This window comes from Mastigoproctus giganteus, chromosome 3 (genome assembly GCF_048544385.1).
Source record: "Mastigoproctus giganteus isolate SK-2022 chromosome 3, ASM4854438v1, whole genome shotgun sequence".
Taxonomy (NCBI): domain Eukaryota; kingdom Metazoa; phylum Arthropoda; class Arachnida; order Uropygi; family Thelyphonidae; genus Mastigoproctus; species Mastigoproctus giganteus.
Window position 1 is genome coordinate 9,824,427 of NC_143577.1, and position 249,460 is coordinate 10,073,886.

The 249,460-nt window shown below is 36.6% G+C and overlaps 1 protein-coding gene across 1 annotated transcript; it reads right to left on the minus strand.

Annotated features, from left to right (window-relative positions):
• Window positions 1-20,109: 20,109 nt before the first annotated feature.
• LOC150087659 (protein crumbs-like) lies at window positions 20,110-227,944 on the minus strand. Its single transcript, XM_090369851.1, has 22 exons — window positions 227,849-227,944; window positions 142,611-143,174; window positions 132,975-133,103; window positions 130,018-130,242; window positions 119,506-119,622; window positions 117,384-117,737; window positions 111,852-111,927; window positions 108,103-108,229; window positions 90,388-90,538; window positions 81,157-81,484; window positions 74,991-75,542; window positions 63,384-64,717; window positions 62,301-62,629; window positions 61,933-62,151; window positions 54,002-54,183; window positions 47,355-47,467; window positions 42,208-42,970; window positions 41,980-42,106; window positions 38,250-38,333; window positions 34,418-34,667; window positions 31,789-32,087; window positions 20,110-20,403 (listed from the first exon to the last, which is right to left on the minus strand). Exons 1-22 carry the CDS (start codon window positions 227,880-227,882, stop codon window positions 20,179-20,181), a joined length of 6,582 nt encoding a protein of 2,193 aa, XP_090225977.1. The 5' UTR covers window positions 227,883-227,944; the 3' UTR covers window positions 20,110-20,178.
• Between the last annotated feature and the right edge of the window lie 21,516 nt (window positions 227,945-249,460).

Sequence of the window (249,460 nt, forward strand, 5' to 3'; positions counted from 1 at the left end):
CGTAAAACATAATTTAAATATTATAAAACGTAATGAAGACTGCTAAGCAAACACACAAAACATTTTAAACAATGATTTAAAATGTCATAACAGAAAAATTAGAGAACTTTACTATCGTTCCTTTTTAGCTTGAAAAACCGTGAAAACAGAACAAAACAAAGGGGGGATTAAAAAAAAAACAAACAAACTAGTATTTATCACACAAGCCTTTACACTTAACACATTTCCCAGAAACCGTCACATAGCAATACCGGTAATTAAATGACAACAATCAAAATTAAATTATATGCCGTAAGAGGGCGCAAAGATCAATTCCCGAGATCCGGCAAATCCAACAATTTTGATTTCATAGAAGGCCGAAATTCGGACTTTTACGAAAATGAATTGCAGTCCAAATATTTTTCATTATGAAACTGCAGGGCAACGGGGAAAATATTCAAGTGAAAGCCAGAGAGAAGTGAAAGCCAGAAGCTTATCAAACTCTAACAGGGAGCTAAATGATTTTAATAACTGAGAGCAAAGTGGAGGTGAAATTGTTGAAGTCAAACATAAGAAGGGCACCTGGAGAGGACTAGATCTATCCAGTTATATTAAAGGAGGCAGCAAAGGAAGTAAGCATACCCTTGGCCATGATTATGAGAACACCTTTGGACTCAGGAGAGGTTCCCATGGACTGGAGGTGTGCAATTATATCCCCAATTCACAAAGGGCGACACGAATAATTACAGAACTATTAGTTTAACTTCTGTTCCAGGGAAAATAATGGGGCTACTGGTTAAAGAAGCATTGCAGAATCATCTAGACAAGACTGCAGTAATCAGAGTCGTGCCGAGGGTGAGACGAACGAGGCTCTTGCCTCTGGTTAGAAGCTGAAGGGGGTGCCAAAAGAAAGATTAAACAATTGACAACGTTTTCGATTTTATGTTTTGATTGTTCCAATCCGTTTATCATCTTGCTTTTGCAAGACGGAAATCATTGTCGCGCCACTGTACAGGTACCGAGCTCTGCGCATCAGCTCTATCTGGGGGGCCCACCATGGTTGTCGCCCCACTGGTTGTCTTTTTTATAACCTCGATCACTTCTGGTTCGGCAGAGTTATCGTTGATGCCGTCGAGTATAAACGCTGTACCTCTACCGAAGATACGCAATTTAATTATAATATATTATTTTTAATTTATTAAAGAAATACTGTTTATTTAAGCTATATCTACGATCTAGTGTTTATTTGTAATTAAAAATATTCTAATTTGTGATATTTTTGAGGAAACACATGTTTCAATAACTGAGAGCAAAGTTATAATATAATAATAATATATTATAACTTATAATATTATAATATATTAATATATTATAACAAACAATATAATAATATTGTTATTATTTTTGAAATGAATGACACATACATAAACCTGTTATTTATTTATAATAAGTACCTCTTCTTTTTCCTGTCCAGTATTAGGCCTAATGGCCTGCTACAGTCTCTCTCCATCTTTGCAAGGGTCTGCCTCTGTCTCTCCTTCCCTGAGGTTTGTAGTTTAGTATCTTTTTCGTATAACCGTTCCCCATTCGCTCTACATGCTGTGTCCATCTGTTTCTGTATGAGTCAAAATAATTCAGTACTGAGGTTATCTGCAGTTCTGACAGGACGTCTTTATTTCTTTTCCTGTCAAGTCTAGTTTAGCAGACGGTTTTGTGCAAGAAACGCATTTCTGCACCAGTCAACCTCCTACTGTCCCCTAACCTATGGCTCTGAGGCATTGTCCATGCCTCAGAGCCATAGATTAGGATAGGTCTGGCGAGGATTATGTATCCGTGTCCTTATTTTCTTATGCATCAAATTAGATTTGAAAATAAGGTTTATACTTTTAGTAATTCCTATGTGATTATTTTTTGCTCAATATCTTTTTCTTTTTCATATGACAGGTGGTATCCTGGGTACTTGAAAGTGTTACCTTGTTCGATAATATTATTGTCCATGCAGATCTTGCTTCTTATTGGAGCTCTTCCTTTAAATGCATTCATTAAACAAAATAGTTAAATGATTTAACTATTTTGTTTAATGAAAAGATGACTTTCTGCAATGAGTTCTCATTGTTTTCTATTAGGACCTGGTCATCAGCAAAAATCAGTGTGTCCATTTTTGCTTTACGGCTAACTTCGATATCTGTCTTGGAGATTATCATATTATAAGATAATGGAGGACTGTCCCAACTTCGAATAGAAGTGGGGACAGTCCACATCTCTGTTGCACCCCAGATGGTCTGCAAGAGTAGCTCATGGTATATTGTCAATGATATACAGTAATTTTCTAGCAGGAATAAGGAAGTGATTATCCTCTTGTATAAGGCAATGGTCAGGCCACTCCTTGAGTACTGTATACAGGTCTGAAGGCCTCATTTTAAGAAGGATGTAGAGCTATTGGAACAAGTACAGAGAAGGGCAACAAGATTAGTGAACAGAACAAACGGTTTCTCTTACGAAGATTGGTTGATTTGGTTTTTAATGGCGCATTGGCAGCTAAGGCCATAATGGCCATAAGTCAAATTTAAAAGGCTACTAAACAATTTGGTAGCCTAAGCTACCACATCGAGCAATTAACTATTATATAAAAAAGGTATAAAGTAAAGTAAAAATATATAAAGTATAAAACTTAGATCTTTGTATAAAAATTAATAGAGTGTAAAAAGTTAAAAACGTCAGACATGTTGTCTCTGTCACCTAAAATCTGACTGAGTGTAAATGGTTCAGTCAGATTGTCGGTCCTTATTCGTTATGTATAGTAGTGGCATGTGATGCAAGTGTATTAGATTATGCAGCATAAGCCAAAAAAAAAAAAAAATTTTCCCACAACCATTCCTTCTAAATGTTTGTCCAGTTCCTCCTTAAATTTATTTAACCTATCAACTTCCATTTGATAGGTTAAACAGATGGAAGTTTGTTCCAGCAATTAACCACCCGCTGGCTAAAGGCAAATTTCCGCACATCTATTCTACATCTGTGTTTCCTTAATTTGAATTTATGCCCCCTTAGGTTCGTAATCTGAAAAAGTGGAAGATTCCCATCAGAATGCAGCGTGCTCAACCCATTCAAGGCCTTATACACCTCAATCAGATCACCGCGCATGTGCCTAATCTCCAGCCATTGCAATTTGCAGAACTTAAGCCTCTCTTGGTAAGAGGATCCCTTCATTCCCCTTACCAATCTTGTTGCCCTTCTCTGTACACGCTCAAGCAAATCTACATCTTTCCTAAAATGAGGCCTCCAGACCTGTACGCAGTACTCAAGGCGTGGCCTGACCATAGCCTTATACAGAGGGACAATCACCTCCTTTTCCCTGTTAGCAAAATTCCTATATATCATTGTCTGCATTGCTCAGAAAACTTCATATCTGACTGCACAATTACTCCCAGGTCTTTTTCATTTTCTACCACCTTAAGTGTAGTACCACAAAGTTGGTACGTTTCTCTGGGGTTAATTCTACCCATATGCAGTACTTTGCATTTGTCAAGGTTGTTTGCACGTATTAAAATATGGCGAAGTACATGAGCATTTCTTGATGTTCTTTGCAATGAAAAGCATGATGCAAAATATATTTTTTGACACGGTATCATTTGTTCTTGATAAACATGGAATGAATGTAGCAAATTGCAAATCTCAGTAATATGACAACGCTGCTAATATGAGTGGATATATTCTGCAGTCCAAGCCAGATTCAAGGAAGTCAACAAACTAGCAATATGGGTTCCATGTTCTTCACACGGTCTTAATTTAGTAGGGGCCACATTCGCAGAAAGCTGTTAATTTTTTCGGCATTTTATACTAGCACTATACATTCTTTGTAGCCACACCAAAAAGATGGTCTAAATTGAGTACGATAGAGAATGCAGTCTCGGTCAAAAATCTATCAGACACAAGATGGTCATTAAGTTACGATGCTGTCAGATCACTGAAAAAAAATTGCAGTAAAATTCGTGCAGCACTCATTGATGTCTCAGAATGCCAAGAACAAAAACCGACTGTGTTTAATGAAGCAAAAGCTTTGATAAATAAACTGAACAGGTTATAAATAGCATTAATGACTGTCACTTGGGAAGATCTAAAAAACAAATAGAGCGAAAAAAACAAGAACCTGCAGTTATGCGTAATTGTGACATTATATGCTGCTCTTCTGGATTATTTGATTGATGTTCGAGACGAAGACAAATTTGATGATTTTGAAAAAATGGCAAAAGAATTAGTTCCAAAATCTGATTAGAGACAATATGGAAACCGAAAGCAGAAAAGGTAGAAACCATTCGATGAAACGCAAGAGGCTCTGGTACCAGAACTAAATGCAAAAGATACATTTCGAATTCAGTTTTTTTTTATTGTATTGTGACGTACTAGTCACAGAAATCACAAAACTACATGCTGCATACAGTACATTGCATGATACCTTCAGTTTCCTTATAGATAAATCTATGTCAAAAGAAGAAATTAGATCCAAACCACAGCTTTAGTCAACACCTACTTGTCCGACTTAGAAGTAGACTTCGTTGATGAATTCCTATTGTTTTCGGCACTATACAAGGAGAAATCGTCTGTGGTAGAATCAATAAAGGCACAAATAAAAGATAAACTGATTACTAGTTTCCCAAACGTACACATAGCTTTAAGAATTTATCTGTCCATAATTGGATCTAATGCTGAAGGAGAGCGCTCATTTTCGAAACTTAAGCAGATCAAGAACTATGTAACGCTCAACTATGAGCCAAGATCGCTTATCCCGTTGGCACTTCTATGTATTGAGAACGATATTACTCGTCATATGACCTTCGAGGATGTTATTAAAGATTTTGTTACAACGAGAAGACAAAACAAGGAACTTTTGTAATCTTAAAAAATGTTACAACTAATCTAGATATTGACGATACAGGTATTGTAGATTTTGTTTCCTTTTAATTTTAAGTACAATGTTGAAGTTTTATAATTGCATTTTTAAATCTGAAAACCTTTTCCTCCCTATTAAAAAATTAAAAATTTTAAAAAATTAAAAAACTTCGTAGTGCCTAATGGGAAATCTGGCCGTGATTAAGGGAAAGTTGCTTCTTTGGATAAAAGGATGGTTGAGTGGTAGAAGACAGTGGTAATCAATGAACACTGCTCTTTGTGGACTATAATGTTAGTGGAATCACCCAGGCCTCAGTGTTGTGCCAATTGTTATTTTCTATATTTATAAATGATAGTGATGAAGGTATATCAAGCTTCCTGTCCAAGTTGGCAGACTATACGAATTTTGGGAGGGTTGTTAATGACAGTACGCCACTACAACAGGATCAAGAAAAGTTGGGCAGATGGGCTGAAACTAACATTGACAAATGCAAAGTACTGCATATGGGTAGCAGTAACTCCAGAGTAATGTACCAGTTCTGCATTACATCAGGGGAGTGTGGACAGAAAATGATCTGGGGTAATTGTGCAGTTAGATATGAAGTTTTTTTTGAGTAGTGCAGACAGGCTGCTAGAGCAGCTCATGGGCTCTTTTCAATGTTATATAAGTGTCTTGCTAGCAGGGATAAACTGATTACCCCTTTGTATAAGGCAATGGCGAGGCCACACCTTGAGTACCTCTACCCCCTGTACTTTACAGGGGGGTAAGGAACAGGGGTACACTTCCTGCACAAAAAGGCAGAAGTAAGGAATAGAAAATGCCATTTTGCCTAAGTATTACTTTTATTAAGGATAAAAATATATGGCATATTTTATCCTTATTACTGTATAAATCTGTACTGTCTAAAAATATAGCATCAAATATAGTATCTAAAAATACACAGTATAGTATAATGTATATTTTTATCCATCGGTCAAGTTTTTTTTTTAAACTCAAACTGACCAAATGAAAGAAAATATCACATAATCCTTGCTTAAGATCTCAGCTACTTATAGGAGCCCATAAAAATTCTGTCTTCAATAGAATTTTTATGGAAATTTTTACAGAAAATTCTCTCAAGAAATATGATCTGTTCCTTAACCTTATTATCCAATACGTCATAATCACCAGGAATATTTGCATTTATGAACTTGCAAAAGTCGTACAAAACTCTAAAGTATATGGGAAAGAAAATAAATTGGCCAATCTATTTTAAAGGTGAAAATAATAAACTCATATAATTTTGCAGCTGTCAAGTACAAATCATGGCTTTATGTGCATTCACTCTAGTAAAGCTGTCTGTTAAACCAAACAAATTTCTTCTAGATCTTGTTTGATGAAGGGTAAATTTTTGTACATCAGTAGCTGTAAGTTCTTTAATATGGCCTACTTCTTAAATCTGCAAATGGCAATATTTTGAGACTGGGACAGAAAATGCCTATTCTTAGAACTGATGTGTATTAGGTAACGTAGTGGAATTATTTTTTCTTTTTTTGTTAGTTGTTGGTGCATCGGCTTCTGTGGCCATAATGCACCTCCCAAAGTTTTTGAATTTACTCTGATCCAAGCCCGAGGCGGGATTTGAACCCTTGACCTTTGGGTTGCCAGGCAGGCACTTTACCCACCCGACTAGCCTGGTCGGCCATGTAACGGAATGAGAGTAGTTCACTGATAAGATTTGGCCCAACCTCCTGTTGCTCATGGGAAAGTGGCCTGAAACTGTTGACAAGGAAGAATTGCAGGTGCAACTTATTAATGTTTAAATCAAACTTAACGTGGGCTTGACAGAATCCTTTCGTGGACACAACTGTTTTGGCATACATGAAACATTTTTCTTTTGAAGTTCACCATGACTTCATGGACCAGGTGAAATGTTCAACTGCAATCTGCAAAAGTTCAGGAATCAGTCTTCTCAGGTAAGAACATTAATGACTTCTGATGTGAATGAACAATGTCTTATCAAACATAGTTCATCATTTAGATGAAAAAAAATCCAGGTTGTAATGCAGAGCCTTACAGAAACTCAATTCCTACTGATGACATGTTCCCCACATATGGCAATAAGCTGTCTGATGAACCGTTACTGGTGTGTTGGCCTTTGCATGCAGAAACTGAATTGCACTTTTCATTTCTATATTTGACCAACTCTCCAGTCTCAGCAAGCAGCTGCTTGTTTACACATAAATGCCCTAACGTGGAACATTGTTCCCACATCTGGGATGATGCTTTTAAACTCCTGAATCCTATTCAAGAGGGAAGCCAGGTAAACTCTTTGCTCCCTATCACACAGACATTTCTGAGGGTAGTTTTTTCTGAATTAACCAGTATTTTCACCCAATTTTCTGTATTTAGTAATTAACTTTCTTTTGCTAGTATTAATATTAAAATGACAGATAATGTAAGAAAGCAAAGCTTATGTCGATTCTGCCACCAGCAAGTGTCAGATTACAGGTTAAATTTATGATGAAACTTTTGATATGAAAAGATTTATTTATATCAAATATATTCAAATACATCATATATTTATTTTAATGTTAATTTTATTTCAATTTGTATTTTCAGTGACCAATAAGAATTTTTGGAAATGGATGAATAAATTTATATTCTTATAAAATTTACTCATACAGGCTATAATAAGATAAAGCTAATGAATTTGTTAAGCTGAATAAACTGTGAAAACAATATTTGTAATTGTTTTATACAGAATAACCTTGTTAAAAAAGCAAAACCTTATTCCCTTTTTTGTTTCCCCTCTGCTTTGCAGCATAACCAATTTTATCTACTAAAAAAAAATTTTCTTTGGTTGAGCTCTACTGTGAACATACTTTGGTTCGTAGCTTGCAAGCATCCCGGGTAAAAAGTATGATTTTGTAATTTATACAGATTGAATTGAGCAGGTAAGACATTTTACTCATATATTATTTTAAACCACTTGCAGTTTTTAGTATTTGCATCATATAGACATCAAGAAAAGAAAGTTATGAATGCCTATAATTTTTGATGTATTGCACTGACAATGCATCAAATTTTCAAGAGAAATTTTTTGGAAACAAACGCCTCTAACATTTCGAAGAAGGTGACTCCTTGTGCAACAAACCAAGTGCTGAGCGAATAACGAGTGATCAATGAGTGTACATTTAGTCGATGATGATGAAGAATAAACATTCTTGAACATTTGTAGGTTGTAAATAATTTCTGTATTATCATAATTTGCTTTTTTTTTTTTTTTTTTTTTTTTTATGTGAACCCCAAACACGAGAGGTATTAGGACCTATAGTACTTAGTACCGTGCTTGGGTTTGAGGTTAAGAAGACGAAAGAAGATATGTTAACATTGGACTTGAACTTCTGTAGATTGTAATTTTCAGGAAATACGTATGAAGGAAGGTTGTTCCAGAAAACGGCAGTTGAATGAATAAATGAGGAAGATGAAAAGTTGGTTCTGTGGGTTTGAAGTTGGACAGTAAATGGATGTTGGCTGGTGGCGGCACGTGTTCGGACTGTTTTGAAAGAGAGAGCGGGAATTATAGAAGCCAATTCAGAAGAACAGTGCCCATGGAAGTATCTGTAGAAGAGGCATGCAGCAGAAACAGTGCGTCTATGAGAAAGCGAGTGGAGAGACTCTGTTAGAGATGAATCATTAATTAACCTAACTGCCCTCTTCTGAATGGAATCAAGAAGCCGGAGAGAGGTTTTGGGGGCACCACCCCAGATATCGGAACAATATTCCATGGCAGGGCGAATTTGATTTATACAGAGTGAGCAGCTGTTTGGAAGAAAAGTAACGCCGAGAGCGAAAGAGAAAACCAAGTTTTTTAGATGCAGAGGAAGCAATATTTGTAATGTGCTTGTGCCAAGAGAGATTGGAAGTCAGGGTAATCCCCAAAAGAGATATATCATTTTGCCTAGAAATCGGAGTGTCACTAAAGATAAGCATAGGAGTAGAAGAATCCTTTTCGCGAGATATAAGACAAGACTGAGTTTTAGAAGGGTTGAAATCAACTAAGTTGTCTTTGCCCCACTGGAGAATTACCTGAAGATCGCCATTTAAGGAATTGGTAGCAGATTTTCGAGAAGTTGAAGCTGATTGAGCAGGACAAGGTTTCTCAAAATGGAAAGTTGAATGCAATGTGCTATCATCGGCAAAACTATGGATAGGATTTCCAGTCAATGGAAGGTCATTGATATACAAGAGGAAAAGAGTGGGGGAAAGAACTGAACCTTGGGGGACACCGGCATTAGTGGAGAAGTTAGAAGACAGAGAGCCATCTACCATCACCCTCAAGTGAGCGATCAGAGAGAAAACTGGATAACCAATTACTAAAAACAGTTGGCAAACCATAAGATGGAAGCTTGTTTAGAAGACCTTTATGCCAAACACGATCAAAAGCCTTTGAGATGTCAAGAGCAACTACTTGTGTTTCACCGAACCTTTCCATTGAATTAGTCCATAAATGGGTAACATAAGCCAGAATATCTGCAGTGGATCGACACTGACGGAATCCATACTGGTGATCGTTGATCAGACGGAAGGTTTCTAGGTAGTTTAAGAGTTGGCGGTTAATCGATTTCTCCATTACTTTAGAAAGAGTAGAAGTAATTGCAATGGGACGATAATTGGATGGGAGGGATTTGTCACCCTTTTTAGGAACTGGCTGGATATGAGCAAATTTCAAAGCAGAAGGAAAAACACCTTTGGAATAAGAAAGTGAAAAAAGGCGCCAAAGAATAGGAGAAAGTTCAGGAGCACAGGTTTTGAGAACAAGTGGAGAAATACCATCAGGACCTGGAGCTTTCTTAGCATCAAGATTCATCAAAATCCTTCTGATATCCTTTTGACGGAAGACCACAGGAGGCATTGAATGGAGCGTGTTGGGAATGGTGGGAGGTGTTTTACCAAGATCATTAATACATGAGTTGGAAGAAAAATGAGATGCTAGCAGGTCAGCTTTATCCTTGGCTGAAGTGGCAACAGAACCATCTGGTTTGGACAGAGGTGGGAGCAAAGATGGGCAAAAGTTGCGGCCAATAGCTTTGGCAAGAGACCAGAATGCTCGGCTACCATTAGGGCAAGCAGCAAGTTTTCTACTCTTAGCCTGTTCAAACTCTAGTTTGGACTGCTTAATAACTGCTTTACAACTGTTGCGAGCTTTGGTGTAGGCAGAAAATGAAACTGAAGAATTAGAAACAAGCCAATTACGATATGCAACATTCTTCTCTTGGACAGCCTTAGCACATTTATTGGAAAACCAAGGTTTAGATCAAGGACGAGATTTTAAAGTGGAGTGTGGGATAAAGGATTCCATTCCTTCAAGAATAATTTCACTGACACGATCTGAGCAAACGTTGACATCAGAAGTTTTGAAACAGTAATCCGACCAAGGAAAAGAAGTCTCGCAGGTCATCCCATTTTGCATTCTTGTAATGCCAAACAACACGTGGTTGGGAATAGCCATGAGATAAAGGTTCCATTGGAGAAGAGACAATCACCAAGTTGTGATCTGAAGTGCCTAAAGGACCTCTCACTTCGACCGTGTACTTAGAAGGGTTGTTTGTGAGAAAAAGATCAAGCGTATTGGCTGTATGATTAGGATTGTCCGGTATTCTTGTAGGTAAATGAACAATCTGTGCTAGGTCATTAGTAATTGCAAAAGCCTCAGCATCTCGACCTGCTGGGTCGGTGTGACTAGAAAACGGAAGCCAGCTGGAGTTGTGAACATTAAAATCACCAAGGAAAATTACTTCACTGTTAGGAAAGTTGGACTGGAGAAAGTCAAGTTGCAAAGAGAGGAAGTCAAAGAGCTCCAAGTGATTAGTGGAGTTGGGAGAACGGTAGAGACAACAGATGAATTTGACACAATGAGGTAGAGAGATTTTAAGCCAGAGAAGATCAAAAGATTTTAAAGGCTAAGTTTTCTTTTCTTTTCGATAAATCAATCATTGTTTAAACAAACTAATGAGCTAACTAATTTCGTTGTTGAGAACATAATCCCTATTTTTAACCTTATGTCTATGGGATATAAATTCCTGCTTTACGAGTGCACGCTAGGAACGAATTAACTCGTAAAGTTGAGAACTACCTGTATTTAGTTAAAAAAGTACAATTTAATTGACAATGAAATTTATTAAGATTAGTAAATTTTACTGATTAATTGATACTACTATACACGCTATCAAGTTTTACGTTAAACCTTATGCTATCTAGTTCGAGGTATACGTTGTATTGTATAACAGCAGCGGCAAGTTTCGAATGGTAACTCTATAGACACTAGGTATTAATTACTTTCAAAATCATGCTATCTAAATTCAAAGTAAACCATGGAGCTTGACATTCTATAAGCTACTTACTGTATTTAGCAGTCAGGGGCTTGAACCCTGGTCTACTCAAGGAGCGTGTGCTATTGCACTCCCACTCCTGACCACTCAGCTACAGAGGCCTCTCTAAGTAATAACCTACAAAATCTCTATGTAAGTTCAAATTAAACTAAGTATTGTTACTAGGAATATAAAGCACTCCTAGAAAATAAATTGATATGCCAGTTTAAGTCAATAAAAAAAGTAATGTTCAATGGCAATCACTATTTAGGTGCACCATGAATATGCATCTTTTAACATCAAGTGTAACTTAAGTGACAAAAGATTCAAAACCACCATTTTACACGATTCTGTATTTATAATTATAACAATGTCCCATCCTAAAGTCTATAGGAGAAAGAATTGTGCCGATAAAAAAAAAAAATAATAAAGAAATACAAAAGATATAATTTTGCTAAAGAGGGAGAAAAAAAAAATTGATAGCTTACACAAAAAATTAGAAAATATTTAAAAAGGCTTGGTTATTCAATCCCAATAAAGTTACAAAATTGATCAAATGATACTACTGTTATAAAAATGCTTTTATTTTTCCTAAAATATTACATAACAAATACAGATCTGTTTCAGAGTTGCACACACAGGTAACAGAAAATTACTCCCATTGTAAGACAATGCTGGAATGTTCAGTATGGACGGAAAATTATCACAACTTGTAGATGGAGAAAGATATGAGCACATTTACTGGAAAAATGTTGGCCTATTTTACAACAAAGATTTTTAATCGACAAATATTAACATCTGTGTATACAACCTGAAGAGTATAAAAACTTATGTACACTGTAAAAGGGAAAAAAATGGACACCTAAAAGGGGATTTAAACATTTTGTATTAACAAGAACATTTCGCATATCAGTTATGACTGATTCAATTTATACTAAATCACAGCTTTTCATTTTTAGCCAATGTATTAAGAAATCAGAAATATTATATGCCAATTTTTCATTAAATATGATAAAACAATTCTACAAATGTATGGTTTGTCACCTTTTGTGAGGTAAGAAATATGTGACTAAAGCATGCATATGTCACACGTGTGTGTGTGTGTGTGTGTGTGTGTGTATAAAATACATTACCTAAATACAGAAGGCTAGCAATGGGAAACTCAAACTACAAGTAGTGAGATGCCAGCAGCCAGCCCTGTGCTAACAGAATAGGACATCTACTATTCTAATAACACAATAAGTTTAATGCATATCACAGAGTGCAACTGCAAGATTAACCTTCTTGTTATCATGTAGGGGGAAAGCAAGTATGCACTTGCTTTTTATTTTTAGGTAAGTTTAAAAAACATAATGTGTATGGTATTCCATCTGTTGACAAAAAAAAAAACAAAAAACTTTTGGAACAAAAGTGCAGATTTCAATAACAGACTAAACAGTGGTAATTTGTTCAAATGCAAGTTTTTGAAATAAAATTTGAGATTCTTGTTATATATTTCTATTATTGATATAGCTTTCTCAGTGGTTTCAAATTTATGGAAAGAAAAACAAGAGCTGGAATATAAAAGGCAGTAAAAGTCAGTGCAGAACTTTCCAAATTAATTGGTTTAACCTAATAGGTTTACATGAAAACCTGTTTCCACAAAACTAAAAATATATTAGACATGTTTCTTACCACAAGTTATGTCTAGTATTTATTTAAAAAAAAACAAAAAAAAAACATAGGATATGAAATGTATACCCTACTTTTACTTAACTTCTTTCTTCTTGAACATGATGGAAAGAAGGCTATGCACTAGTTAGAGAGAAGTGCTCCTTCAGGAAAATTGAACAGACTTCAAGGATAATCAGAGCAGTGGCAGTTATATTTTAAAGCAGCAAAATGCAAGGTCTGATATTTGGGGAACAGCAACCCAGAAATAACTTAGGTGTGATTAAATTTCATTCACTATATCTGGCAGTTGAGAGGTAATGGGACCATAGTTCAAATAAGTGTGTAGGGCACTATTTCATTTGATTACTCAGTTATGTTATTTGAATAGTGTAGACAGGCAGCAAGGAAGGCATGTTGTCCTATCGATAATTTATCAAACATTTGCTTGTAGAGATAGGGAGGCAATAATTCCATACAAGACAACAGTAAGGCTGCATTTGTAATGTCATATCCAAGTATGGAGATGACGATCACACCTAATAAAAATACATCGAGCTTCTTAAAAGGGCCCAAAGACAAGCAGCGGGATTTGCAAAAGGGTACTCATACGAGGGGAAACTTCATGTTTGATATAGAGCTTGGCAATTAGCCACCTTAGAGAGGACCTGATTGAGATCTATAAAGCTCTGGAATGGAACAGTAAAATGAAAGGAGGTGAAAATTTCACTGTCATGAATGATTCCAGAACTACTGTACATAAATTTAAATTATGGGAAAAGAGGTTTAGACTGGATTTTAGCAAGTTTTCTTTTCGTGGTTAATTACTGAAATAAGTTGCCTCCATGGGATAGTTGAGGTGATGGCTTGGGGGAAACTCAAAGGTCAGATGGATTAGCTACAAGAGGAAGTAAACAAGTAGGTAGCTTTTTAAACTTTTTTACATATTTATATATTTTATTCTTTAATAATATTATTATTATTTTTTGGTTTGTGCAGCAAAAGTCTATAGCTTCTTTACACTATATGGCTAGTATTAATCTTTCTGGCACTTAACCTTGCAGCTGCATATAAGAGAACGTCATTATTCTAACAGATTTTTTTTTTTTTTTACACTATACTTATATAATTTGTTAGCTATCTGTCATTTTGTATATATATATAAAACACAAACAAACAGAGGAATGTTTCAAAAAAAAAAAAAAAATGTTCTGCCTGGAATGCATGTTAGCAGATCACAGCACTTAAAAAAAAAAAAAAAAAAAAATTCAGATTCTAGGCTAAGCATGTCAAAATTTATTTCTTTGTATTTGAACCATTTGGGAATTTCATATGCAGTTTAGTGGGGATGCAGAACAGTACTGAAAGGATATACAGTACTGTCTCAAAGTATGTGAGGGTTAGGTTCCCAGTAATGCACAAGTGGAAATTCATGTAAGTGGGGTCCCCCCCCAACAGAAAACTCTTGCACTAAGTTAAAGCTAGGTGGACTCAAAGTAACGCATATTGGAGTTCACTTAGTTTTGTTTATATGAACTTCATTTGTAAACTGAATGCATAAATTAAAAAAAAAAATAATCGGGATAAATTCATCCTCATAATGGGCATGCCTTTAGGGGAAGATGTGTTTAGGCTAAAGATACATTATTGTCCTTATTAATTCATAAAATACTATTTAATTGAAGTACAGAATTCTTATTCATCCAAATGCAAAGCCAGTACAGTACTCCACTATGACATTGACCTTCCCCCTCTCATGCCTCACAGACTGCCATCATAAAATGGACAAGCTACAACTAAGAGTCACAAATATAGTATAAATTAAGGGGTAAGTCATGTATGAGCAGAGGTTGTGTAGTCTGAGTTTGCTTATACCAGTGTAAGTAAACATACCAGTGTAATCGCAGAGAAAAAACTATTTCATATATTGCAAACATGCCAAAAAGTTGGCATTAACTATGCAGTTGATATAAGAAGATAAAACTGCTAATTTTAAAAAATAAAAACAGAAAATAAAAGATGATAAAAAATATACATATTTTTACAATGTTCCCACAAGCTTTCAAGAATTTGATCCAGAAGCCCTTGTATTCTGTTCCTCCTCTCAACCAAATAAAATTTCTTCATAAAACTCTTATCTAACTTCATTCCCTCTCATGGATGGCTGATAAAGTTCCAAAAATATTTTTCTAATATCTCTTTCCATTAAGAATATATTTTCATATGCACCAAATAGAGTTCAAGGTTTTCATTTGGTCCCGAGGTCTGCCATCTCAACACTGCATGTATGGTGGTGTTTTAAATTCCTTTTACTTCATAGGCTAGGCAGTTTACTAATGTATAGTAAGGCTGATTATTATTATGGGTAGCATTAGGATGAAGATAATACATGTATTAAATACACTAATGTGTACATATTTATATTTTGCATATTTTTTCTATTCCCTCAGTAGTCTTCTCTAACCGTAGGTTAGACAATAGATGTTTTGAACAAGTAGTTGTCAAGAACAGATGAAACACCACAGGTTTAAAAAGTTTATAATGCAGCTAGGTATGAGTTTAATTTTTTTTTTTTTGAATCCTGGTAAAAATATTATAGACACAGATACTACACAAGCAAAGGGTGCCGCTTTCCTAAAAGTTCCCTGCATGATACGTCTTAAAATATAAATGGATGATGAGCAGTCTTCTTTGAAAGAGAAAATTGTTGGCTTCTCTTAGATATAACTAAACCTAAATATGCTTAATGCTAGGCAAGGTAGTTATATTTTTGGACCCCTCTCGTTCAAAAATAATTGCTCATAAAAAGTTTTAGTACTATCAATTCTTTTGGTACTTTCATGCTTGAAAAGGCACTGAAGGTTCCACCTTGATGAGAAAAATCTATTTTTTCCCCCACATCTTACACCCCACTAAACTACATCTGGTTTCTTCAGAATGAATTCTGATAAGAGATGTGAAACTTCTTTCAATTCATGCAGAGAAACATTTCATATATAAGAAAAGTAAAAGTAGTATTACCAATATACATTACAGGTCTGTGGTGAATCTTACATTCTGAGAACCAAAACATATCTTCCTCTGAGAAAGAGTATACTGTATGTGCTCTATTACAGGTAATGGCAAGGGCTAGGAACCACACTTTAAAATGAAAGGACAAAAATAATACAAATTTGGACGGCATGTTTCTGATATAGATAAATGGGGACATACCACGGCATCTAATCTGTACATGAAAAAGAATGAAAGTGAGTAAGGTAATTCCTCTAAATTCTCAAAGTACCAGTAAGGGAAATGAACCCCAATGGAACTGTGGTATTTACTGATAGCTAATTATTCTGCGATATACAGGATATAGTTATGGCTGGAATCAATTATGCTGACTTGTTCAACAGCAAGTTGGCATTTTTAGCTTTGCAAGAAATGGGAAAATTCTGTACCATGCTTTGTAACAGTCTAAAGCATGGTACATTTTGTCCCTTTGTTGCATTCCCCCCCCCCCTCAAATTGAAACCAAGAGTAACCAACCACCCAAGATAAAACTAAAGAGTAACTACAATAAAGATAGTCAACCATCAACATACATACAGTGAATTCTATTCCACAGAATATACTGTATATATGTTGTGGTCTTCAGCAGCTGGGATACAATGTACAGTAAACTTGATAAACCATATGGTCCCTCAAGGTCAGGTTAAAAATGCAACATGTACAACAAACTTTCAATTTTAAAATCTGTTATTTAATGAAAGTTTTTTGATCAATCTAGATGAAAACTCCCTAAGAATAAAAAAAAAAAAAAAAAAAAATTCCTTGAAATTATATGCCCAGTATTCAGTATTCTTAATTTTGCATTTAGTTGTCTTGTCACCAGCAAAAACTAATAAAAAAGCACTTTGATTTTCAGCAAAACAGTGCCATGTGCATGGAGGTGGAGTAATCTCCCAATTTAAATTCTGACATGCATTGATCCAATTTATTAACAACCAGTTTCCTTCAAAATTGAACCACAATTTTCAAATTATCACATACATACAAAAGTCATTGATTTCAATATTTTCACAAAAAATTTTATTTTACGCCAGTTTGTTTTTGCTACGAATTGCCACTCAAATTACTATAAATCATATCATGTATTTATACATATGATTTATAGTAATATGTATAGGTTATGATTTATTACAACCTGGGTGACACCACTGCATCCACAGCTGATGATCTGCAACTGCTTAAGCAGTAATTTTTCCATATTACCCACAAGTGTAGAACAACAACAACCACTTTCTTTAATAGTAGGTCTTCAGGTAGGGTGCCTAGCTTCATAAGCCTGAATTTAGCAGCTGCACACTAAGTTAATATTCTGATCTTTTTATTTTAATTATAACTTGGTTATTTTATTTCCACTTTGGGGATTGATTAATCTGGGTTAGATTATTTTAATTCAAAATTTATACATAAAATCCAAATTGTCTTTAATAAATTCTGTTAATGCTAAGAATGCAAGTGCATTTCCTATAGATAACAGTCAACTACATTAGCATTTATGGATATGTGATTTATAAAGTAGGCTACAAGAAAATTTCTTGAAGTTTAGGTGGGTTGTATCATCAAGAAGGCTGCGATACAAATAGAAGTTTAGAAAATTTACAAACTTACAACCATATAATTAGGAAATTTAATTATGTGACATGTGCCCTACTTTTATGCATATTTTTGTCTTCTGTTTTTTTTTTAAATAAGACTTTTCCCTTGCCTCTTTGCCTATAACAGTGCACTCACAATGAATGACATGTTCCAGTTTCCAGGCCTCTGCTAACTGTGATGCATACATAATGCTATAAATGTTCATTCACATGAGGTGGGTGGAGATTTTACATTGGTTTGAATTTTACCATACTCTACTCATTCTTGCTATATTGAGAATAAATTCTGTATAACCTTAATTTTTACAGCATATAAAATATATATATAACTGTTTTAGTATTTATCCAAAGTAATTATTTTGGTCTTACATTGATAAAAATAGAAAAACAAAATTACTGAGGGGGGAAAAATGCACATTAAAAGAAATCAGCTTTCATTCATTATAACCCTTTTAAATTTTAGATAACTTCACTATACAACAATCTGTATAATAATGTGCTGTGAATTGGCAAGACTTCATTATAATCACAGAAAACACGTAAACATTTAAAAATTAATTAAAATAAAATAATAATCTGTTTATTCTATTTGATACTTATGCCTTATAAGAAAATTTACTTGAGAGGAAACCATATAATGGAGATAAACTGTACAAATATTTATCTACAGTTAATAAATAAAACTTTGTGAATTACCTTAAAATGAAATGAATCAAGTTAAATAATAAAATGAGATGTGAACACTAAATTTAAGAATCATGCAGTTATACAATACTGAAACTTGGAAAGTGTTAAGATCACTTTATACTTGTTTCTCTTTTCATTCTAAGCTGATCATTGATTGTCAGAAAAAGTGCATATTAATATAATGCTTGAATAGTTATCAGTCTAAATACTTGAACAGAACCACTTCACCTGTGTAAAGTTCAGAATCTATTTATTACTAATAGAATCTAACAATCAGTGTGTTTTCCCCTTCATTCCTTCAGTAATTGTATAATAACAAGCTCATATTCAATGAAGAAGCAGGGAAGAAAACATTCGTCCATGAAAAGTATTTTGTTAGGTTCTTTAGTAATAAATCGATTCTAAACTTCACATAGATGAATTGCTTTTATTTAAAGTATTTAGATAGTGCACAATATTTAACTATGCTCATTTTTTTATAATTAGCACTTACAGCTTTTAAACTGCACAGTTACAAAACTGTTACTGTAACATTGCTGCATATAAATTGCTAAATGGTTCGGAGAGCTTTATGAATATCAATTAATCCCACACCACTGATCACATTCCTATGACTATTTTTTGGAAAACCGTTAAATATCAACAATATAACATTTGATCTATACAAAGTGGCAGGAATGTTTTTTAAGCTACCTTGCAGATATAAAACAATATCTGTTCATTATTCCAATATAAATGGTGATTTTCAGTCAAATAAAAGGTTAGACTAAAACCATAAAAATAAGGATGATACAAATTAAATTTCTCAGATAATTTACAGACTTCCAAGTATATAATTGCTGAAAAGATTAATATTTACAATACCACAAAATATACAGGTACTCGTGGCACTACAATCATTATTATTACATTATGATAAAATTAATTTATATCTTTAAAATATTGCCTCAACTACAGCCATAGCTGTTCTTATTTTCTTATAGACAACCCAATATTCTTAGTACTACAATCAAACACTGAAAATATTAACAAATGGCAGGATGATATTATTCAAAGCAGTGATTCTCAGGTGTAGCCATAGCTATTTTCACAAATAATACATAAAAAGTCAGAATTAATACAAACAAGTTGTGAAGAAAGGAAGTGCAGAAAGAGTGATGCTACACAAATCATTAGTCATCCACTTGAAAAAAGTTATTTAAAATTGAATGTGATAGTAAATTTTTACTTGAGAACCACTGATTTAAAGTATATATAAAATAAAGAGAAATTGCAGTATATGTTACATATAGCAGGTTTGTTGACCATTACAACTTCAATATAATAGTACAGATTAAAAAAAAAGAAAACCTATAATCAGTGACTAAATTAATAACCTATTTACAAGACACATAAAACTCACAGGGTCAGGACAGAGAGAGAAAAAGAAAAACTTCTCTTTCAAAAAGATGCTCTTCTCAATATTAACAAGTATATAGTACTGATCTCACAACTGAGTAATGCTCAGAGAAAATCTCTTTTTTAAAAAATATTTGTATAAAATTACAAGTACGAAGGAATTTCTAAGTTGCAAGTTACTACATTAATAAACATGCATTAAAAATAGTTTCTGTGTGTGAGTGCATCTAAAAGTAATATAAATAAGTGAGGTATAAACAAATAATTTGCTCTTTCCTTCACAGAAACATCTAAAAAATAAGGCAAAATACTGCCGTGGCTCACCATACTTTAAATGGTGAATTGAAACTATTTAAACACCTAATTATTTACATTCCTATTGACAGTAATACTGGCTTCAATGCAATTCTTTTTATTGCTGAGATCACTGGATGGCAATCTGAATACTGTCAACTGTCAGAAAATATTCACCTTTTAAGAGAAGAATGATGATTATGGGGCAGTTACTTTTTGTCAGCATGAGTCCTCACACACATTTCGATCCTAATGTATAAAAATATAAAATCTGTGATTGTATTTAAATCAGTCTTTCTTCTGGAGGTGGTTTCATAACATGATTCATTTCCACACGTGATCCAAACATTTCTTGCCTACTTGGACTATAAGTTCCTCTAGTGGCACGCTTCTTTTTAGCAATACGCAAGAAAATTATGGCACCAATTAAAAGGCACAAGATTAGGATACATACAACAGGTATAACTATTATAACAACTAAGTTTTCGTCGGGACCAAATGCAGCAATCTATAAAGGGAAAATAACACATTACTATAAAACAATGAAAAGATGACTATAGCTCAAATATTAAATAAAATCCTGCATAACTTGGCTATATAAACATTTTTTTTACATATTATATTGAAAGTGGTGCTTTCATTAGCAATAAATAAGGAACATTTTGTTCAGTTGATTTATAGAAATAATGATCATTTAGAAAGGAACAATTTTTATTTAACATGTGGTACAAAAAAAAAAAATAATAATAAAATAAATAAATTTTCTTTATCTTAACTATATAAATTTGCCACTTGGAGTATATAATATTTACAACAGAAAAAATGATAATCTGAAAGTTATATGTTTGGCTGAAATGATGATAGGCCACATCAGTTTTTATATGTGACATATCAATTATTTGGAGCCAATGTTGATATTTGCAGCTATCATTACAAAAAAAAAAAAAAAAAAAAGAAGAAAAAAATACATGTAATGAAACATACAATTTTGGCTCAATATGTATCAATTTGCAATGACACCAAAAGCAATTAAAAGAAATAACAAAAAAAATAATAATAAATATAAAAAACGTAAATAAAACCCTGGTAAAGCTATTAAATCCATTGTTAGAAAAAAATGCAACCACCAAAAAGAACGAAACTGTTCTAAGAATGTGTCTAAACTTAAAATAACACAGAAAGATTTGTCAACTAGCTGTATAAGATACCAGAAGATTTCTAAAAACAAAAGAAATTTTAGGAATACCTGTAGTGCTCAAAATCCTCAAAGTTTTATTGCCGTTGAAACACAAATACAATTGAAAAGTCCATGTTCTACCCATACATCATCATCATCACCAAACACTTGTTTAAACATTTTGTAATTCTGTGAAGTTGTTTTTGCTGGTTTACGACAAAATTTGATGCAAATTCACTGCCTTAACATCCATCATCTTACTTGGCTACAAAAACAACCAACTGTACAAAAGCACAGTGTCCTATTAGCAAAAAACTTGCCACACTAACTGGATAATAAATTAGTTCAGTGATATCTATGGCACATTGCTATACTACAAATGGTTTATACCCCATGCCTTGCATCTTGGAGTGCAAGTTACACTAAGAGCAAAGAGAACTTTTGTTTATAAACTGAAAGGTTTACATAATCTTCAAAATCATTATTTTATTAGTTGTACATGGCAGATCGATGTTACAGAGCATAAAATTATTCTTAAAATATTAGACTATTTCATGTATTACATTCATAACATTACACCAAAGGCAATTAAATAAATCGTTTTAATTTTTCCAAAAGCAAATTTATTTTTTGACAAGAATGGAATGCCCTCACCTTATACTGTGTGATATTTCAGTATAACCCAAGATGAAATAGTAGACCAAACAGTGGAAAAAAAGAGTTTTGGATCTTAGGATAAATATTATTAAACATGTTCCAAAAATGCTTCCACTTGTGGCAGAAGAGAATGGCTTCATTAGCATTAGCATTAGTAGAGGCATTTGATGCAAGAAAGCAAGCTTATGCAGCATCAGCCAAAAAAAAAAAAAAAAAAAAAAAGTAACATAAATAAATAAAAATAACCACTTCCACTTCACCCCTCTGTTCGTTCGAAATACCTGTCCAGCTGAGCCTTAAACTTATTTAGGCTATCAACTTCCACGACAAGGGATGGAAGTCTGTTCCACCCACCAACCACCCGCTGGCTAAAGGCAAATTTCCGCACATCTATCCTACATCTGTCTTTCCTCAATTTGAATTTATGCCCTCTCAGGTGATTTTTCTGAGCTAGAGGAAGAATCCCATCAGCATTGAGCATGCTCAAACCATTCAAGGCTTTGTACACCTCTATCAGATCACCCCGCTGGTGCCTAGTTTCCAGACACTGTAATTTGCAAAACTTAAGCCTTTCTTCGTAAGAGAACCCCTTTGTCCCATTCACCAATCTAGTTGCCCTTCTCTGTACTCGTTCCAGCAGCTCTACATCCTTCCTGAAATGAGGCCTCCAGGCCTGTATACAGTACTCTAGGTGTGGCCTGACCATTGCCTTATACAAGGGAATAATCACCTCCTTATCCCTGCTAGAAAAATTCCTATATATCATTGACAATACACCATGAGCTACTCTTGCAGCTCGTCTGCACTGCTCAGAGAACTTCATATCTGCCTGCACCACCACCCCCAGGTCCCTTTCATTCTCTACCACTGTCAGTGTAGTACCACAGAGTTGATACGTTGCTCTGGGGTTGCTGTTTCCCATATGTAGTACTTTACATTTGTCAATGTTAAACTTCATTTGCCACCTCGAAGCCCATCTGCTCAACCTTTCCAAATCCTGTTGCAGCAGCATAGTGTCAGTAGTGTCCTTGACAACCCTGCCAACCTTCGTATCGTCTGCAAACTTGGACATTAAGCCTGATATACCATCATCAATATCATTTATAAATACAGAAAACAATAAAGGCCCCAATACTGAACCCTGAGGGACTCCACTAATAACATTAGTCCACGATGAGCAGTGTCCATTGATTACCACTCTCTGTCTTCTCCCCCTCAACCACCCCTTTATCCATAGCAGCAACTTGCCTCCAATGCCACACTGCTCCAATTTGTGCAGCAGTCTTCCATGTGCAACAGTATCAAAAGCCTTTCTAAGATCCAAGTATATAATATCAAAGTTATTCCCTGCATCCAGTTCTTTTGTGACTGCATCATAGTATCCAATCAAATTGGTCAGGCAAGACTTCCCCTTAACAAAACCATGCTGTGTCCTAGCTATAACTGAAGTCTTGTCTAGATGATCCTGCAGTGCTTCTTTCACCAGTGCCTCCATTAATTTTCCGGGAACAGAAGTTAAACTCACAGGTCTATAATTACTTGTGTCAGCCTTTGATCCCCCTTTGTGAATTGGGGTCACATTTGCACATCTCCAGTCAATGGGTACCTCCCCTGAGTCCAAGGAAGCTCTCATAATTATGGCTAAGGGTTTGCTTACCTCCTTTGCTGCCTCCTTTAATATAACTGGATAGATCCCATCCACCCCAGGTGCCTTTCTTGTGTTTATCTTCAACAATTTCTCCTCCACTTTGCTCTCAGTTATTACAAGATTCTCTAGCTTACTGCTAGAGTTGAATACACCTCTGGCATTCCCCTCGCTGAATAACTCCTCATGTGTGAATGTCGATGCAAAATATTCATTTAGTTTGTTAGCTACCCGAGCAGGGTCATCAACAGTTGACCCATCGATCTCAAGTGGACCAATCTGATTCATCCCCTTCCTTCTAGAGTTTACATAAGTAAAGAACTCTTTGCTGTTTTTCTTCGCATCCCTTGCCAAGGATCTCTCGTAATCTGCCTTCGCCTGCCTAACCTCCTTTGTAACTTGGTTACAGATCAACTTGTATCTATCATAGGCGTCCGTGTCACGTGTTAATTTGTATGTATCCCATGCATTTTTCTTCTCTGCCATATGCCTCATTAGTTCATCTGACAACCATTTAGGCCTAAACCTTGAACAATATTTCTTAGTTGGTATGTAAAGCCTAGTAGCTTCCACGATAAGTTCTTTGAATGCTTCCCATTTTGAATTTGCTGTTGGCAATATCATCAGTTGATCCCACTGTATAGAATTTAAATACTGTCTCAGTCCATTGTAGTCCATTCATATAGAATTACTCACTGGAACTACTTTGGAAGGGGAGAAAAGCAATCAAGGAGGTCCAATTTTAATTTACAAATGGGGTTTCAACATTAGTCTTTTCTTGAGGAAATTTTATTTTTTATTTGTTGAGATTAGAACACCTTTCTTTATAATATGGAAACCATAGTACATTCTATCAGTGTAAGGAACTGCCATTGCGACCAACAACAAAGTGGATGGTGTATGCTATACATATTAATTTATCTATAATATAGCGGTCATAAACAGGGTTCCCCTCTAAATTGCATGCCTGTGTGACTGCACAATGGTTTTGGAAGTGCTGCACACTAAAGCTTTTGAGTGCAAGCTACATTCTGAAATGTAGCCAAACATGACCGCACCCAAGTCCCAGCTTGCTGGGGACTCCTCATGAAGGTTTTGCATATTTCTGTTACTGAAATACAAATTATATGTTATAACTGTTAGGAACCATATGCGCAAGAAAATTTGGAAGAACCCACAGCACAAACAGTTCAAAGAAATTATTTTTTGGGGAAACATGCCATCTAACCCTCATTGATAAGAGATTACCCTGTGGTACTGCCGTTAAAGAATGTATGGGGGATACAAGGGTCATTCAATAAATTATCTACCTACCTATGAAGGAAATGAGATAGAGGCAAAAATCTTTCTTTCTTTCTTTTTTTTTCCCCAATGTACTTCAATATACTTGTTCCATTATGTTGGCAATGAGGAAATACCAGACAAATAAAATTGTTTGTCCTGTTCAAAGAATGAACAAACAACAACAGACTTCAGTTCATTATCATCAGCAAAGCTATGTACACATGTTTTTCTTGAGGTGTCAAAACAGGAAAGTCATTGGGGGGGCAGATTCAGACAATAAGATGGGTAAGTTCTGTAGAGTCAGTCTCTCAAAGTAGCAGCAACAGCATGCACTGGCATGTTGTCATGAATAAGCAGCACACCGGTGGAAAGTTTTCCACAGCACTTTTTCCTTTATGACTTTCCATAGGTTGTACAGTAGTGATGCATATGACATATGACTTGCCTTCCAAGTAGTGAATGTACAAAATTCCCTCAGCATCCCAAAAAATGGTGGCTATAATCTTGCCAGCTGAAGGTTGTGTCTGAAATTTTTTAGGCAGGAGAGAACCCATGTGTTTCCACTGCATTGATTCTTGTTTGGTCTCAGAATCCCAGTGATGAACCCATATTTCATCACCAGTAACAGTTCTGGAGATGAAAGTTTCAGGATCCTTTCCATAAAGCTTTAAATTCTTCTCATAACACCGCACTATCAATTGCTTCTAAACAGGGATCAGAAATCTGAGGACCCACCTTGCACTGACCCCAAATATTCATGGTGGATGGTTATAACTGTTTCCTCAGATATATCACATTCCCTAGAGATTTGGGGTACCTTTAAATGTCTGTCAATCAGCACAAGGGTTTCCACAGCTTGGCACATTTCTGGAGTGGTTGCTGTCACAGGCATTCCTGGATGGGGATCATCTTCGATGGACTCTACTCCCATTTGAATTGTTTTGACCAGAATTTCACCTGGTATGCTGAAAGTTGCTATATACAGCCACAATCCTTTGATGAATGGCCTTCGGACCATTTCTTTCTTTGGTGAGAAACTTTTGGTGACTGACTGATGCTCCAATTTCAGCAAATTCATAATTTGATACAGGTGCCTTCTTTCTTTCTGTTACAACAGCACAACCTAAAAACAAAGTGAGATCAAAATTAGTATGATTCAAGTTGAGAAACGTAGGAATACATGATAAATCATGAATTATTGAAATAACTATGAGAAGTACCTTAGGTGGATAATTTACTGAATGCCCTTCAGTATTCAGGGTTATTTTCGATTGTTCACTCTGCAGTTTATAAAATTTGTTAAAACTATTAAGAATGGTTTCATAAAGTTAATTTTATATTTGTAAAATCTATTTAAATCTAACAGTTATAGTTATCTGTTATTAAATTGTTTATTTTACAAATTCACATGTAAAAATCACATAATTATTATAATCATTAATTGTGATCAGCCATGTAACAGCATAAGGTAAGCATGCAGAGTGATACTTGTTCTATGTACTGAACAAATGTGTTAGAGGAAACTAATACATTTTATAAAATTTTCATCTTAAGATGAAAACGTACAGCAAACAGTGAAAGACAGTGCAGGGGGTGATTTCAGTGTCCAAATTTACTGTTTTGACCTTCATTTGTTTCGGCACCACTGATTTTATTATACAGGGTGTCTCAAAAATATTGGTACAAACGTTTAGGGGAGGTAGGTAACATCTAAAGGAATGTGAATCGCATAGGAACCCATAACCGGAAATGTCAAAGGAAAGTAGTATCAGAGGCACAAGAAGCAGAAATGACACATGATAGTAATTAGTGGCAAACATTTATTTGACATAATATTAACAATGGAGTACGAGATGGATGCATTTCACGATGTTACAACAGATGCTCGAAGGTTGCACCATGAGATGCAATGCATGCGTGACACTGACACAGCATGGATTGGCGGACATGGTCGAACACAACTTGAGTTTCTTTGACAGTAGCAGCAGAGCAGACGAGTCTCGCTACGAGATCCATTTCCGTCTCCACAGGCGATTCATACATGATAGACTTGAGTTTCTTTGACAGTAGCAGCAGAGCAGACAAGTCTCGCCACGAGATCCATTTAAATGCTATCTTTGTTATTGTTATTATCCTTATTACAATGCACATTAGTTTAAATAATTTATCAATTTTAAATCCACAGCTTAGTTTCTCTCTGTACTAGTGATATTGTTACACATCTCAATACTCACAAGCACTCATGTGAAATGGTGACACATGCGCAACTGTGAGAAGCACTTAGAAGGGAAGAGGAGAGAAGTAAAAATAATGAGGATAATTAAGTAGTAATATATCAAAAAAGGAAACATTCTGTGAAAGTATATACACGTTTAATTGAGAAAAGAATGTATGGATCAAAAAAAAAAAAAAAAAAAAAAAAGGAAAATTTTATTAAATTCATTAATTTTTTTGAATATTGGCAAGCACTCATCAGTAAAATTAAGATTAAATGTTTCAGGTCTGTTCAAATGAAAGATCTGTGTTGCTTAGCACCAAAAGATATAGTACTTAAAATGCATTATGTATAAATCTTCTTTTCAAGCAATCTCAAGTTACTTTAAGCTATTGTTAGTACGAAAACAGGCATGAGGGACACTTATTTTTAGAATTAGAAGCTTGAGCCTTTCGAAAATATTAAAAGAACTGATGGTCAAAATAAAAGAATGGAAAGGAAGAAGCTTCAAAAATTGAGTGTCTCTCCATTTTAGCAGTATTGTATGCTATAAAATCTTTGCTGTTTGATATTGAAATTTAAAATGTATTATGTTTTCTATTAGATATTATACATGGCCACTCATTTTTAATGCAGCTAATTTTTTCAAATACCAGTTATTTATTGTTATGTATTTGCTCTAACCCTCTAGCTTGTATATGTAATTATTTTGGATCAATATATAAACTATATCTTTTTGTTTCAGCACCACTTATAATGTCTTGGATTTCAGAAACAACACTTTGAACTTAAATAGTCTCTTTAAGTGGTTACCTTGGTGCCTTGACCTGTGTGAAACAGAGGAAACCTTACTCAGTTAAATAGAACAATTAGTGTACTTAAAGGAATTATAAATACCCTTTCTTTAGTAAAAGTTAAAGGTGGTGCAGAAATGAGGAAAACAATTATTCTATGATTGCTTGTTGTTCAATCTATCTCACATGTATAGATTTAAACTTTGAAAGGGAAAGACAGGTGGACAATAATTACACACAGGCTATCCTTTTCAACTGTATTGTCTTTTCTGAAGAAACTGTAAAACACTTCATGGAGCACAAAAATGTTTTTTGAATTCCTTATGAGAATTAACAGATTTAACAATAGTATTGAGGCAGCTTATGCTGCTGCATAATTTGATATGTTAGGCATAATTTGATATACAAGGCAATGTTAGGTGGGTCGGAAAACTGCTAGATTGGGGGGATACAAGGACTAATAGATTAACAGTAGCCACTGGCAGAGGTGAAAGTGATTCTTGCACTGCTTCTATTGGAATGAGCCGCAGCCTGGAAAATAAGATGCAGGATATTTCAGAGACTGCTGGGAATCATTGGGGTACAAGTAAACACATGGGTTGTGTTAGGGTAGCTAAGAAAAAGAACAGGTGCATGTATACTTGTGTGTACACCAATGCTAGGAGTTTAGTAAATAAATTTGATGAATTTGAGGTATTGCTCAAAACATCAAAGGCAGATATTGTGGGGATTTCAGAGACGTGGTGTCACACAGATATAAGAAATGCAGAACTGGAATTTGGGGAGTACAATGTCTACAGAAAGGATAGACAGGATAGGAAGGGAGGAGGGGTTATGCTATTAGTTAAAAAACACATAAAATCCAAGGAAGAAGCCAGTCGACATCGCTGGACAGTGCAGTGTCGAGTCAGTTTGGTGTGACATAAGCATTGGGAGATCAAAATTGAGAGTAGGAGTGTGCTATAGGCCTAATGACTCTGATGAGTATAATAAGATATTGTACAGGGAAATAGGGTGGGCCAGTAAATCAGAGAGTCTTATAATGGGGGATTTTAATTTCCCAGATATTGACTGGAATTTGACTGTTGGTCACTCACACACTAGCAATGCTTTTGTGGATTTATTGGATGATTGTTTTCTACATCAGCATGTTCGGGAGGCAACTAGAGGGAGTAATACTCTTGATTTGATTATCAGTAGTGATTCTTCATGCATTAAGAATCTGCAGATAAATGAACCACTTGGTGGCAGTGATCACAGTGTGCTGAAGTGGGAGTTATTCAAAGAGGTAACTACCATTAGGGGTAAAGGGAAGGGGTATTGCTTTCGTAAAGGCGACTACAATGGACTGAGACAGTATTTAAATTCTATACAGTGGGATCAACTGATGATATTGCCAACAGCAAATTCAAAATGGGAAGCATTCAAAGAACTTATCGTGGAAGCTACTAGGCTTTACATACCAACTAAGAAATATTGTTCAAGGTTTAGGCCTAAATGGTTGTCAGATGAACTAATGAGGCATATGGCAGAGAAGAAAAATGCATGGGATACATACAAATTAACACGTGACACGGACGCCTATGATAGATACAAGTTGATCTGTAACCAAGTTACAAAGGAGGTTAGGCAGGCGAAGGCAGATTACGAGAGATCCTTGGCAAGGGATGCGAAGAAAAACAGCAAAGCGTTCTTTACTTATGTAAACTCTAGAAGGAAGGGGATGAATCAGATTGGTCCACTTGAGATCGATGGGTCAACTGTTGATGACCCTGCTCGGGTAGCTAACAAACTAAATGAATATTTTGCATCGACATTCACACATGAGGAGTTATTCAGCGAGGGGAATGCCAGAGGTGTATTCAACTCTAGCAGTAAGCTAGAGAATCTTGTAATAACTGAGAGCAAAGTGGAGGAGAAATTGTTGAAGATAAACACAAGAAAGGCACCTGGGGTGGATGGGATCTATCCAGTTATATTAAAGGAGGCAGCAAAAGAGGTAAGCAAACCCTTAGCCATAATTATGAGAGCTTCCTTGGACTCAGGGGAGGTACCCATTGACTGGAGATGTGCAAATGTGACCCCAATTCACAAAGGGGGATCAAAGGCTGACACAAGTAATTATAGACCTGTGAGTTTAACTTCTGTTCCCGGAAAATTAATGGAGGCACTGGTGAAAGAAGCACTGCAGGATCATCTAGACAAGACTTCAGTTATAGCTAGGACACAGCATGGTTTTGTTAAGGGGAAGTCTTGCCTGACCAATTTGATTGGATACTATGATGCAGTCACAAAAGAACTGGATGCAGGGAATAACTTTGATATTATATACTTGGATCTTAGAAAGGCTTTTGATACTGTTGCACATGGAAGACTGCTGCACAAATTGGAGCAGTGTGGCATTGGAGGCAAGTTGCTGCTATGGATAAAGGGGTGGTTGAGGGGGAGAAGACAGAGAGTGGTAATCAATGGACACTGCTCATCGTGGACTAATGTTATTAGTGGAGTCCCTCAGGGTTCAGTATTGGGGCCTTTATTGTTTTCTGTATTTATAAATGATATTGATGATGGTATATCAGGCTTAATGTCCAAGTTTGCAGACGATACGAAGGTTGGCAGGGTTGTCAAGGACACTACTGACACTATGCTGCTGCAACAGGATTTGGAAAGGTTGAGCAGATGGGCTTCGAGGTGGCAAATGAAGTTTAACATTGACAAATGTAAAGTACTACATATGGGAAACAGCAACCCCAGAGCAACGTATCAACTCTGTGGTACTACACTGACAGTGGTAGAGAATGAAAGGGACCTGGGGGTGGTGGTGCAGGCAGATATGAAGTTCTCTGAGCAGTGCAGACGAGCTGCAAGAGTAGCTCATGGTGTATTGTCAATGATATATAGGAATTTTTCTAGCAGGGATAAGGAGGTGATTATTCCCTTGTATAAGGCAATGGTCAGGCCACACCTAGAGTACTGTATACAGGCCTGGAGGCCTCATTTCAGGAAGGATGTAGAGCTGCTGGAACGAGTACAGAGAAGGGCAACTAGATTGGTGAATGGGACAAAGGGGTTCTCTTACGAAGAAAGGCTTAAGTTTTGCAAATTACAGTGTCTGGAAACTAGGCACCAGCGGGGTGATCTGATAGAGGTGTACAAAGCCTTGAATGGTTTGAGCATGCTCAATGCTGATGGGATTCTTCCTCTAGCTCAGAAAAATCACCTGAGAGGGCATAAATTCAAATTGAGGAAAGACAGATGTAGGATAGATGTGCGGAAATTTGCCTTTAGCCAGCGGGTGGTTGGTGGGTGGAACAGACTTCCATCCCTTGTCGTGGAAGTTGATAGCCTAAATAAGTTTAAGGCTCAGCTGGACAGGTATTTCGAACGAACAGAGGGGTGAAGTGGAAGTGGTTATTTTTATTTATTTATGTTACTTTTTTTTTTTTTTTGGCTGATGCTGCATAAGCTTGCTTTCTTGCATCAAATGCCTCTACTAATGCTAATGCTAATGCTAATATTTTCTTCTTTATTCTTCATTTGGATTAGTTTTTAGGAGATAAAAACTATGTAAACTCACCTAGGACAGACTAACCCAACCTTGTGAAAAAGGCTAAGAAAAGTTTCTCCTGTCAGCATTTGAATCTGGCCCTTTTCACATGTCTAGAAAGACAGCGATCATAACCACTGTTAACCATAAAGGAAAATCCACAAGAACATTATCATTGTTTAATGGCTTTTCTTTCTATTGTACATGGTTTTCTTCATTCCAATGTCCTAGTCACTGTCATATCCACTGAAGGAAAAAAAAAAAAAAAAAAAAAAAAAAAAAAAACCTTTTCCCTTGTTAACCCACCATACAAACATTTATAAGTGATTTATGACTCCTGATCTGTAGATTGTATGAAGGCTGTGGTATAAAGTTCGGCAAAGTATATGCAGTTTAGAAAAAATTTCCATTCTGTATAAATAAAAGAAGGCAGTCTAAATTAGTGAGGTTTTATTGTAGTTTCTTTTAAATCAATCAAGAATAAAAAAAACGTGTCTCTTTTCATTGTTTAATATCAGCTATAAAAAACTTAGCCATATCAATCCTTAAGAGGGTGGGAAAACAATACCCTTACCTTTTCATCACAGAGATGGCCAACGTATCTATTACCATTACATCTGCATCCAAAACCAATTGTTTCTTCATCTTCATTAAATCTGTTAAAACATTCTGAATCATGCTTACAAGGATTGGTTTTCGAGCATAAATCTTCCCCTACACAGTGCATCCCACTATAACCAGGTTGGCACTCACACCTGTAATTCCTATAATTATTTGTTTCATTTATACACCTACCATTATTGCTACAGATAGGTTCAGAACCTAGATCATTACAGTGGGCTACTGCTATATCACAATTATCTCCTTTAAAACCTATAAGAAAATATGAGACAATAAAAATGGTGGTTAAAGCTATAACTTATAAGATGGCAAAGAAAAAAATAAACTTTAAAATGTGGAAAATGTAGTCTTATGATTATGATTATTAAATTATAGTTAAACAGCTACAGGAAAATCTCTGAAACTTTTATTTTGAAATGATCAAATTCTCCTACTTTTTAATTCAATTATTTCAAACTCAAAAAATGAAATCAGCTCACCACACTATAAGTTATACTGAAAAAGGACAACATATCAACATAAATGACAGTATACACATCAACAAAATTGTTAGGGATAACATTCCATCAGACATCAGAATGCTTGGGGGGGGGGGAAGCTTTTTTTAATTTTACAGTTTACCATTTTGGGGATTACTGTTCCTTCATTGGTGGATGGGTGGGCACCAGGAGTCACAGTGATATGCTTTGTGCCAACCCTGTTTGCTTTAACTGGTATGTACAGATCTAATCCAAGACCATGCACTAATTTGTATGTTGTTACATATCTTTTTGGCAGCTCTAAAAAAAATTCACTAACTAATGTCATCGCTTGAGGCTTTCTGCCCTAAAATATTATTATTATATTATAATTAATATAATATAGACATATGACAGGATAATAATCCTTAAATAAAAATAAAAACATCAACAGAAGCAGAATGCTTGGGAGTGGGTGGAAGCTTTTTTAATTTTATGGTTTACCCTTTTGAGGATTACTGTTTCATTCATTGGTGGATGGGTGGACACCAGGATTCGCAATATGCTTTGTGCAAACCGTTTGTTTTAACTGGGTATGTACAGATCTAATCCAAGACCACGCAACTTGTATGTTGCTACATATCTTTTCTGCAGCTCTAAAAAAAAAAAAAAAAATTCACTAACTGTCATAGTGTGAGGCTTTCTGCCCCATAATATTATTATATTATAATTAATATGTTATAGACCTATGACAGGATAATAACCCTTAAATAAAAATATTAATGTACGAAAAAAAAAGTGCATGTACATTATATATGCACGCATTCTATACGTAATTCCACTTTTAGTTGTCAACTTTCCCCCTTCCACCTAAATGATAATAATAGTTCAATAATATCCTTTAATTCTCTTTTTAAATATATTCTAAGATGTGTTTTCTTTTTACAAAATACTGTGAGGTATTTTGTAAAATTACATTGAGAGGTAGCTACAGTTGCATCTGCATTTTTCCTTTAAGTGAATTGCTCATTAATGACTAAACTAATAGTTAATCTGTATGATTTCCATTCTCTCTCTCTCTCTCTCTCTCTCTCTCTCTCTCTCTCTCACACACACACACACACACACTAACTCATAGAGGTAGATTCTACATGTCAAAATAAGAAATACTTCCATTCTGTAATAGGTGAAAAGACTTTTAGGGCGGTCCAAGGTAGAAGGACTATAATTCATTCTATTTAATTCAAAATTAAGTTATTTTCCACCAAGTTCAGCAACCATATAAGCTATTCAAAATGGTGGCCTTAAACTTGGCAATATGACCTGCATTGACATGACACATCCAAAAATACCAGCTGTGTTTCAAATTGCATTCCAGGCTTCCTCAGTGTGTGTGTGTGTGTGTGTGTGTGTGTGTGTGTGTGTGTGTGTGTGTGTGTGTGTGTGTGTGAGAGAGAGAGAGAGAGAGAGAGAGAGAGAGAAAAGATCTTTCTTGCACTCCACAAGGGTCATAAGGTGGCTCCATAAAAAGAAACTCAGCAGATTCAGGTTAGGAAACTACACAAGTCATGCATTGAGAATTTTGATCCAATGCTATTTCTCTCAGTACATTGCAATAGATGGTTATGCACCACCATGCCTTAAGGGTTGGGAGTACCATCATGCTGTAACCACAAGCTCCAGTAGGTATGCAGAGGAACATCTCACAGTAATTCATGCAGGGTTTGATCTAAAAATCACGATACCCCCCTCTTTATTCTTTAAGATCCTAGAACAGTGTATGCATAACTGTAGTAGAATGAAAGGTCCTTTGGGGATACAACAGCATACAAAATAGGATTCATTGAAAAATTACCCAAAAATTTTAAACATCTGTGTGTTAATCATGTGTTTGGGCAATTCATCAGTTATCATTGGTATTATACACAGTATTACATTGAGTATTAGTTAGTTGGGGCACATTCAGCAAGTTCACAAGTGTCAAAAGTCCAAAATACGTGATTTATTTTATAAATATAACGATATGATAAAGAGATGTTCAGACTAACACAAATTTTTAAATCTGTATATGAAATTAAAACTATATAAATACATATAAACTAAACATGCATAAAGTAAACTAACCTTTTTGACATACACAACTATGACCCCTGATATTATTCTTGCATTTACCATTCTTGCATGGTTTATTTTTGCAGTAGTTAATTTTTGCATCACACCTGTCACCAGTATATCCTTCATCACACTGGCAATAAAAATTAAGTGGCTCATTGATGGATTTACACGTACCATATACACAGGGATTGCTTTCACAAAGGTTAACAGCCAATTCACATGTCTGTCCAGTTTTGTTAGGAGGGCATATGCAGACAAACTAAAGTAAATAGTGTAAAGAGAATTCATTAAATAAATAAATATGTATACTTATATTTTTCTGTTATATCTTAATAACATACAAATAATTAAATAACATTTTTTTTCACTATAAGCTATAAAAATATATCAATAGTTATATTTTCCCATTATAAAATAATACATTGGGTGAGACAAAATTATGTATAAATGGCACTTTAAATGGATTCTCTGTAGACAGAATGACAAATTTGAATATAAAGTTGTTCATTTTAAAGTTAAAATAAAGAATTACATTTTTAATAATTTTTAATTATGTTGTAGATCAACTGGTGACTCAGTGAGTGTGGAAAACAATCAACTTCCTAACTTCTGAAGAAAGGAAGTGCATTTGAAAATGGTACTGGGAGTTTGAAAACATTAGAGGTTGGGTGGTTAGTTAGTTATTTTGGTTTTTAGGAGCATTAGCAACTAAGGCCATATTGCTCCGGAAATATGCAGTGGTCATTTCCTGACCTTTCCGCATCCTCCGTATTTGGTGGTGACGGGCTCGAACCCCAGTCTAATCAAGAAGCGTGTGCTACGAATTGCTGCTCCTTCCCACCTGGCTACGGAGGTTGGGTGGTATGGGAACATCAATATGGGATGAAGGTATCAGCACCTGACAATAACCCACCAGCATGTTAACAAGAAACAAATAACCTACCTGTATGATAACATGAAACTGTTTGTGAGGAAAAGAACATCAAGCAGTTCTGAAAACATCTGAGTCATTAGAAGTGCATATGAAAAGTATTTAAAAAAGTCAATATGATGGTATTCCCAAGAATTGCACTTGAATTGAGTACTATGAGACTATTAAAGGGCAAAGTTTAAACTTTTCTTACCTCAGCTACTTGCATGCAATTTAGGAAGATGATCCTAACTGATAAAAAAAGTTTTGTGAACAAGTTGTACTTTAAGAACAGTGAAGCTGGTAATTTAAGATATAATCACATTGGCATTTGAATCAACACAACTTTGTTTATCAAGAAGTGATAATCCTCACTTCAGTCTACAGAAATGTCTTCAGTATGCAAATGAAACTCCTCTCGTGGGGAAATTGGACCTCGGAGATTCAGTTATACTGCTACTGGGCAGTTATCTTGAATTGTTAAGAAAATGATGTAGCTTCTTCATAAAAACATGCTTATTGTGTATTTCAACAAGATGGTGCACCTCCGTATTTTCACTTAGATGACCATGCTTTTTGGTTTTTTCCCAAACAATGGTAGATCCGGGAGAGAAAGGGAGGAATGCGTTTGGATCTCCCAAGTCTTCAAATCTTACTCTCTTAGACTTTTTTTTATGGGAATATTGAAATATAAAACACACGCACACACGCGCGCGTGCGAGTATGCAAAAACCATTTTAAGAAACAATGCTTTTCACATACGGATGTTGGTGGTAAGCATTTTGAACATAACATCTGTAATGCATCCTATTTCTATGTATGTAATGTACTTGAAAGCCACTTTGATTTATGTTTACTCAAAACTTTGAGATACAGCATATAAAAAGTGTTTATTTATAATTTTGACTCTCCCTGTGCAATGCTTTTGGCACATTCAAGAAAATAATACACTTGTTGAAAAATTATAGAGGAAAAAAGTAACCCCTCCAAACATTTTCTAATAATGATTTCTGATAACTTAATTTATGTTAGTCTACAAAAATTTAAGAAAAAAATATGCACTCAACATTTAGTGATGGCCCACTATTATTTTTGCAAAATAAATACATGCAAAGAGTTTTTTAACACACATTTTAGGAGCTAAAACAACAAGCATATCTTTGCTATAAATTTTTAACAACACAGTGGATTAATTAAATAAATGTATCTTGTTGTGGCACAAGATCACAGGTCTTTTAGCATGAGTCACATAAGCTATCAATCCCTGCTTTTAAATGATATTTGCAAAAACACTTGATAGATTTCTTCTTTCTCCATATTACAAGTAAAATATACTTAGAATATAGAGAAAGAAGCTTAGCAAACTGTTGTGCCATTGACTCAAATAGCATAGCAAAAGGTATGAGTTGTGAATGTTTGAATTCACCTTTTCAAACATGCATATTCAATTTTTCATATGTCAGAAAAAATTCATCCTTTTAAAACTGAGTGCCATTATTTGGCTGTCATAACAACAAAACCGTCAAACTATTAATTACCATCATTATCAAATTGTTTATACCCATGGGGTAAAGGTCACTGTGGTAGTGTAAATTCATAGTGACCTTTCTATTTCCTGTTAAAACCTTAACCCTAGAAGAAGCCCTCTTTCTTCTAGTGCTCACTTGACTCCATCAATCCACCTTTCTCTTGATCTACCTCTTGGCCATTACCATTAATTTTTCTTCAGATACCTATTCAGCTAATCTCTTTTTTTCCATACTTTCCCCATGCCCATAATACTTAAGTTTTATTTTCTTACCTTTGGCTGTTTGTCATTCAAGGCTTTTCCTTATTTACTCATTTGTAATATGTTTGCCATTGCTTCCATTTGTTAATTTATTTATTATTATTTTTTAAACTAATTTCTGGAGACTAATTTTGAACAATCTCTTTAATTCTTATTCAGATCTAAAGCTCCACAGGTTAAAATAAGCTTTAAAACTGTATTATAAACAGCTAATATTTTTGGATAATTTTTCTTTTATTCGAAATAAAAATGTAATTGGCTTCCTACATTTCCTGCTTTACTTATTATATTGTTTATTTTTATGTCTAATCTTCCATCTTTATTAAAAACTACTCATAAATTGACACAATTATGAATTTGTTTCAATTTTTGATTATTCTGCATTCACATTTTATACTGAAATACAGCCATAGGACTGTTTATAGCACAGTATGCTTTAAACATTAGTTAACCTAAAAATTTTTCTGCTTATGGATTTCTGTTTGGATTGCCATTTATACAACAACTGATTTATAATTTCAAGAAGGATACTGTAGTAAACTTTGCACCCTTTTTGTTATTGGTGCCATCATTATAAAATAATGGCACTGCTGCTCAGAGTTGGTTCACAAGAGCATTTCCAAAATTGATTGCATTGGAAAGAAAAGATCTGTGCTTTTTATATGAAAAAATATTAAAATGCCAAGAATGACTTAGGATATCTTATTTCATGCTTTTTGGTCAGTTCCCTGACCAAGAACCACTGTATATCAATTCTTTCTTCTTTCATAATAGTGGGTTGCTGGTTCTCACACTGACATTGACAGTACTGATCTGAAAAATATCAATTTCTTTACCTTACATTCTTTTTCTTTACTTTTTCTTGATTACCTCAATATGTAATTACTGGAGTAAGCTGCTCCAATTCAAAGTTCAGCAGAATAGATTTTTCTTAAACACATTTTTCTCCTACATAAGGAGAAAGTAGTCAAATAAATAATTTATTTCATTTTACTATTTATTTATAATTATTTTTTTGGCTGGTTCAGCAAAAGCCTAGGGCTTCCTTGCTTTCCATACATGGCTAATACTGATATGTAGGCTATTTTGTTACTTAATTTTAGTGTGACATTAAAACAATCAATAGTTGAAATTTAGCTTACCATCATTGGGCCATGATCTGCATCTTGATCAATGCAGGTTGCACCTTCTCCACAAGCATTTCCACTACTACAATTCTTCATAATCTGTAGAGAGACAATATAATAAGTGGATGAAACACATTTTTTGCTTATCTTTATTTCCTATGAATGAAAAGAAAGTAAAGAGAAAAGAGAAGAAAATGTTTGTATATCTGATGACAAGGGGTTTAGTTTTACCTTTAAATTCATTCTTAGTCATATTTGCTGGACAAGTCACCCTCTTCTTTACAATCATATTTCAATGCAATAGAGCCAGAAATTAAGAGTCACTGTCTACTTTTTAATTCAATTACTTCTGCACTTGCTTTTCGAAGTTTACAATATGACATTCTATTATGCTGTACAGTAAACTGCAAAGAATATGCAGTTTTCCCTTTGGTTATGAAATCAAACCTACAGGCATGGGTGACAAGTAACAGTACTCAATGAAACTGTGTATACATCAGAGGCTTTAATTATGTAAATGAGCTATTGCCTGTTTGGTACTGTACTTTGACTGATTTCTCTGTAACAATGTCTCAGCTGTTGTAAGTTGACAATTATGAAATTTCACTTTTTGAGAATTCAAAGTAAACTCAAACAATGACAAATTCCATAAGCTGTTTTCATCTATTAAAGAAGATAAACAAATACTCTGGCTTTAAAAGGTAGCTGTTTGTTTGTTTGTTTTTAGGAGCATTAGCAACTAAGGCCATATTGCTCCGGGATATATGGTGGTCATTCCCCGACCTTTCCGCATCCTCCGTATTTGGTGGTGACGGGCTCGAACCCCGGTCTAATCAAGAAGCGTGTGCTACGCACTGCTGCTCTTTCCCACCTGGCTACAGAGGCACCTTTAAAAGGTAGCAATAATGTATATTTTGAGAAATATATATGTAAAATTAATACCAATAAATATATTGGTATCAATTCATGTCTTTCTAACCTTAAGCAAGTACCTTTAATTCAAGTTTGGAATTTCATACTCAGCATATAAGTCAACCTTCAAATTAAGTATTTTTCAGTAGTTCAATCAAAGATTGAGTTAAATGTTGGAATATAGAGTATAACCTAATTTTAATAGTTCAAGACCTGGTACAGCCACAGGACATTTACTATATTATAAAGAATTTTGAGTGTTTAAAAAATAAAGAAATTTCTCTAAACATGAAACAATTGCATTGGTAGGTGGTAGATGACTTTCATCAACCGGTGAAATACCACCACTTTGCTTATTGGAGGCTTGAAGTGGTGAAACCCATGTTTAGTCTCTAGAGCAAAGTTTCCGGCATCCCCCTCCCCCATACTTCTCCTTCAACCCATGCACGGTACTAAGTACTATAGGTTTTGATACCTTTCGTGTTTGGGGTTTTCATAACAAAAAAAAAAAAAAAAAAAAAAAAAAAAATGATAGCCAAGGACAATCATATATTGACAAATAATCAGTAATCTGCTGATGGCCTGATAAATTAATATATGTTAAACTACATTTGGGATGCAGGATTATTGTTGAAATCTTAGAAGAGATGTATCCATTGCTAATGAAAGTACTGCTTAAAAAACAAATCAAATAAATGAATAATATACACAGAAATTTGAGGAATGCACAGAAACAATGATATACAGACAACATGCCGGTAGCAAGTTGCTTGTTTGTTATTTGGTTTTTAGGAGCATTAGCAACTAAGGCCATAATGCTCCGGGATATGCGGTGGTCATTCCCCGACCTTTCCGCATCCTCTGTATTTGGTGGTGACGGGCTCGAACCCCGGTCTAATCAAGAAGCGCATGCTACGCACTGCCGCTCCTTCCCACCTGGCTACGGAGGCGCCGAGCAAGTTGCTCACTGGCATTTCACTTTGGCATGATCTAGCAATAATGTGACTGCAAAAATAGAGCACAGTGATGCTTAATTACTTTCATTAAAGGAGTTACTGAATGTGATGTCCACTGGCTCTGATGCTCACCTTCTGATAAGTATATTTTGTTCTGGCTGACATTCTACAGTTGTTCACAGGATAAGCTAAGCTGGCCACTGCACCATTACTGATTTCCTTGATTTCTTCCATGCAAGGATTTGTTATGCATATGCTGTCTTTCAAATAATCATACAAGAAAAAGATAAATATTAACAAAGAGTCTATGAAAATTCTATTCTCAAACTCTTTCCTGCTACACACTTAAAATAAATAAAATAAATTTTCTGTTTATACTCCGGCACGACAACCAAGTCAGTAGAGTTTTCAATAAATCGTCAATACAAATATTTATCGTATTTAGTAGTCACGGGCTTGAACCCCGGTCCACTCAAGGAACGCGTGCTATGCACTCTCGCTCCTGACCACTGGGCTAATGTTCCATAAAACAATCAAATGTCACTGATCACAGTTTGCTATGCAGTCTCTCAATGGAAGATTCTTGTTTCTAACTTTCCCTGACCTAACTTATTGTAATGAAACTTACATGTAGTTAGGATAGGAAAATTCACTAAAGTATTACATAGGGAAAAGATAATTTTACTTCTAATTTGCAGCTAAAAGAAGCCAATATGCTCATTTTGTACTGTAAAATTTTTCATGAAATTAATTTTTTTTTTTTTTTTTTTTTTTTTTTCACTTATCCCAAAGCATGGGATAATTTTGAATTTCTTCAGTTATAAGACTGCGCAGAATAACCTATTTTTGTCTCTTCTAAGAAACTATAAAAACAAGTTAGATGATGTATGCATTATATTTCAGGTGAATTTAAAATTTTCTTTTTTGTTTAGATTAATACTATTTTTGTAATTAATTTTATTTGCTGTATTTCCTGGATCATAAAGTTTTTTTTTTTTTTTTCCCCCCTGGAAAATATTACCTAGATCTTCTCTCCACCTGTGGGCTGAAGGTATATTAGATATCGACTGTTGTGTTTTCTTTCATCTCTAGCCAGGAAAGAAAAGGGCTACAGAAAGTGTGGTCAAACCATCGAAGTAGTATTTTGAAACAGCTTTTATAGTGTGTGAAGTCTGTCAGATTACATGTAACAGAAGCAACAACTATATTAACCAGTTAACTGTAACTCCAGTGGACCCTGTACAACTGTAGCCACCAGATAACTCAATTACGATACCCTTTAAAGCAGCCATGCATGAGGAAAGGACCAAATGGATGGATACGATAGAACCCTGATTTAACACCAACAGGTTGAATGAAGCAATTAATAAAATATGACAATTGCTAAGCCTTTCATGAAATGGGAAACCAGCAATACCCTTGATGGTAGTGATGATAACGTACATTATGAAGAAAGTGAAAGTTCAGAAAAAAACATCAGTAATGATGTTTTTGAAGTTCTGAAAATTAAAGCTTAGTGCTATGCTGACATTTTGTTTAGTAATTACTTTTTATCCCAAAATCTGCTTTCTAGCAACACTCTGAAAATCTACTGACTATAACTTAAGATATGTTTAAAAAATATATATAAATAAAAAACCCAAGATGTGTAATTAAAGAATAATAATAATAAATATAAAAATCTAGGGGTTACACAGAGAGAGAGAGAGAGAGAGAGAGAGAGAGAGAGAGAGAGAGTTGGACATGCCAAAGTTAATAGGTGCTTACATATTTGTCAATTTGTTTAATGAGTGTCACAGATTCTCTAAACAAGTAAACATGCATCAATACATAAAAGCATATTTAAAAATTAAAGGCAGTAAAAGCAAGATACTTACAAGTTGTTCACAATTTTTTCCTTCAAAATCTGGATTGCAATCACACTTATAACCACCAAAAACTTGCCTACAAAATCCTCCATGTTGACATGGTGTTGACTGGCAGTGATCAATTTTAACAGTGCAGCTAAAAAGAAAACTATTTTGAACACACTTTTCTGACTAAAAGATTATGCAAATAAAGGTCTATTCATTAAAAAAGATTATAATTTTAAAACAAATACTTACTATGGTCCTGTAAAATCTGCTGTACACAGACATTCAATGTTATCTTCTGTATGTCTACATGTGCCTTCATTCCTGCAAGGATTCTCAGTCACACACAAATCTATTTCACAATATTGTCCTCTGTATCCATAAGGACACTGACAATTAAAACTTGATATTCTGTCTTCACAAGTACCATGAACACAATCAGTATCCCAACAAAGAACACAACCAATGTCTAAGTTTTTATGTATTACTGAGAATGGGCTGGTGGTATTAATTAACTCTAATGATGTAAAAAAAGGAAGCAAAATTCCACCAATACGTACTTCATCAATACATCCTTTGAAATATTTAGTTTCTTCTGGACTGTAAAAATATCCCAAATATATTGATGCATTACTGTTAATAAGGTCTCCCAAACCGTGAGTGTAATTATCTTCTGACAGCCTAGGAGTCAAATTTTCAATGAAAACTTTAACATAATTTCCTTCAAAAAGTATGGTAACATTATGCCACACTCCATCAGTAACATTTTGAGAAAGATTGCTTGTTTTTATATTTACATCACTTTCACTGGGACCAAAGTTCCACTGTACAACAAGAGAATCGACAACTTCTACTTTTAAGAAATAATTTGGATTTAAAGGACTTCGCAGTTCAAGAAGAGGCCCAGGTCTTTGGGTACGAAATGAAAGAGTGATATTGCTAACAAACTGTCCTAATGGCTGTGCTGTATATTGGATTAAACTATTTCTTCCATTAAATGCAGCTGATGCAACACCTAAAAAAAAAAAAAAAAAAAAATTTAAAATGCCACTAGTTTCTAAAACAAACAAGACAATAACAAATTTTTCAAGCAAATTTTCATAGTTGCAATATTTTAAAGTTAGACAATATATATTGAAATTATATAAAAAAAATTTAATCCTGGAAGGAACAACACCATACATATCCACTGCAGGCTACAATATATAAAATTAGAAAAATTTTAACAAAATATTTTTACATGAATATAAAACATATCAACATTATAGATTTTCTTGGATCCAGCCAGAGTACAGGTAGCCCTCATTTTGTGCTGGTCCAATTTGCGCCGATTCACAATAGCGCTGATCACTAACCATAATGCCATTTTTATTTTTGCAATTTTTTTTATAAATTTAAAGTTAAAAATTGTCAGACAAAATTTATCGACATCATACTGTGCTATATATCATGCACTGTTCATGTGATTTAGGACAATCTGAGCAAATCAGCAATTAGCGCATCCGTATCAGAGACGAGAAAGATTCCCCACCCTCAGAGTAGCCACTCATGGATGCGGGTGGTAAAGGTCCATGCGATGAAGCATTCAGTTGATTGTTGTTTATACTATTTACACATGCTGGAAATTTATTACGCTAACATTTTTTATTAATTGTGCTATTAATAAATTAAATAATAATAATGGTGATATTCGTGTGCAGTTTTTGCCATTCACATTATAAAGTTTTTAATTTAATAGAATAAAGAGATGCCATGTCTGGTAAAAGAAGTTCATTGAATCCTAGTGCAATATTCGGAGGATGGAATCTGATGAAAGCTGCCCTAATGTGTGTGTAGGGCTATGAATATGCCTCCATCAACTATTAGTACAACTATGAAGAATGCTAATAAAATAAAACAATTGATGCAAAGTGGTAAATAATATTTTTGGTGCCTGGAACCCAGTGATTTCTGATTGACTCCATTATACAAAGTGTTCCACTTGTGCCTGTTTCCCCCCAGGAACCTAACCCCGACGTAAATCGAAAGCTACCTGTAATTGACTATGGGAACAAACTACCATCTGGTGTTGTGGAAGCAGGTAGTTTGAATAAAGTTAAAAAAAGGATTAAAAAAATTATTAGATGGGATGAACAGATGATTTGGAGTGTGTGTGTGTGTGTGTGTGGAATATTTCACTTTGACTGCCCAAATTACCCAAACAAGTTAATTAATATCAGTAGTAAAGATTGTGAGGTTATAATTCAATGTAGGCATTGAAGTAAACTAAAAATTTTATTCATTCCAGTATTTAATTTCTGTCTTGGTACTTCCAGTGAGAGATACCTCCAAGATAATTAAAAAAAAAAAAAAAAAAAAAAAAATCCTGATGTTCCTAAATATGAGGTTTAACAGTAATAGTATTCGCCATATAGTGCAAAGAACACTATTATAATACTATATTAAATAACAAGGCTGCACACACAGCCGCTACACACCAAGTGTGAAACAAAAGCACAGCACTTGACCTTGAACCTTTCCCCAGTTGTCTGCCAAGCCATGTTCCAACATGCTTATTTACTCTGAAGTGAGACAGGTTTTTATTACCTTGCGTTTTTGCAATTTTCTAGAAAAATGACAGATGAAAGAATTAACAACAAATCAACTTAAAATTTTTAACTAAACTAAAGAAAACACCAACTGAAAGTTATAAGTTGTTATATCAAATTTATGGCAAAGATACTATGTCAAGAGCTTGTGTGTTTGAATGGCATAAAAGACTTTAGAAGGAAGAGAGAATGTGGAACCAGATGGCCCAGACGGGCCATCTGGTACCCATGAAACTGATGAATATTTGGAGAGAGTAAGGACACTGAGTAGAAGTGATTGTCATTTAGGCATTAGAACTCAGTATGGATGATGAAACAGACAAATTTTAACTGAAAATTTAGGCATGAGGAAAGTGTGCGCCAAGATGGGACCAAAAATTTTGAATGAAGATAAAAGAATGAGAAGACCAGGTTTGGGAGATGTTTTGAAAAAATCTGAAGAAGATCCAGACTTTCTGAGCACAATAATTACTTGTTATGAAAGTTGGCTGTTCCTGAATGACCCAGAAACTAAAAGACAGTCGATACAATTGAAGACAAAACAATACCCGGGACATAGAGAAAAAAAAAAAAAAAAAAACGCAGCAAGAATATCAAAATTAAAACCATGCTTCTTGTTTTCTTCAACACTGTCTTGCTCTGTCAAGACAATGCTCCAGCATGTGTGCACATTGTGTATCTGGCCAAAAAAATAAATCCCAGACCTAGTCCCCCTATGACCTTTTTCTCCTCCCTAAACTGAAAACCGTACTTAAAGAGAACTCATTTTAAGTCCACTGAAGATATTCAGAAAAAAACAACCAAAGTGTTAACAGAGCTTTCTAAAGATGACTTCCAGAAATGTTTCTGGGCTTGGAAGAAACGTATAGCACAGTGTGTGCAAGCCCAAGACAATTATTTTGAAGTGGATAACTTGTAAGGTACGAAATATTTCATTATATTTATTTTATTGCAACAGTCTATTTCATAGCCACACCTTGTAGGTGTCACTGGTGTTAAAGAGATATTTTTGACTGATACTTCAATCAAACTTTTAATAAGGCAACAACTGCAGGATTTATTCCTGACATCTGGTATATTGTGATTCTAATGATACAATAGACACAAGGAATTACTGAAGAAATCAGCTTAGGTCTTCTGCAACTAAAAACCTTTCAGGGTGAAATCAGGTAATTCACTACACTAGACAGGATCACTCAACACTAACCTATCTGAATCAATTGATGCATTATACAATAAGCCGGGGGGGGGGGGGAGCCTTCTTTTGTTTAGAAGAAATCTTTGATTCCACACAAGTTGTTTCCCCTATTATGTCTATTGAGAAATTATTTTATAATAATTAATGTCGTTTAATTTCCTGAAAGTTATCCTAACAGAAAGGCTACCAATTTTTTCATAAAATGAATCTTTGTCAGATCGACGTTAGCATACTGCAAGTTAGTACACCTTTTGCACATTTTCATTACAGCTTTGTCCCTTTACTGAAAGTTTTACAATATTTGTGCAAGCAAATGGTGGTATTCAACTTCCCTATCCCAAATATTCTTGTTAAAAATAACCCAAATTTCCTATATTCATTTTTGGAATTCCATCCACGGAGTAAAGAAGAACTGCAACAAAAAAGTACATTATTAGCAAAATTAATAAACTGATTAGTGATGGTAGCCTGTTTCAAAATTTACACTTCTCTTATCAGAAACTTTCTATCTGTTGAGATACTAGAAGTCTTGAAACAGATGCTCACAGTGGTAATTCATATTTTCAGCAAATAACAGAATGGTCTTTTGATGCTTATTTATTTCAAAGTAGTGCAAAAAAGCTCATGGATTATGAAATTTGTTTCTATCTTAAATATTAAAGGGCATACAGTTCATGACAGCTGAAATTCTGATGAACGCAAAAAAAGAGGGCCAATGTAGTTCTCAATTTATATCACAGGCTACAGAATTTTTGCTATAATAAAATAATCACACATGTTAAAATATGCAGTTTCAAAACTTGAAATACAAGGCAAGCCAATAACCAGAAGCTGCTAAAACTGAATTAAATGAAGCTCTTTTAAGTCACTTTTGACACAAAAACGAAATTTGGCTGCTAATATCCAGAATATCATAGATCTATACATATAGATCTATTCTCTTTTTGTGTTTGAATCTGTTCAGCTGCCATGCACAGCACTTCTTAGCCACTACTGGGCTGGGAATTTTAGTTGCCAAATTAGTGTAACTTACACTTTTTTTCCTTTTTTCTTTACATTTTCTTACACTTTTTATAGATCCAACTAATTACAAATCTGTAATGTACTTCACTTTCAAATCTGTGGTCAGCTCACTCTGAAATGCTTCATGCAATTGTTAGTTTATTTATTTATTTTTTCCTTTGGTAGTTATTGGTGCATCGACTTCTGTGGCCATAATGCACCTCCCAAGGTTTTTGCAGTACTTTGATCCAAGCCCAAAGCAGGATTCGAACCCGCGACCTTCGGGTTGCCAGGCAGGCACTTTACCCACCCAGCTAGCCCGGTCGGCACAACTGTTATGATCAGATGACATGCCCATCTTAATATTTGGGACAACGAAAGGAGAATACCATCTGTGCTATTCCTAACTGAATTTTGAGCTCCAGAGACCAAAAACATTTGATGACTGTAAGGTCAACAAACACGTTAGTTTCTGCAGGGGACATACTGCATCTCTGGGGTTTCTGTCATTGTCTTTCTTGTTAGTGCATATTTAGCATACCTTTTAGTGTGTGTGAATTTCACTTGTTAGTGCACAAAAAAAAATATTATTACATTCTTTAGGTACTTACACTCATATCCAACTTCCAAATTCCTACATGTGGATCCAATGGGGCATGTATTAATAGAGCAGGGTTCAGGTTCACTACAGGTGTTACCTCTATAGCCTGGAGTGCATTCACACCTAAATACAGAAGGAGTTATTCACCCAAATTTTATAATATCAACAAATGGTATTATTACTGAGCAAAAATACACTTTAAGAAATGATATATTCAAAAGTAAAAAAATTTAATGAGAATTTTTTTATAAGAAAAAAAGTTCAGTTTAATTTATTTTAGTATTACAATGGCCAAAGGAAGCAAACTTATTTTGCATAATCCAGAAAAAAAAAATAATATTAATAAATAAAAAAAATTCCTCAGTCAGTTATATTATTCTCAATATCAGAAAATGACTATCCAGTTCTACCTAGGATATTGCCAAACTCTGATTCAGTCACCTTTGAAGGTAATTTATTCCTTATCTACATCACATTACTAAACTTCATGAGATTGTCATTTTGTTATTCCATAAGTGTCTATATATATTTACGTTAACCACTAATAAGATGGCCCCCATTCATTTTGTGGATACCCCTCATATGCCTCAATCAAGATCCACAAGATGCCTAGTTCCAAGCTTTGGATGGAGACCACACCTTCTAATCCAGTAATCTTTCTTTGAACACTCTTTAAAAGTTGTCTTTTTTTAGATGAGGCTTCCGACATCTGAATACAATATGCAGTGTGATCTCCCCATTTTATGTACAGGAATAATGTCATCCTACTTTGTACTTGCAACAGTCTAATGTATATTGACAGGACACCATGTGTCTTTCTCTTGCTGTCTGCTTATCTGTTTTTATTGAAACCCCTAAGTTTTTTGTGCTAACCTCCCACCAAGTCTACAGGAAGAAGTTAAAAGCGGTTATTCCTGGGTTTATGTCCTAGGTGTAGGACTACATTCAGAGCGATCAATGATCAATGTTATTAAGGAGGATTACAAACAGGACCCTAGAAAATACCTACAGAATCTGCTACCCTAGTCCACGTTGAAGTATGCCCATTCCTTAGCATCCTCTTTTGCATGTCCTCTAGCCAGCCTCTAATCCACCTAAGGATCCTCCCAGTAATTCTAATTTATTCCAGTTTATATGACCTCTCATGAGGAACAGTATTAAAAACTTTACCAAAATTCAGGGATACAATGTCAAAGTCATTTCTTGCATCTAGTTGCATTATGATCTCATCATAGTAATCAGTCAGATTGGCAGGAAAGGCCTCTCCTTCATATGATCCCATTAGGATTACATTATTAGTGAGGTCGAGAAGATCCCACATTATGCCCTTAACCATAGATTCCATAATCTTGCCCATTGCAGAAGTCTAATCCACTGGTCAGTTAGTTGCCATTACCTCTTTAGCTGCTTTGTGATATCCAGATCTGGGGGGGGGGGGGAATTGACCTATAATCTAATGATAATCTCCTAATTTTGTTTCACCAACATGCTACCTTTCTCAATATATAACTGAAATACACCATGCACTGCTGGAACTTTTTTTATCCCCAGCCCTGGTTCTGATAAATATTTCTCTGAACTACTACATCACTTATTTTACAACAATTAAATCTATCATCATTGCTCCCTGACCTCATTCAAATGTGCATTCAATTGCAAAAATTGAAAATTGGATATTTGTCTTCACCATGTCCATCTGTATCTTAACCATTTTTTTTTTTTTTTTTTTCTTTCTTTGTACAATTAATCCTGCCATCTCTCTTGTCATTCATTTTGGTATATTTTGCAACAATTTCTTCATCGAAATGAAAGATATCTAATAGGATATATATATATGAAATCTTTCCAATGTTGCATTTGTATAGAACATATACAATTGTAATCCCAATTAATTGAATCCAAGGAATATCTTAATCCATTATTATCCCCACCCCCCTTGAAACCAATGCCTGCACCTTTTCCTTTGACCACTGGTATACAGTATGGTCACTACCAGTTCCTGCACTGTGTTATTTTTGATAGAATTTGGAATCCTGTCATCTCTCTTGTCAAAGATATTTGTGTCTCATATTATCTCTGACATATTAGTGTACTGTAAGTCTATGACTGAAATCATTGAGTAGCAGTACATGCAAGATACTCACATTTGCTTACTCATTCATGATGCCTAAATAGATTTTGCTCACACTCCTTACATTTGTCAGTCAATGAACAGACTCCAACAATCATCTTTCCTTTACTGTTAGTCATCACACACACTCAACATCCACCCAGGCTTACATAAGACTATGAATGATCTAGTTTCTGTCACAGGCCAAACAACTGCAAGGTAAGATTGTGGTGGCCATTCCACTGGTCCTTTACTTTTCAATCCAACATTGATGGAAACATTCATTTGGCCATTCTCTGATTGCATAGCTGTTGAATGGTCAGATCTTACTGGAACATTCTGAATATTCATACTGCTCATTAAGAATGCTTGGAAAAAACTTCATTCTGCAACAAAAGAAGATACACTTTTCCTGTCAACTGAGTTTATGTTTTTGAAGAGGAATGGGCCAATTATCAGTCCTTCAAGATGCATGATATTTTTGACAAAATAAAGAATTATTGCAGAGAGAGAGAGAGAGAGAGAGAGAGAGAGAGAGAGAGAGAGAGAAAGAATTAAAAAGTTTTAATATTCAGGAATCAACATTAGTTTTTGGTTTTACTGCTTTAATGCAAAGAGCATTTTACTATTCTTATACTGAGAAAAGATGATTTTACAATCTTATTTAGTGAAGTATATTATCACTTAGGAAGGATAATAAGTCATTTGTGTTGTGGTTTTAACTAAATTATAAAAGTTAATGAGAAGTAATTTAATATTTCCAACAGAATGAAATGCTGAAACTTGTTAAGTGACACTAACAGCTGACCACTATGGAGAGGGGAGAGAGGGGAAAAAAAAAAAAAAAGGGTTTAAATATAATTAAAGTTCTGATATGCCATTTCTACAGCATTTTAAAGTTATACTAAAAGAAATAAGTATGGTTTTGAATCCGCAATTATTTTTTCATATGCACCTTAAAGACAAAAACTTTGTAATACTAACTGCATGTCATTTTGGAACATAAGAAACTTTTTGATTTTGTTAATGTCAAATTGAAAACACATTTCATTCATTTTTGTACTACCAAAAATGATTGGGGAGGAGGGGGGGAAGGTTATTTTCTTATATTTTTTAATCATTATAAGTTCCTTAATCTAAAATACAGCATATGATAACCTGATTCATTAACTAAAGAATAATTGTTTCAATTTAAAGGAGTATTGCTCAATTAATCTTCTCAAACTTAAAATTTATCATTTCAAACCAGTGGGGGGGGGAGAGATTTTTTTTTTTGATTTGGTAGTTGTTGGCGCATCGGCTTCTGTGGCCATATTGCACCTCGAGAGAGAGAGAGAGAGAGAGAGAGAGAGAGAGAGAGAGAGAGAGAGAGAGAGAGGTTGAGAACCCCAATATGGCAATATATAAACAACTGTTTTATTTTGTGTATGCTTGAAGGGAAATTACAAATACAGCAGACTCTCGATTTATCGGGATCAGTTTAACCGGGACACTTCGAGGCTCCAAATAAAAAAAACCCCAAAATAGGTATAAACAGATGTTTTGCAAGTCGTAAATAAGCGACAAGCAGGGAGTTATGGAATATTATCTTGCAATCCCCACGCTTAAAAAAAAAAAAAAATGTTTAGTTTGTTTTAGTGTGTTGCTTCGATTGTTCTTGTTTCGTCATACTGCAAAGAGAAAAATTTTGTTTCATTATTTATGTCAGGGATAACAGAAAAAAATTTTTTTGTTTAGAAATCGTGAAAATGATGGGTAAATGCAAACGAGTTGCGTTTTCAGTTAAACAAAAACTTGAAATTATTCAAGAGTTTTAAAATGGTGCATCTGTTAAATCTCTAAAGAACCAGTATAATTTTGGTGACCAAACCACACACGACATTGTAAAAAATAAAGGGAAGCATTGTATTGAACACGTGAGTAGTGCGTGGTAAGTTTTTTATCTATAGGCATATTTTTTACCTAGGTTGCTGAACATTTTTGGATATACTGTACTGTAGTAAGTACCCCACTTACGTAACTTCAAACTTACGTTAATTTTTTTTTTCTTTTTTAGGATTGTAAAATTTAAAACAGAATAATAAGCAATCAATAAAGACGATCACGGTACACAGGATTTGGAGTCACAAGCTTAAAACTAGGAATGAAGAAAAGATTTTTAAAATTTATTTGGGTTTTTTTTTTTATATGGTTGAAGATTTCAGTGAAGGGGACACACATTTCACCATAATAACATAAAATCCCACAAAATTCCAGCCATCGGTATTATTGCAAATGCAATACGATCGAGTTGCTATCCTTTTATAATGGATTACAGTAACAGAAAAGCCCAATAACCCGAAAAGTGCAAATTGTTTTACCTCCAGAAAGGCGTTTTAGTAAAATGTGAGCTCGCGTGGGGTGATAATAGTGAGTTTGCCTTAACCCTGTGAAATTCTTTACATAAAATTTCATTTTGACCGTTATCATGGTGCCGACTAAGAGAATAAGTGACAACGGTACTAGCAAATCTATCAAAAAAAGGAAAGCAATCGATTCGGATCAGAAAATTAAAATAAGGATGTTTGAAAACGGTCAAACATGAACAAGTATTGTGCGGAATTTAGATTAGTCAGTGTCAACAGTAAACACAATAATAAAGGAAAAAGACAGAATACGAGAAGCAGTGAAGGGATTGGCACCAATGGAGTCAACTATGATAACCAAGGCTACGAAACACATACGTTTTTACTGTACAATTTCTTCCTTTAATGTTTTCTTTTCTTATGTGCCACTCCAGCAACTTCACTGCTGTTAACTGAACTAATTAAAAATATATAACTATTCTGAGGATATTATGTGGTTTTTGTAATTTTGGCATATCATGGATATAGGAGCAATATTTAATTTGTCATTCCCTAGTTACGTAAAACTCGACTTATGTAAGAAGTCCTGTAACGTATGTCGGGGACTTACAGTATTTTTGGATTAACCGGGAAATCGATTATCCGGGATTTTTATTTTACCATCTATCCCAGAAAATCGAGAGTCTACTGTACTTATATTACTATTCAGGTGATACAAATATTTGTAATAAGAGTGCATCAGGTATTATAAATCTTTTAAAGTTAAACATTTCAAAAGCAAGTTTGTCATTGCTTATATTTTCTACTAACCCATCGCCTTCTTTCAGAAGTAAAAGTGAACAATAAACATATTAAACTTGTGCTTGGATGTAATTATACATAGGTATGTTGTAAAGGAAATCTGAAGGGGAACTGTTACATTATTTTTCAGCTTTTATCTGAATAAAGTTTTTTGAACTCTGAACACAAACACAACTACATACACTCTTGACAAGATGGTTCTGTTTGTTTGTTATTTGGTTTTTTTTTTTAGGAGCATCAGCAACTAAGGCCATATTGCTCCAAGATATGCGGTGGTCATTCCCTGACCTTTCCGCATCCTCCGTATTTGGTGGTGACGGGCTCGAACCCCGGTCTAATCAAGAAGCGTGTGCTACGCACTGCTGCTCCTTCCCACCTGGCTACGGAGGCGCCTCAAGATGGTTCTATCTTCTAACTTCTCGACTAATGTTCATATTGCTAAACGTTCAGTTCTTTCTTCAACTCTTTTCTTCATGTACATTAATGGGTTAGTACAGTTCTGCTGAGTGGAAACTCTACACATAGTTTTGCTGATGACGGCACACTACAGTCCACCTCCCACTTTGAGAAACCTTGCTCTTCACAAACAGCTTCAACTTCTTAAAATTCACCACCAATTACTGAAATGCCAAAGTATTCTTCAATGGGACACACAAAATTTAGTTAACTACAATCCTTCTAAACTGTATAATTTCTTGGAAAAAAATAGGCTGTTGCTTCCAGGCACATCTTTCATAACAATGAAATTTATACACAAGATCACTATCCTTACTGGGTTTATCTTGATTTCTAATCTCTCCTACCATAAGAACATCACAAATATTATATCCTCGTATCAAAAAACCGGATTTTCTTTTTTGCCCTCATCGATATTTTTGTTCCAAACAGCTACTGACTTCATTCAAATCTCACATCCGTGCTATAGTGAAATACTGTTCACACATCTTGGGTGGTGTCCCCAAAACACTCTCACCCCCCCCCTTAATTCCAAACAAGAAAGGTATAAGAACCTATAATTCTTTAGTACTGTGTATGGGCTGAAGGCTGAGAAGACAGAAGACACTTGTTGACAACAGACTTGAATTTCTGTAGGTGTGATTTTCCTTCACAAGAAAAATCACACTTACAGATTCACAAGTACTATTCAAAAATCATACCTACAAAAATTCAAGTCTATTGTCAACAAGTATTTTCTGTCTCCTCAGCCTTCAGCCCATACATGTTACTAAAGAATTACATCCTCTCACTTCCGTTTATTTAATGCAATCAGTCTTAAAACTCAAAAAGAAAACAGGAAACAAATGGTATAACTTATGGTTTCAGACTTAAGTAACATCCTGCACAAGTAACAGTTATGCAAATTAAGAATATCCATTGTCTATATCTACAAGAATTTCTTACCGGTAATCATTCCAGATGTCATGACAAGTGGAGCCAAGCAAACAGGGATTGTTTTCACATGGTCTGTCACTAACCTCGCCTTCCATTACTTCGTTAGACAGATCAACTGGCTGCAGTGAAGATGGCATTCCTGGAGCATTTGTTACATTCAATGGAAAGAATGCTACAATTTTTTTGTTAATCTAGAAGTATTAAAAAATCTATCAGTATAGGATTACATTATTATATGGGGCTATTAATTTACTATGCAACTAATCAATAATGAGTAAAGTACTTATGGCCATAGATGCCATTAGATAGATAAATGCATTTACAGTCTAGGTGGCTGAGGCCAGAAGAGTTTAAAATTACATGGTAACTGTTTTACTGTAGCAGACATAAACAGTGCAACAGCTAAAACAGGCTGTGCACATTTTGTGGTAGCATATGGGCGTGATTTCGCAATGCACAAATTTGCACCTATGAACAGTATCCCAAGACAACAGTCAGTAACTAATCAATAGTATGTATCGAAGTACTTATGGCAACAGAATATATGAAGCAACATGACGGTTATGCCATTAGATATGGCATGAGATATTTTTAGATTGGCAGAAGGCAGTTTCACTGTGAAAGCAGTAATATTTGAGGGTCAGTACAGCAATTATTAGTGTATGGGTTTTTGCCAAGAAGAACAAGTTTATTTTATCACCACCAGACTTTTAATGCACTCAAGAATAAGGTATACTTAATGGAGTAACTATAGGAATAAACTACTCACATATTCTGGATGAATTGAAGCAAATCACACTGAGAACTGTACTGATGTTGTTGATGAACATATTCTTTGTAAAGTTGCAAGAAACACTAATAAGTGAATGCATGTCTGTCTGTCTGTCTGTCTGTCCAAACAAAGTGTACACTTTCAGAACTTTTCAGTAAGATTTTTAATCAAATCTGTATCTGTTTTTCATAAAATTTTATAGTATTGCTTGTTCAGTTACATTTTAATTGGATAACCCTGAATAATCAAGAGAGCATTAAAGAAATGTTTTCTTCACTAGAATTATAAAATGTTTTGAATAGTTTAAAAATTAGTATGAAAACTACAGTAATGTTATGTTTATACTCTGGCATGATCACTAGGTCAGAGGAATTTACAATTAATTTAATTATTTTGAGAGCGAATGCCATTGTTAACTATATTTAGCAGTCATGCAAGGTTGAACCACAGTCCATCAAACATGCAGGCTAATGCACCTTTGTGGTTAACCACTTAACTAGACAGGTCTAGCCACTCAGTTCACAAGCAATATGCATTCTTGAATAATGCTTAAAGAGCAGTCTTGCAAAATTCTGTTTCCATTAGAAAATATAATAATTTTTTTTAGAACGAGAGAATGTAGTAATGACAGCAGACTTTGTTGGCTTGCTAGTTATGATACTAAGGGTCTCATAACTGGAGGGTCTCATCTAGTTCTGTTGTGTTACCCATCACAATTTTGATTATTCATTTTTATTGTGGGCCATTGTTGTATGGATTTTCAGTAGTAAAAACATCAGCCTACACACTTACAAAATAAGAATAAGTTCAGATAGTATATCACTGAATGCTATAAGTCAGTCTAGTGGTCTCCAAGACAATTACACTGAATAAAAGCCATATTTGTGACAGCCTAAAAGTCTGTGTTCTGTGATCTGAGAGTATGGAAAAAGTTTATGGGCCTTTTTTTTTTTCATGAAAAACTCACTGGGTTGTTTTATCTCAATATGCTTGAGAATTTTCTGATATTAAAAATCAGTGCTGATGACTAAAATGGATGACTATTCTTCAAACAAGATGGCACTTAACCTCATTATCATCATCAAGAAGTGATAGCATGCCTGGTTCAGCACTTCCAAGGAAGATGGACTGGTGTTTGGGTCTCATTCATTGGCCTCCACGATTGCCAAACTTAGTGTCAATGGATTTCTATCTTTGGGATTTCAGGAAAGATGATGTCTATCAACCACCATTACCAAGGAATGTGGTTGAACTGAAGGACAGAAGTGCTGCTGCATAAAAGTAACTGCTGAAACACTGCATCAAATGTGGGAGGAACTCTATTTGTGATAGGATGTTTGTTGAATAATTTCTGGTGCTCATATTGAAAATCTGTAGCTAAACTTATCAAAACTTTAGCTGTTCTCTTTAACTATGTTCTAAAATTATGGTGCCTAAAATATATAAATTTGTTAAGCCACTTTGTAATAACTCTGAAATTCCCCTGAAAGACGAAATCTATGCCACAAACTATAAAAGCATTCTGGTGATTTTTGACTCCAGTGTATTCAATGTTATAGCAATCAAAAGATTTTATCACTGCCAATATTGTACCTGGAAGGCAGAGGATATCAAGCAGAACTGGATGCAAGTATTTTCATGGAAAACATTTAAAAAACGCTGGGGTACTTTTCTACCTCATGAACAGGCTGATGTGAAATTTGTTATTCCTCAGTGAAAGTGCTAACTGAAGAACCTAAAACAACAATAAAGCAATAAACACTTTCAGCTGCCCCTTTTATTTCCAAGCTTCCTCTTCTATTTCCAGTCAGAGCTAAGACTACAGTTTATATATATATATTTTTAACAAATATGACAATTAGGTGTGAAAATGTAGGTGTAAGTTACATATGAAGCCAAAAGCTAAAAGGATAGCAGAAATATGAGAAGATGTAAGTGTGAAAAGGTAAAAAGAATGTGAATATCCTATAAGTTATGATGAATTAGGTGAAACTATAAGACTGAAATTGTAAAGCCAATTAGACAGGAGTGACCTGTAAAGTAATACAGGTCACTCCTTTAAATCTGTCATATCTAATTCATTTTATTATTTTTTCTTTCCACTACTACTCCAGGTTTTAACCCATCATATCCTATATATATAGAATAGAAGTAATAGGTACGGGAGTTGTAATAAGAGAAATATATGATGGAATATTCATATATTCCTCTTATATATCCCTATATTCCCTATATAATTTCTCCACCTCTGTCGGGTCAGCCATGATATATACTTTAGCATTACGATTAACCTGACTTCAGAACAGCAACAATAAACTAAAAGCCTGGTATCTTTTTACCATGTGCTACGTATATTTCATGTTAGAAACAGAGGCTTTACTTTTTGCTGCATTTCCATTGATTTTGATGGCTGGCCCTTGTTAACGATGTTGAAATCAACAGAAGTACAGCACTAAGTACTTATAATATAATATTTTTGACTTTTTGTTGCAGGTTAGAATTGTGTTATTTTATGACTGCTATTCTATGTTATCTAATCCATTGGTTGATTACACTACCTGCTGTTCTCTCCACACTAAAAGCATAACCTATTATATATATATATATATATAGTCTAACTTGGTTATAATGAGCACGGAGATAACAAGATCACGGCTGTAATGAGCAAAAAGCCATAATGATTTTAATTTACACTTATTCCCATACAATCACTCACTGTTATAACGAGCTTACTACATGGATATACCGTACAAATTTTGGTAACTATGCAAACATTCTTAATTGCTCGGGTAGTCGAAAAAACCAATTCTTGGAACAGACAAAAATGAAAATGCCGACTTAGCTTTTATGATCACCCACATCAGATTAGTGGCAGGTTTATTATCATGTCCTTTCAGGTATCAGGGCTATACAATAGTGCACTGGCGTTCTGCTTGTTGCATTACCCTATTTACAGATTGTCTTGCATTCACCAAACCATAAATTTATTTTGGGACTTCTAAGAATTTTGGAAACAGGACATAATTTTGTATGCAGATCACTTTACCATCATTTTAAAGTAAATTCAGCTAGAAAAGAACTCTTCCTTTGGAAACATATCTACTAACAAAAGAAAGTGTCTTCTCAATTTGTGAAAAAGTCGGAATTATTCACGAGTTAGAATGTGGTGCAAAAATTGTTGAAGTGTGTAAAAAAATTTTCTTTGTCTTCTTCAACAGTATCGATATTGTGGAAGAATAAACAAATTGGCACTGGAAAAGAACATAACCGAAAAAAAAAAAAAAAAAAAAATTAGAAAGTGCAGGGTTACAAATGTTGATGAAGCATTGCTTCAATGGTTCACTATACAAAGAAGTGATGGATTTTCAACAGATGGTTCGATCTTGAAGGCTGGAGCAGAAAAATTTGCTGAACAATTTGGATGTGACGATTTTGTATGTAACAATGGCTGGCTGGATTGATTTAAAAACCGAATACAAGCATATTAATACAAATAATATGTAGGCATATACTTGTATATTTTTTTTCTCTCTAATGTTTCTTAGTTTTTTTTGAATATCTTTTTATCAAGTTATTGAGAATTTAGAAAAAAAAAAAATAGGAGGTAGATTTAACTCATCACTGATATAGTGAGTAATGGTTATAACAAGGAAATTTTTTCGGCCCCTTGATGCTTGTTATAACAAAGTTCGACTGCATTTGGTTATTTTATTTATTTGGTTTTTTTTTTTTTTTTTTTAGGAGCATTAGCAACTAAGGCCATACTGCTCCGGGATATGCAGTGGTCATTCCCTGACGTTTCCGCATCCTCCGTGGTGACGGGCTTGAACCCCGGTCTAATCAAGTTCGATTGCATATGAAAATTCAAAACACAAAAAGTATTAGAACGTACAGTACTTAATACTATGTATGGTTGAAGGCTGAGAATACAGAAGATATATACATTGTTCACATTAGATTTGAATTTCCAAAACCGCGATTTTAGGGAAATACACAAGAAGGAAGGTTATTCCAAAAAAAAAAAAAAAAAAAAAAAAAAAAACAAGCAGAAGGGATAAACTAGGAAGAGGAAAAGTTGGTTCTGTGGGTTCGAAGTTGGAGAGTAAATGGATGCTGACTGCTTCCAACACATGTTCAGAGTGGTTTGAAGAGAGTGGGGAATTACAGATGCCAATTCAGAAAAACAGTGCTCATGAAAGTACACAAAGAAAAGGCATGCAGCAGAAACTGAACATCTATGAGAAAGAGACTGGAGACTTTGTAAGAGATGGGTCACCAATTAACCTGACTGATTTCTTTTGAATGAAGTCAAGAAACTTGGTTTTAGGGGCACCACCCCAGATGTGCAAAAAATATATTTCGTAGTAGCGCAGATTTGAAATTTGTATGGAGTGAGTAGCTCTTTAGAAGAAAACTTTTTTTTTGATGCAGAGGAAACATTTGTGATATGCGCTTATGCCAAGAGATTATAAGTCAGGTCAATCCCTAATATAATAATGTGATCTTGTCTAGGAGTCTGAGTGTCATTGAAAATGAACGTAGCAACATTTTTTTTTTTTTTTTTTTTTTGTGAGAATAAGACAGAACTGAGTTTTAGGACTGAAGGTAATTACGTTTTCTTTGTTACATTGTAAAATTATGAGAATTACATGGAGCTCAGCATCAGGGAACTGACAATGGATATTCAAGAAGTTGAGAATGTTTGTGCAAGTCAAGTTTTCTCATACTGGAAGGTAGAATGCGGTGTGCTATCACCTGCAAAACTACAGATAAGATTTCCAATCAGTGGGAAAAAGAAATGAACCTTGGTGAAGAGTTAAGTGAAACAGTTAGAAGACAGTCCCATTCACCATCACCCATAGTAAACAGTCAGAGGGAAACTGGATAGCTCAATTACAGTAGGCAGGCCACAAGATGGGAGCCTGTTGAAAGGATCATGCCAAACATGATTAAAAATATTTGAAATGAGAAGAGCAACTGTCTAAGTTTCACCAAATTTGTACAAAGATAATTAAAAGTAAGCCAATATACCACTACACACATGTTTTTTTTTTTTTTTTTTTTTTTTTTGGTTTTTAGGAGCATTAGCAACTAAGGCCATATTGCTCCGGTGCGGTGGTCATTCCCTGACCTTTCCGCATACTCTGTATTTGGTGGTGACGGGCTCGAACCCCGGTCTAATCAAGAAGCGTGTGCTACGCACTGCTGCTCCTTCCCACCTGGCTACGGAGGCGCCTACACACATGTGGATCAACTGACAGAATCCATACTGGCAATTGTTAATCAGATGGAAGGTTTCAGAATAGTTTAAGAGTTGGCAATTGATTGATTTTTCAATTACTTTGGAAAGAGTAGAGGTAAGTGCAATTTGGCAATAATTTTATGGGAGGGATGTCACCCTTTTTATAAAAAGGCTGGATATGAGCAAATTTCCAAGCAGAAGGAAAAACAGCAGTGGAATAAGAAAGTGTAAAAGGACAACACAGAAAAGAGGCAAGTTCAGGAGCAGAAGTTTTAAGAATAAGTTGAGAAATGCCATCAGGACTGGAGCTTTCTTTGCATGAAGAAGGTTCAGAATTCTAACATCCTTCAGTTGGAAGGATGTTAGAATCGAGTGGAGTTGTGTACTAAGTATGAGAGGAGATGGTTTACCAAATTCGATATAATTCTTATATCAGTAAAAACAGGATGCTAGTAATTCAGCATGGTCTTTAGCTGAGAATCATCAGGTAGGGAAATAACAGAAGGTGGGAGTACCAATAGACAGAAACAGGGGCATATTCGGGGGTGGGCAGAGGTGGCATATACTTTCCCCTTAACCAAAAATTTGAAATTAAAGAAAAAGAATGAAGAAGGCGTTCTAAAAAAAAAAAAATATTCAAAAGCCTGGTCGCATTGTCCCACCTTACGATGATACCTGGATAGGAGTTACAGCTAATAGTTTCAGCAAGAGATCGGCCTTCTCGACTACCATTTGGACAAGAAACAAGTCTTCTCTTTTTAGCTTGTTCAAAAGCAAGTTTGGAGTCATTAATAATTGTTTTACAATTGTTAATTATTACAATTGTTTACAATTGAGCTTCAGAGTAGGCAGAAAATCAAGTTGGAGATTTCAATATCAGTAAATTGTGATATACAACATTCTTATCTTGAATAACTCTGGCACATTTATCAGAAAACCAAGGTTTAAATAAGGGATGATATTTTAAGGTGGAATGAAGGATTTCATCCCTACTAATTTCACTGACATGATCTGAGCAAAAATTGACATAAGATTTAAAACAGTAATCCAACCAGGGAAAAGAAGAATAGAAATCTCAGATCATTCCATTTCAAATTTTTGTAATGCCAAACAATAAGGCTGAGAATGGCCATGGGAGAAAGGTTTGTTTGAGAAGAGACCATCACTCAGTTGTGATCTGAGGTGCCTAGAGGACCACTCACCTTGACCATGTACTTAGAAGAGTTGTTAGTGAGAAAGTGATCAAGGTGTTAAGTTTGTGGTTATCGTTATCTGGTATTCAAGCTGTATAAGATCAACAGTAATCACAAATGCCTTGGTATCTCAACAAGCTTGGGTTCATGCAACCTTGGAAAAGAAAAGAAAGCCAGTCTGAGTGATTAGTGGAGTTGGGAGAATGATAGGGGAAACAGATGAATGGGATAGAAAAAGATTTTAAGCCAAAGGAGATCAAAAAGAGAAGATTTCCAATTAGCAAATCTCTGACAGGGAATATCAGAGTGAGCATGTGCACATACCACCTTGAAACCAAAGGAATTGTACAGCAAATAATTAGGAGATGAGGTGAACTGAGATGAGCAGGGGTTGAATCAACTGATAATTGGGTTCCTGTCAGAAAAGGTAGGGGGGGGGCTTGGCAGGCTGTTTGTTTGTTTAGGAATTTATTAGGCATGTTGGCAACTATGGCCATAGTGTGCCAGGCTTGGCAGGTCCACTTACTTTTGATGTCCATTTCCACTTAGTTGTGGAAATGGACATCACTGAGATTGGAACTGAGACCATGCATATTTGTGAAATGAATAAGGAAGTTTTTGGGAAATTCAGACCTTTTGTGCAGATAAGTTTACATAAATAAGCATGTCTTTAAGCTGCTTCAATTATTTGCAAAATATACCTCTTAATAAAACAAAATGTTGTGCTACTTACTCGAAGATCCTTGATAATTCCCTTAAAATGTGTGACATTGTCTAGAGAATAACTAACAACACCTTGAGAATCAGGAAATGCCAAACTTCGTTTTCTTCTAATTCCAGGTATTCCTCCTACATACAACACCTCAACATCTATGCTGTCTGGTGCTACTTCAACTGTATTCATAATGGTATCATTCACTTTTACCATCAGCTGCAAGTTATTTTTCACTATCTGGAAATAATTTGCATGTCATAAGTTAATATGTAAAATATATTTTTAAGATATTATGATACCGATCATTTAGAAACAAAGAGAATCCCTGGCTATAAAATAAAATAAATTCTTCATTTTTAATTTAAACAAAAACTATTTTTTATTACCTGTAAGAAGTAGTAATTTCCATCATCCAGTCTCTTTTTTGTCTGTACAATAACTGGAATATCTGCCAGAGTTAGTTTTAGAACTATCTGCAAATAGCCATCTTCCAATCTTACAATTAAGAAGGAATTTCCATTTATTGTGCCTTCATAACTCTGCGAATGCTGGAAACTAGAACCTAAGTAGAGAATGAGACCACCTGCTTCACGTGTTCGAACGAAAAAACTAATATCAAGATCTGACGCTTGTAGCAAACTTCTGTCTTCTGGTGAAAATATTAAACTTGCCCAAGTAGTTGAATTTTTGTATCCAAAAGTAGCAGGAGAAAAACCTAAATAGAAAAAATATATATATTTTTAAATTATTAATAATTAATAAAATAAGATTATTCCTCTCTTTTCTCATTATATGATTTTCAACTTTTCTCAGAAAAAGAAAATTTTTATGCACTACAGTAAACCGCTATCTTACAAATAAAGTGACATGGCATGGACCTAACTAATAAAGTGGCCACTCACTGTATATGAAATTACAAAAAGTTGCTATTTAGAAAATTCTCAAACAAGTTACAAAAGCTACACATGCCTATGTTTTGAAAGGGCGATCATTACTATTAAGATGGAAATACAGAATAAATACAAAATACAGAGTTCTTTTCTATATACGTCTAATGTACACAATGTTTAGACTGTTATACGGATATTCAGCAGAAGTTGTATGTGTACACACACACACACACACACACACACACACACACACACACACACACACACACACACACACACACACACACAAAACAATATTTAGTTGTTGCAGAAGGAAAACCTGGCTACATGAGAAATTGTTATCATTAAATGTAGTAATATATGTTACAGAGATATGCCATTTACTTTGTCACTGAATGTAATAGATTTAAAGATATGTAATCAAAATATCTATGAATGATTCATGTTTAATTCTTTGGAAAGGATATTATTTATCTGTTAGGCGAAATCTTTCGATATATAGTTCATGTTTATTACGAATTAAAATTTTTGCCCTAATAAATTAAGTGAAGTATTCTAAAAAACTTTCAAAGCACTTACTGAACTGGCAGGTTTCTCCAAAAAATGGCCTGAAGCATGTACAAAGATAATTCACCCACAAGTCTTGGCAGAGACCACCATTTGAACAAGGATTCGGAAAGCACTGATCTTCTCTCAAGCATCCCACTGTGATATTTCTTATTAGCTGGCTATTTGGTTCAGGAATCATCATAATATCATTCACTTTAACCTCTTGAATGCATCCTGTGAAATTTGGAATTTCAGTAGGTAAGTAATGTCTAGCTGAAGAGTAGAAGTTGGAAATATGGCCAAGTTGGGAGGAGAAACTAAGAGACTGTAATGATACCACAGCTTTGCTGACCATTCCAGAAGTATTCAATGAGACTAAATGAGGGGTGAAAGAAACTGCCACATCTTTCCAGCTAGAATCGTTAAGACCATAAACAGCCGAAAGTAGTTCAGCAATTTGTCCAGAGTCATTAAATATATTGAGATGGATTTTTCCATTTAATATATAAAGAAAATAAGTTAAGGAAGGATGACTAACAAATCCTTGGGCAAGAAGTCCACTTGGCAGAGTTGTTCTGAATTGCATTTGAAGGTTAAAAATATCACTAACAGGTACAGAAGAGAGCTGCCACATCCCAATTCCATAAAATGATGCCGTAGTGATTATATCACAAAGTTCCCCAAAAAAGCCTTTGGGACATATGCAGTGGTACTTGTGAAGTCCATCATCTGTCAGATATGGTGTACAAGTGGCTCCATTCTCACACTGATTATTATTACATCCAATCAAAAGAATGCTGCAATTCTTGCCACCATAATGAGATGGGCAATTACAGCTGTAATCAGCAATAAGATCTTCACAAGTAGCTTCATTTTCACATGGGCCATATTTCTCACATTCGTTAATCTCTTCTGAACAAGTTTTTCCTTCATAGCCAAGTAAGCAGTCACACACATATTCATTGATGCCATCAACACATTCTCCATGAACACACAAGTTATTTTCACAATCATTAATGTTGACCTCACAGTCTTTACCAGTAAACCCTTCTGGACAGAGACACAAGTAACCTCCTGCAGCATCATATGAAAAATAGGGAAATAAACCCATATAGTTGATTTCATAGAGGGTAGCATTAGATTTTTCAAGACAATTTCCACCATTCTGACATGGGGCAACTTGGCATTCTGGTGTGTCAATTTCACAGTTTTTACTCTCGTAGCCCATGAAACAGTGACAAGAATAATCTTTAATTAAGTCTTCACATACTGCTCCATGCTGACAAGGGCTGGATTCACAGTCATTAATATTTATTTCACAATTGACACCCATAAATCCTGTATCAGTGCAATTGCATATATACCTGGAAATATATAGAATAACAATTAGGAGGATAACATTAAATCATTTAAATCAACAAAAATCAAAAGTGAAAATAAAACAAATTCATCTCAGGAAATTTACAAAAATCAAAGAGAAAAAATATTAAATTATCTAAGCCTCAATTAGTATATATGAATAAACAAAATAAAAATTAATGAATAATTAAAAATTAATTTAATTCTGTGAAATTACAAACCTCATTTAATTTTAGTGTATAAATAATTTAAGTTATCTCTGTCCATTATTTGCATACTGTACTGTAGTAATGCAATTTATTTCCTTTAAGGTATTTATTACTATCAATGTGCATGCTAATGTTTTAAAATAAAATTTTAAAATATATGGCACTATTAGATATAATTTTTTTTAAAATACTAGAAGAGAATAAAATAAAATAAAAAAGTATTATGGTAGAGAGAGAGAGAGCAATGCTTTTCAACCATTTTCAGGCTGTGAAACTCCTTTACACTCCAATAGATTTATAAAACAGTATGGATATATATTTTCAAAAAAAGTAACAAAAAGTTATAAAAAAAATAATTTTATATTTCTGAAGTAATTTTTATACAATCACAATATCATAAGGATCAATGAATGTTCATATCATGTTGACTATTACTGTATTATAAATGTATGAAAAACAGATTATTCATTTCTGCCAAATAGCCGTTAATCACTGGGATCCAGGGTAAGAGTTGCCAGTTGGAATTTCACAAGTCAAAGAGACATTTTCATGAATGGTGAGTTAACATTTTCAAAATGTTAACTCACCATTCATAATCTAATATCATATAATAACACACTTATCCCTTCCTTGCAATATTTCCCTCAGTAATCCAGCCTGTTAAAGACAAAATTTTTTGAGTACCTAGGAATACAGATGACTTGACTACAAGTAGTCTTGTAGTCAAGACTACTTGTAGTCATCGCAAAAATTCAAACTATGCTATACAAAGCAAAAATATTGTTTTATATATATATATATATATATATATATATATAAAATTGGGATAAATGTAAAAGTTACGCCAGATCAGATTAATGCCATCAATAATAGATTGAACACTACATCAGTCTGTAATCTAGTTATTATAGTAAAAGTATAATATGTTCTATATAGATGCTGAATATGTATATGAACATAACAGTATACAGTGGGCCATAACGCCATACCCTGGAAATAAACATATAATTGGTAATAATATATAAATATATAATACAGTAATGATTATGAAGCTAATTATTGATATATAGATACATTGAAAGGAACTTTTTCGAGGGCTAACCCCTTTCAATATATCCCACCAATAATTAACAAAGCTATCTGTTTCTGATTGCTATTTGCCTGTTTAACTAAGTCCAATTCTTAAACTTAAACATAAAGGCTAATTTGGTTATAATTTAAATTTAGCAGCAAACAGGCATGATAACAGCTAGCCCCACAGAAAACTTCGAAACGAATATATAGAAAATAGAGGGCCAACCATAATTTTCAATTTGCTTTATATTTATACAAAAGAAAGCTATTGCTGACATAAGGAGAAAGGAAGTAGGGATAAGTATAGTAATAGTACCTCAATTTCCCTCTAATTGTTCTAATAGATCTTGAGGTATGAAAAATTAGGGTTAGATAGTAAAAGGTGAAAAGTAAAGAAAACAGCTTTATATAATTGTACTTAGGATATATACCGGGAGCATAACTGCCCCACCCTTTAGTAAGGGATCTTGGTATGTCTACAAGAGGACACCAGTTGGTGTTTAACAGATAAAGATAATGATGAATTAAAGAATATGGAATAATAAGGAAACAAAGGAATGGCTAATTCCAAATACTAACTGATTTTATAATAAATTATAGCCAATCTTTACAGATCATTTAAATAAAACCTATTACTACCAAATAGCACATGTTCTATGCTGAACAGATAATTAAGAATAGAAAATTTAGAATAACCAATTTTATCAATAAATAAAATATATTACTTCATGTAGGAATAGTTATGCCAAACTCCCACATCAAAAACTGGAAGCACTACTAAATATCATATTAAGCAATATAGGTACGTCTAGAATAATTCTTAAAAAAAGTCCAATATTAGAATATTTAAATAATAATGCCAATACTATAGAACATATAAATCCTTCAACTTTAAAAACCTATTTACTAGTAATTCACATAACAGCTTAAAATCTGTATTTAATTATTATTATAAAGAATATACCATTTCTGTTGGCATTACCATGCCAACAGAAATTTTGGGATGATTTAATTAACTTATGTTTGTTCAAAAGTTACATTTTTAACGGAAAAAGTATATATAAACAATATACAGGTATAGCAATGGGGCTTGTAGCTCAAGTCTAGTCGCTAACCTCTATTTGCATCATTTTGAACTAAACTTAAATAAAAACCTAATACTTTACAGATACATAGATGATCTAATAGAGATAAAAGAACCCAACTTTCTTATAGATGCAGGTAACGCTACCCTCCAGATTTAGAGATAGAATATATGAATAAGCATAAGTAAAATAATAAGAGGAGTTTACCTCAATATAGTACGTAGAACACTTCCGTATGATACTCTCCAGAAATTAAAACGAAAAAAAAAAAAAACCGAAAACTCACATTAGAGTAAAAAATAAATAATTACAAACCAATTTAACGCAATTAAAAATACTAACGAAAATATTCAAAACGATTTTTCTTCCTGAAGCTGACAACACTTTTCAACCGTATGTCGTGATCACAGGAAAGAAAATTACCGAATAGGATTGAACCTGAAACTTAAATAGTGATTATTTGTCTTCGCACATGCGCGTAAAGGTCCATGCATCAGAGATCAAATATGGCCGCCGAACATTAACAGAACTCTCGTGTAATTTAATTTCTACAGTTTCTGCAATTAATAGTCGTGTATAATTACGTTGAACTAAGTATTTTGGCTTTGTTAAATAAAAAAGTATGTTTTTCGTTAATGGCATGAAAGGCTAATTCCGACACTGCTGAACATGAAGCACGAACTGAGGCTTCATGTTGATTTACATGAATATTTAGAGAAAATCGCGTCGAACCCTGGTAAGACGAGTTGCAATCACCGCAAGAAATGTTATATATCAGATCATTAATTTGTGTTGCGAACGTGGAAAGAACAGAGCGATTGTTCAGTATAGTGTGTAATTTCCATATTGGCCTGGCCACAATTTTAAATTCGGTATCTTTAAAGAATCTATTAAGCTGTTTGTGCCACTGTTCAACACATGTGTCAGAAATAAAGTATTTTTTGATATTACTATTGTTGGTTGGTGTAGTATTTTGTATCCTATCCTTAGCCTGCACCCTAATTCAGTTTATTGTGGCAAGGGGATAACCTCTGTTTAAGAACCTGCTAGTTAATATTTGTATTTCTGAGCCCAAAGCAGATTCCATCGTTGAATATTTATAGGCATTTAGAAATTGATTAAAGATAATCGATCTTTTGTAGGTTTTCGATAGATGACTTTGTATCCGTATCCTCCCTTTCCAATGTAAATTTGAGTCTAGAATGAATATTATTAAATGAATGTAAAATGTCTTGGATAGTACTACTATCAGTAATAACTAGTCTAAATACCTCCCATAGTATGTGATACGGGGTCGAAAAGGTTTCAAATGTATATGCTCAATCGCTGAGAGATAGATCTCTGACATTAAGCCACTCAGGCTCAAACCCATTGGCAATCCAAAAATTTGTTTGTACACCTTGTCTCGAAAGGTGATATAGTTGGCCTCAAACTAACAGTTTAATTAAGTGAAAAATTTCCTTAATAGGTAGCTTCGTATAATTAATCGGTGTCGAGTTTTTATTTAACATATCCCAAATAATATCTAATGTGTATTCAACGTTTACATTCGTATATAATGAGGTAACATCTAGTGAGAATAAATTGTCTTTGTCACCAAGTCTACAGTCTTTAAGATTATTAAATAATGTATCATAGTTCTTAATCCCAAATTGTATTACCTGTCTAAAGGGTTTTATAATGCTATACGCATGTGTGGCTGAAAATGCCGACTTCCTGTAGGAAACAATAGGTCGAATAGGAAATCCAGTCTTGTGTAATTTTACCTGACCGAAAAGTGCAGAAATATTGTATGTTCTGGCCTTCAATTCCTTTAACTGGGCCATAGTAATGTAGTCGTTTGACCAAATTGGTAAACAGTGCAGGGTCTACTTCAAGATAAGTGGAGATATCTGAAACAACTGAATCTAACTTATCAATATAATCAGGTTTATCTAGTATTACCACTGTATCTCCTTTATCTGCCCTCTGTATAATAATGTCCTTATTTCCCCGAAGTTCTCGTAAAGCTGAACTGTCATATGTATTCAATTTAGGAAGTCGCGTTTTTTTTTACGTTATTCACTACTTGGTTAACTTGTTGAATAAATAAATCTTTTTGTGCAACATTATGAAGTCGAAATTCAATGTAAATTGCACATTATTTTTGAGGTAGTTTTCGAGGTGGTAAATTATAATTTAGTCCATTGGATAAAAGTGAAATCTTGTCCTGCGATAGTGTACACGAGGAAAGATTTATAACCTGTTGATATGTCGGTTCGTTGAATACTGGGTGAGGGAGTGTTTGTGAACAGGCTGACGTATTCTGTGTCTGTGGGGGGGGGGGATTGTCACCCAACTCTCATGTACTTGGTCGCAAGCCCACGACAATGTGCTAGAATTCACATGAATGTGTCTTGACCTATCCGATGTTTGCAGTTTATTAACGTGTCTGTTTTTTTTTTATTTTTTTTTTTTTATTTCTGAGGCCTGTGCTTCCCGTTGCAAGTCTATGAAGGTCTTCAATACAGACCAATCGTTCGGATGTAGATAATTTTAATTTATCACGAAGCTTCCAAACCTGGGAAAGGTATTTTTGTTTATTTGAATATCGAGATTTTAAGGTATGCTTAACAATATTATGCAATGTGGCCAGTGTTAGTTGTTTTATGCCTGAAATTTTTTGATTGAAATGAACCCTGGCAAACTTCGAAAAGATGTTGTTTTGAAGGCAATATTTTAGAAGAGAAATATAGTAACTTTGGGCCGAGTATCTTAGTGTTGATTTAATGTAATTTTGCACCAAGCCATTCAAAAAATACCCCATAATTGTTTGTATCGATAGGTTACACCTGGAGAGGTGTAACCTATCTAAAAACAACTATCACTGGCCACATCGCATAATATTGTTAAGCTTGCCTTAAAATCTCGATATTCGAATAAACAAAAATACCTTTCCCAGGTTAGGAAGCTTTGCGATAAATTAAAAAATTATCTATATCCGAACGATTGGTCTGTATTGAAGACCTCCATAGATTTGTGATGGGAAGCACAGGCCTCAGAAATAAAAAAACAGACATTAATAAATTGCAAACATTATCGGATAGGTCAAGACAAGCTCATGCGCATTCTAACACACTGTCGCGGGCTTGCGACCAAGTACATACGAGTTGGGTGACAACCCCCCACAGACACACAATGTACTACCACAGAATACGTCAGCTAGTTCACGAACACCCCCTCACCCAGTATTCAATGAACCGACATATCAACAGGTTACAAATCTTTCCTCGTGTAAGCTATCGCAGGACCAGATTTCATTTTTATCCAAAGGACTAAATTATAATTTACCACCTCGAAAACTACCTAAAAAACAACGCGTAATTGATACTGAATTTGGACTTCGTAATGCTCCACAAAAAGATTTATTTATTCAACAAGTTAACCAAGTAGTGAATAACGTAAAAGAAATGCCACTTCCTAAATTGAATACACGTGACAGTTCAGCTTTACGAGAACTTCGGGGAAATAAGGACATTATACAGAGGGCAGATAAAGGAGATAGAGTGGTAATACTAGATAAACTTGATTATTAATAAGTTAGATTCAGTTGTTTCAGATACCTCCACTTATCTTGAAGTAGACCCGGCACTGTTTACCAATTTGGTCAATCGATACAATAAAACGTTAACCACGTATCGAAAAAACGACTACCCTTACTATGGTCCAGTTAAAGGAATTGAAGGGCAGAACATACAATATTCCTGCACTTTTCTGTCAGGTAAAATTACACAAGACTGGATTTCCTATTCGACCTATTGTTTACTACAGGAACTCGGCATTTTCTTCCTTAGCCACACATATATATATAGCATTATAAAACCCTTTAGACGGGTAATACAATTTGGGACTAAGAACTACGATACATTATTTAATAATCTTACAGACTGTAGACTTGGCGACAATGACAATTTATGCTCACTAGATGTTACCTCGTTATATACGAATGTAAACGTTGAATACACATTAGATATTATTTGGGATATGTTAAATAAAAACTCGACACCGATTAATTATACGAGATACCTATTAAGGAAATTTTTCACTTAATTAAACTGTTAGTTGAGGCCGACTATATCACCTTTCGAGACAAGGTGTACAAACAAATTTTTGGATTACCAATGTGTTTGAGCCTGAGTGGCTTAATGTCAGAGATCTATCTCTCAACGATTGAGTATATACATTTGACACCTTTTCGACCCCGTATCACATATTATAGGAGGTATTTAGACGATGTTCTAGTTATTATTGATAGTAGTACAATCCAAGATATTTTACATTCGTTTAATAATATTCATTCTATACTCAAATTTACATTGGAAAGGGAGGATACGGATACAAAGTCATTAAACTTTCCAAATTTCACGCATACTCGGGACTCGAATAAAATCCAATTTAGCATCTATCGAAAACCTACAAACACCGGTATGCTTCTACATTATAATAGCTATCACCCGTTCACCTACAAAAGATCAATTATCTTTAATCAATTTCTAAATGCCTATAAATATTCAACGATGGAATCTGCTTTGGCTCAGAAATACAAATATTAACTAGCAGGTTCTTAAACAGGGGTTCTCCCCTTGCCACAATAAACCGAATTAGGGTACAGGCTAAGGATAGGATACAAAATACTACACCAACCAACAATAGTAATATCAAAAAATACTTTATTTCTGTCCCATATGTTGAACAGTGGCACAAACAGCTTAACAGATTCTTTAAAGATACCGAATTTAAATTTGTGGCCAGGCCAATACGGAAATTACACACTATACTGAACAATCGCTTGGTTCTTTCCACGTTCGCAACACAAATTAATGATCTGGTATACAACATTTTTTGCGGTGATTGCGACTCATCTTACCAGGGTTTGACGCGATTTTCTCTGAATATTCGTATAAATCAACATGAAGCCTCAGTTCGTGCTTCTTGTTCAGCAGCGTCAGAATTAGCCTTTCATGCCATTAACGAAAAACATACTTTTTTATTTAACGAGGCCAAAATACTTAATGTTGAACGTAATTATACGCGACTATTAATTGCGGAAACCGTAGAAATTAAATTACACAAGAATTCTGTTAATGTTCGGCGGCCATATTTGATCTCTGATGCGTGGACCTTTACGCGCATGCGTGAAGACAAATAATCACTATTTAAGTTTCAGGTTCAACCCTATTCGGTAATTTTCAATCTTGTGATCACGACATACGGTCGAAAAGCGTTGTCAGCTTCAGGAAGGAAAATCGTTTTGAATATTTTCGTTAGTCTTTTTAATTGCGTTAAATTGATTTGAATTGTGTTAAATTGGTTTTTATTTATTTTTTACTCTAATGTAAGTTTTCGATTTTTTCGTTTTAATTTCTGGAGAGTATCATACGGAAGCGTTCTACGTACTACACTGAGGTAAACCTCTTATTATTTTACAAATATTAATATCGACGTAGAACGTATCGAGTATTACAGCTCTGATTCATACTATCTAATGAATAAGTACAGTACAAAAAAAGCCTACTATCTAGATATAGAAATCTACATAGGTGATAAAACATTATATACTAAAGTATATGATAAACACAAAGAATTCAGATTTAAATCAATTCTGATTAAAATATGCAATAATGATAATAATATCATTATTATCACTTATAGAATTTAGGTCTAAACTAATTGATAATGAATTTCCACCTAATTTTATCACTATAAACCTTCATAAAGCCATTTTATTGCTATAAATAAATGGCACAATAATATAAACCCAAATTACATCATAGCAAAAGTATTTTCTATATAAGTAACTCAATTTCAATGTAAGCCTCCATTGGTTCATAAGTTTTTCTATTATAATTAGGAACATTCCTTATTCACATTAGTCATTTTGAGGACTTGTACATATGTATATAGTAGGCATTACCTTTTGAGCATGTAACATATAGTTTACGCTCATTGAAAAATTGTAACTACAGTCGATTCCGGTTATTTGGGACACATCGGGACTAGTGCATTTTGGCCCGATTAAGCGGCTGCCCCAGTTATCCGAAGTTTCGCGTAAATAGTTAAAAATACAATTTACCCCCCCCCCTTTACAATTAGTTCACTGTACAATCAAATCACGTTACGACGAACTCAAAATAGTAAAGTACCGTTCACTATACGATGTGCAGTAAGCGCCAGTCATTATGATCACGTTTGTGAATTGAATTTTAATTCTATTAAACAGCGATTCTAATTAGCGAAAATAGGAGGAATATTATCCACAGGCTATAAAAGCAAAGATATATTAAGCACAAATTTACCCTTTATTACCTTAATAATTAAAAAATTAAATGATACGTGAAAATCGGAAGAATATACGTGATAATCGGAATAATTAATACGTACTGTAATATGTACATACTAACTAAACTAGTTGACATTTCTGTTCACTGACATTTGTTGGTGGGGGCTGAAATTTAAAACAGTAAAAAGATAAGCAATCAATAACAAAGAAGAGGGCACACACAAATTGCAAGTAACACAACACGCGCAAGTGAGAACGGAGTAACAAATTAGGAAGCTTTAAAAATAGGAATGAAGAGAAGATTGTGAAAAATATTTTTTTTATATGATTGAAGATTCCATGGAAGTGTAAACACATTTTACCATAATAACCCACAGAATTCCAGCTGCCGGTATTATCGCAAATTCAATAAGATCGAGTTTACTGTCCGTTTATGATAGATTGCACTAACAGAAAAGCCCAATAAACAGGTGACTGCTAATTGTTTTATTGTTTTATGGTTGTGACCTCCAAAAATCCGACCGAACTACGTGGTACGGTCGGAGACAATCGTAGGGTAATCTCCAGTGCTGAGGTCTCCTGCCCCGATTAAATGGCATTTTGTCCCAATTAAGCGAAGTAAACCCTGGCTATTTTCTCGATTGGTTTTTGTTTTTTAAGATTTGCCCCAAATAAACGGCTGCCCCGATTAACCGGTGTCCCAAATAACCGGAATCCACTGTATATTTGTTCTTAAGGTAGTAATCAATTTCATCTTTTAAAGGGTATTTTCATTTCTATATTGTAAAATATTTTAAAGATTTTTTATTCCTTTTTATATAATTTTTAATATTTTTAAATATTAAATAATTTTTATATAATTAAATTATATAATCTAATTTTATTTGTTATATAATATAATTATATTATATAAAGCTGCTTTCTTTACTTTTCACCTTTTACTATCTAACCCTAATTTTTCATACCTCAAGATCTATTAGAGCAATTCGAGGGAAATTGAGGTACTATTACTATACTTATCCCTACTTCCCTCAGCAGTAGTTTTCTTTTGCATAAATATAAAGCAAATTGGAAATTATGGTTGGCCCTCTATTTTCTATATATTCGTTTCGAAGTTATCTGTCGGGCTAGCTGTTTTCATGCCTGTTTGCTGCTAAATTTAAATTATAACCAAATTAGTCTTTATGTTTAAGTTTAAGAATTGGACTTAGTTAAACAGGCAGATAGCAATCAGAAACAGATAGCTCTGTTAATTATTGGTCGGATATATTGAAAGGGGTTAGCCCTCGAAAAAGTTCCTTTCAATGTATCTATATATCAATAATTAGCTACATAATCATTATTGTATTATATATTATTACCAATTATATATTTATTTCCAGGGTATGGCATTGTAGACCTACACAGGCTATCTTAGTCTTTATAAGTTATTTTGGCCTTATGGCCCGCTGTATACTGTTATGTTCATATACATATTCAGCATTTATATAGTGCATATTATACTTTTACTATAATGACTATATATATATATATATATCTCAAACTACAAAATATTAGTGAATTATAAAAATATACAATAAAAACTGCTTACCCATTAATTAAATCAATACACTCTCCACTGCTAAGACACGGAGAAGATTCACATTCATTAATATTTACTTCACAGTCACCTCCAGTGAATCCTAAATGACAGACACATCGATATTCATTGATACCATCAATACAGGTTGCACCATTAACACATGGCAAGGAAGCACACTCATCGATGTTTATTTCACAGTTTCTTCCGGTAAAACCAGGAGCACAATCACATCTATAATCACTGATTAGATCAACACATGTTCCTTTATTTAAACATGGATTGGAAAGACACTCATCAAATTCAATATGACAATTATGACCAGTAAAACCAGGAAGGCAATAGCAAAGGTATGAACCATGATGATTTTTGCAAATTCCATGCTTGCAAGGAGATTCAAGGCACTCATTAATATCAACTTCACAGTTCTTACCAGTTAATCCTTCAGGGCAAACACATTGATATTCACCGATTTTATCAATACAGGTACCATTCAAACATGGACTGCTTTCACATTCATTTAATTCAACAGAGCAATTAAAACCTCCATACCCATCACGACACCTAGAGTAAAAATAAAACAAAAATGAATAAAAAAAGTAGTAATCTCTCACTCACTCACACACACGCCCACAATGTGCTAGCAAGATTATGAAAGTACAAAAATTAATCTGCACTTTCATATTCTTGTAATAATTATCATCTGGCATAGTTTTATTACATATAACAAATACAGCCAGGCCTCGCATAACACGAGTTTGATTAACGCATTTTTTCAGTTACAGCTATTTGAAAAAAATCATACCACTTTTCACTTTACACAATGCAAATTTCCAGTTAACGTGATTTTTTTTTTAATGCGATAGTTGAAAAAGATTTGAATCGCACATTAAGCTTACCGTGCCTCGGACAGGCAATAAACCAACGTTTGCCTGCTGTCCGCCTCAGTGTGTTCCATCAACCATCGGAAGAAGACGTGTTATTTGTTTGTCTCCCGCTAATAAAGTCAATGCTTTCATTTAAAAATTCAAATTTTTAAATGAGCCAGATGAAAATGTTACCGTGAAGAAGATAACAGTAAAAGAACTAGATGAAATCTTTCATATCTTGCATACTGTAAACAAAAGGTTTGAGTTCTCTGCGATATTTATTTCACTAGGGCCCAGAGAAGATTGTTGTCGGCTATCGGAAATTGATTGATGACAAGAGAAAGTCAACACTGTTCAAATATTTCCACAACAGTCATTTCTTGATTGTGTATTTTATATTAGAGATTCCCAAACTTTCTCGGTTCACAGCACTGTTATGTTATGTTATTTTGGTTTTTAGGAGCATTAGCAACTAAGGCCATATTGCTCCAGGGATATGCGGTGGTCATTCCCTGACATATTCCGCATCCTCCGTATTTGGTGGTCATGGGCTCGAACCCCGGTCTAATCAAGAAGTGTGTGCTACGCACTGCTGCTCCGGCCCACCTGGGGTTCACGGTGCCCTTTGTGTCTCAGTAATTTTGTCCCGCCGCACCTAGACCAAAATAAATACCTAACAGTTCCGTTTATTAATTAAGTAGTTAGGTCCAAACAACTTAATAAGAAATGTTGAAACTGTGAGCTACCTCGAGCTAACAGTTCGCATGGTGTCCGACAGATGTCGAGTATCACTGTGTTTCCCTCGAAAATTTTAAATATTCTGCAGCACGCAGTTTGGGAACCGCTGTTTTATGCAATAAACATTCAATTCCATAATTATTTTCATTATCTTTTACATTGTATACAGTTAAAAAGTTGTATTTTTAAAATTTTTTATGGACATTCCAGAAGGTCAAGGACCAATTATGTTTTCTACTGATTATTATATTCGATTAATGCGGTTCCGTTTTGCGTGATGCGCTCACGGGACGAATTAATCATGTTAATCGAGGCCAGCCTGTAGAATGAAATAAGTGCCAGGAAAGTAATTATCAGTTTTTAAGGCAAATTAAACTATGCTATTGTAAACACCAACAAAATAAGAAAAAGCAAAATCTAAGAAATACTGGTATAATATGGGCTTAAAAAATTAACTCTCACAACACATTAAATGATATGTGCAAGCAAACATTAATACAGATAAAACCTGCACATGATATTACTTTACTACAAAGCTGGTGCACACAGAAAACACAAAACAATGATATGGCAGTTTGGGGGGGGGTGAAGGAAAAAATAAAGTGATTTATAATTATGAAAAAGATTACATTCATCGGTGCGTGTGTGTGGGGGGGGGGGTAATCTGGCATTTTAGTTGACAGTACTACCACTAGCAAAAATATTTAAAAAAATAATAATTAAGAAAGCATGGCAGCAGTACCCACTTGTCACCACCATTTTGTAAGGGATACCATTCTCTGTATACAGCCAATAAATAAATAAATAATTATGGATTAAATAAGAAATAATTTTTAAAAAAATAAATTTTCTGTTTATACTCCGTTAACTCACCTATTTGAACATAAACTCTAATCATCTTTGTTTTAATGTGAATTCTTCTAAAATCATGTCATGCAATTCATTTTTTCTTTCTAAATCGACAAGTATTTCTTTCTCTATTGATATTTGGGCTAGCGATGAGAGCCATTCCTGAGCCATTGTATTCCTCAAATAGGATCGAATTCGATCAAGAACTGAGAAACTTCTTTCATTTGAAACAGAAGTTACAGGTATTGTTAGAAGTTGAATTAGCCTTGTTGTTTCTGACAAGGGGGATAATAATCCTATTTCATGAAATAGTTTTAAAAGAGCATTGGCTGATTTACATTTTCTAAAATCACTGTCATGATAAACATATTTCAGTTCGTTGATTAAGGACTTGTAATCTATTATACTGGGATATTTGTTTTGGAGAGCATTAAGATGATGCACTGGAAAATATTCAGAAAATCCTTGAAACATGTTCACATCAATCAGCTCAAAATACGCAAAATCTTGAATGCAAGCAAATCTTTCTCTCAATGACAACAACATACAGTCAGTCCTCATATAACATGTGTTTACACTACATGAATTCGATCATACACGATTTATAAATAGGGGAACGATATCTTATATAACACGAACCGAATTCGCTTATGCACGATTCGCCTTTGTGTTTACAAGAAATGGCAGTCAACGCAGAATCACCCCAACCGAACGCAACACGATAGGAATGAAGAGAAGATTCTGAAAATGTATTTATGTTTTTTATATCAGTGAAGGGGGAAACACATTTCACCATAATAACGTAGACTGGACAAGGAAGTCAACAGTGGAGAAGAATTCTTAGCCAAAGAGGGATGGCATTTGTAATGGAAAAAAATGCCTTGGAATTCATTATCTAGGTGTTTGCACAAGAAAAATTGTTAGCAGATCAAAATGCTGCAAGTGAATTTTCCCAAATTTTTTTAGATGTTTATAATCTAATATACTAACATTATAATGCACCAATTGAAATCTAATCAAGAAATGACCTATGTAATTATTTACCCGAGCATTTGTAGTGACATAATTGCCCCAGCCCTCTTCTCCAATTGGCTCGAATAAGTGACGTAATTGCCCCGCTTTCTTTTCCCATTGGCTCGAATAAATATCACTAGGAGGAAAACTTTTTTAATGTATAGAGAGATATGCATTCATGGCTTCTGTGACTTTTGCTTTAAAGGTATTCCATAATTCAAATGTATTTTGCCCTCCCTCTACAATCTGTCCAATTAGTAGATGCCACATAGTGCCTTAAATCATAGGCCCCCTTCTGAAATTAAAATCATTGCAACAACTTTCTTCATCTTCCAACTAAAAATTGCATGTTCACTACCTGTCACTGGTTCCTGTACTTTAAGCCCAGTGATGTCATCTATTTATGATGTCAAGAATATTCTCACCAGTAGTAATTTCTCTAACGTTCTGGTACAAATAATTACTCTCTTGCATATATAAAAATTTTTTTTTGTCCTCTGTGGTGTTTCCCTCCCACTTATTTCAATCAATTGGGGCAGATTGAAGTCACTAATAAGACATTCGCAGTTCTTTGCTTGCCCATTCCATCTGCATGTAGAGACCCTTGTCATACTCTTTATAATCTTTGGGTCTATAGATTACTCCCATTTTCATTATACTGTTGCTCCTATTAACTCACTCCTTAGAGATTCTGTGCTAGCAGAAGTAACTTCCGAGTCAGCAAAAGCTTTCTTTTTTGCACTGAAGCTGCTTTTGATAAGAAGCAAGTCACCACCATCCCTTTTATCCTCCCTATTTTTCCTAAATTAATTATATGTACCATAGTAGAACTTGTGATCCACAATTTCTGAGTGGCACAACGTTTCTGTTAGCCCTATTAAACACAAGTTAGAATTCAGCCATTTTATTGACAATGCTCCAGATATTAATGTAGCATTGTGTTGATCTGCTCCTTCTCAAGGAGTGAGTAAACTTGCACAAAAAGACTGAAGAGTAAGGTGGGTTTTTTTTTTTTTTTTGTCAGATACAAAGAAATTCACTTCCTTGAATCATTTAGCTTTTCTAATACTAATTCAGTGTAACTTCAGTATAATGTAAGAGTATCAGAGGGCAACTTTGACATCCATATTATAAAGCTAAGCACATTACATGTGAAACTAAAATTTAACAATTCATTTTTTCTTTTTAAATAAAATGTATACACTGAAAAGGCATGAAATTCAGAAGTACTAAAAGCACATATCCTCTTACATTGTACAATTTTGCCATTCCAGTAAATGTATTTATATTTTATGCATCCTTTTTAAAATAATTAGATAATTGGTGATAGCTTTTTTTTTTTTTTTTTTTTTTTTTTTCCAGTACATAACTCTTTAATATTGATGTTTAATATTTTACATGAAAATATTAAACATCAACGCCGCATTATTTAAAAATAAACTGTTGAATTTGGAATTAAAAAAAACTTCTGAATAAACTGTTTCTTACAAAGCAATTAAGCTTCCAAATGAAATACTCTTTTATATAAGCTGGGCACACCATTTTTTTTTTTTTTTTAAATTCCAAGTAAATCACAAACTATGTCATAAATACAGATGAAGGAGCGCAAACAGAAGTAAATTGTCAATGATATACAGGAATTTTGCTAGTAAGGAAAAGGAGGTGATTATCCCTTTGTATAAGGCAATGGTCAGGCCATGCCTTAAGTACTGCATACAGGTCTGGAGGTCTCATTTTAGGAAGGATGTAGAGTTGCTAGAATGAGTACAGAGATGGGCAACAAGATTGGTGGAGGAAGGAAGGGGCCCGTTTACCAAGAAAGGCTTAAGTTCTGCAAATTGCAGCATCTGGAGACTAGTCACCTGCGAGGTGATCTGACTGAAAGCCTCAAATGGTTTGAGCAGGCTCAATGCTGGTGGGATGAGACATAAATTCAAACTGAGTAACACCTTTAGCCAGCAGGTAGTTGATTGCTGGAATAAACTTCCATTTGTCATTGTGGAAGTTGATAACTTAAATAAATTCAAGGAAGAACAAGACAAAGTTTTGGAGCAAATGGATCAGTGAAATGGGAAGGCATATGATGCTCTCTTGCATCATATGCCTCTACTAATGCTAAATTGCACTCAGAACTTCATCTGTATTTATGATGCTGCAAATGTAACCATAGCTGAGGCAAGGTGGAGAAATTACAGATCTACAGTAACTGACTTTGGATAAAAGCCTATTTATTTTTTGTAAACATTTACTCTGTGACAAAACATAACACAGAAAACAATACAGTAGCTGGTTTCCCTCTCTGGGATACAGCAGGTGCTTACTTTTGGCAATCACCAATATGAAATTAGTAGTTCTTTAATATATATAGTATTTTTTCTACCCATCTTCAGGTACATGATTACACTTGTGGTATCCAAAACCTCTGAACCTAGCTGTGTGCACCATCAACATAGGTAAAAAGATTTTACTGCTGTTGCCCAAAACTATATACCATGCCTGGAAAATTTGAAATGGTTTTGGTAGGATCAGACTTGGGAAAAGTTTTAAAATATAATCATATTCAATCCTTAAACAGTTCTCATATTTAGTGGATCAAAACAATCTGGCTAATAAACACATTTAAATTCAGTGTTCCTTACAATATATAAAGCTACTTCAGGTTCCATAAGGAAAGTAAAATAAAAACTAATACAATAATTATTGCTCACCTGCATTCATAACTGTTAACCAAATCAAAACAAATTTCTCCCATTGGGCATGTGATTCCTTGGCAGTCATCATAGTTTGTCTCACAGAGAAGGCCTAAAAAACCATCAAGACAGGAGCAACTAAAATCTTTGGATGGTGGAATTGTATGACAGTTTCCATCATTCTGACATGGGTTAGAAAAACATGCATCATAGACTTGAGAACAATTTTTCCCCATATAGTCAGCTAAGCAGTCACAATTAAAATCATTTACAAGATCAGAACACTGGCCACCATTCATACATGGATTAGGTTCACAGTCATCAATGTTTTCTTCACAATGATACCCTGCATAATATAAATAAAATGTTTTAATTAGTTAATAAAGAAATGTAAATAATACATAAATTAAAATTGAATTTTCTTGATACACAGGAAATTTCATAACCTACAATTGATATCTTTATATTAGAAGATCTTTATACTCCACTTCTTTTTCCACTATAGGAAAAAGTGATGTCCAAAACTTTTCCTTTCTTAAAAATAAACTACAGTATTGATTATGTAATGAGAAAGAACCTGAAGATCAAATTAGTATTCTTGAATTTAAAACTGGGATAAAAATTCTGTGCATTTTCCAGCAGCTTTCACTGGGTGATGGCACAGCGCTGGTCTAAAACTGATTACAACACAAGGACCTAATCATGCTCAGTAGCAAGCAAGTGATGAAAGTAAGTCTGATATTTTCTGTAGTGGGGGGGGGGGGAACAATGTTTCAAATAATTTATAGCCTGAGGGAGTATTATTTTTTAAAGTCATTTCATGTTTACTCTGTAAATAAGTGGTTCTGATTATTTCATTATAGCATTATATGGTAAAAAGAAAATAGCAGAATTAGAGAATTCTGCTATTTTCTGCATCTTTGAAAATAGCAGAATTAGAGAATATTTCATTTTAACCATTTGCATTTGATGCAAAGAAACTAATAAGCCATTAAAAATGCAATTTAATTATTTATCTTTACAGAGCTTACAATATTTTACACCAGAAAAAAAAATTAATCCAGCAACATCTCACATTGCAAAACAGTATACACTGTTGGATTTGCAGCACTACTGAAATTGCAAATGATTTCTGCATTTTCCTTATACAAAAGATTTTAATATTGGAAAATGATTAAGAGGGCAAGCTTATATATAGTGGCCAAACAAAAAACTTTTTTACCCACTTAATTTGCCTTTTAATAATTTTTCAAATCCTTCTTTATATTGTTACTATTAATTTGTCTGGAATTATATTATGGACCACTGATATGGTTTAGGAAGATTATCAAATTACTCTCAAATGTCCACTATCAGTTCCTAAAATGCTGATCTTCAGGCCTTTATCTAATGGAAATGAACTGGCATATTACACATGGATAGTTACAACACAAATATGACAGCTGATTTTCATCCTGTTAAATTATGTGAAGTTGGAGTAACACTACAAACACAGACATATATTTCTGATTGCCTTGTATTTTTCCTGATGACATTAAAATCTTAGGAAGAGATTTCAGATTTATTCTACAGAGAAAGGTATTTTGGTTTCTAAAGTCCTTACAATGATTTTTATTGGTCATGATAGCCTTTGAGATGTCAGAATATCTTCCAATGAATGCTGCATGTCTGCAGCTTGAGAGTTTACAGTTGAGTACTTGTTTATGCTATTTTGCTATCTACACAGTGGTAAATTTTGATACAGGAGAACCTTACAGTCTGTGTTTGCCATTTGAACTTAAGTTTCCAGACCCTGTTTTGCAGACCACAATCAGAAGCTTTGCCTACTCGCAATTCCTTTGATCATACTTTTTCTATACCAGTCATGGGTTGCTAAACCCAAGCTTGTTTAGTAAAGTTGGTCAATATGCCTTGGGAAGCTCTGCTGTAACTATGGGTTTATTAGTCTAAAATTGCCAGGTAAGTCTGCCTATCTGTCTGCCAATCAATTCAGCAAAGTCATCTTCTTTTCCATTAAGAGACCTTACATTCTAAGTTCTTACAGTTACTATTCCTTTTTTTTTTTTTGTTATAAAGTTCCCCTAATCTGTTCCTAGTTGATTCCGTATTGTCAGTTCAGTTTCTATCCTTTAATTTTAGATCTAAAGAATAGGTTGCCAGCCCTTCTCTTCGATGGTGGACTAGACTTCGTCTTGCTCCTATCCTTTGACCTGTCTGGCTAGGATAATTCTACCACAAACTTAAGCTCCTGGCTCTTGCCAGTGAAGCTCTTCAAGTCGTTGGGTTACTCAAACTTCCTCATGATGATAAGTTGGTAGTCCATAATAGCAGTCATATTTGCCTGATGTCTGATATTCAACTCGATGCTGGGAATCTGAAAGGAGTCTAATATCAAATGAAAATTACCAAAACAAACTAAATGTTATCCATTTTTGAAGTTCATTTTCATTTCTAGGCTAAAATCAGATTCTACTAATGGCCATATAACTTATTTCTGTCAATAGAAAATACAGTGTCGCAGCGGGAAAATTATGACAATGGCGCAATGAAGTATATGAGAACTTAGAGTGTTATTTAAGCTACCGGGAGATGGTTCAATGGGTGAAGTTAGCAAGTACAGAACTAAATGATTCCGGTGCCAGGGAACATTATGGATTCTTAGTCAATCATCTGTTCAGGCATGAAATTATAAGGGAATAACAGCATGGTTCAGTTAAGGAGATCTCAAGCCTGACTAACTTAATTAGCCACTATGGGTTTGTCACTAAAGAAACTGATAAAAAGAATAATTTTGATATCATTTACTTAGATTTCAGTAAAGATTTTGATAGAGGGTATGCTTGTGTCTAATGATCAATCATTGTATAAATTTATGTGGCATTAGGGGTAAGTTACCATCATGGATAAAGGAGGAATAAGTGGTAGGATACAGAGTAGTTATTTATATCAGTGTTAGCCAAGGAAGCCATATGCCTCTGTTGCACCAGACAACAAAAATAATAATAAAATGAAAAAAAGAAACTACCAGTGTTTTCTTCCTCATGCTGGTAACTAACCAGCAGACCTTTCAATGAAGGTAAGTTATCCAGTAATTAACTGGTAATTAAGCCAGCAAGCCAGTTAATTACAAGCCAGTAATTAACTGGCTTGCTGGCTAAAAGAAAACTTTATAAAATCCAATCTAAACCTCTTTTTCTATAAATTGAATTTATGGAATCATTTACAAGAATAAAAATTTTGCTTTCTTCCTCTATTGTTTTTAATCCAACTTTGCTAAGTGAATAAGTTATTTTGGGGTTGCTATTTCCCCTCTTGTAGGACCTTGCATGTTGCTGCATTAAAATAGCTCTTGCTCTTCTGACCATCCTCAAAGCCTATCCAAGTCATCCTGAAGGAGTGCTGCTTGGTGCTGATCATTAACCACTCTCCAATCTTTATATCATTTGCAAATTTTGACGCCACACTCTATCCTTTCATCAATGTCATTTAAAAAATAACAAACATGTCCCCAGAACCAATAGGCAGATCTCACTTAAAACATTAGACTGATCTGAAAAGTAACCATTAATCACAACTCTCTGCCTCCTGCCCTGCAGCTACCCTGAGATCCATCTAAGAATGTTACTTGTGAATGCTGGATATTCCAACTTATACAAGGAACATATGAAAATTCTGCAGCCTGAGTATGAAAGGGTAGCAGTACAGTGTTAAAAATTTCTGTAATTAACATATAATACTTCAAATAGTAACCCACCAAGTTTCATGCAGTTTCAATAACATCCTTTTTTAATTACAGTCTGAAGTCAACAAAGTTGTGCAAATGAGAGGAAAGATGGACAAAATCAATCATTGTGCAGTCATCCAATATTTGATGAAAAAGGGACTAATGCCAAAGGCAATTCATGAGGATATAGTTGCAACAATAGGAAGGATGCTCCCTCCTATTCCACAGCAGAATTTAAACAAGGGGGGGGGGAGGAGAGCCTAGAAGACGGCATATGCTATGGAAGACCTGCAATGTCCATCACTCCAGAAGTTGACAGTGTGCATGATTTGGCGATGAGTGATCAACAAGTGACAATTGCTAGCACCTTGGACATCTTATGTGAAGACGTGTACCACATAATAACAGAGGTTTTCATATGAAAAAGGTGTCAGCACAATGGATCTCAAAGTTGTTAACAGTAGATCAAAAAATGAACAAGCGTTGTCAAGTCAAGTGAACATTTGAATTGTTTTAAAGCAGATCCAGCAAATTTCCTTTGCAAGGTTTGTGACAATGGATGAGACATGGGTCCATCACTTTCAGCCAGACAAAGGAGCAGTCAAAACACAGCTCTTCTCCCCTCCAAAGAATTGGAGTGGAGAAGAACCAAGTCAATTCCATCTGCTGTAAAGGTGATGGCATCAGTTTTTTGGGAAGCTGATGGAGTGTTGCTAGTGGATTACGTTCAGAAAGTCCAGACAGTCACAAGGAAATATTACTCAGACCTGATGAGGCATTTTCATGGAAAAAAAAAAAAAAAAGAAGAGAGACAACCCTTCCAAGTACATGGTCAAGGTGAGCTATTCTCTAAGTACCTCAGATCACAACTTAGTGATTGTCTCTTCTCAAATGGAGTCTTTCTCCCATGTCCATCCTAAACCTTGTGTTGTTTGGCATTACAAGAATGTAGAATGCAAAGTAGGATGATCTATGAGATTTTATTCTCCCTTTCCTTGGTTTGATTACTGTTCTGATGTCAGTGTTTGCTCGTGTCAGTGAAATTATTCTTATAGGGAAGAAATCCCACATTTTATGCACCACCTTAAAATCTCATCATTTTATCTAATTGGAAACCTTGGTTTCCAATAAATGCACTAAGTCTGTTCAAGAGAAGAATGTTATATATCACATTTGGCTTACATCCAAATCTCCAGGTTCATTTTCTGCCTAAACCAAAGCCTGCAACATTTGTAAAGCAGTTATTAATCAGTCCAACCAGATTTTCAACGGACTAAAATAAGAAAGCTTACTCCTTATCCAAATGGTAGTCAAGCAGTCTGGTCTCATGCCAAAGCCATTGGATGCAACTTTTCTCCACCCCTACTCCATCCTCTGTTAAAACCTGATGGTTCTATTACCACCACCACCTCAGCTAAAAGATAAAGCTGAACTATTAGCATCCTACTTTTCTTCTAACTCTACTATATTTCTAAATCACCTTGTACCATTCTCAGTACACTCCACTCATTGCTCCACCCAAGTGTGTTCTTCCTTCAAAAGGATATAAGAAGAATTTTGATCAATCTTGATGCCAAGAAAGTGCTAGATCCTAATGGTATTTCTCCACTTGTTCTCAAAACCTGTGTTTATGAGCTTATTTTTGTTCTGTGTTGCTTTTTTACTTAATTTCAATAGTGTTTTTCCTTCTGCTTGAACATTTGGTTCAAGCCAGTTCCTAAAAAGGGTGACAAATCCTACCCATAGTAAAGTAAATAAATTTGATGAATTTGAAGTGTTGGTCAAGACATCAAAGGCGGATATTGTTGGGATAGCAGAGCTGTGGTGTCACACAGATATAAGGAATTCAGAACTGGAATTTGGGGAGTACAATGTGTACAGAAAGGATAAGACAGGACAGGATGGGAGGAGGTGTTATGCTGTTAATTAAGAAAAACATAAAATCAAAAGAAGTGTATCCAGTTGATATAGATGAACAGTGCACTGTTGAGTCAGTTTGGTGTGACATAAGCACTGCGAAAGCAAAAATAAGAGTAGGAGTGTGTTATAGGCCTAATGACTTGAATGAGTACAATGAACAATTGTACAGAGAAATAGAGTGGGCTAGTAAATCAGAATATCTTATAATGGGGGATTATAACTTCCAGGATATTGACTGGAACTTGTGGGTTGGTCACTCACACACTAGTAAGACTTGTAGATTTATTGGATGATTGTTTTCTGCAGCAGCATGTTCGAGAGGCAACCAGAGAGGGTAATACTCTTGATCTGGTTATCAGCAGTGATCATTCGTGTATTAAGAATTTGCAGATAAAGGAATCACTAGGTGGCAGTGATCACAGTGTACTGATGTGGGATTTACTTAAAGATATAATTACCAACAGTGGTAAAGGAAAGGGTTTTTGCTTCCGTAAATGTGACTACAGTGGTCTCAGACGGTTTTTAAATTCTGTAGTGGGATCAACTGATGACGTTACCAACAGCAAATTCTAAGTGGGAAGCATTCAAGGAATTAATCGTGGAAGCCACTAAAAGTTTCATATCTGTTAAGAAATATTTTTCAAGGTTTAGGCCTAAATGGGCGTCAAATGAACTAATGAGACTCGTGGCAGAAAATAAAAATGCATGGGATGGATATAAATTATCAGGCGACACAGAAGCCTGTGGCTTATATAAGCTAGTCTGTAATCAAGTCACAAAGGAGGTTAGGAAGGCGAAGGCAGATTACGAGAAATCTTTGGCAAAGGATGCTAAGAAAAACAGCAAGGATTTCTTTACTCTAAAAGGAAGAGGGTGAATCAGATTGATCCACTTGATATCAATGGTTCGACTGTTGATGATCCTGCTCAGATAGCAAACAAACTGAATGAGTATTTTGCATCTACATTCACACATGAGGAGTTATTAAGGTTTGAAAATGCCAGAAGGTTATCAAATTGTAACAGGGTGCTTAATAATTTTGTAATAACTGAGAACAAAGTTGAGGAGAAATTCCTGAAGTTAAACATAAGGCACCTTGGGTGAATGGGATCTATCCAGTTATATTAAAGGAGGCGGCAAAGGAAGTAAGCAAACCCTTAGCCATAATTATGAGAGAATCCTTGGATTCAGGTGCGGTTCCCATGGACTAGAAATGTGCAAATGTATCCCCAATTCACAAAGTGGAATCGAAGGGTGACAGGAGTAATTACAGACCATTTAGTTTTAACTTCTGTTCCGGGTAAAATAATGGAGTCACTGGTTAAAGATGCATTGCAGGATCATCTAGACAAGACTGCAGCAATAATTCAGACACAGCATGGGTTTGTTAAGGGAAAGTCTTGTCTGACAAATTTGATAGGATATTATGATGTGGTTACAAAGGAACTGGATACAAAAAATAATTTTGATATCATATATTTGGATTTCAGGAAAGCTTTTGACATTGTTGCGCATGGAAGACTATTGTACAAATTGGAGCAGAATAGTATTAAGGGTAAGTTTCTACAATGGATAAAAGGATGGTTGAGTGGGAGAAGACAGAGGGTGGTAATCGATGGGTGTTGCTCTTCGTGGACTAATGTTATTAGTGAAGTCCCACAGGGTTTAGTGTTGGGTCCTCTGTTGTTTTGTATATTTATCAATGATATTGATGAAGGTATATCAGGCTTAGTGTCGAAGTTTGCAGTGATAAAGGTTGGCAGGGTTGTTAATGACAGTAATGGCAGTGTGCTACTGCAACAGGATCTAGATAATTTGGGCAGATGGGCTAAGAAGTGGCAACTGAAGTTTAACCTTGACAGATGCAAAGTACTGCATATGGGTAGAAGTAACCCCAGAGAAATGTACTAACTATGTGGTACTACACTTAAGGTGGTAGAAAATGAAAAAGACCTGGGAGTAATTGTGCAGTCAGATACGAAGTTTTCTGAGCAATGCGGACAGACTGCCAGGGCAGGTCATGGGGTTTTGTCAATGATATATATGGAATTTTGCTAGCAGGGAAAAGGAGGTGATTGTCCCTCTGTATAAGGCAATGGTTAGGCCACGCCTTGAGTACTGCGTACAGGTCTGGAGACCTCATTTTAGGAAGGATGTAGATTTGCTTGAGCGTGGCGACAAGACTGGTGAGGGAAATGAAGGAATCTTCTTATCAAGAGAGGCTTAAGTTCTGCAAATTGCAGTGGCTGGAGACTAGGCACCTGTGCGGTGATCTGATTGAGGTGTATAAGGCCTTGAATGGGTTGAGTACGCTGAATTCTGATGGGATCCTTCCACTTGTTCAGATTACGAACCTAAGGGGGCATAAATTCAAATTAAGAAAAGACAGATGTAGAATAGATGTGCGGAAATTTGGCTTTTGCCGGCGGGTGGTTAATTGCTGGAACAAACTTCCATCTGTCGTTGTGGAAGTCGATAGGTTAAATAAATTTAAGGAGGAACTGGACAGGCATTTGGAGGGAATGGTGTGATTTTTTTTTTTTTTTTTTTTTTGGCTGATGCTGCATAAGCTCATACACTTGCTTTCTTGCATGACATGCCACTACTACTACAATCTTGAAACCTTCCACTTGATCAATGATCACTAATACAGATTCCATCGTATTGAATCCATATTGATGATCTTAGTATATCACCAGTGTTGATCTACTGAATTATGTTACCCATCTATGGACAAATGCAATGGAAAAGTTTGGAGAAACTTGAGCAGTTGCTCTTGATGTTTCAAACGCTTTTGATCATGTTTGGCATAAAGGTCTTCAGAATAAGCATCCATCTTATGGATTGCCAACTGTTTTTTGTAATTGGGCATCCAGTTTTTTCTCTGACTGCTCACTACAGGTGATGAGAGATGGTAGCTACTCACTCTGTACTAATCTGAAATCCAGCCTAACATGGAATATTGTTCCCACATGCAGGGCAATCCCCAATAGCCTCTCTAACCTTCTGGATTCCATTCAAAAGAGAGCAGTTAGATTAATTAATGATCCATCTCTTAACAAAGTCTCTCCAATTTCTGTCTCAAAGACTTTTTGCTTTGGTGCATGCCTTTTCTACAGATATTTCCATGGGCACTGTTCTTCTGAATCTGCTTTTATAATTCCCCCTTTCCAAACCTATCTGAATATGTGCCACAACCAGTCAGCATCCTTTTATTGTCCAACTTCAAACTCACAGAACCAATTTTTTCCTCATTTATTCCTTCAACTTCTGTTTTCTGGAACAACCTCTCTAAACACAATTCCTGAAAATTACAATCTACATAAATTCAAGTCTAATGTCAATCAACAAGTATCTTTGTTCATCTTCTCAACCTTCAATTCATGCACCAAAAGCAAGGAATATTAAAAACCTTGCTGACCTTATATATTTACTTTAAATATCTAATGTGTAAAAGTAGAGGAGAATTTGAAATTTTTTCCATATTTTAATCAAGAAGTCTAACTGAAAGTTTTTATCATATTCATTTAAAAAGATTTACATTCGAACCAAATCCGTATCTTTAAAATCCTTCAAAAATCTAAAATAAACCATGTGCACCTTACCAGTATATCCAAGTTCACAAGAACAGGTATAATTATTCAGAAGATCTATACATTGCCCATGCAAACAAGGTTGAGAGCTGCATTCATCTTTATTTATGTCACAATTCCTGCCCTGCCAACCAGGTAAACATTCACAAAGGTAGCCATTCACCTAATTTTAAAATAGATATTGCATGCATAAACAATACAAAGGCTCAATATCATTATCTGCAAATACTACAGCTTTACACATTCTACAGTTAACAAATGACAAGACAAAGGACACAGTAATATCACATCACATATTAAAGAAATATGCCATGCATTATAAACAAAAATGTAGTAATATATACAGGCATGTCTCAGACAGTAATACAGTTATTACAAAAATACACACACAAGAATTTTCACCAACCAGATCATAGAATTCATAGCTTTTATGTGGTGGCCCATATGTGAGTGCCTAAGGTACATTTTGGCCCCCTTGTGGTCAGAAGTTGGCCAGTCCTGATTTACATTATTATCTAAACAGAATGATTATTAAACTGAGATGCTTGCATAAAATTTTGTAGAATGAACTGTTAATTTCTAATGATAAACAATAAAAATTTCTATATACAATAATGCATTGGTATAGTTTGTATAGGATTTTACTCAGAATGATATCTGAAGCAATATTTTTTTTTTTTTTGGAACCTGCCTAACTGAGTTATGAGTGATAAAAATCCAAAATTTTATAAAATTAATGTCAAAGAGAGCACTTGTTTTATAAAATTAATGTCAAAGAAAGTACTTGTAGAAGCAGCTCTATGTTTTTAGGTATTTAAGAATTTATCTAAGTGAAATTCATATAAATGGGTATATGGAGAGGCATATAATTATATAGAAAAGGTTATACAGAATATAGCTTTTACTTTATATTTCTCAACTACTTTAACCTACATTGTTTCAAAATGAATGCTTAACAGTATTCATAATAACCTGAGTTTAGTATTACAAATGTTATTTTCAAATAAATTACAAAAAAAATCTAAAATATAAAGCATATCTGGAATATATCATTTATATTTTAACTGTTTCATCACATTTAAAATATATGAGGGGTGTTCAATAAATTATCTACCTAAAGTGCTTCCTATAGTTATATTTCAATGATTCATGATTTATCATGTTCCTACATATCTAAACTTGATCCATACTAATTTTGATACTACTACATTTATAGGTTGTGCTGCTGTAATAGAAAGAAGACATCTGCATTAAATTATGGATTTGCTGAAATTGGAGCTTCATTCAGTCATCAAGTTTCTCACCAAAGAAGGAAATGGACCAAAGGCCATTCATGAAAGGATGGTGGGTATGTATATGGCAATGGTGCACCTATAGAGTACAAGGTGAAATTCTGGTCAAAACAATTCAAGTGGGATTAGAGGGTCCATCAAAGATGATGGCCATTCAAGAAGGATGCAGTTTTGATCATAGCCTAATTGTACATTCCAATTTGTCCCACAGGCATCCAACAGAATCGAGGTCTGTCTACAGACAGGCCAGTCCAATTCTTCAAGGTCACCATACACAAACCAGTCCTAAATGATTCTCACCATATGACACAGAACAGAGTCATGCCAATATTGACACGAAAAGGGACTGTTTCCACAGTACTGCACATAATAGATAGTGCATAATTGTACAATATTGTCCAAATAGCAATGGAATTCATCATGGTTTGAGGTCTGTACCAACTGAAACAGCCCTGGTACCATCAATTCACTTCCACCAAACTTCATGGCTGGCATGATGCACTCCAACACGAAGTGCTGCTCCAGTAATTTCCATACTCAAACACATCTAACGTAACAAAACAAAGCAAGATTTGTCACTCTACAATATTCTTTACCACTATTCTAGTGTCAATTAACAGGAACAAAACACCATCTATTTCACGACATTAGTAACCATAATATTGGGCTTATGCACAGCTACCTTACCACTAAACTCGAGGTTATGCATACCCCTATGGATGGCTTGTGTACTGATGGAAGTTCTTGTGGCCTCTTGAACCTGTTCCAGGATGTTTTCCACAGGTGACACGACACGTCAAGCAATAATTACCTACTTGATTCAATGAATATGATTTATGAGTCTGAGGACATCCACACCTTTTTTTTTTAAATAAGGTATCATTTATAGCCTCCCATTTGTAAATATCATCTGCCACAACAGATTTACGTGCACAAAAAAGTTACTGATGTTGCATTAAACTAACATCCCATGTTAAAAGTCTGTAAGCTCCAATCCATGAGACATAATACTAATGCTGCACAGTTTACAATACAGGCATACCTCGGTTAACGTTACCTCTGATAACGAAGCCTCGATATAACGAAGTCCGCAATTTCAAGCCCCATTTAACATAAAGAAAAGCAATTTCTTTGGAAACTAAACTAAATATCGTACGACGTGTTGAAAGCGGCGAAAGAAAATCCGATGTGGCACATTCTTTAGGATTAGCGCAATCAACTTTAACAACCATACTAAGTCAATCAGAAAAAATAAAACAGTCTGCTCAGAATTGTACAGATGTTACAGCGGCAAAATTAACTCGCTTAAGGAATCCAATTTTAGAAAAAATGGAGAAAATGTTAAGTTTGTGGATAGATGATATGTCACAACGTCATATGCCTTTAAGTCAAATGGTCATTCAAGAAAAAGCATTATTTTTGTTTAATCACCTGAAATCTAAACAAACTGAAGAAATTACGGAAACCTTTGGGGCTTCTCGTGGTTGGTTCGAGAAATTTAAAAAAACGGGCCAGGATTCATAGCGTAAAATTAACAGGAGAAGCTGCAAATAAGTTTCCAGAAAAACTAAAGGAAATAATTGAACGTGAAAATTTTCCACCAAATTTGGTGTTCAATGTTGACTAAAGCGGTTTGTTCTGGAAACGGCTACCAACAAAAAGCTTCATTTCTATTGAAGAAAAATCAGCTGCTGGGTTCAAAGCAGCCAAAGACCGTTTAACGTTACTCTTTGGATCAAATGCCTCTGGCGATTATAAATTAAAATTGTTATTAGTTTACCATTCAGAAAATCCGAGGGCGTTAAAAGGTAACATAAAAATGAATTTACCTGTAATATGGAAAGCAAATAGAAAAGCGTGGGTTACCAAGGAGTTATTTACTGATTGGTTTGTTAACCACTTTTGTCCTGGAGTAAAACGGTATTGTCAAAAAAAAACAACTTTGAAGAAAAAGCTCTTTTGTTGTTAGACAATGCTCCGGGACATCCTACTGATCTTAACACGTTGGACACATGCATTCCTGTCAAAGTTGTGTTTCTTCCAGCAAACACAACTTTCCTGATTCAACCATTGGATCAGGGAGTAATAGCATCATTTAAAGCTTATTATCTGCGTCGAATTTTAAGCAATTTACCTGAACTAGAGGATAAAGAGGAAATGACAGTTAAAACTTTTTGGAAAAACTACACCATTAAAAACGCAATTGAAAACATTGATAGTTCTTGGAAAGAAGTCACTAAGAAATGCTTAAATGGAGTTTGGCGCAAAATATGGCCAGAAGTTGTACTAGAAGAAGAAAATAACATCCAAGAAATTAGAAATGAAGTTATCCAGATGGCTCAATCAATAGGTTTCGAAAATGTCGATGAAGAGGATGTTAGAAATTTATTGAATGCAGAAGATGATGGTTTTTCAGTGGAAGATTTAGAAAACCTTGTTAGCAACGAAGACAAAGATAATGAAGGCGAAGTTAAAGAAGTTCCTGCCGAAAAAGTGTTAACAACCAAAGATTTAAAAAGGTGCTTAAATGACATTGAAAACGTTTTAAATTTTTTTAGTGAAAATGATCCTGATTTAGAAAGAAGTGTTATAGTTAAGCGATCAGTGTTAAATGCAATAACTCCGTATAGGCAACTGTTAAATGAAAGAGAAAAAAGCATAAACAATCAACTTTAACCTCATATTTTAAAATGTGATTTCACTTTGTATGTAAGTTGACTGTTTATTTAATAAAACTTTTCTTTGTTCGAAAAAAAGCTTTTCATTTTCTTTACGTAGGAACGTATCCCTATTCTGGCCATAGTATTTTTACCTCTGAAAACGAAGTTTCGGTTAACGAAGTAATTTCGTGGAACGCATCCTATTCGTTAATCGAGGTATGCCTGTATACTGTGTATATATATATATATATATATATATAAAAAATTTAAAATAAATAAATGCACAAGGCATAATACTTTAAGAGTTTGGTATCTATATAATATCGGTGTTTTGATACACCATAGATAACTCTTAATAAACTACAAAGTAGTAGCAAATGATGCCTACAACAACTACTTTGTAGTTTATTAAGAGTTATCTATGGTGTATCTAAACACCGATATTATATAGATACCAAACTCTTAAAGTATTATGCCTTGTGCATTTATTTATTTTAAATATTGACATCTACACCTCTTGGCATCTCTCATATTGTGTGATTAACTTCACAACTGGGTCGTCATGTCTGCATTACCAGGGTACCTGCCCACCCACTGATGATCGGCCAATAGCCGTGAAACAGTGCTGTCTGGGTGGTGGTACTCAACTGAGAATAAGTAACAATAGTCTTCTCTATTAGTGAAGAGTTACTTATTCAAAGTAGTGCAATATCATGGCAACTCGTCGTGAAGGCAGAGCACAATATGAGAAACAGCAAATGATGCCTACAACAACTACTTTGTAGTTTATTAAGAGTTATCTATGGTGTATCTAAACACCGATATTATATATATATATATATATATATATATATATAAATATTAGCATAATGAAGTAGTTAAAATAAAAAAGGTACTAAATATAATACAAAAATTAAGAAAATAAATATAAAGCTATCATTAGCTTTATATTTATATATTATAAATATAATATATTTATAATATATTTCGATTCCCTGACCATTATTGGCCTTGTGGTCCTCCGTTGATATGGGGCATAATGGTCAGTCTATTTTTGTTATTTTGGTTTTATTTTAGTCTCTATTTTTTGATATTTCACGTAATTTGGAACTGGCACCTTAAGAGGGGGGGGTGCCACTAAATTCTTATGTAATTGGCTCTAAATTATTTGGAGATTTTCTGCTACAATTTTTAGTCTCACCTTTTCTTCTCCCTCCCTGTTGATTAATCAATATGCTTAATTTATTGTTTTTTGCTCAACAGTTTGCCATGCTACTGGCATTAATTTTGATTTAATATCAAATATATAAATATATATATATATATATTTTTTTTTTTACTACATCTAACCCAATATGCATGTGCCTCCAGTACATAATATTTGTGGATGGACATCTGAATAATTTTTGTCATATAGTGCACAGTGAAGCTTAAATTTTCATTTTAAAAATTTATTAACTATTAAAAGGGAATCACCGCAAAAAACTATTACTGCTCAAGCAACTTGCAAAGAGGAAAAGACAGAACTACTGTATTAGTTCATGAGAATTATTCAATCATGATTTATCCATGCAAAAACATGCAGGTAACTATCAGAAAATAAAATAAATGGCTAGGTAAATTTAATGCATACAAATATTCAGCTTCCATCTGCCCTAGTTATAGGTGGCCAACCATCCAGATTCCATGTCCAAACACCAGTATTGATCCTACCTTGGAAGAGTTAGTTATTGCATATTAAACACTAAGAGATAATTACTCAATTTTTAAGCAGTAAAAATTAGGAACTTATAATTTAACATAAGTGAAAAACTATAAGTTCATAAATATAAGTTAAAAAGTAATGTATAGTTACCTTTTTTTTTTTTAAATGTAATCCTAAACGTGAAATATTATCAGAACCGCAGTACTCTAGAAGAAGAATATGACAGAAGGTACTGGTTGACAATTGAACTTGTTTCTGTACAGTTTAATTTTCAGGAAATATGTATGAAGGAAAGTTGTTCCAAAGAACAGAAGTAAAAGGATTATATGAAGAAGTAAAAAAGTTAGTTCTACAAGTTTCAGAGCTGAACTGTGAATAGATATTGACTAGATGATGCATGTCTTTGGGCTTGTTTGGAAGAAAGCTGGATTTACAGATGATAATTCAGAAGAATAATGCTCATGGAGAAACTGTATGTGTGATAGACTACAGTGGCATTGTAACAGCTGTATCATTCATCAGCCCTACTCTCTTTAATCTAGAAATCTAAGAGGTTTTGGGGGCACAACCCTCAGACATGAGAATGGTATTCCATGGTTGGGCAAATTTATGATTTGCACAGAGTTATCAAAATCTGTGATATGCTTATGCCAAAAGAGCACAATTTAGGAATATCTTTTGAAAAGATATATGCTCATCTAAAAAATCTCAATGTTGCTGAAGTTGAGAATGGGAGCAGATATTTACCTTGCAGGAAATAAGAAAAGGCCAAGCTTAAAAAAAAATCGAATTCTCCAACTGTAGAATTATCTGGAGATCAGCATTTAAGTAACTGGTGGAGCAGGGATTATCAAACAAACTGGAAAGTTAAAAATGTAGTACACAGTCATCAATAAAATTACACAGAATTTACAGAGCTGGATTTAAAAAAAAAAAAAAAAAAAACATTTGCTAATCCTTTTTGATAGTTACTCTATGCAATATTTGAGATGATAATTAAAAAGGAGGGAGGAGGGAATTGTCTCCCTTCAGCTGGATGTGAGCAAACGTCCATGTAAAAAGATACAAACCAGTGCAATACTGGAGTGTAAAAAGACAACATGTGTTCATTCTAGAGCACAGGCTTTAAGAAAAAGTGGAAAAATTCCATAGGGATCTAGATAATTCATGGTATCAAGAATGTTCAAAATTCTTTTAATTTCTTTTTATTGGAAAACCATGGGAGGTAGTGAACAGGATGTGTTCATCATGGGGAGGAAATTAATGCAAGAACTACAGCTAAAGTAAGCTGCTAATAACTCAGCTTTATGTTGGATGAACATGAAATAGAACCATTAGGATGTTCCAGATTGTGAAAGTATGGATGGAATGCTTTTGGAGTCAAACTAAACTATATTCAGACAAGACAAGTTCCCTACTTCTGAACTTTTCAAAACAGAGCTTAAAGTTATAATCAACCTCTTTACAATATTGTTAAGCTTAATATTGGAAGAAAATGAAATGGGAGATTTAGGTGCAACTCAATTGTGATATGCTTTATTCTTATTCTAAACAGCATTAGCACAGTTTTTGGAAGCCCATGGTTTAGGAAAAAAGGGCAATAAAAAACATATAAGAATAATTTCACTGATATGATTGGAGCGAATATTAGAATCAGGAGGAATAAAAATCAAGCTGGTTATCTGATTTAGTATTGATGTAATGACAAATAACATAAGGTTGAGAAGAGGAAAGGGACAGTGGAGAAAAGATCAACACAGAGGCATTAACTATGTACTTTCTAGGATAGGTGGTAAGAAAAGGATCAGAGTATTATTAGTTGAGGGGTTATAACCGTCTGCTGTTCTCCTAGATAAATGAACATGTATGAGATCATCAATAAGAACAAAATCTTCGGCAACACTACTACTAGCTGGGTTCATACAAAAAATAAAATAAGCCAGCTTAAGTAATGAACATTAAAATCACAAATAAAAATTATTTTACCATTAGGAAAGTTATAGAATATTGTTATAATCCATTTTTCTTAATTATAAAATAATAATTAAGAAAAATGAGATGTAATGATCAAGGAAATTGATAATTGTGATTCTGTCAGAAAACTAAGCAGGACTTGGCAGGTTTTAGATGAAAACAGAAATCACCGAGATTAGAACTGAAACCATATAAATGATTTAAGTTCTATGTTATTTGGAATGAATTAGAAAGTGTTCATATATTTTACATTATGTGTGTGTTTGTGTTTATATATGTGCTGGAAGGCAGGAATAAACTTTCCAGAGTTAAAATCAAGTGCAAATGCCCTAAGGAGAAAAATTTTAAGATTTTATACACAAATATAAACAAAATATAATACTATCAATCATAAACAGAATACACTTAATGGCACATTGTCAGATACTATCATTCAACATATCTAAACCATAACTGTCAAAGCTAATCTTTTTCTGACTGTGTTATACCAGTTGTAGCTAAGCCAAGAGATAGGTAAAATATATATATATATTCACCATTGATAATATATATTTACTTAGTTTTTTTTTTATAACATTTTTAATGAAATGTCTTTTTATATTTGCTGAGACCTTTTCCAAGGAGTAATTATTATATATTCAAGCATTCTTCAACTTCTATAACACCCACTATATATACACAAAATTCCTCTTCATTGGTATGAATACATATTACAATCCCAATCTTTGTTGTTACTTAAATATATAATCTACAAGAGGACTGAGTATGTATGTCCTTCAAATATGCAATGGGACAATCAGCTATTAGCAGTAGGACAAACCAGCCAGTCTTGCTGGCTGGTTTGTCCTACTGCTGCTTGCTCCTCTCACAGTTACACAGAGCTTGTTTCACCAATAAGCTGTATTTTGCACAGTAGTAAGTCAGTATAACTGTCAAGCTCCACTGCATCAGTTCTGATTGCTATTGGCAGCCATTGGTTTTTCTTTATTTTAATGGAAGCTGCCATTGCTACTACCTTTGTTTCTTCTGTTATATCTATATAAGGTGTGAATTGTGAAGGTCATATCACACTTAAAAGGCCAATTTTATTTAGCTTCATTCATTATTTTGCTGTAACTGTTACAAATGGGTACTTATTGATTAAATTCCATTTATGATTGGTTACTAGCTACTTGGCTTTGTTGCATTGAAGTTTGGTTCAAAATTGCTTCATTGATTAAATGTTAGTTTACTTTCAGGTTCTTGCATTTCTTAAGACAATGTTATGTTCAGTTTACAATACCAAAATCTAATATCCCCTCCTTCCTCTTCTACATATATATTTTTTCTCTCTTGCACAGCTTTTCATTTAGGATATGCTATTATCTCTGCCAGGTTCTAGAATTAATGTAATTTACACTATATTGAAATTTTGTTTCTTTATACTAGACCAGAGGTTCCCAACCTTTCTCGGTTCATGGTGCCCTTAGCGTCCGAGTAATTTTTTCACGGCACCTCTAGGCCAAAAGAAATACCTAACACAGTGGTTTTCGACCTTTTAATATATACCTATATAATAATTTTATTCTTTATATAGAGGTACTAAATAAAGATCAATTATAGATCACCACAAAATTAAAAAGATACGGTACAATGGATGTTGTACCGTACCTTTTATATTGTACCCTTTTATAATGAAATAAATATATAAATTTTAAAATAATAATAATAACTTTAAGTAACTTAAACACAAATTACACAGCACCCCAAGAATGTTGTTGTTGCGGCACCCCGGTTGAAAATTACTCTACTAGACCTTTACTTACATGGTTCATCTGCATCGCATTTATTACATATCATTTGTACTGTATGACATTTTGTCCTGCCTATCTACCACTACTCCTGATATAATTGTGTATCTATGGCAGTCCTTTACATCATCGAAATTATCTAGCCTCACTAAAATTATAAAATTGGCTCTAAGATTGTTGTGTTTATTCTACAATCAGCTATGATGGGCTTTTATATTTGGTCACATATGCTGCTGTAATGAGGATACCTCAAACACTTCCCCCCATCACAAAAACTAATAAAATTGTGCTTATGATTGCATTCCTTTTTTAGGCTCAACTTTAGATACTTGTAATTTACAGTATTTCTTTATTTACTACTATGGAATTTAAAAAATTTTTTCTGGAATTTGATTTTTTGATTTGGAATTTTTCACTATACACACATTTTCATTTCCTTCTGCCTCTGAAATTACTCACTGAAGTCTGCACTCACTGTATAAAAAAACTATATATAATTAAAAAAAAAAAAATTAATTCTTTAATGTGGCTTCTCTTTGGTATGGTCTTCAATATACAAATTATCATTCCTATCAGTTGCTGAATTTACAGGGTTATGCAATTAATCTTATAAATGTTCTCATTTTCTTCTGAGCTTTCACTAGCATTGTCCAATTGTCCATCCATGCACTTCTATTGATATTTTACTTGCACAGTTCTTTTACACTGGCATTCTCTGAGTAATTCTATAGTAGTAGTAGTAGTGGCATGTGATGCAAGAAAGCAAATGCATACATTTGCTTTCTTGCATCACACGCCACTACTACTACTACTACAATAGAATTTTGTAAAAAAAAAAAAAAAAAAATCACACCATTCCATCCAAATGCCTGTCCAGTTCCTCCTTAAATTTATTCAAGCTATCAACTTCCACGCCTCCGTAGCCAGGTGGGAAGAGCAGCAGTGCGTAGCACACGCTTCTTGATTAGACTGGGGTTCGAGCCCGTCACCACCAAATACGGAGGATGCGGAAAGGTCAAGGGAATGACCACCGCATATTCCTGGAGCAATATGGCCTTAGTTGCTAATGCTCTAAAAACCAAATAACAATAACAATAACAATATCAACTTCCACAACGACAGATGGAAGTTTGTTCCAGCAATTAACCACCCGCTGGATAAAGGCAAATTTCCGCACATCTATTCTACATCTGTCTTTTCTTAATTTGAATTTATGCCCCCTTAGGTTTGTAATCTGAACAAGTGGAAGGATCCCATCAGAATTCAGCGTGCTCAATCCATTCAAGGTCTTATATACCTCAATCAGATCACCGCGCAGGTGCTTAGTCTCCAGCCACTGCAATTTGCAGAACTTAAGCCTCTCTTGGTAAGAGGATCCCTTCATTCCCCTCACCAATCTTGTTGCCCTTCTCTGTACCCGCTCAAGTAAATCTACATCCTTCCTAAAATGAGGTCTCCAGACCTGTACGCAGTACTCAAGGCGTGGCCTGACCATTGCCTTATACAGAGGGATAATGACCTCCTTTTTCCTGCTAGCAAAATTCCTATATATCATTGACAAAACCCCATGACCTGCCCTGGCAGCCTGTCTGCATTGCTCAGAGAACTTCATATCTGACTGCACAATTACTCCCAGGTCTTTTTCATTTTCTACCACCTTAAGTGTAGTACCACACAGTTGGTACGTTTCTCTGGGGTTATTTCTACCCATATGCAGTACTTTGCATTTGTCAAGGTTAAACTTCAGTTGCCACTTCTTAGCCCATCTTTTTTTTTTTTTTTTTTTTTTTTGATTTGGTAGTTGTTGGCGCATCGGCTTCTGTGGCCATATTGCACCTCCCAAGGTTTTTGCAGTACTTTGATCCAAGCCCGAGGCGGGAATCGAACCCGCGACCTTTGGGTTGCCGGGCAGGCACTTTACCCACTCGGCTAGCCCGGTCGGCTTAGCCCATCTGCCCAAATTATCTAGATCCTGTTGCAGTAGCAGACTGCCATTACTGTCATTAACAACCCTGCCAACCTTTGTACCATCTGCAAATTTCGACATTAAGCCTGATATACCTTCATCAATATCATTGATAAATATACAAAACAACAGTGGACCTACCACCGAACCCTGTGGGACTCCACTAATAACATTAGTCCAAGAAGAGCAGCACCCATTGATTACCACCCTCTGTCTCGCACTTAACCATCCTTTTATCCATTGTAGATGAATGTAGATGCAAAATACTCATTCAGTTTGTTTGCTATCTGAGCAGGATCATCAACAGTCGAACCATCGATGTCAAGTGGACCAATCAGATTCATCCCCTTCCTTTTAGAGTTTATATAAGTAAAGAAATCCTTGCTGTTTTTCTTAGCATCTTTTGCCATCTTCTGTTCCGGGTAAAATAATGGAGTCGCTGGTTCTGTGTCTGAATTATTGCTGCAGTCTTGTCTAGATGATCCCGCAATGCATCTTTAACCAGCGACTCCATTATTTTACCCGGAATCATTACACCCTGCTACAATTTGATAACCTTCTGCCATTTTCAAACCTTTATAATTCCTCACGTGTGAATGTAGATGAAAATACTCATTCAGTTTGTTTGCTATCTGAGCAGGATCATCAACAGTCGAACCATCGATGTCAAGTGGACCAATCAGATTCATCCCCTTCCTTTTAGAGTTTATATAAGTAAAGAAATCCTTGCTGTTTTTCTTAGCATCTTTTGCCACTTGTTTCTAGTTTTGTCCACTTGTCAACTTATCTCACACATAGTCATTGTTTAAATGATTTGTTTTTCAGTTTTGGCTACTGACCCAAAAATTGGTAATGTTTCTTCTTTAGGATGCATTTCTTCTATATAGTCTTTCACTATGCACTTTTTATCATCCCTTTCTTGAATTGCTAATCTTCTCACTCAGTGTTTTTACTTATATGATTCACTTGCATGGTTTTTTTTGTTTAATGATGATACTCTCAGACATCCTGTGTTGTTAGTATGCCTATTTTAATTCTAATACTTAACACTCTACACTTTCTTCACTCTACAATGTACTATTTGGTATATATGACAATCAATTTTCAGGGTGCTATAATTGTTCATATCCATTAAAATTATTATTGGTTTTTGGATTTTATTTGTTATAGCTACCATCTGCTAGATTAGGTTGGTATTCTAGTCTAGTAATCTAAATTAGTATTCTATATAATGGTTTTTTTATTTTTCACTGCAAACAACGAATTGTATACACCTACAAATTCCCATTTATAATTATTGGTCATTTTCTGCTTAACTTATGCTATATATGATTTTGAATAATTCTTCTTGAATACAGTATTTCACTATACACAAATAATCATTCCTATAAATTTCTGACATTACTGAAGTCTGCCCTCAATCAAATAATTAGTTAATTTTTCACAAATATGATTTTCCTTCACAAAGCCTTTAACTAGATGTTTATTATCATTCCTTTTGGTTTCTGGATTTATCAGGATCTGAATTTAACCTCTAAAAGTTCCTACTTTTTGGTTTATCATTTGGATTGTTCATATGCACTGGCCTAACTGAGGCCTTTACCAGAATAGTTCATTCATAATGGCAGTATTAATAATGCTGTATTATTAATATTTATCATTGACCATGATAAATATTTATCATTGAATTTATGCCCCCGTAGGGGGGCATAAATTCAACTTGAAGAAAGACAGATGTAGAATAGATGTGCAGAAATTTGCCTTTAGCCAGCGGGTGGTTAATTGCTGGAACAAACTTCCATCTGTCATTGTGGAAATTGATAGGTTAAATAAATTTAAGGAGGAACTGGACAAACATTTAGAGGGAATTGTTTTGTAAAATTTTTTTTTTTGGCTGATGCTGCATAAGCTCATACACTTGCTTTCTTGCATCACATGCCACTACTGGCGCCTCCGTAGCCAGGTGGGCAGGAGCAGCAGTGTGTAACACATGCTTCTTGATTAGACCGGGGTTCAAGCCTGTGACCACCAAATACGGAGGATGTGGAAAGGTCGGGGAATGACCACCGCATATCCCCGGAGTAACATAGCCTTAGTTGCTAATGCTCCTAAAAACCACCAAATAACAATAATGCCACTACTACTACCATATAACATTGTAACTGCTCAGGGTGATAGTGTGGTTTCTTAGACATTGCTTCCTCTCATATATAATCATTGTTAAAGTATTTTGTTTGATACTATCTGCTACCGATCTCTTGTCTTCAGACACTTAATTCACACCATGCCTTAAGATTTTTTGACAATTTTTATTGGGATTGTGATTATTTAGTTGCACTTATCAATATTATTTGCTTTTTTTTCCTTTTTATGCTTTGTAATACAATTGCTATTTTGTTCATCATTTTATTCTTACTCACTTATAGTGGATTAGTAGTTTCACCAGTTGAAATTTCACTTGCTGTAATTTTGTAGAGTTAAAACGTTTTGAGCTTCTGTAATATTTTTTCCCCCATTCTAAAGTAGTCTCATGTTTCTGACATTTAAATATACAGTACTAATTTAATCTTTACATTAAGCTTTATTTAGCCAAGACCTCCTTTTCGTGGTGGGCTTTTATGCTCTGAGCTTGTCCGATTATTTTAAAATCTTTAATTCTTCTCTTTGCAGTCTTTCAACTACTATCCAGACTTGTTCAGTTATCCTACCTGTTAGATTACTTGAGGGATGGAAATGATGCTATATCATTTATATACAGCATGTAATATGGCACACCATTAGGAAATACACTAAACTAGTTTAATAATTTAATATATATTTACATAATTAAACATTTTGTAACTTAAAAATTCAGCATGGGGGCTGCCATTCTTAAACATATAAATTTAGAAAAATTTTAATTGTAAATTTAAAATCCTTAATTGCACCTGCTCATAATATTTTGAATTGGTCTACATGCATGAAATGCTATGTCCAAATGGATTACCACAGTTGTAGTCTCCAACAATGTTTGCTATGATAATCCACCACCTATTATTATTATTTTTGTTCATTTAGTGTCCCCACACACACACACACACACACACACACTTGGGTTTAAGAAACCTACTCATCTTGATACTAATCTAATGTGCAACTCACGGGCATTAGATTAGTATATTATTTATTGTTCAGCTATTCATTTAATTTCATGGTTAATTTATTTGTTGTATTTTTCTGCAATATGATTTAGTTTCTCACTTTCTATGAGCTTTCAGATTACTTCATATTTTATTATTCTTCTTTCCTTTTTCTTATACATTGTAAATCTGTACAATTTGGAGTCCCACAAGGTTCGGTGTTGAGTCCACTGTTGTTTTGTATATTTATCAATCACATTGATGAAGGTATATCAAGCTTAGTGTCGAAGTTTGCAGATGATACAAAAGTTGGCAGGGTTGTTAATGACAGTGTGCTACTGCAATAGGATCTAGAAAATTTGGGCAGATGGGCTAAAAAGTGGCAACTGAAGTTTAACCTTGACAAATACAAAGTACTGCATATGGGTAGAAGTAACCCCAGAGAAACGTACCAACTGTGTGGTACCACACTTAAGGTGGTATAAAATGAAAAAGATCTGGGAGTAATTGTGCAGTCAGATATGAAGTTTTCTGAGCAAAGCAGACAGTCTGCCAGGTCAGGTCATGGCATTTTGTCAATGATATATAGGAATTTTGCTAGTAGGGAAAAGGAGGTGATTGTCCCTCTGTATAAGGCAATGGTCAGGTCATGCTTTGAGTACTGCATACAGGTCTGGAGGCCTCATTTTAGGAAGGACGTAGATTTGCTTGAGCATGTACAGAGAAGGGCAACAAGATTGGTGAGGGGAATGAAGGGATAATCTTACCAACAGAGGCTTAAGTTCTGCAAATTGCAGTGGCTGGAGACTAGGCACCTGCGCGGTGATCTGATTGAGGTGTATAAGGCCTTGAATGGGTTGAGCAAGCTGAATTCTGATGGGATCCTTCCACTTGTTCAGATTACGAACCGAAGGGGGCATAAATTCAAATTAAGAAAAGACAGATGTAGAATAGACGTGCGGAAATTTGCCTTTAGTCAGCGGGTGGTTAATTGCTGGAACAAACTTCCATCTGTCGTTGTGGAAGTTGATAGGTTAAATAAATTTAAGGAGGAACTGGACAGGCATTTGGAGGGAATGGTGTTTTTTTTTTTTTTTTTTTTTTTTTTGGCTGATGCTGCATAAGCTCATACACTTGCTTTCTTGCATCACATGCCACTACTACTACTACTAAATCCCACATCAGTACACTGTGATCACTGCCAGCTAGTGGTTCCTTTATCTGCAAATTCTTAATACACGAATTATCACTGCTGATTACCAAATCAAGAGTATTACCCTCTCTGGTTGCCTCACTCACAAACATGCTGCTGCAGAAAACAATCATCTAATAAATCCACAAAAGTCTTACTAGTGTGCGAGTGATCAACCCACACATTCCAGTCAATATCTGGGAAGTTAAAATCCCCCATTATAAGACATTCTGATTTACTAGCCCACTCTATTTCTCTGTAATTGTTCATTGTACTCATTCGAGTCATTAGGTCTATAACACACTCCTAATCTTATTTTTGATTTTGCAGTGCTTATGTCACACCAAACTGACTCAACAGTGCACTGTTCATCTATATCAACTGGATACACTTCTTTTGATTTTATGTTTTTCTTAATTAACATCATAACATCTCCTCCCTTTCTATCCTGTCTATCCTTTCTGTACACATTGTACTCCCCAAATTACAATTCTGCATTCCTAATATCTGTGTGATACCACGTCTCTGCTATCCCAACAATATCCGCCTTTGATGTCTTGACCAAAACTTCAGATTTATTTACTATTGTTCTAGCATTGGTATACATGCACCTATTCTTATTCTTAGTTACCCTAACACATACTATATATCCGCCTGTTTCACGATGATTGCCATCAGTCTCTGAAACCCCGGGTTTCGGGGACTGATAGCAGTCCTCAGTCAGGCAGTCATCAGTCTTGGGGGTATTCACAGATTAAAAGTAACCTTTTAGTGTGTGAATCTTCCCAAGCTAACAGTTTTCCAACCCACCTAACACTGCCTCAATAGCATCAGCAAATATTCTTGCACCCTTTCTATTTAAGTGTATCCCACCCCTGTAGAAGCAGTCTCTCCTGTTAGCAAGCACAGACCAGGCTGAAAAAAAATTCAACCCCCTTGAGCCTTGCACATTCCCCCTCCGAGGCCGAATTGATTGACAAGGCTCTCATCATGTACTTCTTCCTATCGTGTCTGGGCAGAATTGCAGACACTCAAATTTAACCCTAACTCATGACTTTTTGGCTTATGTAGTCCAATAACCCAGTTTTACATGCATCCTTACCATTTAAATCCATCCTTACAACAACTCCCTTTAAGTTGGTTTATTTTTATAATCGTTTCACATTTTTAGCAAACATGCGCACGCATTATCTTGTTCTACATATATTCTATTATGATTTATTTGGACCTAGTTTCAGTTATATATTTACAACTTTTGCAATGTCTAAATTTTAAAATGACAGAAAATTGAATTGGATAGTTGGGTACACAAAAAAAAAAAAAAAAAAAAAATATTGCACTGTAATAAATTTCTACATTGAATGTGTACTTATTCAGTTTCTACTGATTCAGTTGTTTGCACTTTCACACACACATAACGATCCTTTGTGAATTCTGGGGAACTGTCAACTTCCATAGTTTCTTTTAAATTTTATCTAGAATACAGTCTACTTTGTTAGTAACAATAAAAACTATTCCCATTTATAAATGTGTTACACAGTTTTTTTTTTTTTTTTTTAATCTGTTAAAATTCTCTTTTCTAAAATAAATATTGTTGTGCGAGAATTTGCTTCAAAATCTGATTTTGTTCATCAACATCCTTGCCGTCCGAATTTCTGGAAACTGTTTGTATTGCACTTAACCTTGTATATTATACTAATATATTGGGCTATACACAATATGTACATTAACATCATTCTATGGTGTTAAAAATCTGCCTATCATTCACATAGTTCTCTAATTCCAACTTATTTAAAACTTGCCAATTCACTTCCTAATTATTAACTGATACAGATATAAAAATATACTTCATTTCTACAATTTTTAAAAATATGCTTAGTAATAAAGTCAACTGAGTATTACTGTACACTGGCTGTGACAAAAATCTCTCACTCTCTCTCTCAAAAAATTATATCCAAGACAAGCATTTAACATGATCCTGTAAATTTAATAAAAGGAATTAATAAACAAAATCATATTAGTTGCTTACCAGATCTGTGCATCGAGAACTATTTCTGCATGGATTAGATGCACATTCATTAATATCTACCTCGCAATTAACTCCTGTATAGCCAGGTGGACATTCACAACTATAGCCTGGAGTACCATCTATACATCTAGAAAGAAATATTAAAATATTTCAGTTAAGCAATGCAAGTCAATGATATGAATTAGAGTTCATGTGTAATTTCTATAATGCAATAAATTAACTGAAATCGAATACAGAACTTGGCTGTTTTTTTGGTTTAGCACTTCCACTGCTGAGCACATTACTTAGCATTTCTGTATTACTAGCCTCAGTGAGATTTTCCCAAGATTTTCCTTAGTATTTTCCTACTAAACTCTAATTAGTAGCAAGAAAGTTTAGTAGTAGGAAGTATAGGCCATTACTCAGAAAATTAATTTCTTTTTAAGTCTCACTGGAAAGCAAAACTGTTAAAAATTCTTTCTTATGATGAATCAAGCAAATCTATTATTACCTATTACTGTTGTCTTCATGTAAGTCTTCAACTTTATCATTACACAATTGCATTTTACCCACACATTTATAATATTTTTCTTGTAAGGACATTAATTTATAATTAACATAAAATACTCTAACTAGTGGCAAATCACTTCTTTATACCTTCAAGCGGTAATTGACAAAGCAATCGATACTCTCATCTTAACTTTGAGCAGCAACGCAAATTTGCTTTGAAATGAATTTTTGTGCCTTAATGCATGTGTCCATTCAACAACAGTCAATAAACGGGTGCTGGAAAAGGAAAGACACATGAAATTAACAACTGAGAGATATTGGCACACTGATTGAACCTGGGCATAGTGCATTATGGCTGGAATTTTGCTTAATGTCAATCACATTGCCTAGAGTGCTTTAAAAGCTATATACTTGGGTCACAGCTTCATACGTTCTTTGCATATGTTGAAGTTATTTTATCTAGTTTAATATTTTCCATAAGAAAAGGTAAAATTTTTTGAAGATTATGCTTACTGAATTTTAATTTTTTAGTTTATGAAAAAAAAAACATCATCCTTAGTGTGTGTCTACTGATAACATTTTGTGTAAAAAATTGAGTGTGCCGAGCACATATAGCAGAAGTTAAGTGAAACTTTGTTAGAATCTTTTGAAACATTCATTATTTCAATGTTACAGTGGTTTAATATTTTACAATTGTTTTACAAGTTTATTACAAAGCTTTTACAGAACTCTCTCTCTCTCTCTCCTTTGTACTCAGTGGAGTTGGTTTCGGTGGTCACATTGCACATACGTGCTCTATATGCCTTACAACATTCACTTCAGCATGTTGAATTATAAATTTTTTTACGTGGAATTTTTTTTATTAAATACGGTAGAGAATGACAAAAGAAATATTTTGGTTTTTAAAATCAGACTGCTAGAAGCTGTAAAAAGAGTGATTTAAAACGTAAAAGCGACATCCGTGTGAGTTGCACTATGGTTGAACTGTAGGGGTACTGCCTATATCATATGCTGCTGCTACGTACGCGGCACTGCATTGCTCATGCCTGGTATGGAGTCATACAATGGTGGGGACAATGAATCATTCTGTGTCACATTTTCACTGCGATTTTTGTCAATCCACGGATGCAAGTTACTCCCATGTGAAAACTGCCTGGGGCATGCTTAAAGAAATTTCACTTCAAAAGTGTTTTCCTATAAAAGTTTACCTAAAAGTTTAACCCTTTAGGTAATATTTAACCCTTTAGTTAAAAAAAAAGGGCTAAAAAAGGGGGGGGGGGACATCAGGACTGAAAAGGAAAAGGGATGGACACTTATGTTGAAGCTGATGACATTGAATCAGCTCTTTTATAATAATATGTCATCTGGTACTGAAATAAAATTCTATTCAACTGTTGCAGATTCTGAATCTTGTTCAAATGTATCTGTTAATGTTAGAATGATAAAAACAAAACAACAAACAGATGCTGGTGATACTTGGAGTGATGATTCTTCCCAGATGAAATCTCTTCCATTTACTAAAAACCAGTGCCTACTTGTTCCAGTGTCCCAAAGAACACAAAGGATCCTTGCAAATATAAAAGGCAGCAAATGTGTTAAATAATGATTACAGGGGATCCATGGTATCCAAGTCCCTGCAGTTACAAGGAATTGAAAATTCAACAATTAAACAAACAATTCAATAAACTTTACTTAACCTTACATTGTGCAACATATAACAAAAATGTCTAATAAAATAATTTTCTCATTTTTCAGTTACTTCATCCATTTTTTATTATGTAAAAGTACATAATAACCATTACTATATAATATCAGTGTAGATACACAATATCTACTCATCCTTCACAGTGAGCTACCCATGTATTGCACTTCCTCAAATAAGAAATGGTTCACTTGCGATACCAGGATACCTGCCCACCGAGAATAAGAAACAATAGTCTTCTCTATTGGTGAAGCGTTACTTATTTGCGGTAGTGCAATACATGAGCAACTCATTGTGAAAGATGAGCACAATATGAGATAGAGATGAAATGATACCTTTCACACTACTACTACCGTAATTTTTCTTTAAGTTATCTATGGTGTATTTACACTGATAGTATATAGATATAGAATCTTAAAATTCTATGCCTAGTTGCATTTTAGTTTTCTTTAAATAATAAACATTATGAAAATTTGGTCCCCATTATAAGTAGAATTTTCTGGAAACAATTATCCATGGATAATGAGGATGCCCTGTATATTACAGAAACTGCCAAACGACATCTGCATGGCAAGATTAAAGGTCTTTATACAACTAGGTCTCTAGGTCTTTATACAACAGCACTGGCAATAAAAGTGTTAATCGCATGGGATTTCAAGATTATTCATGAGAGCACATTAAAAAAAAAAATACTAATTAAATTTTGCTCTGCATCCATAGCAGATATTTGAAAAATGAAATCTATGCTGGAAGTTGTGAGTTACCTTGAAAGGTGGAGACAGATAAATTCCTTGTTTGTTTTTAGGAGCATTAGCAACTAAGGCCATATTGCTCCGGGGATATGCGGTGGTCATTCCCTGACCTTTCTGCATCCTCCGTATTTGGTGGTCACTGGCTCGAACCCCGGTCTAAACAAGAAGCGTGTGCTACGCACTGTTGCTCCTGCCCACCTGGCTACGGAGGCGCCATAAATTCCTTATAAGCCCATTTTAAAACTGACAGTAATATTATGCAACATACTATTATTTTTTTGAAATTATTTTTAAAAGAATCTTCTGATGGAAACAGTTCATAGTATGTTATGACCTGAATTTAATTTAATTGCCTGAAAGTTAATCAAACATCTCATTGTCAAATTATAACATTTTAGGTTTTAGATTTGGTTCATATGAGTTTTGAATTAATCATATGAGTTTTGAATTAATATCTACTGGTTATATCAAATTTCAGTAATTGGTTTATGATAAATTCTTGTGCAATAAATTCAAGCATTGTATAATCAACATAATTTGAGATTAAGATATTAGCATTAGAAGGCAATGCACACTTATGCAATCAATTTAAATTAAATTTGTTAGAATTTAAATGTCTCTTAGGTTTCTCTCTATGAAAGGATACTATAACACGATAAGGTATTTTGTATTATATCAACAAGTAATTCTGTTTTATTGTATCACTCATTCAGTGATGTAATATTGGTAAATATTACATCACATCACTGAATGAGCTATTTAAGTCAAGAAAACTTTATTTACATATAATATTACACACTGTTTACCTTCCTCCATTAAGGCAGGGGCTGGAAATACAATCCTTCAGGTTTTCTTCACAAGGAGCATTGGAATATCCAACTGCTTTAATGAAAAATGTATTCTAATATAGCAATAAAAGCTGAATACATTTATAATAATTCTATATATGAAAAATAATACATTTAATATTATTTAAGTAGAACTATTCATTTTTGTTTTGATTAGATACATTGTTAATCTTTCACTTTCAGATCTACTAACATTCAACTTTTGAAAATCTAGATTTGTTTTTTAATCAAACTGTGTCCACAAAATTATTAAGTGTCATTGACGTATCAACTTTTTATCACAAAACTAAGTCCATACTCAATGAAACTTTTTTTTTCATTTTAGTACATTAAAAGTTTCAAAATAAAAAAAGACATAATTAAATGAATATTATAACTGTAAGTTCTTTAACCATTAATAATACAATTATAACTATGCTTAGAAAAATTCTTATAAGCATAAGTTACAGTTACAATTATATATTAATACATTTCTTTGAAGTGTATTAGTATATAATTGTAACTGTATACAGAAGTCGTCAACTTACATCAACACTAGTGCCTACATAACTAGCAAACTGTCACCCATATTATTATTTGTCTGATTTGCATTTACAACAGTCTAACCTGCAGTTTTTACTTTTTTAAAGAATTGGATGGGCTTTTTTTAAAAATTGAAATAATATGAGGTGTTTTTTTTTTTGTTTTTGTTTTTTAGCAGTTGCAGAATAAATCCACTTTGTTGCATCATTATGCTATTTTTATACAGGCAACCCCCTTTTAACACGGTACTTCTACAACATGGTTTCACTCTAACATGGTTGACAAATTGTAGAAATCATCGCACAATACGGTACTTGTACAACAAGGTTTCACTCTAACGCGCTTTGAGAATTGCTGGAAATTTCATATAACACTGTATTTTTGAGCTTTGTGCTGGGGAAAACCCTGCTATTATGTTCGATGTAATTTTCATCATTACCATTCCTTTTTGTGAATTCCCACTGTTGACTCGCTAGTTGTTATCGCCTTCCATAGAAAGATAAAAAAGAAATCAGTCTATCTAGCAGCAGGATAATATTCCAGAAAAGTTTATTGTATAATTAGGTGTAAACTGTAACTTCAAATTATAATTCTGAGTTACATTTTACACCTAAAAATTTGAATTTTTTGCAAAAAATATTTCATATATTTTAATTGCTTCATTTTTTCTATTTTTTCTCCCATGTTTTCCACCAGTCAGACAAGCCACTTCAGATGGCAGGTAACTTTGAACGTGTCTTTCCCCCAAATCCCTTCTACAGATTAAATATAAAATGAGTCATATAATCTCATTTCCAATGTTTAATCATTAAAACCACTAGTAACACAACATTTTCATTTGTTTAGTAGTAGTAATCAAGGCATGTGAAGAAAGAAAGCAAGCTTATGTAGCATCAGCCCAAAAAAAAAAAAAAAAACATTTCACACATCCATTATTTGCTCAATGTTCGTCCAGTTCCTCCTTGAATTTATTTAAGCTATCAATATCCACAACAACAGATGGAAGTCTCTAACAACAATCAACTACCCACTGGTTAACAGCAAATTTCTGACATCTATTCTATAACTGTCTATCCTCAATTTCAATTTATGTCCCCTCAGGTTCATAATCTGAGAAAGAGGAAGAAACCCATCAGAACTGAGCCTGCTCAACCCATTCAAAGCCTTACACAGCTCAATCGGATCACTTCGCAGGTACCTAGTCTCCAGACGCTGCAATTTGCAGAACTTAAGCCTTTCTTGGTAAGAGGATCCCCCTTCAATCCCTTCACCAATCTTGTTGCCATTCTCTGTACACACTCAAGCAAATTTACATCCTTCCTAAAATGACACCTCCAGACCTGTACGCAGTACTCAAGGCGTGTCCTGACCATTGCCTTATACAATCACCTCCTTTTCTCTGCTAGCAAAATTGCTGTATATCATTGACAAAACCCCATGACCTGCTCTTGCAGCCTTGTCTGCATTGTTCAGAAAACTTCATGTCTGACTGCACAATTACTCCCAGGTCTTTTTCATTTTCTACCACCTTAAGTCTAGTACAACACAGTTGGTACGTTCCTCTGGGGTTACTTCTACCCATATACAGTACTCTGCATCTGTCAATGATAAACTTCAGTTGCCACTTCTCAGCCCATCTTCCAAAATTTTCTAGATCCTGTTGCAGTTAGCACACTGCCATTAACAACCTTACCAACCTTTGTATATCTGCAAACTTTGACATTAACCTTCATCGATATCATTGATAAATACACAAAACAACAGAGAGCCCAACACTGAACCCTGGGGGACTCCACTAATAACATTAGTCCACGAAGAGCAGCATCCATCGATTACCACTCTGTCTTCTTCCACTCAACCGCTCTTTTATCCATTGTAGCAACTTACCCTTAATATCATACTTCTCCAATTTGTACAGTAGTCTTCCATGCGCAACAGTGTCAAAAGCTTTCCTGAAATAAAAGTAAATATCAAAATTATTTTTTGTATCCAGTTCCTTTGTAACCATATCATAGTATCCAATCAAATTTGTCAGACAAGACTTTCCCTTAACAAACTCATGCTGTGTCTGAATTATTACTGCAGTCTTGTCTAGATGACCATGCAATGCATCTTTAACCAGCGACTCCATTATTTTCCATGGAACAGAAGTTAAACTAACTGGTCAGTAATTACTCGTGTCACCCTTAGATCCCCCTTGTGAATTGGGGATACATTTGCACATTTACAGTCCATGAGGACTTTCCCTTAGTCTAAGGATGCTCTCATAATTATGACTAAGGGTTTGCTTACTTTTTTTGCTGCCTCCTTTAATATAACTGGATAGACCACATCCATCTCAGGTGATGGATGTGGTCTATCCAGTTACATTAAAGTAGATAGATGTAGTTTAACTTCAACAATTTCTCCTCCACTTTTCTCTAAGTTATTACAAAATCATTAAGCTCCCTGTTGGATAAACTTCTGGCATTTCCCTCCCTTAATAACTCCTCATGTGTGAATGTAGATGCAAAATATTCAGATTATCAGCTATCTGAGCAGGACCATCAACAGTTGAACCAACAATGTCAAGTGGACCAATCTGATTCATCCCCTTCCCTCTAGAGTTTATACAAGTAAAGAAGACCATGTTGTTTTTCTTAGCATCCTTTGCCAAAGATTTCTCATAATCTTCCTTTGCTTGCCAAAATTCCTTTGTGACTTGATTACAGACTAGCTTATAACTATCATAGACCTCTGTGTCACCTGATAATTTATATGCATCCCATGCATTTTCCATCTCTGCCTTGATTCTCATTAGTTCATCTGACATCCATTTAGGCCTAAACCTTGAACAGTATTTCTTAACCGGTATGAAAAGCCTAGTAGCTTCCATGATTACTTTGATTAAAGCTTGTTTTAAATTTAATTTAATAATGCATTAAGTTTTCGCCTAAGATTAGTTTACCCCTTATACAAATCATCAGTTGAGCTAGTATTATCCTCTAGATTGACTTCTCAATACATGACACAAGCTGTACAAGCGAGGAACTCTTGAGTCACAGGGAATTGCTTATGGCCATTCTGCCTGAGCCATAATATCCACTGAAGCATTCAAAGTGGATTTTGCAGCAGCCAATTATTAAGGTAAAAATTAAAAAATAATACAGACATTTTACAAAATATTACAGTAATTAAACAGATACCAAAGATTAATCTACTACTGAATCGGAATTTTAAATTATAAGATTCCAAGAAAATAACTTACAAAAGGACAGAATTAAATTTACATGATATCCAAGAAACATTAAAAAAATTTAATCAATAAAAATCCTAATCCAAACCTCTTATAATTCATAAAAACAACAAACTTCTTGGGAAACATTGTTGATTTTGTCTTTCTCTGTCTATTATGCTGCAGAAAAAGTTGGATGTTTTGATAATCTTGATTCATTCTGCTATGTGTGCAGGAAACTAACTTTGAATTCCAAAAACAAATACTCCATTTATTGCAAAGATACATGCATTATACACCTTGAAATAGACATCATAAAAAAGGTCCAAATACCGGCGACACACTTGGCAAGAAAAGGGTAGCCATAGAATGGGGGGGGATAAAGAGTTATAAAGAGTTAGTTATAAAGACTTGTAACTAAATACCTTATCTGATTAAGGTTTATAAAGCCCTGGGAGAGGATAGTAAAACAACTAAAGGTAAAATTTTCATGTTATTAAATGACAACAGAAATGGGGTATAAATGCAAAATAGAGGGAAGGTTATAAGACTGGACTGTAGCATGTTTTCCTTTAGCTAGAGGGCTGTTAATCATTGGAAGAAATTTCTTCTTTGGGTAGCTGAGACCATGGAGAAATTAAACATTAAATATATAATTGGATATTTATTCCTTCTATGGAATGAGAATGGGATTATATAACTAATTTTAAATATAAAATTAGTCATGTAATCCCATTCCCAAATGTTTAATCATTAAAGCCACTAATAACACAATGTCCCATTCAGTCCAGTGTGATCTCCCTGCACTATTTGGCTAAAAATTAATACTATACTTTAGATTCAGGGTTAGAGATCAGGACCACATGCTGTTCATATGAAAGAATGCCATGAAAATATGCAGGTGCCTTTAAAAAGTAGCAACCAAGATAAATATTTGCGGTGACTTGAAAGTGACAACATTTCTTGGGATACAACTAGGCTATATGAAATATTTCTACTTTTTGGTGTGAATGGGACAGCTGGGCAAAGGACAAGTTGACAATTCAAGAATGGCCTGTGTTTGAGAACTAAACTCTGTTACAGAGTTTAGTTCTCAAAAAGAGAAACATTGCATCAGCCTCTCGTAAACAAAGCAAACATCCATATTAAATTGGGTCTAATGAAAAGCTTTGTAAAAGGCATGAATAAGGACAGTAACAGATATTTTATATTTAAAGAATAATATTATTAAGTAATAATAATATTAAGTAATTAGTACCAATTTCCTAGGCAATGTTATAAAAGAAAATTGTCTTTAAATAAATGTGGATGCCTTAAAAAAAAAAAAAAGTGAGCTGTAATATACTTTGTTAAAGATACATTTCTTGTATTCATAGAGATATTTCCATCACATCTGGGTGTTGTCAGTTATGAACACAGTGAAAGTTTTCATCATGGGTTTCTGTTATTCAAAAGTAAGAAGAGAAAAGTGGAATCCAAATATGCTTGTTCACTATTGCTGAATATTCAAGTTCCAAATGCTATTTAAAAAAGGGAAAAAAATGAACAAAAATATTTTATTTAATTTGTTGGCATGTCGCTTTGAATGAATTTATTAATTACATTACGATGATTATTTTGCATGAAACATGTGACTGCGCTTAAGATTCACTATTGACATCAATAATTAATTAAATTACATATAATTTTATTAATTACAATAAAATTATGTAAAATTTAATTATTTATAAAATTAAATAACAAAAAATACTTACTATAGTGACCTGGCAAACATGCACATGAATATGTATTGATACCATCTTTACATGTTGTATTAATTGGGCAAGTTATTCCTATACAGTCATCAACATTGATTTCACACTGGGTACCTTCAAATCCCATAGAGCAAATACATTCATAACCATTAATGTTGTTGATGCAAGTGCCATTATTTCTACAAGGGTTTGACATACATTCATCAACGTCATAATCACACCTCTTTCCACCAAATCCAGGGCGGCACACACATACGTAATCACCATAACGATCGAAGCATGTACTTCCCATAAGACAAGGGCTGAACTCTTCACATTCATTGATATTTTCTTCACAGTTCATCCCTCTGTAACCTATGTATACAAAAATTGCACATGATTAGATACAGTTTAAAGGGTTTTTTTTTTTTATTTTTTTTTTTTTTAAAAAGACAAATATTTTCTGAAGTGAACCTAAAAATGCCACATGAACAGTGACAGCGACTAAAATAAAAGTACATATGTACCTTCATGGCTTTCACAGTACATACATACATATATACAGTATTTTATATTTTCAAAAAGAAAATATAAAATACTGTATGTATGTACAGGTTGTTTCAAAATGATTTTTAATGAGTCTATGTACAAACTGCCTTGAATTGTTCTGTTAGCCAAGTTGTATTGTCAAACACAGTTTACAGTAAGATTGTGTTCATCCTGCATTAATATGTTCATCCTGCCAGTAGAGAAACATTGCTGTGAAGCTGTTGTAACTGGATTTGACAGTTACAATCTGTCCGTATTACAGTTCAGTCTTAGAGATAGCTAAAAACGATTAAAGGTTACAGAAATATTAAAGTGGATGTTAGAACTTATCACTACTACTGAAAACAGGTTCATGGTTTGAGACCAATCGAGAAATTTTGTATAGCTTGATGAAACCTGGGACAAAAAAAAAAAAAAAAAAAAAGTAAAATTATAACATCTGATTTTGTTATATGCAAAAATCAAAGGGGATTTATAACAAATCCAAAATTGCTGTTTAAAATATAAAACCATATTCTGAAAATGATAAAGACAGAGGCAGACCATTTCACAATTTGGTTTCCAACCCAGCTACTTCCAAATAAATAGTTACAGCAATGGATAATATCCTATATGATAGTATTCTCAAAAAAAAAAAAAAAAAAAAGCTTGGAGTTGTATAGAGAGAGGCAGAAATAATCTTGATAAATTTAAGCTTAATCCTAGTAGCATATCAAACTCAAAATTTATACAATACAGTCAATCTGAGGGCAGCAAAAAGTTACAACATTGTTAACATTTCTAAAGTTAATGAATGTAAAGTTTTAAGATTGCCAACTTACCACTGCAGATGTAATCGAACTCAGTAAACTTTGTCATGGGTAAAGGAAAAAGTAAGGTGAGAAAATACAACTTCTAAACTTGCATGCAGCAAATAATTAAAATGAAAAATTCAAACTGGGGAACTGATGGAATCACTAAAGAGTGAATTAAACCACTTATTATAAACTCTATGACAAACAGCACAGATTCATAATCAGACTGGTAAAAAAATTCTTTTAAGAACAATTTTTAGGAAAACGTTTCCACAATGAACTTTCATTGCAGTGAGAGATATTTTTCTTTTACAAGTGCATGTTTTTGGAGGATAAAAACTTTACTGAAAAGGGATTCAGTACTCTTATAGCTGTAAGTACAATAATATTATTCTTTTATGTTTAAAGATATTAATTTCACCTTATAATATAGCATATTAACATAAAATAAAAACATATGACAATGGATAAAAACATATCTCCATTTTTTTGTGGAAGAAATCGTAAATGTCTGTTGTACCTCAAGTTTTAAAATCAACATTTTAAAACTTTAACCATAACCTTCAACAATTACTAAACTTAGGAATGCATTTCTTCGACAGCCAGGGCTTATTTATTTATAAATTTTCCAAATCTAATTCCATAACAAACACTTCACAGCAGCCTCTACCAGAAAACTTTGTGCCCTGAGCCCATATATGTTCAACCAATTCATTGCTAAAAAAAAGGGTTCATTAAGTCAGGTTTCTAGATTACAATCTGTAATAATAATAAAATAAAGGAAAGGAAACAATATCTACCTGTTCCAGTACAATCACAAGAATAAGAGTTGATTTCGTCGGTGCAGGAACCATTATTTTGACAAGGTGTTGACTGGCATTCATCAATATTAAGTTCACAGTTTGCTCCAGCAAATCCTAATTTAAAACCAAATATTTTTAGCATGGGCTTGAAGGTACAATTAATAAAAATTTTAAAAAAAATTAGGTAATTTGTTTTCTTTCTTTTTTTTTTTTTTCATAATCATTTTAAAGACTGTTACTTAAAAAATCCATCTAGAACTGGAACTTATTTTCAAAACAGGTATCATCCTGAAAAATATTCCCTAAAAAGATCAGTGTGTGTGTGTGACACACACGCATGCAACCTCCAATATAGCCAAGACTGTTATACAGAAGTTCAGTTATACAAAATTTATATTTTAAACTCACTGCCCAACTTATGTAGACTCAGTTCACTTTTACATGACTGCTCACTGACTTTCTACTCATCCTAGTAAAGCAATCAGAACTTTCAGATATGTGAGGGCATGTGGTACTTCCTGTCTTTGCATGTAACACTCATATTTGTTATCATGTTCAAGCCTCACAGTTTTGTCTAATACGTTCACAAAACAAATGAAATAATAAACCTCAAGAGCTGATTCATGGTCATTCTTCTTTTTTTTTTTTTTTATGTAAACCCCAAACAAGAGAGGTATTAGTACCGTGCTTGGGTTGGAGGTTGAGAAGATGAAAGAAGATATTTGTTGACATTGGACTTGAACTTCTGTAGACTGTAATTTTTAAAGGAAATACGTATGAAGGAAAGTTGTTCCAGAAACCGGCACGTGTTCGGACTGTTTTGAAAGAGAGAGCGGGAATTATAGAAGCCAATTCAGAAGAACAGTGCCCATGGAAGTATCTGCAGAAGAGGCATGCAGCAGAAACAGTACATCTATGAGGCAGCGAGTGGAGAGACTTTGTTAAAGATGAATCATTAATTAACCGAACTGCCCTCTTCTCAATGGAATCAAGAAGCCTGAGCGAGGTTTTTGGGGCTCCACCCCAGATGTGGGTTTGATTTGATTTTTTTGATTTGGTAGTTGTTGGCGCATCGGCTTCTGTTGCCATATTGCACCTCCCAAGGTTTTTGCAGTACTTTGATCCAAGCCCGAGGTGGGAATTGAACCCGCGACCTTTGGGTTGCCGGGCAGGTACTTTACCCACTCGGCTAGCCCGGTCGGCTGAAGATGTGGGAACAATATTCAATGGCAGGGCGGACTTGCGATTTATACAGAGTGAGCAGCTGTTTGGAAGAAAAGTAACGCTAAGAGCGAAAGAGAAAACCAAGTTTTTTAGATGCAGAAGAAGCAATATTTGTAATGTGCTTGTGCCAAAGAGATTAGAAGTCAGGGTAATCCCCAAAAGATATATATCATTTTGCCTAGAAATCGGAGTGTCACCAAAGATAAGCATAGGAGCAGAAGAATCCTTTTTGCAAGATATAAGACAAGACTGAGTTTTACAAGGGTTGAAATCAACTAAGTTGTCTTTGCCACTGGAGAATCACCTGGAGATCGGTATTTAAGGAATTGGTAGTGGATATTCGAGAAGCTGAAGCTGATTGAGCAGGGCAAGGTTTCTCAAAATGGAAAGTGGAATGCAATGTGCTATCATCGGCAAAACTATGGATAGAATTTTCAGTCAATGGAAGAAGGTCATTAATGTACAAGAGGAAAAGAGTGGGGGAAAGAACTGAACCTTGGGAGACACCAGCATCATTTTGCCTAGAAATTGGAGGGTCCCTAAAGATAAGCATAGGAGCAGAAGAGTCCTTTTTGTGAGAAGACAAGACTGAGTTTTAGAGGGGTTGAAATCAACTAAGTTGTCTTTGCCCCACTGGAGAATTACCTGGAGATTGGCATTCAAGGAATTGGTAGCAGATTTTCGAGAAGTTGAAGCTGATTGAGCAGGAAAAGGTTTCTCAAAATGGAAAGTGGAATGCAATGTGCTATCATCGGCAAAACTATGGATAGGATTTACAGTCAATGGAAGGTCATTAATATACAAAAGGAAAAGAGTGGGGGAAAGAACTGAACCTTGGGGGGGGGGGGCACCGGCATTAGTGGAGAAGTTAGAAGACAGAGAACCATCTACCATCACCCTCAGTGAGCGATCAGAGAGAAAACTGGATAACCAATTACTAAAAACAGTTGGCAAACCATAAGATGGAAGCTTGTTTAGAAGACCTTTATGCCAAACACGATCGAAAGCCTTTGAGATGTCAAGAGTAACTACTGGTGTTTCACCGAACCTTTCTATTGAATTAGTCCATAAATGGGTAACATAAGCCAGAATATAAGCAGTGGATCTGACACTGACGGAACACATACTGGCAATCGTTGATCAGACAGAAGGTTTCTAGGTAGTTTAAGAGTTGACAGTTAATTGTTTTCTCCATTACTTAAAAAAAGAGTAGAGGTAATTGCAATGGGACGATAATTGGATGGGAGGGATTTGTCACCCTTTTTAGGAACTGGCTGGATATGAGCAAATTTCCAAGCAGAAGGAAAAACACCTTTGGAATAAGAAAGTGAAAAAAGGCGGCAAAGAATAGGAGTAAGTTCAGGAGAACAGTTTTGAGAACAAGTGGAGAAATACCATCGGGACCTGGAGTTTTCTTAGCATCAAGATTCGTCAAAATCCTTCTGACATCCTTTTGACGGAAGACCACAGGAGGTATTGAATGAAGCATTTTGGGAATGGTGGGAGGTGTTTTGCCAAGATCATTAATACATGAGTTGGAAGAAAAATGGGATGCTAGCAGGTCAGCTTTATCCTTGGCTGAAGTGACAACAGAACCATCTGGTTTGGACAGAGGTGGGAGCAGAGATGGGCAAAAGTTAGCTTTAGCAAGATACCAGAATGGCCGGCTACTATTAGGGCAAGAAGCATGTTTTCTACTCTTAGCCTGTTCAAACTCTAGTTTGGACTGGTTAATAACTGCTTTACAATTGTTGCGAGCTTTGGTGTAGGCAGAAAATGAAACTGAAGAATTAGAAACAAGACAATTATGATATGCAATGTTCTTCTCTTGAACAGCCTTAGCACATTTATGGGAAACCAAGGTTTAGATAAAGGACGAGATTTTTAAGAGGAGTGTGGGATAAAGGATTCCATTCCTGCAAGAATAATTTCACTGACACGATCTGAGCAAACGTTGACATCAGAAGTTTTGAAACAGTAATCCGACCAAGGAAAAGAAGAAAAGAAATCTCGCCGGTCATCCCATTTTGCATTCTTGTAATGCCAAACAACATGAGGTCGGGAATAGCCATGAGATAAAGGCTCCATTGGAGAAGAGACAATCACCAAGTTGTGATCTGAAGTGCCTAAAGGACCTCTCATTTCGAAGGGTTGTTTGTGAGAAAAAGATCAAGCGTGTTGGCTGTATGATTAGGATTGTCCCTGTATTCTTGTAGGTAAATGAACAATCTGTGCTAGGTCATTAGTAATTGCAAAAGCCCTAGCATCTCGACCAGCTGGATCGGTGTGACTAGAAAACGGAAGCCAGCTGGAGTTGTGAACATTAAAATCACCAAGGAAAATTATCTCGCTGTTAGGAAAGTTGGACTGGAGAAAGTCAAGTTGCAAAGAGAGGAAGTCAAAGAGCTCCAAGTGATTAGTGGAGTTGGGAGAACGGTAGAGACAACAGATGAATTTTACACAATGAAGTAGAGAGATTTTAAGCCAGAGAACATCAAAGAGAGGAGATTCCAAATTGCCAAGTCTCTGACAGGGAATATCAGAACGGACATATTCACAAGTACCACCTTTGAGGCGAAAGGAATCATACAGTGAATAATTTGGGCATCTGAGATGAGCAGTAGTTGAATCAACCGATAACTGAGATTCTGTCAGAAAAAGTACATGGGGTTTGGCAGACTGCAGGTGGAAATGGACATCGTTGAGATTAGAATCGAGACCACGTATATTTGTCAAATGAATTAGGAAGTGCTTGGGAGGTTTAGATCTTTTCGCAGATAAGCTTGCTCTATTAGTTTGACAATTCATGGTGTATTCAATAGTAAGAAAAAGTAGGTGGGACATGCTGTATGAAGTAATGAAATTTTTGGATATGGCGTACACGTGGTAAGAATATACCCAGATCCTGGACATAACGTGGCCTCGACAATGCTCCCCGCATACACAGTACTCGGACTCCCTCCAGTCACTATCTGGCAGAGTAGAGGTAGCAAGATTATACACTAGCTGATCCGCAAGCCTCCTAGAGAATTACCAATAGGTTCGGTCCGGTGTACTAACTAGCAGCCGGCCTGCATACACCATTTTAGAGCTGTACCCTCGAAATGTAAGGAATATTGGATCTCGCCACAACGTTCATCATACCCTCAAAAGTCATCAATCATACTGCATGATGGAAGAGATAGGGAAGGGTTGACCGGAACTTAGCTCTAGAGACTAAACATGTGTTCCACCACTTCAAGCCTCCAATAAGCAAAGTGGTGGTATTGCACTGATTGATGAGAGTCATCTACCACCTAATATTGCCTGGTAACACAGAGGGGCGGCGTTCCTCCATGTGGTGTGGGCGCCACACCTCGATCCCTGCTTAAGTTGGTTCACACCTGGGTGGTCACCCATTATGTACTTGTGCATGGAGGTTATACCAGGATTACTAACAGTCCCACCATCGTGAAGGTGCAAGCAGAGGATTTGGCTGTCACAGACCGTCTGGACTTCGCCGAAATTGGGTCCACTTGACTTGAGCCTCACCTGAATATCAGTTCCATCAGTGTTTTAGACTCCCGGGTAGCAAGTACAGCTTGTCTGGCATATCTGAGAGAATGTCTGTGACAACCCCAAGGACCAAAATTCTAGTAAAATGTTATGAACAAAATCATAAATACAAGGTTTGACAATTAAGTTTCAAAACAGCTGAGTCTATTATATGTATGTCAGGACTACAGCGCAGTATGTCAGCGCAGCTGACCTGGGTGACTGCTTTCCACTACAAGAGCCATCTGAATATCGTAAGTTGTTCACATGCAGTTGTATTGTCCAATATGCTGTATTGTGTTAAGTGATGGAACAAAAGAATTTTGTTTCAAGTTGAGGAAAAGTGAAACTGAAACCTATGAATTAGTAAAACAAGTACCTAGCAATGATACTTTATCTCACTTCCATGATTATCACTGGTTTACATAATTTCTGGATAGTCCCAAGGATCTAGAAGACTATGGGCATTGCAGATGTTCGGCAACATTTTGAACCTGCCAGAAATGACTGACAATTTTTGCTTCTTCAAATGATGAAGGGCAACTTCAAAGAAATGATTTGTGCAATTGCAACAGAAGCTTTGGGCAACTGGAAGGCCAGTGCTATGTTCATTTTGCACAGTCTGATTGAAGAACAAAAGCTACTAAAACTTGAATCATACAAAGAGCTCGGTCATACTGGTGAAGATGGTCCTTCCTTGCTCAATTCGATCAAAACAGATGACAAAAGGTATGGTGTTTTGAATACTATCACAACCAAATTTTTATTTTGTTATTTGTTTTTTGTTTTTTTAGGAGCATTAGCAACTAAGGCCATATTTCTCAGGGGATATGTGGTGGTCATTCCCTGACCTTTCTGTATCCTCCATATTTGGTGGTGACGGGCTCGAACCCCGGTCTAATCAACAAGAAGCGTGTGCTACGCACTGCTGCTCCTACCCACCTGGCTACGGAGGTGCCATCACAACCAAAGAGACAAAGAATGGAATGATGACAAATATTCTACAGGCACAAAAAAAATCTCTGTCAAAAATCAAAAGGGTAGCAAGGGAATTTCAAATTCAAAAGGAACCGTTCACCAAGAAAGAATGAATGAATACCATGCTAGGCTACTTTCTGCACTGTGTGTGTGTGGGGGGGGGGGGATAAAGAAGAATGTTTTTAGTTTTTGTTGAGTTTTGACTTCCACCCTACTGAAGTCACAATCCCACCACATAAACACAAATCTGACTGCAATTCACAGACAATTCTAGATCCTAGGGTGTGTAAAGCGGATGTTAGCAGAACATTAAAGACATATTTATTTACAAAAAATTTACAACCTTTAATGAACATTATATACAACATTTACATAAAAAAACAAACTACATATATACATGCATACCAATTTTCATATATTTGAACCATACTACAGTACACTACACTATCTCTTTCTCATCAACTATTCTCAATTTACAAATTATTAACATACCTCAATTGGTATCAGTTGTATCTTACTTAATATGAATCAATGTTTACTCTATCGTTCTCTTACATTACCAATTTTTATCGCTTACATCAGTAAACTCATTTCAATTCTTATTACTCCTTTATATTTATTTCTAACCTTTAACGTGAAGTGTATTGCAACTGATGTCCTCTTACCTCAGTAACATTTACTATAAATCACTCATTCTGCCTTAGTTACTCTCTAGTTACCATCTTAGTCATCCCTCTTTACTCATGAGGTTTCTCTATTAACAATTTCTTTCTCTTTACACCTCATCTGATATGTTATCTTGTGTTGGCACTTGGCCTAAACTAATGATATAGGTTAACATATCCTTACAATACTACCCCAATTAATATAATTTCTTTACTAATTCCTTTATACTATTACTTTCCCTTTACTTACCCCTGTATCACACTTTTGTTATTTCATTATCATTAACATTCATAACAAATTGTCTCAACCTTAGTAACTAATTTGCCTAATACAACAGGAATGTTTTTTTTAAAAGGACTATCACTCAATTGCTTACAGAACTAGGTTATGAGTCCTTGAGTTCAGAATCGAGGAAAAAAAAAAAAAAACAGGAACAGACTTATGTTCTGAAATAGCCGCTACTTCCAATTTCCTTGCGTTCAAGCTGCCGACCGGGCTAGCCGAGTGGGTTAAGTACCTGCCCGGCAACCCAAAGGTCGCGGGTTCGATTCCCGCCTCGGGCTTGGATCAAAGTACTGCAAAAACCTTGGGAGGTGCAATATGGCCACAGAAGCCGATGCGCCAACAACTACAAAAATCAAATCAAATCAAATCAAAATCAGCGTTCAAGCTTCCTTTGTGGCAGACAGCCTTTCTTTCTCTTCTCGGCTCACTTAACCGCACAACTTTCAATGCACATGTTCCCACTTTTCCAAACCTCCATCACTTTCAGTCCACAGTTACTAGCATCCTCTATGCCTCACTACCCATTTCTCTCATGTTTTTTCTTTTTCTTCATCTTGCTACCATGAGATGTGAACTCTGACCACCAAAAAATCTACTTCAACCTGCAAACTCACGACCCTTTGACCACAGAGAAGTCATATACAGAGTGGGCACTTTCTCAATTACTCCTCCTGAACTTTTCTCTTTTCCCCCAAGTTTGGAATGCCTCCCCAAGGACTCCAACCAATCCCCATACTGTTTAATTTTTTCATTCCTTCCTATTTGCTAAAACATCTCACCTCAGCTGTCTCCTTAGCACACTAACTAACCCTTTTCTAGAAATTTCTTATTTTTTTACACGGCAGTGTAAAAAAAAAAAATTAAAATTAAAAAAAAAATAAAAAAAATAAGGTGTGAACACTCATTTTCGTGTTCACACCTTCTCTGCTAAATATATCATACTTATCCAAAATTCAGTCACCCCAACGCCGTTTTCTTTTTATGCAAACACTGGACGTCCACTCGTTTCCTGTGTACTTCCTAATGGTGGCTTAGATCAAAAGAGATGCTGCACAATCCCGCTTCATGGTCCTATTATTCTTGCCCTCAGCAACCATTTCATGCCTGTTCTCAAATGGCACCCCCTACCTAGTCCTGCTGTCCCTGTTTGCTCTTTTATATTACTCGAAATTACTTGTTTCCATTTAGCCGCTATTTAACATATAAGTCTATAACTTCCCCATCCCCATATCCACTGTTTCTTCAAACTAACTTTATTTACATTAAAACTAAATATCCAATCTTAATACTTATTTTTAAACTTAATACTCCCTTTCCATCACCCTTACTGGATTTATTTTAGCAAAACAAATAGTTTTCTTATATTTGTAAGATCTACAACTTACAACTGATCATCAAGGGTTTTTTTACAAAGCACAGGATTTTGGAGCTAAAAGTCCCCCCCCCCCACACACACATTATTTTCTTGATTTATCTCCTGCAAACTATTTCTTGTTCCCAAAAATCAAATGCACACTGAAAATACAATGAACTGATGGTGTAGAGCATTGATGGCAAACTTTACATCAGCTGAAGGCCATGGTGTAATAATAAAATTATCAGAAGGCTTTAACAACTATGTAACAATTTTTTTTGTATCCTAATTAGTTATCTTATAAGTGTGAATAAAAAAGAAAACTGAAAATTTATTGTTAATAATTTAATATTTATTGCAATAGACCTGAGATTTAAATATATCAAAAAGGTTATCCACTTATTATTTTTAATTAGAACATTGAGGTTTCTGAAACAGAGGGTGTGCGACAATGTGGAGTCAGTCAGTTGGTTTCTCATCTTGAATTTCACATGCTTCGTGGCAGAAAAAAAATTTCGCCTCATAAGTGTAGGCACTTCCAAGACTAGAGCACAGTTTTAGGATCCAGTCTCGCATTAGTGGGTAACGTTCTGAAGAAAGCATTTTCCAGAACGCAGAGACACTTGGTCCTGTTAAGTTGTTGAGGGATAGGTCACACTGGAGTTCACACAACCAATTGCAGTTCTGTCAGCTGACACTGTACTCTGCACTTCAAAGGGTTATTGAAAAGTTCCATTTCTGGATGAAAGGTTTCAAAATCTTGAAATCTATGGTCAAATTCCAAAATCAGTTGCTCAATATGTTCTGTGTACTTCATAAAGTGAACATCCTCTTCCTTGGCTAGCCTTTTCCAACTTGGAAAATGGAACGGATCATTCTTTTCCAGAGCAAAAATTTAAATAGGTCGAGTTTTCTGTTGAAGCCAACAACATATTCCATCATTTGGAAAATTGTCTGCCTTTTACCCTGAAGCTGTAAATTCATGACATTTAAATGTTGTGTAATGTCTATGAGAAATGCCAAGTCCTGTAGGAAGTCAGCATTCTGGAGCTTATTAGTATTAGCAATGGTCACATGGTGCAAGGAAGCCTATGGCTTATGCTGGAGATCAAATAAGCATGGAATAAAGTCTTTTAGGAAGACAGTTATTTCATGTCTAAGTTCATAAAATCTCACTAAACATTTCCCTTATTAAGTCACCTAACTTCTGCATACAACAGCAGATCCCCATAAGCAAGTCCAGTTCTTCTAAATAAGTAAGGAACTTTCTCTGGGTAAGGAAGCTGTTCCCTGCTCTAATAAAATCTGTGATTTTCATCACAGGGTCAGATCTGCAGTATTTCTGAGGGTTAGAATAGAGGCCTTCCAGCATCAAAGGGTGAATCACGGGCCTAAGAATGAACAGACATCAATAAATTAGATTAACAGAAGTGATGAAACTAAAACAGGTTCAAAATGTATAATAAAATAATTGTTTAATCCTATTACACCAGTATTCACAGACCTAACAAGCATCCCAAATTCACTGATTTTATTAACAATATTATCAGCATTACTATACAAACTTTTTTAAACTGTATTTGCAAGTTAACTTTACTGATACTATATTAGCAAACTGAATTTGGGATACTGGTGAAGTTAACAACTTTTACTTGCACATTGTTAACTTTACTGAGAGTTATCAGTAAACTGAATTTTGAATGCTAGTATAATAGCATTAGCTAGTATAATAGCATTAGCTGAACCTTGATATAAGGAACATAAGGCAAAGCCACTATGCAGGGCAAAGAGGAGGTGATTTTCTGCATAATATCATTCCTGGTGTTAAACACTTCAGGCCAGAAATAAAGGTCTCATGCAACAGAAACAAACTAACTACAACTGATGGATTTTGTGGACACAGAACTTGGCCAATGTATATCTTTAAACACTTTGAAGGTTTTACAATACAATTAGACTGGAAGAGAATGCTTACTCGGGAAATTCATCTTTTCCACCATAATGTCAGAGCTCACACAGGATGTAAGACACAGCAGCTGTGGGAAAGTTTTAGGTGAAATGTCCTGAAGCATACACTATATAGCCTAACTTTTCTCCATTTGATTTTAACTCTACCTTTTAGAGCAATGGCTGAAAAGAGGTTCAACAAGCTTCTTGCAACAGATTATATGCACAAAGTGCAGATTTCTTTAATATTGGTGTGAACAAAGTTAATTAAATGAAAATTATTGGACAGAGGCCTCAATTGTTTTGGAATATATTTGCATCAGCTCTCATCTTAAGGGGCCATTTACAAAACTTTTATGTGGTACAGCAGTTTATGTAAAATTTCCTAAAGTATTAAAATTATTCAAACTATATTAATGACGATGGCTCTTATATTATTCAAAATATGACTATTCCATTAACACACATTGTTGCAGCACATTATCTGCTAGGACAACTTCACCTTTAAGAGTAACACTTACCTTCTTTACAAGTACAGACATAGCCATTTTGAAACTGGTTTATATGGCAACTACCACCATTAAGACATGGTTGCTCCAAACAAAGAGATGTATCAGTCATAATTTCGCAGTATACTCCAGTATAATTTGCTGGACAAGCACACGTGGTAAAATTTCCAGTTTTGTCCTCTTGGCAAATTCCACTGTTCTGGCACTGGTTAAACTGGACTTTTTCACATAATGGACCTATAAAATATCTTTTATTATGAAATAGCATATATTTGTTATTAAGCTTACAATCTCTATATTTATAAAATTACTGTAAAAAAGTGTTATTTAGCTGTTATAATTAACAAATTTAGCATTTAGGATTTGTACATAAAATTTCAATAAAAAAATTAGTTAATGTACACAGTGTGTTACATTAGTAAATAGAAATAATTCAATTTACTTATTTTTTAACAAAAAAAATCAGAAAAAAGCAACGACTTTTTTTGCACGAACCAAGAACATTTGGTTTCTATGCATCCACCATTGCCCATTCATTACTCCGAGAGAGTTTGGTTGGAGATTTATTAGGCACATTGGCATCTGTGGCCACCGAGAGAGAGAGAGAGAGAGAGAGAGAGAGAGAGAGAGAGAGAGAGAGAGAGAGAGAGAGAGAGAGAGAGATTCCACCAAGAGAAAAGAAATGGAAAGAAGAAAGAAGATACTAGGGAAGGTAGTACAAAACAATGCATGAAAATATCACAGAACCTTCATTTGAGACAAAAATGCCTAGAATTTATTCCAGGAAACCTGGTAAATTTGCATAAACATTCAGCTTTGTATTAACGTTGCATTATTATTTTATATGATTCACCTTAATTTTGTATAATTTATTTTTATTTAATTTATCCAAATTGTTATTTGGATAAATTAAATTATAATTAAAAAATAAGGAAACGTGTTTTCCTCATTCTTGGAAAATCTGTATAACAAGATCAAAAATATTACAACTAATGTGGAAGGCATGCAGGAACTGTTATGCAATGGGATTTAATAACATACCTAGTAGGCTTTTTGATTAACTTTTAATTTGAACATACTATATTTAAAAACTCCATATTGCAAGTAACTTTGTATATTAGTATTGCGTCGTGTTCTTCCTCACTGGTTTATGCTGCATTCAGCACACATCTACCTAGCTTTAAAGAGTGTATTATAGTTAAACAATAATACATTGTTTAACGGTTAAAGGAAAATAGATTACCAATTAACATTATTACTTACTATGATCCTTGTAGAGGGTAAAATAATCTGATTAGTTATTCCTTAATGAAAAGATTCATCAATTTATCATTCTATGCAGTTTGTTTACCTTCATAATGAAATGCCATTTAAGCTTTGTTGCTCAAGTACTCTGGAGGACCAGGACTGCAGCAGTTCCTGTTTGGCTACTTTAGTGCTACTAGAACTGCAGATGAGTGTAAACGAGAGAGAGTTTGGTTTGGTTTGGTTTGGTTTTATTGGCGCATTAGCATCTAAGGCTATAATGCGCCAAGACCAGGTAATATATAAAAATTTAACATCTCAGTGACCTAATTAATTAGGCCACCGTGTCCAGATCTAATTACAATGATAAATCAATAAACGAAATAATAATAACATGAATTTTAAATACGATTAAAAACGTTTATTGCTTTCAAAAAGCTAAAAATAGCAGACACATTGTCATTGTCAGATAAAATCTGACTGAGTGTATACGGCTCAGTCAGATGGTTAAAAGCGGTAAAACGGATATTGCTAAAATCTGGACAGTCAACTAAAATGTGTCTAATTGATAAAATTGTGCCACAGGACTCACACATAGGGGGGTCATCAGCCCTCAGCAAAAACGAATGAGTCAAATGACTATGTCCTATGCGGGTCCGGGCGAGAACAACTTCCTCTTTACGATTCCTGCGCAGACTAGACTGCCACGGTTCAATTAAAGGCTTTATAAGATATAATTTATTCGCAGTCTGTCTATTCCACGAATCCTGCCATTGGGAGTGTATCTTTTCGTGTATTATTCGCCTGCAGTCTGTATAAGGGACTGACAGGCAGCGATTATTATTGGGAACTGCTGATTTGGCTGCATTGTCAGCCAAATCATTTCCCTTAATCCCAATGTGGCTGGGAATCCAGCAGAAGCGGATATCATATTCACGTTCTCGGAGGAAGTGAATCTTCTGCTGAATGCTAGGAGAGAGAGAGAGAGAGAGAGAGAGAGAGAGAGAAAATTAAATGTGTGTGTGTACAGCAGTGATGCTACGTTATACTGAAAAGCCATGTTTTTCCAAACAGAACAGCAAATTTCAGTATAATGGAGCAGTCAGTAATATTTAATGAAATATAATTCAGTGGAATAAACTGTGTTGCTTAAACAGAAAAATAAATAATTTTGGCCATAAATTAGATAATGTTTATTGTTTTAAAGAAAATGGAACACAAACTATTTTGTGTGAAAAGCTCGAAAGACTGATAGATTATTAAGATGCAAGTAACTTTGTATATTAGTTTTGTGTTGTGTTCTTCCTCACTGGTTTATGCTGCGTTCAGCACACATCTACCTAGCTTTAAAGAGTGTATTATAGTTAAACAATGTATTATATATGGTTAAAGGAAAATAGATTACTAATTTCACTTGACATGAATTTCCACCTTTGTTGATATTCATGTCAAGAGGAGAGGTACCTCCCAAAATTTAAACAAGATTTACTTGGAACAAAAAGGTTTGTGTTTCTTCAGAAAAGAAACACAAATCTTTGCAAATCAGAAAAGGAGGTACAGCTAAACACGACTCTCAATAAAGGAGTTTTCTTCTTATACAATGTGTACTTGTACACAAGGCATAATGCAAATAGATTCAGACACTTGGTACTAGGACACTATAATTATTGCAATTATCAATTAAATTCTATATTTACATCAAAACATCTATCTAATTCTCTTACCATTGTCATTCTGGCAATTTCTCCCAGAATACCGAGTAGTACATTGGCAATAATATCCGTCTGTCAAAGAAGTGCATCTTCCATAGTTGAGACAAGGCATACTGAAACAATGATTGTCTAAATACCCATCTAAAAGAGAAATTGGAATGGTTTAAATTAAAAATTAAATTTATAATCATATATCAAAGTCAAATACACTTGGTCGTCAACTTACGACCTATGCAACTTACAACTGGCTGCACTTACAACCACAAAAAAAAAATATAGTAAATAAATGAATAATAAATCAGGAAGTCACTACTGAAGACACCCATAACACAGGTGAGCAGGCACATTGATAACGGGAGGCCTGAGGACACCACCAGGCACATACACTCAGTCACTTTCAAGCATCTGTTGTGTGTGGTGTATTAATGAAAATTCTACTGAAATACCTATAAAATGTTTAGTAAAAGGAAAATGCCTTCATCTACATATATGCCAGCTAAGAAGTCAAGGAAAACTATTGATTTAGTGTAAAATGAAAGTTATCCAGCAGTATGAAGGTGGAAAGAAAGTGAATACGATAGCACGTGACTTGAAGTTACCACATTCCACGGTATCAATGATACTTAAGGACAAAGAAAGAATTCGGAAAGCTGTGAAAGGTTCTGCACCTATTAAGTCTACAATTTTAACCAAACAATGACAGAGACCCATACATGAAATGGAGAAGAGAAATTGTTGTGTATGTGGATGGAAGATTTAATACAAAAAAATACACCCATGAGCCTTCACACAATGCAAGCAAAGGCTAGAAGTTTGTTTCAGAGTTTAAAATCACGCACTAGAGACAATTACGCAAAAGATTTTCAGGCTAGTACTGGATGGTTTAAGCGTTTTAAAAAAAGATTTGCTTTGCATAATGTACATGTCACAGGAGAAGCAGGAAGTGCAGATGAAGATGGAGCCAAAAAATTTGTTGATAGTTTCGACTCTTTAATCAAAGAAGAAGGTTATCTACCGGAACAAATATTCAATGTAGATGAAACTGGCTTGCAATGGAAATGCATGCCTAATCATATGTACATATACCAAGAAGCAAAAAGGATGCCAGGATTCAAAGCTTTTAAGGACCGGTTAACTTTGTTGCTTGGTGGGAATGTCGCAGGTTTTAAGGTGAAGCCTTTTCTCATTTATCATTCAGAAAACCCTCGTGCATTTAAGCACATCAAGGCACACACTGTCCATTTACTACCGTTCCTAAGGCTTGGATGACTCAAGCACTGTTCAAAGACTGGTTCATGAACTGCTTCATTCCCCAGGCTCGTGAATATTGTGTGGAGAGAGGTAGTATCCCTTTCAAGATTTTATTGAAATAAAATTTTATTTTATTGGACAATGCCCCTGGCCACCCCCCTCATCTGGACAACCTTCATCATGATGTTAGAATGGTTTTATGCCACCTAACACAACCACTCTTATTCAACCCATGGATCAGGGTGCTATTTCAGCATTCAAGGCTCACTATCTCAGAACGACATTCACACGAGCCATCGAAGCGATAGATTTTGATGCTGATTTATATTTGTGAGACTTTTGGAAGCAGTACAACATTATTCAATGTATCAAGAATATTTCGACCGCATGGGAATGTGTAACAAAGAATTGTATGTCGGGAATTTGGAAAAAGTGTCTAAAATGTTATGTGAATAATACATTTGAAGGATCTGAAAAAAGGAGAGGAGCTGGAAGTGATTACAGAAAAAATAGTTAAACTTGCAAAAAAATCTTAAATTAGAATGTGAAATAGAAGACGTAGAGGAGTTGCTAGATTGTGAGACAAAAGAACTTTCGGATGAAGAGTTGATTGAATTGGAAATACAAAGAGTGGCACAAGAAAAAGCGAGAGAGGAAGAAGAGAAAGAAGAGGAGCCAGAAAAGAAATTCACTGCAAAGGGTTTATCAGATTCTTTTTCGCAACCGAATAAAACTCTTGCCAGTTTCAAAGCAATGGACCCTAATGTCGAACAATTTACAAAGGTTGAACATATCATTCAAGATACTGTGTGTTGCTATCGTGAGATATATGAAGAAAAAAAGAAACAAACTGTTCAAACAAAGCTCAGCATGTTCCTCATCAAGAAAACATCTCCTACCTCAACCCAAGAACATGACCCTGACAATCCACAACCCAGCACAAGCAAAGATTAAAAATTTATTTTGCAAATTTCATTTGTATTAATTTTTACATTAATTTTAGATTGTATTTTTGTGTTTACAGTATATTATGTACAGTATTATTTTTCGCATTATGTACAATATAATTATAGATTGTAGTTTTGTATTTTTATAAACAGTATGAATAATAAACCAATTAAAATGTAGAGAAAGTTTGAATTTAACCTCATAGAGAGAGAGATAGCCTAGGCGTAGAAACGAAGGTATGTACCGTATTGCTAAGTAAAAGATAAAAACATTACTGTATTTAAAATGAAAAATAAAAGATGATAAAAAGATTAGAAAGGTTAAAAAATACTGTTAATAAATATATGGCCGACATATGACCAGATCGACTTACAACCTGTCAGTCAGAACAAAAGTCGGTCGTAAGTTGACAACAAACTGTATTTTAAAAAAATGACTCTCATCATATTACAATTTTCTGGTCTATAAATTACTTCCACTCATTATTCCTTTCCTTCCAACTAACTCACACCACACAGATTCTATGCTGGCAGACGTAATTGTACAGAATAATAATATGAAATTCTCTTAAGCAGTGCACACCCACAAACTGCTACGACAACTTATAGGATTCTGTCAATGATATACAGAAATTTTGCAGCAGGGATGAAGAGTTGATTATTCCACTGCACAAGACAACTGTCAGGCTGCACCTTGAATACTGCACACAGGTCTGGAAGCTTCATTTTAGGAAGGACGTGGATCTGTTGAAATGGGTGAAGGGGATATCCAAGGTCAGTAATAAGGAACACAAAAGGGTATTCTTAACGAGGGAGACTTCTGTTCTCTGAGTGAATGTGAGGAAACCTGACTGAAGTGCTTAAGTCTTTAAATGGACTGAGTAAATTAAATTCTGATAGCATCCTTGCTCCTTCTTGGATGATACACATAAGGACACATTTAAATTTAAAAAGGATGGTTACTGGCTAGATACTGTATGTGAAAATTTGCTTTCAGCCAGAGAGTAATTGACTGTTGGTACAAACTTCCAGCTAGTGTTGTGGAGGGGATAATTTGAAGAAGGATAAAATAAACTATTAGAGGTGGATGTACAAATTATGGTGTTTTTTTTTTTTTTTTTTTGCTGATAAGATTGCTAAGAACCTGAAATTGTGTGAAAACACTTAACATTAAATTTTGGTATTAGTATTTTAATATTACTGGCAAAATGAAATAAGAAAAAAATTATATAACATCACCTGCCCCCCCCCCACACACACATCTTTCCTTTCTTTGTAATAGTCTTTGTTTATTAAAGTGGGTTAAAGCATGTTTTATTTCTATGGAGAATACCTTGTTATTTTACAACTTTTCTTTCCTTTCAGAAGCTAAAGCTGCAAGCCTTGGCCTAATTTCTATAGTAAATATATATATGCACTGCTTTATCCTACACAATTTTTTCTAAATAATCTGTTTTATCTAAATGAATGAATAACTCATTTTTAGGATTGAAAAGAACATAAAGATATTAAAAAGGATATTAAGGAGGATTATACTTGATAGCTTTCTTAAAAAAGTCACGTTTTAAGAAAGAATTTTTTTTTTTTAATTAATTCCAGAATTGATTTGTCAAAGTATTTAAGTCAAAGCTATACTTGTTTCTTAGTATTTTTACTGGTAAGAAATTTTTTTTTTTTTTTTTTAACTTCTCTTGTTCACTGGGCATATCTTCTTCAAATCATCCAGTTAACATGAAATATCATTTCTGTCAAGAATAATGGATAACAGAATCACTGTTAACAGGAGCCTGATGCACCTCTTACCCACTGTTGGTTGCAGAGTTCTTTTATGAAAGAACAATACAATGAGCACATAAATGATTCTGTTGATGAGGAAATGATTTTCACAAAGGTAGATTAAATTGGTTCATTTTAATGTCCACACAGTCAAAAGTTACCTGGTAGTCTAAATATGTAATTCATATTTCAGCTCAAGCTACAAAAGCATTTAGTATTCACGACTAGCAGATTCATAACAGTTGACATTTATTTTTAATAAATTCCATAATGTATTGGGGAAATTTGGAAGTAAATTTTATTTCCATACACCATGTTTTATCACTAATTTAGACAAAATTAGTGATAAAAACAGAAAATTTTATGAAATGGAAAAGCCATTAATCATACACAGTGCATAGCTTATTTTGAGCACAGACAATACTATCATTCACATAATTGTATAACTTTTATGAAGTTTCACTCAATAAAAAATGTTTATTGTTATCAGAGCTTCAGTTTTTGTTATCATTTTTATCATTATCCTTTAACCTTTTTTTATCATCACTTACTTTTTTATCCACTTTACTGCATTTTTTGTTGTTTTTACCATATTTTTTATTGTTTTTATCATATTTTTTATTGTTTTTTACCATTATTTATCGTTTTTACCATTTTTTTTTTATTATTTTTACTGTTTTTTTTAATAATTCTGTTATTGTTTTACCATTATTTTCATCTTTTTTTTTTTTGTTTTATCATCATTTTTTATCTTCTAATCCTTGACTTTAATATTTTCTTTGTTTTATCATCATTATCTTCTAATCCTTGACTTTAATATTTTCTTTATTTGTTTTTAATGGTTTATATGGATTTCCAGAAACATTATAAAGCACTAATTTGTACGTTGTCTAAATCTCTCGCAGCCTGAGGCTAAAGCCCTTAACATATTTCAGTCTTAATTTATATTATACACCATCAAGCATCTCTCATATTGTGGAATTATACTTCATAACTGTTTTGTCATCATTGCATCACTAGGATACCTACCCACCCACCGAAGAAGGGCCAAGCCCTGAAATGGTGCCATCTGGGTGGTGGTATCCGCTGAGAATAAGTAACAAAAGTCTTCTCCTTTGGTAAAGCATTACTTATTCGAAGTAGTGCAATATCATGGCAACTCATTGTGAAGGTATTCACAATATGAGATATAACTTAAATGATGCCGCCTTTACACATTTTTGCTAATTCAGAGTTTAGCTGTGTACTAATATGATGCATTTGCACTAACTTGTGCGTTGTCTACATCTCTTGCAGCCTGAGGCTAAAGCCCTTAGCGTATTTCAGAAACGTTATTATAGTTTCATTTTTAATGATTACTAAATTTCTCAAAGAAATAGTAAAGTCAGACTAAAATATTTTTTATTCCTTGATTTTAATGTTTCTTTCAGAGACAACCCCCAAGGCAGAATGCGCTGGTCCCGAAGGAACTAGTAGTTGTTGGTGACTCTATTGTCAGGGAAACGGGGAACATGCTTTGTAAAAAAGATAGGTGGAACAGGACCAGGGTATGTCTGCCAGGGGCAAAGGTTGATGATGTTGTAGAGCGAATATCATCTTTTAAGGGCACAAAAGGTGATATAGTTGTACACGTTGGCACTAATAATATTAAGAGTAGGAGACCGGCAGAATTACAAGTACAGGTCACTGTTGAACAAAAGCCGAGAATTAGGGTTGAATTTGAAAGTGTCTGCAATTCTGCCCAGACACGATAGGAGGGAGTATATGATGAGAGCCTTGTCGATCAATTCGGCCCTGGAAAGCTTGTGCAAGGCTCAAGGGGTAGAATTTTTTTCAGCCTGGACTGTACTTGTTAACAGGAGAGATTGCTTCTACAGGGATGGGATACACTTAAATAGAAAGGGTGCAAGAATATTTGCTGATGCTATCGAGGCAGTGTTAGGTGGGTCGGAAAACTGCTAGCTTGGGGGGGAGACAAAGACCAATAGATTGACAGTAGCCACTGGCAGAGGTGAAAGAGATTCTTGCACTGCTTCTATTAGAATGAGCAGAAGCCTGAAAAACAAGATGCATGGTATTTCAGAGACTGCTGGGAGCCATTGCGGTACAAATAAACACTTGGGTTGTGTTAGGGTAGCTAAGAATAGAAACAGGTGCAGGTATACTTGCGTGTACACCAATGTTGGAGTTTAGTAAATAAATTTGATGAATTTGAGGTATTGCTCAAAACATCAAAGGCAGATATTGTTGGGATATCAGAGACGTGGTGTCACACAGATATAAGGGATGCAGAACTGCAATTTGGGGAGTACAACGTCTACAGAAAGGATAGACAGGATAGGAAGGGGGGAGGGGTTATGCTATTAGTTAAGAAACACATAAAAACTAAGGAAGTGAAGCCAGTCGACATTGCTGGACAGTGCAGTGTTGAGTCAGTTTGGTGTGACATAAGCATTGGGAGATCAAAATTGAGAGTAGGAGTGTGCTATAGGCCTAATGACTCTGATGAGTATAATAAGGAACTGTACAGGGAAATAGAGTGGGCCAGTAAATCAGAGAGTCTTATAATGGGAGATTTTAATTTCCCAGATATTGACTGGAATTTGGGGGCTGGTTACTCACACACTAGCAGGGCTTTTGTGGATTTATTGGATGATTGTTTTCTACATCAGCATGTTCAGGAGGCAACTAGAGGGAGTAATAATCTTGATTTGATTATCAGCAGTGATTCTTCATGCATTAAGAATCTGCAGATAAATGAACCACTAGGTGGCAGTGATCACAGTGTGCTGAAGTGGGATTTACTGAAAGAGGTAACTACCATTAGGGGTAAAGGGAAGGGTTATTGCTTCCGTAAAGGCGACTACGATGGACTGAGACAGTATTTAAATTCTATACAGTGGGACCAACTGATGATGTTACCAACAGCAAATTCAAAATGGGAAGCATTCAAAGAACATATCTTGGAAGCTACTAGGCTTTACATACCAACTAAGAAATATTGTTCAAGGTTTAGGCCAAAATGGATGTCAGATGAACTAATGAGGCATATGGCAGAGAAGAAAAATGCATGGGATACTTACAAATTAACACATGACACAGAAGCCTATGATAGATACAAGTTGATATGCAACCAAGTTACAAAGGAGGTTAGGAAGGCGAAGGCAGATTACGAGAAATCCTTGGCAAGGGATGCAAAGAAAAACAGCAAAGAGTTCTTTACTTATGTAAACTCTAGAAGGAAGGGGATGAATCAGATTGGTCCACTTGATATTGATGGGTCAACTGTTGATGATCCTGCTCAGGTAGCTAACAAACAAAATGAATATTTTGCATCGACATTCACACATGAGGAGTTATTCAGCAAGGGGAATGCCAGAGGTGTATTCAACTCTAGCAGTAAGCTACAGAATCTTGAAATAACTGGGAGTAAAGTGGAGGAGAAACTGTTGAAGATAAACACAAGAAAGGCACCCGGGGTGGATGGGATCTATCCAGTTATATTACAGGAGGCAGCAAAGGAAGTAAGCAAACCCTTAGCCATAATTATGAGAGCTTCCTTGGACTCAGGGGAGGTACCCATAGACTGGAAATGTGCAAATGTGACCCCAATTCACAAAGGAGGATCAAAGGCTGACACAAGTAACTATAGACCTGTGAGCTTAACTTCTGTTCCAGGAAAATTAATGGAGGCACTGGTTAAAGAAGCACTGCAGGATCATTTAGACAAGACTTCAGTTATAGCTCAGACACAGCATGGTTTTGTTAAGGGGAAGTCTTGCCTGACCAACTTGATTGGATACTATGATGCAGTCACAAAAGAACTGGATGCAGGGAATAACTTTGATATTATATACTTGGATCTTAGAAAGGCTTTTGATACTGTTGCACATGGAAGACTGCTACACAAATTGGAGCAGTGTGACATTGGAGGCAAATTGCTGCTATGGATAAAGGGGTGGTTGAGTGGGAGAAGACAGAGAGTGGTAATCAATGGACACTGCTCATCGTGGACTAATGTTATTAGTGGAATCCCTCAGGGCTCAGTGTTGGGTCCATTATTGTTTTCTGTATTTATAAATGATATTGATGATGGTATATCAAGCTTAATGTCCAAGTTTGCAGATGATACAAAGGTTGGCAGGGTTGTCAAGGACACTACTGACACTATGCTGCTGCAACAGGATCTGGAAAGGTTGAGCAGATGGGCTGAGAGGTGGCAAATGAAGTTTAACATTGACAAATGTAAAGTACTACACATGGGAAACAGCAACCCCAGGGCAACGTATCAACTCTGTGGTACTACACTGACAGTGGTAGAGAATGAAAGGGACTTGGGGGTGATTGTGCAGGCAGATATGAAGTTCTCTGAGCAGTGCAGACGGGCTGCAAGAGTAGCTCATGGAGTATTGTCAATGATATACAGGAATTTTTCCAGCAGGGATAAGGAGGTGATTATTCCATTGTATAAGGCAATGGTCAGGCCACACCTAGAGTACTGTATACAGGTCTGGAGGCCTCATTTCAAGAAGGATGTAGAGCTGCTGGAACGAGTACAGAGAAGGGCAACAAGATTAGTGAATGGAACAAAGGGGTGCTCTTACGAGGAAAGGCTTAAGTTTTGCAAATTACAGTGTCTGGAGACTAGGCACCAGCGAGGTGATCTGATAGAGGTGTATAAAGCCTTGAATGGTTTAAGCATGCTCAATGCTGATGGGATTCTTCCTCTAGCTCAGAAAAATCACCTGAGAGGGCATAAATTCAAATTGAGGAAAGACAGATGTAGGATAGACGTGCGGAAATTTGCCTTTAGCCAGCGGGTGGTTGGTTGGTGGAACAGACTGCCATCCCTTGTGGTGGAGGTTGATAGCCTAAATAAGTTTAAGGCTCAGCTGGACAGGTATTTTGAACGAACAGAGGGATGAAGTGGAAGTGGGTTTTTTTTTTTTTTTTTTTTGGCTGATGCTGCATAAGCTTGCTTTCTTGCATCAAATGCCTCTACTAATGCTAATGCTAATGCTTTCTGTCCATTTCTACTTTTTATGCACAATTTCTGTTCTGCATCAATAAACAATGCTGAACAGCTGCATTATTGTTCCATCAGCTATTGTTATCAGTTTAGCTGAGTTCTGAAGTGATCACAACAACCAGCTTCCATTGTACCTTATTTTTAATAATCAAGTACATACGTGACATTACCAATGCATACGATGGACCAGAATGGTGTCCTGGTCACTCCAAGCCACTGACAAAATATGTTATTCACAGCTTGGCATATGTTTGCTAATAGAGGCCACCCACCCAGCAGCTAATGATGAAAAGGCAAGAGCAATTAGTATCACTATACATTTAAAAAATCTCAGGCACCATGATGGTGCCTGAGTCAAGCCTAAAATCTGCCTCAGATTTTTAAATGTATTGCAATGTTGCTAATATTTTTTAAATTGTATAGCATCACTTAGGAGTGATGCTATATAATTTAAAAAGGATATTAGCAATCTGATGAGAGATCAGAAAGTCTAGAAATTGGCTTTCATAGTGGTGTCTCTCTTTTAAAGAAATAAATGCTTCATAAAATGACCTGTGGTTATTGATATTAGATCTGGCTTGCATATTCAGACCACAGTAAAAGACCAATAAAAAGATTTTAATGAATAATAAGTAGAACACTTACCACATCCTCCTGTATTTGGAAGGGGACATTTTGTCCATATAGCATCAAATGAATGAACAGAAGATGAACTAAGTACAACTCCAGCTCCTTCTAACAGACAGCCTGTGAACTGCCTTCCAACAAACACATTTGGACTGTTACTTTCTAAACTGATGTTTAAGAGTTCACTCCTAAAAAAATTATTAGAAACAATAATTTCTTGTTCATCCACACTTATGGTTATATTTCCTAAATGGTACATTAAGTCAACGTTATGCCACTGATTATTTGCTAACCCCGTTCCATGTCTGACAGATTCTTCCCTTCCTTGAACTTTCCATCGTAACTCAATTTCCCCTGAAGGTAACAATGAGAATGCTAAATAATCACCACTTGTTCCTTCTTGATAAAGAAGCTGTCCATAAGCACAAGTCCTAAAACTAAAAAATATCCTTTCACGAACAGAAAGACTACTTTGCAGTACTAGATACGAAGACCCATTAAAATAAACTTCTGAACTCCGTGCGACAACCGGACGAAGGAATAGCACTTGAGACAAGAGAAGCAGCCAAACCATGTCTGTCACTAGAAAAAAATAAATTCATAAATATATTGTAACTATTTTACATTGTTTAATTTTTTTAAAAATTTAAATTATATTTGAATAGGAAACTGGAATAAAAATGTACAAGTTCCGCATAAAAAAAAAAAATTTAACACTTTTACAATAGTCGTTAGCCTTGGCATATCAAATGTATCAACACCGTACAGTTTTAAATCTATAGATTTTCATCACCTAATTCTACATCCTGCAATTGTCAATACTTAAAGTTTATCCTTGGTTTTTTGGTTACATTTTAAGACCAAAACAACAGGCAAAATGTTAACTGTGGTTTATGTTAAACTTTGTTCTGCCTTGAAAGACTTTTGGACCTTTCCAACATACTTGGGTGCAGCAGCACACGTAAAACATTATGTACCCAAATTTAACATGTTTCTGTTAGGTAAACCTACAAATGGGTTTGCTCATTAACCACCGATTGCAGTTAAACCCATTTATGAGCCACCAGAAGTACAGGCCAAGAGGTGGGCGCATCACTGGTAAGCTACCATTTGCTTCAAAATATTTCATATCTTAGTGTTGTTGTTGTTATTGGGATTAACGACACAAGGGCTACTAAGGCCAAATTGTCTGTTCACAGTTTATTTACAGGCAACATATTGTTACAGATGTTAAATTACAGGCTCCTGTACAGGCCAATATGTTTTAAATACACGAAAAGTTCTTGTATATTGGCTTCATTTCCTAAGATATCAGATAAATTAGATGAGATGTTCAATGTTAAGAGTGACCAGAAAGTGTTAGATCGAATGGTTGAATATAAGGGACACGCCACCAGAAAATGACGAACAGTAAGTTGCATCTAACAGGATGAGCACTGAGGTGGGTTTTCTCCCAGTAGCAGGAAGAGATGGCTATGGTGAGTGTGTCCAATTCTGAGCCTTGCCAATATCACTTCTTCTCATCTGTTTCGTCGAAAGCTAGAGAGCCACAGCTTTCGATCTTCTTTTATCTAGTAAAGTTTATTGTTGATGTTACCTTTCCAGATCTGTGACCATTTATCGTAGCAGGCTTTACGAATGACAGACTTATGGTCAGTGTAAGGAACCTGAGGATATTGTGAGAGAGCGCTTTGATGATGTTTAGTGGCAAAGTCAGCACTCATTTCCAGGAATGCCAGAACGGCCAGGGATCCAGCAGAACCTGATCGACTGATTGGACACACTGCAGCAGAATAGTCAGGAATGAATCTGTTTCAAGATAAGATGAGAATACAAGAACTTCTTCTTTATGGCAGAGACAGCACTGAGGGAGTCAGTGTAAATTATGGCAAGTGAGATGGAAAGCTCAATAATCTTACTAAGTGCTAACTTAATGGTATATAATTCAGCTGTGAAGACGCTGCAAGCTAGCAGTAGTGTGGTTGAAATAGTACATGAAGGAAAAACTGCAGCAGCACCTACCATTTTGTCAGTTTTGGAACTATCTGTATAAATTTTATAGGCATGGTTGTTTATAGTAGCATGAACTGAGTGTAACTGTCTGATATTGCAGGGTGGTATAATATTTTTCCCAGACTGGAGAAAGTGCACATCATAAGAGACAGACACACAAAACCAAGGTGGAACAGGTGCAGTTGTGTCCTGAAAAATTTCATTTAAATTGACATTCCAACTCTAAACAAGCTCTTTAATCCTGAGTGAAGCAGGTCTATTTTCATTTGGCTTGCTCTCATAGAACGATTCCCACTAAGTGTTATAGAGATACTCCCAAATGGAGTGTGATGGTAGACTCTGGATCTTAGCAGCATAGTGGAGCAGTAGTGTTTTCCTACGCAGGTGTAATGGGGGATCATGCGCTTCAATATAAAGACTTTGGATCGGAGAAGTCCTGAAAGCTCCTAGGGCTGTCCTCAAAGCACCATGCTATATGACGTTCAGCCGTTCTAATGTGCTTACCCTAGCAGAGTCATGTACTGAAGAACCGCAATCTAAGGTGAGTGTGTACAGGTTTAGGGACTTGAACAGGTGTAGTAAGATATACTGATCAGCTCCCCGTAACATGGATGGGACTGATCGAAGTATATTCATATGCTTTAGACAAGTAGTTCTTAAATGAGTGATGTGAGCTTGGAAGTTTAGCTTGCTGTCCAATATCAGTCCAAGAAATCTAATGGTATTAACAAGTTGTTTGTTTGTTTGTTTGGCAGTTATTGGCACATCAGCTTCTGTGGCCATAATGCACCTCCCAAGATTTTTGCAGTACTTTGATCCAAGCCCGAGGCGGGATTCGAACCCGCGACCTTTAGGTTGCCAGGCAGGCACTTTACCCACCTGGCTAGCCCGGTTGGCGGTATTAACAAGTGAGATTGGAGTTTTATTTCTAGTTCAGGGTCAGGATGGAGAGCCTGTAACTTGCAGAAGTGAGTGGCAGTGCGTTTATTTTCTGACAGTCGATAACCATTCCGTGAAGTCCAGGATTCTATTTTGGTTATGGCTAGTTGGAGCTGCCGTTCAATGATATTCATACTTTTGGACTGACAGGAGATGGTGAGATCGTCTGCATACATGTACATTTCAACAGTTTTTGGGATATTACGTGTCATATTGCTAACTTGAACTGCGAATAGTGTTGGACTAAGTATCGAACCCTGTGATATGCCTTCCTCTTGAATGTGAGATGTAGAGATTGCATTTTTATATCGGACCTGAAAATACCGAAGTCGCAAGAAATTCTGAATTTTTTTTTTTTTTTTTTTTTTTGGTAGTTGTTGCCGCATCGGCTTCTGTGGCCGTAATAGTTTCTTATTATACTCATCAGAGTATAATAATTAAATAGTATAATAAAAGAGTATAATAATAATTTATCAAATAATTAAATAATTTAAATTTATAGCTGTAAAGACATGTTTGGTTTGGGGTTTACTCTTCCCTTCTAAATTGTGCAGTTCTATAAATATGTCATTCCTGTCACACTATTTTTTTTTTTTTAGATTATCCTTTGTTTTGACTTTTTTTTTTTTTCTGGATTACTGACTGACTGAAAGCAGTTGGTAAGTATGATGGTATTCAGCATCAAGTTAATTATGCATCATTATTATATAATAATACTAGACAGTGTGGATCTCATTTTTATGATTTGTGTTTTACAAGCACTGAAAGGAAAACCTTATCAAATTTGCTTGGCCGAATACTGAGTCTCTCCTTCAATTGTTGTGAGGGGTTCAGTCCATGTTTTTCAGCCTACCCAACACAGAAACAACTCTGCTGAGTGATACTTTGCATGAAGTACCTGGGTTAAGTGCAGAGAATGAGCCAACACCCAAAATACAAAAAAACTTAATGTTGAGATCTGTTACATTCAGGATTAAAAAGAAAGTTCTGGAATTTCAGCAGAATAAAAATTTATTGCTCAACAGCATTAAGGATAGCCTTACCACAATATGCATTCCTTTTACCCTAAATTCTGTCATCTGCATGCAGCTTGAAAGGCAGAAGGTTGTCAGCCATAGACAAGGCTTTTGCTCTTAATGTTTACCTTCAAAGCCTTGTACTTATAAGTTATTGAGAAGGAAACTCAATTTACCAAGCAGAAAAACCCTGAAGCATTTAATGTTGAACATTGTTAATAAGCCAGGATTCTTCCCTGTTTTGCTGAATTGTTTAAGGAAGCAAATAGCAGTTATGCAGGAAAAAGACAAACTGTGCATACAATGAATAAACAAAGTGCATTATCTAATTGTGAAGATGATTCTGCTGTTCTTCTTGGCCTCTCAAACCATACTGATACTTTGCTTGAACTGGTTCGCCAGGATGCTAGTGAACCAGTAAGTCTCACTGACAAAGCGAAAGAGTAAGAATCAACCAGGTACAGTGAGGTTATGGATATTTATGATGAAAATGTACTGACATATTTCTCAGGTTACCTAGCCAGAAATATTTTAAAGAGCAACAATTGTGAAACATGTAAAGATTTACTATTAGGCCCAAAATATCTTGATAGACAAATTGTTTTTGTATTTTAAAGATTTTAATGTGAGGAGTACGGATTGAAATGGCTATCAAAGAAATTGTTGAATACAATGATGTGTATCAAATATCTTCTTTTCTGAAGTTGATATGGTATTTCATAAGGAAAATTTTGTAAAAAAAACGTTTGATAAAACATGTTTTATTGACCTTGAGTGGATTGGGAACCACAAGCACAAAGATGATATGCAAAAAGTGTTTATTCAATCTTTCTTGAAAATTATGTTAAAACAAAAAGTGAAAAATGTGAACTTGGCTTACCAGTCTAGCCAAGCATCAAAATCCCTTAAAAGTTTGAAATATGTTAAACACATGTAACTGGGAAATGTTAAACGTGTGTTGTGAAAGCTAGAGAGAAAAATTGTCATGATTTTTTTTTTTTTTTTTTTTTAATTAGAGATCAGTTGTATCAAAGCAATATTAACTGACCATTCTGAACTACATAAAACGTGGCAAATCCACAAATAAGATACAACTCCATAATTTGGATGGAATTCTATTGTATGGTGAATCACTGAAGTGTTTTCTTCTGGCTTTTAGAGGCATTCCAAAGTAATCTTCCGAATGTCTCTGAAAGCCAGAGACCTGAAGATTATTGTAAATATGAAAAATACCTTTTCCTTTTCATAAAAAAAATAAAAAGTTCAGAATTGGCATCATAGTTTAAAAAAAAAGGTTCTGATACTGTTGAAGATGACAGCTCCATGTTTTAGTCTAGTGAACTGTCCACAAGAAAGTCTTCAGAATGTTTCAGAGTCTTTATCGGAATCAGTAACTTTCTTACAATCCAGTATCAAAATTATTGGAATTTTGGTGCTAGAGTTGTAAGAAAGGAAGCAAAGCTTATCTCTCAGTAACAGCATATCATAGCATCTTTACAGCTTATGAAATAAAGGATTGTATTGAAGACTGTGACACAGTGCTTTATTATTATTAATTTATGTTGCTTGTACTGGGCATATAAATCTTTAGTCATGCTTTTAATTTTATAACTTAAATCAACATGCCTTTTATTATATATTACAGCACAGTTGTATTATATATTACAGGATAGTTCATGTGATGCTATTACTATTTCAATTTACAGAAGACTACATATAATACAAATCTCTCTCATATGTAATGAGAAACTTTATAATTCAAGTTCCTTTAATTTATGAAGTGTGAAATTTGTCCTTTTTTTGTTGTAAAGCTAACTCAAATAAATAGTGATCTAAATGAAAGAATGCTAAATTTTGTTAAAGAAAATAACTAACTCAGCAATAAAACAGTCAAAATGTAGTCACAGATAATTGTATTCCAAATTTTTCATTGATTTCAGATTTTTTGTATTTTTGTGTAGTATACAAAAAAAAAAAAAAAAAAGAAGAAGAAATTTATTACTGTCTATGGTTAGCAGCTAAATGATGCAGTGGTTCATTTCATAGGATGCCATGCCAAAAGTAATAAATAAATAAATGAAAAGAATTTAAATTATAAATTATTTATAATTATTTGATAAGAAGGGAGAAAAAAAGGGGATAAAAGAAAAAGGTAGGGGAGCAAAAACAGAAGGGGAAAAGGCCTTCCTTTAGTTGACCACACAATTATCACAGCCGTTAATTTAAATTTGCTGATATCTTTACTTATGTTTATATTTGCTATTCTTCTGGGGTTTCTTTTAGTTTTTTTTTTTTTTTTTGTATTGGAACAATAATTAATTGTGAATATTTCATACTAATAATCGGTGAATCGATATATTGTCCATCACACTCTTCGCAATGTTCCGGTCCGTTTCTTAGGTCCGAAACTGGTGTCGCCACTTTCTATGCGTTTTAACATGTAACCGTAATCAACATTATCGTCTATGGGAGTGGACACTGTAGCTTTTCTGTGCCCTAGGCGAGACAAAATTTGCGCTTCAGTTATATTCTGTACCATCCATTCGCCTATCTATCCATCACCCTGCCTACCAAATCCCACCCATTCGCATATTCTCAATATTTGATAAAATATTTATATAATGTTATTTCTTTATTTAGAAATAATTATTACCTTATTTAATTTAAATAATTATTTTTTAAACCACTAAAAAAAATTACATTTTGTTAGAATGCGTCCCTAGAACCCTAGAAAAATACAGAGGTAGTCGAGGTTCGACTACCTCTGTATTTTTGGCTCTGCCAAAAATACAGAGGTAGTCTGTTATATTTTGGATAATCAATTTTAAATGCACTCTGTCTAAGATAAAACGGAAACTGGAAGAAATTTTATGAGAAAATTACAGTAATTTGCATATTATTTACACTACTGTTCGTTCTTATACAGCTTTAAAGAGAATTGCCAATGTTTGGTTGCTAAAAGATACCGGTGTTCTTTTTCTGCTGCAAGATTCTGCATTTTCATCAGACACCAATTGTTCCTTATTCAATCGGAATGGCGTTAAATGCTTCACTGGCTGTGAATAGTTTCTGTAAAATTACAATTAATGAATATAGTTTAATGAAGAGGCCTTATATCACCATAACAGCAATCGTAACTTAAAATATTGGGCAAACGAAGCAATATATGGACTGAACAATGCACGTCTTCAGAGATCCTATTTTTTTCGATAATTAATTAATCTTTATTGCACGTAAAGATACGATACAATATACCCATCACGGCATGCTGCCAGGAGTCTCACATGGGTATAAATTCTGCGATGACAGGCAAAGAAAAAGAAATGTGGATCATGTTGCAGGAATTCCTCACGTGTTTTTCATGGCACACATTATCAAAATGCATGGATTCGTTTTAGGAGCAAAACGGCGAGCTGCCACACTTCACGACCAACGGTTCCTTGATGAAAAGTTCCCAGTGCCATATGGAAAGAAAGACAAGGGACAACTGTAGAGTCAAATTCTGTGATCAAATGGCCAACCACAATCGCCAGATTTGACGCCACTTCATTCCTTCCTTTCTTTTGGAGAGATTTTAAATCGGTTGTTCACCGACATTTGGTGAACTGTAGCACAAAATCTGAATATGCAAAAAAAGTTTGAATATGCGACTATATCAACTTTTTATATATATATATATATATATATATATATATATATATATATATATATATATATATATCATACAATATTATATGTATTGTAGTGATATCACGAATTCGGACCTGGTGCCCATCGGGGGGAGGGGTTAAATTAATTTAATTGGTTTTCAAAATTCATTTCTAATTTAGAATTTCTAAATTATATTTGGAGAGTTGCTTCTACAATGCCTTTAGTCTTGGTTACCTTTCTCCCCCTCCCCACTGATTTGATTTTTTATATTTAGTTTAACCTATTTTCGCTCTATTGGTTTGCCATACTACTGGTGTAATTTTTATTTTTATATTTTTTTTTCATTTTAGTTTTATACAACTAGCAGAGGAATATACAATTATGCTGTCTCTGATGTTTGCCTTACTATTTATTATTTTCTCTCATTAATTAAATCGTTCTCTCTCTCTCTCTCTCTCTCTCAAAAAATTAGAATCTTTTATAGGCTCACATCTGGTGAGCCCATAAAGGCTTGGCTCACCCAGGGTCCTGAGCTGGATATCATCATTCTCCTCTTTCTTGGTGATTCCCTTTTGCCTCTCTCTCGCTGTTTGTTGTTGTTGTTTGTTATTTGGTTTTTAGGAGCATTAGCAACTAAGGCCATATTGCTCCGAGGATATGCGGTGGTCATTCCCTGACCTTTCCGCATCCTCCGTATTTGGTGGTGACGGGCTCGAACCCCGGTCTAATCAAGAAGCGTGTGCTGCGCACTGCTGCTCCTTCCCACCTGGCTACGGAGGCGCGCCCCCTCCCTCTCGCCTGGTACAGCATAAGCCTTCCTTGTACCATATGGCTAATAATAATATCTAGTAAGGCCACCTCCCCCCCCCCCCTCTGGAATCACCGAATTACAGCCCGTACACTTCGTGACATGGACTCCACTAGGTGTCTGAGGGAGTCTAGCCTCAGATTTGACCAGTCTTCTATCAGGATGTCAGCTGCAGTAGTGTGGTCATTAAAATGAAGCATTGAAGGGCGAAGAAGGTTCGATACGACAGAAAGCTATCCAATGGAAGTCTTAACACAACCTTCTAACGGTAGAAATCGCAATTGAGAAAACATCAAGTGTTTTCTCAATTGCGATTTCTGACGAGCTCCAACAAAAACTTTTCGAAAATAGGAAAGATCACCTGTCTTTCCCACGACCCAATCGACTAAGAAGCACCAGGAAAGCATGCAATAATTTTATGACATCAAGGAAGTTATGATCATATCATGTGACAACATATTTGCAAGCCTGTTGTTTATCTGTTGACGTCTACAGATTTTCTGACCAGTGAGTGCGTATTCATGTAAATAAAATTATAACATTAAACGATTCACTGACAAGACTCCAGTATAGTTCACGTTCAAGCCAGTACTAGAAATGTAAACTATTAACAACTAGAACGCTAATATTTGGAAACAAAAATAAGATTTTTATTTTTGGCAAAAGATTATCCAACGTATATAAAACAAAACATCAGACACCAACTGTCATCAGTTTCTGATATTCGGATGCTACCGATTAATTACAAGTGTGCTCGTACGAGTAGTTAGCTGCTAAAATTTTAACAGTGACATGTATCGTTTAATCAAAGGGAGGATAGTCCCAACGGTTGTGCAATCGCAGGTGTTTCCATTTAAAAAATTTCTGAAGTGCTAATCGGTATACAATACTTTCCAACTGTACGCGCTGCAGCCTTACATAACTACCACGGTATCGTTTGCTTCAATTACACACGCTTCCCTGCACATGCGCCTCCTGATCTTGCTATTCGACCGGATGACTTTTCACCTCCAGGTCATGGATTTGTATTACACACCGGATATGGCAACCTTTACAAGACAGATTCAGTTCTTTGGGCTTCGCACTACAATTATAAAAAATTTCACTTTTATTGTTATTTTTGTTTTTCAAAAATCAGTTTAACTCGAGCATTGCTTTGATCCTGTGAATTTTAACTTCGGTGTAATCAGAGAGAGAGAGAGAGAGAGAATGCACAGCATTCCAATCTGAGATTAGAGAGCAAATGCCATTACGCGTCATGTTTTTTCATGCCTACTAATCACACTTCTGTCGTTAAATTTAATCAAACAACACCAAAGTTCGTTCAAATAACACAAGTATGAAAAGACAACACCTTGAATAGTGACAATTTATCTGTAGATAAGATGGATCTGGTGGTAAACGGAAGTACAGTAGTTTTCACAAAACTTTCATAATGACTGTTTTAATAAAAATGACAGTAAAGTCTATGAACTCATTGAAGTTAGCGAATTAACCAGTTCTTGTTCAGAATTAGGAGTTGGGGAGGGAAAGCCTATCAGTACTTTACGGTAACAAATACGAAACTGATAATGCACTATTTAATATATATGTCATCTATTGTCTTGTTCTTTGCTATAGGCGTACACTTAATTTCTTATCTCAAACAGTTAATTCCAATAGGATGTATGCTTAACCACATCAAGAAACACAAACCCTCACGATCTTCTAATCTGGAAAAAATATATAATGGAAGATTAATGAACTTAACTAGCTGTCCATTGTGAAGCAAAATCGCGAAGTCTTCCGGTTTTTTGTGTTGCTAGTCTTTTGTTTTATATCGAATGTCTCTTGGCGAGAAAAGATGGACACCCACCAGCTAATACAAACTGAAGAGAGGCTAGCAGGCATTCAAGAGCTTTAAAAGCGCTTGAATTCGTCATACGGAAGGAATTTGGAAAGGTCAAAGTGACGAAACTTCTTCGTCATCAAATAAACCAAGTGGATAATGCATTCCTAAGGAGTCAATAACCGAAATTACGCAATGTAACTATCATATAAAATTCTTCGTAATTTTAAAAGTTACATTGTTTAATTACGTTTGGTCCCTGATTTTTATTATTATTATTATTATTATTTTGCTCATAAATTTCCTTGTATTATTCACAGAATATGCGAGATAATTTATCAAGATGTAGGTCGGTATCTACAGTCCGCAATCCTCGGGGTTGACCCATTCCTGATTCAAGATTTCGGACTGACCCAAAATGATAAAATATCATATACCTGATACCATTCTTGACTTTTATCAGCTTTCGATATATTGATCACAGATTCACCCGCTCCAAATCCTAGATACCTTTAAAATAAAAAAAAAAAAAAAGTCCTTTCTGTGATATTTTCGTCAGTGCACACTTATGAAGCTATACTTACTGACTGATCATTTTCCAGACGAAATTGTTCGACGATCTGGATACCATCTATATTGTCGTGGTAATAGCCTTTGGGTTCCCCTCAGGTAATCCCTTTCAATGAATATACTCAGTGCCACGTACAAGCCCGTGGCAATTACAATGCATCATTTCTATGCTATTCAATTATGTAATCAAATGCTTGGTGTCACCTTAATATGCCACGGTAGCACAGCTATAATCACCATTCTCACCACACCGGGTGTAAGAAACCCGTGTTCGAATCGCGTCAGTAAAGCGAGGAAATTTTATGGGTATTGCCACAACATGGCTGTTAGTCGGGCTCAGGCGAGGATAGCACGGTTTTTCATTCCGGAAAGTCGGGTTTTTCATCTAACAAACAACGGCGCAATATGGCCGAAGTTGCTGATGGGCTTACAACAACACCCTAATATTGGTAAAGCTATGTAACACTTCGAAGAGGCTGAGGGGGGGGGGTTGATTAAAAGCTGCTTGAATTATGTGAGGCAGTGTACTTGATTTGTGTAAAATCAGGCTTTCCTGATTTACACACTGCCTAGCATAATCGCACTGTCATCCGGTGCACCGGATGATAGCGATCAGCATGATAGAAGCAACTTAAATAGACAGTTAAGTATGGAGTCTTTATGGCAGGTTTGAACTTGCCACTAACTGGAAATCGGTGATATCCCACAAGTAAGTCGACCTGTGGGATAAACGGGATCGTTAATTCATTGTGCAACAATTCGGTGTACGAGACACTGTGGTGACCAGCAAAGCAAGACAGAAAATGCAAACTTTTAACAACCCGTGTTGTAAATGATAAATTTAGTGATCACGATACAGTTCTTGATATTTTATGAAGAAATAAGAGATCACTAATGGATGCCAGCTCAGTAATGGGCATCCTCTGACGTTCAGTTTACAACTCCAGCTATAGTTGTTACTAAAAGTTGGCTAATACAGTGAATAGGTTAAAGGTAGACGGATAAGCTTCCCTGGAGATTGTGCAAGGGTCGGAATTGGAGTCAGGGTCCCCCCCCTCCCCCTACATGGAAAAGCACTGGTCCAGTGAGGCGTTTTTTTTTTTACTAGGGCCAGTAGCGGATTCAACTGAGCAAGTATATTAAAAAATAATAATAATAAATAATCTTATCTGGATTAAAGGTGTTAATATGGAAGGAGTCGAGCTGAAATAAATCCATACTTTCTAATCTGACAATGAGAAGGATCGCCGTGAATACTTTTATACAAAATAAATGGATAAAAAATATTTTTATAAATTTCTGCATTCTTCCTTTCTAAGTCGTTTAAATTTCCCTTGCTGTCTAAACATTTCACTTCATTGATTTAGTTAATTTCTGATCTCTATGTGACATAGCGTATTGTCGTAGCCACCAACTGTCTTTCACCAAACTAACATAGAGCGAAATGTTATTCAGAAAACTCGCAAAACGAATTGACACAGACCCGACATAGCCGTTTGATCAACTTGATGACTGTTCTGTATCGGTTCCCTGAAAAAAGCCCTCACGAAAATTCCGCACAGAAAACCCAACTGTCATAAATGTTCACATTATTTTTAGTTTACAAAAAACAAATTATTTCATACTTCAAAACGCAACAAAACGTTGAATTTATATATTTTATTTCTACTTCTTTACGATGTATTTTAATATAACTTTTGATATAAAACTTTTGATTTTAATATAAAATAGAATATTTGGATGTAAATGTTTGTAAGGGAAATTAAAGGAAATAAAATGCTCTGGGTTTATTGCAATTAAAGCCTTTTATTTTATTTATAAAAATAAATTACTTTTTCTCTGTCTTACAAAGTGAACAGTCAACACTCTTTGGTTTTTTTTTTTTTTTTTTTTATCGACAAACAACTAATTCAGACATATTTCAGTGATTTATTTATTTGTCAAGGATTTGAATAGAATTTTCGTTACTGTAAGTTAGCCAATCTCTGCAAGTATTTGCAGTGGAATAGGGAATTAAATGCATTGTGAAATCCCTCACAGCAGTTTGTAGTTTTAGGCGACCGTTCAAGAGCTGCATCATGATGATTCCATATTCTTATTGGAAACTGGGGATCTCTACCATCAGTTGTCATTCAGTTATGAAAACAAAAGATGGCAACATAGTACAACAACCAACCGAACATTGTCATGATTCCTATCCACAAAAAAAGCAGAAACCAACGTATTGCCTCATTTTGCTTCTAGCAAAATGAGGCAATACATGAGTAGTTAGTTCTACTCCTTGCAATGTGATGGGGAATGTGTTTTTAGAGTTGAGTAACGATGACTGGCCCATATGCCCTTGGGAGAAATCTTCTCAATCACAGAAAAGACGGTCATTTGCCTAATCCAACAACAATAAATTTTGACATCCCTGAGAAGTACCGTCAATTGATACTTCATGATTTAGGTGTGGATGATCCAGACAGAATTCTGGTTTTAGGTGATAAAGAACTCTTGGTTCAATTGAACAAAGATGCAATTTATGGAGATGGCATCTTTGATAAAGTTCCAAACATGTTTTACCAACTGTATATGTGGCATGCCAAGATGGTAACTCATATCCGCCATGTATTAAAATGAAAAAGACCTGGGAGTAATTGTGCAGTCAGATATGAAGTTTACTGAGCAATGCAGACAGGCTGCCAGGGCAGATCATGGGGTTTTGTCAATGATATATAGGAATTTTGCTAGCAGGGAAAAGGAGGTGATTGTCCCTCTGTATAAGGCCAATGGTCAGGCCACGCCTTGAGAACTGCGTACAGGTCTGGAGGCCTCATTTTAGGAAGGATGTAGATTTGCTTGAGCGTGTACAGAGAAGGGCAACAAGGTTGGTGAGGGGAATGAAGGGATCCACTTACCAAGAGAGGCTTAAGTTCTGCAAATTGCAATGGCTGGAGACTAGGCGCCTGCGCGGTGATCTGATTGAGGTGTATAAGGCCTTGAATGGGTTAGCAAGCTGAATTCTGATGAGATCCTGCCACTTGTTCAGATTACGAACCTAAGGGGACATAAATTCAAATTAAGAAAAGACAGATGTAGAATAGATGTGCGGAAATTTGCCTTTAGCCAGCGGGTGGTTAATTGCTGGAACAAACTTCCATCTGTCGTTGTGGAAATTGATAGGTTAAATAAATTGAAGGAGGAACTGGACAGGCATTTGGAGGGAATGGTGTGATTTTTTTTTTTTTTTTTTTTGGCTGATGATGCATAAGCTCATACACTTGCTTTCTTGCATCACATGCCACTACTACTACTATTTTGTTACAGAAAAAGAACTTGGACACTTATAATAGAATAGAAATCATGAAGCTGTCGGTTCAAAAAGGGTGCTATTTCCATCTGTGTCAGAGTCTCATCAGGAAACTCAGCAATGTTGGCTTGAAGACTGAATTTGAAACTGATAAAATATAAAACTCAGGCTGAAGTCTCTTGCTGCATTAACCTTTGTCCCAATCCATGGTGTGAGGAGGTCTTTGATGAGCTTGCCGCCCCGTTTTCAGACGAAGATAACTATAATGAGGTGCTCACTTACTTCTTTTCCACATACATTGAGGGTGCAGCAGGTAGAGATCCCCAGTTTCCAATAAAAATATGGAATCATCATGATACAGCTCTTAAACGATCTACTAAAACTACAAACTGCTGTGAGGGATTTCACAATGCACTTAATTCCCTATTCCACTGCGGTCATCCCAGCATGTGGTTTTTGTTTTATGGACTGAAGAGGACCTAGATTGACACTGGCTAATGCACAGGCAGGTCGTCTAGAGGTGAAAAAGAGAAGATATGACGCACCGCATGACTTGGTTGCCACTTCGGGCAGGCATATGAGCAGGTAGAAGAAAACAAATACTTGCAGAGATTGGCTAACTTACAGTAATGAAAATTCTATTCAAATCCTTGACAAATAAATAAATCACTGAAATATGTCTAAATTAGTTGTTTGTTGATAAAAAAACCAAAAAAAAAAAAAAAAGCGTTGACTGTTCACTTTGTAAGAGAGAAAAAATAATTTATTTTTATAAATAAAATAAAAGGTTTTAGTTAAAAGTTTTTTTTTTTAGTTGCAATAAAACCAGAGCATTTTATTTCCTGTAATTTCCCTTACAAACATTTACATTCAAATATTCTATTTTATATTAAAATCAAAGTTTTATATCAAAAGTTATATTAAAATACATCGTATAGAAGTAGAAATAAAATATATAAATTCAACATTTTGAAATATGAAATAATTTGTTTTTTTGTAAACTAAAAATAATGTGAGCATTTATCAGTGTGGGTATTTTTCATATGAGCATTTATGACAGTGAGGTTTTTTCTGTGCGGAATTTGTGGAACGTGTGGGCTTTTTTCATGTGCGCATTTATCTGGTCACCATCTGTATCACCACGTCATGGAAAGCATACGCGGCATAAGAGTAATATCACAAATATTATGACAGAGGGGCCTTTAGTGGTGGGTACCCAGCGTCCAGGGCCACTGCTGACATGAGATTACTGTGGACTAAGGAAGCTTTAAAAAAAAAAAAAAGAAGCTTACTGAGTTCTATTAATTGGTTCGAAATATAAAAGAGAAAGTACAATTGAATTAAAGGAAACTTTTAAGGCATTCATTCCATTTAAGAAATACCGCACAAGGACAATGCCAACATAAATTAAAATGAATTTAGCGGGCTTGATAAAATAGAAGAACGCAGCACACGAGAGAATTACTGAGTAGCAAGGACGAGAATTACAGAGGAGCAAGATTCGTATAATAATTCTAAGTTAATTTTTATAACAAAATCACAGACGGAGTTATGAGGGGAAATTCTAACTATACAAAATCACTAGCCAAGGATGGGGACAAGGAGTTTTATTCATATGGAAATCCAAAAAAGGAAAAGAGTAAATCTGATAGGACTTTTTAGCAACTACGCATAGGTACAATAAAAGATAAACCAGACGATGTGGCTGGTGAACCGAATAGATATTTCGTATCGACTTTCATAGTAGAAAGTCCTTTTTGGCTGGAAATAATATTGTAAAATTGTATTAGTACTCGTATATCATAGCACTACAGGTTAAGTGATACTGATATGACAAAAGAGAGCCTTATAGAAAAACCACTGCACTATTCAAAATTAGATATGGCCCTAGACACTCAAACCATTAAGGTTAATCATTTCATCACTCAACTCAGCGGTAATCGACCTCGCCCCTTTGACTGAAGAAGTGTTATTGTCTCGCATCTCCATAAAATGGAGAAGGGAAGAATAAGAATGGTACGTATACTTATTAAGATTGCATCATGAGAGAGAATATTCTAAATTGATCACAACACAGCTTTTTAAAGGAAAAGTCCTGCTTATCCAAAGTGATAAACTGCTATGTGGTCACAGAGGAGTTCGAGGCAAGAAACAATACACCAACAGGTGCTGGTGTATGGGGAGGATCTTAAAGTAGACTAAAAATGATGATTGAAGGCTTGAGACCGATTAACTTGGCCATGGTCTGAAAAAAAAGCACATAAAAATTCCACCCATCTCGACGAGATTCGAACCCATGTCTCTTCCACGTGAGATAGAAGAACAGCGATTATAACACTGAAACCACTGCGAGGGTCGGAATCTTCCTTCTGAGTTCCTATCTCGCAAAAACCGTGCATACTGAAAAATCAGAAGTAAATTTCGTGCTAAAAATGTATCACGGTCACATACACCAAAATATTTTTGTTTATACTTCAGCACGACACAAAGTCAAGAGTGTACAAATAATCACTTTGACAATACTATAAATCATTATTTACGACCAACTCAGTTGACAATGGTTCGAGCCAAGTGGATTCGAACGGTGGACAACAAACGCGTATGGTATTGTATTTACGCGCTGACCTCGGCTAGGTCAGGCCTAAAAAAAATAAATTTTCTGTTTTCAGAGGGGTTTACGGGGTAGAGAACACACCGCATTATTCCGGTCACGTGAGCTCAAACCACGGTCAATTTAGGCGCGTGTAGTACTGTACTCATCATCGACTACTCCTCAAGTGATTGTATCTTGAAGTCTAACCTTCACGCGTGAAGACTTGAATGCACTACATTTCGTACTCCGAAATTACATATACTGTACCCAACTATTTCCATTCGAGGGTGTATCAGCTTTGGTGTTTTTTGTGTGTATGGAGGGTGTGAAATGGCACAGGAAAACAAGATTGAAATCCTGGGAAGGGAAAGGAGGTAGTTATCCCCTCCCTCCTAGATCTGCTTGACCCTTTTTATAAAAACCACAGCACAAGGAATTTATTATTGTTTTTCTCTCCTTTTTATTTCCCTTTTTTTTCTATTGGGATTGAAGAAAACTAGACAAAATAATGTTTATACGGCCTTACTGGGCTGGAAGACTTTCCCCGAATTCACATTTATATTCCTGACCAGGGAGAAGCTTACTTCCATATTTCACCCAAGCTCCTAAGCATGTACAAAGCGAATGCATGGATGTCGATAATGAAGCACAGTAATAGAAAACTTCAGTACAGCGATTGCATAGTAGCGCAAGAGTTGGCTATTTGGATATGGTTTGCTATAATAGCTATCTGCTGTTCACTCGTTTGGAAGGGTCTGGATTTAAATCTATTATCGACTTGCGAAACTTTGAAAGGCTTGTCCATTTGAACACTGAATTATCTGATCTTAGTAGAAGATATAAATTTTTATCGAAGATTTATTCCCAGTTTTCCATCTCGCATTTACAAATACACTGCAAGCAAATAGAAATCTCCTAAACCAGTTTATTTATGCAAAAAAACCCTTTACATACACTGTATATATAAATCACATAAAAACCAATATATAAATGGAAGGTTTGGTTTTTGTTCGTTAAATGTCCCAACTGGGGGGATAGTAGTGCAAAACACGCCTCCCCACGGGAATTCTTCACAGGTAAGAAATAAAACAGAAAATGAACGCTAATTTTCTAGATTATAATATTTTGTTTATATCCATCTCCTATAACAAAAGCACATCATTTCAAGTTTTTTTTTTTTTTTTTAATTTTGATTTTATCCACAATCTTCAGTTCCGTATAAGCACATAACGTTTGAAGTAATATCTTAATTATTTACTGGTCAATAACACGAACTTTATGAATGACTCATATACCGGTACATGTTAAAATTACGACGTAATCTCAAGGAACGGAAATCAAGATGGTTGACCAGTTAGGGTCGACCAGAAAATTACCTAGTATTGTTTCCACTCCTGGTTAGCGTGTCTCTCACATCCGTTTTTATAATTGACAATGCCGACAAAACACGGCCCTTTCCAAAGGAGAAAGTCACGAAAAATAGCATTCCCGTACCCACTATTATTAACAAGGTAAAAAAAAATAAAAAATACAGTGCAAGTCAAAATGAAAATCCTGAAAATATTTATTCAGAAAACTAATTTTCTGTTTGTTGCAGGAAGAAAATCATAGCTGAAATAACAACCAGCAGAGATAGAATTCTTGTAGTAAAAGTTCAATACAGTCTGACATCATTTCAAGAGAGAAATACCAAACCTATTACTCTCCATAAACCTCAAAATATGCTATATATATATATATATAAGCATTTTGAGGAAACAGGAAGTTTTGTTAATCCAACCCCCTCCGCCAGAAGCAGAAAAACCATATTCGGCCCAAACAGGAGATAATGCTACAACGAGTTAAGTAAGCTCAAGATCAAATTCCCCAAAAATCCAAAATACTCAAGTTAAAAATACCTCAAACTTCAGTAAGAATTTTAAAAAAACTTGCGATGCGAGGTTCACATTTTAAAATTGCGTCACGCTCACTTCAAAATTGGAACATTATCCAGGAAGGGTCCAGTTCGCAGAACAATTTCTCCAGGTGTACAAGAATAATGAAAATTTGTCCGACGATCTTGTTGTGGTCTGATAAGGCAATTTACGATCACTGAATATTTTAACATCAACAAATTATGTATATTGGGCCACTGGGAACAATAATATTTAAACTGAAAAGGAATTAAAACTCTCAAGGTGGTCGACCTAAAGTAAAATACATGTACCTCTTTTTCATGCAAGATGGCGCTCCAGGACATTATTCCCCCAAAGTTAGAAAATTACTAAAGATAAAATTAGCAAACAAGTAGATTGGGCTCGTGGTCCTATTGAGTGGCCACCCAGGGGTCACTGCCACTGTAAATATGCTGATAGGACGTATTTGTGCTCCTGATCTGTGGGATACTGTTCACTGGAGGATGCCACTCTGTATTCTTCGACCGTCTCCTTCTCTAACCACCAGAAAAAACAGGTTGCACATGGCTGAAAGTTGCACAGTCACTAAAGCAGATCTTTGTAAATTCGCTACCAACAGGAAGTATCGGGTAAATCCCCTGGCCAGCTTTCCGGCCGTGAAGAGAACTTTGCCTTTGTACTTTCTGTCTGTATGTATATACTTACCAATATAGATTTATTTAAATCCCACAGATAGGGCTATAAGGGCCATGCCCCTTCGGCAGGACTATTTAAAAGGCCTTATGTAAACCGCAGAGAACCTAAAAACAACGATAACCGAAGATTTCGCCAAAAATTTTCACAACTTTCCCGCATTGTAACTAAAGGACACCATTTTGAAGTTTAATATTCCTTCCCATATAACCACATCGTAACCCTACTTTTGGCCTATCCTATACTCTGGTACAACCATCAGTGACACAAAGTGTTTACTACTCTAACCCAGTCGCTCTTTATAATAAAGATCAAAGGTGCAGCCAGTTCAAGAGAGTGGTAGATTTTTGGCGGAGGTAGGGAGAAGAACCACAGGTCGACGTACAAGGCCCCGTTCAGTGACATCTCTCGGAGCCACTTAAGGTTACACTATACCCGATTCAGGAAATTCTAAATCGCACTCCTTCGCAATTATTAAGATGGGAAAAACAATTGGTGGCTCAAGTTTTGATCATTCACGGATTAAACTTGACCTTTAAAAGAGTCATTAACAGCTGCCTTGACTACATCATCATCGTCTAAAAATATGCTTCCAGGACAGATCCAAGATTTCAGAAAAGACAGATAACGGTCACGGAGGGTTTAATCTGGATGAGGATGGGTCGAACATGCATGCAGATGTTCATGAGTATGTAGGAAAAAATAAAATAAATAAATAAATCCAGCTTGGCAATGTATTTTACAGATGCGTATAGCAGTTGTGAGGTTGAGCAGCCAGTCCTTTGTTTTACGATTTTGTAATGGACTGGCACGACTTTCGACAAGGCACAGTACGGTGCCTTGCCTCTTAGTACAGATGCTGCACTATCAACAGCATTATTTTACAAAACGAACCTTACTGGTTGAAGGTATGTAACAAAGAATAAGAGTCCAACCGATCTCATTCGGCATCTGTCGTTAGGACAACGAAAATTAAACATATCTGGAGATAATTTTGTAATAATTTCTTATTCAACAGGGAAACAGCAAACTTCATTCCCTTGTTTTTTAATTTTTCAGGGAGAAAAAGTAGATGTTCAAAGGTTGTTCATCAGTGAAAACATACTCTACCTTCTACGAGTAGAATTTTGTTGGCGTGATGGACCATGTGTGTTGCTTCGATACAATTTTAATAGTGAATGCACCATTTTTAATTAATATAACATACGGACAAGAGGTGATCATTTTTAAAGTTTTTTAATTATCACTGTCCAATACCATTGCATGAGACTGATATCGGCTAATTTTGGGAGTTAGTATTATTTTTAGTGTAATCTAATAAAAGCAAAGTAAAAACATTGGTATTTTCACCTTATCGCAATACTCGAATTCACTAGGCAATGCAGCAATTTGTACACCACTTCCACCCCTTCCCTCTACTGATGGCTCTACTAACAGAGATCTGGCTCTACTAACAGAGCCCACCCAGCAAGAAGTGTTGAACACCATTCAGATCACAAAACAACAGCTGATCGTCGCCATCAATTCTCTACCTGCCTCGTCAACCACTGGTGATGGAGTTCCCCAATTCATGCTCAAATGCCTAAGTCCGTATATTATTCAGCCACTTTTAATTATCTTCAACCAGTTACTCTCGAACCAGATTTTCCCACAGCAATGGGAAAACTATCTTATCAAACCTTTAGCCAAAGTTCAGTCGCCATCGAAACCTAAACATTTCCGACCCATCTCCAACTCCTCCAGCCTGCTGAAGCTCCTGGAGAAGACCTTACTCCCGATCCTCACCAAGCAGATCATGCCCAGTAATCCAGCCCAAATTCACTATTCCCTTCCAAACAGATCAACGATCACAAATCTGCTAGCCACAACGAATACTATCTTGTCAGCATTCGAGAAAAGGCACGAACTAGCTGTTACTTACTTAGACATTGAGGCTGCATTTGATGCCGTCCAAGTAAACCAACTACTCACTCTCCTGGAATGCCACTTCCAGATCACAGGGAACATATTATGCTTTCTCTCCTCTCTTCTGAATAACAGAGTTATAAAGCTTCATACAGGAGATCGCACCCTTACTAGATCCGTCACCGCAGGAGTCCCACAAGGAGGGGTCCTTTCCGGCCTTCTGTTCTCATCTATTATCTTTCCACTGGTTGCACATTCTCGATGTCTACTGAGCTATGTAGATGATATCAAGATACTTACTCCCATCATCCCTGGTCAAGACCTTGATCTGGTAAAAACGGAAATTAACAACACTCTCACTGCAGTCACATCTTACCTCTGCCAGTTCGGGCTCAAGATCAATCCTGCTAAGTCCGAATTCATGGTGTATTCATTGAAGCAAACTCCTTCTTCTCTCCAGCCTTCGGTCGGCAACACCCTCATCCCAATTGCATCCAGCCATCGTGATCTAGGCGTTGTATTCGACTCCAAACTTCGATTCAACGCCCACATAGACATGCTCCTCACACGTGCTTCAAGACTCCGGTGGATAGCAAAACAGCATCTCCTTCATATCAGAGATAAAAAGACAACCGTGAGGTACATAAGAGCAATCATCTTTCCACCTTTACTCTATGCTGCTGAAATTTGGGCGTCAGTGGCACCATCAATAAAGAAACCACTCTTTGCCACAGAATTCTGGCTCCTAAAGTGGGCCAACAGGAAGCACAACCTTCCAGCTCTGATTCATACCACGCAGCTTGCCAACTCTCTCGGGATTCCACGGCTTCCCACCTTAGTCGAAGACCAACGCCTCCTAGCAACAGTCAAGATGATAACAGGCATAATCGCAACACCTTCATTCTGGGATACCTGTGGCTGGAGGATCCCCTCTGCTGCCCTTAGGGCCAATCCCGAGCTCTACTCGCATTCAGCGCGACTCCATCTCTCGGACAGGTTCCTCCCTCAGCAGATGTTCAAGCAAACCCAGGCACTTGACGCCGACCTGAACAAATTCGCTGTTGACCGGACTTACAGGAAAAAAATTATGTCTAGTAGGACTAATCAGCATTGACATGTGTGCCTTGCATCTGTTCCTGTCTGATTGAGCTGCTGCTCTTATCTCGATGTTAAGTCAGCTCAATCAGACCTAACTCTCGTAAGGAGTTCTCTCCTTTGTATAAAATATGTTTTCTTTTGTAAAATTACCTGTTTTTGTAAATTAATTGTTCTATTTTCCCGGAAGTTTCGGGAGGTTGTAAAAATGTAAACCCCTGGCTTTTTGGCCGTGAAGGGCATTAAAGATTATCTCTCTCTCTCTCTGATGACTGGATCTTGAACAAATTTGTTGAGAACTGCTAATGAATGATTTTTTCAATGCTACTAACAGATAGCACCTCTCTAACAATTGCTGAAACTTTTATAGCTTGATCATTCATTTTTCTACATAAAATTTTCTACAGCAGCATCTGTTTCCCTATAAACATTACGTGGTCTTCGATACCTGGAACACCTTCAACAGATTTCTGTTCATTTGTATTCGTTGTACCACATGGTTATTGTGGTATAATGAGGGATATTTTTCTTATAAACATTTATCATTCGTTCACAAATTTGTTCTGGGCACCATCTTTTCCAGACACAAAAACAGATGAATGTAAACGCTTTGAGATTTCCATTACTCTGTTACCAAGACAAAAATAAAATTAATAATAATAATAATTAAATATTTGTAAATTGAAACTTTTCTGCATATATAAAGAAATGCAGCTATATTATTCATACATTTAAAATGTTTGTAACTAATGTATTTTATTTATATCCGAGTTTCAAAACCTTTTTGAATTCCATCTCCAACACAGTACAGTGCCTCTTTTTTTTCTTTTTCTTTTTTAAATCTGTTAATGCCGATGCCTTCTCGCCACGCCTTTTACACTGAACCGAAGCCCTAGAGGTGCAGTTAATCCTTTTAGGCGTATTTCAGAACAATGCAGGAACTCCCAATGGCTCTGTCTCATCCAGCGAGACAGAGCCCTTTAACAACTCCGCTATGGTTGAATGATTTCCAAGAAATTTCGTATTGTAGACCTTTAGTTTAAATACTTCCCTTTTAACTAATCTCAGTCTCTAATCTTGAGTTTACATTGTGAAAAAATATTTTCACATATCCTCATTTCTCTTATAAGGAATCAACTCTAGCTTTTCGATGACTGTCCTGATATTGCACTACTTCAAATAATTAGAACATTCCACAAAAGAAGTAATTATCTCTCTTTTGGGAATGTGAAACAGTTGAAAAGGTGATCGAATTATCGGGAAGGCTGACTTTTCCTTCCTACTCTCGCGATGGAAGAATGGTGGTTTCGTCCTTAGGCCTAAAGCTAAAACAGCTAATTTGTTAATAAAATTCCGAGCAGATTCCGTTTCAACCATGCTGAACAATATGGTCTACAACTTCTAGTATACGTAGTCAACAGTACAGTCAACGCACTTATAATACACAGGTCACCTTTCTTGTTCCTGTTTAACACACTCCTGGTTCAGAGGCTAGTCTGAACTAGAGAAAGTGCACGACTTCCGCACTATGAAAGGTGGCCTAAATGTTACCTTTCGCTATTTCACATACATTTGTATGCACGACACGCCAAGCGACTGAAGTAATTCTGTCTGAACAGCGGAAGTGATGCCTGAAAACAAACTACAATCTTACATTATCGAACTGCTCTTGAATATGTTTTTTTCATAATATTGGCCTAGTGTTTTGAATCTACAAAGATAAATCATGTATTTTTCGGGAAGTTTCAACCGGGAATCGATTATAATAACTACAATTTAATGTTTTGTTTTATACGAAATTACGTAATTGACGCATTTGTGCAAACGACCATTATAAATTTGGTAAAGTAAAATGGCTACTTTGCCTGTATTGTAGAAGTATACTAATCATTTCCATGAAATTTCCATCAAATATGTAATCACAGTACTAATTCTTAACATTTGACAAGCATTCTCAAATATCTTTGAATACAGTCGACTTTTCAAAAACATTTTTATTACCAAATTAAATTATCACAAGGCACCTTTAAATCTTTGGGCGGTACGCACAGTTAGGTCAACTTATATAAGTACTTTACATTAATTGTTTATATCAACATAGCATTCGAATTACGATGATCAAACATCCACGATTTCACCAGATATTTTTCTTTTAATCAGATTTTATCTTTGAATTTCGTGTCAAGTATCTACGAGGCCATTTACAATGTCTGATATAATCGAAATCGATTTTAAGGAAGCCTTTATAGTTTCTGGCAGAATACATGTTGTTTAGCCTACGCTAGCACAATCCCCTCCATCCTAAAAAAAAAAAAAAAAAAACCGGAAGCGATCGATAATATAAAAGAAATTTCCGCCTGCTCACGTAGTCCCGTTTACAACGGAAACAGACGATTTCCCTAACTCCGTAAATGATTAAACTGTGCCGTCTGCAACTTGTATGTAGGTCAACAGCTATCTCGTAGAACTCTCGGGGAACCAAGAGATCACTCGCGCGCTTCTCCAAAAATCGATTCCTGTAGTTGAGGGGAGGGGGCCTTTATGCCTCCCAAAAAATAATAAAATACTTTCTGAAATTTCTTAATTCAGAAAGCGGAAGTTTGCCTGTATCTCCTACCTCCCCCAGAGAGAGAGAGAGACCTTTTGTCTCCGCCATTGTTTCGTCTGATTATAAAACTGCAGTCAAACAAACAAGATCGCAAATACCAAAGAGGATGCATGATAAAAGTCCATTATCTAAGTTGCTACGCTTGGCGATAAGACGGGCAGGAAGAGAGGGGGTTTTGTGTATAACCCAGAACACTTCTAAATACCTTTTTAATCAGGAAATGATATACAAGAAAGAAGGAGAAAAAAAAAAAAATCAAATTCTGAATTCGATTATCAAAAACTTCCACACACTCAAAAAGATTTTACTAAAATTTCACCATATGGTTGGTATGAGTTTTTGCGCAGTAGTACTTCTGTTTCGTAGCCGAGTGGTCATGAGCGGGAGTGCGGTAGAATACGCTCTTTAGGTTCAAGCCCTTAACTGCTAAATACGATCGATCTGCCAACCCGCACTGTGCCAACATGGCAGATTATGGTCCATTTTCCTTAACATGAATCTTTGATGAGGCTTCCATCCTGCAGTGGATTGATAATAGCTGCAGTTACTCCCTTTTTTTCTTTTTTTTTTTTTTTGTTTACTTCTGTTTTTGAGCGGCCTCCGTAGCGAGTGATCATGAGCGGGAGTGCAATGCAATAGCACACTCTCTTTGAGTAGACCGGGGTTCAAGCCCCTGACTGTTAAATACGGTCAATCTGCCAACCCGCACTGGACCAGCGTGGCAGATTATGGTCCATTTCCCTCAACGCGAATGGTTGAGGAGGCTTCCATCCCGCAGTGGATTGATAATGGCTGCCGTTTTACTTCTGTTTATACGGCACGACCAGAGGAATTTACAATTAATCACTTCGACAACTGAGTAAAAACAGATGGAGAAGCAAATCTTCAATATGTTTAATGCAAAGGTCTTACGGATATTCCAAATCATCCTAAAATTTTGATAAGGATCAGAGATGCTGTTACAAATTTATAACAATATTTCTGTGAAATGGGAGGGGCTGGAATTAGATACTACTAAATACTGAATTGTTTGTAGAGTAAGGCAGCCATCGCATTGAGGGTGGTCCTGTCCTCGAGAAAATTAAGTGCATTCTGTTGGAACTTGTTTTGTGATCATGTGCATCTGAAAAAAAATTGCTGCAGCTCCAACCCTGTCATCTGATTTGGAGCCATATGTGTAAAATGAAACCAGGAACAGACCTAAAACCTCCCAAAACATGCGCTGAAATTTTGTAAAAATTATTTTTCTTAAATGTTTAAAAGCCTTTTTAAAACATTTTTCTTAAATGTTTTCACCGTATCTGTACGCCCACATAATAACACTGAACTTTCGGTGAATAGATTTTCTTCAAAAAATTTTATGTGGGTCATTTATAAAGATTTGTCAATCCATACTGCCGGGTGTCAGCAATGTAAGCTGGTGGTGGCGATAAAATGGTGTGGGGTATTTAGCTGGTGCACATTAGATCCCATTCATGTTAGCTGGTGGTCATAATTCACTGATCACTGAGTGTGTATATATTCCTGAAGCCAGTTCTGTACAATTCGGCATTTTTCTGTTACAAGAACACACAATGGGAGATGAATACACTGCAGCCATGAAGAAATGCACTTGGTTGGTAAATAATTCCAAATAATCTTTTGGCATTCAAGTGTTTCTCAACCAACACGAAGGGAATCCAATATGCACCAAGAAAATATATCTCCACCATCAGCATGCATTGTTGACACTGGTAGGATGGGTCTGTGGTCTCCCTTCAGCGTGAAACAGTAAGAACCGGTATTCGTCAGACCAAACAACGTTTTTCCAATTCTCCGCTGTCCAGTATTGGCGTCCCAAAGCCACTATAACTGTACCTCTTGTTTTTCACTGACAGGTGTGGAACCGGGTTTGATCAGTAGTGATGTATATCAGGTAGAAGGAAGTTTTCTTGGCGATATGCATTCGCTGTACAACAAACTTTCTTGAAAACCTGGAAAGCATGCTAGACCAGAAAGAGCTAAACTCCTCGAACAAAGACGGCTAACTTGTTAGTATTTTGTAAAACACAAGAAACATGGGTAACATGTAAAACGATGAGGATTAATATCAGTCCTCTAGACAAATCAGGTCATTTGGAAATGTAGGAAAACCTCTGTTTTTAAACTTTTCTAAAAGATAATTTCTCTAAACAGTGGAAGTCCAATGGCAGGTGGCTGTGTATCTGTAAATCGAATGAGCATTTTGAGTGCAGTAGTGAGTTTTTCTTTGGTGAAACTTCCAATACAGCGATTACAAACAGCATATATTCCCAGGAAGAAATGTCACCTTAGATACTGAGATTGACATTTTGTGAAATCAAGCCATTAAATTTTTAAATTTGTACAAAAAGCCTATCTACAAGAAACAAAATATCGACTTTTTCTATGCAAACACGTTTTCAAACATTCTTGTGTCGAATTTATACATAACTGAAAAATCTCTGAATGTCCTAAAATCAATATGAAAACAAATTATGCAACTAATTTACTCAACCGTTATATGCAAGATTGTGACAAAAATTAAATTAGGTAACGTACTCATTACATTTTAAGCGTGTTCGATTATCATAAACCTCTATACTGCACTCGTTTTCCAAACTTTCAGGTGACGAGTAGCCATTCGGTCGGTCGGATTTGCATGGCAGTACTTCCTGAGGAGGGGGGGGGAGGGCAAGTTGGTTAATCTGCTGACATGAGATTTGATAAAGTTCCTTACAAATATTCTAAATAACTTGAAATTTTAAAAAGGTTGAAGCTGATGTTCCAAGTGTATGTGTGTGCGTGGAGAGAGGGAACTGGGTTACTGGAGAATATGGAATCAGATCTTCTAAAACCTCTAGAACGAAACATGATGTATACATCAAGGGGGCCACTTTATTAGGCATTTAACATCGTTTTTTTCATATGGAAGTCCTTTCACTCATTCAACACCTAAGAGAATAATGTCCTTAATTAAGATCCGACCAAACGTTCAGTTGGGTCTTAATCATCAAAGTTTCATTCTGTTTCGATTACCCTATGTGATAGCCTGTTTCTTGTAACCCACATCTTGATAATGGGATGCCATAGTAGAAAAGAGGAGTATAGCTAGGGGACTTTCTGTGATCCTAGGGTAACAAATTCATGAGCATGGAACACATACTTAGAACACCCTATTCTCCGTATTCACGAAAGGTATGTTCCAGGAATGGTCGCGAATAGCGAAACTTGCAAGGTCGGGGACTACAACAACAATTGCTAATATACAGTGGTGGCGAACCTACGACGAATTTCTTTCAAAATAAATGTGATTTTTAAAGAGGATCACCGTTTGCCAATACAATGATAAATAAACCCCCCTAATGATATTCGGGCCCTACCGACTTCATTAAGTAAGGAACTTAAACTTCTTTTCAGTGGTTCATCATCATTTTGTATTTGCTCTGTGAGCAAGATTAACGACTGACTAATTTTACTGTTCCTCTTTCCACAGTTTCTTGGTTACCCCGTTCGTAGCATTAAGCCGACATAATGTATTTCCTACACACAAGATAACTTTGATAGCTTTCGCAGTACAGTGCAGTGCAGTTTGTAAGCAACATTAAAGCAAGGACTTTCATCCATTTGTGTGAGCTGTGAAGATTGTCCAGTCATTTCGCGGCCATCAGGATTTGAACTGCTTAGTCAACGCAAAATGGACTTATCGTAATAGCAGAACAAACTTTTGTCTTCACAATGAGTTGCCTTGATATTGTACGATTTTCAAACAAAAGGCATCGTCAAAAAGGTTAACTCACATTTATTTAAAATTAACCACCCATTAAAGTAGTATGGGCAACTCGTTGTGAAGGCAAAATTTGTACTGCTATGAGCAATAACTATTGCGTTTACTACAGTTTAAATCCGGCTGGCCAGAAAAAGGTATGAAAGCACAAGATAGTCCTCCCAACTTCTTATAATTTCATTAAGACCACACAGCCTGAGAGGTTTGCAGCGCGAGACAGGTTATGGCTCTATGAACAGAAATCGAATTCCCGTATTTAAATTTGTAATTCAGAGCAACTTTGTGATTCGCGAATAAGGGGGGTATGTATACTCTACGATCATGTGCGATGTTCACAGGTTTGCAGCTATTTACCACAAGCTATTTATTTCTGTACGAATTCAATACAAAACCATGGTTTCACTCGCTATTTGTCTTTTCAACATTTTGGAAGCCCGTGATTTGCAACATCCTCCATTTAACTTTTCGACATTTTGCCAAATATCCAACTGCCTATGACTAAAATAACAAGATTTCACAAAATTCTTAGCGTGCTTTTATGATTATTATTATTTTTAAATCAAATGAATTCGATTCTGATCACTGGAAGATCTTATTCCCACTAAAGACCGAAGGCCGAGCATTCTACTTTTAACGCTTGAGCTATGTTCAACTTGGATAACCATTTGGTTATCCACGGTTCTGCCTAACTCGGTAATCTTTTAAATTGTATAACACTACTAGAGAGAGAGAAAACGAACCACTAAACGTTTAAAAATTTCAGACACCGCTTTGACATAAAATCCTATAGCATTGCGCTGAGTATAGCACATCAAATTTTAGTATTAAAAGGTACATATAACTATCATGGAGAGTTTAAATCAGTGATAAGCATAATCGATTCATTCGATTATACTGATTAAACGAATGTGTAATAACTACTAATACGCTATTTGGGTGGCGGGTACTCACAGAAATTAAGTAACAATTGGGAAAGTTCCTTATACGACATATAGGAGACAGGCAACTCGTTATCAAGGATATCATATGACATTTTTTTTTTATAATGATTCCCTTAGTACGACTTAGGTTGTTGTAACTGCATACAGAAATGATGTACTGCGCGAACTTGTATATCAGTTTGGTTACTAACTACTAATCATTAGATTATGGAAAATCATTTCATTATGACAAATTATTGGATTATACTCACATTTGAATAATTAAATTTTATATTTGTGGATCTTTTAAAAAAGATTTGTTGCGTCTTCCTAAATTTCCTTAAGATCAGCCAATTTTTCGGATAAAAAACTTGGGCAATTTTTTTTTTTTTTTTTTTCGTTCCCGTAAAATTTCAAGTGTTACGCGATAAAATGTCAGATTGAACACCAAATTTCCAGCACGTTTCGTTTGTCTCTGGGAGGGTTCAATCAATTTCGATTTGATTCAACCTTACCAGGCAAATCGCATGATTTCCATAAAAGCCTCTATTAGTTTCAGACGTTCGAGCATTACTCGAGAAGGTCGGATCGATACCATTTTTCAGCGCGTTTCGTTGGTCCTTGGAAAGCTTTTAACACGATTACGATTCCAGTCCTCTTTCCGGTTCCTCCCTCCAAAGAAATTTATATAAATGAAAGTATGTTGGGGCATTACTCAAAAACAAAAGCCAGACAGACAGTAAATTTTCATAGCATGGTTTGTTGATCCCTGTGGAGGTTTTAGCCAGAACTCTGTTTTCATAACCAAACAATCTCCCTCTTTTACTGATAGAAAATAGTTCATGAAAACCCTGTATATATAAAAAAAAAATAATAATAATAAATAACAGAGTAATGGCCTATAGAGGTCCCTTGAGGAACAAACATATTTTTAAGAAAGTTTTTCATAACAATTCGTTAGGGCTTTTTTTTTTTTTTTTTTTTTTTTGTACCTAAGGAAGTTTTAGAAGCACTGCTTGTTGCACTACAATTTACAGAATTAGGTCCATAAAATAAAAGCCAGAGTAGATTAACAAGCTGGCACTCGTCAAAGAATCCAATCGGTCTGATTCAAAGATTGATGGGTGGTAGTTCTCCCTTTTAAAGTCTATGCTGAGTATTATTATAGTCTTTTTTTATGAAAAAAAAAAAAAAAGCGTTATCAGAGCCGCCATGTAACCTAATCCTTGATATAACTGATACCTATACACAGTAATAAATTAACAAATTCTTGATGTTTGTCTCACTTTTCTTCTCCCCAGGGACCCTATAACTTCAGTTTTATCAAGAATAAGAATTACCTAACACATTCCTGATAACAGCGAAGAAATTTCCAGTGTAAAAAAAAAAGATTTTTTAAAATTATTATTTACGCTAATTAAATGCCTAGGAAGTTAATGATATACTAGACTGTTGGAGTTGTTGTTGGACACTCTATGCTAAGTCATTTGTCCCATCATTGCACAACGCATTTATATCTATGTTGCTATGTAACGCTTGAAAGATCGCAAACACAAAGTAAATAAAACCAGACCTCTATTTCGTGAGGCTTTCTGTGTACCGGAGCTCAAAATACTGCAGATACATATAATCTTTGAATTCCAATCTGAAGAAACTGGCGTTTCTAGAACAGCAATATTAAAGTTTTTCAGAATATGGTCCGATGAATATTGCGTTCAAATATGCCAATAACCCAAATGTTATGATTTGTATTAGAAGAAACTGTTGAAACAAAAATTACATGGGAGGGAAGGGAAAAGTTGATCAGACGCGGGTAATATCTGCTGAATACAGAAAACATAAGGGCAGTATATACATATAGGAAGGCAAACATACCTTTCAAAACAATTTTCACTTGGTAATTACTGACCTCAATTTTGGGGGAGGGGAATTTGTTTCTCACGTGCTGGTGTTGGAGATTTTTGTACAAGAAAGCACTGATTAAAATCACGCTACCCGCATCAACACACCAAGGCTATCCGAAAAGGGACCTTAATGGCGTACCACATACAGTACCGAGGTCAACTCGAAATGTAATGTAGGCTTTATTGCGTAAAATACAACTGCATCCGCTCTGATTCATATTTCTCTTTATCATGAATATTTATTACCTAGGTAGTGCGCTTATTTCTCCTACCTCCTTCAAAAGAACTTTCATTTTGTCTCTCCGACACAATCATATGCAGGATCATGAAAATGCAAACGTCCATGGTGATTCCATTATGCACAGGTAGTATACGATTTTCACAGTGGAAAGACAAAAGCTGATTAAGTAGGTTATTAGGTTTAGCGATAAGGCAAGTGGGAAGGTGGGATTTATTTATATAACCTAGCGCGGAGTTTCAAATGTAGACACCTTTTAACCAGGATAAGTAAGAGGGGAAATAAATAACTATAAAATATGCAAGCCTAACTTCTAAATCTACTACCTGTAGAATTTGGCAAGGTTGATTCTGTTGTGGATGGCCTTAAATGAAAGGTTTAATTGTGCAGGTTGAACAAAAACCCCACAGTCCCCAAAAAAGTTCAACAGAAATTGTACATAGCGAAATTTGAATAAACCTTAGTTTAAACACAGGTGCCAATTCCAATTCGGGTTCATCACTCTGGTGACCACCGTCGTAACCACCGAGCTAATTGTACCCCTTTGTTATTATTATCTGCATCGGGTTCGAAACTAATTGGAATGTTACGTGTTTTTTTTTTTATATATTACTTTTTGACGAAGAAAAAATGATCACTGAACATTACAACTGTTGCGATATTTACATACACACGATGAGCAACTGACCTAAAAAAAAATTTTTTTTTTTTCAGATGTGATGCACACTGAAAAAAAAAAGAAAATAATAATATAAAAATTCCAACTAAGCTGTCAAAATACCTGAATGTGAAAGACCGTTTCCTTATCTCTGTTTTTCAGATTTAGTACCCTAGAACTTCTTTTTGATCAAATTAATATTTGTTAAATGACACAAGAAAGGCCACTTTCAATTTCTCTCCCCCTAGTTTATCAGTAACTATCAATTTTTGTTTTCTGAGTGAAAAACTGTAGGATTTAAAAGAACTGAAAATGCAGTAGAATTATTTTAAATCCAAAGGCTCAATGGTATGGCTTAGGACAGTTGGTGGTTGTACAGGAACCACTGAATTACCCGACAAGTTGGGTAATTCAATGCTTCAATGACGCGGCAGTTTTTTTGTTTTCTTTTTAATTATTATCACCTGATAATAAACAAGATAATCGACCAGCATCAACAGCTCAACTGGCCAATATTCATTCTGCAGAACAGTGACCGGCATAGTCCTCCATTCCTCCTGCATGAGGAATGGAGTACTATACCAGCTGTAATCTATCGTTCGTTGGTGAAAGGCCTATCCACGAGAGTGGATTGTGTCAAAGGAGGTCAAACACGCTACTGAAGTGAGTGGCAATGACCTCAATATGAAATTGATTGTGTCCAGATACTTTTTGGAAAGCAGTATACATGTCAATGAAAAACCGAAGGGGGGAGACTAGGGATTTGTGACAAACCCAGAGGGACACCTGTCGTACTAAGCAAGACTTACTGTATTAATCAGTCATTAGCAATCTGTTGTACCCAACAACACCTGTATAAAATCTTTTATAGGTGGTGTAATTAGATAAAATGTAATATTTCTTATTGACAGCATGCTTTTTATCAGGAATGCATATTGTTGAGGACACAATTCACACATCGGAAAAGTGAATTGAAGTCTTAAAAAAAAACCGTTAGCAAAATTATTGCTGCCGTAATAATTTTACTAATGGAATTTTTCCTCAATCATTTTAAGTATACCCTACATCCTTTTGAAGTACCCCTGGGGTTATTTTAAAAGGATGGAAGAGACTATTTAATGACTGCGATGTATGATGTTATATGAAATAAAAGTTCAAATAATGACACTGTGACCGGTAATTGAACTTGGTTCCATATATTATTCGCTCATGCAGTAAGTATAGCTATTATCGTAGCAAACATACGTAGGCATCGTCATATTTGTCTTGCAAAATAAACAACCCTTTCCACAAGATAAAAACTAAGATTCCTAAAATGACATTTTTAATGTTTTGCTCACACTGGTCGAAGGCGACAATGCCATGTTAAGACACTTTTCAATACCAGTCAACCAACAAGTGAGACAAGGGTGTAGTCCTGAAAAACCACAGGATATGTCTGCTTAAGTGTTCCGCCCTGTAACGTACAGCAAGCACACACACCTGTACAACAAAGCAGCTACAACATGTGCCTTGCCTTAGATGAATAATTTTTGTGTTTTTATATTCACAGATAAATACGAAAATGTTTTTTTGGAGGTTTTGTCGAATTGATTATTTGACAATCCATTGGCGGGACTCCATGGTCGACAATACACAATAACAGCAACAAAAAAAAAAAAGTTAATGTACGCAGTACATTTACATTTTAGGGGGCCTTTCCCCCAAAAGAAACGCACTGCGTACATTACCTAACTTGTACAAGTATGATAACAGAGGTATCAAATATTTCTTATTACTTAATAAGAAAAAGTTCAATGGATATCACATTTGCACCATAATGTTTCTTTGGTTTCCGGTTTGCTACCAAATTTCAGACGGGCGTATCACGATTGGACACCAAATCCTTTTTGTCCTCGTATGTAGCACAGTTGGTAGGATCGCCGTCCTCCACACACACTGGGTGGAAAAGGCCTGAATTAGAATCTGGTCGATGAAGTGAGGAATTTTTATGGACTTTTTTCACAACGTGGCTGAGTTAGTCGGTCTCACGCGTGGGTAGCATGTTTTTTTTTTCTCCCGGAAACTCATATTTTTCGTCCAGCAAACAGAAAATCGACCTCAGAACACACGCAATTTACAGACAGTATACACGGAGAAATATGGCTTCAGTCGCTGATGCTCCTAAAACCCTACAACAACAAAATCCTTTTTAAGACCTAGTAAGTCATTACAAAATTGGGCGCTACTTCCTTTTTACTACCAGTCATAAAACGGTTGAACTGTGCCCTGGGGAACAGAGCACAATGTCTAAATGTTGTGCGAGTTGTCGAAGCAAACAGTACACGCTTTCTCTGTTCCAAGTTAAGTTGTTTTCCATTTGTATCAACGTTGACGGCAATCTATCACAATCGTACTTAGTATGGAAGTTAAAACTGACATGTTTGAAACAGAAAGAAGTAAATATTGCATTCTGACCGAAAGTGAAACAAAAACATCACAACATGGAAGATTAATTTTTTGGTACACTAACAGGGAAAGTGCAAATGTAATGTTATTGTTGGTAAAGAAAAGAACGGCATAACTTCGTATCTCTTGAACACAAGCCACCATGTTCTCTCCAATAATTTAATAAACCGTAAAAAAAAATCAGTTCGACCCTTAAGCAAAAAGAACAGGATATATATTTTAGAGGGTAAGCAATTTGATTAGGAGAGAACTTTAAAGCAATCTTCTTCTTCAGGTCACATAGTTCCCTGAGGAGCTGTTGTGGCCACCAACAAAATCCTCCAACTGCATCGATCATATGCTATACGAGCGGCATCGCAAAATGTCACGCCCAAAAGTTCACTGATCCCATCCTTCCACCTAGTTGCAGGTCTTCCTTTAACAGCAGTTTTTGGAGTTGATTTTGTTATGGTCTCTGTGGCATCAGATAATGTGGTGGTATGCCATTGCCTACCACATGGCCATTTTGAAAGGGGCCGGATTTAATCATAGGAAGAGTCATCATGCATCCCAAGAGATGCTCTTGAAGAGGAAAGGTGACTACAGCAGAGCCCCACTAAAGCAATACCTCTTCTAATATTGTCCATTCTGATCTTCATCTCCTAAGAATAGCAATACGATGCAATAAGTAAAAAAATGCTTACCATAAAAATAACAAAAATTTAAATAATGCTTTAAACACTATACTGTATGACACTCAAACTTCTCACCAGTAGATTACTGGTCATTACATGTTCCATACGGCGGAAAGTTGTCACCTAAATTGTAACCAGATAGCTTTGCAAATGGGCAAGTTTTCTTATCCCCCCCCCTTTTCCCCAGTTGTACACTATCCTCGTATGGAAGAACGGTTTTTACTTGGTGTAGCCTACTGTTTGATGAAATCAAAATCAAATGACACTTACACTAACGTGGACCTTACCGATCACAAGTTAAAACTTACTAAAATTCATTTGGACTTCGAGAAGTGCTCATTCAGCAGTATTCCATCTTAGGCAGAGTTGGTACTCGAAAAACAGGAGGACAAAATCCTCAGGAATCACTATAGTCAAAATGCAGAAATTGGACAATGATTGAAATATTTTTTACACTCAGTTTTTAACCTTTTCAAGAAGTAGGTGACCGGTTTGGCCACACTAACTACTACTGCTCGACAAAAGATATTAGCATTAGTAGAAGCATATGATGCAAAAAAGCAAGCTTATATAGCATCAGCCAAAAAAAACTTTCCGGTTTCACCCATCCATTCACTGCAAAAGTTTGTCTAGTTCAGCCTTGAATTTAAGCTGTCAACTTCCACGACAGATGGAAGTTTGTTTCAGCAATCAACCATCCACTGGCTAAAGGCAATTTCGCACATCTATTCTACAACTGTCTTTCCTCAATTTGAATTTATGTCCCCTCAGGTGCGGAATCTGAACAAGAGGAAGAATCCCATCAGCACTGAGGCGCCTCCGTAGCCAGGTGGGCAGGAGCAGCAGTGCGTAGCACACGCTTCTGGAATTAGACCGGGGTTCGAGCCCGTCACCACCAAATACGGAGGATGCGTAAAGGTCAGGAAATGACCACCGCATATCCCGGAGCAATATGGCCTTAGTTGCTAATGCTCTTAAAAAACAAATAACAAACAACCCATCAGCACTGAGCTTGCTCAAACCATTCAAGGCCTTATACAACTCAATCAGATCACCTCGCAGGTGCCTAGTCTCCAGCCGCTGCAATTTGCAGAACTTAAGCCTTTCTTGGTAAGAGGACCCCCCCCCCCTTCGTTTCCCTCATCAATCTTGTTGCCCTTTTTTGTACACACTCAAGCAACTCTACATCCTAAAATGAGGCCCCCAGACCTGCACGCAGTACTCAAGGCGTGGCCTGACCATTGCCTTATACAAGGGGATTTCACCTCCTTATCTCTGCTAGCAAAATTCCTATATATCATTGACAAAACCCCGTGAGCTACTCTTGCAGTCTGTCTGCACTGCACAATCATTCCCAGGTCTTTTTCATTTTCTGCTTCATTTGACCTGAAATTTTCAATTTCCCAGGTCATTTTCATTTCCTAGGTGTAGTACCACACAGTTGGTACGTTCCTCTGGGATTACTTCTACCAATATGCAGTACTTTACATTTGTCAGCCCATCTGCTCAACTTTTCCTAATAACATTCTGGACAACCATGTGGCAAAAGACTTCCTTTATCCTCCAGATCTACTGTCAGAAAGACTGTCATGTGAAACCCTCATCTCAATAAACATGTTCGTAATGAACTTCTGGATATTGACTGGAACAGTTTAAAGAAAAACTTGAAGAAAGAAACCAAAGATCGAAATGAATTATCCTGAATTTAAGTCCAATTCCGATTTCATGGCATTCCCTCTCCAGTTTTCCGTACAGAAATGTTACTATAAATTTGAAACAGGAGTTCTAATCATTTCAAAATTCAATCAATGCTTACTTAAAATATACTGTATAAGGAATCTTTGTAAAAAATTTCATGTCAATGGGTTGACATATTTTGTTATAAATCAAACTGCTATTCGCTAGATAGCCTGAAATGCAACGCACTGCATACATCAACTAACTTGTTTCATTTATACTTGGTTTGTTTCTTCGTTAAAAGTATATATCGTTTTATACTTTATTTTATAAATAAATACCTTGCTTAAAAAAAAAATAAAAAAATAAATATTCCTACCACTTTCCTTCCACGCCAAATTTCTCAGTGTAAATATGCATTTCATCACATGTCTTAAGACTGATAATCATTCGCCAGGCTCATTTTATATTTCCTGATTAAACTCAGTTTTTCCCATTTTCAGTTAACATGAAATGAAACATTAATATGAAAAACAAGCAATGTACTTAGCTTAGCAACATACATACAACATACATACAGCTAATTATACATTGTGGTTAAAAAAAAAATAATAATAATTGCATATGGTCAGCAATTCACCTGTTGACGGAAAATGTCATTCATTTCTCCCCTCCCCACACAAGACCAGATAGAAAATTATGCCCAAAAGAAAATGTTGCCGCCCTGGATACTGGAAAATCCTTTCCCCTATTTCAGGGAAAAGGATTATGTAGCGATTAACGGATTAACGGACGAGACTACGTGTGTCCGTTGTTTTACTCACAGAGTAGTAACATACTTCTCTGTGGTTTTACTTCTAATCTTTAAAATCAATTCTTGGAGAGGATTATAGGCAGTCGAATTAGAGGGCCATGGGAAAGTTCTTAAAATACCATGTGGCTATTGACTTCGCAATGCATCAGCTCATAGCACACGACCTCCATTATCCGACGTAAATGGGATAAAACGTCTCGGATAATAGTTTGGGTTATTTTATTATTGAACAGCATTTAAAATTATGTAACAGCAATAAAAATATTTACGTGCGGAGTAAATTTGAGAGATTTTAAATCAATATTAAGCAGCACGCAATAAATTAATAAAGTTGCAATTTTAATTTTTTACGGTATTTAATTAAAGTGTCTAAGCTTATGATTGTCATTCCATATTAGAAGTTCGAGCACAGTTGCAATTACTCGTGGCATCCGAATGTCAGAACCAATGAGAAGTGCAGTGCAGTGCGTTTGAACGTATTAGATCATGTTCTGTTGCCAAATACTAACGTTCCGGTTGTTAATATTTAGCAGTTTAGTAAATCTTTCACTTGATATTATTATTATTATAACTTTGAATTTCAGAAGCTGTGCAAGGACAAAACATACAGGTGGTCCTCTCTAGCAGATATGTATGCCCTCGTCAAGCTCCAGGTGATATAATTTTGGTGATGCTACATTATCCTAGTATCTACAATTATGTATTTTTGTTATCAGATGTACTGTATTAACTCATTTGAGTACTCTGTACATAAATTGTAAATAGTGTGGCAATATTTATTCAATATTATCATGTAACCCATGTCCTCTAGCTGGATAGATGTAAAGGGACATTTCTTTGGAAATAAACTGATATTAATAATAATAATTTTCCCCCACCCAGTGGTGGATACTGGTACCAAACATGATTGGTTGGGTAGGTAGTTGGTTCTGTCCTGTAACTATTATTTTTATTATTGTTGGTCGAGGAACTTTTTGACCTACAGGTGTTCAGGATCGCACTTTCTGAAGTTACATGTAAGGAATCTGCGAAATACGCTTATAACAAATGTAGGGCGATGCCCGGTTGGTAGCGACGTGGTGGGGGTGTGATAGTAATGTCCCCGCCTCGAGAACAAATGGTCGAGATAAATATGTCATGTGATTTGAGTTGATCAGTTGGTCTTGTATTTTTGTTTAAAATAACCTACTGATTGTAGAAGAAATAGAAATACGAATGAGAACTTAGTCGCTTATGCGTGTTGTTGTTATTTGGTTTTTAGGAGCATTACCAACTAAGGCCATATTGCTCCGGGGATATGCGGTGGTCATTCCCTGACCTTTCCGCATCCTCCGTATTTGGTGGCTCACGGGCTCGAACCCCGATCTAATCAAGAAGCATGTGCTACGCACTGCTGCTCCTGCCCACCTGGCTATGGAGGCGCCCGCATATGCGTGAAGATCCAGGAGGAGACTTGGGATAGAATGACACTCATATGACAAATGACCCCGTGGTGGATACTGGTACCAAACATGATTGGTTAGGTAGGTAGTTAGTTATTTTTATTATTGTTGGTTGAGGAGCTCTCTGACCGGTGTTCAGGATCGCCACTTTCTGAAGTTCTATGCAAGCGTTCTCTGAGAGGCCTATTGCTACTAGGTTCTTATGGAGGCTCTTTGGCACCATGCCAGTGGTTGACACAGGATCGAAATGGTCATTACATGTTCCATATGCCACACTTCTTTGACTTCCTGTCTTAGGTCTGTGTACTTAAACTAACAGGGAGCTTAATGATTTTGCAATAACTGAGAGCAAAGTGGAGGAGAAATTGTTGATGTTAAACATAAGACACCTCGGGTGGATGGGATCTATCCAGTTATATTAAAGGGGGCAGTAAAGGAGGAAAGCAAACCCTTAGCCATAATTATGAGAGCATCCTTGGGCTCAGGGGAAGTCCCCACGGACTGGAGATATGAAAACGTATCCCCAATTCACAAAGGGAAATCAAAGAGTGACACGAGGAATGAAGGGGATGCGCTTACCAAGGCTGCTGCGAGATGATCTGATTGAGGTGTATAAGGTCTTGAATGGGTTGAGCAGGCTCAATTCTTCCTCTTGCTCAGATTACGAACACGATCGGGAATAAATCCAAATTGAGGAAAGACAGCTGTAGAATAGATGTGCGGAAATTTGCCTTTAGCCAGCGGTTGTTGATTTCTGGAATAAACTTCCATCTGTCGTTGTGGAAGTTGATAGCTTAAATAAATTCAAGGAGGAACTGGACAAACTTTTAGCGGGAATGGATGTGTGAAATGTTTTTTTTTTTGTTTTTTTTTTTTGCTGATGCTACATAAGCTAGTTTTCTTGCATCACATGCCTCTACCACTACTTTAACTAGGTTTTCTGGATTGCTGGTGTTGGGCACTGGTATGTTGATCAGGTAGGCAGTCATTTCCTTCTTGTCGATGAGGGTTATCTTGTCTGTTGTGCAAATAGTCTTGTCCGTTATTATGGCGCAGCCCCTGTATAAATAGATACATCTATTTCCATCACGGCAAGTTGTACAAAGTAAATGGATGCTACAAAGAAAAAAAATTGCCTGATGAAGCGAGTTTCGCAATTTTTTTCACTTATTATTAATTTTTTTGTGGTGGGATTCGAACTCTGATCAATCACACTGTTGGTCCGGATTATTATTATTATTTATTTATTTATTTATGCTTTGGCCAGCACGATTAAACATACCTCCGTTAATAGAAGCTTGAATAACAGTGGTCGTTAATTTTTTTTTTTTATATCTGTTAAAATTCAGGGTGATTTTTGTAGATTTGACGTTGCTTAATTCAAACATGGCAACCATATTGCTGCATCACCCACCTATTTTAAGGGAGAAGGGATTAAAATCAAAAACTAGGTTTCTATTAAAAAAAGATTTCATATATTTTTAGAAATGTTACATACAGTGCTAAATATTGAATAATGGGTCTATTAACCTTATTCTATTTACAAAAATGTTTATCTGATAACAAAACACTTATTTTGTCGCTTTTTTTTGCCTTTTTTATAATCGTCCATTGGTGTCTCCAGTACGAGATTCCAACATATTTGGACTCTTTCATTTTCCCATGTATTTTTTTTTTTTCTATTTGAGAAAACTTGGTAAAACTTTCCACCTGTTCATTGGAGACAGCTTCCAAGTTTTCAGGAAAAAAAGTTTAGATGGCAATGTAGGATATGAAGCTTTAACGACAAGTTTTAGTTTTCGGTCATTAACCAACGATATTTGAAAACTGAAGGTGTGAGAATTTTTTAAACTATGTTTTTGTTTTTTAATTTGCTTCTGAACATATTTCCTGATATCTGCAGTTAACAATTCTCTTCAGGAAAACTAGAAAAGTCAAAATTAAATACCTTATTGCAAGTAGCCTATTTTATCTGAGAGGGCTGCATGCAACCCACATGTTCGAAATCCCTACCATCCCCTCAAACAAATTCCATTTAATGACGAATCTATGGTAACCGTACAAGCTTGAGAAAATGTGAAAGATTTCGACTGCAAAGTGACTTTATTCAACGTATTTTCTAAAACCGGTGTACACGCTAACATTTATTTAAAAATATATGTGCCGCATCTCTCAAAGAATACAATATTCTATTTTTAAATCTCTTACGCATCAAGCTTTTGTCCTTCAGCATTTTCAGACAAGCCCAGATTCCAAAAAAGACACGCAAGAAGCTTTTCAAAGGTCTCTTGCCTCTTTTTTTTTTTTTTTTTTTTTATACTCTCCCGCGAGAGGTCAAGTGCCACAGACCACTTACGGTGGCTAGGAAATCTTCGAGGACATAATGTCTCTAAAGGAAGCTTCCCATCTCTTACAAAGCAACAGCTCCATTGTGTATCAAAGCAGCGATGCATTACGAATTGTCCTGTGCCTAATTAACTGAATCAGCGAAGCGTTTACAGATTAAATGTGTGCTGAGTTACCGTACGGAATAATGCTGAATGTTTGCATTTCTCCCACCAACGGTATCAAGAACCTTTCGCCAGGTAAGATGTGGAAAGAGAAAGGTACAGGATGTTAGGAAAAGAATGATTTGTTTTTAGCCGCGAGTTCTCATACTACACCCATGGGTATATTCGAACTGCGCTGGAAGTAATCACCCGTATTCTATATATTAGTACGTTAGCTATTTCGAAGTTACATGTATTATGAAAAGGAGAAAATAATCAATTTTTATAAACTTGACCGAAAAATGACATCGTCTTCTCCAATTCGCCTAAAAACTGGCACTATCATCATTTTATCCACCAAATAATCAGAGATCTCTACTCGAACATCAGTCATCTGAAGCGGAACCAGATGCTTCAGCAGACTCTTTTCTTGTAGTATTTCTGCAAAATCCAAAATAGGCAGATCAAACCTCCACGTTCTATTGGAATGATCTGTGCTAATGAAACTCTACTTTAACAAATCTAACTTGCCTAACAGTAAAATAATTTTTCTTGATGGTTTTAATTTAATGTTCAACTCCAATCGGCTTCAGTTTTCTAGTTACACAGACCCAGCTGGTCAAGATGCTGAGGTTTTTGCCATACTAATTACCTAACACAACTTGTACATTTACGTACCGCGCCCTTATGGGTAGCACATTTGATATCATCACCGATAACACCAACTGTTCTTCACAATGTGGCTGAGTTAGTCTCAGGCGAGGGTAGCATGGTTTTTTCCTCCCGGAAACTTGGGATTTTTGTCCAGCAATCCAACCACAGAACACATGGTTGGTTGGTTGTAAGATTTTAGGTGTATCAGCAACTTAGGACATACTGCGCCAGAACACACCCAATTTACCGACATATTATATATGGCCCTTAGAAAATTTCGAGATAGCGTACTAATTCTCAATTTCCTGTTTGTGAACGTAGTCTGCTTCAACTTCTCGAATATCCACCACCAATTTCTTAAATTTCGATCTCCAATCAATTTTCCAATGGGACGATGAAAACATTTAAATCCTTCAAAAACAGTCGGTCTTATTTCTCTCTCTCAAAAAAAAAAAAAAAAAACTTAATTGACACTGGGTGGGATCACTTATTTCTCTTGGCTTAACACATTACCAATATTGTTCTCCTGCATAAAAAAAAAAAAAAACTATTTTCCGATCCTAAAACTACTCACGCTATACAAATCTACGTTTCATTTTACAACGGATTGTTTCTACATAATGAGGTGGTGTCACCAAAACTTCTCTTAAGTTTCTAGATTATTCAAAAGAGGACAGTCAGATTAATTAATGACCTGTTTCTTACAAAGTCTCTCCACTCTGTTTAGTGTTAAGTTTCTGTTTCATGCCTTTTCTATAGATACATCCATGGGCACTGCTCTTCTGAATTGGCATCTGTTATTCCCTCATTTTCTTCCAAATTAGCCCAAACACGTGCTGCAACTGGTAAGCATTCATTCACTGTACAACTCCAAACTCACAGAACCAACACATGCATTTCCGTACACTGAAAAAGCCACTATCTGCAGTTAAATTACGTAAATGACTAACTTATTATCTATTAATTAATTTATATATACAGTAACAATAATTCTTTTCGTTTCACTATACATACCTCAACACAATATTCACTCAACATCTTTTTAAAGTACTTTACATTTTTTTTTCTCCTGAATGTTAATAAAAATTAAAATACAACACACATTTATCTACCTAAATCAATCACCTATACCGATTCTTTAAACTCTATCAACTCAATGCAGAATGCAAATGAGATCAAGCTACAAGACAAATATACAGTAGTATTCTGCTGGATCCCAGCTAATTGTGGTATACTGGGAAATGAAAACGCAGTTCAGGCAGCAAAACAACCAATAAATTCAAATGTAATTGATATGAAGATTCCTGTGCAAGAACATAGCAACAATAAACTTATAGAAATTAAGACACGGCCATCCTTCTGGATCTCCAAGCAAAAGGAAAGTAAGAAAAGGGGAAATGGTTCTTGCAAGAGTAAGCATTGGACACACTCGTATGACTCATCTTTACCGACTCAGCAACGAAGGCCCTCCACGGTGTACTCACTGCCATAATGTTCTCCCAGTAAACATTTTACTTGACTGCTCCTATTATCAGCAGGAAAGGCTAGAATAATTCCTATCTCACAGAAGTTTAGAAGCCTATAACAATGAAGCACATCTTTCTAAAGATAAGGATGTCCTTTCACCTCTAAAAACTTAAACTTGAAACTATTATATTAATTTGAAAGGCACAATATGGTCGCTGTAGCCCTACAGCGACCATATTATGCCTTTCAAATATATTTACTATATCTGATTCAGAGGATGTTTACTATCCTCTAAATCAGATATAGTAAACAAACAATGATAATTCATTATTTATTGTTTAACGAGCTCTTCAAAAACAAGTTACTTGATGTTCTGGCGTGTTAGAAAATAATTATTCATGATTTATGAAAAAAAAAAAAAAGATATGCGCAAACGATAACATTTCATTTCCATTTATCAGCCATACTGCCCATCATTTCTCCAATCAGCGCATGGTAACAATTAATATCGGATTCTTCAGCTACAATATACGGTATATGGATAATCTTTGTGACTATGTATGAAAATAATAATAGCCGAATTTCTACTGGAATTTAGAAAATGTGAACAAATCTTTAAAAAGCCAAATATAAAATTTCATGAAAATCCATCCACTGAGAATCAAGTTATTACATGTGGACGGGCAGATAAGGTGAACACAATAGGAACTTTAGGCATAATTGTGAACTTTTGTGAAGTGAAGTTTTTCGGCTTCTCAATCCATTCACGATACTAGAATAGACTGCTTTAAGCAAAAAATTATGAATATACGCTCTTTAGAGACAATGCTGCCTCTACATGCTAACTCCCAAAGGTATAGTACACCACGAAGTTCAATTTCTGCTCATGTCTTTTCTCATTTCAAGAAGGATGTAGAACTGCTGGAACGGGTACAGAGAAGGGCAACAAGATTAGTGAATGGAACAAAGGGTTGCTCTTACTAAGAAAGGCTTAAGTTTTGCAAATTACAGAGTCTGGAGACTAGGCACCGGCGAGGTGATCTGATAGAGGTGTATAAGGCTTTGAATGGTTTGAGCATGCTCAATGCCAATGGGATTCTTCATCTTGCTCAGAATAATCACCTCAGAGGGCATAAATTCAAATTGAGGAAGGACGGATGTCGGATAGATGTGCGGAAATTTGCCTTTGGCCAGCGGGTGGTTGGTTGGTGGAACCGACTTCCATCACTTGTTGTACAAGTTGATAGCCTAAACAAATTTAAAGCTCAACTGGACAGGTATTTCGAACGAACAGAGGGGTGAAATGGGAGTGGGGTGTTTTTTTTATTTTTTTTTTGGCTGATGCTGAATAAGCTTGCTTTCTTGCATCATATGCCTCTACTAATGCTAATGCTATGGCTATTTCCACGAGCTTTGTTCTTATTGGGGTGGCATGTGCAATTCCACATCCTCCTATCTAACCAGTCCGAACACGCGTATAAACTAACAAGTATATTTTCACTGGATTCAACAATTGAAACTACCTTAAGGGGAAAAAATAATAATAAAAAAGAGACTAAAATAGACTTTGCTTTTTTTAAAATTTAATAAATCGATTTAATTTTCTGTCCGCTGTAATTAACGCTAAGGCACTTTAGACATGAGGTGTCTTGAACTGTTAATAGCACGTTTGTATGCAGCAGGGAGAAACAAGCGGAAACTCTATCCACTCACTGAAACGGCTAACTCAACCCCATCGAAAGAGCGTCAAATTCCACGCGTCATCGAGAATTCGAACTCGACCTTTCCAAATGTGACAGCCACTATTCTGCTAAGCGTAATCTTGCTGAACTAGAATAGCCAATGCAGACCTGATTCGAAAGTAATTTTTGTAATGGCTGAGTGATGATTTCTTTTTGTTTCCAGCAGATAGCACTGTGAAGAAAAGACGATAAAATTTGATGTTTATTTAGTGATGATACAAAAAGGTACATGAAGAAAATGAATGAACTGGCTAAATTCGAGGAGTAAAATTGTTTAGCAGGGGCATCAATAACAAAAATTTCGGATTTGTTTATTTAATGTATCCAGAGTAACTGTATCGAAAGTGATGCCTGCATTCACCAAGCATGGAAAAACAAAATCTGGTAGGACACACTGTGGCAGAAAAATCAAAGTTGACCGAAAGAGACGGCTAGACGCGGAAAATGATTGCATCATGAAAACATAAAACTACTGCCTCAAAAACAACTGCAGAACTTTCAGAGAAAAGTTCCTAATCTAAAAATTATGGCAGAGCCGCTAGTGCCAAGCCACTCCTTACTGATGGTAATGATAGAAAAGAATGCAAAGTGAAAAGTGTGTTAAATGTCTAACGGCACCAGGGGTTTCCCCCATCTTCGCGTTGCTTTCATTGTGAGTGTACCAGTTCACTGGGAAGGCCAGAGATTTAAAAGTGTGTGGATCATGTGAGTGTGTATGTTATGTACCGTTGTTCTTCTGGCCATTTAGCCGCTGTACCCCAGCTGAGGTCCAACGTTGCCCGCACTTCGCCCCGTGGAGGCAGACCAGGTAACCACTAGTTTAAATTTGCACTCTGGCAGGTCCCGCCACCTAGTTTCCTGAGATTTCAGTGGCTAGGACCTTAAAAAAAAAAAAAAAAAAAAAAAATTGAAAAGAATGCAATGGTTTAAGAACAAAAAAAAGACAGTTGACGATTTTCAGGAATCATTATTCGAATGTCAAAAGAAGCGCATCGTCCTGTCTTGCGCCAACAGTCAAACATGGAGCTGGATCAACAATGAGGTGGGTAGCAATATCTTGGTATTCTTTAGGTTCTATTTTCGCCCTGAATTATTACTATGGATGACCTTGATATTCTGAGTGATCAAGTTCATTCCATGGTACAAACATTTTTTTTCTCACAAACGATGCCGTCTTTCAAGGTGATAATGCTCAAATACTGTACACAGTCAGATGTGTCCAATCTTCGTTTGAGGAAAATGAAATTGAGGCTAAGCATCTCCCACGGCCTGCACAATCTCTAGACCTAAACGTTATTGTGGCACTGTGGTCACATTTAGAAAGGAGAGTGAGAAGCAAATTCCTTCACCTTTGTCGCTCGAGGAGACTAAAACGTTCCTCGATGAAGAATGGTCCAGTATTCCTCTTAAGACAGTTCAAGATTTATTTGAATCTATTCCACGTAGAATAAAGCAAGGGATAACCGAACACCATATTAGTGCATATCTGTAACTCTTCACACGTGTTTCCATTATATTGTTCACCCACTGTATTTTTTTCCCGAAAAAGTGAAACAAATTCGCTTCCGCTTTGTATTCTTATGGTAGAAATCACTGGAACTTGAGTGTAATTTTATAAAGGCCTATATTGTGGGTTAGGTCTCTAGTTCGTAAACAAAGCTCGACATGTTAAAGTATGTGGTAATAAAAAAAAAAAAAAAAACTGAACGCAACTAACCTAATACCACCTTTTGTTTTAAGTTTGAAGGTATTGTTTATAAATATACTAGCAGGCCCACGCAGTCACATGTCACAATAGAGGTTATGTAAGCTTTGGATTTTTTAGATTATGACACAGGCCTAACTCTAAAATTGCGAACAAGTTTATTGTGTGGATAAGCCACTTAAAAAATGAACACACAAATCTCTATAATAAAAAGCTACTGATTTCTTGAATTGAGGCATGGTTTTATTAGAAAAACAATAAGTAAAGTTAATGGAGTAAAACTAGCCACAACATGGTGAGTAATGATGCAGATTTAAATTTAATTTCAAGATATTTTAAAATTTTTTTTTAACACTGGATATTCTGACTAGCAATAAATGACAACCCAAATTGTGCAAGATGTAAAATCTGCATGCCAGATTTAGCGTAAAATATGATAGGATCAAAGCAGTAAATCATTATGCCAACAGCAAGAAGGAGAAAGCCCCTTTACAAACTTGCTTGTAAACACGTCAGATACTGTAAGTTTTTTTTTTTTTGTTGTTGTTTTTTTAAGATACAAAATAAGACAGATTGGCATTCGTTAATATTAATGCTAAAATTAGTACTAAGTATACAAAAATATAAAATATGCTGATACCGATAATACAACAAGGATTTTTATAGTTTTATTTATTTATATATTTCGTAGTTCATAAGTTTCATCTGTTTTAAAAACTTTTTTTCTCTCCTCTCCTGAAAACTGGCAACCCTAATCCTGAAGCGGGCCAGCTGGAAGAGCCATCTCCTTCCATAGCAGCACATGACCAAATATGGCAAAATCATTGAAACCGCGAAACTACAGGCAACAAAGTCTTACAGTAAAAAAGTTAACTGAAAGAATGTCGGCTTCCATGTACTGGAGGGTCCCCTAACCTGCCTTCAATTTTACTCCGAACTTTGCGCGAACAGATGTTGGCTTCATTTATCAGTTCGTTTCCTTCCCACTGAAAAGGTCCACCCTCCCCCACCTCAGTATTAGTGCAATTCTTAGATCGTGGATTAAAACAAATTTACAAAGATAAACTACAGGGGCAACAGTATATAACACGGTACTTCTACAAAACCATTCTTTTAATAAATCGGCAGGTACCCAAATTATGCCTAAGCAACTTAGGCATAATTTGGGTATCTGCCGATTTATTAAAAGAATGGTTTCTAAATTGTTTTGTGCCAGCTATGGAAAAATATTTAAAGCGGAAAAATCTAGTAAAAGTTTTATAACTATTGGGATGACGCTCCAGGTATCCAAAAAATTTAAGTAATCGAAAATGCTGAAGTACTGTTCCTACCCATCTAATACAACTTTTTTAATTCAGCCATTACATCAAGGCATTATAAAATAATAAATTTTCTATATATACTCCGGGACGACCAAACGGTCAGAGGAGTTCACAAGAGAGACAGAATACAAGAAACAGTACCGTATTTAGCAGTCACGGCCTTGAACCCCGGTCACTCAAGGCACGTGTACTTATGTACCCGCGCGTCTGACCACTCGGCTACGGACTGCCGTTAAAACTCATTACATCAGAAAATTTACAATGGATTTTGGAAAAAATTTGATTCCGAATCTATTGAAATGATGGAGGCATGGAAATATTTCTCAATTGCAGACTGTATCGGAATCATAACTTTATCGCTCAAAGAAATAAAACCGTCAACATTAAAACCGTGTTGGAAAAAATGTATGGCCAGAGTCAGTTCATTCAGGAAATATGGTCGAACCGCCAGAAAACGGACTCGGTACGATAGTAGATTTGCCAAGTCGGTAGAAGGTTTGATGATATGACTACTGAAGACGTTCAATAATTACTGGTAGAAAAAGAGGCTGGCGAAGCGGATTTGGTGGAAATGGCATGGGAGGTAAACCAAGTAAATTCAGAGGATGATAGCGCAGATGAAAACTCTGAAGTTCCAAATTTTACACTAAAAAGCATAGAAGAAAGCGTAAATAATCTGACACTGATTCTATTTTATTGTTGGCTCTGGGGGATGAGCCCGAACTTCGATGTGGGCCCCGTTCCCCCAAGGCTATTGTCCACCAACCAATGTAAAACCACTGGCATTGCTGCTGTGAAGGGTCTATTGTATATACCATGTTTGTATACAATAAAGATTAAACTTAGCCGAGCAATTAGAATCTTATTTTTTGAATGCAGATCCTTCGACTGAAAGGAGCACAAAATTCAAAAGAAAGCTTCAAACGTGCTTTGCTCCATACCACGAAATTTTCAAAGATCCATAAAGCAAACAAATCCAGATTGCTGATTTTTTAAAGAGAGCAGAAGATACACGAAATCTAGGCGCTCTAGAAGAAAGTTCAGAGGGTGAAGATATTCTGCAAAAGAGAAAACGATTTCGTTTGATTGTGCTTAGCAGCGATGAAGAGGAAAAAATTAAATGAATATACATTATCTGACATATACACTAAACTGTAATACTGTATATATTACAGTTTGTTCAGTTATTACTATTTTTAATAAAAATTAAGTTTCCCATAGTTATAATATTATGTATTTTTGTTAGCTTTTGGAACATAACCCCCCCCCCTTTTTTTGTACTGGTTCTTAGTCCCGTATAACATGGTTTCGCACTACACGAGATTTTATGGGAACCTAACTACCGTGTTATCCGGGGGTTACCCGTACAGACGTTACCATGTGTTTCATCTTGCGAAACTTTTCTTGATATTCTACCTGATGCTATGTCTATATGGTCTTCCCATGCTCCCCTGCATATAATCGAATAATTAACATTAGTAGATGCATATGATGCAAGACCTCCGTAGCCGAGTGGTCAAGAGCGAGAGTGCAGTAGCACGCGCTCTTTGAGTGGACCGGGGTTCAAGCCCCTGACTGCTGAATACGGTCGATCTGCCAACCCGCACTGGACCAGCGTGGCAGATTATGGTCCATTTCCCTCAGCATGAATTGTTGAGGAGGCTTCCATCCTGCAGTGGGTTGATAATGGCTACACTTTACCTTTTTTTTTATGATGCAAGAAAGCAAGATTATACAGCATCAGCCAAAAAAAAAAAAAAACTTCCCATTTCACACATCCATTCACTCTAAAAGTTTATCCAATTCTTCCTTGAATTTATTTCAGCTATCAAAGCTTAAATTATTTATTTAAGGTGTCAGGCAGGCTGTATTTTGTCACCTCACCTTTTTAATCTTTATGACAAAGATATCATGCGTGAAGCACTGGAGGATTTAGAGACTGGCATCAAAATTGGAGGACTAAAGGTAAACCTTCGTTATGCAGATGATAACTGTGCTAATTTATAATTCCAAGAATCATCTTAAAGAAACTCTGAGGAGAGTATGTGAAGCAAGTAAGAAAAAAGGATTGTTTCTGAATGCGTGTAAAACTAAAATTATGGTGATTGGCGATAACCTCGATTCCGGTAAAGTGAAGGCTAATGGGCAAGATATCGAAGAAGTTATTATTATCCGTTTATTAACCACAAGAAACTGTGGGTCACCCTGGGACGGCAGTGTGCCGGAGGGTGAGAGATTTACATACTGAGGTGCGAGGTTGATGAATTTGATGATCTGATAAAATTATGGAGAGATCATGATCTGCTCCTAAAGACGAAACTGAGAATCACTGATTCGCTAATTTTTCCAGTTGCCACTTATGGATGTGAAGGATGGAATCTGAAAAGAGTTGAGAGGAAGAAAACTGAGGCATTTGATACAAAAGAAAAGTTTTTTGGTCATATAATAAATAAAAATAAATTTTCTGTTTATACTCCAGGACGACCAAATGGTCAGAGGAGTTCACAAGATTGACATAATACAAGGAACAGCACCGTATTCAGCAGTCACGGGCACGAACCCTGGACACTCAATGCATGTGTACTTATGCACCGGCGCGCCTGACCACTAGGCTATAGAGTAAGATGGGAAAACTTTCTGTTGAAGAATATAATGGAAGGAAAAACCGAGGGGAACAGGTGCAGAGGAAGACCTGCAACTAGGTCGAAGGATGGAATCAGTGAACTTCTGGGCAATTTGTTGGTGGCCACAACAGCTCCTCAGGGAGCTATGTGACTGGAAGAAGATCAACTTCCACAACAACAGATGGAAATTTGTTCCAGCAATCAACTACCCGCTGGCTAAGAGAAAATTTCCGCAAATCTATTCTACAACTGTCTTTCCTCAATTTCGATTTATGCCCCTCTCAGATCCGTAATTTGAGCACGAGGAAAAATCCCGTCAGAATTGAGCCTGCTCAACCCATTCAAGGTCTCAATACACACCTCAATCAGATCACCTCGAAGGTGCATAAGTCTCTAGATGCTGCAATTTGCAGAATTTAAACCTTTCTTGGTAAGAGGACCACTCCGTTCTCATCAACGATGTTGTTGCCCTTATCTGTACTCGTTCTAGCAACTCTACATCCTTCCTAAAATGAGGCTTCCAGAACTGTACGCAGCACTCAAGGTGTGGCCTGGCCATTGCCTTATACAAGGGGACAATCACCTCCTTATCCTTACTCGCGAAATTCCTATATATCACTGACAAAAACCCATGATCTACTCTGGCAGCTTGTATGCACTGCTCAGAAAACTCCATATCTGACTGCACAATTACCCCAGGTCTTTTTAATTCTCTACCACTCTGTGTAGTACCACACAGTTGGTACGTTTCAATTGAGTTACTTCTACCCATGTGCATACTTTTCATTTCTCAATGTTAAACTTCAGTTGCCACCTCTCAGCCCATCTGCTCAACTTTTCTATACCCTGTTGCAGTAGCATACTGTGATTACTATCATTAACAACCCTGCCAACCTTTGTATCACCTGCAAACTTGGACATTAAGCCTGATATACCTTCATCAATATCACTGACAAATATACAAGACAACAATGGGTCCAAAACCGAACCCTGGGGGACTCAACTGACAGCATTAGTCCACGAAGAGCAGTGTCTATTGATTACCACAAAGGAGTTCGACAAGGAGACATTATCTCCGAAGCTGTTTACTGCTGCCCTTGAGGAAGCTTAGCTTTCAGAAGATTAGACTGGTCGCAGAAAGGAGTCAATGTGAACGGAGAGTATCTAAAACCATTTACGATTTGCAGATGGCATTGTGGTCATAAGCCACGATCCCAAAGAATTAGAAGGAAATCTTAATCATCATCATCAGCCATTTTCAATCCACTGCAATCTTAATCAGTTATGCACAATTAGTAAGGAATTTGGACTAAAGATGAATATGGCTAAAACAAAAGTAATGATGAACAAGTATGCCACAGAAAGGGAAATAATGATTGAAGGAGCAGTAATTGAAAAGGTGGAGTCATATACTTATCTGGGACAAGTTATTAGCTGTAATAATGATAAATGGCTGGAAGTCAAGAGAAGAATAAATTTTGGATGGATAACATTCAGGAAATATAGTCACATACTGAAGAGCAATATCCCAGTTTGTCTGAAACGTAAAATAATGAACCAATGTATACTCCCCACCATGACTTATGGAAGTGAAACTTGGGCACTCACCAAAAGAATGGAAGAGAAGCTGAGAACTACACAGCGAAGAATGGAACGAATTATATTGGGAATCAGACTGTTAGATAAGAAGAGAAACACATGGATCAGGCAGCAAACTCAAGTAAAGGACATTCTTATCAAAACTAAAGAACTAAAATGGTCTTGGGCAGGACACAATGCTCGAAGACATGATGACAGATGGACTAAGAAAATAACAGAATGGTACCCAAAAGGAGCTAGAAGAAAACCTGGAAGACAAAGGTGGTGATGGATAGATGAAATTCATGAGTTTGTGGGTAGTAAATGGATGGCCAATGTTCAAAACAGAAGGAACTGGAAAGTTGCTGGAGAGGCCTTCATCCTGCAGTGGATTGAAAATGGCTGATGATGACAAGGCCAGGTTGTACAGAAGTGGTTCAACTTACTGCAGCGTCCCCTCCTCCCAAGTCGCCAAACTTGTAGGATGAGGACCTGTAAGATGAGGTGGAAAAAAAAAACTCGAAGCAGAGCTCAACTATCCAATTTGCACCTGTTGATTGGATTACTTCCCACAGGTGCAACTATCCAATTTGCACCTGTGGGAAGTAATTCAGTCAGCACTGGGAGGGGGGGAAGCGCTGTTGCGTAGGTGTATAGAATAAAAGTAGTTAATCAGAATATGGTGGTATTTAAATAACAACAGTAAAGGTTGATATTGTCAGCATTTTAATATTGCAATCAGGGTGTCGAGACATAAGTGCTGGATGCAAAGTAAAAATGCCGCTCCTCCTCCAAAACATGGAAAGGCTTCAATGCTCATTTTTGTCGACTCTCTCCTACCAGAAGATAAAAAGAAGGTATATCTTCGTTTTGCCGCCCCTGCGAGTTGTTGGATCTAACACCTTCCGTCTAACTGGGAAATAACTCTAATGGCGAATTTATGAAATTTTGATAATGAAAAAAAATATAATAATAATAAATACGTTGTTATACTCCATGGACATTCACGTTTATTTTATTTTATTTTATTATATATATATTTATTTATTTTATTATTATTATTATTTTTTTTTTTTTTTGCTAAGTACCAAAGTATAAGGTAGTATACGAAAGGCACCATTTTAAAAGGAAAGTATCGATTATCTGAGTATGCTTTTATTTAGTCTTTCAACAAAAGGGTTTTAATGTTATTCATTATCCAAAATATGACTCATACACTAATACTGAAAGCCATTTCTTGAAAAACAAACCCCCTATCCGTTATTCCCAGTATCAGGTAGGTACACCCATGGGAAAAATTATCTCATTAAAGCTGCCATAATGTTGTCGGAAAACAGTATTTATCTCTTCTGCAAAAGATAAGGGACCTTTCCTTTCCGAGCCAGCAATGGAATGCTGTCCGCGAGGTATGCCTACCTAGGAATGTGGCCCCAAAGTGGTTAAGTACTCTTCACACAGCGGACTTACTGCTAATAGTTTCCTTGGGGGAGAAATCGTCACAAAGAAAAGGATCGGAGCGATTTATCTCCCTCTGTCTAAACAGAGAGCAGAGAGAAAATAGTGTTCTGAAGCCAACAACATTGCTTAACACACTTTTTTTTCAATCATTAAATTTTACAAAGGAATACTTTTAATTAATAGCTGGTTGGACATCATACTAATTTTAATAATTGTGGTTGGCAAGGAACACTTTCAACTTTATTAAAAACCAGTCACTTAAAAACAATTCCTACAAATAATGACTAAAAAACTGATGTTAATGTTTAGAATATGTGCCAAGAAAGCATTAAGGGGGGAAAAATTAACAAGATTTTCTCTGCACGTAGCTGTGGAACTGGTAAATACGAGCGGGATGTCAATTATCCACACGTTGATCACACGAATCATTAATTATTCAACCCAGTCAAGGAACTGGCAGCTAAAATGACGAATTGATATATTCTCTGCCCACACACACATGGATGCACATATATAGTTTAATTTATGTGTAATAATAAAACAAATTTCGCCTCCAGTCAATGAGGAAGCTGGAATTTTTACACATCGGGTGGCATTACCCAAATGTGAAGTGTTTTTATTAAAGTCTACCAGCGTTGCTGTTATGAAACACTGCCCAATTAAGTTGTTTGCTGTTTCTGTTTATTAAACGAGGATAAGGAGATGCATATATTTTTTAAACAATTTGAACCTTTATATGAACACATGCGAAGTTTAAAACTTTGCAATGGTTTTTTTCTCCCCTTAGGCATAAGTCCGAGCCTCCATAAATATAAAAAATTGAACATCGAGCCGTAATAGGTCTTTACAAAACAGGTTATTCGAGCAAGGACATTCGTGAAGTGTAATAGTAAAAACATTAGGAGAATCTGCTCCATCATTTGCAAATATCAAAAGTGGGTGGATAGATTTAAACGTGGCAGAACCAGCATCGAATATTAATAGCGCCGTGGACATCCGCCAAAGCAACCACTCCAGAACACATCAACAAAGTTCATGACATGATGGATGGTTAGAAAAACAGCTGAGGGTACAAGCATTCCTACTGAACGATCGGTGCAAAACATTCTGTGAATCCTTTCAACAGTGTTGTATGGATCTTGTTGTGGCAGTGTGTAAACCTAATGGTAGCTCGTTTGAACTCTGATCTGGGTAATACATTCCTGATCAGAAACTTTTTTAATGACTTTTATTTGAAGGATTTTGTATATACGCGTTGGAGTTGCCAAAGGTTGGCAGGCACCGCCTAATACAATAAGAAAACACTTCTGTACGATGAGCTCCTTCGCTTTTGACACCTGACAAAAAAACGACTTGGATATGTAATTCAAAACTTCAAAGAAACCTTCTGTACGTTTGACTGGATATGTAACTATTGATGAAACACGGCTTTGTCACTAACAACCAGAGTCAAAACTGCAATGAAAACATACTAATTCATCATCCCAAAGAAGACCACGGGAAGGGAAGGTCAGAGTGTCTTCTAGGATTCAAAAAGATAATGGTAAATTATCTTCCAAAGGGTGAAGAAAACAGACAATAGTATGCGAACTTAGTAACTAAATGCAAAAATAAATGCTAAATGCATAAATAAAAACATGCATACAAGCCAAAAATGTCAGAAAAGCTGATCAAAGGGGTTTTGTTTCATCAAGAAAATGCACCAGCCATATTCGCAAGGTCTGATTTTCACCTGTTATCGAAACTAAAAATCAACTTCGAGAAAGCGACTACAATTGTGAATTGTCAACTTCTATGCTAGCTACCAACTTATTATACAATCACAATAATGTAGTTTATCATTCGTCCCTTTACTAACAGAGGCACTATCCCAAAAATTAAATATTTTACAGTATTCTATAACGCTTATTAAATAAACGTTTCAGTGTTTTTGTAATCTCAATTATTTGGCTCTCCAGGTAACCTAGTTTTGATACGGTTCGAGACTTTTCGGCTCGCCGATTTGCTTATTCCGACGCCCCCCCCCCCCCTTGCAATCTATTTTGCAGATAGCAGACAACTGCACTCATTATGCTGTACTTCGTCTAACTTTCTTGGTAATTGTCAGTTATAAGAACCACAGGGAAATATCTAATAACAAATACGACTGGAAACGTCTAATCTTATTTGTCATCAGTATTTTTTAAAGTTGGATTTGATAATGGAACCTCAGTGGCGCATTTACGCACAGGAGTACACAAGGGACCCCAACGTTTGTGGGCTCCAAAAAGTTGTATTTCAACTTTTTGAGGTCCGAATACAATCTGTTTTTTTTTTTAGCAGCAGGGACTCAAATCCCATAACACTTTTGAGGAAGGGAGGGAAGCAAGTGATCTAAACGCACTACTGGTGAAGCTCTAAAAGAATGCTTATTAATGAACAATTTTGAAAGAATGCAGGTTTACTGGTGAACCTTCAAATTACCGAACAAGCTAATTATCTGCTTCATAATTATTTCTCTTTTCACATATGAAATTAAAATGTACAGATAGCAGCACGCCCATTTCCCACCCGATTCCCAACTGAAACATAAATAACTGGCTAAACTAGTCTCAACCTGTACTGTACTCTACTGTATATAATTTTTTGTCGCCGCAGCCCAAGATCAAGGATTCACATATATAAAAAAGCCTCGCGATTATGAAGACCAGCCCATCTGAAATCTTCAGGTCTCCGACGGCTCAGGTCCTGAGAGAGTCACCAAAGGAAGAGAAGAATGATATCCAGCTCAAGACCCTGGGTATGCCAAGCCCATGCTCACCAGGGGTTTCATCAAAGTACTTTTAGGTTTCTTTACATATTTAACTGTTGATCAAAATTTGGAACACTGTCAATTTTCCTGCGGTTGATCATATGCAGTGTCTAACTTTCGTTATAGCCACTTTTCGGGTGTGTATAGTTTATATCTCTACAAGAAGACCTCTAGATTTTTACCGAGTACATATCTCGAAGAATCAAAGCCCAATCAGTGAATATAAAATAAGGGTGGTTATAGTCTTTTCCCACTTTTAAAAATTAACTCTAAAACTATAGATTAGTTTGAAATGTGGCTACTCATGACGTAATTAAAAGTGTCAGATTTACCTCTTCATTCGTAGATTGGTCTTTAGGAGACATTTTAGGGAATGTATTATATTATTAAACAGTACTACTTGGTAAAAGCTTAAAATTTTAATAATCTACTTATGTATTTAAATAACATTTTACGTTTATAGTTCGGAACGGTCAGTAGAGCCAGAAAAGTTTACAAGCGGAGTTGACAACCTCGGCTAATTCTGAACCAAAAAGAAAAAAAAAAATTAAAGATCACTTGCGGAAGTTTAGCTTCCTTTTTCTAACCGTCATGTGCACAGTGTGTAACAAAGAGAAACACCCCTCTCTTCGTCGTCCTAATTGCTTCCCGTCGAAAGTTGTGGAGTTAAAATCTAACTTGAGTGACAGCATTTTTTTATGCCAATGGCGTAGCCGCGAGTTGAAACCTTCCAGTGAGGTGCACTGAATAAGGTATTTTTGCAGGGCTACTCGCTAAAAATATTTTTATGACTGTTTTTAATATAAAGCTGACCGAAAATAATACCCTTCTCCCCACCCCCTTCCTCCTCAGTTACACCAATTTCCCAAACCTCTTGTTCCGCATTCTTCAACGCTTCTGAATTAGATATCAGCTGCTATTCGCCTAGGCATTGACACCACTAGATGTCTAAAGACGTCCATAAAGATCTGCAGCCATGCTGCCTGCAGGGTTTCCCAATGTCAGGGTTTCTCAGTTCCAAACATCCCACAGGTGTTCAATTGGATTGAAGTCGGACGAATTTGGAGGCCAAATAAGATGGGGTGATGTTTTCACTGTGTTCCTCGAACTACTCGTGTACAGTGCGAATCCGATGACACGCCTTATCATCTTGGAAGATCCAGTTTCTTTAAGGGAAAAAATGCAACGTGGCACAGTGCACATGGTCTCCTAAGAGCTGGCGGGAGACCTCATCAGTGAAACGTTGGTCCATACGTACCAGGGGTTATAGTTCTTTCCAGAAATAAATACCCCATATTAAGCAACCACCGCCACCTGCCTGAAATGAGCACCATGCACAATGGGTCGGCCTCGGGTTGCTTGCGCCACACACGAAGGCATCCTTCGGCGTGTTACAACAAGTATTGTGACTCATCTGATCTCGGTGATCTGTGTACGAGATATATTTGCCTCTCGTTTCCAGTCCTTCAGTGTCCAACCAGCGTGTTGTTAACACCGATGCATTCGCCGTCGCGCCTCCGTAGCCAGGTGGGAAGGAGCAGCAGTGCGTAGCACACGCTTCTTGATTAGACCGGGGTTCGAGCCCGTCACCACCAAATACGGAGGATGCGGAAAGGTCAGGGAATGACTACCGCATATTCCCGGAGCAATATGGCCTTAGTTGCTAATGCTCCTAAAAACCAAATAACAATAACAAGCATTCGCCGTCGACAATGATAAGCGGTGAGGAGAGACTGAATCTTCGGTCGTCTGTTTGTGGAATCCCATACATCTAAGAGTGCGGAGCATCGTCATTTGGGATACTGTTCTTGCATTCCCCATACTGTATTGCAATATTAACTGCAGCACAGTGACCTGTCGTCGAGCCAATACAACACGCATCTCCCCCTTCGTTCACCACGAACATCCACATTGGACAATCCTTTACAGTTCTGTCGGCGGGAGGTGGTTTGACCGGTTCGACACTATTCTTTGCACAACTTACCGTATCAGCTATCATCCTACATACAGACGAATTACTGTCGCAAAACTTTGGACGGTTTTCTTGCGCAAGAAAAAAAAAACGCTTGTAAATATTTTGAAATTTTTAATAAAATAAAACCGACTGCTTGGTGTCAACAACGTAATAATCGGGTTTTTGAATGAGTCATGTTATTTGAGAATTTTGTTCTAAAGAAGAAAATTCTTTAAATTACAAAGTTCAATAAACTAGTAATGAAAATAACACTGAGCAAGATCAGGGGGTTCCACCATAACGCAGTTGTCTGTTCACATGAAATTCCACCTTTTAGTCCCCAGGAGAGTGCTCTGCAGGATGGCACAGCGGGTGCACTCGGAATGTGAACCACTAATACCGCTTATACACAGAAGAAAAGATCTGTTGTCATTCTTGGCTTCTTAGAATTGGCTCTTGATTTACATAGGCGCTTTTCCAGCACCACAAAAAGAATGCTTTTTTAAAAAATTAGGGCCCGTATAAGTGTTAAAACCGCTTGATCAAGTACAAGTTTTAAATCGGGTACGACTGTCTTCGCAACTAGAAGTTCTCTGTATATAAAGCAGTGTGTTGTAATAATTTTTGAATTGTGTCATGACAAAATGTTTTCTTCTTTTTTGACGTTGATCGTTTGTTTTTGTCATTTTCTTCAAGCTCGTTATCAAGTAGGCTCTTCTGATTTTCTTTCACTAAATATTTATCCATCGCTAATAATTTCTAAAAAAAAAAAAATTCAAGTTACTTCTAGAAACTGATACAGCACAGTTAATTGAAAATACCTGTTCTATACAAATTAATTGAATATTAAATAAATAAATAAATTCTGTTTATACTCCGGGACGACCAAACGGTCAGAGGAGTTGTTATATGACGTTATAGAGATAAAAACACAAAGGAAATTTCTTACTATGCTGCTTACAAGTTGCACTTAATTCATAGTCCTATGCTTTACGCACATATATACAACTGCAAAATACACTGCGGGGGTGCCTGGGAAAGACCCTCAAGAGATAAGAATGGCCGAATAAAGGTGAACAATTGTAGTACTGTACTAGGAATCAAAAGGTGAATAAACGTAAACAGATCTAGTACTAAGAATTAACAGGTGAATAAAGGTGAACAGATCTAGTACTAGGAATGAAACGTGACGTCACATTGAACGCCGGAAGGAACTCCCGATTTTAATTTTTATTATAAATCGGATTTATTAATTTTTTTTTTATCTGTATTTTCCGCTGCACACAGGTTGAGAACACTGCACTAATCTATTGCATATAGCAAAGAGCTCATGTCGTATAATACATTGGCATATAAAAATCTGGTTAGCATAAGCTTTAACAGGTGGTATGAACAAGTAGGGCATCTTGACACCGTTCAGCAATTAATTTCTTGTGCTCCGGGGTAGCGGATCTTACAGCTGCTTCAGCATGGTTTCCTCCAGTTTTTCGGTTCTGTACGCTTTTCTTGACAGTACGTGTCCAGGTTAATTGCTAATTTGCTTGACAGGTTTAACTATGTTCCCCGGAAACACGCTTGGCAGACAACCTAGGTTGTTTAGATCACTGTATCTCAATCTTTAGTAGGTGGTGGAATACCACAAAGTATTCCCTAATTTAGGCTGAGCACCAGAACAAATATATACTGTACATGTATATATACATTTTACTGTAAATAAATATTACATGCTATTGCATCCAAGTCTAGATTAAAGAAGGGCTCTAAAAATGGTGTTCCGTTTCGCAGTTATTCTGTTTAGCCATTTAAGGAGCCAATACTCAAAGACAAAACCAAAGGAATTTATTGAAGTGGGTTTTGGGAACGGTGGACAAAATGATTGAGGAATATAATAGTATGAGATAAAGGTAGCACTAACATATCGGATAACCATGTGATGGTGTTGAGATAATGAACATCAGCAGGCCGAAGACCTATGCGGCACTGCAGAAGGTACACCAAGAGATGCTGATGACAGGAGAGCCCTTCATCCCACATTAGGCTTATGACTCATCCTACTGGAGCATCAGCAATGTAAATTTCGATGCTATTCTTTGCCGTTTGTAATAGTGGAGGATAATGTCCATGCACCTATGGTAGCAGTCCTGTGAGCCGTGATTCTGCTGATATTATTTAAGGATGTGCCGTGACAGTAAAGTTTTACTGTTGATCAAGGCGGCCGCCTTTGAAAGCCACGGTTGTTTTTATCGCTTTTAACTTTATAGTCAGCGTATTTTATTTTTACTACAAATTTTATCGTGTTTATTTTATTATTATTTTAATCAGTCATAGACGGTTTAGTATTATTATTAGTCATATGGTGCAAGGAAGCCGAAGGCTTATGCTGCACCAGCCAAAAAAAAAAAAATAAATAATAATAATAAATAAATAAAATTCCAGAGTTACCATGAGAGAGAGAGAGAGAGAGAGATATCACCAAGAAAGAGAAGGATGATATCCAGCTCAGGACCCTGGGTGTGCGAAGCCCATACTCACCAAATATGAGCCCCTGGGGTTAAATATGTTTAATCGCAATTATTGAGTTCTGTTTACTTCACATGAGTACAAATTTCGCAGTTGTGGGAACCACCGGTTGCGCCTATCCCTATAAACTATGTCACTATAGAAGCAGTTTCAGGAGGCAGGAAGCATTACAGTACAAGAAAAACTGGCCAAAGTCGCCCGAGGGCTACGTCATCAGCTGTCTCTTGAGGTTGCTGCGGCCACGGATGAAAACATTTCCAATCGGACTGTGTTAAGACGACTCAATTCAAGTAGACTACGCAAGGAAGCCAGTGGTTTGTATTCCATTAACCCCAAACCACCGCAGAGCTCGTCTCTGATAAGTCCCTTTTAGCCAACAAACGAATTCTAGACGTTATTTCATCTGGAGACAAGGTGGAATGCAGTACCACCCTTCCAACTTCACAGAAAGAGGCACTTACGGTGGAAGCGGTGTTCTCGTGTGGGGCGGAATAATGAAGCAGATCCTCGAACCCTATGTGCGACTTTTTGGAGGTGCAGTTGGCCCAGATTTTATTTTCGTGCACGAGAACGCCAATGCACATAGAGCTCGAGTGGTGGGGGAATATCTTGAAAGTGCAGATATCCGACGACTGCAGTGGCCATCACGATCACAGACTTAAATCTGATCAAACATGTGTGGAATGCCCTTTGGAGTAGCATTACATGCCGACAGTCAACTCGGTCACTTGGTGAGCTAAGGTCTGTGCTGGTGGAAGAATAGGATTTGTTGCCGGAGAATCTTATAGACACCTTTATATCGAGCATGGTTCACCGCTGGTCAGGCCTGTTTAGCCATTGGAGGGGATCATACACCGTACTGATGTCGTATGACATCAGTACGGTGTATGATCATATTTTCGAGCATCTTGTATCGACTTCAATATGATCTTTTTAGTAATTCTTATACAACCCCTATAATGTCCCTTATACGTGTCCGAAGTTTCTCGCTGTCTCTCATTTCAATGTTATTCTATAATACACTACCATACCAAATCTTGTCCCCTCCCCCCATCGCCAGCCGCACGAGCACCACGTTTTCAACGTGCTGTGTTAATTTTGTCGAGCAGTGTAGTTATAAGAAAAGGGGGAAATAATTTATACCAGTTCATTCTTTGATGCAATAGCTCGAGTTTCGAAGTGACACATGAAACCAATTGTGTTAAAAAAAAAAAAAAAAAAAAAAAAACTTTAGTTCTCAGTCAGTGACAAAACTTTTAGTCCTATTATATAATTTTTTTTTTTTTTTATGTTCAGATTCCACTTATTTGTTACGTTATCTGAACAGAAAGCCAAACAAATGCAAGCAATCATCTTGCAAAAGGTGTTTCATAACAATTCTCTTTTTTGCTTTCTTGGTGATTCCCTTTCTCTCTCTCTCTTTCAGGATAACGCGGGAATTTATTTTTTGACTGGTGCAGCATAAGCCTCATTCTTCCTTCCACCATATGGCTAATAATAATACTTATTTAGCGTTTGGAGTTTACTACCCACTTAGGCCCTTCTCTCTCTTATAGTTCACCTTTGAAAATATTAAAAAACTATTTTTTAAGATGGACCGAAGGCCCTTGTAATGTGAGGCCTAAGCTAAGCTACCAGGACTATTACAGCTGGAGTCCCACAAGGCAGGGTCCTGTCCGGAATCTTGTTCTCGCGCCATTTGTGACAGGCCGAACTGACATCCTCACCTTTGCCGATGACATAAAACTGCTTTTACTCCCATCAGCCCTGGAGACATTGCTGAATACATCAATACCTTAATCCTTCAGAAAATCCGGAACCTTGAGGCCTTCCTCTCCGGTTTCGGACTTCAAATCAATCCTGAGAAGTCAAAACAGTTGACTTTCTCTCTCAAACGGAGCCCAACAATAGTACAACCCATTTTAAGAGGATCCGCGATTTCTGCGTCCAACAACATACAGATCTGGGCGTTCCTTTTGATCAAAAGCTCTCCTTTCTACTGCACATAGACCACTTGCAAATAAAGTTCTGTCGACTCCGGTGGATGCATAGTGTGCATAGTGTTAGGGTCAGGCGCCACCTGTGATTTCTCACATCTGCGCCATATGTACACTGTGAAGAATACAGAACTACTGTAAATGCCAGAAAAGTGTTGTCTGTTGTATATGACATATTGCGTTAGGTTCTGTTGGGTGTCCTGGCATTTGGCCGCAGGGCCCCTGGTGGGACCTCACGTTGCCCGCACACACCGCTAGGAGGTAGCCAGGCTGCCCATTATTCTCTGGCTAGTCTCCGCCAGGGTCGCCTGAGCGTCCTGGACGAAGACCAAGTTAAAAAAAAAAAAAAAAAAAAAAAAAGGAAAGAGAAGAGAAGGCCTGGGGAACAAGAGGAAGGGGGGTCTGAATGTGAGGAACAAGCTAAAGTGGACAGATAGATAAGGCAGTCCACCCGAGTAAGGAGAAATAGGGGATGGGTAGAGGGATCAAAAGTCACAGGGGCAGGCGCCACTGTGCGAGTGCCAAAGGCCAAGCACTCTCTGGGAGTCAGCTTTTCAAGTAGTGCCAACCATGATGATGCCAGCATAGTATTTTAATCTTCAGTCTTACTCTTTTATCAGTTGGGAAAATGCTATCCGACCCCAGTTTGTGTTTGTACATGAGGGTCGTTGTTCTGAGCAGCTCTAAGTTCAGCAAACTTTGCCCGTCTGATGGTAAAGACAGCTTGTGCGTAACTCGTTAAAGGCTTTGTATGTTGTTTCATTCTGAAGCAGGTATGTTTCATGGTTACGAGGGTTCTCCTGGATTTCAGTAAAAAATTTGAGCCTACAATCATCGTAAGCAGGGCACTCATACATGAGATGCCCCCATGACTCCTCTTCGCCACAGTGGCAGAATGGATTGCTTTCAATTCCCATTGCTGTCAATTTTTGTTGAAAGGGCCCATGTCCTGTGATCAGGAATGTAACTTGCAGACCAGGTGAAAACCAGGAAGGAGACTTCGGGAAAGTCATGTCAATGGATGGGAGGAATCTTCTGGTAATTTCTCCTTTGGGCGTGGTTTCCCATGAATGCTGCCAAATTCCTTGAAGGTGTGTGAAGATACGTTTTCTTTCTTGTTTCAGGTCATTGGTAAGCTGCAGTTGAAGATTTAACAACTGTGTCGGAATTCCCTTCTTTAATCGATGGTAAAGTCCCCTTTTAATCACCTCAAGATAGAGTGGCAAGCATCCAGTAATAACCTGTAGGGCAGGGGTGCTGACAGTGCAACATGCCCTGCAGATAGATAACATCATGAATCTTTGTATTGAGTCAAGTTTACGCTTGTTCTTTTCCAGGATAGCCTTTGTACACCAAACTGAGGCTCCATAACACACAATTGGGAGAAACGCCGCTTTATAGATGAGAGACAAAGCTTTATGCTTCAAACCCCAGTCCGCTCTGCTGACTCTTCTTATCATAGCCGTATACTTTCGGATTTTTGTGGATAAGTACTTCAGATGAGAGTGAAAGGTAAGACCGGTGTCAATGTAGATTCCCAGGTATTTGACTTCTGTGTAGAGACGTATAGGGATGTTATTTAACTTCATTGTTGGAGGCCTGCGTATTTGTAGCTTTCCTTTGAGGAGAATCGATTTTGTTTTCTCACCAGAAATTGAGAGGTTGTGGAGTGCTGCCCAGTTTTGGAGCTTTTCTAGAGCTGTATTTTCTTTTGCTTCCAGTGCCGCTCTTGTGTCACCTTGCACCACCAGAACAAGATCATCAGCGAAGGCTAAGGGTCTGGCTCCACCCAGGTCAAACCCCAGGAACTCGTCCAGAACAATGGACCAGAGGAATGGCCCAAGCACAGAGCCCTGGGGGCAACCCCGGTGAACGCATCTTGTCATAGTCTGGTATTTGTTTACAACTTGTAATTTTCTATTGCTGAGATAGGATTTTAGACTATTGTATAGGTTTTTGGACGTGTTTGCCTGCCGAAGCCTCCGAAGGACACTGGGCCACCACAGTCGATCGAAGGCACCAGCAAAGTCCACCATGATGGCTAGAGTATACTTTGAAGTTGTATGTGTGGCCTGGGTAATCAAGTTGTGTATAGCGTCTTCAGTGCTAGAGCCTGTCTTGAATCCAAACTGACATGGTGAGGTGAGTTGCTTATCGGTATAGCAGATGGAAAGGCGATACAGCAGAAGTCGTTCTAGAAGCTTGGCCAAAACGGAGAGCAGTGCAATTGGTCGGTAGGAAGCAGGAAGTTGGGGCGGTTTATCTGGATTTTTCAGGATCAGCTTGAGAGTAGCAGTCTTCCAGGGTACAGGGAAAGTTCCTTCAGCAAGGCACCTGTTGAGGAGGCTCAAGAGTGTGGTGGGATAGACTTCAGCGAATTTCTTAACTACGTCGACTTCGAGTAAGTCAGCACCTGGCGTTTTGCCATCTTTCATTTTAGCCAGAGCCATATTCATCTCTAACATAGTGAAGGGCGGTTCCGTAGCCACTGGCTGATAAGCTTGATTACTGTCGATGAACTGCTGTTGCTCCAGTGACATCGCTGTAAATTCAGTAGGGTAAATGGAATCAAGAATATTGTTTATTGAGTCAGACCAGGTAAAGGTTGAAGAGCCATCCGGTTTGAGAGTTGTACTAAGAACCTCACCTCTAGGCAGCCTATTGGTGACGATACGGAACACGATGCCCCATGGGTCTTCATTGCCAATAGTAGAGACCAGGGTGTGCCATGATTCCTTCTTACACTTACGAATTTCCTTGGTGTACATGTTTCTAACTACCCGATATGCCTCCCGGGCAGCTTCAACCTCATGTGGGGGAAGATGGGCACGTGCACGTTGGTAAGTTTTCCTGGCTTGTTGTGCCCTCTTTCTTAAGTCCCGAAGGTCTGTATTCCACCAGGGGACAGCATAGCGGTATGGCCTCCTACGCGGAATGGACAGATCACAGGCACTTTTGATGATGGCAGTAATATTGCGTACACAGTGATCTGGGGAGAGTGAAGCCGGTAGAGGAACATCATCCGGTAGCCTTCTGGACAGTTCCACAAAGAAGCGTTGCCAATCCGCTTTTTTGGTGTTATAACGCACAATGTCCTTTGGAATCGATGCGACGCGTTCCACCGAGCGAACAAGGGAGAATGTGATCGCTCTGTGGTCTGAAGTGGTCCAGGACTCCTGGACCGTCCAGCCGGAAAATTTGTTGGCTAAGTCAGGCGTAGCCATTGTGATATCAATTTCGCTCTCCCAGAGTGGGCCACTGTAAGTGGGTAGATGTCCTGGGCGGTTTAAGATTTGTAAGCCTGATGTGAGGATAAGGTCCTCCAGTCTTGAGCCATTTCCTAGGGCATTCCTATCTGGTGCCTGACTGTGCCAGAGTGGCGAGCGACAGTTTGAGTCCATGCCTATCAGTAGATGCCCACCCGGGAGGAGCTGGAGTGCCATTTCAATCAGAGAGATAGCAGCAGTGATGTCTTCACCTGGATGGCTGTAGAGAGAGAGGATGAACAGTGATCCAAGAGATGTCATGATTTGGGCACAGGCACTGATAGAAGTGCATAGTGGTGTGATCTTGGTTGCTGTGATATCAGGGTTTCTGATGACAATCGCAGCCCATGGTTGGTCATTTGTACAGTGGATAATTTTATATGATGAGGGGTAGCCCATAACCACCCCAGAGCGAACATAGGGCTCCTGGAGCAGGATTAGATCTATTTGTTTTTCCTCAGCCTTTATCTTCAGCTGGTCTGCAACAACTCTTGCTCTCTGTGCATTTAATTGTACAATTCTTATCTCTAGTTGGTAATTGGGAGAAAGAATTCTATCCATAATTTATTCGCATTTGGTAAAGACTCTTTACTTTTAGATAGACAGGGCAGTTGGTATCTCGGATGGAATGTTGGTGTGGAGCCTTTGCAGCCTTGCAATTTGCGCAGCTTGGCGGCTGATCTCTGACAGGACAATCCTTATAGCCGTGTCCCTTTTGGGCACAGTGGCCACATGTGGATTCACGCTGATTGCAAGTATGTGAGGTATGGCCAAAGCGGAGACACCTGTAACATCTGCGGACAGGAATATATTCTTTGAATCTATGGCTGCCCCATCCAATGAATATTCTGTTTTGAGCTCCCAGAATTTGCCATGCTCTGGTTGATAGTTCGATTACCCAGTTTACGTTTGTAGGTGACTTGGTCTTCGTTTTGTATTTCGGAATAATATCATCCACGCTAGCCTCATCTTGCAGGTATATACTCAGATTTTTATTAAAGATCTCGGCTTTGAGCTCCTCTGGTGTTAAGCTCTCGTCCACATCAAAGATCACAACTGAAGGCCCTTTTTTCTTTGGGGCTTCTGCCCTAAGCCCGAAATTTGTCATGTCGGCATCATTCAGGATGGTTTGTGCCTCCTCCCTGGTGTCTGTTTCTATTAAGACTCCTGGATGCCTGGTCTTTCTAATACTCTTTATTTTTACAGTTTTCATCTGCTCCTTGAAGTTTTTTGTGAGTGCTTCCTTGACCGCTTCACTGGTATCTAAATGTGCGTCTTCCACTGGTTTAACCAAAATAACATGTGATTCAGGCTTTCTTACCGCCTTTCGGTTTTGTACTTTTCCTGGTTGGTTAGGCACATATTGAGCTGCATTCCTCAACGCCTCTGAAAAGGAGTGGGGGCGTTGTTGCATTTGTTTTTCCCCCTCCTGTGTGAGAACTTCGATTTTTGCTTTCAGCCTCTCGTGGTCGACGTGCAATTTTTGGACCACTGTCTCCATTTTACTGAAGATCTCTATCACGTCAGTTCTAATGGCAGCAGTAATTCTACTTGATTGCCTAGCCATGTATTTTTCTAGGGTTCCTCTAACGGCAATAATCTGTTCCACTGGAGTCCCAGTCAACGGGGGTTCCTGACTCTTTTTTCCTTCATGCTCAGTTTCCTGACTCTTTTGTTCTTCATGGTCAGATTCGCTGAATGATTCAGTGGCAGCCTCTTCAGAGACTTCCTTCGTTGTTGGGACGTCTGTAGCAGACCTTCTTCTACCCTTCTCTTTCTTCTTGGCCTTTGTAGGTTTATTCATACCTTCCCCAGTTGCCGGGGCCTCATTCCTTGAGCGGATTGGGTAATCCGTCTGTCCCTTAACTATCAGTTCAACTTCAGCGTCGCTCATGTTGTTTTAGTGGGTATCTGGATTAACGAGAGGAATACGGATAAACGATTTTCTACTCGTAGTAAGTTGAAGCAGAGCTCGTTGTAATTGCCAAAAAACCACAAGTAAGTGGTCAAATAGGGGCTGAACTAAGTTGGCGATTTTTTGGAGGCTGACTTCAATGTTTTAGAAAAATATATTTACATACATTGAAAATAAATGATCAAGTAGGGTAAATTTGTAAGCTCTGTAGATAAATTACCTTATTGTATAGCTTGCCCTTCTTAAGTTCAAACAAGTAAACAAGAAACACGGTGCACTATTAGCTACTTTCTATTTCCTGAGAAACAAAAGGCAGAGGGTTGGAGCCTTGTTGCTCGAGGCAGGGATTAGCCTAATTGCGAGTACGTGCAGCAGGGTGGCATTCGCTCTAAGTGCTATGATACACGTGCATCCGGTCACTACTGCTAAAGCATATAATTATGTCTATCTAAAATTATCAAAAGTAAGTTTACCTCAAAAATTCGGGGCCGATAGTTGGAACTTTTGTATAGATGACATCTTTAGCTTTCAGGATATCCGAAATAATCTACAATTGGTTGCATAATTGCACTTGAAATTAAAGGAAATGTAAGAGCACAAAATCACTAGACTGACACACTCACCGCCCGATTGGGAATCCGGTGGATGATTAAACAACAACTAATGCACGTCCATGACCAGGCTGTTGGGTGCAGATATATTAAGACGTGTTTATCCGGTCATATTCTATGGCGCCGAAGTCTGGACTTCAACTGCTACGACCGATCTTAGACGGATTTTCGCGGGGGAATTCTGGCTACTGAAGTGGGCCATATGGAAATTTCGGCTTCCCCTTACACCAAGGACCACCAAGATGGCGGCAGCTCTCAACATCAGACGTCTTCCTGCCATCATTCACGAGAGAAGACTCGTCTTTGCCATCAAAATGATGGTCGGCATTATTTCAGTACAAGATTTCTGGGCTAACTGCGGATGGAGGATCCCGATCCCAAGCCTTAGGGCTAATCCAATCCCACAGGCCATTCCAAACCGGTTAAAGCTAACTGATCGGTTCCTACCCATGCAAATGCTGCAAGACATACAGTCCTTGGACGGCGACTTCTACAAATTCGCAGTCGACAAGGAATATAGGCAGAAAGTACTCGGTCGACTTCCTTCCCAGGACCACGTCAGAGGACATTAGAACCTGCTCCCGGAGACCTATTCATCACTGCCTTGAATCTATCATCCCAGTGTTCAAACCTTTCAAGAGTCATGCTTTTTTGCTTTTTTTTTTTCTTATTATGTTGTGTGATTTCTTTTATGTAAACCCCTGGCTTGCAGCCGTGAAGGGAGTTGTATACAGCAATGTGCTTTCTGTATATAATAAAGAGTTCTTCTTCAACTTATATGTAAATCCGGCCCTGCGTGTATGGTTTACGTATGAGGTATATTGAAGGTCTATCGGCTCCTGGGATTTCTCCCATTTCCGCGAATGTTCTATCGATGACAGTACTCTGTCAAAGCCAGAGATTTAGAAGTGTGTGGGTCATGAGTAGTGTTATATGTTGTGCCCATTGTTTATCCCGCTTACTGGCCAGCAGGCCCCTAATGGAACCCGACGTTGCCCATACCTCGCCACGTGGAGGCTAGCCGGGTGTTACCAGTAAGTCAGTTGTACTCTGGCAGGTCCTGTCACTTACTTTCCTAGGATTTTAGTAGCTAGGATCTAAAATAAAATTGGAACGAGTGCGGTTGATTTTAGTTCAGTTACATTAAAGCGCTAATATGTATGTATGGTTTCCGTGTGCCATTTTCCTCTGAACAAAAGTGAACTTTCTATTCAAGATGATGGCAGTTTCTGAATGATGCATTCAAAATCTCCACCTCCGCCAAAAATAAATAAACATTTTCTCATGGGAAAGTAACGTTATATAGCAAAAGAAAAATGCTTCGGCAGTTTATCACACAATCGCTGAGAAAGGAACACAATTCACAATGAGATTCAATCCTGTTTGGCGATGGGCTCACAATACAAAGTTCATGGCCAACCTGTTAAAATAAGCGATACAAACAAGAAGGTTTATCTTTTGACCATCGTGAAACCTTTTTAAATGAAACGACGCTTACAGGTTTTCTAAACTGGTTTAGTTATGGTGTCACTTCATTTGCAATTACTGTATTTGTACAGAGATCTTTCAAAAATGTAAGCAAACACTGCTATTAGGATCGATCCGCCTCAACCCGCAATTCTACAACAAAAATTTTGTATACTTCACGTTTGTGTATAAGAAAGAACATGAAAATTACATTTTTACTACGAATGCACATACTTAATTTAGTAATTAACTTACATAAAAATGAACAGTACAATAAAATTAACAAAAGTTTACTTTTCTGGTTTTGCAGAAGAAAACACTATTTTATCTACATAAATTTCATCTAATACGTCGTGAGTGCCCTATCCTGCATGGTGACAGCGTGCAGTACACATACGCCTTGACCGACCCTGTGTGCTATCATGTCTCGCCTCAAAAAAAAAAAGAAAAAAAAAAAAGAAAAAAAAAAGTCGTTATTCTTATTTAGTTCTTGTTATTTCCGATATATTCAATCTATTTTTTAGCAGCATTTGCATATAGGAGTATAGTGCGTATTGTCTCCGCCATGTCCTATAGTCCGCATTTAACAACGCGAGTTGCAATGGCAAATTTTCATGAAATTTCATATTTAGCTTTAAAAAAAAAAAATGCTTTGTCCAGCCATTGCGCATTTCATTAAAATATTACAAATTGACGTCCGAAAATTAATATTTCTTAATTATTATTTTTTTTTTTTTTTTGTCTCTCCCATGCATATCACACAGGCTGTCCATATACCCTATATTGGTAAGAGTACCATTTTTTGCCTCTTGATTAACCTTGTTGCTCTTCTCTGCACCTGTTTTAACAGATTAAAGATCAACAGATTTAAAATGAGGCTTCTAGGCCTGCATGCAGTTACTAAAGATGCAAACTAACAATTGCCTTATACAACTCCTTGTATAATGCAATGGTTAATCACCTCCTGCAAGCAAAATTCGTATATATCATTACAGAACCACATGAATGGTTCTAGCAGCCTGTCTACACTGTTCAGAGAACTTCGTGTCAGACTGTACAATTAACCCATAGGTCTTTTCTGTTCTCAACTACCCTGAGTGTGGTACTACACAATTAGTACATTAATTTGAGTTTACTGCTATCCATATGCAGTACTTTGCATTTATCAATGTTAAACCTCAATTGCCACTTCACAGCCCATCTGCCCAATTTATCTAGTTCCTGCTATATTAGCATATGCTGATTGCTATTAAGACCACCCTGATAATCTTTGCATCATCAGCAAACTTAGATATTAAACATGATTTGACTTCATCAATATCGTTAATAAATATTGAAAACAATAAGGAATCCATCCAAAATAGCAACTTTCCCTTAATGTCATATACTCCAGTAGCATTGCAATTTTTATTAGCAATCCAGAAGTAGTACAAAATTGAGTGAATATGTTGAGGCACATGCAGTGAAGTTAAAACAATTACTTTTAATTACTAGTTAATTAGTAATTAATTGGTAAAAAGATAACTATTTACCTTTCACTTCTATTAATAGAAAAAACAAAAAATGAAAACATAAGAAAACATAAAATAACATAAGAAATAAAAACCAGATGTAACTGAAATATAACACACTGCATACATTACCTAACTTGTATCTATAATACACCAGCTTTAATCAGATACAGGTATGTATCTCTCAAGTTATGCAATAATTGTGTTCCAGGAAATCATCACATGGAAAAAGGACAAAGTTTAAGACAGTTCATCTCTACAGGAATAATTTTACTGCAATCACTGCTGCTGCTGCTGTAGCAGATGGTGTGGCATAAAATGCACACTCATCCACCAGTACCAGCACAATGTGGCAGCCAGATATTCCACGGGAAAACACTCTGCAAGTGCTTAAAACCCTCCTGCAATGTTTTCCTTACAAGGTCCACATGGTGCACCAATAACACCATGTGACTTGCAAAAACATATACTTCGCTCTGTGGTTTCTGGGTAGGATGGAGGAGGAGGATGACACTCGTTCTTCATATATTTTATGGACTAACAAGGCTCATTTCTGTCTAAGCAGCAGCAGTAGAATACCATTAATTCTTGAGTGTGGGAACATCATCTCCACATGGTATGGATAGAGTTCCTTTATAATGTCACACATTACTTTTTGGTATTACTTGACAGCAAACTACATAATTCAACCAGTCTTCTTCCAAAAGGTTCAAATAAGTACCATTATAGATGAAATCTTCTCCAACTATACAATCACTCCAGATAGTGCAGGGTTGGCAGACCCATGGCATGCATACAAAAATTTTTTTGGGCAAGAAATTCAGAGCATCCCAAAAAAATTTCAAACTATGAAACAACAACACTCCAGGAGTAGTGGCCTGTGCACACTTGTTCTCTGTGCCAGACATATGGTAACCACACCATTCAGTAAATAGCTGTATTCATGCAGTGATTTGTTTGAAGTCGGAGTGCTAAGATGTACTGACGAAATCGTTTGATTAAATGTCTTGAATATCGCCTTCTGAGGGACACCTGAAAAATTCTGAGGGGCATGCGAGGGCAGTTTTTTAAAAAAGATTTAGCCAATTTTGGCATTTTTTTTTTTTTTTATGAAAACCCCAAACACGAAAGGTATCAAAACCTATAGTACTTAGTACCGTGCATGGGTTGAAGGAGAAGTATGGGGGGGGGGGTGCCGGAAACTTTGCTCTAGAGACTAAACATGGGTTTTGCCACTTCAAGCCTCCAATAAGCAAAGTGGTGGAATTTCACCGGTTGATGAAAGTCATCTACCATGCAACCTTAAAGAAGGTTCGCCACCACTGGGATAGTGCTTCAGCACACACACTGCTTAGCATGTAGAAACATGCTGCTTTTTTTGCTACATTTGACAATGACCATGTCATTTCCAGATATTAATCCTTGTGATCTCTAGTTACGGGGATATCTCAGGGAGAGTTCATCAGAGCAATATTCAGTCTGGCTAATCTGAAGGAAACCACAAGATAACTGAAATTTCCTTGTGACATGCTTTGAGATCAGTGGTTCCAATCCAAAGTGTGCCACCACTCTTGGTGTGCACAGATTAGGGAAACCTCAACTGGTTCAATAGCAATCACACACACATTAGGCTGCAATTACACTGAAAGCAGCTTTGGATGGATATTTCTAATCACAAAGTTGAGGCAGTAATATTGTAAGCAATCAACTGCTATTTTAGTTGCAACTGTAGGTGAATGTCCTTGAGCTGGTAGCTGTTTTAGCCAATAATGAAAGCAAAGTACATGTATTGAAGGGACATTCACTGAATCAAAGTTTTACAAATCCTTGGAAAACGAATCACTAAAATTATCACCAAATGCAAAGTTTCCTCACACCAACTGTTAAAAAAAAAAATTGTGACTTCTCTACGTATACAGATACATGCACAGTTTGTTTATTTAATGAATTCTACTTATAATCCTAAATTTCATACTTGAACGTTAACATGCAGACAAAAAAAAAAAAAAAAAAAACCTTTATGTCAGATGACCAAGTACATGCTATAGGGAGTTGCATTTCTGCACAACTGCCTAATAAGGAAATTTTTTCATACATACAATGGCATCCAATATTCATATTTAACACTATAAGAAAAGAAAGGAGAACTAATCTTTGGCAGGGGGTGGACAGTTCACTAAGGATGTCAAGTAGTCAAGCATGAGGCTATAGACGGCACACAAATGACCTTATGTGATTGTCCTGGAGTATAAACAAAATATCATACTTTTTCATTCAATTATCAAAAATCCATAATCAATTATCCAATTATGATTTTCAATTCTACCCATCACTACAGTCCATGTGTCAGGAACAGATATAAAGGCAACCACATTCATGCCAGAAGAAAGCAGATAAATAGAAATACAGATAAGTTGAGGAACTAAGCATTGCAAGATCATCAATGAATGACACCTATTAGTAATAGTGTTATTGCAGCAAAACTACAACACTAATCCCATTAATAATGAGACTCCTATTAATACTCATTGAATAATAATGCTATCAACCAGGAGTTCAGGGAGATCACAGAAACTGATAGTGGCACAAGGTGATATATACCCAACTTCATGGAAGAGCTGCAGCCCAGAAAACCAACCATTATGAATGTAACAGAGCACCAACTTACCTACTGCATAGGGCTTACAATACCAAGATCCTGGTCATTTTTTCCCAGTTTTCAAATACCAGTACTAATTTAAAAAAAAAAATAGTTTATAATTTAATCACAAAGGTTATAAAATCACCTTTATGTGATTATGACGCCCTTGTCTCTACTAGCAAATGTTCGATAAATCATCGATAGGACACCATGCAACATTGCAACCTGTCCACACTTCTCGGATAACTTCATATCGTAACTCCCAAGTCCTGTTCCTCCACTATTAACTTTAGTTCAACTCCACCAAGTGTATAAGTTATTTTGGGGTTGCTGTTCCCCAGGTGTAAGACCTTGCATTTTGCTGAATTAAAGCATATAGCTGCCACTTTTCTGACCATCCCAGAAGTCTATCTAGGTCACTCTGAAGAAGCTCTGCTTGGCAGTGATCATTAACTACTCTACTGATCTTTACATCATCTGCAAGTTTAGACACCACACCCTATATCCCTTCATAGATGTCATTTAAGATAGTCAAAAACAAAAGTGGTCCCAATACTGATCCTTGCTTCTTGCATTAATCCAATCCAAGGAATAACCATTTATCATAACCCCCTGCCCGGTACCCTCAAGCCATCGTGCTATCCATCTAAGGATTTTCCCTATGATTCCAGCCTGCTCCAATTTATAAAGTAACTGCTCATGTGGAACTGAGTCAAATGCTTTGCTGAAATCTAAATAAACAATGTCGAAATTATTTTCTAAATCCAGCTCATGAGTGACCTGTCAAAATGGCTAACTAGATTTGTTAAACATTATTTTTCCTTTACAAAACCATGCTATGTATCCTACAGAATTCCATTTCCATCTAAATGATCCTGAATTCCACCCTTCTTCATTGCCTCCATGATTTTCCCTACTACTGAAGTTAGACTGGCCGGTCAGTAATTTCCCGTTACACTCCTAGAACTTGTTTGTTATTTGGTTTTTAGGAGCATTAGCAACTAAGGCCATACTGCTCCGGGAATATGCGGTGGTCATTCCCTGACCTTTCCGCATCCTCCGTATTTGGTGGTGACGGGATCAAACCCCAGTCTAATCAAGAAGCGTGTGTTATGCACTGCTGCTCCTTCCCACCTGGCTACGGAGGCGCCCTCCTAGAACTGCCTTTATGTTCCAATTTACACCAATCCAACGGAATCTCTCCTTATCCTGAGTCCAGTGATGCTCTCATAACTAGCCTTAATGGTTCAATGCTCTCACATGCCTCCTCCTTTAAGATTATAGGGTATATGCCATCAACCACAGGAGCCTTCTTGCCTATGGGCACGAAGGTTTTCTCATTAAATCAAAGTGTGAAATTTCAACATCATTAATTACATTTTTTTCAACTTCACTCCCATAATTTCTCATTGACGTGAAGGGTTTTTCTTCTGTAAATATCGATGAAAAGTAACTGTCGAGTTCATCTGCAACATCAGTTGGGGTATCTAATACTATCCCACACAATTACATATGCATCCGATCTGATCTGTCCTCTTCTTTGCATTTATATATGTGAAGAATTCCTCTTTGCTCTCTCCCAGACTCAGTAAAGATACTATAGTGAAAATTATACTTCACTGAATAAAACATCTTTCTCCTTTAAAAAATGATGAACATAATTCAACCATGGAAGACCAACATGGAACAGTACATCAGTGTTCTACAAATACTTTTCAAAATAAGAAATTGTCCGACTCCAATGAGATTTTAAAAGATGAACTTGAGTCGGAAATGAAATATTTTAACTATTTTTGCTAAAAAAGTTCAAAGTCTAGAAAATATGGACTGAGATCGTTTACAATTATCTCAGCACAATAGTACCAGAAAAGAATCCGAAAGGGTGTTTTCTGCCCATAATCAAATATGCACCAAAATTAGATTCATTTTAAACGATCATACTATTGATTGCTTATGTTTCTTAAGAGCTCAATTTATTCAGACAGGTAGTGTGGATGCTTAAACATAACTAAACTTTGCAGTAACAATATGTATTTTTTTTTTTAGAATAACTGTATTTTTAATGATTTTTTTCAGAATATTTATTATTGCAATAAATGTTTATTTAAAACTTGAATAAGTAATTAACAGTACTTGTTTTTTCCTTACTTTATTAACTGTAATCAAAATTTATTGAGAAAAATGTTTGTTTTTGGAATACAGGTATTCTGGTTTCATAAATTAAGAATACCGAAATACTGGTATTAAGATTTTGACCGATATTGTAAGCCCTACTACTGCATAACCCACCATAATTAGTCCCAGTAAGTTGTGGTATGGAGTGATAAATCACAATGCATGGTTGTTTTAATGTGATGGGCATGTTTGTGTGTGGTAGATGCCCAAAGAATGTTTTTACCAGAGTGTTTCATTCCAACTGTGAACTTTGGCAGAAGTGCTGTCACCATCTGGGGTTGTTTCTTGTGGTTTGGGTTTGGACCATTAATAGTCTTTCCTGTAATGAATGCTGTGCAGTACATGGAATGCTCTTCCTACACCACGGCAGTATCGTGTGGAGAGCCTTTTTTGGTTCAACATGACAATGGTCCATGTCATGCCTATAGTAACTTTGCTTGAAGACATAGGCATTCAAAAGCTTCAATTTACCTGCCCACATCCTTAAATTTTTGGAATGAAATGGAATGGAACATAGGTTTTGGGTCAGCTCAGCATGTCCACATGATCTCTTTGTTGTGGAGGAAGGGACCAACACATTTTTTTTTTTTTTTTAATCAAAAACTGCTTTGGAGTCTACTTTATTGTAGTGTAGACAAGGGTAGACTCCAAAGGCTAAAATTTGGACCAATATATAAATTAAATACTGTACCAATGTAAGGGTCTTTGAAATGTGTTCTATTATTTTTGGCAAAATAGTGTATAGGGTTAATCATCCCCCTCGCCACTAGAGTTTAGTGTTGAGTTTCTTTTCAAAGAAGATATTTTTCTATCAAGGTTTCCATATTGTGGTCTTATCAAGATCATAATTCTATGTGAAAAATTTCAGTTCAAAAAGTCTTTCTTTCCCCAGCCCCCCAACATTTTGTATACATATATCAAAACCAGGATGCCCAATTTGTTCCGCAAGTTCTCATTGGAATAAATAGTTCTAATATAGCATCAAATGTCCTAAGTTTACTAAGTGATGCGAATAACATGTGATGGCCTACAGCTGTTCAAACAACAAATTACATAATCTCCAAAGGAGATTATTACATCCTGAAAACACAAAACGTGTAAAAGGAGCCCTGTGAGACAAGCAGTTATCACCAAGAAGGGTTAGAAAGGGCCATTCTAATTTCGGTAATATAACTGATGAATAAAACCCATATTAAAAAAAAAAAAAAAAAAAAAAAATCACTCAATCTGTTAATGGCCATTCCCCAACTGCATGAAAATCAAATTATTTCAATCAAAAAGAATCTTAACTCCTCTCCAATTATTTATATAGAATAAATATTTATATGCAATAATATTTAAGGATGCTTTTAAATAATTATCTATATTCTGATTATTGAGAAAAATATATTTAATTATTTTACAACCACAAATGGAAGCCACTGCTCTCTTTACATGACTAAACAAGCGCAATTCCTTATTCACATGGCTGATCTTCTACATTAAATTGCATTTATCTGCTTCACAGGCATGTTAATTTCAAAACTGAAAGCACTCAGTGATCCAACTATTTTCATGCTTTGTTGAACCACGGCACAAGCAGCAGTATTTTAAAAGTGACCTATATATGTACTTCAATTGATGCATATTAAATAAATGTATCCCGGCCAGATTTTGCATAATTTAAAACAAAACCGACAGAAAATATCTATAATCAATACTGCTGACAACCAAAAAGTGTGAAATACGATTGATTAAAAAAAAAAAAATTGCAAAAATCAATTTTTTTTTTAATCAATCCACAAAAATTGCACATCTTATTGTTAACTGAGTGTATTACCTGTCTTAAAAATGAAATTGTAAACCCTTGGCCTCGTGACCAAGAATTGTTTTTTTTGTTTTTTTTTAAATCACATGGAAATTCTTATTATTTAAATCCATGGACAGTTGCTTTAATGATATGCTTTTTTGTTTTGTTTCATTGCTGTTTCAGTTCCCCAAAAGTTCAGTTATTTTTGTCTTTTTCTGGTATATAAAAAAAAAGAAAGAAAGAAAACAGTGTTGTTATAGTTTTATCAAAGATCTGGTTTCATTAACCAGATCTTTGATAAAACCAGTTTCGTGGAATTCTTCCATCTGCTGAAATACACACGAGGGGGCATAAATTCAAGTTGAGGAAGGATCTAGAACAGGCTTCCATCTGTTGTGGAAATGGATGGGTTGAATAAATTCAAGGGAGAATTAGACAAATTCTTGGTGGGTATGGACGGGTGAAGAGCATTTTTTTTTTTTTTTTTGGCTTCTCATTGGCTACTACAAGGTAATTAGCCAATAAGCTTCAAAACAGTGATGTCTGGGTAGTGGTATCCACAAAAAATAAGTAACATTAGTCTTTTCCATAGGTGAAGCATTACTTATTTGAGGTAGTGCACTACCATGGAAACTCGTTGGGAAGGTATTCACAATATGATATAATTAAAATTATGTTAATTATGAGTGTGCATTATCCATGCATAAACAAACTCCTTCATACTCTTAGGCATTTAGCCAAGAAATATCTTTTAGAATATTAAAATCAAAATGAAGCATTCAAAATCAAAACAAAGCATTCACAGCTGTAATTTAGTAATTTCATCTACAGATGCTTAGTAATTAGCAGATTATTACTTTTTTTGATTGGGGGACTAGCTGTGGCCATGTATAACACGGTACTTCTACAACATAGTTTTGCTCTAACATGATTGATAAAGTTCGGCAATCCTCGCACAACACGGTACTTATATAACATGGTTAGAGAATTGTGGCAACCTTGCATAACATGGTATTTTTCAGCTTTTGTGTGGGGAAAACCCTGCTATTATGTTGGATGTAATTTTTCAACATTTCTATTCTTTTTTGTGAATCCCTGCTTTTGGCTCGCTAATTGTTATGCAAAGAAAAAAAAAATTGGGAAATCCCTGTGTTAGGTTCTGCGTTACTGAAGTTGTAGAAAAATCTAGATTTCAAAGTTTTATTACTATTGGATAACGTGCCAGGCCATTCAAAAGATTTAAGGTAGATTATCTACCTTTGAAACTCATTACATCAGAAAATTGTTACAATGGATTTTGGAAAAAAATTGATTCCGAATTGAACTGATGGAAAGTTGAAGTGATCGAGGCATGGAAACATTTTTCCATTATGGACTGTATCAGAATCATAGCTTTATCACTGAAAGAAGTAAAACTGTCAACATTAAATGCACGTTGGAGAATGTATGGCCAGAGTCAGTTCATTCAGGAAATAAGGTCGAACCAACAGAAAACAGAATCCGTGCGATAGTAGAACTTGCTAAGTCGGTAGGAGGGGAAAGTTTTGATGGACTACTGAAAGACTACAGTACTGAAGCCCTCTTGAATAGCACAGTTGGTAGAATCACCATCACCCCCACACTGGGTGGAAAAAACCCAAGTTCGAATCCCATCGATGACAGGAGGAATTTTTATGGGTCTTTTTCACAACGTGGCTGAGTTAGTTGGTCTCAGACAAGGATTTTGTGGTTTTTTTATCCCGGAAACTCTGGTTTTTCATAGAAGAAAAACCTCAGAACATACACAGTTTGAACACACAGAGCAACATAGTCTTAGTTGGCAATGCTCCAAAAAAAAAAAAAAAAAAGAGACACGATTACTGAAGACGTTCAAGAATTACTGGTAGAAAAAGACTGGTGAAGCAGATTTGGTGGAAATAGCATCGGAGGCAAATAAAATCAATTCAGAGGATGATAGCACATTCTGAACTTTGATATTTTACAATAAAAAGTATACGGAACGGCATAAAGTTAGCTGAGAAATTAGAATCTTATTTTTTGAATTCAGATTCTTCGACTGAAAGGAGGCCAAAGTTCAAAAGGGAGCTTTAAAAATGCTTCGTTCCATATGTTGAAGTTACAAAAATCTATCAAGCAGAAGCAAATAATACCAGATTAATGGTTTTTTAAAGAGAGCAGAAGATACACAAAATAAAAATGGTGTATTTTGTCAGTTCTGTTAAAGAAATGGCATATTTTTTGTTAACTCTTAGAACACAACCCCCCTTTTTGTATTGATTTTTAGTGCCGCTACTGTGCTATAGGAGGGTTACCTGTACATTATGTTAGTTGCAGTAAAACAGTTAAAATGAAGTAGTAACCTCACCTGGCACTCACTATACAGAATGTAAATGGATTATTTTCTGCAGAGATTGTTTGAGATAGGTAATTGTTTTCATATTTATGAAGTTATGTATCGAATCAGAAATTGGAGTCTAAAATAAATATATCAAACTGCAAATTGTTAAAATTATTTTGAAAGCAATACTCTTTCTAGGACAAGTGCCGCTTTCACAAATAAAATAAAAATTAAATTTTAGGCCCATCATCTCTACTGGAACATAAAAAATTTCAAGCCATTTCTGAATGTGATTATGAATGATCTCGAGAAAGTCTTGGTTTAATATTTTGGCACAAGTACAATGATATAATGGGAGGTTTCTTCTGCAGCAGACATTCAAAAAAAGCACATTTTTGTCATAAAAATTTAATTATAATAGTAAATTAATATGTAAATAGCCAGCAAAAAGAAAAAAAAATTGAAAGCCCTCATTAATCAGTAAGTTAGAAAAACTGATCACAACTGATCAGTTCTGTTGTTAGGTCTCAGGACCATTAAACTGATTGTTTAATGGTCCTGAGATACAGAACATTTAAGATCTAAATAAGATTTGATGACTTAAAATGCTTACATAATGGTGCAAATGCTATCTTCAAAGACTGAACAAATCTTATACACAAATAATTAAGAACCTTTAAGAGGACATCTCCCCAAACTCATGCTCACTAATATTGTTCAAATTTAAACTATAAATAAAAAAATTAAATTTAAAAAAATTTTTCAATCAGTATTAGCAAAATAATGCAAGGACGCAAAGCTTATACAGCATCTACAACACACGTGTCTTCTTAGAGGAAAATACCTGAATGATACTTATATTCACTACTGGAATCTGAATGCGCAAAACTACATTTCACTGATATATGCAAATCATATACACAAACTTCCCTTTTCTTTAATCGCCATGAACTTTCCATCCCTTTTCCTGTTATATCATATGATAATGAATGTATTCTGCCACTATTTCCTTCCTTCCGTGTGATAATTTGAACAGAACTGAAAAGTTTTTGTCCAGGCCAACTTACTTCCTGACTTACGAAGTTGAAGGAAATTTACTTGGGGGTCATATTCAAGGAAAGGTTATTTCCTGGTTGGATATGAAAGAACTTTAACACAGTGCATTACACTGATTTATCAATTAAAAATTCTGGAAACAATGTCTATAATGCATTAGTGGATCATAAATCTATTTTTTTTTTTTTTTTTTTGGTAGTTGTTGGCGCATTGGCTTCTGTGGTCATAATGCACCTCCCAAGGTTTTTGCAGTACTTTGATCCAAGCCTGAGGCGTGATTCGAACCTGCGACCTCAAATCTATTGATATTGCACATTTGTATTGTTCTTTCCTTTCCCCTTTTTATTTATTATTTTTTTATATGATTCCATTATAAATAGTGATGAAAAAAACAAAAACTTCCTGCTGACTGTTTAAACTGAAATATTAATAAAATTCCTTTAATTAAAATCCTTTTAAATTAAATTCCTTTTATCAAAAAACTGGCCAATATCTGATAACAGAACTGAGAAGGGGTTTAAAGAGTGAGGTTAATATGCACAACACAAAAAGTAATAGCATCTTCTGCACATAAAGCTATAAATCCAAACGATACAGCTGACAAACACAAGCATGTGTTTTTCAGCTATATCATCAGCAATCATTTGAGTTCACCATGGTTTCAGCCCATGTATCTACTAAATATGTATTTTCTACCTGGTAAACTCTTCTGACTCTATGGGCATCATGGAGAAAATTATTTATCAATATTAAATTAATAAAGTGAGAGGCATTACACAGTTAATTAGAAGCAGAACCATAGTTGTCACTTATTATTTTGAGATCCTATTTTATTTTATCTATTTATTTTTTTCCCATACTCCATGCTAGCCATAAAAAAAAATAAAAAATAAAAAAAAAAAATGTCTGCAGTTGACCAAAGTTCTTTATTCTTCTGAATGGTAGTATATTTTATCTATTAAATTTGTACATGCTGTGCTATGTTATCATAAGCAAAATCCCTTGCCCTTATAGAATTTTGAAGTAGAGTTGTTTCCCAGATGTTTAATGCATTCATCTCGCCTGTTATTACCGTTTGTGAATATTCTGAGTATTGTATTATTTATGTAATTTTTATTTTGTCCAATGGAATACCTAGTCCACACTCTTTCTCTGACAAGGAGGTGCAAACTCCAAATAAAGTCATGAACCATATTGATATATTATATCTGTAAGTTGTGTTTTAGTCTGCCCAAAAACAGATACCTAACCCACTTTTGAAAATGTCTTAAGTCTTTAGCAACAACAAGGATGTGAACCCCAAAAAATTACAATTTTTACAAAAAAAACAACATTTTACATTCCAAAAACATTAAGAAAGAAATCTGGCACTCATACCAAAAATCACACTTGTCTTGTAGAATCCCTGTTAAAAAAAAAAAAAAAAAAAAAAAAAAGGTGACAGGAGAGGTCCATTTTCAGACATATCTGTTTCTGCTATAGCAGGATTTAAAGTGCATAGACAATGCAGTAGTCTTAATCCTCACAACATAACTAGCCTAACAATTAATTAGCCTGGTATTGCACTATTTGCAAACAAATGGCATTGCCAAAAGATTAACTGGCTATTTGTTTAAAAGTTGAGATACTGCCTGTATCTCAACTGATCCACCTCATCAAAATGTCAGCATCCTAGTGACAACATTCAGGAAAAACAGTTGCAAAGAAGTTGTTAGATACAAAAGTGGTACAAAAATCAGGGCTTCAATGTAATACAGTTAAATTTGTTTTTTTCTGAGCATTGTCACTAGATATAACCTACTATTTGATGAAATACTGGTTAGTCCTAAAGTAGTCTATCACAACAGCGCCTTATCTTTTAAACAAATGCCCAAGTTTGGCATCACTTGAGGCCAGCTGAGAGCAGAGGGATTGAAAATGCCTGTTGGAGTACAGCTGGATAAATTACGCTTAATTAAATTTATGGTCAATATCTTCCATAAACAGTAACTTACTGACATGCACAACAGAATTAATTCCACACAACCAAAGTTTTTTTCCGCTATGATAACCAGTCATATACCTTATCAGCTGCATGACTCGGGTAGGGGAAAAGTAACATGCTGCTCAAGGTCACTTACTGGGCTTCTGTCACCTCCCTAAAATCAGATGAAACTGAAAACCCGGCCCACCCAATCCCCTAGGGTGCCATATTTTAGAGAGTTTACTGTATACTCATATCATAAATATAGTTACATATACCAACGGCGGATTCGGACTGCTTTCCTAGGAGTGGCTGATACGACATTGATGATATACATAACTGAAAATTAGGCTGGAATTTATCTCCAATTTTTACCAGCCTTCATACATTATACAGAGAACACGAATAGTTAAAGTAATAACAACTTAATATAAACACAGTATTTGTTTGAATTTACTCTAGCTCTGGGGACAGTTGATCGTCCCCTCCAGATAATGCAAACCCGCGTAGCATTGTACTCATAATTTGGAGTTCAGCCTAGTCAACAATAAATATTGCACAGGCTGTCAATATAGTATCATTTCTGTATATCAAATTAATCAGGCAAAATGAGTGTAAAACCTACAAGCCAAATGTTTATTTTATCGCCTTCTAAATGAAGGTGTAGATTAAGTCACATTAATGAAAATTAAAAGTAATTACACAAAACCCAGAGCATACCATAATTTCGGAACTAACGCAGTTTAATTAGTACTCACCTGCTATACCAACTCGTTGTTTCCATATATCCATGGGCTAAATTTGTAAGTTATGGGCATTATCTACTTAACGTAGCACCCACTGATCTGTTCACTACATCAACAATTTAATAGAGATGCGCAGAATGTAAATTTTAAAAACTATTTAAAAATGTGTAAAGAGAAAAACAAAGAGGACGGATTAATACAAACGCCAATGCATCGCGTTTCCTTCCACCTACTATTTGACGATTTCATTGACTGTGCAGGTGTCATAGGACAATAGCACCGGAAGTACAAATCACGTGGTATAACATTGCTTGCCACTAGATGTCGGTAGATATTTCATTACTGAACTGATACTTGTCGCCGATCACTAATGAAAGTTGTATAGGCGAAGGTGATGAATTTGTAACAGCAGGAAGATTTTCCACATTTGTACAACATCCACTAAGCAGATTATGAAAAGGTTTCAGTTTAGTAACGTAACCTTAGTAAAATTTCTCGCAAAATATTGACTTACACGCTATGATTTCACTACCGATTGCAAAATCTTACTCTGGTAGACGTTTCGAGGTGTCTTGGTCTTACACGTTGCAACAACCTCTTTACATTATTATTAATGGCCATATGGTGCAAGGAAGCCTGAGGCTTATGCAGCACTAGGGAAAAAAAGTTTCTGAGTTACCCTCAGAGAGAGAGAGAGAGAGAGTCAAAAGTAGAAGGGAATCGCCAAGAAAGAGAAGACTGATGATATCCATCTCGGGAACCTGGGTGTGCCAAGCCCATACTCACTAGATGTGATCCTTCGGGATTATTTATCGTAATACCACGAATATAACATTAGCATTAGCATCAATATAGGCACATGATGCAAGCTTATACAGCATCAGTCAAAAAAAAAATCCTTCCCATTTCACCCATCCACTCGTTCCAAAACTTCGTCTAGTTCTTCCTTGAATTCATTTAAGCTATCAACTTCTACGACAGATAGAAGTTTGTTCCAGCAATTAACTACCAGCTGGCTAGAAGCAAATTCCGGCATCTATTCTACAACTGACTTTTCTCGAATTAAATTTTTGCTCTCAGGTTCGTAATCTGAGCAAAAGGAAGAATCCAATCAGCATTGAGCCTGCTCAAACCATTCAAGGCCTTATACAACTCAATCAGATCACCTCACAGGTACCTAGTCTCCAGATGCTGCAGTTTGCAGAACTTACGCCTTTCTTGGTAAGAGCATCCCTTTGTTCCCCGTACCAATCTTGTTACCCTTTTTCTGTAATCATCCCAGCAGCATTACATCCTTCCTAAAATGAGGCCTCCAGACCTGTACGCAGTACTCAAAGTGTGGCCTGACCGTTGCCTTATACAAGGGGGTAATCAGCTCCTTTTCCGTACTAACAAAATTGCTGTATATTGTTGACAAAACCCAATGACCTGCTCTTGCAGCCTGTTTGCACTGTCAGAAAACTTCATATCTGATTGCACAGTTACCCCCAGGTCATTTCCATTCTCTACCACCGTCAGTTGATACGTTACTTTGGCGTTACTGCTTCCACATGCAGTGCTTTACATTTGCCAATGTTAAACTTCAGTTGCCATCTGCTCAACTTTTCTAGATCCTGTTGCAGTAGTGTACTGTCATTAGTGTCATTAACAAACCTGCCAACCTTTGTATCATCTGCGAACTTAGATATTAAGCCTGATATACCATCAGCAATATCATCAATAAACACAGAAAACAACAATGGACCCCAACACTGAACCCTTGGGCGACTCCACTAATAACATCGACCCGTGAAGAGCAGTGTCCACTGATTATCACTCTCTGTCTTCTCCCACTCAACCATCCCTTTATCCATAGCAACAATTTGCCTCCAGTGCCACACTGCTCCAATTTGTGCAGCAGTCTTCCATGTGCAACAGTATCAAAAACCTTTCTAAAATCCAAATATATAATACCACAGTTATTCCCTGCATCCAGTTCTTTTGTGACTGAATCATAATATCCAATCAAATTGGTCAGGCAAGACTTTCCCCTTAACAAAACCATGTTGTGTTCGAGCTATAACTGAAGTCTTGCTAGATGATCCTACAGTGCTTCTTTAACCAATGCCTTGATTAATTTTCCTGGAACAGAAGTTAAACTAATAGGTCTGTAATTACTTGTGTCACCCTGTGATCTCCCTTTGTGAATTGGGGATACATTCACACATCTCCAGTCTATGGAAGACCCTGAGTTCGAGGATGCTCTGGTAATTATGGATAAGAGTTCGCCTTATTTCCTTTGCCCACCTCCTTTAATATAACTGAATAAATTCCATCGACCCCAGGTGCCTTTCGTTTATTTATCTTCAACAATTTCTCCTCCACTTTGCTCTCAGTTATTACAAAATCATTCAGCTTACTGCCAGAGTTTAATACACCTCAGGCAAATTCCCCTCCCTGAATGACTCCTCATGTGTATGAATGTAGTCGGAAAATACTCGTTGTGTTTGTCAGCTATCTGAGCAGGATCATCAACAGTAGAACCATCAATATGAAGTGGACAATCTCATTCATCCCCCCTTCCTTCTAGAGTTCGTATAAGTATTTGCTGTTTTTCTTTGCATCCTTTGCCAAAGAGTTTTCATAATCTGCCTTTGCTTGCCTAACTTCCTTTGTGATTTGATTACAGACTAGCTTATACCTGTCATAATCTTCTGTGTCGCCTGATAATTTATATGCATCCCATGCATGTTTCTTCTCTGCCATGAGTCTCATTAATTCGTCTGACATCCATTTAGGTCTAAACTTTGAATGATATTTCTTAGTTAGTATGAAAAGCCTAGCAGTTTCCAAGATTAATTCCTTGAATGCTTCCCATTTAGAATTTGCCATTGGTAACATCATCAGTTGGTCCCACTGTATGAAATAAAAAACTGTCTGAGACCACTGTGGTCACCTTTATGAAAGCAAAGTTCCTTCCCTTTACCCCCGATGGTAGTGACATCTTTAAGTAAATTCACTCATCAGTACACTGTTGATAATCAGATCAAGAGTATTACTCCCTCTGGTTGCCTCTCGAACATACTGCTGTAGAAAATAATCATCCAATAAATCCACAAAAGCCTTGCTAGTGTGCAAGTGACCAACCCACAAGTTCCAGTCAATATCTGGAAAGTTAAATTATCCCATTATAAGACATTCTGATTTACTGGACCATTCTTATTTCTCTGTACATTAGTGGAAAAGTTTGAAGGCAGAGACCCATCTACCATCATCCACTGTGAGCAGTCATACCCAATTACAGAAAACAGTCACCAATCCATAAAATGGAAGCTGATTTAGAAAACTTTTATGCCAAACATGATCGAAAACATTTGAAATATTAAGATCATCTCTGTGAGTTTCGCCAGACCTTTCCAATGAAAATGTCCATAGATGGGTAACATAATGGTTCGAGATGTATTCCTTCACCACACAAATTCGCCAATTTCATTTTTGTTCCTTCCATGCGAAGTTTCAATTTTTTTGTAAGAGCACTGAATATATATGTGTGTAAGACCATGATAGTAATTAAATGTCACTTTTTATTATAATCGAATAATTGCCTTACAAAGTGCTTTAAGAACAATCATTTCATTTTATTTAAAGCACTAGTTATATTTTAAATCTTGTCTCTATTTCAGACTCACCCATACATGAAGTGAGCAGAACTTGAAGAACAAGCGAAATTTTGTTCGTATATTATTATTATTGTTGCTCTTATATTATTTCTCCCCGATTGGCGGATTCCACTCCGTGACGGGTACTGCTACCAAGTACACAGGGTGGTTGTAATCTCTGGTGTTACTGTCGGGCGAGGAAATCTCTGACTATCCTACAGGTGTTCAGGATTGCGAAATTCTGGAATTCCTTCTAGGTGTTCTCTGGGAGACCTATTGCTGCTAGGCTGCTATGTAGAGTCTTTGGTACCATATCGGTGGTTGACACGATGATTGAGATGGTTGATACTTCTTCCATATGCCACATCTCCTTGATCTCATGTCTCAGGTTTATGTATTTCCTAATTTTTTCCTCATGGGTTTTCTGTACATTGCTAGTGTTGGGCACCGCTATGTCAATAAGGTAGGTAGCATTTTCCATCTTGTCGACAAGGGTTATCTCCGGTCTGTTGTGCGGGATGGTCTTATCCGTTATTATGGCGCGGCCCAGTACAGCTTGTGGGTTCGGATCTCTAGTACTGCCTGGGGTTCGTACTTGTAGTATGGTACACTTTCTTTGGTCAACTGGTAAGGTGTAAGGTATATTGTTGTCATGCGGCCCCAGGGGTTTCCCCCATCTCCGCGTTGCTTTCTTTGTGGGTGTACCAATTTCCTGGGAATGCCAGAGGTTTAAAAGTGTGTGGGTATTGTACCTGTGTAATGTCGTGTACCGTTGTTCATCTGGTCATTTAGCCGCTGGACCCCTGCTGGAGCCCAGCGTTGTCCCACCTTCGCCCCGTGGAGGCAGACCAGGAAACACCAGTAGACTAAGATTTACTCTGGCAGGTCCTGCCGCTTAATTTCCTGAGATTTCGGCAGCTAGGACCTAAAAAAAAACTTATGTACACATACACATATATGCACATATACACAACAGTGATACATAATATATACGCATCCATGCAATCGTAATTACTTTGGATGTTTGCATACAGCACGTGTGCATGCATTCATATGGCAGGAGTAGGGCATTGCGTAGGATAATTAGGCCGAGACTGGGCGAAGATTATTTTTTTGCTAAATTAAATTTAGTGTGTAGGGCGCTCGCGTTGTGTATAGATAGAGTGGGGGAGGGGAGGAAGAAGGTTGGGGGAAAAGGCAGAAGTATGGGGGACACAGAAGAGATTCCCCCAGGTGGTCAGTGAGGCATGCCCATGCCTCACCAGAAGGAAAGGTGGGGTAGCAGGGGGCGAGGCGACTGGTCATCTCGTCCTCCTGCCAGGAAGGGATATTAAAGGAGAGCCAGGCTAGTGCTTGGCTCAGGCCGCCAGAACAGCTGCTATTCATCCTTCATTCAGATTTTTTGTCTATCTTCATGGTTGCTTAGTAGTCCATCTTTGGTGTTATGCACATTTTGGCTTCTAGCCATTATGTGGCTAATGTGCATTCAGGTCCCGTCTTCTTCTGTACAGGGCTTCAGCGAACTTTGAGAAGGCAATATATTCCTGTCTCCCATCCAGGAGGTGTTGTTCTCTATCTCTGGGCAAAAAAGTGATCCGAGTGATGAGTTGGCAGCGGAGGTCATCATAAAGCTGGCATTCATGCATGAGGTGGTGCCAGCTCTCCAGCTCTCCACAGCAGCAAGTAGGGTCATCTGTAATGCCCAGGGCTGTAAGTTTAGCCTTAAAGGCACCATGTCCTGTTAGCAGGAAGGTCGCGTGGAGTCCCGGCGTGAACCATGCTGGAGCCATTGGATAGAGTTTTCCAACGTTGGGGAAGAATCGTTTGGTGACTTCTCCCTTTGGGGAATTCTCCCATCTGGTTTGCCAGGTTTGCATGAGATGATTTGCAAGTCTCTTTTTCTCAGTCAAACGATTTGTGGTAGGATCTGCGTCGAAGCCGGCGAAGGTGCAGGCTCTTCCCTTGGAGAGTTCATATAATACTCCACATTTAGCTACTTCGAGGTCTAAAGGTAGGGTTCCCGCCAGCACCTGCAGCGCGTGGGTGCTAACTGTTCTGCAGGCCCGGGTTATAGCGAGCAGCATGGCTCTATGGATAGAGTCGAGGATTCTGCGATTTACAGCCATGGTGACTTTGGGGTACCAAGCTCCGGAAGCATAGGTAGCTATCGGCAGGAAGGCGGCTTTGTAAAACAGCTTGAGGGTCTTCTTTTTCAATCCCCAATCCCTTTTTGCGACTCTGGTAACAAGGGCTGTATAGCCCCGTATCTTCTTACGGATGTATTTCAAGTGTGCCTGGAAGCAGAGAGTGGGGTTCAGTATTACTCCCAGGTATCTAAGTTCCTTGGACAGTCGTAATGTGATACCATCAATCTTAATCTGTGGGGGTCTCCTGTAATCTAGGGCACCCTTGAGGAGAATGGAGTCCGTTTTGGTTGCTGAGATCCTAAGGAAGTGGATATTGGTCCATTCTTGTAGGATTTTAAGGGCATGATTTGCCTTTCTTTCCAGCTGGATTCTGCTGTTTCCCTCTATCATCAGGATGAGGTCGTCCTGATGATAGAGGGAAACAGCAAAGGCTTGTGAAGACGCCTCTCCAATATCGGTATTTAGGAATTCATCCAAAACGATGTTCCATAACGTAGGTCCTAAAACGGAGCCTTGTGGACAGCCTCTGTTGATTTTTCTGGTGAGTATTTTATATGGAGCATTCACCATGATGAGTCTACTGGAGAGGTAGCTTTTGATTACTCGATAGAGGTTGCCTGGCATCCCAGTCCCCCGGAGCCGGGCCAGGATGCTCGACCACCAAAGGGTGTCGAACGCCCCAGCAAAGTCGATAGAGATAGCCAGGAAATATTTGTTTTCTATGGCAGCTGCACGTGCAAGGACGTTCTTCAGGGCATCTACAGTCGACGTTCCCGGTCTAAAGCCGTACTGGTTTGGGGACATTAGGTTTGCCTGTAGGTAGTGAGCCTGTATTCTGGTTAACAGGAGTCGTTCCAAGAGTTTACTGCAGCCTGTTAGTAGGGCTATTGGTCTGTAGGAAGTTGGTTGGTCTGGTGGTTTTGTCGGGTTTTTAATTATGGGTTTAATATTTGCTTTTTTCCAGTCCTTCGGATAGGTTCCAGTTTGGAGACATAGATTGAAGAGGTTCAGTAGCATGTCAGGGGCTATCTCCACCACCTTCCTGATGATTTCGGGCTCCACGAGGTCCGGACCCGGACATTTCTTACTTTTAATAAGGTGCGCAGCCGCTTGTAGTTCCTCTATTGTGAAATCCGGTTCCCTGTCTTCTGTTCGGTAGTCGTCATTCTCTGTGCACATCTTGATTTGTTGGGGTGTCTGTGGGTCTACATGAGGGTGGAAGGTTGCATCCAAAATATTGTTAACAGATGCCTCCCAAGAATTGGTAGCATCCCCCTGTGGTGTTATGGTGGTTGAAATTACCTCTCCCCTGGGAAGTTTATTAGTGGTTACTTTGTAGACCACCCCCCAGGGGTCAGTGTTGCCAGTGGTTGCGACCAGATTTTCCCACGAGAGTTGTTTACTTTTGCGTATGAGCGAGGTGTACTGGTTTCTGGCCTCTTTGTAGATTTCCCGTAGTGCATCCGCTTCAGGGGCAGGCCAGGAGCGTCTGGCTCTCTGGAATGCTTTTCGTTTGTCCTGGACTTCTCTTCGGAGCCTCTGGAGCTCCGGACTCCACCATGGTACAGCACCTGAGGCAGGTTTTCTTCGTTTTATGGCAGCATTCGCTGCTTTAGTAATGATCGCTGTGACTATTTTTTGGAGTTGGTCAGGGTCTTGGATTGTTTGAATTGCAGCTTGCTGTGTATCTTTTTCTGCTATTAGGGTGTCTCTGAATTGGTTCCAGTTTGCAGTGTTCACCGCATATCTCTGCAGAATTTTTCTCTCAGGATATTGTCTCTGATGGTCTCTGTTGAGTTGGAAGGTCAGGACCCTGTGGTCGGACGTTGTCCAGTCTGTTATATTGCCAGCAATGTTTCTAGTGGCTAGGGAGACATCAATGGTTGATTCCCATCGTAGGTTGCAGTAAGTCGGTAGTTGATTAGGTTGGTTTAGCACTGTTATCGTTGATGTTGCTAGGAATTCCTCCAGGCGCTGCCCATTCCTTGTCCCCTGCCTGTCCGGGGTATGGCTGTACCAAGCTGGTGACCTGCAGTTCACGTCCGCTCCTATTGTTTCTGGTCAGGGAGGATATTTGTTACATGTTCTAGGTACCTTGTAGCCATCGTTATGTCCTCTCCAGGGCGGCAATAAAGGGCTACGACGTAGAAGGCTCCCAGTGCTGAGATAAGATGCGCACAGACTGCCCAGGCCGTGCAGAGGTGAGTGATCCTGGTAGCTGTTATATCTGGGTTTCTGGAGATTTCATTTTCAGGTTGTATGATCTTGTATTGTAGGGGGTATCCCCTTACTTGATTGGCGGCTGCGTATGGTTCTTGGAGTATGATGATATCTATATTTTCGTCGTCGGCTTTCATCCTGACCTGGTCGGCCACTGCCCTGGTTCTATGAGCGTTTAGCTGGAAGAATTTGATTACTTTAGTGTTGAATTGTTTATGGTGTGGTGCCATAATCTGTTCTGGATTGGGTCAAGCTCTTGTATTTTTGGTATATGGGACACATGCTGTCTCTGAGGGAATGGGAGGCATCCATTTTCTGACTTTTGTAGTTTGCACAAACGGCGTCTGTGCTCTTATTTGGGCAGTCGGTGAAGTTGTAGCCCTTGCCAGCGCAGTGGCCGCAGGTTCGCACAGCCTGGGAGCATGTGTGCGATGTGTGTCCGAACTTGCAGCAGTTGTAGCATTTGATGATAGCCACATGTTCGCGGAATCGGTGGCCGCTCCAATATATATAAACTCTAGTCTGATTTATAAGTATTTGCCAAGCCAGCGGGCTCAGTTCTACCGACCAGTTGACTGTGCTCGAGGACTTGGTCTTGATGGTGTGCTTGGGTATCACATGATCATTTAGATTTGGATCTGGCAAATGTTTGGACAGATTTCTATCAAACAATTCTCTTGCGACCTCCTCGGGTTTGATATCCTTATCAAGGTCGTATATAAGGATGGAGGGCCCCTTCCTTCTTGGGGGTTCCGCTTTGAGTCCCAGGGTTGCTATCTTGGGGTTGGCTATTATTTCGTTTATTTCCTCTGTGGTCTCTGTTTCGATGACTACACCTGGATTCCCTGTCTTTCGTACCGATTTTATTTTCGTGGTCCTTAGGTCATCGGAGAGTTTATTAATTATTGCCTGCTTAATGCCTTCACTAGAATGTTTGTCCACTTTATTAAGGGGTCTCAACACTACAATGTTAGGTCGCCGAGTGGTGGATTTCTCCTTGGCTTGTGTTGGTTGGGTGGCTGTGTGGTCACACTGAGCCGGTATCCTCAGCGCATCTGCATAGGAGGGAGTGCGCTGTGGCATATTTTTTGCTCCTCCTTCTTTATAAGCCTGCAGTTTAGCTGTGGCTATTTCAGATTCTAAGTATGTTTGGAATAAAACGGACTCCATTTTATTCCATAAAGTAGCAATTTGGCCTCTGAGACCTGCTGAGATTCTGTTGCTCTGGTCCCTAAATAGGTCTTCTAGGGCTGTCTTGAGAGTGCGTGCTTGATCCAAGGGGGATCCCTCTGGGAGTGCAGAGTCCAGGGGGGAATCCTTCGGCTTGGTTTCAACTTGTTTTCCTGGTTGTAGGGAGCCAGGATCATCATGAGCGTCCTTTGGTTGGCTCTGGCTTCTAGTTGCTCTGTCCGAATTAGAGACTATTTGATTTTTATTTTTTCTTTTAGCCAAAGGTGTCGGTTTAACTTATTCAGTATGGAATTGGTGTTCAGGGTTAACTTGTTCACAGTCAGAGTCACAATCTTTTTCGTGTGTTTCTCCCATCATGTTTGTATCCATTTCGGATTTTCGAAGTTATCCGGATTAGTGAGGTCTAGACGCGTTATTTTGTTTGAGGGCTCTGAGAGCTGTTGGAGGATATAAACCACTAGTCCGTGGGTATATTTGTTGCCGTGTGATCTGCAGGCGAAGATTCGGGCTCTCCCCCACTGGCAGTATAGGGGGGGGGGGGGGAACAGCCGAGTATATAAGTGGCCCTAGGAAAACGGGGTTAATTTCTCTGGGGGGTTTTTCTTGGCGCCAATAACAGTGGTGACATCAGTTTTTGCACTACACGTATATTTGCTAAGATCCATTCTGTTCACGGTATGTCTATTGCAGAGGGGGGGAGGGGGAGACAAAAAATACATGTTTCACTAGCACAGTAACGGTAATTCAGCACAGATGATGGAACGCTCTTGCAGCTCGGGTTTAGCACAAGTTGGGGCACCTCCCCAGTCAAATGCAGGGTATTTACGTGGCCGCCGCTTTATATTGGCGCCTCTCTATATCCTTGCTACCAGCCACATGGTGACCACTGCGGTCTCGCAAACAAAGGATATACAGGGTGTTTCAGTTAAACGTTTCAGAACTTCTAAGAGGGGTAGGGTACATCCTGACAACTCGAAATCATATAGCAATGTGGGGTCGGAAATGCTTTCCTGAAGCGGTGTTGTACACAGAAGCACCATAAAGAAAAGAGACCGTAAGTGAGAAATCGTTTTAATAATACATGAAAAGAAGCAAAAGGTACATGGATTAAAGTAATTGTTCGAAGTTTCTTCCACGGGCTACAATGCACGCCTCACATCTCCGACGCATGGACATCCGAACATTCTGGAATACTCCAGGCGAATTTCGAATTTCTTCGGCAGCTACTGCGATTCTTGCAACCAGCTCCTCAGCATTGTCAACAGGGGTGTCATAAACTAGCGATTTCATATGACCCCAGAAATAAAAATCAAGACATGATAGGTCGGGTGACCGAGCAGGCCAACGCACGGGACCACCACGTCCGATCCACTGTTGACCAAATGTGACATCCAGGTAGTTACGAACATCTCCGCTATAATGGGCAGGGGCTCCATCGTGTTGGAACCACATTGTCTGTTGCGTCGATGCAGAAATCTGTTCATCTCTCAAAAGTTGTGGCAATACTTGCTGCAGAAAGATCAAGTAGATAGGTCCGGTTAGACGACACGGTAACAGGTAAGGTCCGATGAGGTGATCTCCCATAATACCGGCCCATACATTGACCGAAAATCGAATCTGTGCTGCACGACATCGTATTGCATGCGGGTTCTCGACCGCCCAGATATGGTCGTTATGCGTGTTGAAAATTCCTTCCCTTGTGAAGGATGCCTCATCGGAAAACAACACTTCAGCAGGAAAAAGGGGCTTTGTAGCACATTTTCCAAGGTACCACTGTGCGAAAGCAATACGAGGTGCATAATCCTCCGGTTGCTGTGTCTGGACACGCTGCACGTGAAACGGATGCATGTCTTGTTCTCGGAGAATCCTCCAGATGCTGCAATGGGAAACCCCGACTGCGTTTGCTAGACTTCGTGTACTCGTTCTTGGATTCCCCTGTACATGCTGCAGCACATTCTGTTCGACGGCTGGAGTCCGTGCTGTTCTTACCCTGTCCCTGTCAGCTCTTTCAAATGAACCTCTCTCAGCTAACCTCTGGTGCAGTCTTGCAAAGAAATTATGACTGGGAATACGCTTCGTCGGATATCGTTCCGCGTACAAACGCTGTGCGGCTGGCCCACTACAATTTGCAGCCCCGTACGCCAAATGCATATCGGCTAACTCTGCGTTCGTGTAATCATCCATCCTACTAACTTGGCGTTCTTGTTCAAGAAATTCGAAATTCGCCTGGAGTATTCCAGAATGTTCGGATGTCCATGCGTCGGAGATGTGAGGCGTGCATTGTAACCCGTGGAAGAAACTTCGAACACTTACTTTAATCCATGTACCTTTTGCTTCTTTTCATGTATTATTAAAACGATTTCTCACTTACGGTCTCTTTTCTTTATGGTGCTTCTGTGTACAACACCGCTTCAGGAAAGCATTTCCGACCCCACATTGCTATATGATTTCGAGTTGTCAGGATGTACCCTACCCCTCTTAGAAGTTCTGAAACGTTTAACTGAAACACCCTGTAGATGAAAACGCAAATAGCCTGCTAAATTCCCAGTTGAAATTTAAAAAATTTCTTACCGTGAGAGTCCACTAGTTGACTTCTTTAGTTGAGAACACTTTTTATGGCAATAACTATAATTAAAACGCATATTTAAGCACATTTTTCTTTAGCGTTGATCAGCACGTCCGACTAGTAAGGCAGCCCTCTGGCGGTCAACTGGTATTACCTTGCTAGCTTCTGATGTATTATCCTGACTGCCTAGTCGTGTCTATGAGTGTACTCAGTCTGGGTGATCACCTTGCACCCCGCGGTGATGTGTTGCATCGTTTCTGAGGCCAGGTGGAATCGTCGACATGTGTCACCTGATATTCCAGGTTCCTTTGCGATGTATTTTCTATAGTTTCTGGTGTTGATTACCTGGTCTTGGATGGCCAGCACGAATCATTCAGTCTCGGGGAAGAGCGTTCCGCTTGTGAGCCATGCATTGGAAGCAATGTTATCGATGTGATCTTGATGGAGGTCATTGTAGTGTCTTCCATGGAGTGTTTTCTTTGCTCATCTTTCAAACTTCGTTTCTTGTACCGTCTGGGCGGGAGGGGTTTCCTCACTTAGGTTGAGTGGGGTATACTAGTTATTTATCTTCCTTATGGCCTGGTGGAGTGGTGCTGTGTTGTTCTCGAAGTATCGTTCAGGTTAACTATCGCTGTTTTCTGTTGTTCTATCATGTCTATCAGACCCCTTCCTCCCTCTTTCCGAGGTATTGTTATTCTCTTCACTGCTGACTTCGGGTGGTGTTGGCGACTCTTGGTCATCGAGACTTATTATTATTATTATTATTAGCCATATGGTGCAAGGAAGCCTGAGGCAGGCTTATGCTACACTAGTCAAAAAAATTTTGAGTTACCCTGCTGAAAGAGAGAAAGAGAGAGAGAGAAGGAATCACCAAGAAAGAGAAGAATGATGATAACCAGCTCAGGACCCTGAGCTGGTTATCACCTGGGTGTGTGCCAAGCCCATACTCACCAGATATAAGCCATGGGGTTATGACAAAAGAGTTAATTATGACATTTCTAAAGCAGTGCATTACTCATCTACACCGAGCAGCCACTTTATTAGGTAAACCTAACTAAAGGAATAGATTCCTCTTTATCCCTCAGAACAGCCTCGATTCGTCATGGCATGGAGCTCTTGAATGGTGATGGAGGTGGGAGGAAATGTTCTTACTAGGTATCGAAAGCACGCCACGAGGATCTGATCCATGTAAACTCAATTATTTCTATAGTTGCCGTATTCCATGATAAAAAATCTATAGTCCAAAAAGCTTGTTTCACCTCAAAAAACAAGTGTTCAATTAGGTTAAGATGTACTGAGGCGACTACAGTAGACTGAATTCTATAAATATTCCCGGACCCATTTCTACACTTTTAATTGTGTGGCACAGCACATTATCCTATTGGGAAAATCGGATCGAGATACACTACACCTGAAAGGATGCGCCTGGTCGGAACAAAATTTCCAAATAATCTGTGGCATCAAAATGTTGTTTCATTTGAATAAAGGCACACCAGCTTGCAGCATGAAAACACTGTGCATACCAATGCACTGCCACCACTTGCCTACATTCTTGGAATTTATATATTGTTATATTTAGGCTACCCGAATAATTAAATTCATCTGACGTGCATTATGTCCGTAAATTGAGTGTGTTCTATGGTCGTTTTGTCTGTTTTTCTGGACGAAAAACCCCAGTTTCTGTGAAGAAAAACCTTGCTATCTACGCTTGAGACTGACTAATTCAGCCACAGAGTGAAAAATGCCCAATAAAGTACCCCACGTTCGACGAGATTCCACGCAGACACATTCTTGGAATCTGGCAAAATGGGTCATGATATTTTCCCAATATCCTTGTCTGTCTACCAGGAAAGAGCAGGAAGTTAAATTCGTCAGACCAAACCACCGAAACTTTTCCAATCCTCCATTGTCTAGTGTTGATGACCACTGAACCACTCAAAATTTCCATATTTTTTTCTGCAATTTAGAGTGTTTGTACTTTTTCTTAGGTGCATTAGCGACTAAGGCTGAATTGATACATGTATATGTGTGTAATTGTGTGTTTGTTCTGATGCCGATTTTCTGTTTACTGGACAAATAACCCGAGTTTCGGGGAGAAAAAACTATGTTACCCCCGCCTGAGACGAATTAACTGAGCCACATTGTCAAAAAGGCCGAAAAAATTCTTCTCGTCATCGACGAGATTTGAACTCACGACTTTTTTACTCGGTGTGGGGGAGAACGGGGACACCTACAACTGTGCTGGACATTAGGACAGTGTTTGTACTATGTCACAGAAGAGATTGCAGAGTTGGATGGAGCACCCAGAGCCAAAGGATCCCCACAACGGGTGGAAAAGGCCCGGGTTCGAATCCTGACGATGACGCCAGGAACTTTAATGGGCTTTTTTCACTCTGTGGCAGAGTTACTCGGTCTCAGGCGTTTGGTCCCTGAGGTTGTCGCAGACCAATCATTCTCTCAGATACGCCACACAAGCTGTAATTGCTACGTGGGACTCTAAAACCCTGATGGAACTGATATTCGGGTGACACTCAAGTCAAGTGAACCCAATTTCGGCAACGTCCGGACGGTCTATGACAGCCAAATCCTCTGCTTGCACCTTCACGATGGTTGGACTTTTAGTAATCTTGGGTATAACCTCCATGCACAAGTACATGGTGGGTGACCACCCAGGTGTGAACCAACGTAAGCAGGGGGAAGTGGTGGAACCCATGTTTAGTCTCTAGAGCTAAGTTCAGGTCAACCCTTCCCCATCTCGTATTCATGCAGAATGATTGATGACTTTTGAGGTAACGATGAACATCGTGGCGAGATCCAATATTTTTTACATTTCGATGGTACAGCTCTAAAACGGTGTTCGCAGGCCGGCCGCTAGTAAGTACACCTGACCGAACCTACTGGTAACTCTCTAGAAGGCTTCTGGATCAGTTAGTGTATAATCTTACTACTTCTTCTCTGCCAGACAGTGACTGGAGGGAGTCCGAGTAGTGTGTATGCGGGGAGCATTGTCGAGGCCACGTTATGTCAAGGATCTGGGTATATTCTTACCATCTGTACGCCATATCCAAAAATTTCATTACTTCATACAGCATGTCCCACTCACTTTTTCTTATTATTGAATACACCATGAACTATCAAGGTAATAGAGCAAACCTATCTGCGAAAAGATCTAAACCTCCCAAGCACTTCCTAATTTGTTTCACAAATATACGTGGTCTGAATTCTAATCTCAAGGATGTCAATTTCCACTTGCAGTCTGCCAAACCCCATATACGTTTTCTGACAGAATCTCAGTTATCGGTTGATTCAACTACTGCTCATCTCAGATGCCCAAATTACTCTCTGTATGATTCCTTTCGCCTCAAAGGTGGTACTTGTGCATATGTTCGTTGTGATGTTCCCTGTCAGAGATTTGGCAATTTGGAATCTGATTTTATTGTTCACAACTCCAGCTGGCTTCCGTTTTCTAGTCACACCCACCCAGCTGGTCGAGATGCTGAGGCTTTTGCAATTACTAATGACGTTGCACAGATTATTCATTTACCTACAAGAATAAGGGACAATCCTAATCATACAGCCAACAAGTGTGATCTTTTTCTCACAAACAATCCTTCTAAGTACACGGTCGAAATGAGAGGTTCTTTAGGCAGTTCAGATCACAACTTGGTGATTGTTTCTTCTCCAATAGAGCCTTTATCTCATGGCTATTCCCAACCTCGTGTTGTTTGGCATTACAAGAATGCAAAATAGGATGACCTGCGAGATTTCTTTTCTTCTTTTCCTTGGTCGGCTTATTGTTTCAAAACTTTTGATTTCAACGTTTCCTCAGATCGTGTCAGTGAGATTATTCTTGCAGGAATGGAATCCTTTATCCCACACTCTACTTTAAAATCTCGTCCTTTATCTAAACCTTGGTTTTCCAATAAATGTGCTAAGGCTGTTCAAGAGAACAACATTGCATATCATAATTGGCTTGTTTCTAATTCTTCAGTTTCATTTTCGCAACAAAGCTCGCAATTGTAAAGCTTTACAATTGCAAAGCTTTACAATTGTAACAATTGTAAAGCCGTTATTAATCAATTCAAACTAGAGTTTGAACAGTCTAAGAGTAGAAAACTTGCTTCTTGCCCTAATGGTAGCCGAACATTCTGGTATCTTGCTAAAGCTATTGGCCGCAACTTTTGCCCATCTCTGCTCCCACCTCTGTCCAAACCAGATGGTTCTGTTCTCACTTCAGCTAAGGATAAAGCTGACCTGTTAGCATTTCATTTTTTTCAAACTCATGTATCAATGATCTTGGTAAAACACCTCCCACCATTCCCAAAACGCTCCATTCAATGCCTCTTGTGGTCTTCCGTCCAAAGAATGGCAGAAGGATTTTGAAGAATCTTGATACTAAGAAAGCTCCAGGTCCCAATGGTATTTCTTCACTGCAAAAAGGATAGGTGGAACAGGACCAGGGTATGTCTGCCAGGGGCAAAAGTTGATGACGTTGTAGAGCGGATATCATCTTTTAAGGGAACAAAAGGTGATATAGTTGTACACGTTGGAACTAATGACATTAAGAGTAAGAGATCTGCGGATTTACTCAAAAAGTACAGCTCAATGTTGAAAAAGAGTTGCGAGTTAGGGTTGAATGTTAACGTGTCTGCAATTCTGAACAGACACGATAGGAAGAAGTATATGATGATCGCCGCCTTTTCGATGAATTCAGCCGTGGAGAGATTGTGCAAGGCTCAAGGGGTAGAATTTTTCCCAACCTGGTCTGTGCTTGTTAACAGGAGAGACTGCATCTATAGGGATGGGATACACTTATACAGGATACAGAAGGGTGTAAGAATATTTGCTGATGCTATCGAGGCAGTGTTAGGTGAGTCGGAAAACTGCTGTCTTGGGGGGAGATATAAGGACTAATAGATTAACAGTAGCCACTGACAGAGGTAAAAGTGATTCTTGCACTGCTTCTATTGCAATGAACAGCACCCTGGAAAACAAGGTGCGGGAGATTTTAAAGACTGCTGGGAGTCATTACGGAACAAGTAACACATGGGCTATGATAGGTTAGCTAAGAATAGGAACAGCTGCATGTATATTTATGTGTACACCAGTGCTAGCAGTTTGGTAAATAAATTTGATGAATTTTAGGTGTTGGTCAACACATCAAAGGCAGATATGGTTGTGATATCGGAGACGTGGTGTCACACAGATAAAAGGAAATCAGAAATGGAATTGGGGGGGAGGGTTTTTTTTTTTTTTTTTTTTGATTTGGTAGTTGTTGGCGCATCGGCTTCTGTGGCCATATTGCACCTCCCAAGGTTTTTGCAGTACTTTGATCCAAGCCCGAGGCGGGAATCGAACCCGCGACCTTTGGGTTGCCGGGCAGGTACTTTACCCACTCGGCTAGCCCGGTCGGCCATTGGGGGGGGGGGAAAGGGGTACAATGAGTACAGGAAGGATAGACAGGATAGGAAGAGTTATGCTCGTAGTTAACAAAACATAAAAACCAAGGAAGTGAAGCCAGTCGACATCGCTGGACAGTGCAGTGTCGAGTCAGTTTGGTGTGACACTGGGGAAAATCAAAATTGAGAGTGGGAGGTGTTATAGGACTAATGGCTCTTATGAGTATAATAAACAACTGTACATAGAAATAGAGTAGGCCAGTAAATCAGAGAGTCTTATAACGGGGGATTTTAATTTCCATATATTGACTGGAATTCGTGGGTTGGTCACTTACACACTAGCAAGGCTTTTGTGGATTTAGTGGATGATAGTTTTCTACAGCAACATGTTCGTGAGGCAACTAGAGGGAGAAATACTTTTGATTTGATTATCAGTAGTGATTTTTCATGCATTAGTTTAACTTCTGTTCCAGGAAAATTAATCAAGGCATTGGTTAAAGAAGCACGGTAGGATCATCTAGCAAGACTTCAGTTATAGCTCGAACACAACATGGTTTTGTTAAGGAGAAAGTCTTGCCTGACCAATTTGATTGGATACTATGATGCAGTTACAAAAGAACTGGATGCAGGGAATAACTGTGATATTATATATTTGGACCTTAGAAAGGATTTTGATACTGTTGCACATGGAAGCCTGCTGCACAAATTGGAGCAGTGTGGCATTGGAGGCAAATTGCTGCTGTGGATAAATGGATGGTTGAGTGGGAAAACACAAAGAGTGTCAATCAATGGACACTGCTCATCGTGGACTAATGTTATTAGTGGAGTCCCTAAGGGTTCAGTGTTGGGTTTATTATTGTTTTCTGTATTTATAAATGATATTGATGAATGATGGTATATCAAGCTTAATGTCCAAGTTTACAGACGATACAAAGGTTGGCAGGGTTTTTAAGGAGACTACTGACGCTATGCTGCTGCAACAGGATGTGGAAAGGTTGAGCAGATGGGCTGAGAGGTGGAAAATGAAGTTTAACATTGACAAATGTAAAGTACTACCTATGGGAAACAGCAACCCCAGGGCAACGTATCAACTCTGTGGTACTACACTGACAGTGGTAGAGAATGAAAAGGACCTGGGGGTAATTGTGCAGGCAGATATGAAATTCTCTGAGCAGTGCAGACGGGCGGCACGAGTAGCTCATGGTGTCTTTTCAATGATATACAGGAATATTTCTTGCAGGGATAAGGAGGTGATTATTCCCTTGTATAAAGCAATGGTCAGGCCACACCTTCAGTACTGTATACAGATCTGGAGGCCTCATTTCAAGAAGGATGTAGAGCTGCTGGAACGAGTACAGAGAAGTGTAACAAGATTAGTGAATGAAACAAAGTGTTACTCTTGCGAAGAAAGGCTTAAGTTTTGCAAATTACCGTGTCTGGAGACTAGACATCGGCGAGGTGATCTGATGGAGGTGTATAAAGCCTTTAATGGTTTGAGCATGCTCAATGCCGATAGGATTCACCATCTTGCTCAGAATAATCACCTGACAGCGCATAAATTGAGATTGAGGAAAGACAGATGTAGGATAGATGTGCGGAAATTTGCCTTTATCTAGCGGGTAATTGGTTGGCGGAACAGACTTTCATCCCTTGTCGTGGAAGTTGATAGCCTAAATAAATTTAAGGCTCAGCTGGACAGGTATTTCGAACGAACGGAGGGGTGAAATGGAAGTGTTTTTTTTTTTTTTTTTTGGCTGATGCTGCATATGCTCGCTTTCTTGCCTCATATGCCTCTATTAATGCTGATGCTAATGCATTAAAGAATTTGATTTGCAATTAAAGGAACCACCAGGTGGCAGTGATCATAGTGTGCTGAAGTGTGATTTACCCAAAGAAGTAACTACCATCAGGGATAAAGGGAAGGGTTTTTTCCTTTCGTAAACTACGGAGGTCTGAGAAACTATTTAAATTGTATACGGTGTGACCTATTGATGTAACCAATAGCAAATTCAAAATGGGAAGCATTGAAAGAATTATTCTTGGAAGCTACTAGGCTTTTCATACTAACTAAGAAATATTGTTCAAGGTTTAGGACTAAATGGATGTCAGATGAACTAATGAGACATGTGGCAGAGAGAAAAATGCATGGGATACATATAAATTAATGTATGACACGGAAGCCTATGATAGATATGAGCTGGTTGTGACCAAGTTGCAAAGGAGGTTAGGCAGGCAGAAGGAGATTACAAGAAATCTATTGCCAAGGACACAAAGAAAAACAGCAAACATTTCTTTACTTATGGAAACTCTAGAAGTAAGGAGATGAATAGATCATATTGGTTCACTGGATATTGATAGTTCAACTGTTGACGGTCCTGCTCAGGGAGCGAACAAACTAATTGAGTATTTTGCATCTCCATTCATACATGACGAGTTAGTCAGGGAGGGGAATGCCAGTGGTGAATTAAATTCTGGCAGTGAACTAGAGGAATTTGTAATAACTGAGAGCAAAGGGGAGTAGAAATTGTTTGAAGATAAACATACGATAGGCATCTGGGGGTGGATACGTTCTATCCAGTTATTAAAGGAGGCAGCAACGGAAGTGAGCAAACCCTTAGACATAATTATGACACTTTCCTTGGACTCAGGGGAGGTGCCCATGGACTGTAGATGTGAAAATGTGACCTCAATTCACTAAAGAGGATAAAAGGGCAACACAAGTAATTACAGACTTGTTAGTTTAACTTCTGTTCCAGGGAAATTAATGGAGGCTCTGGTTAAAGAAGCACTGCAGGATCATCTAGACAAAACTTCAGTTATAGCTCGGACACAGCATGTTTTTGTTAAGGGGATGTCTTATCTGACCAATTTGATTGGATACAATGATATGGTCACAAAGGAACTCGATACAGAGAATAACTATTCATATCATATATTTGGATCTTTGGAATGCTTTTGATGCTGTTGCACTTGGAAGACTGCTGTACAAATTGGAGTAGTTTGGAATTGGAAGCAAATTGCTGCAATGGATATTGGAATGGGTTGAATGGGAGAAGCCGGATAGTGGAAAGCAATGGACATTGCTCTTCGTGGACTAATGTATTAGTGGAGTCCCCCAGGGTTCAGTGTTGGGTCCAGTGTTGTATTCTGCATTTATAAATGATATTTATGATGGTATATGAAGCTTAATGTCCAAGTTTGCAGACGATACAAAGGTTGGCAGGGTTGTTAAGGGCACTACTGACGCTATGCTGCTGCAAAAGGATCTGGAAAGGTTGAGCAGATGGGCTGAGAGGTGGCAAATGAAGTGACATTAACAAATGTAAAGTATTGTATATGGGGAAACAGTAACCCCAGAGTAATGTATAAACTGTGTGGTACTACACTGACAATGGTAGAGAATGAAAAGAACCTGGGGATATTTGTGCAGGCAGATATGAATTTTTCTGAGCAGTACAGATGGTCTGCAAGCGTAGCGCGTGGAGTCTTTTCAATGGTATAGAGGAATTTTTTTAGCAGGGATAAGGAGGTGATTATCCCCTTGTATAAGGCAATGATCAGGCCTCACCTGTAGTACTGTATACAGGTCTGGAAGCCTCATTTTAGGAAGGATGTAGAGCTGTTGGAACGAGTACAGAGAAGGGCAACAAGGTTAGTGAATGGAACAAAGGGTTGCTCTTACGAAGAAAGGCTTAAGTTTTGAAAATTACAATGTGCACTAGGCTCCTGCGAGGTGATCTGATAGAGATGTATAATGCCTTGAATGGTTTGAGCATGCTCAGTGCTGATGGGATTCTTCCTCTTGCTCCGAATAATTGCCTGATAGAGCATAAATTCAAATTGAGGAAAGATAGTTGCAGGAGAGATGTGCGGAAGTTTGCCTTTAGCCACCGTGTGATTGATTTCTTGAACAGGCTTCCATCAGTCGTTGTGGAAGTTGATAGCTTAAATGGATTCAAGGCAGAACCAGACAAGGGACCATTGTTGTTTTGTATATTTATCAATGATATTGATGAAGGTATATCAGGTTTAATGTTCAAGTTTTCAGACGATATGTAGGTTATTAGGTTTTTTAATGACAGCAAGGATGGTGCGCTTCTGCAACAGGATCTAGAACAGTTGAAAAATGGGCTTAGAGGTGGCAATTGAAATTTAAAATTGACAAATGGAAAAACTGTATAGGGGTAGCAGTATCCCCAGAGTAACATATCCACTATGTGGTACTACACTCAGGGTAGTTGGAATGAAAAAGTCCTTGGGGTAATTGTGCTCTCAGATGTGTAATTTTCTGAGCAATGCGGACAGTCTGCAAGATTTGTTTATGGTGTCTTCTCAGTGATAAATCGGAATTTTGCTAGCAGGGATAAGGAGGTGATTATCTCCTTGTATAAGGCCACACCTAGAGTTCTGCATACAGATCTGGAGTCCTCATGTTAGAAAAGATGTAGAACTGCTTGACGGAG

What these genes read in the sequence shown, in the direction of transcription:
- LOC150087659 (XM_090369851.1), bottom strand. Translation starts at nt 227,882, where the DNA reads ATGGATATATGGAAACAACGAGTTGGTATAGCAG. An exon ending in ATGTTTGCCAGGTCACTATA is followed by an intron (nt 111,928 to 117,383) that starts GTAAGTATTTTT and finishes TTTTCATTAAAG; the next exon opens with CAGTTGGATATTCCAATGCT. An exon ending in TGGAGAAACCTGCCAGTTCA is followed by an intron (nt 62,630 to 63,383) that starts GTAAGTGCTTTG and finishes TTTTCTATTTAG; the next exon opens with GTTTTTCTCCTGCTACTTTT.